Source organism: Balearica regulorum, chromosome Z, assembly GCF_011004875.1.
Source record: "Balearica regulorum gibbericeps isolate bBalReg1 chromosome Z, bBalReg1.pri, whole genome shotgun sequence".
NCBI classification, from domain to species: domain Eukaryota; kingdom Metazoa; phylum Chordata; class Aves; order Gruiformes; family Gruidae; genus Balearica; species Balearica regulorum.
Genome location: NC_046220.1, coordinates 46,914,595 through 47,201,428, shown reverse-complemented (window position 1 = coordinate 47,201,428; position 286,834 = coordinate 46,914,595). Strand labels below are relative to the sequence as shown.

Here is a 286,834-nt window from a genome sequence, read left to right as displayed (position 1 = left end):
GGGGGGTTGGAACTAGATGATCTTTAAGGTCCCTTCCAACCCAAACCATTCTATGATTCTATGATTACTAGCAGAGATAGAGATGTGATCATCTCACTCTACTCACTGCTTGTCAGGCTGCACCTGGTGTACTGTGTCCAGTTGTGGTCCCCACTACTCAAGAAAGACTGGAGAAGGTCAAAGAAGGGCTAGAAAGATGATCAAAGGGGTGGAGAACCTACCCTATAGGGAAAGACTGAAGGAATTAGGTCTCTTCTCACTGGAGAAGAGAAGGCTCAGGGGGGCCTGATCACAGTATTCCAGTACTTAAAGGGCAGCTACTAAAGAGCATGGAGACTCTCTTCAAAAGGAGTCACATGGAGAAGACAAGGGGTAACAGGTAAAGGTTTCACCAAAAGTTTCTTCTCAATGTAAGAAAGAATTTTTTTACAATGAGATCAATCACTGGAACAACCTCCTCAGCAACATGGTGGAGTCCCCACCACTGTAAGTTTTCAAGATGCAATGGGACAGGGTGCTAGATAATCTCAACTAGGCTCCTCTTCCCATGTGAGTTTGGACCAGGTGGTCTTTCAAGGTCACTTCCAACCTGGGCTGCTCTGTGATTTTATTGATGTTGGCAGTCTAGAGTAAGACCAGAGGTGTGCCTGGCTGTGCAGGGGAGCGCTCTGCTCCCTGTTGAGCAAATGTACTCTTAGAAGTGCTGGTCATTGTCTGAGGAAAATGCAAATGGCCTCTAGAGCACATTTTCTCTTACATTCCCAGTGGAATTCAAGTCTGCTGATAACAGTGATCTTTTCCTATCAAATGCAGTCAAATAGCTGTACAGTGATAACTTCCAGTAGCATGGACTTTGTTGATGGTGGCTCCCCATCTGTTTATTTGTTTGGGTCCCACTTTAATGAACAGAAATCAGATAAACATAATTGCAGAGAGATGTTTTTCTTCTTGTTGCTGGTTAAGGACTTATTGAAGAGTGTAGAAAATTTCCCTACAGTCTAATCTGTCTGGTTATGAGCCTAGTTTTCTTATTCATCTACTTAAGTATTTTAATGACCGTAAATTTGGATAGTGCATGTTTTTAACAAATTGCATGGGCCTAGGTTTTGTTCTGTTCAATTTCCCTAGTAAATTAGGAGAAAGTTGTCCTTGCTTTGCAATTGTTCAGCTAAGGCTTGATACACGCCCCACATGTTCTTTGCAGGGTGATCAGAAATTAATATGCTGATTTTTTGTTATTGTAAAAAATTAAGATTGACTTAATGGAATTGTCTTCTTTTAATAAACAATTTTTTTTCATCCAGTTAAAACACAAATGAAGTTTTCATTTTCTCTTCTCAACAAACTGCAAAAGTTTTTACTGTTAACAGGAATAAATAGGTTTGAAATCTGCTTTAGATTTAATCTCTCAAGGGACCTAGGATTGTGTATCTACATGACGGTGGAGCAGGAGCAGTCTCCTCGCCTCCCCACCTCTCCAAAGAGTGAGAATTGGCAGGACTGCTCTTTTCACCTATGAATAGTCAGAAGACATGAAGCTGTGAACAGAGAAGTGACACTGGCTCCCCGGTTTGCACAGAAAAGTGCTGTGCGGTGTGTGCGCGACTCTTGGATATGGCATAGATCAACTCTGGACTGAAATGTCAGTGACAAAGAAAGGTGTCAGAGTATTCATTCTAAAATGTAACTCTTTAGGGGAAACTAAAGCATTCATCTCTTCTGCACTTAAGTAAATCTGAGTCAAGGCAGTTTCAGCTGCTACTGCAACTGGCATCCCTGGGGGAACTTTACATTCAGAGTCTAAAATAAAATATTTCTCTGCTTTGCAGTTCCTATTTTTTTTTCCTTTTTTTCCTCATTTTACTTTAATTTTTTCCCTCTTTTTTTCATTTCTCTGGGGTTTTTTTGGGTTTTAAATGTCATAAATAAATACATTTTTTTCATCTGTATCTAGTAATGATGGTTTTTATTTCATTGGCTAATTTTCGGAAATATGTCCTTTAATATATTTTATATATTTATATCCTTCTATCAGTAATGAACAGTACTATTCTGGTAATTGATGTGTCAACCTTTTTTTTTGTTTTTCCTTTTCTTTTAGTGAACTTATTAATTTGGTACTTTTTTTTTCTTTTAGCAAAAAAAAGCTTAAGACAAATATTTCAAAATTGTTTAGATGTATTTTCTTTCATTTAATCATATGACACAAATTCCACATCATAAGAAAGAATAATAGTGCTAGTTGTTTTTACTAATATGTCTTGTACATAGCCTAGTCTTAGTCATCTTTACTTCTGCTCACTTGAAAACTTTTTGTTTCTGTGCTAAACCTTTCCTGCTCCTTGTGGGATGTTCTAAGCCGAATACATTAATAAATACATATTTTTAGGGTAGAAAAAGAGATAAATTATTAAATATTTAGTCAGTTATCATATGAAATAAATATTGAAACCCCAAATCGCCACTAAATGAGAAAACATAGCCCTCTTGTTTCATTCAGCACAGCCAAATCTACTGCTTCCCATCAAATCCAAGTCATAGTAAAAGCAAGTTTTTCCGAAGCTGTTTTTCAGTAGTGTTGTATAACGCGGTTTGCATGCACTACTATTTCTTCATCCACTTTCATAAAGGTAGCTGTAGATGCAGGACCCTAACTGAAAATTATCAGACAGATTATTTTGTCCAAATGCTACATGTGTTTTATTTTCTTTATTACAAATATAATCCTGAAGTGAGTTGGAATTTCTGCCTCAGTTTGTGCCCATGAGCAGTGATGGTCCTGGTGATGCAGATCCCGGCTATTTCCACAGTGCCCTGGCACCAAGCTCAGGCTTAACAAGCAGAGCAGCCAGTTGCATCCCCACCACAGTTGGGGCAGAGCTCTGGGTCGCCTGTGCCAACTCCCTCTCCAAGAGCGGCAGAGCGTGATGGAGGTGTAGACAGAGGTGTGGCCATGGGCTGAGACTGGAGTACGAGCTCCATCCCCAAGAATGTCTAGACAACGGGGCAGTCTCAGAGATCTCTGTGGCTTCAGCACAGGCAGGATTACTGCTTCTCAGGAAATTACTATATGCTTGTGCTTGTGGTAGTTTTTTTGGTATGTTCAAGGGCAATGCCAGAGGTGCATCCTCCGGGTCTTCACCTGTGCGATGAGTGCAAACTGAGCCCATTGGTGCCCTCTGCTCCCACCAGTACCCTCTCTGTCTCAATCTCATTATTTCAATGTCTCAGCTCTTTGACTTCTCCTTACTTACCAAGTTCCTACTATTAACTCCATTTCATTTCCACTAGCCATTTTATTCCTTTGTTCTTTCATTTCAATATCCCTTTTGCAAAAGCCACATCTGTAGCTTTGGCACTATGAATCATTTTAACTCATTGAAACACACAAAACTTTACCTGATAATTCGAAGTTGGCTGGAGGCAATCGGCAATTAAACCCATTCTCTGGTCCCATAAGGATGTGAGGACATTAATCGCATGCTCTGCAAGGCAAACAAGTTCCCCCGTGTGACAAACAGTCTTTGTGAAAATGCTTGCTTGGGTGTTTCAAGAGATAGCATACCTCCATTTTATAATATGCTGGCAATGGCAGACAAATTAGGGGTCTCTTGCTGTGACAAGTCTTTTTTGTTGCCGAGTTTGTGGTGCATTTGGTTCACTGATCACACCCATCATTTGCAGGAGGCTAGAGGGATGAATACAGTTCCTTTTAACTAGTGTTGAGACAGTACAACTGTTGTGTTTCCCTAAATACTGCTGCTTTGTAAAAGGTGTGATCATGGGGAGCTATTCTTAGCAGAAGGGGGGCAGGGATGGTACGGGGAACTCTTACATGTATTTTTGCTTTTGATGAGGCAGCATAACGAAATCTTTTTTATACAGACAAATAATTTGGGGCAAAGAAAGGAAAAATTGTGAATTATACCTTTGAAAACTTCAGTGGGATTACCACGGGATTACTATCATTGTTCTCTTGTAAACCAGAAGACGCAATATCAATCATGACCTAACATTTAGACTCAAATTCTGAAATTTTATGCAAGTGAAATAGCCATATTTAAGCTTTGCAAAACATATTGTTAAGCATACCCATATAGTGAGTGTAAAGTACAAAATTCTTATGCATTTTTTATAGGGGTTGCATCATACATATCTGCTAATAACGAATTTAAACTGAAGTTGTTTTATAGATTTGAAATCTATTAGTGAAATAACTTGTTAGACAGTATCACTAGTAACATATTCAGTTCATCTCTCAGTACATAAAGGAAATGATTCACACTTCAGCAGGCATTTCTCCTAGCTAAATCAAACAATGCACAAATGACAGACCATGAACTTATTTACCTAGCCATAGGAATGATGATGTAATGTTTCTTCAGAAAAAAAAAAAAAAAAAAAGTAGCTTTTTTCCTGAGAATGGTATTTTTTGCTGAATTTTACTATCTCTCTGTCCTTTTAAGAATCTTTGATAGCCTCTCCTAGATACATAGCTTCATCAAATGAAGATATTGTTTTGCTGTATCCTTTAATACTTGCATATCTATACAGTAATGCATAACCATTTGACCACATCTACAGCATAATATGCAGCGTAAGTATTTTGTTGCCCATTTTTCCTCTGTCTACATGATCTTATTTTACTAAAGGTCATGGACAGGCCACAGGCAAGTTCTAAGAAAACAACTTACAAATTTTTTGTGAGATCACTTTCAACTAAGTTTAGAATTCACTTTTTTTTTTTTACTTTTCTCTTTCTGGAGCTGCTGAAAGTGAGCTCCTATGCACTGTGTTAAAGTAAATTTGAAAAATGTCAGGACAAAATCCAGGCTTACTAACTAAAATAGGAGCTGGGAATGATGGGTGAATCTAGGTGATGAGGCACTTGTTTTTATCTTTATAGAATTTTTTTTCTCTAAGAAACAGAAAGTGAAATTTTGCAAGTTTGATTCTTTTAGCATAGGAAAGCTTCCATATACCCCAGCACAGGCAGGTGAGCAAAAATAACTGTGCCATATCTGATATTGAGATTTTAAGGAGGAATGCCAACTGGACATGATTTGCCAATCTTATAATCTTCAAGGGCACATCACTATGATTTTGTTTTAGATTAATTGTAAATTATATTCATAGAATATATGCCTACAGTAATGGAGCTTTATTTGTTCACTTTTGATTAAGATGAAGAGTACCACTACAATGGAAAAGCAGAGGTTCTGAATATTCAATGCTGGTAATATCCAAAACCTGTAATGACTAAATACAACATCCAGTAAAATCCAACTTACATCCATGGTTGACTGATGAAAACACAGGTATCTCTGGCAATAAAAAATCCATCTAGTATAGTTTTTTTGATAGTACTGAGGAAAAAATGAAATAACAGAATGAGGCATTCATGTTCACCTCTATCTACCATTGATACATGTCCTTGGAATGCAAAGTATTGGTATTGGGAAATGAAATTTCCAATGGAAATTTGGTTGAATATTCTTTCTATTGCTTAAATTAGAGAAGTTTAATTTCAAAATAAATAAAAATAATTTTCAATAGAACTCATTTTTTTATCCCTTCTCTTCCTCTTCATGCTTGAGCTTTTTCAAAATACTAAAGTAAATGGTATGTCAAATTGCACAGTGTAGCTCATGTACAAAGGGACAAACGAAAACTCAGTAACTATTTTATTTTCTTTAAGCTCATTTGGAATATAGACTCTTATTATTGTGCCTTCTTAAATAATACAAAAATCTACTTTGTAAAGCATAGTTGCAACTGTAGGAAATACGTAGGATCCAGGCACAATAAAAAATGAATGATTGGACAGATTCCTGCACTACTGAAATTATTCTTATAACCAGGAATGTAGGACAACCTAAGTCTTTAGCTTCTAAAAACATACCCTTATTAAATCTGAATGTGCTATATCTTAAAGAATTCCCATTTTCTTTATATTAAGATGTGAAAAACTTTGGCTAATCACTTACGAATGCAGAACCATGAAAGTCACATATGATGAATACCCAAGCACTTCATAGATGAACGTTTCCATGTAAGGCATTGAAGATCTGTCTTCAACTCTGGGCAGCTGCCTCCACCCAATGTTTTCATTTGGATGTGCAGAAGTAAAGGTTAATGCTGCTGAAAGAGACATAAATGTGTTCATACAGCATATGCATTCCAGCTAGAAAACATCTGGCACAAGTAGTGCAGAACTGTGGCACAGAAGCCTCCTCAAGAAATGTAATCTTTCCCTGTCTAAAATTCAGAGTATATGAAAAGCAATAAAGCATCATAAAGATCTGGATCTTTCTTTGCATACAAAGTCTGTACTATGACGGATTCTACCTTTGGCACTGAGTGTCCAATTTTAAAATGTACATTTTCATTTAAACTATACAGAAATAAGACTAAACATATGTTCCACTTTACAATTCCAATTTGTCTGTGGCCAGAAGAGAAGGAAATTGCTGATGAGTGTGGGAATGGATTGGAACCTTTATTCTGGTCCAGCTGGAATACTGGACCACAGTCAAACTCTCTTACTCATATTGACTATTCTCTTTATATTTACCTACAGAATAAATACAAAAAAATGGAATCAGATTTTTGTAACTGTAGGTGGAATCCACAGAGACACAACAGCTCACTTAGGTGGACTTGCTTCCCCTCTGGAGTCTTTTAAAATTGCCAACTTTTCTCCATTGACTGTAAGAAAAATGAAGTGGAAGGACTGTTTTGCTGCATATTTAAATTTTAAATCCAAGAGAAGTTCTCAAATTAAACAGATAATATCTTAAATGGCTGCAGTGACCACGAAATGGTGGAATTCAACATCCTCAGGGCAGAGAGGAGGGCGCACAGCAAGCTCACTATCCTGGACTTCAGGAAAGCAGTTGTTGGCCTCTTCAGGGATCTGCTTGGCAGAATACTGTGGGACAAAGACCTGGAAGGAAGAGGGGCCCAGGACAGCTGGCTAATATTCAAGGATCACCTCCTCCAAGCTTAGGAGCAATGCATCCCAACAAAGAGGAAGTCAAGCAAAAATACCAAGAGGCTCCCGTGGATGAACAAGGAGCTCCTGGGCAAAGTCAAACAACAAAAGGAAGCCTTCAGAGGGTGGAAGCAAGGACAGGTAGCCTGGGAGGAATACAGAGAAACTGTCCGAGCAGCCAGGGATCAGGTTAAGAAAGCCAAAGCCCTGATAGAAATTAGTCTGGCCAGGGATGTCAAGGACAACAAGAAAAGCTTCTATAGGTATGTCAGTGAGAAAAGGAGGATGAGGAAAAATGTGGGCCCCTTCTGGAATGAAATGGGTGACCTGGTTACCCAGAACATGGAGAAGGCTGAGGTACTCAATGACCTCTTTGCCTCAGTCTTCACTGGCAAATGCTTGAGCCACACTGCCGAGGTCGCAGAAGGCAGGGACTGGGAGAATGCAGAACCGCCCACTGTAGGAGAACATCAGGTTCAAGAACATCTAAGGAACCTGAAGATGCACAAGTCCATGGGACCTGATGAGTTGCATCCGTGGGTCTTGAGGGAACTGGCAGATGAAGTGGCCAGGCCACTCGCCATCGTATTTGAGAAGTCCTGGCTGTCCGGCAAAGTTCCCACTGACTGGAAGAGGGGAAACATAACCCCCATTTTTAAACAGGGAAAAAAGGAAAACCCAGGGAACTATAGACTGGTCAGTCTCAGCTCCGTGCCTGGCAAGATCATGAAGCAGATCCTCCTGGAAACGATGGTAAGGCACATGGAAAATAAGGAGGTGATTGGTGACAGCCAACACGGTTTCACTAAGGGCAAATCATGCCTGACAAACTTGGTGGCCTTCTATGATGGAGTTACAGTGTCGGTGGATAAAGGCAGGGCAACTGACGTCATCTACCTGGACTTGTGCAAGGCATTTGACACTGTCCCGCATGACATGATTGTCTCTAAATTGGAGAGACATGGATTCGATGGATGGACCACTCAGTGGGTAAGGAATTGGCTGGATGGTCGTACTCAAAGAGCTGTGGTCAATGGCTCAATGTCCAAGTGGAGAATGGTGACAAGTGGCGTTCCTCAGGGGTCGGTACTGGGACCAGCACTGTTTAACATCTTTGTCGGCAACATGGACAGTGGGATCGAGTGCACCCTCAGCAATTTTGCTGACAACGCCAAACTGTGTGGTGTGGTCGACACGCTGGAGGGAAGGGATGCCATCCAGAGGGACCTTGACAGGCTGGAGAGGTGGGCCCGTGTGAACCGCATGAAGTTCAACAAGGCCAAGTGCAAGGTCCTGCACATGGGGCAGTTCAATCCCAAGCACAACTATAGGCTGGGCGGGGAATGAATTGAAAGCAACCCTGAGGAGAAGGACTTGGGAGTATTGATTGATGAGAAGCTCCACATGAGCCAACATTGTGCGCTTGCAGCCCAGAAAGCCAACCGTGTCCTGGGCCACATCAAAAGAACCGTGACCAGCAGGTCGAGGGAGGTGATCCTGCCCCTCTACTCTGCTCTTGTGAGACCCCACCAGGAGTATTGCATCCAGCTCTGGGGGCCTCAGTGCAGGAGAGGCATCAAGCTGTTGCAGCAAGTCCAGAGGAGGGCCATGAAGCTGATCAGAGGGCTGGAGCACCTCTCCTGTGAGGACAGGCTGAGTTGGGGTTGTTCAGCCTGGAGAAAAGGCAGCTCCAGGGACATCTAATTGCGGCCTTCCAGTACCTGAAGGGGCCTACAGGAAAAATGGTGAAGGACTTTTGATCAGGGAGTGTAGTGACTGGACAAGGGGTAATGGGTTTAAGCTGAAGGACGGTCGATTTAGATTAGATGTTAGAAAGAAATTCTTCACTGTGAGGGTGTTGAGGCACTGGAACAGGTTGCCCAGAGAGGTTCTGGCTGCCCCACCCCTGGAAGTGTTTAAGACCAGGTTGGATGGGGCTTTGGGCAACGTGGTCTAGTGGAGGGTGTCCCTGCCCGCAGCAGGGGGGGTTGGAACTAGATGATCTTTAAGGTCCCTTCCAACCCAAACCATTCTATGATTAAAGAAAAAAAAAAATGTGTAAAATATTTTTATACAGACAAATTTGCAGACCATTTACCAATTTCCTGCTGTGTCATTTTCTGGGCTTTCTGGAAGAAAATTAGATTCAACACCAGAGTGAACCAGTTGTAGCTGTATCAAACCTATAAAATTAAGCATTATATTTTAATTTAGGTCTGTCATTACGATTATTCTGTAAAAAAAAAGATTTAATTGCCATAGTGTTTGCCTTTGGTGTAACGAGACAGATAACAGTATCATGAGTGTAAACAAGGGCCAACACATGTACAGAAAAATAAAAATATTTAAAATTTTATAGGCATTCATATTAGATTAGCTGTGCAATGTGAATATCGAGGAAGAGCAAGAGGAAGATGAAGAGGAAGATGAGAAATTTCTCCTTTTAAATGACTTTATCTGGTAACTTTACTACTCCAAATTTGAATTTTTTTACATAAATAAAAGAAGTAACTTTGATATTTAACCTGTAGGTAGCTTTTTAGATTGAAAACATGGTCTTGATATGGGATACAGTGCTCTACATATCTGAAAAGTATCTCATACAGTGGGGCATTGACATGGATTCCCATATTGCACCTGCATTAAAATTACACTTGCAACTCTAATGATTAACAGCATAGTAGAGTAGTTGGTGGCATTTCAAAAAAAAAAAAAAAAAAAAAAGGAAAATTAAGACATTACTTGCATGTAAAACCTGTTTGTATGTTTTACATGCAAATAATTTGGCTGAAATCATGATGCAGAAAGCAGAACTCCTATATAAGCACTTTATATGTTCACATTGGATATAAGCGTATTTATGATTTTGAAGATTAATTAAAATGGCATTAAACATCATCTTTCAGTGAAAGACAAAAAAACTATTGAAAACAAGCTATGGAATTAGTTCTTAATATTTTTGGGGGATTTGGTTTTTTTTGCTTTAAAATGTCATTCTAATGGCCATAAATAATGTAAAGGAGTATATAGAAACAGTGCAATAGGATATTTGTTGACAGGGAATTAGGTTTATTTTTTAAACCTAATTTATAATACAGAGAGACCAATTGAAAGTAATTATGTTTGACTTATGCTAATGTAAATGAAAAAAGGTGCTATTTTTAATATTCCTTGTAATGTAAAATCATACTTGATCCTAGAGGATTGTGATTGCATGAATTCTTCTTTTGTTTAAAAATAGACATTGATATTATATAAAAAACTGGCAGCTTATATTTAAAAAAATAAGATGGCAAGACTATAGCAACTAAATTTATTAAATTTGTCTTTCTGTATAATACTAAAAGGGACAGTAATGTCTTCTTTATATTTTGTAATCATTCTAATTTCATGGATTAGTAATGAGTAATATATGAAAAGTCAAGAAAAGATTAAAACAAATCCTGTATCAGAGGTTCAGGAATTAATTATACTGCTGTTACAATAGACTTCTGCATTTTCCATCAATTAGCTTTAAAATGGGCTCAAAGTTTTTATTTCACCATTTCTTTACATCCTAAGCTATCAATACCATGACACATAATATTACTAACTTACTAAAGAGGAAAACTGCACACAATCTTTAAAACAGTAGTTGTTAATACTAAAATATTGTAACATTGCAGTCCATTTAAATGACCAATTTTGCCAAGCATTTTGTGTGGATTGTCATAATTTAATTGCCTTCTACTTTATCATATTTTTCAAAAGCTGAAAGACAGAACAGATTAAGTCTTTAAATTCACAAGTTCCATTGAAGATAATTCTTTTTTAAATGGAGATAGGTTAAAATCACATGCAGAACAGTGCAGGGTTAAATCTTTAATGGGTAAGGCGATGGAAATTCACACTCATCTCTGCCCTCTCTGAACTTTTTTGAGCTGTAAATTAAGAGAAAATCTCACAGAAACAACCATTAGCATGAGCAATTGCACTCTCATTAGTACAGATGGGAATTACGCCATTGATATCAATATAAGAAAGATTCAGACCTACTAAGTGGTGTTTGAATCTTTCCCTTTCCCCATGTCAACCAAATAGCAAATTAATGTCTCCTGGAATATGCTTCATTTTGATTGAATATGACAGTTATTGGATAGTAAACCCAGGAGTTTTGAGATCTAATAGAGTAATAGCTTTTCAATTATGTGTGATTTTCAGATTGCATGTGTTCTGTTCTAAAATTCAGATGAAATTCTCTTTGCTGTGAGTGGGAGCTACAAGCATATATCATTATTAGGACTGTAAGTAGGTTAGTGCATTTCATGCATTGTGCACTATACAGGGCTTTTTGCCCACATTCTCTATGCAAATGAGTCCAGACTGAATACTGACTCTATAAACTTTGAACTTCAAGAAAGAATTTGTTTTGGATCCTAATGCAGACTGTCATAAAATTTGTGCCTGCTGAGATCTAAAAGAGGAGCTAAACTAATGTGGGTAGTTAAAAAAGAATTTAGATCCATTTTTTATGAAATATATTTTCTTTTATTCTGTGTGGTTAGTTTATTGCCAGGAAGATGATGAAAAGCACGGAAAAGATCTGCAGCATTTCTACAGTTGAAGATCTGAAGATAACCTCATGAGTGACTGAATTGTGGGGATCCCCTTGCCTTTTTGGTTGTACATTTTTCCAAAGCACAAGTTGCAGATGATGCTGCTAAACATCTGGTGAGGAAGCCAGCAAGATCAAAACTACCTGCTGCATCTGAGAGGTCCCTAAAATCCCTCACAGTCTCTGAAACTTCAAAGCGTACCTGTTTTGGCAGCGGACAAAAGCACATGAGGTTTTTGTCTGCCCTGAATGACAGCTTTCTCGGGGCATTTTTTGCAACCTCCTTGTGAGGATTCCATCCTTCCCTATATTTCTTATTGAAAGTCATACCTCACTCATTTTAAGTCAGAGAAAAGTTATGAAGATCTGATCTACCAACAGAGCTTTCTCCTTGTATTTCTAAAGCCTGACTAAATATGTCAATGCCACACAGAACTACCACTGGCATGGATCCCAGCTTTGTTTGAAACATGTCTCCATATTTCTCTCTTGATTTTCTTAGTATTACATAAAGATCATCTCCAAGTTGCAGTAAGTTTCCAGTACTTAACCTAGGATTGAACCCAGAGGCTTCTTCATACTTTTCTTACCTGTCTTCTTCCACTTTATAGCAACAAAGACACCTACAAATGCAAGCAGTCCTATCATCTCGTAACTGTGCAGCAGTGCTGTGAATATTTCTGTTTATGGTAGATTCCGAAATAAAAAAGTATTCAACACAGTGTGTGTCATGGCACACACAGACCAGCTAAGAAGCACACACACTTCTATGAGAAGTAAAAGAAATACCTAGCTATTACCAGAATTGATTATAATTCTGTTATACTTGATCAAACTCATCCTACATTAAGAAGGTATCTTATGCACTGCATGGAGCCCTTGAAGTCCCCTCTACTTTTTATGGTGCTTTGAAGGTAAAAATGTAATCTACCCCTTTCACTCAGGCTTCAATAAAAATCTAGCTCCTTTTATGATTTGTTTTGTTTTGTTATTTTAGAGTACAGGAAACAAAGAAACAAAGAGCTGCTATAAAAGAAAGGATGCTTTTGCATGTAAATATAAACTATGTGTTTTTGGAAGAGGAAATGTAGCAAAAGTTACCATTAAGTTTAGGTGCATTGCAGATTTCAAGTAATAGCTGGACTTGTAGATATTACCTGCTACTTTCATTTTTATCAGGTGAAAAACTGCAGGATTATACAGGCACCACAAAGGGAAAAATTGATACTCAGTAACACATTTGTAAGAATCTTCAGCTGCCTTTGCATCTGAAGATGTTGCTGATGAAAAACAATATTCATTAAATAATGAACAATTTGCTTGAATCTTTTTCCACTGTATAACTCCCAAATGCACATCAGAAGCACGTCTGTTCCTGTAGACAATTGTTCCCCAAAATATATATTACATATTCTTTTATTTTTCTTTTTTAAAGTTAAATGAATTATTATTCTTCTCAGTACTGCTGAAATTGCTATTCATTACCATCATATTATCTTTTTTATCAAAAATCTATGCAGCGTTTGCTAGATGTATATTTTTTTTGCTATTATTATACAATAGTTCAGTAAGAAAACCATGAAACTTTTAAAATGACATGCAATTACAGGCTTCAAATTTAATAAACATAAAACAAACACAAGTTCCTAAAATCTTTTTTCTAACTAAATATTTTTTTATAAATATTTCTATTAGTATACTATCATGCGACAAGTAAAATTATGTAATTATATAGCATTGAAGAACTATGATCAATAGTTTATGCAGAGAGAAACAAGTTATTAAAATCAAATAATTGTATAAATATGAATAGATTATACATATATACACAATTCTTTGCATGAACAGTTTAGCCTTACCCAGTCTAATCTGAAGAAATTCAGTATTTTAAGTACAATCTGTATTCTCTTTGCAAACTATGACTATTAATTTTTAAAGAGTGAAAATGTCACTCCTGATTCTGTTCTGCTTCTTTTATGAAAGTAGACTCTGTAAAAAAATAATTCCTTTTCAGTATTTGAGTAAGGCAGCATATAGACTTGTTGCATTGATGGAAATAGGTTGTACCTCGATATTTACAACCAGTTCCTTCAGAGATCCTGCAGCTATTTGAGGGTAGACTGAAAAACTTTCACTCTTCTGCTCCTAAATTTCAGGGGAGGAGAAAAAGGGAGGAGTTCATGATGCCAGAGAAACCACAGAAGATGGCAGTAAATTGCAGACTATGGAGACTGTAATTCAGACAGGTATTTGCAAAATAAAAATATGTTTTGCAAAAAGAGTTTCAAAGAACACTTTAAACTGCTACCAAAACAGAAAAAGGTAGCAGTAGTCACATTGGCTGCATGATTATCATCTATCCTGTGTGCTACATTTCTTCTATATAGTTTATTTTCTATGAAACAATAAGTAAGTTTTGCTTGCATCACTTATCTTTTTTCCATCCCTTTTCCTCTGTGTTTGATTTGTAACCATTTTTGTGACACCTAGATGAGAATCTTCAGCCGCCTGGGAAGCGCAGCATGATCAGTGCAGTATCATTTCTGCCTTGTTAAAGATTGGAGTAAAGGCAAGTTACATATGTGGCCTGAAAATCTTACTGGATATGTCAGAAACATTGCAGCATAAAGGTGTAAAACCTTGCTGGTTTTCTTTAGAAAATGTCATTGCCACCTTACTGAAGGAAAATGGGAACTGAGCTACCAAAATTTTTGGACAAAACATTGCAGATGGGAAATTTTGTCTCCCTTTACTATATGTACTCAACCTAATTGTCCCCTCAGTTGTGAGAGCCATGTTCAGCCTTCACCTCCACTGGGTGCGTGTCTAACCAACATACTGCTTTACAAAAATTATTCTAGACAGGTGAACCATATTAAACTTTCCTTCCCTTGCAGCAAGAATGAAAATACAGACTAATACATTTCCTGGTTTAGTTTGTTCATTTTTTCCACTCTAGATTTGAAAGAATATTGATTTTCAGGAATCCCTAATCTAAATGCTTAATAAGTCAATTTACGTGCATAGAGCATATGCAAAAATAGGACATGCCAAAAGAACGGCATAGATGCAGGGATTTTTTTCAGCAACAGAGCTGTGCACAGCATATGTGAGCTGAAGTCAGTGTTCCAAGAGACAGCGGAGGCAGGAAAATGCCCTAGCCTATAGCGTCTAAACAGTCCCTCGGTCTGAATGTTGTTCTTCCCAAACAGATGTTTTAACCCCTTGACACTGAACTTGGGCTGATCTTAAAATTGGACACAAGGGAAATTTGTGCTTGTAGTTTACCTTTATGGCAGAAATGAGAGTCTAAACCAAAAAACCCCACTTTTAAAACCATAAGGTAGATCTTAACATGTGCTTGATACCCAATTAAACCATGAGCCGTTCCTGCTGGGATCATCCCGTGTCTGTCCAGCTGCAGTAACACCCACATTCAGAAAGGCTATGGCTCCCTCTCATGTCCGTTTCTTTGTACTTCATCGGGAAAGAATCGGTAGTGCGTACCTTCACGTTTTAAACACTTGAGTTTGAAACTAAGCACACTCACCCAGTGTCTGTGCACATGTATTCCACTAAGCACCAAAACCTTTTCTTTAAAAAAAAAAATCAAAACCAAAACCGCAAACGAAACCAAGAATGACTCATGAGCGCACCTTTATCCATCGCTTGAGGGAAAAATCTGCCAAGGATGACATTCCTTAAACCAGAGGCAAAAGGTGCTGTTGAGGCTGTTCAGTTTGAGGAAAGCCATTGCAAATTTGAAGGTTCTCTTAGGCCTAAAGTACCACCATCAGTATTTCTACTCAGAGCCATTTAGACCTCTACTGCCAATCAATAGAGGCCCTTTACTGGAGCCACTCTGACTGTATACTAAATGTATGTCTCCACAGGAGGAGTCTAGGCTCTCCTAGTTTGAATTCCTCACCAGTTTTCATTTGTGCAGATGTTTGTAAATAAAGAAGAGTCTTCCATGAAAAATCACTGCTGAGTCAATAGGAGAAAACTTTGATCAGACTGCAGAAAGATCTGTCAATCACAGTTGAAATCTTCCAACTCTTTCTTTTATGTCCAAACCATGGTCAAAAAACAAGTTAAGTCCACTGAATGATAGCATTCAAAAGACATCTGGGGCAGTGTGACTAGGACAGTGCTCAATCTCATGAGTTAGAAGTCGATACATAATGCCTTCACGTCCTCATGCACATTCAATCTAGGGCAAACACAGAGAATCTCTTTCCAAAGCAAATGAAGATTCAGTCATTTGCTATGAGATTCTGCAGTTAACTTGCACACACCATTTATGCTCTGGCTTAACACCAACAAGGTTTCTACACCGAATAAATTCATTTTTGGAATGAGAGACATTTTTGAATAAAATTTACTTGTCACAACCCAGTACCATCGCTTTCCCACTACATATTGCACAAGGCATCATATACAGAACAGAAAGGCTGGCAAAAGGCCAGCAACCTCATCCAGCCAAGTTTTGGCTAATCAAACACTAATAAATAATTAAACAGCAACCAAGCAATGAAATTCTTGAGTGATACGTTCAGCTGACACAGCCTTTCATGCCTGTAGCAGTTCCCTATCGCAGCAGTAGGCATGGCTAGTTGGAACCTATGACTTCTGGCCTCTTGTCTACCACTTTATCTGTGGTTTACATGAAGCAGTTTACAGCTCATGCTGGAACAGGCCCACCAAGGTAGCTAAAGGTTGGAGCACCTGACCCATGAGGACAGACTAAGAGAGGTTAGGGAGAGATCCTCCTGCTGCCTTCAGCTCTCTGATGTCATAGAGAAAAGGGAGCCAGACCCTTCTCAGAGGTGCACAGCAAGAGGGAGCGAGGCAACAGGAACACAAGAAATTCTGAATAGATTTCAGGACAAAATTCACAGTGAGGCAGTCAGAGACCAGGCTCTCACAGATGCTGTGCAATCTCCATTCTTGGAGACATTCTGAACTCAGCCAGACTGGGCCTGTCTACCTCAGTGGGCTCTCCTGTGGATAAAGGGTTGGGCTCAGCCTCCAGAGGTGCTTTCAAACTGAAGTTATTCTGCAGTTCTCTGGTTGCAATTGAATTCCACTGGATGCAATCAAATCCAGTACTGTCAGGTACAACTATTGTAAATGCCCAAGACAGGCCTTCCCAAAAATCTGAGGCATTTAAACAGCAAAAAAATTTCTGCAAACCATTTTTACTGGAAGCTTTGGTTTTCTATTTTCATAAACTTTTGAAAGTTTAACTTTGAAAGCTTTCTCTGCTTTGTTCATACAGTTAAAATGCCTTAATATTGCCTGATGACAACATGATTTTATAAATACCAGGCTGTCTGTCAGAAGAGATTATTGAGTCAGGAAAGTTCATTGCAAACTATGGTCACAATAAAATCAATGGAATTGACAGGACTGAGTAAGAATATGGGATGAGGCTCCTGAGAATGTGCATTGATGAGGTCTCTGAATACCCCTATGAAATGCAGACTGAGCAAATCCCAAGCCTTAGTTAGTATGGTGCATAACATTTTAACAGTGGAATAATTATTAGTTGCGAAGAAACAGTCCTTTAATTCAGAGCCTAATATAAATAGGAATCCTAGTTATAAAGGCTACCTATGCATTATTTTTGGCTTATCATAAACATCATTTCTCTTCACAAAAAAGCCATAAATAACCAAAAAAGCGCCCTAGACATAATTATTCAAATTACAAAGGCATAACCCAGATAACTTTCTAGGGTTTGTAATCCCATATAAGTGTATCTAAATGTGTCTGCCAGGTATCCTTGCTTCCTTTGCTTTCTGAAATGCATAGATGGCCTTCCCAATGGCAGCAGTTTTCTTTAATCTAAAAGGTTAAATCACTGGCTTCTCCTCCATGAAGACTTGTTACTGTGGGATTCTTGCATGTGAAATCTACTTCCAGTTCCAATCATTTTTATTCAGTTTAGTTACTTTTAATTTACTTCTATTTAGTTAATTTCTGGGATTTATTCTATATTTGTTGTACTGCAACACATCTCCTTTTGTCGAATTGAAACACTGAAATGAATTATTTTTAAAACTGAGTATTCTGTAAAAAGTATGAAAAAAATGTGACTCTAGAAAATCTTTTCTTTCATTTTGAAGATTTTCATAAAATGCAAAAAGTTACTGTTTTTTATCTTACTTGCTTGTTACCAGTGGATTTAATATTATGCATGCAAAATGTGAAATGACATCCACTTTCTTCCAAAAATTTTGTGTGATGAACTCTGAATGCAGAGTTTTTTACATATTTGAGTGTTTGATTCCTTAATGTATAAACATTTTCCTAGTATAAACAGAGGAGCTAACAAACCTGGGTTTTCCTCACAAAATCCAGATCACACAAGGGGCTGCACATGCATAAAGATGGAAAAAATGCCACAGAGGGTGCATTGCTGCCTCTATCATCACAAAGCAAAGCAGTAATTTAGCACAATAAAAACCCCACTCTGCGTTAAGGCATTGCTAAATATCACAATGTTTCTACTGAAAGCTCCCCTCTTGATTGCTAGGGAGAAAGCTACATTTCCAGGCCTACTGGAGTATCAAACCCTAACCATGACCCTTCCGGGAACGATGTCGTAAGTTGAATCTCATGCCTAGGAAAGATATGAAAGGCTTTGCCTTCATCACAGCTCCTGAAAAGCCTGATGACAGTTGCATGGAAGTTATGGGCAGCTGCAGGAAAGATGAACAAAGTTGCATCAGTGTATGTAAATAATTACCGTCATAGTCTACGACCAGTGCTAAGGCAAGCTTTTGGGATAATAACAGCCAGGGTATGAACATCTCTACCTGCAAGGACTTATGTTTTCCCCTCCATACGACAAGTCATTCTCTGTATCTCATCATCCCCAATGGCGAAAACTGGCATCCTCTGGCTGTGATTTGACAATGAAGGTGTGGTTATGAGCATCAAGCATTTTGTGACGGTTTCTTAACACTAGGTCATTTCATTCCCACTTTGGACACATAGACTTCTGAATATATTTTACAGTATTTTACAGATAAGAAGATGGTTCATAAAAACAAAAATAATATTCTGAAATACAAAATGTATTTCAGCAATTTTGAGTTACTTTTCCAAGTAACAATATTTAACAATAATGAAAGAAAAATAATTTGCCTGTACCGCTTTCTGAATTCCTTATTTGTTTCTCAGCCCATGGAACTCACTTTCACACAATAATGTTTCTATAAATGCAGAAATTAATTTCAGAAAATCTTAATGAATTCTGTTAGAAGTACAGTTTTCATCTGGCTTATACTTGTACTGCTGAAAAAAAGTGGACGATGAGGAGATTGTCTGCTACAAACAGAGAATAGAAACACACAGATAAAATTGCTGTGGTCCTCCGAGCTGCTCCCAAATCCAGGTTACATAAAAATTGAGCTTCACAGCTCATAAAACTCCTTTTTTAAAAAGTATCTGTTTAGAGCAGCTGGGTTTTCCTTTTTTTTTTTTTTTCCCCTAAAGGTTTTGGGGGATACTTTGGAGGGTTAGTTTGTTGGGGTTTGTTTGGGGTTGGTTTTTGGTTTGATTTTTTGTTTTTTTGTTTTTTTCTGATAAATTTTCAGATCTTTGATATTTAGCTTCCTAAAAAGACTTCCAACTAAAAGAGTTTCCCATACAACCCAAGGAAACACATATTTGGTTTGCTGAATATTACTCAGGTTCTGCACCCCATTGGAAAGAAACAAGTTTTCTGGACACATATTGTTCCATCTTTATTTTGTCCACAGCTTGAAAGGTGAAACAGTAGCAAAACCATGACTGTAGGAAATACAGTCTCTAAGGGAGAGCAAGGTACGATTAGCACTAGATCCTCGAAGACCCTGTGGATGTGTGTACAGCCCAAATGTAACATTAAATGCTCTACAGTCCCCCGTGACTGTCAGCATAGTGGAAACAAGACATTTGAAAGAAAGAAAAAGAAAGGAAAGAAGAAAAAAAAAGAAAAAAAAAAAAAAAAAAAGAGAACGTGACATGGTGCCCTCAAAATGGATCAATAGTAGTCAGAGTAGAGGTGTGGCCAGCTTTTGGGTTATAATTTTATGTAACAGCGATAATATTTGACTGCTGATTTTGATGCATTCGTACTGATCAAAACACGTACCTTCTGTAGCCCAATTCCTATACAGATAGCGAATAAATTATGGACCCCTATTTTAATGCCATTTTTGCAGTAATCTGCTTCAGGATCCTATACATAGACACAGAACAAGAAATACATCTCTGAAGACATGCATTTGGGGCTTTTGTCATTGCGTAATTTCTAGAGTATATTCAAATAGAATTACCTTCATTGTCTCAATTTAGGAAAAAACAGCCATGTCAAAGATCGATCACTTTTTTTGTACACCACAAGGAGGTGTAATTGATCCTTTTTTTGCCTTTTTTCATTTTGTTTTGTTTTGTTTTGGGGGGGTTGTTGGGTTTTTTTATTATTTCATTTAGCCTGCCACACTTTTAATGTCAATTAATGTCCCATGAACTTCGATGTTTTTCTTTAACATTTCCTTTTTTGGCCTTAGGTGAAAGCATATGTAGTCAATATTCCTTTTCTTTTGCTCTTAGCTAATATAACTGTGACCTGTTCTTTGGACAGCACAGCTACATTATTTTCTCATCAGTGTTTCAGTTTCCTTGCTAACCTCACATCTTGCACTGTTTGTACTGATGCAGGAAGAAAAATAGATCATGAGAAAATTCCCAAACTACTGTCATGATACTGAGATTTTTTTGCTTTTAGAAAGTGGGAAAGTCCACTATATTGGATTAGTGATAATAAAGGATGAAGTTCATGAGATAGTTCTGCACTGTGTAGGATAGAGTATTAGCTCAATCTGAGGATCATTTCTGGCTGTCAGTTCTGTTGAAGTTATTGATGAGAATCTGCATTACATATTTTGGATCAGTTATCCATCTTGCTCTTTGATATGGTAGATAAAAAAATACTTTCCATTCGATCTTGGTAGCGTTTATCATCCACATTAGGCAAGTGCAATCACCTGCTAGTCTGATTTAGCAAGTTTAAACAGTATTTATATGTAAAAATATTGCTGTAACCCGCCAGGCAAAATCAGTCATATTTATGTTTAACTGTGTTTCTATAATACATCTTGTGTGGTAGGGATCAAATAAACTTATTACCTTTCCTGAATTTTGTCTAACATTCATGATTTTATGGATATGGAAAACACAAGGTCAAAACATAATGTCCCAAAATATTTGCTGCTGATAGCAACACCAGTAAGAGTTGAAGACAAGAAGTACGCAAAACACTTTACAGAATCTGAGATTATGTCAGAGCATTGTGTGCCCTTATTGACAGACTTTTCATACTGATGCACAGTTGCTATTTCTTCAGCTTCCTTGTGCTGACTGCCAAGAATCTCTACTATTAAACTCACTTCCTATTTCTTTTCTCTGTAAAAATGTTGCCTCTTTTCAATCTGAACAGTTGACTGATCCTCAGGATTCAGCAGTTATTTTTTATTTCACTCATGATTTCCAGTACGTAGAAAACCTGAAGACAGAAGCAGGACTGCTACAAAGCCATTCCTTAAGCATACCTACAAAACCTGCATGGATGTGCTGTTCCCCTTAGAATTTAAGTAATCATTCTTCTGCTCACAATCCCATGCTTCTTTCAGTCAGCACTTTATCCTGAATCTCTTTCTTAGCTCTTCCTTTGAAAGATACACTAACAAGACTAATCTGACTGAGATGGTAATATCTTTGTCCCAAAGGTCCCTTAAACAGTGCCTTAGCTATCGCATTTTTGTATCAGTGTTTAGGCCACATTACTCAGTTTCCGCTCACACCTCTCCATGTGTTTGAAGTGTCTGGTTTTCATTGTTTCAGCTATCTGTTCTCACAATTGAACTTTATTGTTTCTTCTATTTACTCTGCGTGAAAAGGCATGATTACATTGCCCTGTGACTTTTAACTCAGTGTTTCTATACACTAAAGTTATATTCCCTTTTGTTCCTTCATCTGTCATAATTTGCTTATTACTAACTTTCTTGATGTTAAAAGACTCCATTAAGTCATCCTCCCTTTATGGGAACGAATTTATAGTATTCTGTTGTTGTCAAACTTAATCTTATTGGTTAAAAAAAAAAAAAAAAAGCTTAAGAAAAGCTGGTTGCATTTTTCATGTTCTTATGCTCAAAAGACAAAAATGTATTTAGAAGAAATGTGAATTCTTATTTGCATTTTTAAGGAGTAGGTAATGATCCTGGACATCACCAAAAAAAAGAAAAAAAATCATTTGTCCGGTAAAGATGGGACAAGAACTGAACTCCTAACACCTTGCTGATGTAGTATTTTGCTCCCTGTTCCTCCATGATAAGTGCCACTCCAAAGACTTCATGGATACCATTTTTTTATTCTATATCTATGTAGTAATGCTGGATCCATCCTCATTACCTGCACTTATATCACAAGTTGGAGCTGGGAAATCTGTCTTAAAAGTCAGTGTAAACCTTAATTACTCCCTAACAGTGGCAACCACTAGTAATTATTCTAGTGATCACTTTGTCCTGCAGAGAGGCCATCTCAACAGATCTATGCTTGTGTTCGTTTGCTACCTCTAAATGAGCTTCTGACACAAAATCCAGGTGAGGTCTGGAATACGTCCTTCAGGGAAATACCTTCTAAAATTGTGAAGAAACTACACTTTCATCACAATCCTAGCAGGCTGCATTCTGTCGTTGCATCTATCTGTGTCGCAGATACTCCTGTAGAAGAGGAAAGCACCTTCACATTATTTCAAGAAGTTTGGACTGAAACCGCATACATAGAAAATGGCACCTCAAGGGCATGGGAGAGCCATTCACAGTGTGGCTCAAACTTCTCTGTACTTCAAAGGCTAGTCTTAAATAGTGTGCTCTGTATCATTCAATCCCAGGGGCCAAGGTTTCTCTGGAATAGATGACTTAGGGTGTCATGACATAGCATGGTGGTTAGGAAAAGGATGTTTGGGTTTTTGGGGGATTGTATAATTCAGAAATGCAGTGTGAATTACTCCATTCTGTCTTCAGTCAGAATAAACTGTGGAATACAAATGGTAGATCGTGGAAAAAATAGAGGAAGAAGTGGGAATCCTCCAAATTCTCTACAGACCAGGTTAGTTAAATAGAAATACTGAACCTCCTGACTGAAGCTGTGGACTGAAATACCAAGGACCAGGGTTTTCAGATTTTTAAACACCTTCATATATTGCCTCAGATTTTACAGGGGTTTTGGAGATACAGACCATGGAAGTCTGAGGATTTTCTTCTTTCTTTTGCCTTGGTAAAACAGCATTTTGATTGACAAAAAAATCCTTACTGGGCCAGGGTACTGCTGTGCAGAGAATTCTCCGGCAGGAATTTTGCCTAAGGCTGTTTCATCCCCAAACTAGAAATGCAACTCTAATGCTTCCAAAGGCATGGCATACTTCTTCCTGTGTATTCAAACAGCCCGATATCAACTATGACTCCTTAACTCCCTTTTCTGCATCTTTAAATATTACTGTATTGTACTGGAAATTCATGCTGGAAATGTAAGCAAATTATTTCTACCTAGTTCTGCAATCATGTGGGTAGAACCATCACAGTACGTTGTGTCACCCAGCCTTCACTGAAGTCTGCTGTAACGCATCCTCAGTGGGTGTATTCTAAGATGTTCTTATCCCCTAACTCATTCAAGTACGTCTAGTTATACTGTAATTATCCCTCATCTCAGTGCAATACACATCACTGAAGTAAAGTGCTTCCTTCCCTCACATTCTGCTCACACCTAGCCACTATGTAAGAAAGAAAGTATAAAAGATTCCTTATACCCTAATTTGCATAATTCCTGGAGGAGTCCCATATCCTCAAAGAAGAAATATTGAAGCAGACAATATTTCCTCTTGATATCATCCAAAGTCCCAAAAGTCACTCAATTTTTGCAACGTTCACAGACTAGAGCCTGAGATTACACGGCTGCAAGTTAAGAAGCAGTAGATATTTAACTTCAGCATTTAAGCACAGATTATTTTAAATCTCTGGCAATGTCTTCAAAAGGCCTGTGTTGCAGGAGTCCTAGTTTCTATTGACTTCTATGTATCTTATTATCTCAGTTTCTTATTTACCTTGCTCTGCCATAGATCTCTTCTAAGGTTTCTCATTCACCACAACGTTAAACTACTTTTATACTAAATCCACCACTATGCTTAGCAAAATGGAGTAACACAATGATGCTATCAATTTTTATTAATTTTTAATTTTAAAAGGTTTGAGTAATATCATTACCAAGTCATTAAACACATATAAAACAGAAACACAGAGACAAACTCTATGCTGAGTTTGAGTCTGGAAAAGTACCACCCTGTGAGTTGAAATCAGTGCAAAACTTTATAGCTCTTAGTGGTATAACAAAAAGCAGATGCAGAAGACAGTTTGGCAAGGCAAGTAAATCATTAACAGTCTGTGAACATGAAATTGCTTTATGAGAAGATTAAGGAACTCCCAGACATTGCTCAAATAAAACTCCAATACAATTTTACTCTTAGCAGATAAAGAGCAAAGTTCATTCTTATTTATATTAGCACCTGAGCTTAAGTTGCGGTTAAAATCATCACACCACTACTAGCTCAGTATCACTTTGCTGATGTATTATTTATGTTAAAATCTGGCTAAAAGCATGATTTCTAGATATCACTCCTAAATACAGGCAGTGTTTAAGCTACATATCAACACACAGAGGTAGCTTTACAGTTGTGCTGTGCCTGTATAGTCTTGAATAGGGTTCTAGACATTTCTCATAGAGATATAATAAAGACAACCACAGTAAGCAACTATGAATGAGCAAAGAAAAAACGTTCAGATGAAATCTCAAGGTATATATAGTAAAATTGACACTTCTTACAGAAAGGATAGAAAGTATTTTCAATAGCTGCCACCTGGTTCACCTCCATTCTGAATTTCTAGAAGAGTGTTCCAACAGCCCAGAAATACAAAAATGTCCTTAAAAGGTTGAACAAAATGAAGTTGATGAAAATTCCACAGTCAGGCTTGTTTTTCTAGGGTGTGCTCTATGTGGTGCCCATGTATTCAGAATCCAGTCTGAACCTTTCCTTGAAAGTGGTGTCTCTTCATTGACTCCTTCATGGTCTCTTCTGCTATGACTCCTTATAAAGGTGAGGATCTCATCATGATGAAAAAATGGCAGTTTTAAACAAAACTGAAAACATAGGCACAAATATAAGATATATGCTCCTCTGAGGAACAAGTTGTATAGGAACTTTTGTTGATCGTGTGACAGTCCCCCTTCCTCCCTCTCTGTGTTAAGTGAATTCCAGGAGCCAACAATGTTCAGAAGCATTACTTGCAGGCAGTACAGTAAGGCATAGTAGGACCACTTTAGACTGGAAAAATAGTAAATAGCACAAACAGCTATAACTTGTAATCCCCAATTTATCTTTTCTACTACATTTCACGGCAGGTATTAGGTTTCTCATTTAACTTTAATCTTCTATGTTGAGTAGAGAATGACTGTTAAAAAAGATAAACAATAATCTTCTAAATTAAGGGCAATAAAAAGTATGGTAGTGTGAGTTTAAACAACCTTCAGGACTTTATGAAAAAACTTCCTTAAACAGTATGTGTTTCTGTGTTTGAGGCAGGGAATCACGAAGAGAGGTACCTGCACGTAGCGGAGATGAGATGTTTTAGTACCCCACAATGAAGGATTTCAGTAGCAATAGGCTGGGGTTGGGGAGGAACAGGACACCCATTCAACTGTATCTCCCCTGGGACTCCAGGATCATGGAGTCAGAACTGAGAATATTTTATTCTTCATGTTACAGCAATGGCTGGGTGGGTGGAAATGGGAAATAGGAAGCAGGTCCCTATCTTCTATATCACTACATGTCCCTGTCTCCTGGCGCTTGATCAGGTAAGGTAATGCCACCTTTCTATTTACATATGTTCAGAAAACCTGGACTTTAAGGCTAAATTAATTTTACCCTTACTTTTCAATGGCATTGAAAGTTCATGGGTTATAATGTATTACGCGCCTAAGTACAAAGGCAGTTTATTAAATACAGTTTAAAGGAAAACAAGGCTGCCTGCAGAATCCCTCTTTCTTTTTTTTTTAAAAGATTTTACCTTTGATATAATGTTGGCACTTGGCCTTTATTCTTTAGATGTCTTCTTCATCCAAATGGTTTCTAGGCATTTTGAAATCTTCCACAAACATTTATTACTTATTTAATTGCAATGATGCATTAATAGAAGCTGCTTGGTTACCTCAAACCCAAACTTTTGTTTCATATACTTGAAAATCTATGCAAGAGTTTAGGTTTAGCAGCCAACTTAATTTTTTTTTTTTAAAGAGAATGGTCACCCCTTGGTCTCTGGTTATAGTGTTTTTCAAATTAATTTGAAAAGTTTTATTAAACCAATGTTCATTCAGAAATCACTCCTCTCATGATCAGAATTTACACACATTAGATTGTTCATATTAGAAAAGTTCACATACACTTGCTGCACTAACTTGGGTAAGTTAATCAACATGAATTTAACAATACTAAAAAAAAAAAGAGAATTTTAGAAACTTTAGCAAAAGAATAGAAAAGAAATGCTGACAATGAAATCTAAAGAGATAAGGAATTAAAGCTTGTAAATTAAGACCTAGATAATAAATCTTAATGAACAAGAGTCCAAGTAAGTTAATCAGTACATAATAATAAAATTCTGTCTGCAGTGTTCCACAACTAACCAGCGATAATTAAGTGGTATTCAGGATTACCTTGATGAGAACCAGAAGATTACTTTCATTCACTCATTCACAGAATTGAAATAAAAATGATAATAAATAGAGATTTTTATTATGAATATAAAAATAACCCCAAATATGTATAAGAAGAAATGATGATGAAAAAAAGACATGACACATCCTAATAGCAAAATATGAGAATAAAGGTAGTCTTTCTGATAATGCATTTACATTCTGGAATTGCTTATTAGATGTGAGTGTTAAAGTGAGAAGGAAGAAAAGAACAGAACTCTGGTGGTGCAAGCACCCCATTAAAGTGATAAATAATTTTAGCTTTTATTTAAACTTGGAGACAAATGTAATTTCTAAGAAGTAACCCCAACTTCTTTTGAACAGCTTGAGCAGAAAAACAAGCAAGCAAAGTCAGTTAATTTGGTGGTTTTGTTAATGTTTTTACTACATTTTAATATAAAATTAATTTTCGTAATTAAACACTGGCCAACTCTTATCAAACCTTCCCCAATCTCTTACTAGTTAAAGAAGGTGTGCACAAGCCTTACTTAAGCAATATTTACTGTACAGAAATTGGAATAGTTCAATTTTTCAGTACATTATTAAGCCACATAGTAAGTCAAGAATTCTTAATTTTTCTGCAATAGGTCTTCATTCTAAATTGTATTCTACAAAATTGAAAACTGACCTCTCAGTCCTGCTATTGGATGTAAAAAAGAGGAATTTGTCTCTGATCAAGTTGTGTAAATGCTAACTGATATGCTAAAATATAGTTAATTTCTACTTTGCCATGTGTTTTTATTTCTATTTCATATTAACAATTCTAGAACAACTATAGGATATTCTTCTTTTGCTATTTTGATTTTGTTTTTTTAATACCTAGTGACAATTTGAAAACTTCTTGGTCAGTCACCAATATTAGAGGTGTACACACAGCCTAACTGGTCTTTGCTCCATCTGTAACAGCACCAACAGCACAACTGTAACTGAAGTCTGGCCTTTTCTTTGGTAAATATATGCTAGCTCAGAACCTTAAGTTTCCCACATTTTGATACTGGCCCTTTTCTCACTTACACCAGTTATTTACAGCTGATTAAGACCCAGTTTACAACACTAAAATGGAACAATAGACAGTAAAAAGAGTAAAAACACTACACCCTCCCTTTGCTCCTACAATTCCCACTGTCTTTTTTTTTTTTTTTTTTCCTGTTGGAGACAGCAAAAGATAACCAGGAATAATTGCTGAGATTTCTTTTCTTGACTTACTGTTAGAATGTTTGGCATGTTAATGAAAGTAGCAATATCTGAAGTAGGAAAATTGAAGGATTTTAGATGTAACCTCAGAAGAAAAACAGTTGCAACTATTTAGCATAGCCCTTTGTAAAATAAATAATGATTCTATCCATAGGATTGAGATGTCAGTTCAAAAACCATCTGAAAAGTACTGCCAGTAACTATTAACAGAAAACTAAACTGCAAGAAATTTCTCAGGAAAAGGTAAAAAAAAGTAAGATTATTAATGCTTGGGAATCTAACCAAAGCACTTTTGATTATGTAGCATAAAAATCCAGCTACAGTTGCTTTCATTACCACAAAGCCTAAGGTCTTAATCCTGGTTACACATGCTATAAATTGAAATGATTCCACTGTTAGCCTGGATTTGCTAAGCAGGGATGTAAATTAGAAGAGAATTGAGCCCTAAATTACTCTGTTTTCCTTTATTCTGAGAAAGACTGTTTACAAATACTACCCTGACAAATCCTAACCATGTGCATAGCCATTGAAAAGGTCAAAGTACATTATGAATGGCAATGAATTGGCAATATAAGACTATTCACTGCTGCAATCATTCAAGTAACTTGAGAAGATTTGAGGGAATTCAGCCATGAAAGTTAGGTCTTGAACTCAACAATTTTTTTGTCAATGGAAATAGTGAAAGCAAAAGCCATGAACTTTTACTAAACATTTTGTAATTGTCTGTTATGTAATATTTATAATAGACACCATATTCATTTATCAGGTTTCCAGGAATAAATGCATTTATATTAAAGAGAGGTTGCAAGATAATTCATTTTAACAATTCATTAATCTAGTTTTGAAGGAATTTATTAATGCCATTTGAAAGAAATACAAGAAGTACTGAGGATGTCATGTATATACTGAAAATCTGCTGTTGATATCTCAATCATTAATGAAGCAATATCGTGGAATCTCTATAGTACTTTTGAGAATGACATTTAATTATGAAGAACAACATGTTAAAATGCCAATCAGCGAGCAATGTATGTCAGCTGAGTACAGACTCTTAAAAAATCTTTGAGATTCAGTCAATATTAATTCAGTCCACATGTCCCCTAGGAGCAGCAAAACTCCTTTCTATGCAGAAGTTATTTTAATAGCAGAAATAGCTGGTTTGAGCAGTCATACTGAAGTGACACTTTTCTGATAAAGCAGCTGTCTTCAGAAAAGTCTAAAACCTGGTGAAACATGAGATTTCTTAGAGGTAATAAAAACCCACCCCAAAGAATGACTGAACTGTCAGCTAAATTAAATCTCTTTCTCCAATAAAAACTCTTCTTCAGGTTTATTACAGGTAGTCATCCACAGAAGAAAACAGCAGCAGAAGAGGGGTTTTTTATCCAGACACACCGCTGTCTTCAGAGACAGCAAGAATTAAAACTGCAGCCCTTGAAAAAAAGCAGGGTTCATTTGCATGAAGAAATAGAAGATAAATCTTCATGTGACAGGCTCCTTACACAGCTCAGTCAGCTCCAATTCAACCAAGCTCACCATGACAAGGTGCAAATAGATCCCTTCACAGATAACTCCCTTTTTTCTTAACAATATAAAAGTCAGAAACAGCAAACTCCAAGACAGTACTTTAAGACAGTAATTAACACAAACCCTTCCAAGTAGAAGGACAGACAGATCCCACCTGCCCTGAACAATTCCAATTGTCCCATTCTGGGCATCCCAGTGAATCACCCGCTTCACAGCCAATCTGTCAGCTCACTTATGGCTGCAGTCTGAAGAGTGCTGCACTCCTTCTTTCCCTACTCCTTCAATATCTGACACTTCATAAAAATCAGGCATTTTCCTGACTGCCCTGGTGCTGCTCTTTTTAGCTGCAAGTGCACATGCTGTAGAAAGTGGCACAATGAGTAAAGCATTTCCCGCAAAATTGCTTTGCTAATTTTGCAACAACTGGTAAAGACTCATCCGTTACTTTTGTTTTGGGAGACACTTTTCTAGTTGAATTTTTTTACAGGAACATGAATATAAGTTTTGGAGCTAGAGATATGTTGCTTGGCAACAAATTTGGCAGTGTTGTGCCTAGAATATTCCTAGTCAACTTTTTCCCAGATCCGGATATACAAGTGTTTTTTTATAGAAAATTGAACATTTAAAAATTTTTCTCTCTCTTAATGAAAATCTGACTTATAGTTAACAAGGAGCATGTGCTAAATATTTGTATTATTTCTCGGCTAAAGGAGCATGCTAAATACTTCCTTTAGGGTGGCAGATATTTGCTGCTTACTTAATTTCCAATATCTATCAAGTTTAACTAAGCTACTTTTTATGCATGTGATAAAATGTGTATTTTATCACTGAGATGCAACAGATATGCAGTTCACTTCAAGAGGCAATTTTGTCCTGAAAAAGGTTTAATAACACAAGTATACTGTATTACACAATTTTTGCATCTCCTCCAAAATAACATACATTGTTTCACTGCCATGGATGTAGATATGCCTGAAATAAACCCATAATAAATGACATGCTTGTAGATTCAGTCACGCCAGACATCATTTAGAGGACGGACTTGTCTGAAGTCCCTAAGCTCCTGTTAGCTTGAAATGGCGACTGCTAGTACAGTGCAGCAGACTGAAGACCAAAATTGATGGACAAGTGCCAAACAGTCCTTCATCCTCCACTGATCTGCAAATGATTGAGTGAAAAGGTGATGAATAATATGACAATTTGTCCATATGCTAACATAATGCTTCCCCTCTGCAGAGTGCGTTACCATCTACCAGCAGATATTCTGCTTTTGTGAGCATAATATTACACCACATTTATGTTTCTCAGGAATCCACACTAGAACTAATGGAGACAACAAAAGGTGTTAAAATATTTGCAAACTGTGAAATCACATGCAGTCCAAATGGTAAAAAAACATGCCCAAAATGTAAATCACCTCTCGTTACAAAGGCCTGACCTTGTTCCACTGCTGGAGTAGTTTAACAGTAATATGTGACTAAATTCATTGAGTTGTGCTGATGTAAAGCTGGTATGACATTAGCTTCAGGCATAAGTCTACACTGAGTGCTGACAACTATTTTAGTTTCCATGCTCCAAGGCTAGAAAAAGAAAGATGTAAAAATGGCTTACACGCAATGAGCAGACCTAAAACCTGGGCATGGGTTGCCAAATGCTGTATCATTCAGGTGACTGACACATGTACAAGTGGGTAGGGTAGTCACAGTACAGACAAGTGCTGGCACAATTTATGCAGAACATACATACAGAATTGCTAGAAGTTGCTGCTAAGATGGCTTACTGCTCTGGTGTGTTCACATTGGTCTTGGCACTAATGCCTCTGCTTGACAACCTCGGTGACAAAAATTCATCAGGATGCTCAGGAGGGATTGTTTTCAAGTTCAGGCAAGTGGCTTATACCCGCCTGTTCCCTTGGGTCTTCTCCTAGTGTGCTGGCTGCTGCAGAATTGCCTGGATGACTGGCTCAAAAATCTCATTCTCATAAGTATGGCAATTCATCCCCTCTCACATGAAGAGCACTAGGAAACTCCTAAGTTCCCTAAAGCAACAGCTTTAGGGAATCCCTGCTAGCACACATTTGTAGAGAAAAAAATGTGGCCTGTAGCAGCAAAATGGAATCCCTTGTGATTCAATATTTAATCCAAAATTGAAGATACTGATTTTTGTGTCACCTTCATTTAAAAAAGAAGTTTAGATTTGTTATCTGCACAGCAGTTGTAAAACATTAAATTGAATAGTATGCACTTCTTACAGTGTTTTTTTTCACGCTCTCTGAAGTCTCAGACTGCTGCCTACTCATAGATATTCACTGGGTTCCTACATGCAGAGTTTTCAGAACAAAGGATTTTTTAGTAAAATGTCAAATCCGACATAAATGTAGTTGCTCAGTAATCACAATATCCATGGGACTTTGCTTACCGTGCACATCTTCTCCCAAGTAACTAGCGACAGGATGAGAGGAAATGGCCTCAAGTTGCGTCAGGGGAGGTTGACATTGGATATTAGGATAAATTTCTTCACCAAAATAGTGGTCAGGTATTGGAACAGGCTGCCCAGAGAGGTGGTGGAGTCACCATCCCTGGAGGTGTTCAAAAAACATGTAGACGTGGCACTTCGGGACATGGTTTAGTAGGCATGGTGGTGTTGGGTTGACAGTTGGACTTGATGATTTTAGAAGTCTTTTCCAATCTTAATGATTCTATGATTCTATGATTGATTCTATGTTGAAAGTCTTTTTTAGTTAAGATGGACTTTTTTCATAACAGATTTTTAGAGAAACTTTTAATATAATTAGAATATGTATTGCCTTTTAAAATCAAATCTAATTCTGAAGTGAATTGCCTGGGAAGTCTATGACAAACATTATACAGAAAACATTACTAATGGCTTCACTTTGCACACTTCTTCCTAAAACAAAAATTTTATTTGAATAACTTGAAGACAATTACACAAATCTTAAAAAAAAATACTTTGATATAAAGAGGAGGAATGAGTAATTCTATATTATTCAGCTGTAATGAAGGACTGCTACAGGTAAGTGTGACAGAAAGTTTTTAGCACGTGTAACTTCATTGATTCCAATACTGGTAATCTAAATGTTGTTTCTCTTTATTTACACTGTATCGTGTAAGTCTTTCCTTTTTTTTCTACATCAGAATCGTACAAGAAGTGCACAATTTATTATTTTTTTTCTTTTCTTGCCATGAAATAACTTTGTGTAAGTTTATATTTGAGATTTGCTTCTATATATTTTAGAAAACCTTTTGTTCTCCAAGAAGTTGATTTTTATTTTTCTGCAATCATTCCCATTACTGTGTCAGTTTGGAAAAGGACAGACTAATCTAACCCTCATTTTAGCAAACTATTCCAACAAGCAGACTGGCAGAAGGTGCAAGTTAAGGTTGTACCTCTTATATCCACAATCTTCTGTCTTCCCTAACCTTGACCCAGAGGGCATTGACCTGTTGGAGCGAGTCCAGAGGAGGGCCACGATCAGAGGGCTGGAGCACCTCTCCTATAAGGACAGGCTGAGAGAGTTGGGATTGTTCAGCCGGGAGAAAAGGCGGCTCCGGGGAGATCGAATTGCGGCCTTCCAGTACCTGAAGGGGCCTACAGGAAAGATGGTGAGGGACTGTTTATCAGGGAGTGTAGTGACAGGACAAGGGGTAATGGGTTTAAGCTGAAGGAGGGTCGATTTAGATTAGATGTTGGAAAGAAATTCTTCACTGTGAGAGTGGTGAGACACTGGAACAGGTTGCCCAGAGAAGCTGTGGATGCCCCATCCCTGGAAGTGTTTAAGGCCAGGTTGGATGGGGCTTTGGGCAACCTGGTCTAGTGGAGGGTGTCCCTGCCCATGGCGGTGGGGGGTTGGAACTAGATGATCTTTGAGGTCCCTTCCAACCCAAACCATTCTGTGATTCTACGATTCTATGATTCTACGATACCAAACTTACAGGCTTCCTGAAAGCTGGAGAGACCGAACGCTTATAGCTTCATCCCATGGCGTGCTAGTTTCCAAAGTCTCACAACACTCGTAAACCGACATTTCTGGTAGCCTTTTGTGCCAGGATAACTATGGTTGGAGTGGTCTGTTACAGCTTCGCTTAGTCAAATAAGAGCGATGCACTAGTCTAGTCTAGTGAGACAGGAGTGTCTGCATTAACTTTGTGTAAATATATAGCGTAATGTGGGTATGCAAGAGGTTTAATGTTAGTTCTCTACAGACTTTTGCCTATTTGTCCTGAGACTTCAGCCAAATTGTCATTACTTTTCCCTTTTTCTCTGTTTGCTCATGAATACAATTTTTCAGGTGGCATACAATATTCATCTGGATTTATGGATGTGCTTAAAATTTTCTTTGATAAGGGGAAAAAAAAGATTATACACTGTAGAAGACCCATTTCAGAAAGATATGTTAATTTACAACCTTGTAAATTTGATCTTTCTCATTTACTAATGTGCACATAGGTGCAATACAGAAGGGTCTGCCAGTTAAAACTGTCAAAACCAGAAACTGTTCTTTTTTTATCTTTAAAAATCTCTGTGTGCTCTTAATAATTATTGTGAACAACTGATTTCTAACTTACGTGTTTTCCAGTGCGAAGGGAAAGAATGTTGGCATGAGCAAAGTTGTATTATGTTCTAGATAATCTAGTACAAAAATAGTAAAACAGTTGCCTTTTCGGCATCCTGCACCCAGTTGGCTGCCTTTGACTCCAGGCAGCACTGTATGCTAACCATAATATGGCTTCTGTAAAATACTAATCCCTAGAGTGAGATTTGCAGAGTGAAATGCAGCAGCCTAAACCTACCCACTGTTACCACTCATTCATATTCTAGTTTAGAAACGTCACAATAAGGTGAAAGTCAAATCTACTGTAGTCAGAATAAAAGTATATTCTACTGGTTTTGCACTACTGAGGGCAATACACTGTAGTATAGATACTTTTTTTCTTTCAGTAATAATTTTCTTTTATTATTTCCTTTTTAAGAAATTACAGTAGCAGGGGATGTAAAAAGCAACTTCTCTATATCTACATATGTATTCCTCCAGATCTGTCTTTGCTTGCTCCTAAACCCTAGTAGCAGTTGGTTTGTAATTCTTATGGGGAGAACTGTTTAATGGTAAACAGAATATTTCTTCCACTAGTTTTGATTTGTAAATTACAATTCACATTCTCCTTTTTCTTTGCTTTGTCAAACAGCTAGACTTAAGCATAGGTTAAAACAGAACATCCCTAAGTGTACTTCAGCAGCTTCTCATAAAAGTTTTCAAGCGAGGCACATTTGTACATAAGTAAATTCTCTGGCCCATGTGGACTCAGATATGCATACATGTCTACAGAAAGAATATTCCCATAACTGTAGAAACAGTCAACAGCACGTTTATCTTATTATCTCTTGCAGCCATACCTGTTTGCCAATGCTGTATGTTAATGTCTTTGGATGCCCAAAGTCACTTAGTGATTGTAAAGGTACAGGTGCTCATATACTTAGGACCCAGACGTCAGGCTGTTTATTGTTTGGCTGTTGCTGAACGCTTTTTGAAAGCTAATGTTTGCATCTGCCTCATACAGCGTATGCTCCTTCCTGCAAAAAAAAACCCCACCCTCTGTTGTTAATGACAAAAAGTTATTTTTCTCTATGTTAAGTGCATGTGTCAAAAAATTCCTTGGGGAAAAATAAATAATCAGAGAAAACCTTGTTGCAAAAAGTTCTGTGTCCTGTTGGCTGAGTTTGTAATTAAAGTCGCTTTTGTGCTCAGTCTGAAGCAAGGTGTTGTGGGGCCCCCTTCCCCGTCCTCCCTCCCCAGCTCCTTCTCCCCTGGGCCCAAGCCTGGGCTGTGTCCCAGCACCCTGCGCTCCCGCCGTCCCTCCCCTCGCTCTTCCGAAGATGTCCGGGGCGGTTAGGATTCGTCAGGTCACACCTCGGCCTGTCAGGACGCGGCGCCTCCTTTGCCCTGCTTCAGCCCATCGCTTCATTTCATCTGCACAGAGCCTGGCGACTAGCTGGCCTCGTTAGATGCAAATAACCAGAGCCGGCCAAAAAAAGCTAGCTATTTCCTTCCCACTTACCTATCACATCCCCTCGGCTGTTGTTAAACCAGCCAGCACTTTTATTAACTGCACTCCAGGCTTGCCGTAGAGAGGCAAGCGCACACACGCACGCATTTGCACGCGCATGTGCAAGCATATGCAGGCATGAAGTCCAACAAGAGCTTCTGGTTCTGGGATGATGGTGGTGGGGGCCAGGCTACATCCCCAGCCCTTGCTTCCTTTCTCCCCTTCCTCTACCCACTGCAAGCTGCCTGTAGAAACTCCTCCTCGCCCAGCCCCGCTCTGTTTTCTCCTTGTCCCACCTCTCTGTTGCTTTCCCAGTATTTCCCTCATTTCTCCAACATGAAGGTTCGACTCCTTCCCACCTTCCCCTCCCTTAGCCAGACACCATGTTTTCTTCTCTTCACTTCTTTCCTTCCACCTGACTCAGAGTGACCCCCACCCGCAGCCGGCCTTCCTCCCTGTCACCACCAGCTCTACCCTTCCACCTCCACTTCTATTGCTTCCTTAGCTTTCATCATCCCCCTTTCCTCCTGCCCAGCCTGAATCTGGAGTGTGGACATGTGTTGAAGGGGTGATGTTTCACTTCTGACAAGCCCTACAGACTTAGCTGCAACTATGCCAAGCGCACTCCCATCGTCCCGGCCGCCTCCAGCGGGCTTCCGTCCCCATCCCTGCCTGTGGAGAGAGGAGACTCCAGGCACAGAAATATGGGATCATTGGTCAGAGTCTTCTCCTGGGGCTGGGGCAAAAAGTTACCCCTCTAAACATGACATTACACACAGTATGTGCACATCTGAAACTCAACTCCTATTTCATACTTGCTCTACATTAAAGTTGGTCACTGCCATTTTATTATACGTAGTATTATCAAGCCCAACAAATAACCTACTGGTAACAGCAGTGTGAGAGCAGAATCAGGAGAGCACTGAGTGTATTTAAGATCACTAGAGATTCAGATTTGTGGTTTTACATAGGAAATCTTCCAAAGAAGGTCTATGAAGAAATGAGTTTTAATACATTTCTATATAAACATGTCTATACATGAAATAATTTAAAACAGTAAAGGTGAAGAGTTGAAACCTCTTGTGCACAAACGAAAAATCTAGAAATTACTCTGTTCAAAGCTGAGAAAATAACGCATTATTTTTACACCTGGATCATTCAGTTCTACCTTCCTCCTTGTGCGTGTGTGCCTATTTCTAATTCTTGCATAAGGAAAACTATATATAAATTTGTTTGGTACATAAAACAAAACCTGACATTTCCCTGGCATTTTTTGTGACTCTTAGAAAGAACAGACCACTTTCTTCCATGAGTGGTTTACATGGTATTTCATTGGCAAAAATAACTACATCAATAAATTGTGGGTACATGCCAAAGAAAGCTGTTGATAGCAGAGCAATAGCTGCATTTTGGAATCTGAGCTGTTCTCTACTGGGTGCTGAAGTATTTCCTAACAAGAAGCAAGAATCTGACCTCCGTACGATGTAGAATTGCTTATGTTTTTTTGGTGTTTTTGCAAGCAATCCATGTTTTCTTGGAAATGAAGGGCAAATCTGTTCTCAGGCCCTTCTTCTCCCCTACTTTTCAGCCTAAGTTTATCTGGACCTCCTCCCCCTCCCTCCTTTTTCTTTTCCTTTCTCCATCCCCTTTAACTTGTAATTCAATCTCTTCCAACTCATGATCTCTTTTCTCTTTTTGGCACTCCCTCCACCCTCTCTCTCTCTCATTAGTTTAACTTGAGTTAATTAGGAATAGTAGGCAGCCCTCAATCTGTTATGTGTTAAAATAGAACAATCCAAAACAGAGAGGCACAGACACAACTATGTGATTTCATTGTCTACGGGAGACAGAAAACCAGTGGGGATTCTCTTATCTAGACTAACATCTTCCCGATGGTTAATCTAACTGGCTTTAAAACGTTCCGCAAATGCAGATCTAGGATAACAATTTTTCCGTGTTTCCTTTTCTTTTCTTTTTTTTTTTTTCATCATTGGCAAGATTGAGTGAATTGGATTGACGTGGAGGTGATAGAGGAAGAGAAATAGTCTACACGTCAAAATGACAATGTATATTACATGGTTAACAGAATGAGTGGTACGTGCAATGACTGTGGGTATTTTCATCTGCTGTGTTGTACAATAAGCTCCTTTTTTTTCCCAAGTGTATCATCAAGATCACTCCCAATTCAATGCAGATTAAGTCTTTGCTTGAAAGATCTCTTTCTATAATATAACTTGATAAATGTGGAACTGAAGTAAGAATCTAAGTATTCACTTGTTGCTATTACAGAATTGTGTATATATAGAGGTCATGCCTGGTACTCTGACCGTAGTGCTGATCACAGACCCTAGGGCAGAGTGTGCTGTGGAAGTGAAATATAACAGATCTAAGAAATCAAGCTCTGATTGTAAAGGTAAGGCCGTGCATTTTTGATTGTCTACATATGATACTGTTTGGATAAAATGCATGCTCAGGAAAGACAGGTATAACTGTGCAACTAATACAAAAGTACATGCCTGTATAAAACAAATCTATGTCTGAGTGTGCATGTATGTTTATATATGTATATGTAAATACATAAAGTTTAGGTGTTCAAAGAGAGTTGTGTAAGATTCACGGACTATCAACAGCCAAATTTATGGCAATGGTTACGTAAAATTGCTAATTTTGTATGTATGTGCCCGCATGCATATGAAGATGTGTGGCAGTAATTAGTGTTAATAATTTATCCATTAATTAGCAATGCTAATGCAAATATGCTTTGAAATTAAAAGAATTCCAGTGGTCTTTTTGAAATCAGATATCCAGGAAACTGAATGAAAAATCTATTTGAAAAAAAGGAAGAAAGTACATTGAAAGTACTGCAATCAAAATGTTGTTATATATGTTAAGAAAAATTAATTTCTTTTCTGACAAAAACATCTCTTTATGACAGAGAAAACATCAGACTAATGGGACACAAAAGGAATGTGTAATGAAAGACAAAGTACAAGCTTGATTATCAGAACATAAGAATGTTAAAGAGTTGGAGAAGATAATATCCCCTCTAAAAGATAACCTTGGAAGTTTCTTTTGGGGGAGTGTGAGGGAATTTCTAGCTTGACAGAATCAACATTAGACCAAATAAGGAGATGCTGCACTAAATTTATGGGGGGGGGGGGGGTTTACAGTTTATGGTTAATATATTGATTATTTATTTCCACAAATATTTATACTATTATGTGCAAACTGTATTAGATACAGCGAGGAGAGACAGATTTGGCCTTTATAATGATCCTCTGTTTGATCTATTTTATATAGCAATGCAAAAAATGCATTGATGGGTGTTTAATTTACACATCTTTTTCTTTCTATAAACATTATAGATCACAATGTGAGATTGCATAAGAGAAAGGTATAAACATGTGATTCAATAAAAATCCAGGGCATTATAAATCTATACACTTGATGACATAAATAATTTTATGCAGTTTTGACATCTGAGATTATATCAATTCCAGTTCTACATGGATGCTGAAGCATCTTCAGGAAGCCATAACACACATGAACTCACGCATAAAATCAGTATTTAGTCAGAAAGTAAAATAGTAGCGAAAAATAGTAAAACTAAATTAATCTAACATCTATCCAACAGTTGTCTAGAAAGTGCATACCTTTAGAAAGTCAGAAAATAATTGCCATTCTATCACACATATAGCAAACATACTGGTGATTTTACAAGAGTAAACGTATTTATCCCCCCACTAGCAGCAGATTAGAACCATAGTTTCTGTCATTCCTCATTGCTTTCACCACTTACAACTGATGTGAAAGCCCCTGAAAATGCTCCATACTTATAACCGCACACTTTTCAGTGCAATGCACACAAACTCCCTGTCTTCCACCAACATACATACTGGTATGGCAAGAGCAGGAGCAAGATAGTGCTGTGGTCTGAAAAGAACCACTTTAGTATGTAATAACTTTGGACTAGTATTTGCAAAGATCTGAGTGGAATGACTGAAGATTGTTATGCAACGCAAAGAGGAATCCACAGTCCTGAGTGTTTTCAATTCACCACTATATATGAAATTTAGCCTGGACAGAGTTTCCACAGCGAGCTCAGTTTCAGCTGTACTGGGTATGAAACTTTGTCTAAGTTGCAGAATGCAGGATCAGCTAATAATCAGCTACAGAACCAAGAGCAAAGTAACTTAAAATGCACAAGCAGTGCAGGGGTGGCTGTGTCTGGTGGGAGTTAGTGGCACATAGCTATTCATGCATGTGGTTATCTAACCCAAAATACTACAAAACCATAAGGTTTTGGAAATTATCCTTTAAGAAACACTGCTTCAAGTGGATGAATAACTAAAAACTGCTGTAAATCATTGTGGTGTGATGACAGTTTATCCTGTCATCAATGCGTATTGCAGCTGATTTTGCCTTTTTCTTTAGACATATAGAGTTAGATTCAGAAAAATAAATATATAAATACACATATATATAGGATGAAACAAGGATATTTTGGCACTTGAAACAATGGTATTTTGGGATTTGATATAATGCTAAAATTCACCTCCGAACTAAAACTTAGACTAAGAAGTATTTTAAAATGCATTGCTTATATGTTTAGACAAATTGCTAATACATTAAAACTAATACTGCTACCTAGACAAAGAAATCCAGGAAAACAGAAAAGAGGTATTGAAAGCATAAAGGCAATAAGGGTCAAAATGTTCAAGCTGTAGCAGTATAATTCATGATCTCAAAGAATTTATTTAGGCTAACTATAGAAGAATATTAACTACGATCAGATAGAATCATCTTACATGCTATCTCAGGAATATGTAGAATGTTAATCAGATTGCTAATTTCCTCAGAGGCCAGAGGTTCAGCAGAAAATTTTGGTGGTTAACAAGCTTTAATGTGTTAATAAGGACACTGGAAAAGGATTTAGATAGTCAGGACAGCTTGCTGTATACAGAAATGTGCTACAATTTTGGGGTATGCTCCTACAGTGCTTATTGGTGCCTTTGGCAAGAAATTCAGAGATAGACTAGATTTGTACCTTTAAATCCATTTATGTTGTTGGACTGATGTTAAAAAAGTATGACGCATTGGACAAAGAAGCACCCAGATAAATGTTATGAATCTAACGTTTTCTCGTAAAACGTTAAATCCACGCTTTTAAATAAGACAAAGGCTTCACGGGATTTAGATTTGAACAGATTATTTTTGGCATCTGGGTGAGAATAGCAGAGTTGGGAATATGCATGTCCTCCTCCAGCTCCATAAATGAAATGGAAAACATTGAGAAAAGACTGCAAGGTCCCAGCAGACACAGAAACCACCCACACCTTTAGGTGAGGAAGATGTGCATGACCCTGCCACTGCACATAATTTAGTCTCACTGACACATGGCATGGTACCGTCTTCTGAAAGATGTTTTGTTTCTGTAAAGCAACCCCTTATTTCAAGGAATAATGTGCCTGACATATCTCTATTTTTAAACCTGATGCAATATGATGTGCTTATTCTCACTGTTAAATGAAGTTTGCTTGCTGTTGGGGTTGTGGGGGTTTGGGGTTTGTTATTGTTTTGTTTTGGTTTTGGGGTTTTGTTTTGTTCTTTTTTTTCCTATCTTTTGACTGCAAAAACCCAGAGGAATCTAGGTAAAAACTCACATTAAGATTTTGGATGGTGCCTGTGTCTCAGCTGACAGTATTGTCTTTTACATCTTTGTACAGCAGCAAAAAAATCTGTAAAGAAAATCTTTCATCTTTTATCCAGAGATATTTGAGTGCTTTTATATTTTAATCATGGGGAGAGATATCTTCAATTATTAGGACAAAAAGCAGACAGATTCCCACTGTAATGGAGTCAAACATGCAAAATTTCCTTTCCTTCTGAACCCTGACCATCGCTTTTCAAAAACACTCCCTTTTTAATCCACTGCATGGCATTACATAGAGTCCCTGTTTCTGCAAATGCTCATCATCAGGCAAAGCACTTTCTACCATGAATATTCATGCTGAATTTTCAGTATTGGCTGTCCAGCTACAAGCACAAACCTATTTGACAAAATGTCTTTACATAATACTCAGGTTAATATCTTTTGTTGATTATTAGCATATTGCTTAAACTTTAATTTGAGTAAATGAATTTAATTTGTCTTGTTTTCTAATTTCTATTAGCATTAATAATTATTCCAAAAGCAGTACAGAAAGTTTAGAGCCCTAAGAAGTACTATGTTTTTAGATCAAAGGAAGCAGCTTTTCTTATTTTGTGGTCAGGTCTGGGGAAAAATGAAAAAGAACTCAGAGAACATTTATTTGGAGATATTTGTGAAGTCATGATAATCTCATGTGTTTGGAATTTTATTTTTTTTTCCAAAACAAATTGTCATGACTTATTTTAAGAAATATTCTTTGTGGTCTTTACATAAAATGAACAATGAATTTTTGTACAAAAATACATAGCCTTAAGAATATGTTGTCAGTGTATGTTATTTAACTAACACTACATTTCAGTTCATGACAAAATTAGGTACCGGATAGCACACAAAAGGATTGGATTTGAAATGCCTTATCAAAACTTCATTACTTTTAAGTTCACTCTTGCAGATTCCACAAATGTGGCATGGCCAGATAGCTATTCCTCTATCCTCATTTAAAAAAACCCACAAAAATTAGTAGATTTTTTTTTTACTTGCATTTAGATATATTATTTCTACAACTGTAGCTACACTAAAACCAGAATAGACACTATAGTCTTATTTAATAAAATGTACATATTATTATGTTTTACATAATAAATAAAAATAATGAGGCTAATATTGTCAAAACAACTCATGCACTTTGTCTTTCAGAGCTTCTTATGTTGATTATCCTTCCATCCAAAAACTGCTACGATTAAATGTTTTTAGTTGTATTAGGTGAACTGAAAATGCAATTCTCTAAAAACTGAACATTTCTGAACTGTGAGTACTACATGTATTGATAAATTTACTTACATACTTAGTGACTTAAGTCCCCATTGACATAATAGGAACTTGCATGACTTTTCTAGATAGTTGAGCCTGCTCTCATCTTGTAATTGCTCTTCTTTTTCATTGCAAGTTACAGCACTTGAATGTCGTGTGCTCAGAGAACAGATATTCTATAGCTCAGAGAACAGATATTCTACAGCTTTTCTAAGAATCATTTTGAGTGGAAACAGAATTTTCTCTGCTTTTTGCAGAAACATGACAGTATTCTCTTCTACTTTTAAGTGTCCTTGCCAGTGCAGGCCACTTTACAAAATAATGTTACTAAGAACTTAAAATATTAAGAACATTTCTAAGAACTTACATTGTTACAATATTAGACAGATATTGCACAGGTATTACACAATTATTACAAATATCTTTTTAATTATTATTTTTTTAATTTGATTTCTGGTAAGAAATCAGCTACATGGATTTTGCTGACTGACAAACTGAAGGATGGAAGATTGAAAAAAGAAAGCAAGTCTTGTGAAAAACAGACCATAAAGTATAAGGATTCATAGACAGTAGACTCCATCCTAATACTGCAGTTGCATTAGTGCATAGAGTTACTTATTTGAGAAGAACAAAATGGAACATATTCTAGTGTACAGCATATTCTAGCTGCCAGCTTTACCACTTATACCTGTAGTGTTGTGGAATGATTTAAAACAAGGCAGTGTAAAAGCAGATTTGACAAAGGACCATGAAAGAGAAAGTGAGAAGTTTCAGTGTTAGAAAGAAGTTCAAGAGCCCCTGTAAGGCCTCAACCACAGTGATTAACGGATTAGAGTAAAATGGAAGAAAATTGATTTTAAAAATGCATTTGCTGCAGTTTGAGCCCCAGCTCCCAGCAACTGACAAATTTTACAGCGGCTTCAGATATATTTCTTTTCAAAAAGCACATCACAGAGGTATGGACGCTTATGCACTGAAAGAAGAAGTTAATTGTCTGCTTGTGCTTTCACTAAGGTGGTGAAAAGAGGATTTGGCCATCATTAACCTACAAAGGAAAAATACTCATAGTGCAAACTAAAAACCCAAAATTTCTTATTGAGGTCTTTTATTAAAAAATTGCTTATGTTTTCTCAGCTTGTTTAGTTTGATATAGACAATTCTATTTGATTCTAATGCATATCTTAGCCCACAGTAGTTAAGTCTTTATGTCATCAAGCCTTTCTTTATCTTCATTAGTAAGTTTTAGATTGTGTGTTGTTTGATAATCTCTCCTTTCTCCACTGCTTCTCCCTTTAATCTATCTCCTTTTTTACCTTCTGGTTTGGTAAAGGTTTTCATACTTGCTTATGCTGAATGAATACAAAATTCAAGGTGAAACATCAAGATAATGTCAGAATTTTAATTATTTTAGAGCTGAAATCATAAATCTTTCTTGGCAATGATAGGAAAGGAATAGTATTATGCTAACCTCATCCTGAGAAAAAAAATATGTGAATTTATGTTGGTTGTGAAAGACTAAATACTTTCTCCCATGGCCTGCAAAACTTCTGTGTCAGTGGAGTTTGGCAAGCTAACTAAACAAGAAAGAGTAGCAGTATTTTAATTATTCAAGTCGAACATATAACTTCAGTTATATGCAACTTGTTTTTCAGGGAAAAATTGTAAAGAATAAATAGTAACTCTGCCTTCAACCACTGTCTCCTGCCTTTGACTCATTTTTGCCTCTCTGCTTTCTCCAGAATCTGCTGATTTTCCAGGTAAATTTCAGTTTACTTAAATTTCAGTTTATTTCTATCATTATCACCACTACAGAATACAACTTTGGTTTATCATCCAGGTAATGTATAATTCATAGATATACAGTGCTTAGTGTAAGCATAATTACTGTGTATAAAGCTTATCATTCTCACCACCAAAGCAATGTCAGGATATATGTATTTGACAAGGCTCAGCAGGGTATACTAAAATGTTATAAACATGTACTGATTCTTCTTGGGAATAAGAAACCTTGATGTACTTAGTGCTCATATTCTTCCTTACACAAAGGGATAGAACCAAGAACTTTTTTTAATTACTCTGCTGTCTAGTAAATGGAGCAGTCAAACCAAAATAGACTTCATTTTATTTTAAAAATTTTAAAAGATATTAAACTCTTCAGAGATTTGCTTTAAGGGTCTGAATTTGGGCAGCAGCCGCCAGATCGTGTTACACCCAAATGGTGTAAAAAAAAAAGGGGGTTTATTTACATTCTTAATTATGTAGCTTACCAGTGGCCTTGATCCACTGATGGTCAGAGCAAGCTTTGAAGCATTAGCTTAAAGTTACATGAAATCAAACAAGATGAAAAGCAAGAACACAATGATGAAGATGTGAACACAAAGATGAAAGATACTTTTCACTGTTTAATGTGTTTATAGAATGAAAAGCAGAACACAATGTACACCTCGCCAACAACAGCAACAACAAAAAAAGAAATTAGTGAGAGAAATGGTTTTGTTGCTCCTGTTTTCTCAGAAATTGTGTAACAATCTGAAAATATTTGCAGATATATTTTTTCTCAGAATTACAATCAAGTAGTTAAGTACTGGTACATTTTATTGAACTACACTGTTTCCAGGTCAAAATGCTCTTCAGAGAAGAGGGTTTAAATCTTTTTCTATTTTTCTTCTTAGAAAGGACATGAAACACACTTCTTGAATCAGTCTCAAAAAGTGGATCTAGTTCTGTTAGTATCTGCAATAACCTATATATATATACACATGCACACACATGTAACACATCCACAAAACATACTTCTAATTTTAGATGAAAAGTGAACAATGTCACACACCACATGCAGAGATGTGGTTTTCACTATAAGCTTGGCTCCTTCCAAGATTTACTGTTACTAGGTTTGCATTTGTAAATCTGCTGGCTAACAAGTTTCTGTAACAAAGCAGAAAATTAGTTCCCAGGGTGTATGTTATTTATCTGATTTCTTGTAGTAGGATGTTATCATCTTTCTTCAGTCCTGAGTTCAAGGGATCATACAGAATTTACTGGTATACTTCAAGTTTGTCACAACATATATTCCTTTTTAAATGCAATTATTTAATTAAATGGTACACAGGACTTAAAACTACTCCTTCACAAGACAATGGGAAAGCTCTTGACAGCATTCAGTGGAAGCTAGCCTAATCACATCATCTTTCTAAAAATCATAGTCAAGTGTTTTAGCTGTTAATTCTCACTTACCAGTGATGCTAATGAGTAGCATATGTACACTAGTACAATACTTCTATCAGCAAACACATGAGAGCTGGATTATAACCATGACAAAGTAGAGAAAAATGGGAATTACAAAAGACAGGCTAATGCAGTCAACTCACTGCATCTAAACTTGAAACTAAGATATAAGCTACAGGACAGAGGATAGTGTCAATCTTACTAATTACCTTAAAAGGAGAGTAGATCCTACCAGCAGAAAAATAGGCTCTTCATAATGTGCTGCAAAAGTTTTATTCTATACTGGGATTTGGATTCTGAGTTCTAGTCCCCAAGAGCACATGTATGTGCAGATATACAATCTGGTTGAAGTCCACTTTTCCTTAGAAACATTAACCTCTGACAGCAACCACAGAAACCTCCCTGAAATTTGCAAAGAGAGGTTTTTTGCTTCATGTTAGTTGTTTGTTTGTTTAAGTTAAACTAAACAGTTGGGAAACAAAGGAGTTGGAAATCTATCAAAATCCTCCATTGGCATTACAATACAAGGAAAATACTTGAGTGTCACAGTTAATTCGGAAATGCTGTATGATGAATCACTGTGCCAAGTTATTTTTTTATTTCTAATAGCTCATGTTCCTAGTGCAAATATGGTTCTCTCCTAGCATTTCTAATTCCACTTCAAGTGTTATAAAGGTGAGTTTTGACCCCAAGATTACTCACTCATATAGGTGGTTTCTAGTCGACTCTGTAGGAACTTTCTGGGAATAATCATGATAAAAGTTGGGGCAGGGAGGGAACAAGATGACACAAATGAACTGTTATTGATTTCATATTAGTTTTACATCAGTTTAATTGTCACTTCAGTAGACATCCTTTTGATTTCGTCTACTAGTAACAAGTTTCAAATCATACCCTAATAGTTTACTACCATGATGTATGGAAAGTGCACACCGGCTCATGAGTGAGGAGGTTTTTCTTATTTTCACTACAGAGATCTCAGGGCCCAATACATCTTATATCAAAAAATGCAAAAATGAATCTTTCAAAAACACTGTAGTTATACTCATACTGATTATTAATAACAAATGCTCATTAGGAATAATAAAAAGTGATACAAGGAAATTAAGGAATATACATTTAGAAAATTATTTTTGAATATCAAAAAGAGGTAGATTAAATATACCTCTGACTTTTTCTTTTAGCTGTGCAATAACTTTTTAGATGCTCTTTAAAACTTTGCTTTCTACTTTTAGAAAGAGGCTTATTTTCACATGTGAGGCTTTCATAACTGAGGAACACAATCACTATACACAAGCTTATAAAGCACACATAGCAATTATGTTAAATCAATTGAGGCTGTCTAAAACTTGGCTTTGAAACAAAGGTTCATGGAGGAAATGCTGAAAATTACTTGGCAGTAATTGTTGCTAACAATGCAGGTTAATAACTAGTGTTGGGTCTGATTCTGATCTAACCCTAACTAGTTTTGCACTTGCATGAACTCTATTGATTTGCATCAAATTATTCATGACGTTCACTGATAAGAGCTTTTATCCGTGACCTGTGGCATAAAATCTATGGCTTTATTCGTAATCAATTATTTGAGGAAAATTCAAACTATTTCATTACTTATTACTTGCTCTCATTTGACCTGTGTACTGAAAAAAAACTTTTAAAAAATTTTAGTTTAATTTTAATAGGAAAAACAGGAATAAATTTGTTGTTCTGACACATGCAAAATGGACTTTATTTAATGTCACAATTTTTAAGCATAAAATAGAGCCAAAAATAATAGTATCACAAAAAGATATTCTAAATATAAGTCACTCTACGCTTCCAAGACTACCACGACTGAAACTATAGTCAATAAAATTGTAGTCATTTATTAAGATGTTGTTGTGATAATACTGCTCTTTTTTCAGTTCTCATTTTTACAGCCCAGATATTTTTCCCAGTTTTCTCAAAGCAGTATTGCAAAAGAGAAATAAATGTCCATTAACTTGTAGCAAATAGTTAGAAAAACAATAGACCATTATTAATGTTTTAATTAAATAATATCCTGTTCACATGAAAACTAGTTTAGCCTGAGCAAAAAGCACGTACTTTTGCCAGTTGCTAATTTATGAATATTGTTTCTATGACCTTAATTTTGCAAATATTTGATGTCATGATTGACTAACAAGGAGGAATTAGTGGAGTAGGAAAAATTCTACTGACATAAGTAAACCACAATTATTTATGGTCTATATTTTAGGGCATATGCAGATACAGACCTTTATGAGTCAGAGTTACATTTTTTGATATGGTTTATCCCAGTTTTGTGAGAATTTACTTCTTCTCCATAAAGGTAGTTATATTTTTGATGCATCAGACTATAATGAATTTTTATTTTTTTTGTTTGATTGCATTCTTCACAGAAACTGTCATCTCTTTTACTTTTTTCTGAGTTTTTTGATGATAAATTCAAGAAGAGAGAAAAACAATTACAAGTCATTTCAATTTAAGGAAATGAAATATATTACACTAACAAGTATTCTTGCAATTTTTAGGAAATGCTGTAATGCTGAAATAGCTAGTACTTAGTCTTCTAATTTGTGTTACAAAGAAAATTGCTTCCTGTGGCTGAAATAGGTTCTACGGCTGTTTATAAAAATGATGTTAATAATTCCTGAAACACTACTCTCTCTCTTATTGTCCCACAATATATCCAGTTCCTTTAACATTTCCTTTAATTTTACTTTTTTTTCTTTAATTTTAATTCCTTTAATTTTTTCTTTGATGTTGTTTTTATGACTGCATTTTAGTCATTATTTTACATACAAATTGCCCTATATACAAAGATAAAACATCTGTACCCAAATCAATACACAGTATGAAACATGCTACAGAAAATATAGACCACAAAGAGTAGATGTCCAAGTAGTAGAAAGAAAGATGAGTGTTCCAAAAAATGTATTTAAATGGATGTACATGCTTCTAATAAAGCATTTTGCTCTAGATAAACCCAGCTAGATTTTAAATAAATATTCCTGGGATCCTAGTCAATCTTTTAAAGAGTAAAGACTCTTCGGCAGAGAGGATGTGTTTATCTCCTCCTGAGGGCCTGCTATCCACAGAAGGATATTGTTAAGCTTTATTTGCACTCCAGAAGCAATATAATACTTCATAAACGATAGATAGGAAGCCCTCTCCCTGTAGGGGAGGGGAGGGAGGGGAGGGGAAGTGAAAGCCATCTCACCTGGCAGTACATATCTCCAGTAAGGTATTTCTATCAGAGGTAGGTAAGTAGACTCCACCAACAGTGGTTATTCACCTATAGGATACTGTTCAGTTTACCGGGATACTGTGCTATTATAGATACCTCCTTGTGAGTGAGAGGATTTGTGCTCTAAAATATGGTGTTTCTCATCACTGATTATGGAGAGTCGTTATACAATTAGCTCAGACATAGATAGCTGTATGGGTGCGACATAAATTTGTTGAAGTGTGCCCCACTCCATTGGGCTAATCGTGATATATTGCATTGTCTCACCCCATCAAAATGTGAGAGTGAAAATATGACTGTTTTTCTAACAGTGGATTTTGGCCAGTTTTCTTCAGCAAACTTGGTTTTCAGAGCTAACCTTGGGCTAACCTTGGTACCCTGATCTCAGGGATTATGGGTAATTGCACTGCTGCCCAGGCAACAGTGGACTTTCCACTCTGCACCCCAAGCTTCCTTTTTAGGTGTTCTGTTCTCTCTTGCTCTATTGTCATATTTTGTTTTCTGTTGTGAAGGGAATTATGGTGAAAAAATAAGATTACTCTGAAATTTGTCACGAAGGTCTAAGTTCAGCATATAGTTGAGTAGAGAGTGTCTGATCTGTATATGAAATCAGAAGAAATTATTTTCTCCACTAGCAGGTGGGGCCCTATATGAATGAAAAAACCCACCCATTTGTGGTTGCACAGGCTTCTGTGTAGGAGCAGAGGAAATGCTGAACTGTCGTCCCCCCGCCCAGAAAGTCCTTGGGGAAGAAAGTGTCAGGCTTCAGCAGAGAATAGGCCTCATGACAGCATCCACCGTCAGCCCAAGGACTGGTATCAAGGAGTTATTCAATATCTTTTGATATCAAGATTACAAAATTAGTAGCACTAGTTTTTCTACCTCTTGCTCTGCCTCTGCCCTTGTTGCAGTGAACAAACTCAGGTTAAATCTGGCCATTACTGGAGCAAAGGTGTTTGCGTGAATCAGTCAAACAGGAGCTACTACTATAATGTGTGTTCAGAATTGTTTGTGGAGGCATTATGGAGAAATATCTTCTGGGATATTTCTTCATACACTGTTATCATCCATGTAGCAAAAGATTTTTCACTAAGTGAGTTCAAATTTCAAACTCAAATAAATAGTTACGCATCTGTCAGCTGCATCACTCCACGAGTTTATACCTCAGAGAAATTTTATAATGACTAAAGAACTAAAGAGATACCTGTATTTATATAAAAGGAATGCTTGGATTTTGAGAAATGCAGGATACTCAGTGTACTGCCAAAGCCAAAGGAATTTGCTCGGTAGCCTTGAACATCTTGTCATTTTGACCTCAGTGCTTCACAATTAGAGTTATTAGAGCTTGTACCAGAGATTTTTCAAGTGATTTTTTTTTTATGATAATCTTTTATAAACTGTAAACATGTACCAAAGCATTAAATACTCTCTAAATTCCGCACAGATGATATAATGTAGCTACTAAACTGTGGAGCACAGCGACCTATTCTATTCATCTCCTATTCCAGGAAACCTTTCACAACGGTGCCCTAAGTAACCATGGAAGATTATTCACCTTAAGTGTTTTGAATTATGGCAATTTTAACTTTTTTGGAGGTTACTTAAGTTGTTATGCCACTTTTTAGAAGGCATAATTGTTATGCAGTTCAAGGTGTACCCAGAGCTGTAAATGACAAAAAACAAAAGTAGAGAACATCTGCTGTCTATTTACCCCCAATAAAATTCTGGCACTGTCCTACATTAGAGGGGGTCCAAGCTAAACATATGCAGTTTTATCTGGTTTATGTAGCTTTGAGCATGTCTAGTACAGGATGATAATTAGATATCTTTAATGATCAAATATATGTACTTTGAAGGGCAAAGTCTGCTTTCTGTGGAAACCTATGGACCAGAATTTCTTACTGCTGTGATCACAATCTCAGCATTATACAAAGAGTAAGTAAGTCACCTGTCCCCTACTGCTGGAGAATGGAGATATCCAGACTGTGGGAACTGGGAAGATAGTTTGGCAGTCATTCAGAAAAAGGAAAAAAAAAAAAAAAATTAAAATATAAGAAAAAAAGAAAAAAAGAAAAAAAAAAGAAAAGACTGCTTATAAAATATACAAGCCTAGTTCTGGGGAAAAAAAAAAAACCCAACAGTTTCTGGTCTTTACAAAAGTCAAAGTCATTTCTGGATAAGAGATAATTTTATTCTCAGAACAATCATCTTCTACAATGTAAAGTAAATATTTCTCTATTAAATGCAGGAAGGGGAATTTCTATAACACATATATGGCTTTCAGACTGTATTAGTCTATCATACACTAACACAAAAGTACTAAGTAGAATCATAAAACTTCTGGTCAAGTCATTTCCTTCAACATAGGCATTGAGTGCCATTTGAACTTCACAAGGGTTCTCAAGACACTTATATGCCTTTGGCAAGGTGAGATAGGGTCTACAGGACTCTCCTGGACTGACACCCGAGGGCAGCTAGGAAAGGCCAGGGCATATCAGATAGTGTTTGCATTGTGTTTAAGGAAGTGAATCCAGCCACAGGTTACCGCTGGCTGATTTCATTAGTTGGATTGCCAGCTAGCCCAACGAAAAGCTTTGCTTTCATCTGTCTGCTACTGGCTATTAAATTATATCTCATGTAATGAATATGGGACTGCAACGAATCTCAAGAATATAGACCAAAAAGTTTCGCAACTTAGACTACAATAAACCCAATCAAAAAGTAACTGCTAACAACGTTGGCGATATCTCACTGTATGATCACATCTGAGGAGAAAGGTTAATTGTACTCTGGGATGCTGTGTTTGGTTAGTTATTAATTGGGGGTTTTTTTTAATGTTTGTGAAGAAACACATGGACAAATTATTTACAGCTTCTTTCAGCATAAAACTTTCATTTAACTTACTGACATAGAATGACATATCTGACCTAAAGTTCATGCTGCCCTTGATCTTGTGTTTTAGTGCTGCCAATGTCATGCAGCAAGGCATCTCAAAGCTAAAAACTGGCATGGCGAACCACTACCTTTCATTTGTTCCTTTTCAACCTTGTATTGAGTAGGGGAACTCAGTAGGTTTAAACTGGGAGAAATGTTATGCTTAAAGTGTGGAAAGCACTATCACATAGTCACATAATATATCATGTAGTTCTCTAAGGTGTGAAGTAGCTAAGGTTCATTCCTTAGAAGTTAAAAGATAACAAGTAACAATCAAATCATTGGCCAAAAGAAAGGAAAAAAAACTAGATAGAATCTAACAGTTTCCAAGAAAATATTAACAACAAAACTATGTAAAGTTCCATGCAAAATATCTGTAGTATCCGAGCGTTGTATAATCCACTATTTGAAAGAATAGTACAGTCCACTAAAGTTATAATGCTTAAAGTGTACATCTTTATTTAGGTGAAATGTGTAACAGCAGTGACGCAGGATAGGGAAAAAAAAGTCACAGAATGAAAATAGAAGGAAGCTGTAATAAAGAGGAACATGGGATGTGAGAAAAAGGAAATAATCAGTACACTAGGCTAAAAGGAATCCTAGGCTGAAAGTGAATAGGAAAGCTGTTGGATGGGAGACTATTGGGATGATCATGAACTAAGCTATAGTTAGAATTTCCCAGAAAAAGAGAGGGGAGTCAGGCATTCATAGATATGAGAACACAGAGAAGTTAAAGGAATTATTGACATTAATGGTAATGCTTGGAACAAGTTTCAGCAGATAAGGCCCAATGATAGGACAAGCAAACTGCTCAAGATAACTAGTAATCTTTTTAACAATACACAAGGTTTAGAGAGAAAAGAAAAGACTCACAGGAAGCATGGTAGTGAAGGTGATTCATGCAATCCAAGAGTGAAAGAGGGAAACAGAAAGGAAAAAAGAGGGTGAAGGATGTGTTAAATGAATGAATGGTGTGGAAAATAAAGCAATGATTACCAGCATGTTTGGAAAAGTTGAAACTTTTCACCCAGGGTAGTATCTCTATAGCCTGTCTGAGCAGATTTCAGGCTGTCCTTATAGACATGAGAAGAGGACAAAAGATACCATTTTCCAGAGAAGTTATCATAATTCACTTCTAGCTTAATAATTTTAAACAAAATCAGGAATGCAATGGTACCTAAATATGAGAACATATTTAGAACACTCCTGCTTGGGAGAAAGATTTTTTGTTTTGCTTGAAACCAGACCATTCCACTGATCTCTGTCTTACAGCTCCACTTAAATTCTGTTTAAGTTAGGCAAATCTGAGCAATTAGCAGGTGAATTAACTGGAGGCAAACTCTTTGTGGGTTAATGGAAAAATGAGTGGTGGGAAGATTATTAAACAGAGTAGACTTTAGTGTCTAAACCAGAAAATTATATGGAAATTAAAAAAAAAAAAAAAAAGAAAAACCACAAAAATTTGCTATGTGAAGATAGCACTGGAAATCTGTATTCCTAATAAAAGTGAATGAACCCTATTGAGACATTGTCCTTTTTCATGAGAATCAAAGACATTCTCTAAGGCAGGCAAACATTATAACCCAAGGTGCTATTCACAAAACTTTCCAATACACCATTCTACATTGGGATGTCTTGAGCCAGCCAGCTGAGGCAGAATAGCTGAAGGATCCATCCAAAAAGAAGTAACTGAGCTGGTAACCTTGGATATCATGGTGTGTAGCAATGGGAATTGGTCCCCCACCATTCACTGGACAGGGTGAATGGTTGAAACTTAAGTCCACACTGCTCTCTACATCTCTACTAAGAGATGACTATTATGAGAAAAGAATTCTCTCTGATCCAGAAATTACTTGGACTTTTCTAAAGGCCAGAAATTCTTGCTCCAACCATATGCCTGAACACAAAAATCATCAATGATAATTATAACATGCTCTTTAATTCAGAAAATATGTTACATATAACTAATGCATCATAAGATTAATCTCATGATATGTCCTATGTCATCCATCAGTTAAAAGCAACAACGCCTCCATTGCCAGATGGTTTAGATGATGCCTGATACATGAATTAACTGAGCTCAGTGAATTTTTTAAGCATCTGTGTAGCCTCAATGAAAGCAATAAGATCATTTCTCTTTATTTCCATGGCACAAATCAGTTGTGTATATATCAGAATCTTAGCATAAAAAAACAAGTGCGAATTCAGTCCCAGTTTGTTCTGTGATACCATTCATCGGAAAAGGTAAGACTTAATGAAGAGAGGAGTTTCTTTTGCCATATAAAATGATTTGCCAGTACCAGAGATATTTTTCTCATTGAATAATCAGAATGGACATATATGAAACAGTGGTTTCCATCCTGGATAGAAAAGTCCTGTCTATTGAATAATTTGTTTTGCAAGGCACAAACTCAGATTTTCTAAATGACACTGTAGTAAAAATTTTGTCCACAAAATTGTGGTGCTACCTGGAAAATAAGAACAAGCTTTTGCTTGGTACTACTCACAGAGTATTTTTTCTGGATTGATCAATTTTTGTCCTAGTTTCATATTTCTTGAAAAACACGTGAAGGATTTTGTATCACCACAGTCATCCCTTATGTCTGTGACCTACAAAGGAGGTATTAATTACAGGAATTATAATGTACTCGGAACATATTAAAGCGTAACCTAAGGTGGCTTGTTTTTTAGTGAACGCTTTCCAGCTCTGGGAATTATTCTCATGAACTCTCCAATGAGAAGGGCTTAGTTTGTTTCCAGAGTTAACAAGTCTGTCTTTACCATCAGAGCTGCCTTCAAGCACATGAAGAACTTCTCTTAAAATCTGGGAACCTGCCCACTGAGAGAAAGCAATTTCACAGACAAGACGAGGAGGTCTTAAACTGTGTACCTCAGAAAGAAATTCGTAGTGTCTGGCTAAGCAGATTGTTTCAGCAGCATTTGCTTCATCGAGGTCTCAGCTCAGTGAAAAAGCTGTTGCTTTTGGTCTTAAAAATAAGTAGTGTCATTTTCTCTTTGCAATGAATTCTTTCATCCAATCATATTCCTGTATGCAAATATACCATAGCTGGTACAGATAAAAAGCACAAATAAAGCTAAGAGCTCAGTCAGGACAAAAATCACTGCCTTTCACTTATACCTCATTTCACCTGTGTTCCAGGAACGTCCTCAAACTCCTCAACTGAAAATATGAAGAAGCAAGGCTCAGACAGCAATCCTGCTCCAGTTTTGCCAGCACTGCCAGAACCACTCAAAGATCTGAAAATTAAGTACACCAAGGTTAGTAGCATTTGTGTTTCTTAATTTTTCTTATGCTTTCAGCTCAGACAGTAGGATGTGCTCATTTTAATCTTATATGAACCATGGAAGCAACTGTAAATCAGTGCTTAAAATGTTTATTCAGACCAGTTTCTGATATTACAAATATTAGCAGTTAATGTTCAGTGATCCTTTTAACCTAAGTATTTCAGGAAGAGTGCAAGTGTGATAGAATAATTTCATATTTCACTTGGGGTGGGTGTTGTATTTCTCCTGAAATAAACTTTCTGCAGGAATAAGTTTTTCAGAAAGTATAAATGGAGCAAAGAAGGAAAAGTTTCTATTATTATATTATTTTTCAGAATAGCAAGAACAAATTAAAATGTTAGCATATTTCATTGTATTTAAATCAGATTTAAATAATTATACCAAATAAGCTTATGTGGAAAGGGATGTGTGAAAATGAAACTAAAATAAAATTCATTCCACTCACATATTTTTCGTAGATAAAATGAATCTGGATTTCAGCTTAAACAAGTAACTATCAATAAAACGGATAAAAGTCTGCCATCACTAATTACTCAATATTACCATAAACTTTTTGTAATAGAAAATTCTTTCCATATGCAGTTAGAAATACACAGATAAAGAAGGTCTGAATCCAGACTTGTGTTCCCAGCTTGAAAAGACTCTTTGCCTGTTTTATATCACAGTACACAGATATCTGTAAGAACTTTGAACAAACTGTTGGCAGAAAATATTGAAACTGTGCCCTCTGAAACATTCAGGTAGAACAATTGATCAGAAAGGACCTCTTCAGTTACTGTTCATTATTTTTACCATTACCATTGCAATGGAAATAGATTTTATTTTCTAAAACCATTGCTTATTTTCTTTTCCAAAAGCAAGGTGTTCAGTGATTATCTAGATTAGTCCTTTTGTATTCCATTCTATCCTAATTTTTTTTAATGGAAAAAACCTAACAAGATTTCAATGCATATCTTTCTTGAATAAATCACACAGGACCTTACTTTGTAAATATTTAACAGGCTACGAAAGCTATGTAGTTCTGCCATGTGATAGCTCTCTGCCGCTCTTCCTGTCTAAAAAAAAAAAAAATAAATAAAATAAAATATCTTAATTCAGAGTTCCTAAGTCACAGCGGTGTTCCAGAAACTACAATGCTATTTGTTTGATATTTTATTTTTCCAATGGAAAACAACTAATATAAGCAAAATACCAGCTCACAAATCCGATGTAACTGAATATGCAAGACATAAATTCCTGTAAACATTGCTGTCCTTCTAAAATATTTAGTTAGCAAAATACCTATCCCATTAATACAAAAAACTATCACAAGACAGCGTGCACGGCTGAAGTGTTTCTAGTGTGCGATTAAGGAGATTGTCACAATGCATGTTTCTTTTGGCTTGACAATAGGTACCATTTCCTTAAAACTGCTTATAATGTGTAACTAGGCAGAAGTGCAATGCATCTGTTCACAAAAGTGTGTACCTACAAGTAATCAAATCCAACACAACCTTGCCAAGGCTTGATTTTCACAATGCTTTTCTCCTCTCTTCAAATATCACACAGGACTGTCTGAAAGCCACAACAGCATACTGAAGGACAGGGAGATGGGATAATAGAAATGTCATCCCATAACCAGCAGTCATCCCACAATTTAATAAAGCCTTTCCACTCTTATCTTCTTACCCGTCCTGTTCCTCTCCTGTCCCATACAAGTTAGAACGTGAGGTGTGGGATTGTTTTGACTAGTTATGTTAGAGGCATCAAGATGAGGGAAGTATTAATTACTGCTGATGTATTAACCTTTCTGTCTGAAGCACCTTGTATATCAGCAGATCTCTCAGCTCTGGAAACTCATTTTTCTCTTCTTCTACCATGGCATAATATCAACAGCCATCACACAGACATCTGAAGAAAGGTCTACAGGAGATGTTCCAAGGACTTTCCTCTTTACTTAACACTGTCTCTATTTATTTATTTATTTATTTATTTAATTTTCTGTGAGAGGGATCATTTGGGGCCTTTTACAGAGATCATTTAAATAAGTATTTCCATATGTTTATGGATCTATGGGTTGGTATAGCTATAGTTCAGACCATGGCTTTCATAAAACTAAACACTCTTCAGGGAATTTGAATTTCAAGAATTAAATTGAATGCATTTTAAACAGTTAAATTGGCTTGGATTTTGAACCACAAAGTGATCTTGAATTGGTTTCATACCTGAATGTCCTTTAAAGATATTCCAGTGAACTGAATGAGTGTTGGTAGCTGGCTAAAAATGTACTAGTAAATATTTTACTTTAGTCAACACTGAGGAATTAGACAATGATTGTTTGACAAATGATTTCTGTCATGATGCTTTCACATACACTAAGCCCTGTGGTGCTCCTTTAATCAGAGAAACTCAGATTAGTTAATTATTAGGTTGTCAAATTACGGGGGGGGGGGGGGGGGGGGGGCGGGGCAGGGAGAAGAAAATGGCGGCACATTCTCTCACTAAGCTGCATGTGGAATATCAAAAAGTGTGAAAGAGTAAGCCACTCTGAGTGAAGAAAAATTGTAGCTGAGTATCACATATGTTGTAACCACTAGCTTCACAAACAAAGATGAGGGGTAAAACCCCCCAAATTTAATTAGAATATCTGGGTAAAAGTAATCAGCTATAAAGGTACTACAGAAACATACTCTTTTTAAGATCAGCTGACTTTGTAGATACAAAGCTACTAACTGACAAATTAAAAAGTTTAAATAAATAATGAATAGAAAGAGTATGTTATCTGATTATTAGTTCATTGCACTAGTAAAATGTAATTCCTGCATCAAAAATAACATACAATTCTGAGGGGGAAAAAAGGTTGCATGAAATATTAGCCAAATATCAACTTCTTGTACGGAAAAAACTGGGGAAAAAAGACATTTCACAGCAGGTATTCTATATTGTTATATTTGTTTAAAGCTTACAACTTCAGTCTTTAATAGTTCTTTAAATAATTTCACATATTTTAACTGTGTTGCTTAAATAATGACATTTTGAGACTAGTAAATCAGAACTTACAGCACTCAAAGTGAGCCTCCTCTTGGGCCACAAATATCTCTCAAGTTTAGATGTAACTGCAAGATTTACTACCACCATCAAACTCAAGAATAACTGCATGATTCTCACAGTCTGTGAGAGTGAGTGTGAATAGGGGCCAACAGTTTTTCAGCACTGTGCATCACCTCACTTGAGTGATGCTGAATTGCCCCCCGTATGCAGGAGCCCAGTCACAGCCCTGGTGTCTCTTCACTGTTCCTGGCCTCTAAAAAACCACTGGTGGTATCATTCCCTGGTTTACTGTCCTCACTAGAAAGCTTGTGGGCAGTCAGCTGAGCAGCTGCTGAAATATGGTGATCACTTTTAGCTCTGTGAAACAGGCAGCTGGGCTCATTTGAAGAGCATTGTCAAGAAAAGCTTTATCATCGCAAGAGTTGTAGGCTATCCGGGGGCAGATTTATGGTGGGGAGAGGTTATGCTTTTTCTTGTACCATAAGTTTGGAAGAATTTCTGGTATCTAAAAAGAAGATAGCTTAGACATTTCATTCCATATTTTTAAAGCTGTCCTTAATAGCTAAGTTTGGGATAGTCCACATTTTAGCTAGTTCTATTACTTTTCTTGACTATATCTCAGTAGTATGGATTATGGCTTATAACAATAATATTGAATTATGTAAATATTCTTCCCTGACAAAGAATAAGTTTATAGACAGATACTGAATATGGGATCATGGTAAGGTCTTTGCAACATCAGAAATTAAGTCTTTTCTTCTCTAAACTGCACTTTTAAGTCATTTCTACAAGAAACACTAAGGCCTGAAACCCTTGTACAGTCATTGAACCCACAAAAAGGGGATACTTATTCTAAGGAAGATGCAGCATGAAGTTATATTTCATAAAGTGATGGCACCTAACGTAGAGGCCCTAAAATCTATTTCAGCAGAGCTATGGTGTGGTCCATCTGAGACAAAGCTGTCCGGAGTCAAGTACTTTCTTTCCTCATGCAGCACAGACACAAATATGGCACTTCCCATCTAGCAGATACTTTATAAAATGAACTCACAGTCCTTTCAAAATACGCAAAGTCTGAAGGGAAAAAAAACAATGGGATGATGAAGTAAGACAAAAAGCAGGTCTTGTCTCCCCGTTCCCTGCTCAGGTCATTTAGTGAACAAATCAACTGTCTAAACCGTGACAGAAATACTGCTGAAGCAGGTAGCTTCAACCTCAAATGGTGAATGGTATCAGATTATCTGAACTGAAATAAATTCTTTCAGAGAATCAGTATTTTATTGCATTCTGACACTGGGAAATAAAGCCAGTCAGAGGGGTTTTGACTGCAATAGCCTGTTACCTGGGGTCTATTTTAAATACTGAGCTTTAGTGGTGTACATTCTCATCTACAAGAAATATGTATTTCCAGGCCTAGTGCAAATAACTCTGAAAGCCATTAATTCTTCAGGTTGTTGAAATAAAAAAACATGTTCTCTCCTAAAAATACCAGTGAAATAACAATTACAAAATACCTGCAACAACATTTCTAAATCCTCACAAAATAAATTTGCAGCCCCAAACTCATGGACCACAGTCAGTCATCACAGACAACCCCCTGCACAGCATGTGACACAGATGGGTATGTCTTTTGCATTTATGTCTGACGAACCAGCACAAAAATATCTAAGCTGCCAGTGGAGTTCTGCCTGACAAACCAAACACTGTAACCTATTGCAAGATGATCCCAAATGTGTTTTTTCAGCAGGGCAGGGGAGTTGCAGAATGCTGCCATTGGCTGGATTTGGAGTGCACATCCTCCTGTTTGCAGCATATACTCCACAGCATTAAGTGAGCATGGCTGCACACACATTTAAGAGTGTAGCTGCCTGCAATGTATGTAACACTGCTTACATGGAGAGTTCTGACTTTTTACTTCTCTTTCCTATCTTTCATACCTGCATATGCAAGACTGCTATCTGGCTTACGGAAGACATCTGGATAGTTTGATTTATACAGCCCTGATACAATGTGATGTATATATTTCACATAATGAAGTTATGTTTTAAATGGGAATGGTATTAGAAACATTAATAAGAAAGATATTCTAAACTAATATTAAGGGTGATATTGGTTGGTGCAATAAATGTAGTATTTAAACAAATACTTTAAAAACTTCCAAAAATGGTATGTTTTTCTATTATTCCTTTCACAGACAGATATGAATTTGGCATACTGTAACATCATAGCAGTGTTATGTTAATATTTACCTTTTACTTTGTCTCTTTTCTTGGCAATGTAGCTAGTTACTAAAGTTGGCTTTTTTCATATTAACCATTTAACTGCTGTCTTTGCCCTTTCATAAAAGTCAGAACTCTGTGTGGATATTCCTATAACCAACTTTATCACATATCTGAAATTTCCAGGGACTTATACACTTATTTCCCTGACAGATTTTTTTAATTCAGGAGTTTGCTGGTCAGTCCTGATGCTCGGAGACAGCAATGACACTCTATATATGGCACCCACATATAAACAAGCTGAAACATACAGGAATATATTAATGGCAAATTGTTAAACATTTAGAGATAATATTTTTATTGATCTTGATAGTTATTACCAAACTAATTATTAACACCACCAATTATTAACAACCACTCAGACAGTCAGTATAAGAAATTTCAATACTATGCAAAAATTTTATTTCCTGAAAGCTGTCACATTTTGACATCATATGTGGTTGTGGTGGTAGGGTTTAAATCCCAGCTCCTTGTGACAAAAAGCATTTACCCTGCAGTTCTGGTGTTTTGGCTTTGTCCTGTCCTGAGTCAACCATCATTTGCTTTGATGTGCCTGCCCTGAAGTATTTTTTGGTTTTCTATTTAAATATTCCTGCTACTCTGAGCAGCAACAATGGGTCCTTTATCCTAATGGCGAGGAAACAGGAATCACATCTTTTCTGCTAGTTGGTCTGTCAGCTAAGCCCCAGCAACTAAAGGTGGGGTAAGATGCCATGATCCTAAACATGGGCACGGTTGGAATGCAAAATACCTGGTACAGTCAGTCAGACATTGCCATGGTCTCAATGACAAGCATGACCAGGATCCCACATGCATGCCAGCAGCACAGTGGCATTGCAAGACAGCAAGAAAGGAGGGTACCAGCCCATCCGCAGCAGGAAGGTGGGCTCAGGCACTGGGAGGGCAGCTTAGGGTAATGACCCCGTTTCTGCACCGACCTGAACCCAGAGATCACAGGTATGGTTAGACAGAATACTGGTAACATTGGACTGTATACGTTATCACATCCACTTTAAAGAGCAACCTACACAACACTTGGTAGGAACATAGCCTCCTCTTTTCCATATCTATGCCATGCGTCAGATCTTTCCAATGAAGTTTTCCTTTCAGTTTCAAGGCTAACCTACAGAGTCAAAAATCAAAAGTTAAATCATTTTGACAATTTCACCAGCAGTGGCTTGGAGATGGCAGGCTCTAGGGTAGCACAGACCTTGTGCACCTACAGGTAAGGCCCAGGTTCTATTTTGCATTTGTGAACAGGAGTAAGTACCTCAAATTTCACTCAGAGGTCCTTAGCCTTCTCTCTGCTTCTCTTCTAAATTTTCACAGCTGTGTAATATCATATAACTTCTCAATAATTACAACTAAAGTAGATGATATTTTTAGTAGATTGTTTTACTCAATGGCTGGACTTGATGATCTTAAAGGTCTTTTCCAACCAAAATGATTATATGATTCTATGACTCTCTGTCACTTAGCAATTGCTGAATCAATTCATTTTGTGTCATCTTTAATATGACAGAAAATTCAGAAATATTATATAATTATTTAAAAAATATTAATAAATGTAAAATAATAAAGATAATTAATATAATTATATCATTATAAATATAATTCATATACAATTAAATAATAAATATAAATACAATTATTAGAAATACATATTCCACCCCTCCCCTCTGTGAATTACATGTTTAAGAATTATCATTAAAATCCACATTCATCACACAAAATTCGCAAACTTCAATATCACATCAACAACAAACAGAATTCCCCACACCAAAATCAAAATAACATCATCAAAACATCGAACAAAAGTGAACAATTTACACACAAAATCCACCCCTCATCCCTTCACCACAATTAGAACAACAGAAATTCTTTACAATCATTCCACTCTCTAGCTATGATAAGTCCATGTTTTGCCCATTACCTCTTCCAATTATAGAATCATAGAAGATTTGGAATGGAAGGGACCTCAAAGATCATCTAGTTCCAACCCCCCCTGCCATGGACAGGGACACCCTCCACTAGACCAGGTTGCCCAAAGCCCCATCCAACCTGGCCTTGAACACTTCCAGGGAGGCGGCATCTACAGGTTATCTCTGGATACCCTGTTCCAGTGCCTCACCACCTTCATAGTGAAGAATTTCTTCCTAACATCTAATCTAAATCAACCCTCCTTCAGCTCAAAGCCATTACCCCTTGTCCTATCACTACTTGCCCTTTAAACAGTCCCTCTCCAGCTTTCTCCCTATAAAAAGTCCCTCTCCAGTGATATGATAAGCAACTGCAGAACAGCATCCTGTAAGGAACAGCATCTGGTAACATGAAATTACAGATATTGTATGTGCGTTGGCTGCTATGGAAAAAGCCACATTCACTAGTTAGTTGTATGGATGGTTTTGCTAGATTACTATCCTTATTTCAAATTCCTCATGCCCTACATTGGGCACCAAAAAGCATGGTGGTGGGTTGCCATGGCTGGAGGCCAGGTGCCCACCAGAGCTGCTCTATCACTGCCCTCCTCAGCTGAACAGGGGGGGAGAAAATACAATGAAAGGCTCGTGGGTATAAGGGCAGGGAGAGATCACTCGCCAATTACCGTCACAGGCAAAATAGACTCAACTTAGAAAAAAATCATCTAATTTATTACCAAGCAAAACAGAGTAGAGTAATGAGAAATAAAACCAAGTCTTAAAACACTGTGCCTCACCCCTCCCTTCATCCTGGGCTTAACTTCACTCCCAATTTCTCTCCCTTCTCCCCTGCCAGTGGCACAGGGGGACAGGGAATGGGGGTTGTGGTCAGTTCATCACACATTGTCTCTGCCGCTCCTTCCTCCTCAGGGGGAGGACTCTTCACACTCTTCCTCTGCTCCTGTGTGGGGTCCCTCCCATGGGAGACAGTCTTCCATGAACTTCTCCAACTTGGGTCCTTCCCACGGGCTGCAGTTCTTCACGAACTGCTCCAGCGTGCGTCCTTTCCAGGGGTGCAGACCTTCAGGAGCAGACTGCTCCAGCGTGGGTGCCCCACGGGGTCACAAGTCCTGCCAGCAAACCTGCACCGGCGTGGGCTCCTCTCTCCATGGGGCCACAGGTCCTGCCAGCAGCCTGCTCCAGTGTGGGCTTCCCATAGGGTCACAGCCTCCTTCAGGTTGTGAAGCAGCAGACACCTGCTCTGGCATGGGGTCCTCCATGCAAACCCAAAAAATGGGAAACAACGGGAAACAACAATGCCGGCCTTGCTTTCCTTAGGTCTTGTTCTAAGTGTGCCAGCAAGTTGAAATCAAGAGTCGACGGTATTTGTTCCAGCCATGCAAAGTAAATTCAGTATACAATGTGCTTTCAGCCAGTATAAAAGTTTAATCTTTGAATAAGGACACAGTTCCTAACGTTTATTAAATGAACTTGGCTATCAATTCCATTGCTGCTCAGTAAGCCATTATGATTAACTTCAGTGTAGGCCAGCTGCTATGCAATTGTTCTTTTGTGCTTCTTAATACCTAGCTATATGTTTGGGACTTTGGGAAATAGAAAGATATTATATAAAAAGACAGAATATTCTAGAAAGATGGAGGAAAGCACAATTTAGGTCATTTACTTGGTTTTAATGTCCTTGATTAGGATCACATTCAATGAAGCACCAATCCACAAAGCTAGAGGATCTTCATGAAAAATAAAAAAGCCTCTCTCTAATCTCTAATTATTTTTGTCCTGTAACATGAAAACAGATCTATCCTTGCTTGCTTAACTATATTTACTCTGCTTAAGTGATTCTTTCTTTGTTTCATTCAATTGACTGCAGTGGGGTTTTTTTTAGTCTTGACTAATTTCAGAAGAACATACTGTTGGCTATTTTTTGTTAGGATTTTCCCTTTTAGCAGGAGAAAGTCAAGAGAAATCAAAGTGAAGCTAAATAAAATAGTGTTCTCCAAGATACTACATATACTATATATACTAAACCTCAGGACTGGTTTGCCTTCTGTCGGGGTGTGTAGCAGAAAAGCCCTCCATCATAATCAACCCCGTGAACATAGGAAACTCAGGTAGTTTTAGGTAGGTCATTTAGGACTGCACCTCCCTTGTACATCACAGACTTTAGTTTGAGACAGGAGGGACCCCTTTGTAACAGTACCTTTTAATGATATGAAACAAAGTGAAACTATCATGTAGAGAAAGTTTGTCTCTCCAAAGGAAGTTAAATTTATAAAGCTGTTATTGGTTAAGTGCATACGTGGTTAGTCCTCTCTTCAGAATAATGTCTAAACAGCTTGTCCATTTTTAATTCAGGTACCTATCGGTCAGGTATGAAAGACAGATTTATTCATTAAAACAGATAACAAACAACAGCTATATGTGTGTTACTAATATTGTTGCACTATTTCTTCCTCTGCAGATATTTATAAACAATGAGTGGCATGATTCTATCAGTGGTAAAAAATTTGAAGTCTTTAACCCTGCAAATGAAGAGAAAATCTGTGAGGTTGAAGAAGGCAACAAGGTAGAGTTTTCTTTCCTGCTTTTAACCCTTGCTTTAACTCTTCATCTTAAAAACAGGAAGGCAAGCATCCATCTGTGTTGATGTAGCACATCACCTGAGACATGTACCTACTTCATCCCGTATACCTTCTTCTGCACACATAATTCTTAGCTTTTTTACTACGCCTTGGTGCTGTTTGTAAACAGACACTGAAAAACTGCTTTACTCTTAGGACCTTGCTCATATGAAGAAAGTTCTGAAGAAACATTTTTTGTTAATTTTTTTTGTTAATAACATTGATTCTTTTTGTTATCTTTGATCAGTGATATTTAATAATTTAACTGAGTATTTTTGTTATTTTTTCCTGGCTCTTCCTTACACAGTGTTTATTACACATTTATACAAGACTTTTCATTATAGATAGCATGAAGTGGGCAAATACTCATTTTCCCGCATAGATTCTGTGTAGATGATCATTATCATTCAGCATTTTAAGCTATAAACATGTGTTCTCAATACTGCCCAGTTCAAAAATTTGGTTTTATGAAAAATATATTGGAACGTAGTCCTAAAAAAGACTCTGGAGCTGAAGACAACCTATCAAATAGACACTAATTCCATCAAAATTAGTTTCCTTACTGCAAGTTGAATTGATGAATTTAAGCAAAGGACTAAAAAAGATTGTTGACATCTGTAAATATGCATTTATTTTTTTTATATTTATGAGGTTTCTTAGTGCAAAATTACAGATACATGCCATGTAATCGAAGATATAATGAAAACATAAGCCCTCAAATAAACAGCTCTGTATTTTTGTTATATTATCTATTTTTCTGCTGAAAAGAATACGCCTAGTGCTACCATATAGTTTAAGTGTAAGTTATCAAGTAGGGGAGTTAGTTTTTTAAATAGAACAGACAATGCTGTTTAAACAGTTTTAAAACTGATTACTAAAGAAATTTTTTTATAAACTCTGAGACAGTAAGTATGAGAAGTGAATGTTCTATTTCCAGTTCACAGGTATAAAAAAAGTGATGACTGTGACTGAAAATTAAATTGGTTTCACAATTACTGTTTTGGTTCTTGCAAGTATTTATTTCATTTTCTACACTTTCCCCTTCAAAGTCAAATTTTTGCATCTAAAAGTGAAAAATTCTCATATTTCTCACAAAATGACATCTGATGTTCATTTTAGTCAAGAAATATGCATATCTAGAATCATCTGTATAACAAGTGTGTTTTAAACTTAGCAGCAAAATGTCCATTAAATACCTTTTTATCCATGAGAACTGCTATAAAACCTATAAGCTGTATAAGTTCACCAAAAATTTACTGCCAATATAATAAGAACAATCTCTTTCAGAATATTTGAATTTACAAAGATTCAGTCTGAAATTAAATGCTCTTTCAAGAAATACTTAGAAACCCAGTTCATTCAACATCCTATGCTCATTGAATCTTAGTTGCTTTGTTCTGTAACTTCACCATGAATCTCCTGATAAATTTGACTCAAATGCCATCTGTCTAGCACAAGAGCAATAGTGAACACACATTATTAAGAAGGTCATAGCGAAGACACATTTTGAATTTTTTGTAAGACAAAGATGGCTGAGAAAGTCTGCATGAATCTGCCTTTTGATAATTTAATGTATCTATGAATCATGAGTTCTTCAAATGCATTGTTCTTCCTTTTCTTTAGTCCCAGTTATTTGTGTATAGTGCTCAGTCACTGAGATTATTTCAGGCTCTTATTGTCCTCAAAGAATTTCATAAGCATGCTGCTGTCTTCTGAATCATACCTCTCTAGAACCATACATGTTTTTAATGTAAAATATTACTTCTTCTACCTCTTCTCTATTCAGTGTTTAAAAAACAAATTACATTGCAAATCAGGTTGGCCTGACATTTGATCATCCTCAAATTAAATTACTCATGACCTGCAACTGTTCACTTACCATTCAGAATTTTCGTAGCTTTCACTCCTTACGAGCAATCTAACAACTTGTTAACTAAAGAGACAATACTGTTCGACACACAAGTTTGCTTTCTCTCCAATAATTTTGCAAACTAATGTGTAATGACAACTGCTATTAACTAAATTGCCAAGTGAAATGTACAAATCTAGTAAATTGCACAGTCATTGTGAACCTAATATTCTAGAGCCTAGTCTTTAGATAATGAGCCAAGAGATTTTAGGAATTTAATTTGTGTGTACAATAGGGTTGACAAAGGGCTGTACACTGCCTTGCAGTGGTATTTAAAAAAAACAAGTGGAGATTACAAAGCACAGACACATATGTGGGTGGGAACTGTTTTCCTTTCAGTTTGATGGCTCTTTCAAACTATTCACTAATCCTAAAGGCCCCTAGTAATAATAAAGCAGCTCAACAAATGGTCAGTGGGATGCGAAGTAAACGTACTTCTGTAAAAAGTCTAAACTAGGTCTGAAAGGAGCTATCAGTCTTTACACTCATGGTGTAGATTTATGTACCCAAATTAAATTTCCTACAGTGCAAGAAAATCTTTTTTTGTCTTACTTTTCATTCACAGCCCTATATTAGCTTTATATAATTTTTTTTCTGTTTTAATTATTTCTGCATTTGTAGTAGACAGAGCACGTGGCACTGTAGTTTTAATTTACATCATTCATGCAAGTATGTCTTCTGGTTTCTTCTTGTCTCTTTTCCAGTAAAGGCCAAGGCAAACACCCCAAGTCATATTGCAAAGCTGTAAAATAGTTATGATAGAAAGAGATGAGAAAAAAATGAATTCAATATTAATTGAATGCAGTTTTCTAGATCACAGATAAGTGATGAGGTATTTGATGATATTCTGACAGATTCTAAAGAAAAGTAATTCTTTTTAATCTGGTAGATTTCTGCTACCTGATGCAGGTGACTAGTCAATATTATCGTACAATAACGGCTGTGCTATTTGTAGAGATCCTTCCTATCTTTTTTGCACACTTACTGGAAAGAACTTCGGGAATTCTGTGGGCCTCCTGCCTAGCATGTCTGTGCTGGGCTTTCCAAGCCACTTACCCATCCCAATCCTGGGTTTTAAAAATTAGTTGTTGGCTACCAACATCAGTTAAAGATTCAAGATCTGGTTCCAATTTAGAAAAACTGACTTTAGTTTGACTTAGTCAACTTTGCTGACTTAGTTAACCTTGATAGTGATTTTCCTGGAGGATACTCTAGCAACCGGCAGTACAAAAAAAGAAAAAAAAAATAATTAAAGAAATCCTTTAAACAATGCATTCAAATTGCTCAGGGAAATGTGCCGTATATAGATTCCTCTTTTTTTTTTTTTTTTTTCATTTTTAATTTTTTAAAAAAACCAACCAGAATAAACTTCCTTCTTTTTTGTCATTGCTTTTCTGGGAAAACTTTTACAAGAATTGTGAAATATAGGAGAATTCAAAGTACTAGAAGTTTTTTCTCAAGAGATTTTTAATTCAGTTTTATATATTCTGGAACATCCTCGTACAGAAAAAAGTTTCATATAATTCATTGTACATTTTCCTGCTATAGTGAAAGCCAAAGGATACATAATAAATCATGCTATTAAAAAAACATTAATGAACTGATAAATTAGTTTGCTTAATGCAAAGACAATACTTAGACTTCAGAATATTTAGGCTCAGCATTTTAAAGCTGGTAAATTAGTTAATTGTTAAAATTATTTTAAATAAAAATGTTCTTTGAAACTTTCAAAAATAAACGCATTGATTTGTCATCCTCAATAATAAATTTTTGTTCATTTTATGAAACATTCTAAGGAACAAATTTTTCTAACCTGGTTTCATCACACCAGCAGATACTTTTAGATAATGTTGAGTACTTAAATATTTAACTTACATATTTGGGCAACTCTTTGTACATAAAAGAGATTAAATTGCATCAGCAGTGTAATTGGTGGGTGCATCCCCAATTGCAGACACTAGAAGGCAAACAGTTTGAAAAACTAGATTTTAAAAACAGAGTTGCGTAATATGTTTTTATTTTAGAAGCTTTGAGAGCCCATTCATTTCTCATACAACTTCATATTGCTGAAATGATAGCAGAAGTGTTTGAAAGAAAATAACCCATGTATCTAAAACTACTGTACTAATTCTGATTAGATTGGGGTTGCTGTCACGTATTTATCTTGCAAAACACCTTGCACATTTAACAACCAACAAGACTGATGACAGAATCAATTATTGATTGTATAAGTTTCTCTGTTTTCCCCACAGGAAGATGTAGACAAGGCTGTTAAAGCAGCTAGAAAAGCTTTTGAGCTTGGGTCACCCTGGCGTACAATGGATGCTTCAGAGCGAGGAAGACTCTTGAATAAACTGGCTGACTTAGTTGAGAGAGATCGGCTGATTTTAGCTGTGAGTATGATATGTGAACAAAAGACTGGGGGGGGGGTAACAAACTATGTCCTGATTTTTAAAGAAAGATATAAGCAAGCATAACATGCTAAATCCTTGGAAAGTCAGATTGTTTCGATACTTGTTTTTCATCTGTATTGCAAATGGACCTCATTAAACTGGCTTGCACACCAGTCTACTAACACCCCACATGCACAAAGTACTTGAGTATTTTATTAGCTTTAAGATGATACTTAAGCCACCTACAATCAACGTAATTCAATTGTTGATTTTTAAGGACACACTAACATAAACCACGTGCTTAACACTTGTCTAAACCAAGGCCTGAATCAAGGCCTAAACTCAAAGCCTGGCTCAGCACTTACACATGATACAATTCAGAACTCGGAGAAATTTTGAATTTCATGGCTATATATTTTGTTATCACTGGTCCTTCACTGACTTTAGCTTGCAACTGCCAATGAGTGAAAAACCTTAACGAGAATCAAAAGCAGCAATGAATTGCTTATTAGCAGGAAGAACATAGAGGATGGGGAATGATGTCCTGCTTTTACCAACTACTATGTATGGGCCATTTTACCACTCTGAGGAGCAGACACATAAGCTATTCCACTACCACACACCAGTTATGCACCAAGGCAAGAAAGAACGTTTAAAATAGAATTGTACCACCAGTTTGATAAAGTGTAGTACTCTCCCCTCTTGTTTTAAACTGCACATATGATGCTATTATTAAGACGATCCCTTTGCTATTTCAAGCACCTTCTGGAATTAACATTTAGGCAGGATAATTGTTTGCACTATCCTGAAGATGAACCCTGCTTTTCTGCAAACAGTGCCAAAAATTAAAGAGAGCAGAAGGAGTATCCAGCGTTCAGGATCACCACTCAGACTGATCTAGTCACAATTTGAACTACTTAGCCATTAGCTACAAACCACACCATTGATAAGCTTGTAACATTTAAAGCTTCAAAATACGTAAAACCTGCAAAGAATCTATTGCCCACTCTATTGTCCTTATGGCTGTAGTATAGCAAGACATTTGCATAAGACATTTGCATATGTCCCAAACAGGTTTCTAAAAAAAAAAAAAAAAAAAAAGAAAACTCAAAGGAACTGAGGTTATTTCCCTGAACTCCAAAGTCTACAACTGTCAAATTTACACTTTTCTTCAACACAGTCAATTCTCCAAAAGAATCTGGTCATTTTGATAGAGACTGATAATCACCTAGTTTTTCAGGAGAAAACTTGAGTAGCAAGAACTTATGTTCTTAACAATGCTAGATTTATTGGAGTTGAGAGAGACAAAATTTTAAGTGTGTTGCATTTTTAACAGGAAAAGTATGCCCCCTTGTCAGTTAAATACTGGATAAGCTAGCATTTGCTTCTCTATTGTACAGCCTTAGGCATTACACATGCAAGGAGGATGGAGAAATAATCTTTTTTCCACAGGAAAGCTGAAGTATTAAGTTAGTTTCTGTTCCTACTTGCCATTTTCATAATATGAAAGTATTGCTTTTCTCTGGGGCCCCTCCCAAGTTTCTATTTTACTTTGTTTTTATTTCCTACACCTTACTCACATTTTTAACTACTTTTCCCTTTTAGATGAGGCGTGTTTGAATGAAGTGCTTTCCAGTCTTCATCAAAATTAAGAGAGATTTTCTTCAGTCACAGCTTATCCTAACCACAGAACTAGTACTATAGAATAGCAAATAACCATGTAAACACTAGACATCAAAATAGACCCCCAAAGCTCATTGCAAATGCATTTTCCTGTGTTCACGCATCTTGGCTAGGATCAAAATTATACTATTTCAGTGTTTCATACAATGATAAGATGGCTCTGTTGAAGCTCCAGAAGCTCAACAGCCATATATGTAGACTACTGGAAGAAAAAGTCAAAGCAAGGTACTGAAAGAGCCACTAAGAGTTCTGTTTCTTAGGTTTCAGTCTGTTGTGATGTTCAGAGCTACAGAGTTCATAAGTTCGAGGCCAGGGAAGACTTTTCTCCCATGTCCAAACAGAACACCACAGTGCTGGATATGCTGCCTGGAATGACAAAGGCATATCTCATTTAATCAGTTCCTTCTTGATGAAAGCCATCAAGCATTGCTGGCTTCTCCATTCTGTTCTCTTCCCAAGTATGATATCTGCAGTGTGTCCAGTTAACTAAAACTGCAGACCTCACAGGGCTGTTGTTGGTGAAACCCTATGCTTGCAGGATCAGTCTGTAGACTCAGCCTGAAATGCTAAAGAACCTTGGACGTACAAAACAACAAATTTAGAAAAGAAAATAATATTCCTAAGATCTCATTAGATCTTGGAACTATAGTTTGGGGGTTTTCTACTCAGCATCCTAACAGGATTGTTGACAAAGCTGAAGGTCCACAGTGTCTCTGTGCTGGAAAACTTGAGAAAAAAATTCTACTAGTGTCAAGAAAATGTTGACACTATTTAAGAATTGCACATGGTCTTTAACTAGATATTCCAACAATTAGAGGTATTAAAATGCCATTAATCCAAACCACACTCCCTAGATTTGGCTGGAAATCAACCTTATTTAGTGTTGCTGTCTCTGTGGGATCATTAAAGCACTGTGGGTGGAACAGAATTGGCCATCTGAAAAGTACTAGATGTTGAATGAATATTTGCTGATTTTTATTCTCAAAGTTTGTATCTGCCTGGCATGGAGATCCATGGTATGGAGAGTCAGGCCTGGCTTCAAATAAGACCAGTTAGTTCACTCAGTTAGTAGTTAGCCAGTAAAAGAGTATCTTCTCTATAAATATTTATTTTTCATAGTTATTTTTTTTCAGTTAAGAGTTCTTGATAGCTCAGATCTTTCCTTTGCACATCAAACACTCAAGGTATATTTGGGGTATTTTATTCCATGCTTTGAGTCTTCTTACACATATCAGTTGCTAATCACGCATTTATTAACCACCTAGAAAGATGTGCTACAATAAATAAAAATTGCAGGGCCCTATGTTAATGTGACAGTTATTTCCAGGAAACTACGGCCTACCTTTGGTGTTAGTGGCTGAGGGAGGCCACTCATTTTGTTTGCATCAGTTATTAGTGCAGACTCCCAGCTGATCTTTTCATCTACACTGGTAGAATATCTAATATAAACCTGAACAGTGTAACTGATTCAGATGGGAGAAATGCTATTGTTTTTTCAGAATATCTCACCATTGCAAATGGGTCCGTGATCATCATACTGCATAGCTCACTATGAATAAACCATCACAAAAATTTCTCATTTGTAAATTGCTACCTTGGTTTTTTTCAAATGCTAAGTGTCCTTCAGAGTGGAATTAATCTAAATATTTGTACTAAATTTGAAAACCTCGGAACTGAATAGCCAAAAGCTAAATTACAAAGTACAAGCATGAGAACCATTATCAATATTTGATATTAACTTTTTAATTGCTGTTGTCTGCAGACAATGGAAGCCATTAATGGGGGGAAACTCTTTTCCACTGCTTACCTAATGGATTTAGGTGCCTGTATCAAAACGTTACGCTACTGTGCAGGCTGGGCTGATAAAATCCATGGGCGTACTGTTCCGATGGGTGAGTAGTTTTGAGATAACAAAAGTACAGAACTGAAGCCAATGTGATCTGTAAAAAAATGCCTTTTTCTAAAAGGTATGCAACACAAAAAATATCTCAAATGGGAAATAATTTGGATAGTTCTTAATATAAGTTTTTTAAGATTTATCATAGTGCTTGGTTTAAACATTTAGTGCCGTTATTCACTTTTTTTTCTTGTTCTATACACTACTAGTAAGTACTATTTATTGACCAAAAGATTTTAGCCTGTGTGTACATCTAAGTCTGATAGGTTACTTTTGCGTAGTAATATATAATTTATGCTGAGGTACAGTAATGAAAACCAGGCATTTGCTTATTAAAGCTAAGATTAGCACAAACAGTAATATTTGTTTCAGTTATTGGATAATGTATTAGGAAGATTACTAAGATAGGAATGAGGAAACATCCCTCTATTTTGCTGAAATTTCATTCCTTTCCCTCTCCCATTAAGCAGCTCTATGTAAACATTGTTTCTAGATGCCTTGTCTCAGGACAAAGAAAAGAATGGTAATAAAGAAGGAATTAAGGAAAACTAGAGTGATAAATACTTCCAACTTTTTGCGTCATGTAGATCTCTATACTAGGCTTAATGGAACCCATGTTTATTTGAATCAAAGAGAATTTTATACTTAATGGATTTGATTTAAGCTAAGATCTAATATTTAAAAATGTCTGATATGTACCTAGGATTGCAAGTAGCTTTTAAAAGAGCACTTTCAAAAAAAAAAAAAAAAAAGTGATAAAAGAAAAAAGAAATGAGGAATGCTTATTGGTGTGTTGTGTGTACCATAATGAGAAGCAGGGTTATCACTACAAAAAGTCAGTCAGACTGGCAGAATGAAATCTTGGAGCTATGAAGAAAGTAGATATTGAATCCAGATGTACTTTATGGTTGTTTTTTTGCATAGTTAAGATTTTGAAAATATCATTTATAAGTAAAATTGTATCCAGATAAGTTTAGTATCCAACTTTATCTTCTTTCTGATTTAACTGTTTCTCACAAATACTTTGTCTGAATGTCTAATTTATTTCTTCTTCCCTTAGATGGTAACTTTTTTACATTTACAAGACATGAGCCTATTGGTGTGTGTGGCCAAATTATTCCGGTAAGTTGTAAAACACAAATATTCTTGTTACAAATGGAAATGTTTTTGAAAATGTGTCTATGCAAGCACATTTGTGAAATATTACCAATCAGAAAATTTCAGGTCCTGAAAGACAGATACTATCCTGAGTACTCATCAAATTCTGCAACAGGGAGTTTTCGATGAGTCAGTCCAGTACAGCCTTGTCTATCTCCTCCCTGTATAAGGAGGGAAAATAAACTGCAAAATATTGACTGATAGATTAGTTTGAAAGACAGAATTGTGTTTTCTTGGAACTGAAAGAATTAGAAATAAACAAGTAGGAGAGGGTAGTAGTTAAAGCCTATACACAATATTCTCCTTAGGACCTGGAATATCTGTTCTGCTCCACACAGCATCCTGACAACTGGATCTTTCTGACAAAGTGTCATTCACCATGGTTGATGGTACAAGTAACAACAAAAAGAACATGTCCAATAAGCACAGTGATACTGACTCGTATTTTCCCAAGCTCCTGCTTGGTGCCTAAATTCCCAGTTTTAAAGTCACTTATTTTAAGTGAAGGTTCAAAAGATCTGCCTGAGTCTGAACATCCGAAACACTGGGGAGCTCAACTTTTAAACTTACTTGTGCAGTCTACACAGCTTCATGGGTTGCTGTGAAAATGGTTATATTCACTAGACACTCCTAATCCACCCACATCTTTGAACATGGTAGGTGTGGGCAGCATGACCTGACCTGCTCGACAGCTTACCGGATTCTGAAATAGATAGCTTGTCTATCAGGTTTGCTCAGACATGTGGGTCCCACACATGTTTCTGATGTGTTCTAGTTGAGCTTGCAGATTTGCTATCTCTTTAGACCACCACATTGATTTAGAGAACATCACTGGAATATGAATCCAGCCTCTAGAAGAGCTTGGGAATCTGCTAGTTTAGATTCTCTTGTAGGTCAGCACGAAATATTTCAAGCAAAGCACTCAGAGTCAAGATATGCTAAAGAACTAGACACACTAGATGTGGCCACTTTAAATAACATTGCATCCTGGAATTATAAGCACTTACAAACACTGGCTTGCCTTAAAAAATGTTTAAGGACTTCTGAGTATATCTTTATTTTCTCTCCATTCAAATGCAAACCCATCAATTTGGAGGGTTTTACACAAACAAAAAACTTTGAGGACTATGTGAATGCTGCAAAACACTTGTGCTAGCTCAGCATTTCTCTTTGCCTTCTATTCACACAGTTCCACTTTAATGATGAAAATGCAGAAAACCCTGTAATGCCTTACTTTGTGTTATTTGTGCTCCTGTTATTTTTGGGGATGGGGTGAGTTTGAAATGAGATCAGGAGAGAGATAAAGAACAGTTGCGTATATACTCCTCCAAACCTTTCTGACATAATAGATAACTGTTAATAGCCTTTTTCTTTACTTTCATAAAGGTAAGACACACTGCATCTTCTGTGCTGAGGCTCATGCACTCAATGCTTCCAAAACTATTAGAAATATTCACAAAGGGGCAACCCAATTTTCCCCAGCCATGTTGTCCCTCATACTGCTGAATATGGGGTCTAAAGGAGTCAGCTGCCCTGCAGTCTGGCTGGACTGACTGCAATAGAGATCTGCCAGTGAAACCTCCAGGGGAAAGGGCAGGGGCAGTGTTACATATTATTACCTTGTCTCCCTTAGAAAACTGAATTGATGATGGATGTGATCATTTAAGATAGCAAAACTCCCAATTTCACCACTAATCCAATAACTTTCTGTAAGGCTCTGTTGAAGGAGTACCCTTAGTGTCTCTTGAGCTTTTAAGTAAAACCTTGGACTCACATATACCAAAATCACTGGTCTTTGTACAGCACGGCTTGCCAGTTACTTTTTAAAAATATCTTCATTCTTAAAGGAGTTCAACAAAGAACTCAACCACCAACCAATTGTCAACCACCCAGTCGACAATTTGCGCTATTATCATAGAAAAAGCAAAGGCATTTAGTGATGTATTAGAAATAGTATACACCTTCTTGTCTCTCTTTCAGTGGAACTTCCCATTGGTTATGTTCATCTGGAAGATCGCCCCTGCCCTTTGTTGTGGAAACACAGTGGTTGTCAAACCAGCAGAACAAACTCCACTGACTGCCCTTTACATGGGATCCTTAATTAAAGAGGTAAGTCAGCAACAGCAGTTTTTTGCCCTTCTCAGAAATTTAAGAGTATACTGCAGCTGAAGTGCCACAGAGGTAATATAAGCCAGGCTGCCCTCTGCAAGTACTTCTCATTGCATGTCTAGCCTTGTACTATGGAACTTACTGTAAACCAGTGAAGCAAATCCAGGGCAAAAGCATGCATATCTTTCAGCCTAGTCCACACACAATAAAAAAACCAACCCCACAATAGCAATTTAGTAAACTTCATTCCTTGGCAAACATCTTTGTATTACAAAAGCACAGTACCTTTCAAAGTCAAAAGCAAACAAGGAGTCAAGAGCAGAGTACTTAAGAGTTCACTGGCAAATACTTTATTAACATAGTTATCACAGAAAATGACCTGTTTGTACCACTAGTTATTACTATTTCTTAATTGAACAAACTTTTCATCCACCTGTATTTATTATTAACAGAGAGCTGTAAAATTGAACTGGCGACTGCTGCCAAACTAGTGAACTCTATACACACAGAAACTGGGAGAACGCACTTTGTGCTCTTGAACACAAGGAGTGTGGTAGTTTCTCCAGTGTCTCCAAAGTTACGTTTACTATTGTGCCCAGCCCAGCAAACACCCGAAGAAGAACAGTTAAATAGTTTAGCTATCTTGCTTACCAATAAAATCAAGAAATGTAATGTATCATGTTTGAAGAGTTGGCACAAAAGTCAATAATCACCAGCACAGAAACCTTGCAGAGTGTTAACGGAAATGACTTGGCACATTTTATTATTCTGCTTTCAAAACAATGATTCAGCAGAGCATACTGACTGGTTATGCATTAATATTTCACAGAAACTAAATGACTATCAGTAAGGAGCCAAGTCCTGCTCTTATTGCATCACATAGTAAATGCTATTAGATAATATTGAAGAGGAGGAATTTCTTTTTAAAAAATATCAGAGATACCTTCTTTATTAATTTTTAACAATAAGTATCAGAAAGTATAGTTCTCTGAAAAAACAGCTTTAGAGAGAAAGTAACTCTGCTCTGAGTCTCATGAAATATCTGTTCTGTTATCCTGATTTCCTGAAAGGAGAGCTCGTAAGAGGGAATGTGATCAGTGGCCCACTTTGTATGCACAAAAGTGCATACAAAAGTGGTAATGACTGGTACAAAACCAGAGCGTTTTTAGTAAAAGGAAAGGTGATTCTCATTTTACCTATTCATTCAGTGTTCAAGTGAATGAGAAGCTTAAGTATATAATTGTTAAATTTCTTTGGTCTATTATCTGGTAGATATTGTGGTGCTTTAAAAAAAAGACAAATATTTATCTTATCAAGTACTTCAAGATTGATTCACCCAAATCTAGCTGTTTTAATTTACACCCAGATTACTCAAATAAAGTTGGAGTCCAAATTCCTGATAGTGATCAAAACCTCAGTGATCACTTCAGAGGCTGATTTAGACTTGTTGTGAAACTATCTGAAGATCTAATTTAAATTTCTACTTCTCAAGTGTCCACATTTTTTAAAAAAAAGTCACTTTTGGTAATCCTCACAGTCCTCAATACCCTCACAAGGCTCCTTTGCTAATATGTAGAGTATAGCTTTTAATACAGACATGGAAATTAAATGCCATGTAAGACCGTGTGGATTAGTCCCATAAATATGTTCTTACTTTTCTCTACAAATTGAGTATGAAAAACAATGCTAAGCAAATGGAAGAAACCTCATTATCTCATCAGTTCTGGGGTAAATATTAATCTAGAATATTAAATGAGCATAAAATGCATTGATGGAATATATCTGAGCATGAATTCATGAGGAACTAAACTTGCTTGAACAAAAGTAATTGTCTGGTGTCCATAATGCAGGATGAGGTTTAGAAACTGTAACTCATCAGCTGAAATTCACCATTTTCCAAATTAAATTGGAACTTTTGCATATAATTCCAAAGCCCTGTTTAATGCTAAAAATAGACTCATTTAAGTGATAATACACAATATGCATCCTTTTTGGTCCTTTAATTCTATGCTTGCTCTGCTTTGTAAGTACCATTGAGATCTCATAGCTGCTTGATAAGCTGACAGGAAATCCAGCCGCACTTCACATGTCCATGGAAGTTTGCCTATCAGTCTGTTGGAAGAAAAATAACTTATTTTGCTTATGAATGGAACATAACAATAGGTTTGATTTGGCCCACAGGAAAAGCCTCTTTAAATAGAATATTTGCAAGGTACTGGAACAGTTGTATATCTCAGGTAGCCAGCTTTTTTCATGTTTGGTAGCTGATTTGCCTCTTTTGTGCTATAAACTCTCATCTTGCCTACTCTCTACTTTCAACCCAGTCCAGAGGAAGAAGCAAAGATACTGAGTTTGAAGTACTATTTCCATCATTTTTCTTTATAGAATTTCAATGTAAGTCAGCAGATCATTAATTACATTCTATCTAGTGTGAAGGATAATGAGCAGAAGTCAGCAATCACACAGGACAATTCAAATTGCTTTAATGAAGCAGACACAAAATTAAGCAATCTCTACACATCTGACTGGCGGACAAAAGAAAAATAAATTTATTCCTTGTCAAAGGCACTGAAAAAGAACTAAAAAACTAAAATATAATGTTATTTTTTTAAAAAAATAAAGCGCCAGTTCAAGAGCCTAAAAGACAGGTGAGAGAAAAAGGACGTAAATCATGTGAGAACAAACACATTTGGGGCTCTAGGGCTGAGAATAACTGAATGACTGAGAAAAGGTGGCTGAAGAATTGAAAAAGGAAGTAAGACTGTATGAGACATGTTCTTCTAGTCATTATCCTTCCCCAAATTTACAAGGTTCTCTCTTCCAATTCAGGCAGGATTTCCACCTGGAGTTGTGAACATTGTGCCAGGCTTTGGACCCACTGCTGGAGCAGCAATTTCCCACCACATGGATGTAGATAAAGTAGCTTTCACAGGCTCTACAGAGGTACTATAATGAATGCAAGAAAATATAAGCAGGAACTGTGCCCCTCTGATTCCCAGTAATGATTTAATGTCTAACTTGTTCTATGTAACTGTTTTAACTTTTTTCTTTCTTTTGGCTGCCGGTTTGTTAAACAAAGTCTGTTTAATGATTTGTTGGTTATTATTAACTTTAAACATATTTAAACAATGTTTGTATTGCAGGAAAGCCCTTCAAACAAAGGCACTCCATGAGATACAATAGGTTCTAGTATATCAAAGCGATTTTAAGTCTTGTCCTTTAAAAAGAAAACATTTTCATAACTTTTTGTTTGTGTCTTTTAAGAATAATGATTTTTAAAAATGCAAAAAATGAAACAGGCTGTGCTGCATTCTCTTTAATTTTAATAACAACAGGGTGCTAGGAAGGTACTTCAGAAATCTCATTCTTGCTCTGCACACAGTGAGGTGAGGTGATGGCTTTTTGGTATTTGGTGTGTGGTCTTAGAAGAGATACGTTTGAATATGTATCAGTTTAATAATTGAAAGGAAGGTCACTGTTAATTTTCCCTAACTTTCACTCTGAAGAACTGAGAGTGATATGATTGAAGATTTCTCAGTGCAGGCATTATATAACTATAACCTTAACACAGTACATTATACTATCTGTCTGTATGCACGCTACATGGAAGAGCTGCCAAATCATCTTTTAACTTCTTGGATGTACACTCCAAAGATAAATATCATTGCCTCATGTCAAGGATCAGTACACACAGAGTGCAAGAGCTGTGTTTACTCTTAGAAATCTTTAGCTCCAAAGTAACAGGAAAAGAAAACAACCCCAAAATCTGACATCTGAGAAATATCTCACAGATGTTCCCAATGGACATGAACAGCTACGATTCCCAGTACCCCAAGTCCCTCCAAAGGCAGGTGGACCAGAGGGTGTATTCATAGACTTTGGTGACAGTCCTTTTCTTCTGACAGTGTAATTTAGCAGCGAGAAACGAAGGCAGGAAGGCTGGCAGAGGAAGGAAGCTACCTGATGATTACCTGAACATGTGAACAGTTACAGACCAAAGCCATAAGGGCTACAAGCAGATTTTCCCTTCACAATTCTTCCAGGAAAATTCATATTAAGTAGTTCCTTTAATTGTGCCATCAAGAAAAAGAAGCAGGGTAGGGGTTCTGCCTCACAGTGTCCATTTTGTCTTCTTTCTTCTCAGGGAGAAACTGGAATAAGGAAGACTTGGCCATGCAGGCAGTTTAGATATCTACTTTTTCTCTCATACCGTTTGTGCATCAAAAGCTTTTCTCATGCATAAAAGAGAGGAATTTCCACTTAATGGAACTAACTGGCAGAGCAGAAATCAGCGTCCACTTTAAATTACAGATACAAGCAAGTAGAGTGGTGGTAACTAAAAAAGCACCAGAATTTTTGGCAGTCAACATGAGTGTGTCCAGGGCGAAACTCTTCTGGAAAGAATTCCTGGTTTGTAAACTGCAAGTCCCCTGTACCCTGACTCTTCAGATTTCTTTTTTTAAAATTTATTTTTCATTTCTGCAGTTACTGGGATAGTAGACAACTGTGAACTGATTTTCACTTTTGAGAAACTCAGAAAAATGTTATTGAGGTCATAATAATTTTTTTGAGATTAAGCTGTCTTCTCCCTACATTTTAGGTTGGCAAACTGATCAAAGAAGCAGCAGGGAAGAGCAATCTGAAGAGAGTTACATTGGAACTTGGAGGAAAAAGTCCTAACATTATATTTGCGGACGCAGACTGTTAGTAGCATTTTTACTACATAAACCTACTACTTTTGCAAGTCCCATGTTCTTTGTCTTTTCTTTGTCAGTAAATTATTTGTCCCTGTTTAATGAAGGACTAGTTTTTAATGTTTTCTGGTCATGCCATAGTTTTAAGTTAGATTGCCATCAAAAATTGGTGGCTCCTGAACAGATATGAACCTCTGACAACCTGTCCACCCTTACTGTAATTAAGGATCATACTTATGCAACATTGATGCAGAACCAGATACTAGATGGACCTTGTGCAGGTTTATTAACTTTCTAGCTGAATACTCCTCTTGGTACTGCTGATAGGGCAAATAATGTTGAATCTGTATTTCACACAGAACATCTGAATGTGTGTTTGTCTGGGTGTACCCATGCTACTCTTGAAAGAGTAGAGTTGGACATAGTACAGGGATTAATATCTGTGTTTTAAAGGTCCATAAATGCAAAAAGTGCTAAAAAGGGAAATATGACGCAGTGACAAAGGTTTGTAAAGAATTTATGACATGATTGTTCAAGTTTATGATCTGATGAACTCATTTCTTTGCAGTGGATGCTGCTGTGGAATTTGCACATATTGGTCTGTTCTACCACCAGGGACAGTGCTGTATTGCAGGATCTAGGATTTTTGTAGAAGAACCTATTTATGACGAGTTTGTTCGCCGGAGCATTGAACGGGCAAAGAAGTATACTCTTGGGAATCCACTGTTGCCTGATGTACAGCAAGGCCCTCAGGTGAGTAATGTTATGTGTTTCCAATGTAATTGTGACATGACATCACACTTTAATATACTTCTAAACCTATTGTTGCATTAGTGTCAAGGCAAAGTAAGGTTGTCTAGTGGTTAGTCTGGAATATCAAGAGGAAGAAACTGCAGTGATGGTTGCTTGTGCCACTATCATAGGCCTAAGCATGAGATTTCTTTCCCTTTTCTATTCCTTTTATTATGGAATGGGAACAATTATATAGAAGTTAAACACTTTGAGAAAGCTCCAATGCAACTGCTGTAAGAGTGCAAGTATGATCCCCGTCAGAGATTGCTAACATTATTTTCAAATAGTGCCACTGTGAGTGAGTAGCTAGAGGAAATAAAACTTAATAGTGTCTTTTCCACTTTTTCAAGTGGAGTTAGTGTTTCATTATGCTGCTCTCAGTTTTAGAATATTGCACAATTAAAATGCATTATCTTATACTTTTTTCTGTTTATGTTAAAGGTTATGACAATAGCCTTTCCATTAAATGAACGCATTTCACCTAGAGTCTTATTCCCATGTTAGCTTGTTCTACAGGTTATATACTTTCTTGGCAGAGCTATTACATATATATTTGATTGTCATAGAATAAATGAACTGTATTAGAGACAAAGCAAAAGCTGGACACAAAGCAACTCCTTCATATTCAATAATGTAACATGTTCTTCATTGGTTATCATAATCATTTTATATAATCAAAGACACCAAGTAAATTGCAAAACTGCATTCCAAGACACACAAGCGTTGGAGAATTTAAAAACACTGAAGATGCTATTTTGATATCCTGCTAACAAGCTAATATGTTCAGCTGAATAAATTTAAATGTCAGAGGACAGGAACGTTGAAACAAATAAACTTCAGGTGTCTGGTGTACACCTAATACAAAACTAACAGGAATCCACTCTTATGTTATTGTGGCTTTACTGAGTTTGAAATTCATGCTAACAATTTAAATGAAAGATGAAAGTAAACTTTTACTGAAAAAAAAAGGAAGGTTAAACATGTTAAAAAAAACATTACTGAAAACATTTGGAGGAGCATGAAGACTCTTTTCTCCTTTGGTGTCTTCATTTGCCTTTCCTGACCTCTTCTCAGCATGCTTTAGCAAAAATCTTAATTTTTTTCACAGGTTAGCAACATTTCTTCTTTTAGAACTGGTATCACCCCATTTAATGGAAAATTGTAAACATGGTTTAGGTGCATTTTGTGGTAATTTAAATATTTCTCTTCAAATTTCTTGCTGTGTTTTGACTAATTCTTTCTAGAAACAAAAAATTATAACCTGTATCAGGCATATACACTGTGCTGTCTTGTTATAGAGACTTCTTGAAAGCGGTATTTGTCCTCCAGTTCACAGCCTTTCTGGCACAGCACATGCCTCAGGCAGCAAGGTTGGGTAATGCTTTGCACAGTGGGCACCAAAGAAGAGCCAAAGGCCCTACAGGAATGCAAAAGATCATATATATGCTAATTCACACATTATTAAGAAAAATAATGATGATGATAATAACAAAAGAAAGACTGACAACAATGTGAGCTGTTTCATCTAAACCTTGTCTTCTCTTCAAGATGTTTATGCACAAGAGGTATTTGGCCACCAAGGTAGCAGAAATTTTATGTCTTCAGCATGCAGTAAGGCAATTGTTTGAAAGAAAAATGACCAAGGGAGCACAGCAAACTAAAAATCACATCCTCATAAATTCATATCCTCATAAATATAAGCTTTTATCACAGGTTTAGCTAATAGCTGTTTAGTCTAACATGCATCCAGGATTCCCCAGAACCTTTGAAAATAATGTTGTGTTCTGTGACCATGGTAATACTTGTTGCTTAAAATGAAATGCAAGCATTTTATTGCGCAAGTTAGAGAATAAGATACACACCTATTCTGCTGACTGACGAGTATGGTCACAGAGAAGAAGCTTCTCTGCAAGAATCTCCCTAGAAATAATCTCAGTATCTTATTGAGCCAGTGCTTGAAGGGCTGAACTCTGAAAGAGTGAAGGAAAGAATCAGGAGAATGGAACAAAGACAAAAACAAAAAACAAGCAAACAAACAAACAAAAACACACAAAAAAGAGTGTTAGAGGCCTCTACCAAACAAGCTTTATGATTGAGTTTTTCTTGAAATAAGCATTATCTTGTGCACAATTTCCCTTCAGGCCTGATGTGTGATCTGTTTCTAGTGCCCATTTATACTATTTCCTTTTATCTACTTCTTCACTGAAAATTGGAAGGGGTTAGAGAAATACAATCCCCTATTGTACGGCCACCATAAACTCCTTTTCCAGCCAAAGACCATACATGTTGCTATAGCAGAGTCATACTGCAATATGCTTGGTTGAATTTGTTGGTAGGCTTGGGCGAGTGGAGGGGCAGAGATTGGCTTCACATTGTAAACAATCTGCCGTCTATGTTTCTCAAACCACAACTGTAAATGACTTTATTCCTGTGATAAATCAGAATGAACTGAAAACCACATTAAATTTCAGTTATATTTTTGTTTTGCTTTTTAACTGTCTTTAATGGTTTAGGAAAACAGTATGGCCAATCTACCAGACCTAGTGAAGTACAGAAGAGTCTTCCTGGCTAGATCAAGCCATCTGTTATTTCTACTTTTTCAGAATCAAGCTCAGCAATTTTCATTTTGATGAACCACTTGTAGTTGGCAAAAGTACCAAGAAAAGTATAAACTACATTCATTTTATAGATTTTTTTTTAATTTTTTTTACTAAGGAAAAAAAGGATATCGGTCCCTCTACAGCTGATTCCCCTATGTCAAAATTTCTGATTACTGGTCTATCTGAGAAAAGCCTGCAAAGTTTTGAGAAGTTAGTGACAAGAATATTTTCAGGGCTACCCAGATGTTCTGCTTCAACACATGTGATTGAACAAAGCTGGAACATTGTTAGGTTTTGGTTAATGAGGTAGAAGAGCAATTGTTATCAGTGTGTGCTGTTTTCATCCCTGTAATATCTTCTCATTTAGATTGATAAGGAGCAGTTTCAAAAAATCCTGGAGCTAATTGAGAGTGGGAAAAAAGAAGGAGCCAAACTGGAATGTGGAGGAGGTCCATGGGGAGACAAAGGTTACTTCATCCAGCCCACAGTTTTTTCTAATGTTACAGATGATATGCGCATCGCCAAAGAAGAGGTAAATAAATTCTTGGCAGTACTCTCACCGGAGATTGTCTGCTTAAATGTTGGTACAAAATATCCATTTAGAAGGTCAAGTGACTACATAAAAATGCTCTCAGTAAATCTGTTGTTCCATCCTGGTGGTGGTTAAAATGCTTTTCCTGGTTTCTGATGCCCATTTCACCAACTCAATGGAGGTGAGGGAAAGGAGTATGAGGCTGGCTTGCCAACAAAGGCTCCATTTTAAGCTGGCAGTAGATAAGGAATGTTGAGGTTCAGACTGTTTACATCACCACATACTGCCCATGTCTCACATAACCAGAGTCACAGTAATCTCTAACATTGAAAGCACAGCTTATGAACTCTTTGCACTGCCTAAGGAGCCACTTAAGTTGGGATTTGGACAACATATGCACCAAGGACCTATTTTGCAATAAGAGGAAATAGATTGTGTGTCCACAGGCATTTTGTGGTGGCAATTACAGCAAAGCAGAGTTTTGCCTCTGCAGGGTTGCTTAACCTAGATCATTTTGCAGAAATGTCTACACAACATTGAAGGAGCTTTTACTGACCCAACTAAGGTGGCAGTGCCGTGCAGCAGTGATCATCTGCAAGGAAAGGGAGTTAGGAATGCAGAGTGGCTATGTCATTAAGGAAAATCAGTTCTGTAAACACAACCTCAAAGTCCAGTCATGACCTCTTCTCTGTGGTTTTTATATTCATCTTGATTAGCAACTGCTGCAATTGGTGTCCATTATACTTCTTCGTACTAGAAAGCTCCTTCAAAATTGTTACAAATCTAGATGTTGTTTTATATATCCAGCATACTGCTGATGCAGTCTGCTGAACATACCTAGTACATTCAGCAAGAGTCAACGGGCTGACTTAAAATGAACACCAGATCATCTAAAGTAATTGTGAAGGGGAGAGACCTGTAAAACAGGAGAGAGCTGTATGAGAAATAATCATCTGGTTTGTTTCTGCCTGCCTGGGAGGCAGGTAGGAAACTGCAAAGAGGTATGTTTATTCACAGATCTGCTAGTTTCCTTTGGGTCAGCAGTACAAGAACTGCTTCTCTCACACTATTTTGAGTGTATTGAATAACGAAACCGCAGAGAGCCAAGGCAATTAAAGAATATCCAGGTTCTGAATCTCACAGCTTGAATAATGGGGTAGCCTTCAGTTGTTTTCTGATCTATGTAAATCAACCCCTGCAACTCTAGTTAGAAACTAGCACTAAACACTGTGCAGGAAAATCAAGTGGAAAGCTCAGGATCTATGTAATTAGATGTGGTAAAGCCCCCCCTTGCCCTACACAGCCTTGGCACTGTGTGGTGGGCATGGGCACCTCTGGCTGAGAACAGAGTGGGGGTAGTGGGAAAGCCGAGCCTGAGGGACTTCTATCTCACATAACGCCCATATGGAAAGCAGAGTGAGTTGTTTCACTTGGCAGTACTGCTGAGCAGTGCTTGCAGAGATTCAAGGCCTTTTCTGCTTCTCACATCACCCCACCAGAGTGTAGGCTGGGGGTGCACAAGAAGCACAAAAGACCTTGACTCTGTGCAAGCACTGCTCATCAGTAACTGAAACATCCCTGTACTATCAGCACTGTTTTCACCACAAATCCAAAACATAGCCCCGTACTAGCTAGTATGAAGAAAGTTAACTCTAACCCAGCCAAAACCAGCACAACTTCATACTACAAAAATCTTCTCTTTGCATGAATTTATACTCATTTTTAGAACTCTGTTTTGAGATGTACACTCTTGATTAAATTAATTCAGGAATAAGGCCATCTGATAGAAATAAATTTTTAAAATATAAATTAATTACAATAGTAAGCTACATTAGTCCACTTCATATGTTTTCATATCTGTCTGAAACAGATATTTGGACCTGTTCAACAAATCATGAAGTTTAAAACTATAGATGAGGTTATCAAGAGGGCAAACAATACTACCTATGGCTTAGCAGCAGCAGTTTTTACCAAAGACATTGATAAAGCACTGACATTTGCAGCTGCTCTTCAGGCTGGAACGGTGTGGTAAGTAATGGTTTTTTTAATTCTTTCTTTAGAACTGCAGGTGTCAATGGCAGTAACTGTAGAACATTTTAACACTTCTTTGGGTGTATGCTTTATATTTCAATTCCTTGCCATCTTTAGTGAGGTAGATTAATGTCATCCTCCTGTATCTCTCTTCCTCTCACTTCTCCATACTTAAAGTGCTATTAAATAAATACTTCTTGTAAGTCTTCACACAATTGTCCTGTAAACTTAGTCTGAAAAAGGAAATTGACTTGCTAAAAAGGAAATACAGTGAGAATGCCATTTCCATTTAGGATCTGGGGATAGCTCACCACATACTTAATTTGTGGGGATTGTTTTCTGTACCGTGTAAAGAAATTAATTATCTGAAGTTCTGTGGCCATTAACCTGGGCAGAACATCCACCTGTGATGGAAAAGATTGATAAAATGTGGTTGAAGAAAGGAAGGAAACACAAGTGGGGGACAACTACTACAAGTACAAAGACAAATTTTTCCAGAGGTGGAAAACAAAGAGGCAGCTTACATAGAGCTGAAAAGGCAAAGGCTGAGAAACGCAAGAGTGAAAGCTTGGAGGAATAGCAGACTGAGTCTAATAACTATCACTGACAGAGACCTGTATCTCCCTACAGTTATCTCTGTGCCTCGGAAAGAGAAAAATAAATTTACTTGAACACAAAACCTGTGTCCAACATACATTTTATCTGAAAGAACTTGCAACCAGCACAAATTCCTGCCCAGGTCCTGTGACATAAAAACATATGTTTCCTAAAAATAAGTTAACATATTTGACTTAGCAGGCTATATTCTCAAAATGGAAGAAAGTTTAAAATAAAAGTGGAATATTTGGTTTTTACTCTTACGTGATACCTGGTCTGTCTAGGAATCCTTAATTATGAGTAGAACTTCTTTTGTTGAAACCAGTACACTGGCAGCAGGAGAAATTATAAGATATCAAAGTAGAGAATATGTGATTTGACAATGTTGCAAGACAAAAAAGAGCTTCTCAGCTAGGGAGCAAGATGCACATTCTGCCAAAAATCTTCATGCTACAAATTCCCCTGTGAAATTCCTTTCTTAATCATTATTGTATTTTTGTTCTCAACCACAACACAGAATACAAAACATTGAGTAGAACCAAACAAAATTTCCTAAATATATACTGAGGTGATCCTAAATTTAATTATTGGAAGTATACCTGCAGAAGACTTAACTGTGACTAGCCTTTGGTTTGAGAGCTTATGCACTAGTTAGGAAGGAATTTTATCATAACTATCAAAGACTGTCACTCTGCGTGAAGCCCCTTGATGAGCGTTAGAACCCTGACCATAAGTATAGTTTCTGGTAACTTTTTGTTTCTCTAAACCTTGAACTACACATATTTTTTGCAAATGTATTACTCAGATACAGTTTGTGAACATCACCATGGACTTTTTACAGTCAACAGAAAAGCACTGATTTTTCAGAAGTGGAAAAAGTTGTTTCATACTGTCAAAAGTAATTTTCCTGTTCTTCCAGGGTTAATTGTTATAGTGCAATGTCTGCTCAATGTCCCTTTGGAGGATTTAAGATGTCAGGAAATGGACGAGAAATGTAAGTAAATACTTTTGAAAATACAGATTCACAGGAACTGCAAAATGAAATTCCAAAACCTAACTTTAAACATTCATAACTAGCATGACCAGTTGGAGATTTTGTCAAATTAGTTTATATAGTGTATAGAGGCTTCATGTTGTAAGAGACAATGTCAAGTAAAGAATTCCTCCATAAAACAAATAAGAAAATTACTGATACACACTTTTTCAAAATCACCATTTTTAGTAGCTTGCAGTATACTGATATGCAAAACTGATTGTTAAGTTTATGGATTACAGTTTTTGCATATATGTAGAAAAAGTCATTTGCATGAAGATATACATGTGTATAGTTTGTGGAGCCCATTTAAAATGCTAGGTTTTTGAAAACACAAACATGATTTAGACAAGAGTTTTCAGTTTAAAAGTCTTGTGACAACAATGTTTTTACAGTACGTTCCAGCTTAATCAAAATTTATGACAAAAATAGTCCTCTGTAGTCTTCAGACCTTTGGTCTTTTCCCAGACTAGAAGTGGGAGAGTATACAGAAATCATAAGCCAATCAAATTCTTTCAATCTTCTAAGATTTAGTCCAGTTTCAATTTGAACCATGTCCTGTCTTACCATTATCCTGATCTTCATATTAGCAAGAGAATCATGTAATGTGTTACATCATGAAACATTTTATATGGTACATGTTCATTACATTATGCAGACTTATGTCTTCTGGGTTGGGTTTGGTTTTGGGTTATTTGGTTGGTGTTTTTTTTGTTTGTTTTTTTTTTTTTAATGTAAATTGCAAGCACTCCTTTGTTAAAAATGCCATCTATCTGGGAACAACAAATTATTTTTAAAGCAATGAATAAAAATTAAAATATGTATGTTTTCTCTTTTATTAAGCCAAATGCATAGTACTTTTAATGAATAATGGAATTAATTAAAAATATGTGTGCAGGCAAAGTGCTTCAGAGCTCCTTTTTCTTTTTCTCTTTCTTTTCTTTTTTTTTTTTTTTTTTTTTTAAGAGGCAAAGGCTAGGGTTTTCATGCTTGCTCATCACTGGCCTCAATCTGCTCCTGATGGCAAAGCTCCCACTGACTTCAAAGGAAACAGAGTTATGCCAATACTGAGAGCTTTAGAAAATGTCAAAATGAAAAAAACCCAATTATTTAGGCCATTACTATCAAGGACTGTTCTACATTTGCTGAGTGCCAAAAATTGGGAGATCATCAATTCTGAATTACAGCCTTTTGCTGAAATATTTTGGGGATTTAGTTGCTGGAAATTGCAGGAAAACAATGATAGGCTATCATAAAGATTAATATTCTCTATAACAGTGAATTTTGAAGGAGTTAAGTTTTTGTGCAAATGAAGTTTTTCCTAATGCTTGGTTCGAAATCACGATTAGTGGACCAATAAAAATATTCCTGTTAAAGGGCAAGGAAGGGATCAGCACCAGATAGATGTCTGCCATGGAAAAAAGTTTTGTAAACATGTGGCAATCAGTTTTAGGAGAGGCAGAAATATGTGTGAAACAACTGCACTGAAATAATCAGGAAATCAATGTGTCAAGCCATTGAGCTCCTTGAATGCCAGAATAATATTACCTGTGTAATACTTGGAATGATAATATCATTATGAATTAAGCTACTGAATGTCACTTACTAACAGCATGCCTCTTCAAAAATGAAGAGAATCAGCATGAGGGTCCTAAGCACAGATTTCTGTTTTGCTTAAATATGTATCTAGTAAGATGGCAGTGAGAACTGGATAACATTATACTGTAGCAAACCCTTGTTTGTAAAATGATCAACTATGTCTAAATAGTTTGACTGAGTCAGATGTCAAACATCTAGACACACAAGCAACCTTCATCTCATCATGTAAAATAAAAAGGTAGAATCATGCTAATAAAATGTCAGTAAGATTTAAGTGTTTTTCACTGTCTGGGAGATTTCATTATGTCTCCCATTTACTTGAGATGAAGCATCTATTCTTTGACTCTGGAGAAAACTCTTGGCATCAGAGGAAGGCCTTTGCAAATAACTCAGGCATGCTTGTGAAGACCTAACATGTGCCTGATGTGCTGCACAGAAAGCCAGTTTGGAAATGCACTAAATAGATTAAATGTCATTCTTTTGCACAGAAATGAAATTACTCTCTCCCCCACTTTTCTTAGGAGACAGTTGCTATAGCTTTTCAAAAGGCTTACAGCAGCAGTCTAGCTGCACAGATGTCTTCTGAATATGTCCAGTGTATTTGTTATACATCTGGCCAATTGCACAGCACCACCGAAAATCCCATCCAGGACATAACTCATATAAAAAGCATTAGCATAAATATTGCTCTTGGTTCTCTTTTATCTAGGGGAGAATATGGCCTTCATGAATACACAGAAGTTAAGACTGTCACAATCAAAATCCCACAGAAGAACTCGTAATGCTGCTTGAGGTGCAGAATTAAGCATCTTCAAATTAATCTGAAAAGGCTATCTGAATTCTGAAAAGTTCTATGTCCCAAATTATTCATTAACCTTTTTTGCTTTCTGATTGTATAAGAGGTACTTGCTTACATTAACAATGTAAAGAATAACATAGAAAATCTAATGTGACTAACTGAGAAAAAGAAACTTTAATGTCTGGTACATGGTTAACTAATCGTGAAATTTGTGTTCAGAAGTAACTGTTATTGTCAGTGGAAGGTCTCTGTAATGCTATGAAAATGTTCTTTTTTCAATATATCATACAGGTACTGTTTGAAGTTGTGTGCTCTTCTAAATGTTAGATGGCAAGCTGTCTTTGCATTTGTTATTCTTTGTGGCCTTAACAAAAGCACTTATGAGTAATTAGCAGATAGATAGATACTTTTCTCTGTCTTTCAAAAATAGTAGACTTCTTCTAGATATATGTCTTAGACTACTGAATTTGTTCATCATACTACACAAATGTAATCTGGTTAATATTAAACAATATTAAAATTCACCTTCAAAACCTAACATTTCTCCTTTCATTAGTCTTTTCTATTACACTGGTTTAACCCTGAGCACTATGTAGCACATATTTTATATCCTTAAAGAGGCACTACTGTCTCAATGGTGTGTTTAGATCATCAAAAGAATACTGTATCAGCTATGTGGAGACTAAAGTCCCTAATACTTTCAAACTATTATAAATGGGAAAATATGAACACATAGAACACTGGACAATTTGGAAAGAGCCAGCTCTTGGCTTTGTAGTTATCAGTATATAAAAAAGTCTTAAGAGATAAGAAGCAAGAAATATTGAAAGGAAAGAAGGGAGGTGAGGGAAAGCAATCTTTATGATTTATACCTGCTCCATTTTTCCTGTACTCATATGCCTGTAACTTGCATGTTTTCCTCCCTCTTTCCTCCTCTAGTCCATTATTTCCCTTCATCCTTTTTCCTAAACCTCTCTTTCTTGTATAGTTGCTTATTCTCATAAAGGGTGTCTGCAAATACATGTGTCCCAAGCTGATCATAACCTCTAAGGGGTCTCAGTCTGTGCAGCTTCGGTGTTTCACAATTCTCTGCCAGGGCAGCTATCAGCACCCCTGACGGCCACTCACCCTCAGCAGCCACCAGATAAGCTCTGGGACAGTGGTTACATAGCCTGCTACTGACAGGGTCATATTTTCTCTGGACTGAATTCAGAACCACAATTCATTTCTTGTTAGAGAGGGTCAGCCTTATGTTCAAGCTCTGCCCATTAGTAAGAACATAGCACACCACAAATTTTTAAGCAGTAAGTGTGGAGAATTTGCACAGTATTGGAAGCAGTTTTGTTCATTTGGATATGCTTGACAAATTATTTATTTACTTATTTATTTATTTATTAAGATGGTTAAACCAAAACAAAGATCAGGCTTTTACCTTATGACTCTTTTCTGGATGCCTTTTTCCATGAAGTTAAAAACTGCAGATAAGATTTGTGGCACAGGCCTCTACATTATCTGTTCTTGAAATGTGCCAATTCCAAATGCCATGCATTTGCCCTCTGAAATAATTTCATTAGCCACAGTTGTCAAACAAACCCAGTCTTGATCCCGTATCAAGAAACAAGTAACAAAATAAGAGAAGGAAAAGAAGGAAGAGTGAATCAAAAATAAAAATGTATTGTGGCAATAATTAAGAAAGATAGTTCAGCAGAGAAAAGTGTGCTGAAGAAAGCACAAAAATTAAAAAAAAATTACAAATAAAAGAAATAATCATAAAGAAATAAGCTACAGAGAAGAAAAGAATGGAAAACACTCACAAAGCATTTTAAATTGGTAATGAACATAGTATTAGAGAAAACCTGGATACAATGAAAGATAAAATATTTTAAAAAGAGATAAAAAGCAGTTTGCAGAGCAGGTATGAGTCTTCATAAATCTCTACTGTCCACATTCTGGTTTTGCTGAAGTCAATTGTAGAAGTCTCAAAGGAGGGTAGAAAAGCCAAATGGCAGTAAGTCTACATTTGCATTTTGCTTTTGATCAGGAGCGCACTTCTGAAATTATATTCATTATCATCCTCACTTACCTTCTTTGGTTCACATGGAAGTGTGATATAGGGCAGCAAAATTGGGTGCCTTTTTGATGATACTAAGCCAGAAGACACACGCTTGGCCTGTGTCTGCTATAATCCAACCACTAACAACCACTCAGCTCTTTTAGAAGCAGACTAGGACTAGTCCGAAGCAACTTCTCTCTGAATGTGTACTATGTGGGTGGCTGGTTCTCACCTCATCACAGTGTCCTTTGGTGGCATAGGACTGCAAATCCGGTCCTACTAGGTTATGCTGCCTGCAAGCGTAGTCACAAGCAAAGAGTGACTTTGAAATATAACCTGAGGAAAAGGAAAACCCAACATAAATAGGGGGGGTATAGGAGAAGGATCAGCTCTACGTTAGCATGCATATATGTATTCTTCTTTATGATGCCTAAATAAATTTAATACTGTTCTCAGCAATAGTGTAAATCTATTTTAGTTGTTGTTTGACAGAGTCTCTTATTTACAGGTAAAAGAAAGCTAGTGATGGTTTTGTTTTGTCATTTAAATGTTTCATTGTGATAAAAACGTAGCATCTAGCAGTGACTTTAAGTTCTCATTTTTTCAAAAGCCTTGACTCAGAGAAGTGTTCCATGTGTATATTACGCATGAGAGACTGTGAGAGAGAGAGACAGAGAAGAGCAAAAGAAGTCAAAGACTGTCACTCAACCAAGGTGAAACCCCCAATGTTTTTATCAGAGCCAAATATAGTTTTCAGTTAATCTGATGACGTACTGAAGTTCTTCCCAAGAGATGCCACTGTAAAGAGATATACCTTTTGTCATCTAGTAAGTTTAAAGAACTCGATACGTGTGTGTTTTCCTAAAGCACTTGAGATGTGTTTGGAGGCAAGCAAGGGTTCAATAAATTGCATAGCACAGTTTACCTTACAAGAGCCCATCAGTTCATAGGGCATAGCAAGAGTGTTCAACCTAGAAGAATTTCAAAATAAGGTCCCATTTGTTCCTCAACAGCGTGGTTGCTCACTCAGAGTGAAGGTCAGGAGTGGATTTCTCTCCACAATGCACACACTATTAGTACAAATACAATTTGTCTGTGAGTACAAGAAATGTCCTTTTGCAATTAAGCATATTTGTAAACGTGTTCTTTGTATTAAAGACTCCATCTGATGGTGAAATATCTTTGCTATGCTTTTGAAATATATCTGCACATAGGTACAGTGGCTTTTTATCACCCAGTCCGAGCAGGAGTAAATGAGGACTTAAACTCTGCAAATATTACACAGGTAACTAAGGAGGCCCTTTCTTTCTGGGCTTGAATCTCTTATCATATTACTCATTTTACATGCCAAAGCAGCACCACTGAAATTTACTGGGATGAAACACAAGAAGAGCAATAGTAGATGTCTATGTAAATATTGCTTATAATGTTCGTAAAGTTGTAGTCAGCATTTCACAGAGAACAAAAAATTAACTAGAGAAGTGAACTTGCTGCACTTCCTTTCAAAGCTTCTGAAAACTGACAGCTACAGTCAGCAGAAATTGCTAAATTTATATTTTATGTTTGGATTGAAATGGTGATATTTTTCATATAGTTCTCCAAGGCAGTGGGTGCCTGAGTAAATAATCTACAGTAAAATCCCAGAAGATTTGAATGGGACTATTTCTTTTTCCAGTGAACTACATTTCTATCCCCTTAACACTGCTGAATGCATACCTTTAATTTTCATGAAAGCATGACCATGGAGATGCTTTTTCAGTCTTCTGGGAACGTTATCTGTTTCAGGCAATTTTATACCATACAGAAAAGAAAGTCCTAGAGACTTGGGGTTCTTAAAGCTGTTGTCTTGCCATCACAGAGGCCATTCCTGCCCCCTCCCCTGGCCCTGACACTATTTTTTTTAAGACAGAGGAAGCTGTTGAATAGCAACAGCAGGATAGAGGGACCCTCAGGCTATTTCAGCCAAAGAGTGAAGCTGTAAGGAATTCTCATTCTGTCTCAAGAAAGAAAATTACTGATAATCCTTGACTGCCAGATATCCAGGTCTTAAGACAGACAAGAGAAGATATGGAAAAAAATATTCAGAGCAAGAAAGGCATCTGGCTTGGATAAGGAGTGAAAATTCCCTGATGAAGTAGGTTTTAGGGAGGAATTTGAAAGATGTGAGATCTTGGCAGGCAAAAGGGCTTGGGGGGAGGAGAGTGGGATACTCCATCTGGGGCACAAAAGATAAGTGCAGAAAAGACAACTGCAAGAAAAGGAGACAATAAGGGAGAAATAGCATAAGGAATGTGACGAGGAGTGAAAGCAAAGCTGAGGATCACCCTGAGATTCTGTAAGATCTCACTGTAAGATCTCATTGTAATTCTGTAAGAGTTAATATGAAGGGCTTTAACAGATGAGGTGTCCTCCCTCAGCTCCTCCATCATCATGTTTGCTGTCAGATTGTATTTGTCCTGCCTGATCCTTCTGCTCTCCCTCTTCTCATTCAAGTTATGCTCCAGTTCTCCTGGTGTTAATGCTGTCTTCCATCTATTCCCCTACTAAAAAGTGAGATTTAAATAACTCCTTATTAGGAAAAGTCCACTTTAAAATAAAGTAGCAAAAAAAGACTGTGAAAATTTGGGAATAATAGTTCCCTGTGAACTTAGTGGGAGGCCCTAAGGACTGAAGTATAACCTTTGCTATTCTGAGAGAAAAACAGTGGCTTGATGAATATACTGTTCTGGAAACAAAAGCTAAAGATCTGGAAGCACAACATAAACTGACTCAGTTAAATAAAATGCTGCATAGTCTTGTAGGAAGGACATAAATCACTTGTTGCATGAAAAATTGGACAGGCATAAAGATCCAATAAACAGAACTGAGTATCGGGTGGTTTGACTGTTGAAATTCCAACTCGTGAAACAGTCCTCAAAGGGCAGCAACAAAGATGGTTCATACACAGTGTAATAAATTGTCCATGCAAGAGGAAGAGACCACAGCTGCTTTTACACATTACTAGCAGGCATTGCAGAGAGGTTTGGGAGAAGTGTTAACCAAAACACAATGAGGTTGTCCTCGATGGGAGCTAACTCTTCGAAAAAAAACTATTAGTACTGAGAGTTATTTAGAAGCAAGCAAGCTGGAAGAGACAGCAGCAAGGAGAGGCTTTGTTTTATTCTTTTAGTTTATATCCTCATATTGCTTATAGTTCAATGAGAAGTATAAAATTATGACTAAATAATAGCTTGACAATTACAAATGTTTGATATACCCCAATCCAAGATGGCTCTGGAAATAAAGAGCAATTTGACAAACTCTGACAAACATTTCAAGTTATTAAACAAACCACTGCAACTGGGCACCATCCTCTCACTGTCAGCACAGAAAAATCCCTTAGCCACCAATACCTCTCTCATGGACTATTAAGCAGCTTTGATAATATAACATGATCCATACAACACAAATCCAGCTGTGGGAAACAGAATAATGTCTTCGCATCATCATACCTTGCCAAATGGTGCAAGCTGTCCAGGCCTTACCTATGGGCTGCTTGCAGGTTGGTGACTCCAGTAATATGGATTCTACATTTGCTCTGAATAAAGCTCCTTGTAACATGTAGTGGCCATGCTTAGACTGAGGACCACACTGTGTGATGATAGCAAGAATGAGACTGGCAAAATTTGAGCAAGACTAGAGATTTATTGCCCTTGGGAGACAAGAATGTCTGACAGGCAAAAAAAGTGAACCACAGTTTATATTCAAGAATCAAGAAAGACTTTGTATAAATGTGAAGGAAGAAATGTGTCATGTGAACATTGTATTTGGACTATAAATTTGTCCCATGCATGTCCCATCAACACATATTTTAGAACTCTTATTATGGACAAACAGCATGTATTGCTAAGCACAGTGCCTATTAGAGAGCTGACTCTTAACATAAAGAATCTTTGACACTGCTCATGCACTGTGTCGATGGCAATCTTTAAAAAAACCTAAGCTTCTGTGGCCTTCTCCATCTACAGAAATCCTGAAGGAAAATAATCCATGCCAGTTATCTTCTATAAACCCTCATCACCAATCAACAGAGGACTTACTTTCAGCACCATGCATGGGCCTGCATACAGCACATTGGTCAAGTTCACACCACAGAGAAAATGCCAGGCATACATTTGGATGATGAACGAACACAAGAAAATCATAATCTGTCTACAGATATTTATCCAGCAGAGCAGAATGATGAATATATACTGTAAACACTTATTCAATATTAATATACTAATTATTATTCAATATTCTTAACCTATTGTTTTCTCCTAGTGGGGAATTTCCAGGGAAAATGTGTCTTTTATTTCTTTAATGTGTACCAAGACAAAATTCTCTAAAATAAAACAAATGTAAGTTTTTCATGTCCTGAGCAATAAAGAGGTTCTTTTTTTGAATATGGAAGGCCTTGGGCATAGGTTAGCCATAGCTAGCAGAAGGAATCCGAAGTCAGCTCCACACATCCACCTGCCATGAGGGAGATTCATTCTGAAGGAGGAAGGAAATACAAGCACCTACCATCAATGCTGTTGTGTCTGTGGGGGTCTGAAGGCCAAACAACATGATTAGAAAGAGGTAACATCTTTTACAAGACCAAGCCAAACAGCAGAACAACAAAGATGATGCTGTGCACAAAGTGCCTTTTGCATGCCTGGCTGCCTGTTCTCAAGCTTGAGGGAAAACAATCACAAAGCAACAGTAAGGAGGTAGAGGGGAAGAGCACTCCCAGCTCACTTAACCAAATTCCACCTTGGCAAAAAACCCCCACATACAGCCTCTTTGTTAGTCTCCCCTTATAGTATCTAATGTGCAATGGGAAAAGCATTAAGGTTTCTGCTACTTCAGCCTCCTTCTCTTGATGCACATACTCCCCTGTGCTGCATGGCTACTTCCCTGTTAACACAGAGGTGTAAAAGAGGTGTTTAATATGAAATTAGCTTTCCATACCGGAATAAATAATTTCCATATGATTGAGAAATACAGTTGTGGAGTTATTTACATGGACAATTAGCTATGGTATTATAGAAATGGGTAAAAAATCTAGTCCTCTTTACAGAGCTAAAGAAACTTCACAGTCTAATAAACTGCATGTTTCATATCCTGTATTTTCCTGATTTGTTGATGGAAAAGTTAGGTTTCATTATGTTTCTCTCTAGACAACAGTAAACAAACAGAAGCAAACAATTGATGCCGTTAACACTAAGGAGAGGTTAATCTCCATGAGAAAGTATCCTAGGAACCTAAACCTTACACTCAGCAGAGCAAGGTCTGTATTTCATTCACAGTATGTTTCCTCAGCCTGCACTGTGTCAACTGTACTCCTATTCAGAGAGGTCTTAATTATTTTTAACAAAAGGAAATATGTCCACGCATTACAGTATTCACTGACACAAGACAGATAATGTCTGAAGATATGTCGCTACCTCAGGAGTCGCATACTATTGTTTTCTTTTCTGTATGTGATGTACTAGCCACCACTAAACAAGGGAGTCTTTGCAAAACCTTCAACATTTTATCTGTCACCTTTCCCTGGCTCCGTGAATATGGAAACCGAATAGTCAACCTCCACTGGCTTATTCACTGCTCGAAATTGGGCTGCTTAAGTATGTGGCTTTATGGACACTGGAAGACGCTTTTTAAACTTTATTTAACGAAATGATTAACTTTTTTATGAGACATATCTGTTGCACATGTTTACTGCCTATTTGCTCCATTCTTATTTTTTTCTGTAAATACTTTGCTTACGAAAAACCTACATTTAAGTACTAATCTTGTGCAACTTTATACAAATATGAGCTCATATGTAAGTCATTGTGTTATTGAGTGTATTTACAATAACAGAACATAGCAGAATTTTATTTGATAAAAGGAGACTATGAAAATAAAAAACTTTGACATACTGACATATAATAAGAAAAATACATATGCCTTCTCCTTCACACCAAGCATACCTGTCCAGGTCAAGGTCATTGCAGTTTCACTGCCTCCTTCCATGCCTACTTCCTTAGCACACAAGCAGCTGCCTGAGAGAGTGGGGTGAGTCAGTTTGATGCAGATTTTTGTGTAGTTTTATGTCACTATTGCAGTTGGAAAGAAGAGATTCAAAGCACATTAAGAGTTCCTTCATGTCATATGAATATCTGTATGGGAGAAGCTGGCTGTGTATTAAAGTGATCAGTTCCTAGCAGACTGAAACTTCCCATAACCACCCAATCTAGCAGAGACTGACATAATTTTTTACTGTTAAATCAAGCACTCAGCACTGTGCATGCCAGCACTGACTGGACAGAGAGCAGCCTGAACACTCTATAGCCTATACAAAAATTTTAGTCCTATCCACCAAGAGACTTTTTAAACTGAAGATTTCTAGAGGGGCCAACAGTCACTAGCATTAATTTTGACAGCTTTGGATATCCATGTGATTCAGGTAAACATCTTCTGTGAGTATTTGTATGCTCTGAATAGAAGAACCACTTATTCATCTTGGTCTGGTGCTTTACTGCCTCATGGCTGCTTGCATGACATTACTGCTTTAACGTCCATGTTTTGTCTGAAAGATGCATTTCAGTTCTGCAATGTTTAAACAAACCAAATTAACATCTTTAAAACTAATCTCTCTCTTGAATGCTGCATAGAATAAATTATTTTGAAGGTGTGACTTTTAATAATGGTATTCAACCAGGGAAATGTATAACAAATATGAGGACAGAAAAAAAGAACACACCAGTTGAGAGAATCCAGAAACAAGTTAAATATTTAAAACTAAAATTGTCATTGTATAAATAAGACATTACATGATTAAACAGAAAATATCTGTTTACTTTTTAGTCATTATGGTCTCTGTGAGAAAACTTGCTGCTCTAAAGTACTGATGCACAAATCAGTGAGTATGAGTGGCAGCATATGTTTGCACATGGACTTCAACCACGTAGCAAAATCCATAATGCCATGGTCAAATCTTGTTCCTAACAACCAGGTGAAGGCAGAGGGACTCCAGTGAATAAGGTGGACAAGATTTTATCTCCCCAAACCTTTAGGGGCTTAAAAGTTACAGCTTGAAAAATCAGGAGCAAAGATATAAAATAGATTAAGAATCTTTTCTGAGAAGGGAGAATATATATATATGTCCACAGAAAAGACATAGAATCATAGGATCAGAATATTTGGATTGGAAGAGACCTGCGAGGGGCAGGGACACCCTCCACTAGACCAGGTTGCCCAAAGCCCCATCCAACCTGGTCTTAAACACTTCCAGGGAGGGGACGTCCACAGCCTCTCTGGGCAACCTGTTCCAGTATCTCACCACTCTCACAGTGAAGAATTTCTTTCCTTATATCTAATCTAAATCTATCCTCTTTTACTTTAAAACCATTGTTCCTGGTCCTATTGCTATAGACCCCACTGAAAAGTCTGTCCTTGTCTTTCTTATAAGCCCCCTTTAAGTATTTAAAGGCTGCCATAAGGTCCCCTTGGAGCCTTCTCTTCTCCAGGCTGAACAAGCCCAACACTCTCAGCCTGTCTTCATAGGAGAGGTGCTCCAGCCCTCTAATCCTCTTTGTGGCCCTCCTCTGGACTCCAACAGCTCCATGTCTTTCTAGTACTGGGGACCCCAGAGCTGGATGCAGGACTCCAGGTGGGGTCTCCCAAGAGCGGAGTAGAGGGGCAGGATCACCTCCCTCAACCTGCTGGTCACACTTCTTTTGATGCAGCCCAACATATGGTTGGCTTTCTGGGCTGCATGCGCACATTGCTGGGTTATATTGAGCTTTTAATTATCCAACACCCCCAAGTCCTTCTCCTCAGGGCTGCTCTCAATCCATTTTCCTCCCAGCCTGTAGTTGTGCTTGGGTTGTCCTGACCCATGTGCAGGACCTTGCACTTGGCCTTGTTGAACTTCATGCAGTTCGCACAGGCCCACCTGTCCAGCCTGCCAAGGTCCCTCTGGACAGCATCCCTTCCCTCCAGCGTGTCAACTGCACCACACAGCTTGGTGTCATCAGCAAACTTGCTGAGGGTGCACAAGTCTATGCTAGCAGAAAAGCCAGGGATTTGATGCAGAAAAACACAGTGAACCTTTTGCAGAAACAGAAAGAAAATATCTCCTATTATGTAATAGGCTGGAAAACTAAGGCATTTATCGTATTTTAGCATTTGTAAGAATGAACGTTTGGTTACAACATGTGAAAGTGACAATGAGTTAAACATTCCTCCTCCCCATGACATTTTTCAGTCATCTTCTAAAAAGTCCAGCTCCTAAGCTTTATAGTTCTTCCTTATATATTTCCTAAAGGAATACATATCCCAGGAGGTTAGATATCAGAATATATATGCAGAATTTACAATTGAGGAAAAAAAATTGCATGGAGCAAACTCAGCATAATGGCCAGATTCAAGGAATTCATATTTAAGATTAGGCTTAAAAGAAATGCAAGTACATAAGGCAGAAAAGCCACCATGTGGCCTTCAGACATTGGTAATATTTACGGTGATGCTCTGTAGTTAGCAAAGGAGAAGAAGCCACTTGAGAACCTAGGCAGCCAGGTTAGTGGACCTAATTTATTTAATTTAATTTATGTTTCAGCTTTTTATATGTTCTCCCTTGTCAATATTTAAGAAATAGCTGCGTAAAAGAGCAGAGCCATACGTAGATAACTTACTAATGGGTAGGATGCCATTCAGCTCAATTTTTGATGTAGTTATTAATGTGGATCTCAAGAAGGCTTTGAGCAATAGCTGATCTGTGAAATCTGATTATATTGCTATGACATTTGTGACAGATGAGTCTTGTTTTCTCTTCACTGTAAATACATTTTTCCTTTGCCATAATGCAATACAAACACTTCCTCAAAAAAAAAAAAAAAAAATCTATATATAAAGAAAAATCATCTGTCAAAAGACTACCTGCAGAAGGATTTATATAAAGAAAATGTTCCTAGCCTCAAGGAGGTGATGGCACAACATTACTTTAACTCGCCTCATCTGTCAGTGAAATAAGAAACACATGAATGAATAATGATACAGTTACTGCAGAACCAGGAAGGGTCCTATTCTGACCTAGGACTGAAATATTATTTATTTCATTATCTGCTTGGGAGAAAGTCACACTTTTTATGTCACAATCCTATATAAATTATGTGCAGAACTTCAGTACAATCGGGTTAAAACATTTTAAGAAACCCACAATTTTTTTTTTCTTTTTTTTATTAACACTTCATTGAAATTCCTCCTAGAACACACCAGTGAACTACAAGGAGATTGATCAAGTAACATAGAAGTTACCCTGGCCAGGGCCGCAGTCTAACTGGAAGGCATCCTGCTGTCCATGATCATTCCTAGGAGGTGCCCTGAGCTGTCAGTATCCAAGTGGGCATATTAAGAACCTTGGAATGTGTTTTGGCTGGGGTAGAGTTAATTTTCTTCACAGTAGCTAGTATGAGGCTCTGTTTTGGATTTATGCTGAAAACAGAGTTGCTACCACAGAGATGTTTTTGTTACTGCTAAGCAGTGCTTACACAGAGCCAAGGCCTTTTCTGCTTCTCACCCCACCCCACCAGCGAGTAGGTTGGGGGTGCACAAGGAGTTGGGAGGGGACACAGCTGGGACAGGTGACTCCAACTGACAAAAGGGATAGTCCATACCTTATGATGTCATGCTCAGCATATAAAGCTGAGGGAAGAAGAAGGAAGGGGGACACATTCGGAGTGATGGCGTTTGTTTTCCCAAGTCACCGTTACACGTGGTGGAGCCCTGCTGTCCTGGAGATGGCTGAACACCTGCCTGCCCATGGGAAGTGGGGAATGAATTCCTTGCTATGCTTTACTTCTGCACATGGCTTTTGCTTTACCTATTAAACTGTCTTTATCTCAGCTCATGAGTTTTGTCATTTTTACTCTTCTGATTCTCCCCCCACCCCATCCCACTGTGCAGGAATGAGCCAGCAGCTGAGTGGGGCTTGGCTGCCAGCTGGGGTTAAACCATGACAACATGAAATCTGCAAAACCTTGTATGCTAAGCACCAAGCTAACAATTACAAAATAGTCAAGAGTAATGGGGTAACTAAACATAGCACAGACTAGGATCTCACTTCCTGCATTTGCAGGGAATAGCCCCTATAATCTCTAGTCTCTGAAGTCATTCTGGCTCTACGCCTGGCACAAGGAAGCTTTGTTGCAAGTGGAACAGGAGAAAAGGATAAAGTGGCACCTACAGAGCAGGCTGCTGTAACTGCATTTCCTGGAGAGAGAAAAGACACTGGGAAAAAGTCTGGTACCAGAAATTTGAAACTGGAGTCCTGCACAACAAAATCCATTCGCCACCAGGACCCTAGGACAGAATAAGGGGAGCAGTGGCCTGCCTGTTTACACAGTGTTAGTCATGCTCTGCAACACTTACATGCTTAAAGCTGCTGGGGTTTAAGCCTGAATCTGAGTTTGTTACTCTCAGTGTAATTTAGGCATATGCTGGGTGACCTGGCTTTTGGCAATTGTAACAATCAAGTCTTTAGCAGGTCTATATCTAGTAGACATTTGGTTAGCAGGCTAACTTTGCTAGTGGAAAGATGTTTTCACAGACTTCAGATAAATGCAGGCAAGGCAGCAAGAAAGGGAAAATTTGTATTCTGTAATTCTGAATACACAGAATGAAAATGGAAGTTAAATGCCTTTTTGTGGTTTCAGCTACTGCTCCTTACTTTGTATGTCTCAGCTAGGTGCAGCTGACAAGGGAGAAGTATCCACTAATTCCTTGGCCATCCAGCAGAGAGGTCTCAACTGAGTCACTTTGGATGGCCATGCATTTGTTTGTATACTAACCCTAGAAAGAAAAATCAAACTAAAGGAGCAGTTTAAAGCAGCAGAGTCTCCTGCAGCCTTTCAGGGATGTAACCAAAGTTCACTACATGTGCTGAGATGGTACTAACACTTGAAATGTAGCATGAGCAATTCTGCTATGTATCTCTGGCACATCATAAAACAACAGGGAAAAATAATCCCACATAAGTAATAAAATATTGTTAGCAATGAATACAGTGAAGAAAATTATCCTGATGACGCCAGGTTTGTATTCATACTTCCCTTGCTGTGAGATCCCCATAGCATTTTAGTGTGCCTGTGACTTTTAGCAGATAGAAAGAGCTTACTCGACATTGCACAGTGGTAGCCAGAGTTAAGGTGATATTTGCCTTTTCTAGTGGAATGCTAGAGGCCGTCTAAAGGGAGTATTGTTTGCCACTGTACATTTATTTGTTGTAGTTAACTGAAAAACAAAGTGGAGATTAGATATATCACTGCTGTGCACAGAACCTGTCTGCCCCTCTGCCTTACACTGCGTTGGAAATAAGATCCTTCCTGCACATCAGTCTTGTTTTGTGTTAGGGAACTGAAAGGTATAATCTGAGGTATTCAGCTTTTGAAGCTATGTTGTACTTACCTACGTGGGCACCCTATTCTGTTACAGCTTATAAAAGCTGTAGCTTTCTCTTTAATCATCTCTTTGCATGTGATCTCTCATTATTGTGGTGTTTGGGCCATTACCAATGCTCCATTAGACGGAGTACTGCTGGATTCTTTGCAGATCTTTTCCCTACCTGCACTGAGGGAATAACAATTTACAGTTTGTCCAAACGTCTTTGCTTTGCAAAACGGTTTCCCAAATTATTCTGGATAAGGCTTTTCTATCTGAATATTGCTACATATCTATGCATTTATTGAGCAAAACATAAAATCATTGCTCAGTTACTTTAAAAAAGACACGTAAGACAGAGGGTATTAATTTTTCTTCCCAAATAGAGACTCCTGAAATGAAAACTCACTTTGATGAGTTTGCAGTTTGCCTTTTCTATGTACTTACAAATGAAGATGGCTTTTTGAACAAGTGTTAAATATGTCTTGTTTGAAATGAGAGAATAGATGGACTATTTTGAACTGCAAAATACCTATTGGTCACACTATATGATTCAGCAATGCTGCTTTTAAAAACAGAATCCAACAGACATTCCCAAGCAGTTTTACTACCAGTTATTATATCTGAAAAACACAAATGTTGGAAAGATTATTTTTTTCACTTAAATTTCCCATGCATTATTTTAGACAGCCTATTAAATTCTTTGTCTTTGTTCCTTTTAGATAGCCACAGCACAGAAAAGCTTGTACTATTGGCATTAGTCCAAATATTGCATCAGTAAACTTCTGGCTTTCCCACGAATTCCCGGTTTATCTGAAACTCTACTAGCAGCCTTAGTTCTGTCAATGTTTACAGGATCACATAGCAAGGATTTATCCTTTCCTAAGGCAGTTGCTGACATGGATGCAGAGCAATATCTTATGTTGTTGTGACCTCTGCTGGAGGAAAGACCAAGGCACAATTAATTTATTTTTTTTTTTTTTGGGGGGGGGGAGGAACTGGCAAAGGAAAGAAAAAAGGCACTTTTTCCTTCACTGTAAGCCTTAAAAACATTGCTTATTATGCATTCAGGTAATAGATTAATTCATATCTGATGGCACATATCGGTGTGAAACTAATGGTTAAGTACTCACACAGATGTTCTCTTTACTAGTAGCACTCAAAGATTCTAGTCAGATTTGGGGCAGCTCTGCAGTAGGAGCTGAAAACATAGTGACCAGGCAGATGAAGGCAGTAATTCTTTTTTTTTTTTCATGAGCTAACTTTAACTTAAATTCAGCAGTTATTAAAGTGAGTACACAAGGCATCCTTCTGCAGTCAGTGAACTACTTGCTAAATTCATACTTAAATGCTGGATTATGATCTCTGTATCTATAGTTTGTAGTGATAGAATGGAGTAGAAGCTAAACTACAAGAGAGGTCCGCAGTTACCAAGGAGAAAAAGCTAAGAGCAGGATTTCAGGAGAGGGTTGAAGGTTGAGAGAAAGACAAGGAAGAACTCAGGGACACGATTTCATTAAGTTCCGATACTGATAAGAAAAATGTGACATATTTGTCTCTTCAGTTAAAGCTGATGAACTACTGAGATAAACTATCTCCTAGCTCAAACACTCTGGAAAATAAAAATACAAAAGGGATTTTACTAACCAAATTTAATTTGGCTTAGGGGGACCGTCTAACAAAGAAACAAGCTAAAGGTGGTATTCAAAGAGTTAATGAGTGCCTTTTAGAAAACATTAGAGTCATGTCAATGATATCATATAATCTTCAAAAGTAAATCTATCCAGCCTGGGCTTGCTCAGTTAAAGGCCTAAACAACCCTACATACAACCAATGTCTTTTTTTCTAATGGTATTCTGCAAAATCGCAGCATGGAAGTGAGTATGGGAAGTATAAGGCAGTGAGGTAAACATACATTAAGTAAGTAAATATAGTTTTAGCCTCTGACTCAGTAAAATTCTGCTGTGAACTGTAAAGTGAAACAGCAGATAAAGAGCAAGAACAAGATTACAGGGGCTTCACTCCACTGTTCATCAAAACAGGAATGAAATGCTGTATTCTCCTGTGTGGGAATGACTTGGAGAAGATTGCAGGCAAAGAAATCACTATCTAGATGTGGGGGGAAAAAGAAAAAAATAATTAGAATTGTCAGGGTTTCATCATTAAAATACAATCCAAAAGAAATTTTCATTGTTGACTAAATCATGCACATTGCACACAAAAGAAAGAAAAGAAAAAAAGAGAGAGACCTATATGAAATTATGTAAACAAGACATCGAGCTCTAAGAGCTGATCCCATGTGTAAAAGGAGTACTTCTGATGTCAGAAAAAGACTGCTTGGCAGGGCTGCTCTCTTGTTAAATGCAGGAAACCCCCCCTCCTGCCTCAGTCGCCAGGGCATGACCATCCCTGCATAGTAATATGTGTCATAGGTGTAATATGTATAGCCTAACACACAGGGGCTGCCAGCCTCGCGTTTCACAGAAAGCAGCCAGATAGCAGCGTGAACGGAGAGGAAACATGAATGTGCCTTCCCTGTCCCAGGTGTGGGGTGAGCCACAGCACAAGGGAGTAGCAGCTCCAGGGCTGGGAAAGGGTGGGAAGCCCCTCGCCATGTTGCAAGTAGGCAGTGCGGCAGTCTCAGAAAAAACAGATCCCACCTCTGCTGGGTCGGGGTTTTCCCAAGTGCATGGCCAGGTCACCTTGTCATTGGGCCGTGGGTCTACAGCCAGGGCTGTCGCTAGAGCTGCACCACCACAACGCTGCACAGAGAAGAAAAGGCAGATTACTTCCCTGTTCTCGTTAGTACCTGTCTGCTCTTCATTGTGCCTGCTGCATCCTTCCACAAAATTATCATTAAAAGCCTGCTACAAAGTGAAACCAAACCAGAGATCAAGCGAAGGTTAGAGGCAGCTCTGTGCTGGCAGTGATGCATTTGCATTTTCACTGAAGAAATCTGCCAGGACACAGCCCAGCAATAAACAAAAGTTCTTTGTGGCTTCCTTGTGGCTTAGGTTGTTTTAAGTTAACTCATAATTCTTCCACAGACTGGTGTACAAAGCAGAACAGAGAGAGATTTCCTATCTGGATGCTCAGTTTGCTGAATTGGATCAGGCTCCCTCTCTGATTTAAGGCAATATTTAGAAGATGGGGGCCAGAAAGATGATCTGGATTCCCAGTGCCACCAGCACCGCGATGTGGAGGGGATGACTGGGATAGAGTGCAGCTGCCTTTACAACCTGCCTTAATCACAGGTGATTTGGAAAAACCCTAAGAAACAATACTGAAGCAGGACAGGAAATCAGATGGTAACACTTAATGTGCTTTGTGTTCTTTATTATAGCTGATGTCCCATTTTCTAAGCTGTCACAGAAGCTAGAATACAGACTGTTTATATGTAGGTAAGATAGGGAGGGAGGGAGATGATAGTTACATTTATTCCTAGTCTTGCCTGGTGATGAAAATAACCTCATATTATACAGGCAGACAGTGGACACTGTTTCTCTGAAAACTGCTATTTATAGTCATTTACCACTATGCCCCAAAGTATCTCACTTCCAATGCATGTTATGTCACTTTCCTCTGTGTGTGGGCGTGACAGAATATTTGCTTTCCGGTGTGCAGCAAAGTTCATTTGAGGAGAGGAAATGCCAAGTGCCAAGGAGCTTATTTTAGCTTAGCAGACGAAATTAGTGAGAGCACAGTCTGCAATCTGAGAATACCCATCTGCATGATGCTAATCCAGCACATGAAGGCAGCATTGGCACAGACAGAGCTGTCAGTCTGCTTTTGCATGCTAGGTAGGACTGAGTTTGATCTTGACAAAAAGAAACTGCTTATTAAAAAAAAATACATGTCCATATTTTTAATGGAAGAGAAGGAAGAGAGAAAGAAACGTAAAGGTTTTGAAATATCACATTTACCATCAGTTGGCAAGAAAGTAATCTCATGTTGATTACAATGAAATTGTGCTTTGTACTGTCACACTACAGGCATAGAATTGTTACTTTCTATAAGTTATATATTAGATTGTTATCATCTTACAAGTGGATATTGGTGATTTGGCCTTCACACTTTGAGAACCTCTGAAAGTATTTTACAGGATTTTTTTCCCCTACAATTATTATATAAAACTTTTTCCTCTTTCTTCTATTCATTTTTCCAGTCCTTAAAAAAAAATTTTATCTAGTGGAAAAACTAAGACTCATCCCTTACCAGAGATCCAAACTTATGGGTTTAATGGGCTGTTAGCCATTTGACTCTATTTTGGTTAGCTCATTTATCATCTTTTAGTTGTGGAGTCAATCACTTGGGATAAGCACAGGTACAATTCTGTACAATTCTGTAGTCAGAAAGTTCAAAGTTTTAAATTAATAGCTTGATTGCCAATTATTTTCTCTAAGAATTATGCAATTTAGATATTTCCAGTATAATTGTTTTGTATTTTGAGATAATAGGTTATAACTATTATTGACTACAGATTACATATTGGGATTTTTTTTCTCATCTAATTCCAAGAAAGAGAGGGAAAAAAATGTTCTGGTTCTATTTTTTCAGAAGTTCTTCACAATGACTTAAAAGTTTGAAATATTAAAAGCTCTCCCCACAGCCATGGAGAGCTGGTGAGGACACTAACAAAAGAATCAAATAGGAAGTGATAAACATAATTTACTGCAAACCTCATTAGTGTATGATAGCAATGAGCACATGATAAGAATAGATTTAAGCAGAAATTTGGAAATTCTCTTTATTTTGCAATTTCAAAATTAAATAACCAATATTTTTTTAAATGTACATAATGTCACAATGTGACATTAACTGCACAGAGTAGTATGCAAAAATACACTAGACATCTTCCAACAAAAGTCAAGGACAAAAAAACCCACCCTCAGATAAAGTATGTAATACTCTTTTTTTTTTTCTTTTTTTTTTTTTTTGTTATTTTGCTACACTTCAGCAGATGTGGTTCACAGCTTTCTATGACTATGCATTGCAGATGAGATGTTATGTGTCAAAGGAAAGAAAAAATTCTGATGTGGAATTTCTTTAGACCTTCACGCTAAGCAGGACAAAAGAATCAGCCCCTGAAGTGCAGGTCAGTATATTCAGGTGCTCCCCAGTCATGTATTATTTATTATTTAAAGTCATATTTATTCCGACTTTGCATTATTATTAATGCCAAACATGTTTCAGCTCTTTACACTAACCTCAAAATCTTCTAATAGTGTAAACACAAGCAAATACTCCACTGAGATTCTTTATACCCAAATATGATACTGGTAGTACATTTGGCTCCTAATTTTACCAACATTTCTATTTGCAGCCTGTCAATAAGATCTGTAATTTATGACACAGTTTCCTCCCACAGCATGTAGGCAATAAGACAAAACCTCACTGCCATAAAAATATCTTGGTTCTGTGGGTTTTGTTAATAGACACCTGTGAATTGCATGGATAACCTTGCTATTTAGGGAAATGGCTACTTGTCATAAACAGCATCTACATGAGCTGTACATTGGACTTGGTGGCTGCATGTGGTGGAGCATGGCCATGGAGAGATGGCTTCTTCCTCATGGTACTGAGTGAAAGAAGCTAAACTAAGAGAGGACAGGAGAGAGGGGAGCGAGGCTGTGACTTGTTTCCTTTGCTGAGACCAAAGGAGAACAGCTGGCTGAGACCAAGATGCAGCAGCCCTCGTTCAGAGCCCCTGCTCCCTTCCAAAGCAGTGACTGCAGCAGCCAAAGCTCTGCAGTTTCACACAGTCCAGTTTCACCAAGGGTAATATTTCCGTGAATATCTGACAAGCAGCCACGATGGCATTTGAATCTCACAGACTCTGACCTGGTCTCCTTTCCCTTCTGCACAGCCTTAGCATCACTGCATGAATCAACCATGTGAGACAGAGCTCATCTGCACAAACCTGTGGCCCAAGGAGCTGGGTCTCCCATCCCAGCCCTGCAGGGCAGCATCACTGAGCAGTCAGAGGAAGCTCTCTGAGTCTCCAGCCATGGCTTGCAAAGCCCTCTGCATGATGTCCCTCGGGAAGAGGCCTGCTGCTGAAATCATGCTCTCTTGAGCCAGCGGGCTGAGCCGCAGACCGGCTACCAGGGAGTTGCACCCTTCTGCTTTGCCTTTTCCTCTGACACAATGCCCTTGAAACACTTTTATGTCCACCCACCAGGCAGAGTAATAAAATGTGACAAAGTTTCTCCCAGTGGTAGCTGGTGCACCAAAAGGGTGTAGCAGCGTCTGTCCATGGACTACCACAGCCTCCCTGTGCCAGGGGAATGAGAACTGTGTCCTTTCCCTCACACTGACAGAATAGGCAGTGGGCGCTTACGTGTTTTGTCTCTCCAGACTATGCTATAGTGAGGTCCCACATCCGGAATGTAACCACAGAACTCGATGGTGAATGCTGCTTCCCAATTACCAGGTGATAACTGGGCTCATGAATGCGTTAGAGATACTAGCTGATCTGAAACAGATGGAGAAAACAGCCAATGCACAGAAAAGTATGCATTCTGTTACCAACCTGACTTTACTAACCTGAAGCACGGCTATCACTGAGTGTGCTTATAACCGGCTAGGTAACAGTAGTTATACAATGCAATCACACACAGCCATTTTTCTAGTCCAGTCTTTATAGACTGTAAACGGTGGGTAAAACAGAGTTTGCCACATCTCTACAGAACCTTCTGTCACGACCCCCAGGTTATTCTTTAGTTTAGAGAAATACTGTTTTTTGTAGATTTTTTTTTTATAACCACTGGGCATGGGTGCTCTTCAGATTGTAATGACCTTTTCTACAGGAGGTAAGGGAATATTTTTTGTGTCATCATATCATTTTTGTTGTGGTGGGGTTTTGGGGGATTTTTTGTCTGTTCAGTGATTTCAAGGAATTAAAACAGAGTGGTTATGTGGCATGGACAGCATAAAGTTCATAGTGAATTCATATAGCCTCATTTTTCAACAAAAGACAGACAGAGCAGATGTTACCTGCTTTTGAAGTTTATCAGCCTGTTTTTTCTCAGAGGACTAGAAAGAGAAGCAAAGGACTCAGCACAGATAAAAAGTGCATCTAATTTTCGAGTGAGCATTTTGTGGTTTTTTTTAAACAATGTAGGACAATAAAATGATTCTTTGGATTTAAACCTCTATCAGCTTTACAACAGCTCTAAATTTCCACAGATCTCCATGGATGTTAGTATCGCATGTATTAAACATGTTATTTTAGGTCCTGGCTACCCCAAATCTAGTGTTGAAAAGGGTATGTTGTAAAAAGTTCTGTCTCTCATTTGCTGTGAATTCAGTCAAGTCTGGACTTTATTTTCATTGTTTTGCTTCCTGTTCATCTGAGAGCATTGCAGTGTCCCAGGGTAGGACTTTGTCATTGAGTAAAATTATTTAATTCAACAGCAGAAAAAAAGATGAATAGGAGAAGGGGGGATGTATTCAGTAACCATAATTTTACAGTAATTATAATTTTCACAGATCAGTGAGAAATTAAATCTTTGGCAGGGACTTCAAAATATTTTCAAGGTCCCTCTGTACCAGTGTAGTAATATAGCGAAGTGCACTTTTATTACACAGAAAATTATATGAAATGCTTAGCCAAATGCTATGAAGACAGTGTGTAAATTGTGCAGAGAAAAATGTGGTAAGATGCACTGATGCGTGGTAAGCTGCACTGAGCCTTGATTTCACTGACAGTAATTGGGTAATAGAGTTCTGAGGTATCCCTAGCACAATTTTCAGATATAACAACACAGAAGAAAGAAAATTGTATATGTGTCACCAAAGAAAACAATATATATTCAATTTCTATAAGCAAGATCCTTTGCAAAGATTTTAATTACAGTATTATTTCTGTTGTCAAGAGTATTTGTTACCTGTTCAGTACAGTACAAGACTCGGAGGAGTAGGTTTGTGTGTACCTCAAGGTTGCTTGAGGTGCTTTTTCAAAAAAAAGCAGAGGCAAAAAATTTGAACTGAAAGGCTCACAATATAGGAGGGATAGAGAAAAGTTGTACAGAAAGGAAATGTGACTTGAAAACTGATCATGCAACATTATTGTAACAATCTTAAAATTACTTTTACCAAGTAAACAGCGTGTTTTCTTAAAGGTGAACTTAGTATAGAACATTGAAAGGTATAGTATCACATCTTGTCTGCTAAGTCCATGTTATGTTATGATTGAGATGGCAGGCAATTAAACAGAACTAAGCTAGGAAGCATTGAAAGTACAGCTTCATGAAACACAGCGATGAAAGACCTTTACTTAGAAGTACCAAAGAATAAGAATAAATATTTCATTTTCAGTCACAGCAATCTGACACTGATCACAGGATGTGAGCAACATCTAGTCTTGTTATTGTTATTCATGTTGGCTATTACATGGTCATCACTGCATATACAGGTGCATTCTGAGAACACATTTATTTTTGAAAACCAATACAGTATACAGATCTGACAGAAAGTTCCTCAGAATCATTTCAGCTGGTGGATTCCTTGCTGTGTCTCTCTCCCATTCATGATGTAAAGCAATCCCATAGAATGAAATACTAAGCCTGCTAATAATGAGAAAGCCTTTAATATCCACAGAAAAATTTCATTCCTAACAGAACAAGGAGTCCTTAGCAAGATCTGTGTACATAGCATAAACCGCACTCTACATTTCAGGGAACCAGACTGCATCAAAACCAGTTACAACACCAATTTATTCCAACATCCCTTGAAAAACTCAGATGGATCACCAAGCCATAAAGGATATTTTAAATCAGTTTTTTCACATGTTCTATGAACAATCGTCCTTTTTCTAAGGAATATCCAGTGTTTTCTTATTATGAAATGTTAACAAACAGTGAGATAAAACCTCTATGCAAAACAATGTCTCATGACACATTAGACCCAGCTTGTAAGAAAAAGTTTGCCTTAAAAGCATGGAAGTCCTAAAGCACTGGCACCCATGCTTAACTTCAATAAGGCTACTGACAATCTTAAAGGTTTTTGGGCTAAAAGCATATGCAGTTTAAAAATTAATCATGTTAGAAGATTTCAAATTAAAAGACAGTTTGAATTTCTCTACTTTTTCCACATATCTGAAGTCCATAGATTAGAAATCTTATCTGAGAAAGATGAAACAACACACAAAAAGTACACTTAGCTGTACTTTTTCTAATTTAAAATACAAGACTTGCTGCACCCCAGATGCAGACATGTCTTGGGATTCAGTCTTAACTCATTTGTTCTCTCCCTTAGTAACAACATGTTTCGAGTCTGTTCGCTAGAAAATAACTTGTAGTTATTGCAACACACTTATCCCTTAATTTGGTTATCCGCGCTCAGTGTTTACATGCAGAATAGCCGTGCTGGTGCTCACTAAAGGTCTGATTGATGTAATATCTTAATAGCAGATAATAGCTGTAGTCTGTGCTGATAGAAGATGGTTATGGAAGCAGTACAAGAGTCAAGTCAAGTATAAAGTGAATTTTCCCTTGATTTATCCTCCCAGGTTCTGGCAATTGACTTAAAGACTGCTTGAACTAGAAATTGCACCTGAATCATTGTGTTTACGCGGATACACAGTCTATACTGGGTTTGCTGGGAAGTCTTTTTCAGTAAGTTCCACAACTTAATTAGATGGAAGTTGCTTTGTGATGTCACAGACTTGTTTTATACTAAGATATGGTTAAAGTTTTTCTACTGTACAAAATGGACTTGTATTATACAGGAGGCCCCCAACGGAATTACATTTATTTTTTTAAAAGACAGTCAGTTGACTAATTTTATTGTTATTAATTTTGTGAGTCTTAAAATAATTATCAAAGCCCAAATTCTGGAGAAGGAAATAAAATCAGAACATAAAAATAAAGCTGTGTCATTGGAATAAGCAACATCAGCTCACACATGGGCTTGCATTTATCCTGTGTTTCCACAAGACCTATCAGACTAAGGACATGTTCCACCTGGGACTCTATAGAGGTTAATCCGAGTATACAACACATGGAATAGAATATATTCTTATGCAACAATAGGTGGCTCTGTGCCATAACACAACCCTGGTGAGTATTTGGGGGAAATTATTGCTTAATTATCTTACCTCTATTCCTCAAATATGTTTTTCTGCACAGGAGGCATTTCTTCACCACTCTGATTTTTTAAATTTCAGAATGTAATAAAATTGTTATTAGCTAAAAGTGGTACTGTAATATGAGTTACATTTTCTTCACAGCAACAGGCAGAATATTGCTTTTCTTGTAACTTTTTATTACTTTTCCAAAGACTTTAGAGGTAATCATCCAGCTTTTGAAAAGATTCTAGTTTTCCCGAGTACAACCTGACATCTTTGGGCAATCATATTTGACCTGCAGAAGACAAGCTGTATGCAGTGTTTAAATATAGCTGACTCCCATATACTTTGTACAAAGCTATCTTTTCTAGTGAACTGTGTTTCCAAGAAAAAGGAAAAGACATTAGGTACACACATTCAGGATTCTCAGAAATTAATCAACTGAATACAAAAAGTTTTTCATTCTTCTAATAAATATCTCCAATAAATATGCCTAAGTTAGTAACCCATGGACATTAACCTATTAGGTAATGCATTTTTGCAATGCTTTCAAATGCAAGAAGACATATGCAGTGTTTTCTTCTGAAGCCTCACATCCTGAAAAAAAATGAAGTGCGTGGGTAGCTTGTACGCACATGAAGATTTATAATGAACACAACAGGGTTCTGCATTTGCAGAAGCATGTTTGGGGTCAAGAACACTCTTCTGTCCCTTAGCGTCCTTCATCCTACCACAATGTGGTTGAGGCTCCTTATCTGTAGTTGGGAGGGCCCCTGGGCATTCCTGGCTGTGCCCCCGGGAAGCCTGGGTTTCCAGGTGGATAGCCCGGCACCCCATAACCCCTGGGCCCTGGTGGCCTTGTCACAGCTATGGATGGGGGAGGAAGGTTTCCTCCTCTGCTCTGCGGGGGATAGTGGCCATTTGGGGCAGGGCCTGGATGCTGGAGTGCCTGAGAGGAGCTGGCGTCTTGTGGCTGGCCTGACTTCTTTGCTTCATTTCCATCCTGTCCTTTCTTGCTGTCTGAAATGTGTTTGGAGAACAGAATTAAAAAAATGAACATGCAAACCCGAAATTCCCTGAGAGGGCAATCCTGCAACCACCTGTCCACTCCAGAAGAGGGGTGGGAAGTTTGGGGCCTCCTCTGCCAACAGCATGAAATCTGGGGTAATCATAGTCTTTTGCACTTTGCACTTTCCCTCCAGACCTTTCTGCAAGGCCCTAATGGAGGAAAGTGGAGGCTTTTTCCAAGTAGCTGGATGCACTTATATATCATCTATAAATGACAATGAAGGTAGCAGTTTCAAAGTTAAGTGGGCAGGATTTGAAGCTGCAGACATGCCTTGCACTTTGGTTCTTTGAAAGACAAACATTTCTAATCTCGGTTTCTCTGCTAGGCTTAAACTTACACTGGCTGTATAGCATGCATGCGTGATGGAGAAAGTCCAGCAGTGTTCAGGAGAAAGGAAACAGCTTGCGAAATCCTTCAGGATAGACTGAAACCTTCCTGACCAGGCTAGGCTTTCCGTTAAGGATTGTACTACCGTAGTGTGTTCTCATTGTACCTTCTCCCGGTGAACCTGGCACGGAGCACAAACGCTGTCCTGAGCAGTCCTGAATCAGTGAAATGCAATAGGAGGGTGCAAGATTTGGACCCAACTGGTTTGTGATAGGTAAGAGGGATCACTAACATTTAGACCAGGCTTTAAGTGTTCTTTTCTGCAGGGCTGGGATCATGTGATTCATTATCGCTCTATTACAGGCTTTTTTACTTTTGTGTTGCCAGGGGTGAAATAACGTTACAGTATTTCTTAAATAAGCCAAAGAAAGAAAAATGGATTGGAGATTAGGCTAATACTTGTGATTCAGTATTGCTAATATCTTTCAGGACATTATGGCAATGGAAACTGTCATGGTAGTGAGGAAGACTATGATCTGGCATACATAAATTCCTCATCTTGAGGACTTCAGAAGTCTTTACCTTGATTTGGAGTGGATTCATCTTGCTTGCCACCTTTTTGCTTTGGCTGTGGTGGTTCTGTCTCAAATGGATTTTCCTCTTGTTCATTTGATTTTTGTGCCTTTTGTTTATTTCTTCTTTTGTTTTCTTCTGCTTGCTAATGATGGGGAGAGAGAGAGAGAGAGCATCTTTCAGTGAGCTGCATAGCTTCTTTAATATTTAGTAAAACCAAAAATCAATAATTCTCTATTCCTTACACTTTGTAGCTTCTTTTTAAGTTCCAAGTTAGCTTCCTTGTAGGATTTGGATGTTGCGTTGAGATAATAAATACTCAGGCTAGATTTAAAGAAAAATAATATTTCCTGTTAGGTAATGATTTAAATGGAAAGATTCTTATAAAATTCCTATAGCAACAACTAGAGTTGTGCTAATATAAAATCTGTATCTTTTCCTCATTTATTGTGCCTAATCAGTAGTAGTATTTTGACAACGAACAATGTGCTTTCTTACAGTATGAAGTAGATCCTGTTATTTCAAGGGAAAAAAGAGTTGAAAGAAATTATTCTGTTTATTAATACTCCACATTGAATGTTATAATAGTTAAAGAAAATGTTCCATGAAGCTATGCCTCTCTATGAAGTGTTTTCTAAAGAATAATTTAACAAGTTAATTAACTTGTATGACTTACTTACCTTAAAAATGAGTAAATCATACTTATAAAAGCTTTTGAACTAATATAGTAAGCAAACTCAAGTATTGCAAAAAAAAAAAAAGAAAAACCCAGCCAAAAGCAGAGGGTTCCATTTTTGTTTTAAATTATGACCTCCTTCTTCTACTAAACAAAACCTTAACTGTATAAGGCAATTTTCATTTTTCAGTGTATTGTATTACTTTTGTAATAACTCTATGACATTACTATTTTTCACCATCTCAATTTAATTAGAGAAATTATGATATGAAGTCTTTTATTGATCTAAGCAGTAAATAATTCATCTGCATATGCTGTTTTCTCTTTGTCTGATTTTCCCTTGTATTTTCCTTCCTTTTCTCTTTTCTTTTCTTTTCTTTTCTTTTCTTTTCTTTTCTTTTCTTTTCTTTTCTTTTCTTTTCTTTTCTTTTCTTTTCTTTTCTTTTCTTTTCTTTTCTTTTCTTTTCTTTTCTTTTCTTTTCATTTCATTTCATTTTGTTTCTTTTCGTTTCTTTATTTTTAATATCTTTTCCTTGGATCATTCCAAGAAAGGAATAGCACTCAAAAAAAAAAAAAAAAAAAAAAAAAAAAAAAAAACCAGTAGGAGCTGACCATGTATTTCAGAGGGCAGTCTAGATTCTTTATTTTTCTAGCCAAGGGTTAAAATAGAATATTATTTAAGTGAACCTTGGCAAAATTTCATCTCAGATTTTCATTTTGCTCATGTAAAATCCTTCTGCAACTTCTATTGTATTCTGTAATCTTCTCTACATTTGTTGGCAGTTCTACAATACAGGGTTAAATCCCAGCTTATGAGTTAACTCATAAATTGACTTTCAGTTCAGCAGTATGCTAAATAATCCAATATATGTATACAGCAGTTTAAAATGCCTTTATAAAGCAGGACTCAGTACAGTCTTGGAGAAAGAATATTCTTTCATTATTCTTTACTAGGTACTGATTTACAAAAAATCTCTACAAGCCATGTTTCATAAAATCTCAAACACCTTGTCTCACAGTCCTGTCCCAACAGCATAGAGCATATTTTTTTGTCAAGGAAAGGCCAGGGCACTGAACATCAGACTCACTGAAAGTTACTGGGAAATAACTCTGCTTCATGGTGGTCATGTTTCTATTGAACTTGCTAAGCATTTATGATGTGCTGTTCTGCCTGCTGGACAAGCTGATCAAAGTCACAGCACTTCAGATTCCTTATAGGCTTTTGCATTTTAATAGCTTTGTCTTTATCATTATCATGGCAACAACAACATTTTTGAAAAGCAGTAACAAAAACAAAAAAGAAAACCATTGAACAAAAAGGAGATATTACCCTTTGTGCAAAAGCACATTAATTATGATCAAATAAAAGGCTCATGAATTCTTCAGGTCCCTCACCACAGGGCAATCAGCACCATATTTAATTGATAATCAGGCAGTGAAGATTCCAAGTGAAAGAAACTTAACAGAAATTAGATTAATCAAGCTTTGAGTTAATATTCTGTACATACACCATCAGCAATATAAAAGGTAGGATGAGTCCAGGATTAGAGGCATAACCAAATACCTTCCCAAACCAGGAAGGGAAGTCATGCTCCAGAGTTTCTGATATGACTTCAAACATTCTAGTCTTCCCACTATTAAACAGAAAAGTTGACAATATATCACATACAAATATTATGGCAATGTCAATGCAGTAGTATGAATATATAGGTTAATCACATCACATCAAACCTGGGAAAAGGACAATAAACTATATATTAATACTATTTAAAACTTGACACTCTGAAAGGAATATTATTTAAAATAGTATTTATGTATTTTAAAGAGAAAATAAACACCAATACTTTTATTGTATGCTAGTAGATTTTGCCTGTAGGTACCACTAAGATTACTCCTCAAAGAATCATTGTACCAAGTTGTGAACTCCATACCATTAACCAAAGAGTGAAGTGCAATTTGTGCTCTATGAAGTCCTGGTGAAAAATTCAAATCCAATCTTTGTAGGTTTGATAATCAAAAAATGGTCTACTTGCAATTGATTTCTGTTCAGCACCATTCAGCTTAATTCTCTCTTTGCTGTGTACAAATGCTATAGAAACCAGTGCAGCGGTTTAGATTTTTCTTATTGTTACAGCAATCTAATAACTTTCATGCGCACTGGTTCCATGGCCAGCTTGTGTAGAAAGTATTTTCTCCCTAGACCATTAACATTATTCTTTGTCTTGCAGAAGCATTTTGATAGATGTTCCAAAAGTTCCTTCCTGCTTATTTTGCTTTTGGCTGTGCCTTACAATATAGGCATGGGTTTTTTGACCTTTTTTTACCTGAACAAAACTAGCAAAATGGGTCTTTATGTGTATTGAGACTAATTGGTAGTTTTAGTTGGGTAAAGGAATTGTCACCAAATTGCCACCTGATATTCCAGTCATTGAGGTCTCTTGTCACCCCTTTTCAGTTCTTGTAAAGCTTTTCTGAACAACCAAGTATTTTTCTTAACTCATTTTTCTCAATCCTTGTTCTCTTCCTGGTAACGTAAAAAGGTTGCAGGTAGAATTCTTCAGACCAGTTCTTTCTCTCCACTTCCCTCACCCACCCATGGCAGGCTAGTTGGAAAAGACCTTTAAGAACATCAAGTCCAACTGTAAACTAACACTGCGAAGTCCACCACTAAACCATGTCCCTAAGCACCACATCTATATGTCTTTTAAATACTCCGAGGGATGGTGACTCAACCACTTCCCTGGACAGCCTCTTCCAATGCTTGATAACCCTTTCAGTCAAGAAATTTTTCCTAATATCCAACCTAAACCTCCCCTGGCACAACTTGAGGCCATTTTCTCTTGTCACATCACTTGCTACTTGGGAGAAGTGACCAGCACCCACTTCGCTACAACCTCCTTTCAGGTAGTTGTAGAGAGTGAGAAGGTCTCCCCTCAGCCTCTTTTTCTCCAGGCTAAACAACCCCAGTTCCCTCAGCTGCTCCTCATAGGACTTGTGCTCTAGATCCTTCACCAGATTTAATATCCAATTCAATAACTGCAGCTACTCAGATCTGACTGCAGATGTCTCCCTCTGCCCTTTCTTTGCTATGATAAATAAAAAATCTTACTTTGTATCACTTGCTTTGCTACCATTGCTTCCATAAATTCAAGCAATTTTCTATCTCATCAGAATTTTTGGCATTTCATGCAATTGACGCTCTTAGGTGACTGTGACTATTGCAGATTAACAATCTCCAAAATATTTTGCCTTTGGCCAAAGTTAATGTGGCATGAGTTCTGCTCCTTTACAAGTGCACTGGGGATTATACAGATACCATTTTACTCACCACAGAAATGCATTATTCAAATATTTAATTTTAATATTTCTTTTACTATTCTCCTACTCTTGCTTTGCTAATACTTTGTTCAAAACCAAAGACTAAATTCTTTTTAAAAATTTTATTTCATATATTGACTGTCGCTGTGTACTCATTATAGTTATATGTCATGCTACCTGGCAAGTAAAGATGATGAAAACGGTCCTGGACTTCCAGACAGTGTTCACAGACGGAGAACCTGTGGCAACATCTAAGCTAGCTTAAATGCAAGGCACATGTTTGCACCAACAAGGCAGGCCTAAGTTTTTAGAAGGGGCTAATGAACATGGAGATCTTGAAGACTTCAGGAACAGGTTCAGCTTCAGAGTGGTAATACAGATGCATGAAATGCTGTGTGAGTTGGAGAGAGTCACAGCAGTCAAAGACTGTACCACCATATATTTAGCACACCCCCATACATTCTGATATGACCCTCCTACAGGGCATATGTAGACATTTCCTCAAAGACATCACTCTCAGGTCAGCAGATAGATCACTGCTCTATTCCTTAAGAATAATTTCTGGCTTAATTACAGCAGTAATGACAATTTTTTACATTACAACTAAAAGAAAATATTTTCTGGTTTACACTTCAGATAAAACTTTCTAAATAATAACTCAGTTTTCTAGGATTGCTAGCTTCAGAAATTACCCACAATGAGAAATGCAGCACAAATATGAACTCAGCCTATCAGGTGCTAACACTTATTATAGAAGCTCTTTTCATTACTGGATCATTCACTGTGATGAGATGAGACAGTTCATCACATTGGTAACAGAAGATGGATGTAAAATGCAAAAAACCTGAAAGGACCACAGTCAAAAGATGGTGGGATGGAGACAATGGTGTACACAGCAGGCAGCGTGGAGAGAAAGAGGATGAAGAGCAGCATGGCCATGTAGAAGTTATTGGATCTGGAAGCCTTGAAGACCCTCTCTTGGGGGACGTTGCAGCACATCACTGCCCAGCACTGCAGGTACATGGAAGTGTGGAGGCGGAACACGTTGATCGCTGGGAGACATGGAGCATAAAAAGATCCCATCCTAGAAAAGAAGGAAAGGAAAGAGTAGCCACTTTGTTGTAGGACTTCTGTCTTCCTAGATATGCCACCCATTCCCTATGTCAATGAGCTTTGCAGCCGTACACACTCCGGACTCAGAAATCAAGTTAATAAAACCATCTTTATATGTTTTTTACTGTTTTTGTATCTTCAATTTTCCTTCAAGAAGAACTGGAGGTGTGTGGATAGAATTCTCCACATGAGCGCTTTGTTTCAAAGTTACAAAGCCCTCCTTCTCTGCAAATTAAATTAAATGTTATCCATTCTTACTTTGTCCCTTTAGTTCAGGTGACATGTCACTTGTGTTGTATAATAAAGGATAGCCCTAAAGCTAAGTATTACCAAAATAATCTAGTTTATTCTTTATTATTTTCCTTAATATACTAACACCATTTTATGAAGGATATTTTTGCTTAGTCGACATTTATTTTACTTCCGTTACCATGGTTATTTAGTGCTTCATTCCAACAAACTGTTTATTGATTCAGCTAAATATTGGGGTTTTTCCTTATTATGTATGGTTGCATGGTTATGACAGTGAAACATTTGGAATCATTTTATTTTTATCACACCTTGTTTCTTGTGCCATGCCGATTGAAGAGCAATTACTTTCATTTGCCTGGCTAAATGATACAGAATGTAAGAGATAAGGAAGCTGCTTTTTCCTTAATCATTGTCCAGGTGACCAGGACTGAGCTGCTTTGCCTCTAAGTGCCTCAGTTTTTCTATTTAAAAAAATAGGAAATAGATCTACATGGTTGGAAAGACATTTCTAGTACAGATATATTATGACAGACTCTGTTATATTAAGATCTCTCTAACCTCTTTTCTTATATCTTCAATGAAAAGATAAAGGGTTTGCTAGTCTATGGATGAAGGGAGAGAGCACCTCATGGCTCTATTCCTTACCCTCACCTAAATCAGTTGCAAAATGCTCCTCAACAAGTTCAGAATCTGGGTACCTTATGTCCATTATCATAATATTCCAGTATAACATTTATTATATGGTAGACAAATTCTTGCCAAAGCTTATTAATACAGAGAAGACTTGCAAATGATTTGCATCCCACTTCCTTTGTGAAAACACAAAGAGTTTTCCTAATCGCATGGTCTCTCGTACACAAAAATAAATGCACACATACAAACCTCTTGTACCCTTTCTAGCTCCGTGATAGTTCCAGCTCACCAGTTGCACCTGAAACTCTTTTTTATTCTGTTTCAGATTAGCACAAGCATGTGCAATAGAATTTGTAAAGCTCAGATAGAACAGAAACCAATTCACCCTATGTGTGTATTAATGATAAACATGGTTTTGGCAGTGTATGTTTATTATAAACGTCAACCTTTTTTAACTCTTCTGATGTATTTGATTCAGTTTAAATCGTCAGATATTATTTTGAAAAACACTACAGCTCTAGTGCCTTACTTGGCCCTGCAAATAACAATTAGCATGAAAATGTGGTTCCAACCCTCCAATAAGCAGTAAGCAGAAGGCTGCTGTATCTAAATAACATCACAAAATCACAAGTCACAGTTTCTGTGCCAGAATGTGTACATTGGGGCATGGCAGCTTACAAGAGCACAGTCTGTACATGTAATGAACTATAAAAATGATAGGTATCTTTAGAAGTTTTGTTAGAGAATAATCAGGAATCGGCTCCCTCACCCAGTCCTCAACGTCTCTCAGGTAGAGAATGATTTCCAATCTATCTTCCAAAGTGTTAATTACAGCAGTAGAAAGTATTAGTGCCATCAATTGCATATAAACTTGCAAGCGGAGTTTATGCTGCAGCTTCATCACTTTGATGAAAAGCAGTCTGAGAAATGTTTCCTATTAGAGAGTAGAATGAAAGTCCTAAGGCAGATAGCAACATACCAATTGCAAACATAAGCTGCTTTTCTAAGATGCAGGACACAATATAGGTACCTCACATGCCAGCAGCAAGGCTGGACTCCCTCCAGCCATATTCTTATGGCATCCCATCACTACGAGGTCACAGAGGGTGCTGTGCTCCTCCCCAGCAATATATCCTCCTTCTGAGCAAGCCCATGGCTCTTCTGTCAGGGACCTCAGTGCATCCCTCCAACAGGATTTGGTTGCTGGGGCTACAAAATATTTACAGCTTCTTCCTTTGCTGTATTTCTGCGGCATTTCTTTGACATACACACAACACACAACCTTTGGGCTTTACAGAAATGAGGGCTGTCACCAAGTAAATGTCTGATCAGCAAAGTCATATTAAAGGTAAAAAACCTAGCCCTTAACAATAATAATTAACTCTGAGAAGTCAACAGTGCTTGAGGAGGACATTCCTGAGGAAGACCGATCATCTTGCATGAGGACTCTACACAATCGTATTCTTTACCACCCATGTAAAGTTCAAAAATGGGATGGAACACAGACCTCTTCTTGAGAGCTAAGGACTAGTACTGCAGCAATAGCATTTTATGCACGTTCATATGCCTTGACAGATAAGTGTACATACATTTGTTTTAAGGCCTTTTTTCACAGGACACAAGGGGAAAGAATGGTAAGGTATTCTGAAAGGCTGAAATTAAAAAAAAAAAACAACAAAAAAACCAAAAAAACCCCAGTGCAGGCCAGGTGCTTGCTCTAGCAAGGAGTCCACAAAAAGTTAAGATTCACCTACGCAGCTTTTTACTGGTTGGTCTTACCAGCTTGTTGCACAATCCTGATGCATCTGGTCCCATAATCTTAATCCAGAACTAGTTTTGAAGTGGTCGCACTGATGGCAGTGTACCAGAGTTTGATATATATTGCATTACACTTCCATCAAACTAGAGCAGTGGAACAGAATCAGCATTTCAGAAGAATCTTTCACACATACAGCTAAATCCTGCAGTCCTGCAGATGCAACATGCTTTGCCACACCTACCAGATCATGCCTTGGTTAAATATCAGTCCCAGCACATTTCCACTTATATCGAACTCAGAATATGATGGCTGAAAGAAATAATACAGATGCTTTCATTAGACTTGCACAAAGGGTTTTAAGATGACTTACGGTAGATAAAAACTGTCACTTCCAAGAGCAGCAGCACATTGGCATTATGTTGTAAGGTCTCTTGTTGCATCCTATCAGTGAATCATGGAACAAATTAATATGACTCAAGGTCAACAGGTAGATTTTAATACAGCTTGCAGTATTTTACTGAAAATCTTTTTGAGATTTGTTGAGATAATGGAGAATTAACAATAGTTGTGTACTGGGTAAATTTTAAAACAATTCATAAATTTTCCATTGGAGTGGCTAGCAGTGGTCATCTAATATGACCTCTGATACAGTACCAGCCATGAGGCTGCTGTGATTTAATCCCTGTCTGAACTATATTTTTTCATATGTTAACAGTTACACTGTTGAATAATGCTTTTTAAACATTGATAGATGTTTCCTATGATTGTCTTTCTTGATGATGTGTGGGGTTTGCATGCAAGGTGTTGGTAGTGGAGGGAATAGAGGGGTGGCATCTGCAAGAAGCTGCTAGAAGCTTTCCCCATGTCAGATAGAGTCAATATGTCAGCCGGCGCCAAGACGGACCTGCTGCTGGCCAAGGCCAAGCCGATCAGCAATGGCAGTAGTACCTCAAGGACAATGTATTTAAGAAGGGGGGGGGGAAACGCATCAGCATTTGCAGCCAGAGAGAGGAATGAGAATATGTGAGAGGAACAACTCTGCAGACACCAAGGTCAGTGCAGAAGGAAGGGGTGGAGGTGTTCCAAGCACCAGAGCCGAGATTCCCCTGCAGCCCATGGAGAAGACCATGGTGAGGCAGGCTGTCCCCCTGCAGCCCATGGAGTTCCACAGTGGAGCAGAATCCATCTGCAGACCATGGAGGACCCCATGTTGGAGCAAGCGGACGCACCTGAAGGAGGCTGCGAGTTCGTGGAAGCCCACACTGGAGGAGGCTCCTGGCAGGACCTGTGGCCCCTTGGAGAGAGGAGCCCACGCCAGAGCAGGTTTGCTGGCAGGACTTGTGACCCTGTGGGGGACCCATGCTGGAGCAGTTGGTGAAGAACTGCAGCCCATGGGAAGGACCCATGTTGGAGAAGTTCATGCAGGACTGTCTCCCATGGGAGGGACCCCACGCTAGAGCAGGGGAAGAGTGTGAGAAGTCCTCCCCTGAGGACGAAGGAGCGGCAGAGACAACGCATGATGAACTGACCACAACCCCTATTCCCCATCCCTCTGTGCCTCTGCGGGGAGGAAGTAGAGAAAATAAGGAGTGAAGTTGAGCCTGGTAAGAAGGGAGAGTGGGAGGAGGTGTTTTAAGATTTATTTCTCATTACCCCACTCTGAATGACTTGTAATAAATTAAATTAGTTTTTCCCCAAGCCAAGTCTCTTTAACCCATGACGGTAATTGGTGAGTGATCTCTCTCTGTCCTTATCTCAACCCACGAGTCTTTCACTATATTTTCTCTCGCCTGTCCAGCCAAGGAGGGGAGTGATAGAGAGGCTTTTGTGGGCACCTGGCCTCCAGCCAGGATCAACCCACCACATACAAATATCTTATTTCCAGTTTGAGTGTGTTTGATTCTAATTTTTATGTCAAGATTCAGCCATGGTCTCACTCTCATTATCGTTTTGTCTGCTGAAGAACGCACTGTATCATAATTTTTTTTTTCCAGTATAGACACATAAATACTGTAAACTAATAATTCCTTAGTCTTATATTTCTGAACTATTGATCTGACGCTTTCATTCTGTTTTTCCAAGTCTTTAATCATTTTCACATCTCTTCTTTTACCCTATTTATTAGTCTCTAATTCATGAACACTTCCATCTGCAAACATTGAATACACTGCCTTTGAGCAACGTTTGAAATACACACATACCTATTAGTTTGTGTGCATATGCACCAGAACAAAACTTTGTGGTAAGAAATTGGAGCTGTAAACATTTGGTTTACACCTAAATGTCTGATTGAAGCATATTATTCATATGGGTTTGCATTTTCACATTTTGTTTAATCAGCTTTCTCATAAAAGAGTTCTGCTTCACCATAGCTGGTGACTTGCATGATTCACCATAGTGGGTGGACTAAAAGATCATGAATAGTGTGTACTTTCCAGGTATTAATTACACAGATGACTTCTAGAGGGAGTAAGGGGCATGAGATACAAAAATAACTATTCCCTTATGGCTGAACCAAGGCTTTTTCATTGATCTTGGCTCTTTTCAGGCTCTTTCATTGGTCGTGGATATCCTGATAGGGAAAAGGTCCAGACTATCACTTCAGTATCTTTGGAAAATAGGATGTCTGAGCTATTTCCTGTCAGTTGTAGTGCTGGCTACAATGATTCATGTGTTCCCCACATCCAGCCTTAGCTATTGTGATGGCTGTGGAACATCTGAAAATGTAAGGAAGTTCCAGATGCAATTTAAGTATATGAAAATACATGTTCCCGAAGCAATTCTGGCTCTCTGCATATGCTGTATTCACATTCCTGCATTTGATATTGATATTGCAAGGGTTATAACTTGTTTGTCCACAACCTGGCAGGCTGGTAGGCTTTGTCTCCAACCCTACACCAGTCCTGTTTGAGATACACCATAGAATTAACAGGAAGAAACCTGGCCCTTGCTGTAAAGGCTGAAATTTCATGGGAGCCAGCCAGTAACAGAGATACCAGAAAACTGTTTTTTCTATAGAAAACACCAAAACTTTCTCTTCGTCTAGAAAATTACATTTCCCAGGAGGCTGCTTTTAGTAAAACAAGAAATTTGTGCATGTATGAAGGTAAAATTTTGAGGAAAGGAGGACCAAAGAATGGCAGAAGAGCTGCAATGGCTGTTTACACAGATGTACCCAAGATAGCTTTAAATGACTTAGTTCTTTTACATACCTCTCAGTAAGTACAAAGGAGGCTTCAGGAGCTTCACAAGCTTCACAAGCTTTTCCAGTACCCTGACTACTGCTTAACAGGTGAAAAAGCATCATCAGACCATAAACTGTAGGTATCTTAGCTGGCTAATTTAACCTAGCTCAGATCTGTGTAAAAGAGTGAAAGTCTCAACTCCTGGGGGGGAAGAGCTCTGTTATGGGATTTAGTAACTTTATTTAATCTAAACTAATGCTAGCAAAAAAATATATATAAGAAGATTTCTAGAACAACTTATTTCCTATTTTGCTCCACAAACACTGGATGCCTTGGTATGCTAGAAGACTCTATCTGAAATCCGATAAAAATCAATGAGATTGTATTCCATGAAACAGGGAATGAGTCTTCAAATTGGAAATGTGTTAAAAATGTCTACCTAGTTTTCTTACATCATCAAATAAAGAAAAAAAATAATCCTAAAGTTACCAATCTAAAGAATAAGGCAAATATTAAGACATAAATAAATTTTGAGAAAAACTAACACAATGTTGTCCAGGGATTTTGAAGGTGATGAGTCTAGCCAACAGTTAACTCTGTAGGATTGAAAGGAAAATGTAATTTACTACAAAAATGTGAAGTGATAATCTGACAAAAAGACGTTTAAAATAGCAAACCAGATACTTACAAATCCATATTCCAAGTCCCAGCACCAGCAGTAATTGAAAAACCTAACAAAGACAGCTCTCAAGAAATCGCCAATTAAAATTGTGATGTATGTTGTCATCGTGTCAGAGACTGTCAGCCGCACAAATTCCTGTTAGAGCAATATTTTCTTTTAAGAATATATTTAAGCAATTAATGATTACAATAATAATGAAACACTGGACTACATCCCTAACTGTGCTTACTCTTCTTCAACATGGAAAAGACTCTGTTCCTCCTCTACATTCACCAATTCTGAAAAATGCCAGGAGAAAAACCGCCCCTCGTTTGCTAGAGGTATCCTTTGCTCTAATTTGAGCTCATATTATCAGATAAGACTTCCAGGGTATGATTAGACTGTGAAAGGCTTCCAGCCAAGATTGCTGCTATAACAGAAATCTGAGCTGATATTTTAAACTGCTTGAGATCCCTTTGACTTTGGGAAGATTAAACAAAACCAAAACCAAAAGTGAATGGCTTGTTTCTCAAGGATCACCAACTCCCAGTGAACACGGAAAAGAAAGAAGAAAATCCTAATGGAAATTCTCATTCCTCTACTTTTATTTAGTAAATCCCACTAAACCCTACCATAACAGGCCTTACCCCAATAGCCAAAAAGACTATTGCTCTCCTTGATCTGAAATTAAGGAGAAAATTAATGCAGTGATGAGCTCTTGGTGTTCTTAGCTTATTATTCATCATCAGTGAAAAGAATAGAGGGGCTGTTTTTCCTGCCTGTCTGCTCCCTGCTGGTGACTTAGTCAGGAGAGGAGATAACCAGATGGTGAGATTGTCCGAGTGATGGAGCAACATCAAAACTTGTGATTCAGTGGTGAATTCTTTCTCATGCACAAAACAACAATGGGATACGATCATATAGAGGAAAGGGGGATGTTAGAAAATTCTTTGGAAATGACATTTTATATTAATAGGTCAGTATGAATAAATGTTCAACTAAATCAAATAAAATGACTGAGCAGATTTACCATTAAACCACTATAGCACTTTTGCATTATGTTACTTGGCTAAAGACAGAGATGTCTTACACTGCTGTAAGAGCTATCTTACATGTAGTTACTTGTGGAGCTTCTCCTTTTTTTATATTTTCTATAGGTCTGTTGTAGTCAGAAACAGATTTTGCCTGATCAAAATTCTAATCAGAATTACCAGAGTTATTAGGGGTTGTGATGAATCCAACTTTTCAAAATTGTTAAACAGGTTTTGTAAAACAAAGATGGGATGAGGAAGCGGAAGGTAAATGAAGACAATAGTGAAAAGGAAGGGAAGAAAATAAATGCTTTCAATGTTGTCAACTACCAAAAGAAAGAATTCCCTACTAGACAGGGTCTAAAGAAACGCAAATAATTTTTTTCTCAACTTTTTAGTTCAGGAAACAGTCCCACATTTGCTTTTCCTCACATTTTCCCACTTTAATGCTATTTATTAGCAGAAATAAAGAGGGTTTAGATACGATATCATGTAACAGATAATGACCTATTTTCAAATATGAGCTGAAAGCAGTTACATTACCTGTCCTACCATTGTTTCCCAGCATGGTCCTCTGGGAACATCTGCAGGGTCCACCTGTATTGGAGGAGCAGTTGAATTTTCCGGAATAGTACCATTGTACAGACTGGCTTCCCATATTGTCATGTTATACTTGACTATCTTTTCTTCTTCCAACTAAGTAAAGAAATAAATTGGGAAAAATAACCAACATGAGCCTGTTGCCAATTCTCAACCTTTTCTACTCCAAGACTCCCATTACCAGCTCAGGCATGGATGTGATTTACAGTATAGAAAGAAAAGAATGTCTTTCACTGACACATCTGTGACTGGCTGGAAATCCTCATCCTTGCCCAGCTACATGTTAAAAATAAGGAAGAGAAGTAAATATCTTGCCTTGAGATTGATTTCATCCATTAGGGCAATAATGAAAGTGTATAGATTGCCCAGAAAAAGAGCAAAGATTCGTCCCAGCTGCCATCTTAGAGCTATTCGAGGGTGGTAGTTTTCCAGAGAACTAATTACATCAAATAAAGTTGGACAGAACATTCCTAAAAGTGACATAACCATGTTTACCTGAGAAGGGGAAAAAGAAAAAAAAAAAAAAAAAAAAAAAAAAGGGGGTTTACAGTGCAATGTTAAAGGCAAGTTCTTACATTATTATTGTTTAGGTATTTCCATTACTGATTTTTATTTGTTTTTTGATTTAATGAAAAACAAAATCCACTCTAGGAGTCACAAGATGTTTTCAAAAAAGGAAGAAAGGGATGAAAAGTCAGTTGTAATCTACTGCCAATGGATATATGAAATCTTTCTTTCATTTTGCATTTCACTTAAACCTCTGAAATAATCAAATGTTAGTTATTCTGACTAGAACTTACATTTTAACCTTTACTATCAGAGAACTTAGCAAAACATATTCCTAGTACCGTTTTATGCTACGTCTCTATCACATCTTCCAAATAGACACATAGATGTTGTATAAAAAACATTCTTACAAAAATGCTGCACTAAATTAAATTTATGCAAGATCTCACCCAAACTTAATTCTAGATGTCACAGAATCATGGAATCATAGAATCATTGAATATATAAAGTTGGAAGGAATCCATAAGGATCATCGAGTTCAACTTTCTGCTCCTAACAGTACTACCTAAAACTAAACCATATGACTAAAAGCCTCATCCAGATACTCCTTGAACTCTGACAGGCTTGGTGCTGTGACCACTTCTTCGGGGATCCTGTTCCAGTGACCAACCACCCTCTCAGTAAAGAACCTTTTCCTAATGTCCAGTCTGAACTTCCCCTGGTACAGCTTCATTCCATTTCATTGTGTCCTATCGCTGGTCACCAGAGAGATCAGCAGCTCCCCCTCTGCTGCCCCCCTTGGGGAAACTGTCAACTGCAATGAGGTCACCCCTCAGCCTTCTCTTCTCCAAGCTGAACAAACCAAATGACTTCAGCCATTCCTCATAAGTCTTGCCCTTGAGGCCTTTCACAATCTTGGTCAACCTCCTCTGGACACGCTCTAACAGTTTGATGTCCTTCTTATACTGAGGCACCCAGAACTGTGCACAGTGTTCAAGGTGAGGCCACACCAGCGCAGTGTAGAGTGGGACAATCACCTCCCTCGCATGGCTGGCGATGCTGGGCTTGATGCACCCCAGGACACGGTTGGCCTTTTTGGCTGCCAGGGCGCACTGTTGACTCATATTCAACTTGCTACCAACCCAAACCCCCAGATCTCTTTCTCCAGCCTCTCACCTCTCAATTTGTATCTATAATCAGGATTGCCCTGTCCCAGGTGCAGAATTTGGCACTTGTTTTTTTCCAATTTCATATGGTTGATGATTGCCCAGCTCTCTACACTGTCTCAGATCTCATGTCCTTACTGCATAAGCAAGTTCAAATCAACCCTACTTCTTTCTGCCAGATTTTCTTAGAAAACTTTAATAAGATTAACTCATCATCTTAGCAGTATGGAAATGGAACAAGTTTACTGAAAGAAAATTGAGAAAAAACAGTTAACTAGCTTTTATAGAAAGTTTGAAATACAACATGACTTACAAATTCTATGGACAAGTGTGGCATTCTAGGAAAGTAACATTCCTAAATGATTGCTGATAATTATTTCAATTAGAACCTTTTGGTTCTAATTCATTGTGTCAGCCAAAAATTGAAATAAGTGAAAATTTTAAGAGTGCAGTTATTCAATTTCAATTTAAATCAAAACTTCATTACAAAAAGTGTGTCTTTAAGGGATTAAAAACAACAAACAAGAAACAGAAAACATTGTCTCAATCTAAGTCACAAAGGTTGTTGGAAAACATAAAGATGTTTATTTGAGATGAATTATATTCAAACAATTAAGTAAAAATAATTTATTTAGTCACAAAAAAAATCTTAGTTGTTCACAGAGCTCTAGTCTTCCCGTTGCTCTGAAAATAGCATTTCTCAGCCATGCTGGAATCCATTTTGCTAGCACTATTATAAATTTTAATACATTTCTAACTTTCTGCTACCAAAAGAGTTAGGACTGCTCTTGCTTCTCAGAAATAATATGGCAGCAGAAAGGCATAATGCCAAAAAAAATAAATTCACTCACAAATATATATATTCCCACTCTTAAAAAGTTTAGTCCGTGAGACTGGTGTTCGGGGGGGGGGGGGGGGGGGGGGGAATAGCTTTCTTTTTACTGTTTTTCTATTCTTGGTTTTTAATGAGTTCTAGAGATAATTACTGGATTTTTGCTTTGGTAGGCAATCAGTAATGCATTCTGTGCATGGCTTGTGGCACCCTGTAAGAAGTATGTAGATTTTTTTTAGTAACTACAGGAATTCACTGATGTTCCCTATGTATTTAGATAGCGTTATTTTTAACTGGGATTACCTTGTCAAAATGACAAGAAGGCACTGTTACTTCGTAACACTCAAAAAAGAAACAGTCAACCAAAAATTTGTAGCTATCGTCTCTCACAGCACTTGGGTTTATAACTGAAAAAGGTAGAATTTATATTTGAATCTCCTGCCACCTTTTACATTATTATATTAACAGCTGTATTGGGTTTCATATCTTAATGCTTTGAATAATTTTTCTCTTATGAGAATCATGGATATTCCTAATTTTTAGTACTTATAGATGATAAGATGTGGGTGATCAAAATATTGGTTATTTTTTCTTCATAATGAACTGTGTAAACTATTTTCTCTTAAAGTCTTCAAGGTATCTAACATAGTTTATAACAAATATTGGCTCAGTCACCATGAAACCAAAGACTTTATGCCCAATATGACCCGAGATGGCAAAGCTGCAGGAGTCAACTACAGATAGCACAACCAATCATGAATTCTTAAACTTCAAACTTATTGTAACAGGCTCAATATCCTGTTTATCAATAGAAATGTTCAGTTCTGTTGTGATCCTGCTGAATCTCAAATCAGAATCTTCACTAACTCTAGTGTCTCATATCCTCCTGTGGCAATAAGTTCCAGGGGCCAATGTCTGCAACAGGGGACATGTCCTGGGTCACATCAAAGGTTGGCCTAGCCCCCCAGATGCCCAGGGATGAGCAAGAACAGGACAAATATATATGAATAATAACCCCTAGACTCCAACTATATTCAGTTTGGGTATTTGTTCAGTCAAGTGTGGTTTTTATGTATTTAGTAACCCCCAGAGGATTTCTGTTTCATGCCTTAGATCAGTCTTCCTTCAGAAGAATGTAAATCTTTGCGTTCATTGCACTGCCTCTCACCAGCTACTATTCCCTCCCTTTTGCTTTTTCAGAACCTGGCTTCTACTCGATTCGTTTGATGTCCCTTATTTCTCATACTGGAAGACATAGTGAATATGTATTTTGGAAGAAAAAGTATGTCCTTTGGGCACTTTTAAATATAGTACCTGCTAACTTTATTGAAAGTTTCCTTGTTGCTGCATGGGAGAGGTCGGACAGTAATCACTGCTTTTCTTTCTCTTGAGCATTCAATAATTTCTATATTTTTATTATGTTCTGCCTCTTTACCACTTATCCGAAGCCAGCATATTCTTTCTCATTTGCTTTCTATCTGTATTTTTCCATACCTTGACTATTCATGCTCCCATCTCAAGAGCATTTCTAATTCTGGATAAAAGATTTTATTAAGATAAGAGGTGAAATGAGGCACAGAAACTTGCAAAGCTGAAAAGTGAGAAATTATTGCAACCAAATATGCAATGTTTTACTGAGTCAAAATGTAGCACATTGGGTTTTCAAAATCCAAAAACTATGATGGGTTCTATGTTTCAAAACAGAAACACTTATCATATAGTTTTATAGATATATTATTATTATACTTTTTAATTTCTTCTAAAAGATTTTGCTGAACAAAGAAATCATCTGTTGAATTTTAGCCACTTTATTTTTGTTTCAGAAAGGAGCTGATTTATATTCTGGACTTCTTGTCAACTTGAAGCTCAGGTGCTGGAGCAGATTTTCTTCCACTGCTTTTACAGTGACAATTTCACTGCTCTGTGGGACTTAAAAATAGTGGAATGATCTGCCAGAAGAGGGGCAGCATGCCAGCATATATACATGGCAGAGTTACAGTTGATAGCCAGTGTGGTCTTATATTCCCTATCTGCTGAGTTAATCTCAAAAGCCGTCTGCTCTACTGAGACAGAATTTTCCCTTAGAAAGGAAGAACAACCAAGAGGCACCCACTAATTATTAAAACTCTTGTTCAAAACACAAGTTTTTACCTCTCTGTGATATTAAGTACTCCGAGTCCCTGCGTGACTCTGGATGCTGGAAAATTGCTGCTTACACAAGCTTTTCCAGCTGCTATGAATCTTGTAAGAAATTCTGTGACTGCAATCACATCTAAACACCAGCCCCCAGCATATTAAACTTTGCCCACACAACTTTAAATATTGAACACTGACTGGTTTTTGGTTAAATTATAAGTTCATTAAGAGTAAGTAGTCTAGCTAAAATAAATCCTATCTTCCACTAACAATGACTGCAGTAGTCATAGATTTTTCCAGCCTGTGCTGTAGAAAGCACTAATAAAGACCTATTTTTCTAGTAAATACTGTTAAAAGAAATTAGAATAAAAAACTATATTTCATACTAATAAAAGCTGCCTGATGATTTCTAGAATTAAACAGAGCATTGACGATATGGTTTAATAACTTCAGTATAAATGTACTCCATATCCACTACTAGGAGCATTAAAGTGAATAGCAGGATATTTTTGGCAAAAGTTCTATGGGGTTGTTTCAGCTTGCAAGGTCTGAAATGTTAAAGCTATACTTTTTTTGTTGCTGGGAAAAAAAAAAAAGATGGGTAAAATTTATCTCCTCTTTGCCCAAATGTTGTTAATGATTCTAATTCAGAGAAATCAGTCTGTCTCTTCATAAGTTTTACCTGCTTTTAAGTAGCTCTATTTTTAAACAGACTATAAATGTATTTGAGAAAACAGGGTACCTCAGTACCAGAGACATGCTCTTACTACCTTCTAGCTCTGCAAACTATCTTCTATCAAATGAAAAAAGTCAATCTTGTTCAGCAATTTTGGTCCAATTTCAGAAGACTTGACCACAGTGGCATTATTCATTATGCAAGGTGACGATCAGTGGCCTTATTCTCCATTTTACCAAAATTTCCACAGTCGTGGGGAAATTGTCATACCGTGCAGAATCGTCATTCATCCATGACCAACCACCAGGCTGCCACCATGTATGAGGAGTGATGCAAAGACTGATGAAATCCCTTAACAGTCCCAGTTTGCCCATTTCCACTAATTTCCTGCTCTCCCTGACACACTAGACAATTTTCTCTGAACTGTGATCTGACAGAGCTAGGTACTGCTGATATGAAGACAGATATTAAAAATTTACAACATTATGGCAAAAGAGGATAGTCAGAGAGAAAAAGGTCTTGTCCATAGTCACTAGTGGCATTTTATTAGACTGTGAGCTTCAGGAACAGATGATTTAAAATGTATTTACCTCGGATTGCTCCAAAGACACCATAATTATGTGTAAACTTTTTTTTAATCCCTTAATACATCCAGTGTGATGAAAAGAAATTTGTTACAAGAGGAGCTTCATAGTTTTATGAAGAATGTCGATTTTTACATACTGTTACTTGAATTGTATATGAGCTGCACTTTAGTTTGCTCTAAGTAGTACATTAAGTGTTCATGGTTTCTTTTTCTGATCAAAATCTCATTTCATTTATTAATGATACAAACATAAGAGACCTTGATCTCAAAAATAAGAAAAAAGTTTAAATGACTGCTATATAGAAGTCAAATATATTTATGAAATTAAATAATAATAGCCAATCAAGAGCAATATTTTGTACCTCACAAATACGTTTATTACCTGTCAATAGGAAAAATTCTTTAGCCGAATAATGGCGGTGTTGCCTTATTCAGTCTCCTTTAGATACACATCTGCTCCAGATCTTAGTTCTGTGATAAAGAGTTTCCTTAGCAGTATTTTTTTGTAAAGCAAACAAAAGTAAAACAACGAATGTAAACATGCATATGTTTAACTACTTTCCAGATTCCAGCATAAGCTAAGATAACAGCTTTTGGTAACACAGTTCTTGCAGTACAAATTTGTTACCACACCTTTCAACTGAGAGAAAACTGAATTCCTCCTGAGCTGTCTTCATCTGCTGGTCTGTTGTCACACTTAGAGCTCATGTTGCTTTAAGCCAAGCAGTCTTGTACATGGCTTTTATTTCTCATCAAATCAAAATGTAGTAAGTTTTATCAAGTAATTTAGCCCAATCTCAAGAGCCTGATTTCTCTGGATTCCATAGGGTGATTGCAAGAGGTTGTCATGTTACTTTCTCAGTCAGGTTTTGGTGTTGAAAATTAGGGATCGACTTTCCTCATTCCATCATCACCCATCCCATCAGCTTTGTGAGGCTGACATCTTTTTGCTTTACCTTAAATCAAGTATTTGTCTACTTTACACTCCAGCTCAGAAGATAAGCTTTAAGTAACAAGCAGCTAGTTTTATAACATACATAACAGCGTGTTTGCTAAGGAAGTAAAACCTGCCCAGGTTTTCATACAGCAACGCTGACTTCAGGTGCTTACTGAACTGTTATAGCAAACACAATAGTTTTCACTATACACCTCTATCAGGCAGGGCTGCATCTGCTCTAGAAAAAGCACAAAAAAATAGTATTGGATTCTGGGCCTGGGCAGCTGAAACTGGAAGGCATGAGTTTCATCCTTTTGCAACACCACAGAATTTTATCCATGAAGCTTCAAACTTTGGATCTGCCCACACACCAGTCACTTTGCTTGGGCCACTCTCAGGAGAAAGGCAACAGGAGAGCTGGCTCCTCCTTGAAGAGATCTTGTGAGTCCATAGAGTGGCTGGAAAACTATCTTAAAAGCACAGAGTAGTAAAGGTAAAGGCCTCAAATGAAAACTAAATGCAAAGAGACATTTGAAAGAACTAACCAAGGAATAATAATTTTAATGAAGCAGGAAACAGAGAGGCAAGAACAATTCTTTTGTTAGACATTTACCACCCACACTCAAAGTACTTAAATTCTCAAGAAAAAAGGCAACATGCAGAGTAGAGGAACACAGTTTCAAACCACATCTATTTTAGAAATGTGCTAGCACGAACTTCATTTCTTTCCCACCACCCGTAGTTCTCCAAACCTTCCAGGGCAAATTTCTGGGATCTTCTGACAACAAAAAAGATGAGGTAGCCACTCCCAGCAAGGGTACATAGGGCTAAGAAGTTAGCAAGAACCCTCAGGAATCGAGTCAAGTGAATATTTTCCTCTTTTCGGCTCTCCTGCTCCTCCACAATAGCTTCCTGCACTTGTTAGAAAGAAAATAATGAGTACTTTAATGGTCAAGACCTCACATTGCTTCCCCAGTTAAACTACGAAGATGTGAATGTACAGCTGGCCATCATGTTTTAAGATGAGCTTATATTGTCTCATAAAATCTGGCAGACCCTGAGATTTTGGATCCCTAGAGTTTGCTTTGCTTCCATTGAGTGGGTCCCCACTGAGTCTCGTTACACCTGCACTCGTGTGCCAAAAAGAAACCAGCATGTTCAGTCAGCTTGCGAGATGCTATGAGGCCGAGTGACCCAGCAGGATAAATGTGCGATTAGTTGCCAGAAAAGGAACTGTCACACTTTAAAAATGTGCGTTTGAGAGAAAAAGAGCAAGAAAGTTTTATTCTGAAAGTCAGCTATTCAGAAGGAATGAAAAGACAGTTTAGACATAGGAACCCCAGACAAACAGTGCACAGCTTCAGACTGCAGAATAAAACTTTTGCCCCACATTTACCCTTGGCCAGGACTGATAAATATTAAGACTCTGGTATAACTATAATCTCCAACTTCTACTTTTGCCAGCAGAAAGAGCTTTTGCTCTGAAGCATCCTTGTGAAAAGGGAGTTTGACTACAGCTTCTCACTTTGGTATAGAGACCAGTTGCCCAGAGGGGAAGCCGAACTCCTACATTTTAACTACTCTGCATGGCTCTGCTGTTCTTACGACTTGTGTTTGTTACCTAAATGAAAGGAGATTGCAGCAACTGTTGAGAAAAACTCCCATGACCTCACCCAAGCCAGGACTTCACCCTTTCCCTCTGAAGTTCCTTGCTCATTTGCAAAGATCACAGTGAAGCTTCAGGAACTTTATTTCTCAAACATAAGTCTCTGTCTCAACTGATTTGTATTCTTCTCCAAATAGCTTTGAGCAACTGACCTTAGTAGGCAGGCAGGGAAAGCTCACACAGTTTTAGTGCTTTCAGTAAGTATTTCTTCAATATCTGTTTTCCTGGCACATTTTGTTTCTACTGCCTTTGAGTACAGTTATCTTTTATGTCTGCCATTGGGAGGGTGGGCAGGGCGAGATGGTGTATTGGGTATATCACGACTACAGAAAGGAAGGGTGTTTTGTGCGACTGGATAGTGCAACTAGTGCTTGGTCCTCCAGCTCCCATGCTATATGTTAGTGTGACTGCAAGTCTAGCATCTTGTTCATCACCTGGCAACACCTTGCCAGTGTATTCCCCATACATTATTACACTGACAAATAAACTTTCCTGCACGTGCTGCACTGCTGTGTTCCAGTGACCCCAGTGCAGAAACACATTCTTTAACATTCAACAGATGGAATATATCCCCTTCACTGTTTTCATGGCAGTGCATCTTGCATCCTGCCCCAGATTCTTCACATAATGGCTCTTGAATTCAACAGACTCTATAAACTGAAAAGAGGCCTAAGAACACTTTGTGTTGTCTTGACATTTGGGCTATATTTCATAATTAGTTTGAAAATAAAAATTTTATATTATGCAAGGAAAATAACATCTTTTTCTTAGTGAAAAGCAAGTATACACTCAAAATTATGAGGCCAATTCTTCTGACATGATCAATAGCCCTTTATAGATGATCCAATCAGTTTACCTTTTGGTATCTTTTCGGTGTAGCAAGGGAAGAGGATTATGTGAGGTTGGAAAAATGACATCAGTGCTTTTTAAAAAAAAAAGTTTTTCAGGCAAGCACCATAGAAACTGGAAGCCATCAGAGATGACAAAAAAGAAAAGATTATTTTTACATTTTTTCATTTTTCTAAAACTACTACTGTAGTCACAGAGGACACAAAAGATACCATTAATATTTTTTCTTCCACAATCAAAAAGAAAAATTAAGATGGCAAGGCACAAAGACCCAGAGTCAGAAGCATATAGAGTTGCTCAGTTCTAGTTTAAACTTCTAGGCCCCAGGCACAGTTAATACTTGACCGTGGGTCCATCTGATTCACACCATTGTGAAAGACAAATCAAGTTATCTGTCCTTAGTGAGCTCTACTTTACCTTAAAGCTTGTTGTGATGGAAGCAAACTTATTATCTGCTGTTTCAGGATTGCCAATAAGGTAGTCCCAGCTTGTGAACATTTTCCAGCTGAAATTAAAGCTAGTATCATCCCCACCACCTTCTTCATTTGCATTCCTTGCCATTCTACAAAAGCCAGAAAGATGCAGGAAGACTTTGTTATAACTAGTTCTGCTATGTGAGCATCATTTTTAAATTGTTCCTAAATTCTACACATTGTTCTGAAAAAAACTATATTATTGTTGCAGTCAATCAAAGTTCAGTCTGAAACAAGAGAGAAGGATGGAGATTTTCATACTTTATGACAATTTATGAGCTTACAACACACAGTTTGATGAGAAAGAATGAATTTATTTCATTAACACCTCAGAGAAACTCTGCTGGGTAAGAAACTCTATAGGAAAACAATTTCAAGAAGATCTGTCAAATAGAAAGCTGCAGAGCATCCTGAACTGCAAAAGATTTGACTAGAGACTTCACAAAGAGGAAAAAAGAATTCTAAAATAAAAAGCCAGGAGAAAACCTGGTTATACCATACAAAAGTATCATTAATATAGCTTTCTATATTTCCTTTCATATCCTATGCACTTAGAAACAAGATTTATAACAGCATCCACAAGCATTAAATTATTTCTTCAGTGATTTGACTTCCTCTTGACTTCTCTATTTCAAAGTGTTGTCATTCATGTAATAATAGTGGTCTTGCTTCTGCATACTTTATCACTTAATTCAAACCATTAAGCGCAAGAATGGAGTATATTAGTAGGGTACAAACCATTCAGCTTTCAGTATCGTTTTGAATTCTTGATCTGGAAAAGGCAACACCTATTTCAAAGCTCACCAATGCAGCAGAGTTATGTCATTAATATCAATACATTCTACATACCACATTTTTTAACAGTCCCGTAAAATGCATACTCTCAAATCTAGGAAGAGAATCGTAAGTAAATAATACAGAAAACCCTTCTGAGCTGTCATAAACCGGTACCAGGGTTAGAGGTTTTTTGGTTTAGTGCTCATATACAGAAGAGACAGAGATCACGAAAGGTTCTTGGTAGGATCTGACCTGCTGCTGGTTTCTGCGCTGAGATAATTCCTTCTCAACAGTTCCTAATGAAATAATGAACAGTCTTGTGTTTGGGATATCATTTCTTAGAGACCAGAAATGTTTCCATTTTATGTTATGCACTGGAAAAGCTGTGGAGAAGAGCCCTAAATCTAAATATTTCCCCTAAATAGAATAATAGTGCTTATAATCCTCACTACCTCTTTCATGTAGACATTCCCTTTCCCAGATCTCAGTCAACAGCAGAAAAATGGTATCACCTCCTGTTACACTGCTTTTACTTCCTATGCCCACTGTGTCATTTTCCGGAGAACAGCAAAACAGAAGACTGCAAGAACTGCTCATAAGATTAGCTAAATATTGATCAGCACTAGTGTCACATGGCTAGATGGGAAGTTAGCATGTACAATGTATTTCTTGCGCAAGGATATTCCTTTTTTTTTGGGCCACAGGGATTTTCTGCTAAAAGGAATTGGGTTTTTTGGTCTGAATGACAGTCATTCAAATACAATTGTCTGAGGCTAAGACTTTTCAAATATTCACAGTTACATTATTAGAAAGTATTTTAAAATATATTTTCAAATTAAATCAATTACTTTTTCATTATAGTAGTAGTTTGTTCCTTCTCCAAAAATACATATATGTAACTGAAAAGATTTTTGTTTTTCCTTCTGAAGCACTTCTTGCCCTCTGCAGGAAACTATGTAATATTTGTAAAATAGACCATGAATTACTCTAGTGCTCATGCAAGTGAAAAATACCAGCTTCAGCACAAAACAGTGGAAATAGATTAACTGCTGTTTTCTCTGTATTGACAAGTGTCCTCGAATCTTGACCTGCAATGCTCCGATTTTTTTTCACCCTAGGCATCTTTTAAAGCCACCACTATAGCTAATCATATTATTGTGGTAGGTGATCACCTTGCTTGAATCAAGACTGTTAAAGATTATATTCATTAGCGGCCTATTTCCTTAGAAACGATCAGAATTATCACAGTTTATTCCAACAGTGAATTTGGCTATAAAAGAATAATTTTATTTCATTTAAATTCTGATCCTAAGACAGAATTTGAGAGCCAAAAAGCTAATATATCAGCAGTTGTGCTGCCTAGGTCCTGTTTCACTTATGCTTCCTACTGTTTTAACATTATGTTCTTAACATTATATTAAACTTAGTTTTCACACTGCTGGAGATTATTTTTTGCATTCCATGGGGCATTAAACCCTTACTATGGCCAGTAGCCAATAGACAGAAGACAATTCTTCTGCACTCCTGTGCAAATGTGACCTAACCACTACAGTTTTGCTGAGAATCATTTACTGCTGACTCCGAGTTACACGTTTGCCATATGTTTCTTTCTTTCTTGTCTTCTTCCTTCTTGAAAGAATTTAATTCACATAAGGTATCATTATAAAGGTAGAACAATTGAATTTCCTGGATGTTAGCTGACATTCTGCTAGATGCAGAGTATTATGAAAAGATGGGCTGACAGCTCAGTTCCTGACTTCATGCATTCATTTTTTCACTTTGAAGTTGCAGGAGGGAAGTGCTATGTTATTTCAGTAAAGATTTTTTCCACTTCCACAGCACTGCAACACAGCTTCTGGTGCAGAACAATAGATAAATAAACACAGGCTGAAGGAATCCTACATCACTTTTACCTTGCACTTGATCTTGAATTGTCCTGCCCTTACAATTATCATACTTTAAAAAAAGATATTCTCAGTGGTCAACAGTGGAATTGTCTGCCTTTTTGAATGTACTTTATTCCAGAGCCAAGGAGAACTTACGTTCGAATGACAATCATAAAACTGTAGCCAATAGTCCCAACTCCAACAAGGAAATATGAAAGAGGCATCCTGAACTTGAGCCATCCAATTGTCCTCTGGTTATTGTAATAACCATAAAAGAGTACAGAATACTGTGCAAAGCCCTGAAAAGTCAGCAAAAATTATAAAGTCACGTCTGTTAAATATGCATGTAATCAGAAATTGTACCAATAGCAAAGTACTGAAACATTAATTTCATTCTAAACAGTTGTAAGCATCACTATAATAAAACTCACAGGATGGAAAATCTCTCCTTTCATTTAAAAACACAGAATATTTCATGTCAACTTTCAAACCTTTTATCTTTAAAGCTCATCATGGGCACTCCATCTACGATTTAATGATTCAAAACTTTTTCATCCACAAGCTTCTTGTTGTAAAGACAAAAACATTTCAGTTTGTAAAATTTGTTTTACAAATTACTTGCAGATAAAATGACATATTTTTAACTTAATTTTCTCATCTCTCAAATTTACTTGCATAGCCTGTTTCATATAAAATTCTCAAACCCCTCCTCTGTCTAGCAATGTTTCTGCTCTTCATTGGGTGATCATGGAATCTACATTAACTGATAGTTAGCTGCATTTTATGTATTTTATTACTCAGTATGCAGGGGTTTTAACACTTAAGACTCCAAGGCTGTAAAAAGTGCAATGTAAGTGTACCTTCTTTCTCAGCAATTCAAAGAGTATCGCCTTTGCCAAAAATCTTATCGAGAATTACCATCTCTTCTATAGGTCAGATATTGCTGATTTTTCAAGATCATTTACTAATACATGATTAACTCTAAGCAATTGCTGGTACCTAAAATGATCCAAATAGCTAAAGCTTCCTGATAATCCTCAGGTTAGAGCAAAAACTCGTCTCCTAGAAGACGACTGTATCCAGAGCCTCTACAAGGACAGCTCAGCATATGCACAGCAGTGACAAAGCTCCAGCTGGATGTAATGATTTCAAGTCAAATACAGAGTATTTGACCATGTAATTGGTGGATAGACCATGCATTATTTTGACACTAATACTGTAAGCTGAGGGTTTTGTGAATTAAAAAAGCTATTTACTTCCCTTCTGCTTTTCAGACACTCATTTACTTAAATTAAATAACATCTTTCTCTTCTATGTTATTGCAAAACATGCATTTTATTTATTGTGGCTCTTATTATATATTAAATGAGTCACAATGTTATCTGGAAAACCTAATTTGCAGTTCTAAGCTGAAAATGAAATAGTAATGCATGATAAACAGAAATATTATTAGAAATGTCTTGATTTAGTAGTCAACATATCTCAATTTTTTTTCATATCAGACTATCTTTGAGAGATATGCCCACACATAGCAGATAAGAGTATGTTCTTCTACAATAAGGGAAATATTGTTATAGAACACATTTATTACCAATTACTAGTAAGACATCAACACCAGTCAGGCCACATTCAAATTCAATAGTATGTCTTTTGCAATTTTTTTTGCTCATTAAAGCTTCCTATAATTCCATCTTAGACCAGGTTTCAATACAGCCTAACAAAGCTCTGGAGAGCCTCTTGGATCCCTCAGAGTATTAAAGTGCTTTTTAAGTCACTGTGCTCTGCAGTCACGGATAATTCCTGCACTGCATGTCATTCAGTATGTTGTTTCTTGGGTTTTGCCTACTGCATTTCACCATGAGACTTGAAATACATTTAGCTGTGTAAAGGTAGGTATGCATGGAAGATCTCTTGCATTCCTTTCTGAGCCTAACATAAAAGAGGAGTGAGATAAGAATATCGGTCAAATACTTTATTGAAATGAGCCTTGAGAGTCCCATTTTCTAAGGTTTGGTTTATTATCTGAACTGTAAAATATACAAAGTTAAAACTGAATTCCAAGTAAAATACATCAAAATCCAAAACTATTTCTCTTTGACATGTGAGTAAAATGAGTACAATTTCAAGTGCAAAAAAGCAAAAGATACGTTGAGCTTATCTTTTCTTTACTGTCTTAAGTATTGGTGGGATTTGGTGCTTTTTTTTAGGATGAAATAATGTTCGCTGATGTGGGTTCACTTATTTGTAACTTACTTGGTAGCATACAAGAACTGTGCTGTTTAATTAAAGATGTCATTATTTCAAGGAGTATTTGTCAATCTGACATGCCTCAAGAAAATTCTTTTTGCCCCTCAGTATTTCAGGGGATCCATCTCTTTCACTGCCCTGCTCTGTATTTATTACCTTTGCATTTTCTCCTTGTGTTAACTGCTACTCTTTATTTACTCTACTTTCTTCTTCAGAGCTGTCAGATTCTGTTTCTGTCAGTTATTATAAACTTCTCTCTTTCCATCATCTGTCTTCATTCATCTTTTCTCAAATATGTTTTTTATAAAAACTTTGTTCCCATTTGCTCTATAAAGCTCTTCTAGTCTCTCTTCTCTTTACAAAATCTTCAAGTTACTGTGATTCCTTTTTTTCCCAGTATCTCCCTGATGGTTTAAGTTCTAATTTTATAATGTTGTCATCATTATTTAACTCTCCAGCTACATGTCTAGGTATATTCTTCCCCTCACTCAAATATACAACTCCTGATGAACCAGACGCAATGACATTTTATGCAGTAGTCATACTGCATAAATGTTACATACATGGCTTTTTAGAAAGATCTTTCTAACCTTCTGTATCCAAGGAGGATCCATCACTTTATGTGGCAAAACAAAAGTAATCTGTTCACTTTACATACCTTTATATTCAAGAGACAGATAAACATTGTAATTTCTACCTATTATTATATTATTTTCTTTGAATTCAGTTGCCTACAGTTAATAAGCCTGAAATATTTGTTTGTAAATGAGAAAATAGGTATATCCAGTCCAGTTCTTTTTTATGTTCTGTCATCTTACAACCTGATTCTTCCTCCACTGATAGCTGAATATTGAAAATAGAGACAAAGAAGCTAAATAAAGGACCAAAATTTGGCATCTGAGTCTTCACATGAAGGTAATGAGCCACAAACCAAGGGATCCTGTTTGAGATCTGCATGTCACAAGATTAGGGATCTCTCCACACCTTAAGCATACTAAAAAAGAGCAATATTAAAAAAAAAAAAAGGCATAGACACCATACCGTTGTTATGTTTTTTCAGGAGAGATCAGAGATGGCCTCCTGTGGGAAAGGGGACAGGTATGAAAATCTGCCTGTGCTCCTCCTGGGATTGCCTGTGTAGAGCTCCACAGCCTGCATAGTTCTCCCCACCCGCATGGGTGGCATAGGACTTCATATGGGCCAAATCTACATGGTAATGCCACATTTAGATGAGTTGTTCTGCAGATAGCTGGAGAGGCTGATATGTAAACTGGAGGAACTTGCACCTGAGTTTATTTTTCCAAGCAATGGGTCTGCTTCCAAAATCATATTCATGCTTGCTGTTGCTAAAACACCTCAAGTGCTAAAAGATATGTATTTGCATAACTCTTTAAAAGTCTTGGTACTTCTTACAGAAGGAAAAGAGTGCAGCAGATTGAGGGACAAATCACACTTAGTTGAATGGATACTTCTTCCATTAATCTGAAGGTAAATCTGAACTAGATGGTTGCACCCTTTCACAGGTGAAGAATACCTTTTGATGACATTGACTGCATGCCATAGAAAAACCTAACAGCCTTCTAAGCAACATATGGTAATACCAAATTTATCAGCTGGCTTTATGCAAAGTAGTATCATCTTTATATAAAGAGGCCAACTACAGAGACATACCATGTGCAAAGTAGATAAAACTGTTGTTTTCAGGAAGAAAAAGCGGTATGATATATTTAGGAATATACCATTATCTTGCCAGTAAAGGAGATATAGAACCTCAGACTAGACTGGGCAGCACATCAACAGTAAAGAATTAAGACATGCTTCTCAATTAAGCTAAGATATCTGCATATTCTGTAAGGCTGAGAAAAACTAAATATAGCATTCTTTGTTTTATAAAAAGCCTACAGAGCACATTATCGGACTTTTTTTCTTTTTTCTAATTCACACTGTATCCTCAAATTCAGAACCCTAATCATATAAAAACAGAGGACCAAATTCACCCACAAGAAATGGAAAGTCAGTATCCAGGGATGTGAATTCAGCTTTGAGACTTTTTCCCACGTGTCTTTGGATTGCTACATATACTGAAATGTGTGTGTGGACATTGAGCTTCATTATATGTTTTGTATGAAGGAAACATCTATACTCAGAACTTGGGGGTGGGAGGAGGAAGTAAATTAATTCTATTGCCATTTTTTCCTTAAATATTTCATATTAAATCTTTGAGTATTAAATAATGAATAATAATAATAATCAAAGAGTCAAGTGAATATGCAGTATTGCAAGTCTATGCACTTACACTAAAATCCCAGAGAGTAGCAAAGTTCATAGCACTTGCTTCTTCAGCTCTTGGGACCGTTTTTCTAGGTAAAGAGCCATAGGGCTTCCCCATCAAAGCCTGGAACCAAAAAATGAGAGAAATTTACACTTTAAAGTGAAATACCAACAAAGGGAAGGGACAGTAATCTGTCATTTCTTAGGAAGATTTGGTTTATGCTCCTAAACTCCTTAATGAGGATGACCTAATTCTCCAATTCTTTTCATTGCTCCTTACATTAATAATTGAAACTATGCCTAAAGTACGCATTAATAGTGTTTTCTAAATTTAAAGCGATGTTCCACTAGTATCCGTGCATTGTCAAGCTGTGCCTCTTACATGCAAAGGCAACAGAGAAGTCGAAATTCCAGTTCCTCTGATTAGTGGTGTTTGACTTACAGACAAGACCAGAGGATTAATTTTTCTTGCATTATGAACTTTATTGGGTTTTGAATTGAAATGTATGGGAAGATGCTAAGGATTCAGTTTTTGGATTTTGAGAGTCTCACTGCTGCTGGCAAAATGCTTGCTCAGACACAGTATATGTCCTCACGATGTCCTTTCCAGGCTTTACTCTGAAAACTGTTGAGCATTTTCTCTTTTAGCTTCAATGGAAGATGGATCATGCTACTGAAATGCTGTACTAGGAGCTGCTGGAAATTCATACCGGACTCCTTCCCATCAACTTACTAGACTAGTAAAAGGGTGTGGAATAGTGAAATCAGAGAGATGGCACAAAACTTTTAATTCCATATAAGCCCTCTTCTTAAGAAGACAATGTGGTGGCTCAAAGGAACTAGAAAAATATTACATTTCACAGAAGTGGTTTCTCCCTGAATTGCATCTTCTCTGAGCAGCATGATTAACAGTGATGCTGCACACAGCACAAAACATGAGGGGTCTGTCTTGTGACTTTACAGCCCTGTTGGGCCTTATCAGCATGTGGGTATTAAGGCAACTGGAAAGGATCCATGGTGTCTCAGAGGCCTGGAATGTATCTTTCTATTGCAATGCACATTTTAGCCAATGTACTCCACTTGGCTGCCTCTTAGTCTCAGTTCCTCTCCTCAGTTCTCCATAGACAAAAAAAAAAGTTTAGCACCATCCCAGACCATGGGAAAACACTTTCAGGACACAAATCTATATATATTTTTCTGTCATGTCTATTTCAAGACATCTCTCTGTACAGACAACTGTCCACAAAGAAAGTGCATCTTTACAGACTTAGTACACCGTAATATTTTTAAATGGAGCATAAAGAGATTACAAATTTATTAAAAGGTCCAGCCCTATGAAATCTCACTGCAAAGACAGAAATTTACATAACAATTCTCAATGATAATTAAAAAGATTCCCACCTCAGGTACCATTACAAGTCCAAAGGTCAGTCCAAAGAGAATCATGTTTATTCCATACATCCAGCGCAAGAATATGAAATAAGATGCCACTGATGAGCCAAAATGACCTATGAAAACATGAGATGTGAAAAAAGGCCAGATAAGTTAGTCCTCTTATGCTGTTTTACCTTAAGATGAAGTTGCTCAAAGTTTATTTAAAATAAATAAAATTGTGGGAGGCTTTTCATTTTCTTTATTACCATAATGTTAATAACTTTTTTCCAGATTGCATACTAACATTCACCAACCTGGCAGAGAAAACAGAAACAAACAAATATAGAAGTATTATTCATACAGGGTGTTTAGGGTCACATAAAAGCTGTTATATTTACTAATAAATCCTCTAGCAGCAGGATTCAAAGCAAATCACACTTTTATTTTTGTTTTTTGTCTGATGTGGATTGTAAGCATTCTTGACATGTTAAGCCAGCACCAGCCCAGTTTTATAGGAAGCAGCACAGAATTAGCCAGTGGGGATAGACTTTTCAAGAGCACAAGGTACTTGTAAGTGCTGTTATAGGAGTGCTCACCCAAGTCGTTCACCAGGGAAGAACAAAAAGATCTGGAAGTGTTTTCACCCTTTCTTTCCCTTACTATGCTACCTATGTGTTCCACCTGCACCCAGGTGTGGAGGCAGTCCCATCACCAGGTGCACAGATGATAACTTGGACTCCACCCACTCTAAACCCCTGACCCAGACCTGTGTGAAGAAGAAGAGACTGCAGGGGAATCAGTGAGCACTAATTTGATCAATCATTAACCTGATTTGACCAAAACTCTGCAACTCAGGCCAAACAGAAATAACAGTTTAAATGATGCTTGGTGCAGAACCACTCTGCTGAATACAGGACAGCTGGCAGTTGTGTTCACCTGTCTGTCAGAGCTAGCAAAATACCAGATCTCAGTTCTGTTACCAGTGCTTCGAAGAAATAAAAGTGACCTTTCAACAGGTTTCTTCACACACAGTCTACTTAAGGAGCCTGATGCACTCTGATGGCAAGTAAGTCCCCTCTGTTCAGAGGAGTTTGCATCAGTATTTCCAAACTGTTTTGCAAGCCTTGTAACAGATTCTTCCATTCTGTAAAATGAGGTTAACATGGGTGGTGCTATTTGGAGCATATATATGCACATTTTACTATAACAACAAAATCAGTAGAAAATTTAATACACTTAGACTGGTATAACACCAGAGTATAAACACAGACTGACCAGTAAGAGGCATTTATTGAGGCTGTGCAGGGGAGGGACAAGTCATTCTGTCAAGGATTTCAGCATTTCAAAATCTGCTTTATTCACAGTTCAGAATGAAACCACAGTTTTAAAATTTTGCATGAAGTAGCTGCCAATTTAGCAGTGATGTAGATACTGGGAAGTCTGGGTAGAGGCGTAAAGCAAGAGACTTTGAGTTAGTCAGTCTGGTTGTGATATGCCAATTACCCAATTACTACCCAACTATGACTTTGGGGATGCTACGGACTCAAACAAATGAAGTGCAGGAAACTAGGAAGATTCCTGATTCCAAGAATTTTGGTACTATAGACTTCTCCATGATGTATAAGTTCTTTTGCTTGAATCCTAATATCCCCATTCTTTTTGGGAATGGCTTCTTTACATACATTTAGTTATAGTTCTTGTGTCAGTTATACTGATGAAATCACTGCCATGCATCCATCTGTAACATCCGCATTGACACTGCACTGGAATTACGTGCATCATTATAGTTATTGCAAGTAACAATGCACAGACTGTTCATGGATTTTCACCAACGAAGCAAGAACAGAAACCTCTGATGACTGATAAGCTTAGCTGGGGATGAGAATAATTTAGCTATGGATGCCCTTAACTACATTTCCAGAATGCGTAGGTCCAAACAGGGGGCAACAGGGAACATGAAAAATGGTACCAATAGCCTGCACCATCTATGAACAAAACCAGTCCAAGTTTCACCAGTGTTTTAAATCCACTCTGGGGTGCAGCATGCTCCAGGTATGAATGAAAAAGTAATACTTTAAAGTAGACTTTAGCCATCTTTTCCCACATCCACAGCTTCACCATACCATGCATTGGCATGCATAGTGGCATGTATAGCATAAATAGTGGAATGAAGATGCTCATCCTGTCCCAGCAGAGAAATGTGTGTTTCCCATAAAGTCCTTATGTACAGATATTACTGAATGTCTGTTCTGTAAGGAAAAGAAGCACCTCTTTTCTAAATAGAAATACTTCATATACTTACCAACTTCTCTCTTAAACATCAAAACCCCAATAGCAGATTCACCTATTTCCAACACAAGGATGCAGCACAGCAAAGCTTGATGCCTCTTATTCTGAAGCTGGGCTCCCTGTGCTAGAAAGGACTGTCATCTTGAAGCAGGAAGCCTACCTGAGATAGCCCAGAACTTCATGCTGATAGCTAGGTTTTCTAGATAGCTGGCAACCTGGAAGAGTCAGACCCAACTGAAGAGGGCTGTGATAAGAAGGGCTATATTTGTTATAGTGGGGACCATTATAAAATAAGGCAGAAGTTAAAGTTGAGGTTTCTTGCTAGGGCTTTAATGTAGTTAGTACTTTCTTTCTCCTTTTCGTTACTCTATTTCTTTATTTTTTTAATTTTTTATTATTAGATTACGTTGTTGATTATAATTATCACAGAAAGGAAAATACTTTCAGGGGTTTTAGTATCTAAACATTAACATAACCCTTGCTACTGATCCATAGGCCCATGGAAACAATCCCTGTATAAAGTTTAAATGTGTGGCTAATACAAGTTTGTAGTTTAAGACACAGTATGAGAGTTTACATCAGGGCTGTGTCTTCTCATGCCAATATTAATAGTGAATTAATAATGATTGATAGTTAATAATATTTATTTATTTTTCCTATATTCTACTGTAGCACCTCTAAGGCCCAGTAGTGAGACCATTGAATTATCTAACTTGATATAGTCAAGGTGGTTCTTGGGTATCTACAAGTGGCCTTGAAATAAAACCAGAATTGTTTCTTCAAAGCAGAGGCAAACGGTCAGATTTACCTATAATATTAGTTGATCTTCTTCTTAGATTAGTCTGACACACCCTAAAGAAGCCCTTTTTTTATCAACAGTCTCTTCCTGAAGTCTGTTTAAATTTCCCCATCAAGCTGAAACTACATTAACAAAAAAAAGCTTGATAAAATTGTGTCTTGCACCTTGTGAGTTCCCAGGCCTACCAACACAACTCCAGATAGATAGAGAGAGTTTGCTCACTGTGAAGCATTTTCTTCCCAGGTCTTTCTAGTGTATAAGTAATGGCACAAGGAACTTTTCAGTTCAGCAGCACTGCCAGGCACATGTGTGCCACTTACCCAAGTTCAACACATTCTTCATTTGACCTCTTTTTTTCCCAAAGCTATACTATGTCTATTGACTTTATGTGAATTTAGCAGTTCTGTTGTTCTCAGAAAGTGTGTTTATTTCAATATTGTTTTTCCTATTAAGTTTCCTGCATCAGTTGGCAGTGGTAGGGTGGCACAGCTACCTATTCTCTTCAGTTTACATGACAGAAAACTTTCTATGTCATCTAATATTGTTTTACCAGTACAGTTTTTCTTTTTAAGTCAAGGAAATCTTCCCCAGTAGTACCTAATTGATCTTTTGTCACTATACAGAACCATAATTCACTTTTCATTTGCAATCTGTCTATAATCCTGGCCACATTTGAGAATGGACCGTCACCCAACAATGCTACAGTATAATCATCAGTTTTTTGAAAAAAGAGCCTCTATTACATGTTAACTCCTGAACTGCATCACAAATAAGACTAATCGTTGCTATTTTATCAACGTATGGCTTGATCTCCTTTGCTTTGTTGATCCTCTAGATTTCAAAGTAGATATCATGATAGTTCTGCACTAACACTAATTTATAGAGCAAAGATTGTTAGTGATCTGACACTGTTTTCTTTTGGACAAGTCATGTTCCGTTGTTCAGGTGCAGTTTTTTAGAAGGACTGAAGAATAAACATTAGTGTTTCTCAGTGGTTAGAAAATTATATTTACTTCTCCCATTTTCTATTGTGAACAGTTTTTGCCTTGTTCGTTTGGGATTGTTTTATAAAGAGTTCACTTGGAGATCAGAAAATGCAAATTATCTTAATGTAAGAGCACAGAGATGACTGAGAAGTTACTGGTTGGAAGCTAACGTTTGCTGAGCATAAACTATTTCCTCACACAAAGGTATTTAGCCAAAATGAATAGTTTCCCTTTACAGAGTAGTCTGCACATAAGTGTGAGGCTTTTGTTCCATTCATGCTTCTGCTGCTTACACTTTCTTTTAGCTGTGGTCATGCAAGATTCAAAGAGAACTTGAAATTTCATAAATTCTTGCCTCTCTTTTAGGTGCTATTGACATGACCTCTTGTACCCTGTTAATACTTACATTTCTGTGCTTAGTGCCTGCCTTTGGAAAGAAACTAGCTTACAGCATAATATTAGCAGTGATCATGGAGGATGCATGTGTGCTGGTGGAAAATTTATCACAAAAGAAACACGAGTTTAAAAAATATTAAAGTGTGTAGTGACATGGAAAGCAGTTGTACAGACTCAGCTCTGTAGTGGAGAACTGAACCAGCACATTTTGCATCATCAGATTTCCAAAAGTGGTCCAAACAGCCCACTTTACCTGTCACAACCTGATGTCATTTGCTGCTTGTTTCACTGTACTCTATCCTCCAAAAATGAGCTGCCATGTAAAGAGTGTTCTCGCTGATTTCCTTTATAAAACCATATTTTTGCCACATGAGACTGCAGGCCATGGGAACTAACATGACTAAGGACTCACCACAAACAATACTATCCCAGAAAGTATCTTTTTAAGTATTAATCCTGGTGTCCAAGTCTAGTGTTCAACCATTTTCTTCAACCACTCCTGAGTATTTTGAGTGGTCTGAAAGATCCAGTCATTATATGCAAGGTGTTGCCTGTGCCAACAAGATTGTCTAAAGTGTTTAATGTGCTGCTTTTAGCAAGTCTTATGTAAAGTCTTAAGCAACCAAAGATATTTTTCTGCCAAATTCTTTAAAAGCAGTACCAAGCACATCCTGATCATCATCTGATGTCATGTGTTTAAGTCAGGAGTGTTACTGTCATTTTACAAGGGGCTGAACTGGCCTCCAAAAGTCAAAGCCATTGGTGCTAGGAGTCAAAGGAGAATCAGGTCTTTGCTGTTTGGAGACATCTGGAAACATGCCTCCCCTTGCACAGTTGTTTCTGCTGCTTCTTTAGCACAACTGCATGTCTGAAGACAGCAATTGTTAAGAACATTTCATTCCCTGGAGTTCATACATACAAGCTCGAAGCTGACTGTGTTGGAAAGGTGGCTGCTCCTCCAGTATGTTCTGGAGATTTTGATCAGGGTTTGATATTAAAAAAAAATGTTTTACAAATGAACTCATACCAACTCTGCTAACTTGAAATTTGGATAATGCAGGGTAATCCTTGACTCAGCACCAACAGTTTGTTAAATGCCAAGAAACAGAGGACCTTCCCCTTCTACTAAACTTGATACAATATTACCAATGTGGTACACGTTCCATTTACATATAAATTAGGATGACAATTAGGTTTCTAGAAAAAGTTAAAGCAGCAGGTTTTTGGTCTATGTGACTCAATGTTTCTAATCTCTACTCTTACCTTACACAGAGACCAGCTTTTTTCCATGTCAGTTTCCCTCAGTCCTCCTTTTCTAACACACCCCCCCCCCCCCTTTTTTTTTCCTGGGACTTTACAGCTTTATCAGTGTCATCATTAAGATGACTTTGATCTAAGTACTACAAATTCACTAATAGGAGGTACACATGGAGAGCTACTGCTTGGATTAACCAGAATCAAATAAATTGTGACTTAAAATTCTTTTCCTTGGCAATATTTCAGAGTTGTTCCCTTGAAATCAAGCCTTATTCTAGACAATAAAGTTTTGGACCAAACTGTGGTTAACTGTACTTCTTAAATTACCAATATTCAGACAGAGGATTGTTTCTGCAAGTAAAAGCAATTGCAGCTTGCCTTAGCAATATGCTGAACAGAAAAAAAAATTAATAGAAAAAGAGTAAACTTCACAATATTACCCCTTGAGATTACGAAAAGGTACTATCCCACTGTGATTTTGGGACCTTCCAGGTGACAGCAAAAATGTTACTCATTTCAAATGAAAAAATAAATAGATAAAGAAAGCAGGACTGGAGAAATGGCCCTGTTCTATTTTTACATTCTGATTTTACAAGAAATGTGTCTGTTGGAAGTTATTACTAGCAGAACAGCTTGTGTCAGGACTACTCCTCTACAGATAGTTGTAGATACTTGTCACTCTCACAGATCCTCAAGATGTCTGTGTCCAGACCAGTAAGAGACCATGTGCATTTTGCTGCTAAGTTTGATTTTAACTAGACATATGCAGCAGCTTCTTTCTAAACTCCACCTCAAGTGAATAGATAATCTGTTCAGCAGTCTGTAGACCATATGTTTAAGGACATTATATAAATTCTCCTCAAGGGTTATTTTGCAGTCCAGAACTCCAGAAAATTTACAAGTTATCATTTTTGTGTTCTTCCACTGTTCTGGTTATTGCCTTTTGATACAACCCATGGCTTCTTCCAGAGGCAGCTTCTCTAAAATCAGTTTCTATTGCATTTTCATCTGCCTTTCATGAGTGACAGGGCCTCACTCGGGTACCCAGTTAAGCCAAATTTCCTTCGAAGAGAGGGATGCAGTTTAAATTCATCACTGGAACTGAAACATAAAGCTGATTTGTCCCAAAAACCTACTCTCAAACATACCTGTAGTACTAACTACACTGGGTTTTTTATATTTATGCCTAATATATGGGGACATCTAAGACCATTATAGTTTTCTCTGTGTTGTATTATATGACTGAAAATGAGAGAAATAATGCCAAAATGCCTCTTACTTAAGGCTCAATATGATGAAAAAACATCACAGAAATTATTTTAGTATAAATACAGACAAAATAAACTTAAGGTGGGCAGTAGCTAAATCCCAATTCCACTTTTCCAGGATTAAATTCAACACTGGCTCCTGAACTGTCACCTGTATATTGAAGATTTTTATCTGTAACGTGACTAACACTTTCTCAAGGAAATTTTCAACTAGCTACTATATTAAGCTCAATAAATATTAATGAAAAATACTCACTGATTTTATACTACACATTGAACACAGACATGTATTTCTAAAGTATTGAAAAGTAATTTGCCATTTTGACATGCATCAGGAATATGATACTAGATACTATTTTTTATTACCTTCCATAAGTACTTACTTTCAATCTCTTTAATTTTCATTTCCCATGGTATGCAGGCTGTCTTAAAATTCTCAAAATCTCTCTGAAATTTCATCCATTTCTGAAAAGGGTCACAGATTAAAAAAAACCACCATCATCTCAGTGCCCAGATCCTCAATTTCCTCTTGACTTAATGTAACATCTTAATCATCCACAGCATCCTTTAGCAGAGCCCATCACAATGAAGTACTATCTTATGAAGGTCCATCTCCTTTTGTTTGTTCTGAATATGTCTCCTACTGGCTTTGTACAAAGTCCCTATTTCTTCCACAAGAGGAATGATTAAGTAATCGCTTCCTTTCATGCCATTATTTTTTTTTTAGAATTGTTTCTGAGAATTTAATTTGTTGTTTCTTTTGCTATTCAAAATTCAGATCTGGAGCTCAAGCTGTGTCATTTAATTACAATTACTCTACCCTGTACTTTTTCTATTGGATAAACATAAGTGCTCTAATTGAGCTTCCTGTGCTCAGCTGTGTTTGAAACCCTAATTATTTTTTGTGCACATTAACGCTTACAAGATGTGACTACACAACTGCTTGCAGAAAATCTGGTCTAACTGAGGGTAAACTTGGCCGAGCAAGTAGTACTGCCAAATATTCTTAGCATCATTCTTCATCAGCATTTTAGTTCAGGGCAAGTGTGCTTTTCAAGGGAATCTCCCAAACCATCCCTATTTTACCACACTTACATCTGCACTGTAAAGCAGTGCCAGAGCATAACATTAAGTCAAAAGATGTACTTGAGGAGTCTACCTGAGGAGCGTGATAATCCACATCCACCGCTACTGGGTATTTAGTCCTTGGACTACACAGGACTTAGCCCAAAGACCTGCCAGAATGCATATTGTGTAGACATTGGGTCCTCAACAACCACTGAAAGACCTTTCAGCCACAATCTTACAGCACCATGTTGCTTCCTAGGATATACATGGCCCTAGAACCTTGGCTCAGTGAGAGGCCTCCAGTATTTTTGCTGTGCAAAAAGACACTTTTTGATCCTTCATAGAGGGCTGTCTCAAGGGAAAGACTGAGCTTGGGATTCAGTCCACAGAAAAATGCAATCTACACCAAGATGAATTAACTTTCACAAGATATTAAACTCTTGCAAACTCTTGCGAAACAGTTGATTTTTGTCTTGATGACAAGTCTCAGTCAAACTGTGAGCTTGCATTAGAAATCTTTTCATGCAAGAGCAGTGGAAATAAAAGTATTAAAATGCAATGAAAGACAAGGAACTCTATTTTGGAAGATGGATAGGCATGGCAATAATCTCCAAAAGGCTCCCCATTTGCATTACATGAAGTCAGTAAAATAATAAATTTACCTTGGTCATCATCACTTTGTATGCATAGAATTTTTTTCCTTTTCCTTTTCCAAGAGCACCTTCAAACTTTTCCACAAAAAGCTGGGCTTCCCTGGAAAATGAGGGCAAAAGAGATATAGATGATGCTATAGTAAACATGATATTGTCTCTACCATAGCAATGTAATTTTTTGTGTGTTCTAACTCCTCATAGAGTTTTGTATAATCTTGTTCCCTTAGTAATGTTTAGAAAGAAAACCTCTGAGGTTTTGTATTTCACAGAAGATTAATCATATGTAGTGCAAACAGAACAAGCAACTTCAGTCATCTGCTCTAATCCAAATGCATTTGGAGCTCTGAGATCTGCTTGTATCCAGTTAATGTTATAAAATATTTTTAGTTACAGTGACTTTCTTTTGCAGTTCTGCTGCTGCCTGTTTGTGCCACTTACGAACTGTTATTCCTCCTGGTTCCAAATATAAATTGTTGTCCAGCTACCTAAGGGAAATTTATTTTCATTTTTTATTTTGGAGATATGTATACACTAGAGCCTGGTTCCCCTGTGTCTACCCTTCTCAAGACTAGATTTAATTCAGCTCTTCAGAATTTCTGCATATATCACCTCTAACTGTACCATTCTCAGAATCATATCTTAGAAGTTTCGCTTCAGTGGTCCCCAAAAGACTAAAATTTTGCTTATGAAGACATGAAATGTAAATAGTACCCTGGTGATACAAGTATGAAAGGAAGATTTTTAAATTGTTTTTAAAAGTCATAATGTCTATGGATTAAAACAATAAACAGATGAGATCAAGAGTATACTAATATTTCTTCCATTAGGTATGACTTTCATGTGTGCATTTATTGGGAAAATTTGCCCTAAAGGCTAAATGTCCTGAGCTAAAACACTGGAAAACAGAATAAGAAATCTTAGCTGTCAGTGTATGCACAAGATTATAACTATTTCATCATTGTACTAGATGATTGCAAAGCATTGTATATTGTATTACTCTAAACACTTGGGAAAAGGTAGGCCGTTGGGAAAATGTTAATTGTGTCGCATATCTGTCCAGAAGTGCTACAGATAAGTTCACTGAGTGAAATCAACTATCATGCTTATATCTTCTACTAGCATATTTTATGTAAGCAAGCAAAAGTATTGTGTCAAACTGCAAAATCTGACAGCAGCATTGGCAGAATAGTGGTGTAGCTGTGATAAAGGAGAATTGAAATTATGTGTGAAGAAGGCTACTAGCTGCATCATAACTTCTCTTAACTCATGGTTAAAAATCTCAACATCTTTAAAAATACTGTGTATTTTTAGTAAATGCAAATACTTAGGGTGATCTTTGTACTATCATTTGAAGTGTTGTGGTTTAGTAGTAGCCAGCAGCTAAGCACCATGCAGCCACTCACTCCTCTTCCCCTGGTGGGATGGGGAGGAGAATTGGAAGAAAAAGGTAAATCGTGTGGGTTGGGATAGGGGCAGTTTACTAGGATAACAAAGAAAAAGGAAAATAACAACAGTGTTTAGAACATACAAAGCAGCTGATCCAATTTGCTTACCCGCCAGAGCCCGACGCCCATTCCATCCCAAAGCAATGGCCCCTCCTCTCGAGCCAGCCCCCTTTGTATACTGGGCATGACATCATATAGTATGGAATACTCCTTTGGCTAGTTGAGATCAGCTATCCTGGTTGTGTCCCCTCCCAGCTTCTTGTGAAAATTAACTCTATCCCAGCCAAAAAACAGGACACTTATCAAAACTTTTCCCCACTATTCACCCACTGTACCAGCCTCTTTAGCTTGCAGTACCAAGGCTCCGAACAGCCTTTTGTTTCTACACTGCCCAAGATGGTGCAACATTGAGCTACTGAATTTAGTTTTCAGTCTTTGAGAACTTTCCCTCTTCAAGAGCCCTCTGAGCGCTCTCACATTCCAAGTGCGCACACCTAAACCCAGCTGGTGAGGCATCAGGACCAGTGCCCGTTCACCTGACCTCCCCAGGAGCTGAGCATGCCTTTTCCCAACATCTGAGATCCTGTTTTCTCCTTCAAAGACACAGGTTGGCCGAACCAAAAAGCTACACACAATGACATGAATCTCAATTCAATCATTCTTTTTTTTCCTTTTCCCTGTGGCACAAGGCATGCACAGATTCAGATAAAAAAGATAAAATACCCACCACCACCCCAGCCACACATCCCACCTATTCACCATTTCAAAGTGTTCCTCAGGGATTGAGTCAGTGTCTTTTTAAGGCTCTAGATCCCTTATTCTCAATTCTGTGCTTCTAGATCACATTTGTATTCTGGATTCTGGAGTCTGATCTTTCTGTACTTTAGCTAACTTTGACATTGACTGGGCCTTCTTTATTTTCCAAGTCACTTTGAGTCCTTCAGAGATTTTCTGGCTCAGCACTCACTCACATCTCATACCTTCATTTTGATTCTCAAAAAAATTCTACTCTTAAATTTCATACTCTCAAATAAGTCAGAGAAAACAGATTCTTTCAGCTTCAGGAATCCAGTGCCCAAGAGGCCCTTTTAAATATGTGTCCTCAGGTTTTAAAATCTTGTTGCACTGTCAGGATGTAGAAGGCAGTCCTAACAGCAGATGGCAGCTTCCTCATAAACTCAACAGTCAGTGCTGGAGAAGTACCATACAAGCAGAGAGAATCAATAAACTGGACATGTACCAATCTCCCAAAGCAGCATTCTGGACTTAAGAGGAAAACCTTCTACCACCACTTCTATCATTATATAATTTAAGCATTGGAGCTTGTTAATGAGAAACTACTGAAATCAAAACCTGCAGACCTGTAGAAAATCTGTGCTTTCAGTCACTAATTATGTGCAGTTATGCTACAGAATATGAAGATTCAAATTGTAAGTTGTCTTTTTTTACAGTGAAGCAACTAGTTAGAAATCTAAGGGGATAATATGAAAACATTAACACATAAAAAATCCTCCATAGCAGATACAAACATTTTGCATCTGTAGCTGAACACAAAAGTTCTCCACGAACATGTTCTGCTATAAAATCAAGCTAACCAAAACAAGAAGGAACTTTCCACAATGAAAGTCATAAAAATGTTTATTTTAAAGTCTTAATCCAAGCCTTCTGTTCACTTGCTTGAAATGTCTTTTTATAAGGTTTACTGTAAAAAATTAGTATTTCTTATCCCTGTCTGCCTCCAGGACTCTCCATCAAGCAGTCTTTCAGGTTAGAGCATTAGCAGTATTTAGATAAACCAAAACACTGATTTTTGAAGGTGGTGATCCAGATCTCCAGGTTTAATGCTGATGACTGTCCTGAATACTTCCATGGATTTTACTTTGCCAGTGGCTGAGGTTTACTTTTTCCTTGCATCTCTTCTTCCCCAACACTGACCTGCTCCAGTGTACACTGGTTACAGAACTGTGATCAACTGCCCCTAAATGTTACTGCTTTATAATCTGTTTTTCTCAGATTTTCACTCCTTTGGCCTGCATTGGACCAAGTTCATCATTGCAGCACAAACAAACCAGATGATGAACTGATACCAGTTAAACTTCTTATTGGGTAGTTACGCATGCAGTCAACTGAGTTACACATGCAAGACTGGAGCATAAAACCAGTTGGACCCATGCACGCATAATATTTGTGAAGCTACTTCACATTTCACCTTGAATACTGTGTTCAGTTTTGGGCCCCTCACGACAAGAAGGACACTGAGGTGCTGGAGCGTGTCCAGAGAAGGGCAGATTAATAAATCAGGTCTTAATGTATGTCCCTTGCCTTTTATATATCCAGTCAAATAGCCAGTGTGGCTAATAAATGAAAGTGAGGTGTGGAAGCGTATCCAGAGAAAAGCAGCGAAGCTGGTGAAGGGACTGGAGCACAAGTCTTATGAGGAGCGGCTGATGGAACTGCGGTTGTTTAGCCTGGAGAAAAGGAGGCTGAGGGGAGACCTTCTCACTCTCTACAACTACCTGAAAGGAGGTTGTAGCCCGGTGGGTGTTGGTCTCTTCTCCCAAGTAACAAGTGATAGGACAAGAAGAAATGGTCTCAAGTTGTGCTGGGGAAGGTTTAGGTTGGATATCAGGAAAAATTTCTTCACCAAAAGGGTTGTCAAGTACTGGAACAGGCTGCCCAGGCAAGTGCTTGAGTCACCATCCCTGGAGGTATTTAGAAGATGGGTAGATGTGGTGCTTAGAGACATGGTTTAGTGGTGGATTTGGCAGTGTTAGTTTATGGTTGAAGTCGGTGATCTAAAGGATCCTTTCCAACCTAAATGATTCTACGATTCTGTGATTATTATGCAACTGAAAGAAATGAGATTTTAAAAAAAAAAATTATTTTGTGAAAGAAAAGAATGAAAATCTTCTTTCATTTCTGGAATAAATGAAATCAAGTTACCTTCGATGTTCTACAAGGACGTCTTACATTTTGGTATGTGGTGGATTTTACCAATAACATTCTAAATAGCATTTGCATACCACTCATTTAGAGAGACTATGTCTTATAAGGGAATCCCACCACATGGAAATATAATTGCCCCATAGCAGGCTACCTGTTAGCTGTATCCATGAATATTTGCATGACTTACGAATCTTATTTAATTGGTAGTTAAATGAAAATCTCAATACCAACTTGATTCTATGAAAAATTCCTGCAAGAGTTTTAATGAAATATCTGAAGAACGAATTCAGAGCAGAAGCAGGGCTTGAAAGAGACCTTATGGGTAATGAGGTAGAAACACGTATGCAGATATGTGCAAGGAAGTAATACAGAAACCATAACTACCAGATGATACTGGAGCCATCAAACAGAACATATTTTCCTTCTTCCCCTCAGCTTTTCTTCCCTCATCAGCTCTGTCACAGGTTAGTCCCAGTGGGTTACTCCTGACCTCTGTGATTTGTAGGTTGAGACCTTTCCCTGACTTCTATTTAAACTTCTTGGCTTTAAAAGTTCAGCAACAACTTGGCACCATTAAGTCAGGGCATAGGCTTGCAATGGCCTTTCTATGTCTGTGACACATGCTCTTTCTTGTTAAATATAATCCAATATGTTACTTAATTCAGGTTTCTACCTTGATGTCTAAACTATCTTACTGAAAGACCTCTATTTGTACATCCCTGCAGACTTTTGCCACACTTTATCCTTTCCTCTATTTCTTCTATGCTAATAATAAAATGTGAGGACAGAAAGGATGATCAAGCAATAAAAAGTAGTCCCAAACCCATAGAACTCTTTTAGAAACCACGACAAGAGCCAAAACCACATACATATATATGCATGCCTACTTGGAAGTAATGCAACCTCACTAACATGAGGATGTGTCAAAAACAACGCAGAGCAACAAAACTGATCTTTGTAATCACTGGTATCATGTGTTATATGTAAATTATCTATATCACAAGATAGGCCAAAGTGTGCCCTGTTAGCTAACTGTGAATTTAAAGAAGCTTCAGAGAAACCTTATTAATTGAATTACAGATACAAGAAACTAATAAATGTTGTATGGGGCTGGGCATTATTGTCCCAGAGGAGACTGAGTTAATTATTAAGACTAGGTGTGGAGTTACAGGTTCCAAAGTACTTGGTGTACAATACTTCGGGAACTTCAGGGTGGTAGAGAGAGGATGAATTACAGCTCTCAGAGGTTGCTGTTAGTGAGTAGGATTCAAGTGGATTGCTCACATTTTTCAGAAATTTTTCACAGTTCAGAAAGTTTTCAGTCTCCAAGATCTAAAAATTTATTAAAAAGAAATGTCACGTTAATATTGGACTTCTCCAAGTCTTAAAATATTGGCTAAAAAATGACCGCAAAACAACTGTTGTCATGCACAGGTCACTTGAAAAGCAGTTCAGCAGTAATAATGGGCAAATTATAGTGTTATTTAATACCCAGTTGACCTTGAGGACATCCAGGCTGGCCTCCAGGACTGCCAGTATGTTCACAGTAAGGGAGATGAAATACTGATTCACTGGAGTACAAAGAACACATTCAAAGATGAGAAATTTCCACCATCCCACACATGCACCTTATGTATCTTTGGGTTTTGTGTAGTTGTAAAATATTCTCTTTCCAATTCATCTGTCTTGATGGGTAATCTAAATAAATAAATCCTACAATAAATTAAATGATGTTAAAAAATACTGAAAAATTGCCACATTATATTTTGTCCCTGGCAGATGAAGACGACACTGCTCTGCTCTGCTCTGTTTTTCTTAGAAAAAACCAAGAAGTTCTCATGGCTCTCTTTATGGCCTGTATTTAACTGGAAGTCCTTTAAAAAGCTTAAGCTTGACAATTCAGTGCCTTTTTTTTTTTTTAATATTGTCCTTTCATTTGTTTTGATAGTTTGCTAACTGCCTTGTGGTATAACGTTAAAGTGAGATTACTGTTGGCATATTTCTGGATTCTTGTGTTCAATTCTCTGATTATTCAGTACCATAATAGGCTTTGCTGGTGGATATAAATCACATAGCTGTCAATAGTCTTTGCTATTTTATAGCACAAAACTTTGGCTAAAGTTGTATGTGCACTAACAAGGGGAGTGAGATTAGTATAGCAGAGCCAAACACAACAGCACAGCTTTTAAACATTCTCCTTTCTTTCATATCAGTGCAAAAGCCAGCCAGGAGGATACACAGACAGGGATGCAGTCCCCAAAATCAGATCCTCAGAGGTAAATTGGGGTAGTTTTCCCTGGAGGTTTTCCAATGCGCAACAGCTGATGCTGTGGCCCATGAGTTGCATTTTTTTTGTACCTTTTTCTAATCCAAAAATCTTTTCAATAGTTTACTTCCCTCTCTAAATCTCAGTCTTGTAAATAACGATTGATGGTCATTACCATCTGATGTCTCTTCAGGTAATTTTGTGCTGCCCTAGGTAGGCAGTGTCAATAGAAAATGTACACAAATTGTCATCTCCCATGTAACAGGCAAAATGACATTACTCAGAAACCATGAAAACTAGTGAGAGGAAAATGAAAACAAGAAAACTCTTCTGAAGGAGAATGTTTGTCTTGGAAATGAGAAAAAGACTGGACTCGAGCCACACTCATGCTTTCAACAGCAAGGACCACTATGTCCCCAGCCTGCAACAAGGCCAAGTGCAAGGTCTTGCACATGGGTCAGGACAACCCAAGCACAACTACAGGCTGGGAGGAAAATGGATTGAGAGCAGGCCTGAGGAGAAGGACTTGGGGGTGTTGGTTAATGAAAAGCTCAATATAACCCAGCAATGTGCGCATGCAGCCCAGAAAGCCAACCGTATCCTGGGCTGCATCAAAAGAAGTGTGACCAGCAGGTCGAGGGAGGTGATCCTGCCCCTCTACCCCGCTCTTGGGAGACCCCACCTGGAGGCCTGCATCCAGCTCTGGGGTCCCCAGTCCAAGAAAGACATGGAGCTGTTGGAGCGAGTCCAGAGGAGGGCCACAAAGAGGATTAGAGGGCTGGAGCACCTCTTCTATGAAGACAGGCTGAGGGAGTTGGGGTTGTTCAGCCTGAAGAAGAGAAGACTCTGGGGAAGACCTTATGGCAGCCTTGCAGTACCTGAAGGGGGCCTACAGGAAAACTGGAGAGGGACTGTTTACAAGGGCATGGAGTGATAGGACAAGGGGTAATGGCCTTAAGCTGAAGGACGGTAGATTTAGATAATAGGAAGAAATTCCTCACTGTGAGGGTGGTGAGGCACTGGAACCAGCTGGCCAGAGTAGTTGTGGATGTCCCCTCCCTGGAAGTGTTGAAGGCCAGGTTGGATGGGGCTTTGGGCAACCTGGTCTAGCGGACGGTGTCCCTACTCCTGGCAGGTGGGTTGGAACTAGGTGATCTTTAAGCGCCTTAAACTTCCAAATCAATAACAAGTGACTTTTGAATACTCTATTAGCATCTCTTGCTGTTGAAAATCTTGGTCAACAGTTTCAACAGTTATTAATAGCAAGTAGTTCCCTATGTCATCTCTTTCTTCCCCTGTGCGGGTTTTACAGTATTATGGGATGGGGGTGGGGGGGGGGGGACGGGGACGGGGAAAGCAGCCTATCTTGGAGGTAGAAGAAGAAATTTTCCTATTCTTTGTCTTCCAGCTTCCACATACAGACATAATTTGTGGGAAATTTCTTCGCAGCATTGTAAGAAATGTTCTTTACTCTGAGTCAAACCCCACTTCCATATTTGTTCTGTATCAGCACCTATTTTTTTCAAAAATTGAAAAAAAAAAATGGTCCCTAGGAATACTTAAGGATTTGTTACATATTCATGTTAAAATAAGACCAAAAAATACTTTTTTCATATTATTTAGAAGAGTGAATATTAGAGTTGATTAGGACTTTTCATTCTAAATATTACTCTTTTAAAAGAAGTGTTAATTGGTCAGACAAACTATTTTTTAGGAAAGATTTCATTTCTACCAAATTTTGTGTTTTGAAAAAATGAAAGAAATTTTAAATTGTTGAAACAACCCCCTTGCTTTCATGACTCAAAACCAGTTTCTACCAAGGGAATGTTTTTTCATAGCTAAAAAAGTATAGGGTGATAAAGGTGATTTCTCCTTAGCTCTAGTAACTGCTTTGTACAATAGTTAATCTTTTCGTTCATTCTTTTGTTCTGCAAGTGCATGAATGAACAGTAACTTTAGAACATAGATGCAGAACTAGTTCCTCTGTAGCAAATGCCTTCTGTCAAAATCTGGCTGAGATACTCATTGCTGAAATGGCATTCTTAATAGAGTTGCACTGGTAAATTAGATCAGCTCTAATTTCTAATTTACATCCTTGTCTCTAGAAAGATATATTTCAAACAGCCCCTGATTATTCTCTGAAGAACCATGACTGAGGATACTGCTCTGCTGCAGAGTGTCCCTCTGTTTGAAGTTTGAAACTAAGCTGAATTGGCACTGTCAGACTCTAATCTCAGCTTGAGACATCATAGATCTTTGCAGGTCTGAAGGTGTGAAAAAAGTGAGGAAGAAGCCACAGAGAGGAATGCAAAATTGTTGTGCAGGAAACAACATCACCACTCTCCCAGGCCCTAAGCAACAGACCTATTAGAATCACAGAATCACAGAAGAGTTTGGGTTGGAAGGGACCTCAAAGATCACCTAGTTCCAACCCACCTGCCAGGAGTAGGGACACCGTCCGCTAGACCAGGTTGCCCAAAGCCCCATCCAACCTGGCCTTCAACACTTCCAGGGAGGGGACATCCACAACTACTCTGGCCAGCTGGTTCCAGTGCCTCACCACCCTCACAGTGAGGAATTTCTTCCTATTATCTAAATCTACCGTCCTTCAGCTTAAGGCCATTACCCCTTGTCCTATCACTCCATGCCCTTGTAAACAGTCCCTCTCCAGTTTTCCTGTAGGCCCCCTTCAGGTACTGCAAGGCTGCCATAAGGTCTTCCCCAGAGTCTTCTCTTCTTCAGGCTGAACAACCCCAACTCCCTCAGCCTGTCTTCATAGAAGAGGTGCTCCAGCCCTCTAATCCTCTTTGTGGCCCTCCTCTGGACTCGCTCCAACAGCTCCATGTCTTTCTTGGACTGGGGACCCCAGAGCTGGATGCAGGCCTCCAGGTGGGGTCTCCCAAGAGCGGGGTAGAGGGGCAGGATCACCTCCCTCGACCTGCTGGTCACACTTCTTTTGATGCAGCCCAGGATACGGTTGGCTTTCTGGGCTGCATGCGCACATTGCTGGGTTATATTGAGCTTTTCATTAACCAACACCCCCAAGTCCTTCTCCTCAGGCCTGCTCTCAATCCATTTTCCTCCCAGCCTGTAGTTGTGCTTGGGTTGTCCTGACCCATGTGCAGGACCTTGCACTTGGCCTTGTTGAACTTCATGCAGTTCGCACAGGCCCACCTGTCCAGCCTGCCAAGGTCCCTCTGGATGGCATCCCTTCCCTCCAGTGTGTCGACCGCACCACACAGCTTGGTGTTGTTGGCAAACTCACTGAGGGTGCACTCTATCCCACTGTCCATGTTGCTGACAAAGATGTTGAACAGCGCCAGTCCCAGTACCGACCCCTGAGGAAAGCCACTCATCATTGCTCTCCACTTGGACATCAAGCCATTGACAGCAGCTCCTTGAGTGCAACCATCCATCCAATTCCTTACCCACTGAGTGGTCCATCCATCAAATCAACGTCTCTCCAATTTAGAGACAAGGATGTCGTGTGGGACAGTGTCAAACGCCTTGCACAAGTCCAAGTAGATGACGTCAGTTGTTCTTCCCTTATCCACCAACACTATAACCTGATTGTAAAAGGCTACCAAATTTGTCAGGCATGATTTGCCCTTAGTGAAGCCATGTTGGCTGTCAGCAATCACCTCATTGTTTTCCATGTGCCCGAGCACAGTTTCTAGTAGGATCTTACCAGGCACAGAGGTGAGTGACCAGCCTCTAATTCCCCGAGTCTTCCTGTTTTCCCTTTTTAAAAGAGGTTTGATTTTTTCAAATGTACCGAGTGCTTCCAAATTCTATTACGTTTATCTAAGATGTTAAATGCAGATTTAAATGCCTAATTCTCAGCTCACACATTTAAAAATGTGACCAAATATTAGTTGTTAGCTTTTTTTTTTTCCAGCTGTTTGATGGATTTATGTATTTTGTCTGCTGAGATTGCATTACCCTGTACAGAACTATGACAATCTGAATGGGATTGCCTGGAAAAAAAGGTGACTATTTTTGGAATCTTATTTGACAGAGAAACATAGTAATACACATAATTCTTCAGTTAATAAAAGTAGATTCAAAATAAATAAGCTAATCTGAATAACTGTCATTTGCTCTTGGAATACACATTATTTTTAGGGCAAATAAGCTGATAGTGTGCTTCCAAGCCTACTTCAGAGAGAGCTGTAGCAAAGCATAGGAAACAAAAATATTGTTGCAAACTGCCATAAGAGCACATTGATACATATTTTTTAATAAAATAAACCTTCTGATGTGCAAATAAAATTTAATGCATGTCTAGTCTCCCAGTCCAGATTTCATAAACATAAGAATTCAAAAGTCAATAAACTAGTGGACTTTTATGTAGACTTGCTGCCCATGTTGAATGTACAATGACCATTTCATCCTGAATATTAATAACAAAATTGTTAAGATAAAAAGGCAGATAATAAGAGTGGGATTTTGAGAACTCACTACTGGTTAATTGCAGAAGACCACCTCAGAAAATAAAAAAAGTACAGTAATTTGGCATTCGCTGAGGATGACTAGAAGCACTCATCCAATTACAAAATTTCACAGTAACATAGATTTTTAAGGCCGGAAAGGATTGATACTCCCTTTCCCTCTGACCTGGAGAGGATGACACTGGCTGCAGATGTTCATTGAGGGGCTCCTGATTCGTACCCACAATTAATGGCTGATTTAAAACATGTTATGTAAAAAAGTACTCAGGTTTTAGAGGCTTCTATCTGTAGTTAATCACCACTTACACTCACTGCAAATATGTTTGCCAGTTGTCCTCAAACACATCTTTTTTACAATGTCATATGAGCAGACTGAGAGAACCAGCTGATATCAAGCATAGAATTGTAGCATGGTTTGTGTTGGAAGGGACTTTTAAAGGTGTAGTCCACGCCTCAAGCAATGAGCAGGGACATCTTCAACTAGGCCAGCTTGCTCAGAGCCCTGTCCAACCTGACCTTGAATGTTTCCTGGCATGGGGCATCTATCACCTCTCTGGGAAACCTGTTTTCACTAGGTTTCTATGAAACAAAGCAATTCATGTTTCACCACCCTCATCGTAAAAATGTCTTCATTTTATCTAGTCTGTATCTTTCTTCTTTTAGTTTAAAACCATTACCCCTTGTCCTATTGCTACAAGCCCTATTAAAATGTCTGTCTCCATCTTTCTTATAAGCCCCCTTTAAGTACTGAAAGTCCACAACAAGGTCTCCCCAGAGCCTTCTCTGCTCCAAGCTAAATGCCCCAACTCTCTTAGCCTTTCCTCATAGAAGTGCTCCATTGCTCTGATCTTTTTTGTGGCCCTCCTCTGGCATCGCTCCAACAGGTCCATATCTTTTTTGTACTGGAGACTTCAGAGGCGGATGCAGTACTCCAGGTGGGGTCTCGCCAGAGTGGGGCAGAGGGGAAGAATCACTTCCCTTGACCTGCTGCCACACTTCTTCTGATGCAGCCGAGGATGCAGTTGGCTTTCTGTTTTGCAAGTGCACGTTGCTGGCGCACGTCCAGTTTGTCATCCACCAGTACTCACAAGTCCTTTCCTTCAGGGCTGCTCTCAATCCCATCATCCCCCAGCCTGTACTGATACCACGGGTTGCCCTGACCCAGGTGCAGGACCTTGCACTTGGCCTTGTTGAAACTCATGAGGTTCTCATGGGCCCACTTCTCATGCCGGTCCAGTCCTTCTGAATGGCATCCCTTCCCTCACGCATGTCAACTGCACCACTCAGCTTGGTGTTGTCTGCAAACTTGCTGAGGGTGTGCTCAATCCCACTATTGTGTCATTGATGAAGGTAATAAACAGTACTGGTGCCAATATGGAAACCTGAGGGACACCACTTGTTACTGATCTCCATATGGACATTGAGCCATTGACCACAAACTTGCAACCATCCAGCTAATTCCTTATCCAACAAACAGTCCATCCTTCAAATCCCTTTCTCTCCAATTTAGAGAGAAGGATGCTGTGGGAGACTATGTCAAAGACGTCACAGAAGTCCAGAGAGATGACATCCGTAGCTCTGCCCTTGTCCACTGATGTAGACAGTCCATCATAGAAGGCCACTAGGTTGGTCAGGCAAGACTTGCCCTTTGAAAAGCCATGCTGGCTGTCTTGAATCACCTCCTTGTCCTCCATGTGCCTTAGCATAGCTTCTAGGAGGATCTGTTCCATGATCTTCCCAGGCACAGAGGTGAGACTGACAGGTCAGTAGTTCCCAGGGTCCTCATTTCTACCCTTTTTAGAAATGGCTGCAATATTTCCCTTTTTCCACTCACCAGGGACTTTGCCTGACTGTCATGACTCTTCTAATATGGAGAGTGGCTTGGCAACTATATCAGTCAATTCCTTCAGGACTCTGAGATGCATCTCATTAGGTCCCACAGACTTATGTATGTTCAGTTTCCTCAGATGAACCTGATCTTCTCTTACAGTGGGTGGGACTTGGGTCCCCCAGTCCTTGCTTTGAGGTTCATCTACTGAAGAGGTGTGGGAAGAGAGGCTGCCAGTGAAGACTGAGGTAAAATGTTGTTGAGTACCTCGGCCTTCTCATCTGTTCTTACCAATTTGCCAGTCATGTTCATCAGGGGATACACTTTCTTTGACCTTCCTTTGCTGGCTGACTTACCTATTGAAGCCCTTCTTATTATTCTCTGTGTCCCTTGCCAAGTTCAGCTCCAGCTGGGCCTTGATCTTTCTGATCCCATCCTTACACAACCAGGTAACATCCCTGGATACCTGCCTTTGCTTCCACTGCCTGAGCATTTCCTTCTTGCTCTTTAGTTTGACCAGCAGGTCTTGACTCACCCATACTGGTCTCTTGCTGTCCTTTCCTGATTTCTTACACATGGGGATCAAGAGCTCTTGCACTCTGTGGAAAGCATCCTTAACGATCTGCCAGCTCTGTTCTGGTCCCTTGTACCTGACTGCAGTTTCCCAGGGGTCTCATTGACTAACTCCTTGAATGGCTGAACTTTTCTGTCCTAAAATTCAGGGTTCTGACTTTATTCTTTGCCTGCCCCATTTCCCCCAGGACTACAAACTCCACCAGTGCATGATCACTGCAGCCCAGGCTGCCTCCAATCTTGAAGCCTCTGATTAGCTCATTTGTGTTGGTGACCAACAGGTCCCACAATCCACCCCCTCTGGTAGGCGCATCTATTGCCTGGCCTAAGAAGTTATCCTCAATGCGTTTCAGGAGTCTCCCGGACTGCTCAACATGCTACTCTTCCAGCAGATGTCAGGGTGGTTGAAGTCCCCCAGCAGGATGAGAGCCTACCAGCATGATGCCTCCTGCAGCTGGACTAAGTTTTGTCAATAGAATCCCCTTAATTGGGCAGCCTGTAGTAAATGCTGACCACAAGGTTCTCTTTGTTTTCTCTGTCTCTAATTCCTACCTATAAGCTTTCAGCCTGCTCATGGCTATTCTGCAGAGACAGCTCTTCACAATCTATTCATTTCTTGATGTAGAGGGATACTCCTCCACCCCTCCTTCCTCGCCTGTCCCTTGTGAACAGCCTGTAGCCATCAATAGCAATGCTCCAGTCATGGAATTTGTCCCACACAATTTCAGTAATAACAACTAGGTCATAGCTTTCTAGCAGCATGGTGGCTTCCAATTCCTCCTGTTTATTGTATGCATTTGTGTGGAGGCACTTCAGTCAGGCTGTCAGCCACGCCATCTTTTTAGAGGAACACATCTTAATTCCTTTGAGGTATTTCCCCAGTGTTTTCTTCTTGGTTCCTATTACCTTAGGATCCACTGGCTCCTCTCTGTAAGACTTCCAAGTGTGCTCCAGTGTACCCAGCACATCACAGAGCAACAGGCTAAGGGCCCTCACGAGCCATACCTCTAACCTTCATGCATCATCCCACAGCTTGTCATGGGCGAGCCTGATGTTTTATCCTTCCCCCTTCAAGTCTAGTTTAAAGCTCTGTCAATCAGCCCTGCTAGCTCATGAGCAAAGACACTCTTCCCGCTTTGAAAGAGAAGAATCCCATCGGACACCAGCAGGCCTGGTGCTGTGTAGACCATCCCGTTATCAAAAAATCAAAATTCTCTCAATGATACCAGCCACAGAGCCATGTATTAATAGACTGGATCTGTCTGTTTCTTCCTATATCACTGCCCGCAACTGGAAGGATAGAGGAAAAAATTATCTGTGCTCTGGCTTCCCTTACGAACTGCCCCAAGGCCCAGAAGTCTCTTTTGATTGCCCTTGGACTACATGTTGCAGCTTCATTGCCACCCACATGGAAGAGCAGTAATCAGTAATAGTCTGAGGGCCATACCAGGCTAGCAAGTTTCCTAGAAAAAAGGAATTGCTAGGAATGCTGGGATAGAAGAATGGCTATAAAAATAGAAGCTCTGTTCATAGTAAGAATACAACAAATTTTAACTTTATTTATGTGGGGATCCTTCAGTTATAGACTATGCAAAATAAAGTAATTGCTATCTGATTATCTAATCTGCTCATTTATCTTCTCTGAAATTTCTCTCACCTTTGCAATGCTTCCACTTTACATGTCCTAGGTACTCTGTTCTCTTTTATCCCCTTCTATGTCACCTTCCTTCAGAACATACCTCCCATGTCCTCTTTGTAAACGTATCCCAAAATGACCTTGCCTTCTGGAAGCAAAAATCTGTAGTCCTTCCACACCATATTTCATATGTTCTCTCTTACCGTTATGTCTGTGTTTTCCATCTATATCAAAAAACTGTCTGCAGGAGAGACCATCTTTTCTCTGTTAGATGTCTCTAATGAAACATGACCATATGTGTTGTTGGTGTTTGGGCAGTACTGCAATGAATGAGTTATTCAAAACAGAGGAGCACAACAGTTTTGGCAAAAGAATAAAGTTCTTTGTGTTTACGCAGTTTCCTGTGCTTGGTGGAAATTTAACTGTAAATGAAAACAACTTTTAGCCTTAATGAAAATGTAGTGATAGGTTTGCTAGGGCAGAATACAATTTTCATATGTGGCATATCTGAAAATGCATGAAAATGTGAGCTCAGTTTCCAATCAGTTTGCTTTTTCATAAGATTTTAAAAAAAATAAAAATCTGTTTTTCTTTCCAAAATGTTAGAATAGAAAGATAAATCCTCTCTTGCCACCCCAGTAATTCGGAGGTTTTCCTGAAATTGTATCATTTTTCTTGGATGAGATATTAAACTTATCAATACAAGAATTTACTAACATTAACCTAACTGAAGAAAATGATAGATTTTGCAAGGGGTGTAATGGAAACTTAAAAAAGAAAAAAATCTGAGTTTTTCATATCTGCTTTCAGATCTACAGAGACAAGACAGCACTGATCTGCAATGCCATTTATCTCCACTTTCTGTGACAGCACATCCTGTCAAAGAGAGATTAGAGGTGGTACGAAGTTAATTGTGTCAGTAGGTCTAGAAATAAAGTGAAAGTTCAGAAAAACAGTGCAAAGTGCAAAGCAGGATGGCATATATTCACTATGGAAATCAAACCATACTTCAGGACAGACAACTTCTTTTTCATCTTCCATGGCTTGTTTCGTAGCGTGGCGATTAGTTTCTTTTTTTCTTCTACCTCTTCTTTTAGCTTTGCCAATTCTTCCTCTGTAATCGGCTCCTCCTCAGAGTCAGAATCAGATCTTCAAACAAAAGCAGGAACAAAAACTGTCACCAAAACTCAGAAAGGACAGAAGTTTTCACTGAAGCACATACTTGGTGTTAATTCTTGTTAACTTTGAGACCCAGATAAATGCCTTCATTGTGGCACAGAAGGGAGGACACAGTTCACTTAGACTTGTTATTAATTTAGTACGAAAAGCAAAGCCTGCACAGAAAGTGTTTGTTCCTGCAGAACTAACCAGCCTCCTAAGAGTCCAACTCAAAATCACAATGGGCAAGCGAGGACACTATAACTGCAGACATAAAAATGAACTTGTTCACCCCACTTCAGTGTGCCACAGGAGAGAGAACAGACACCACAGACACAGCAAAGGCAAGTTTAAACACCAGATGACAGCCCATCAAGGGATCAAGGCAATAACATTTCAGAGATAGGAAAGACTCAAAGCCACTTTTCAGCAAGGCTGTGATGCGTCCTGGCACTCGGACTAAGCAGATGCAATAGTAATGGCATCTCCAGATGTGTTGTGTTTGTAATCTGAATTTCTTATCCATGCGGTGGCTTGTAGTATCTTTGGAATCTTTGCTGATTAAGGTGATGTCCACTTTCCTAAAACCTGCATAAACACCCTTTTCTGTGTGCAATCTTACATGTCAGATAATGGCATATAGCAAATCATTAGCAGCAGGTGTGTCCTCTTCTTATGCCAGCAAACAGGAAAATGATAAAAAGGAAACCATTAGACTCTGACTTCCTGCCCTCAAAACCTGACAGTGATGACTACCACTAAGTGAACTCTTCGTAAAAGCAGTTTGAAGCATTTCTATTTGTTTCTTGTGGTGTTTTCTTTTGCCTTTTTTTTTTTTTTTTTCCTGTTTTGAATGTTTGAAAATGTACTGCAGGTTTTTTTTTTTAAATAGTTTTCTAGTTTGTTTTGGGAACAGTTCATTCAGGCTTTATCAGGTAAACAGTTTTCAGGATGTTTTACTTATCATTCACCTTTCTGAGACTTTGACATTCAAAATCTGATGTCAGAGCTGAACGATTCATTACCTAAGTCACCTAATTATATAGTTTCTATCATCTGGATAACAAAAGAATTATAAACTTTTTCTTCTACTAAAACAGATAGCACAGCTGTAGTTAAAGATTTGTATGATATAAAGGGCAAAAGGGCTTATCAGCAAGAATATTTATGAAGAGTTTCAAAACAAACAAATACAATAAAAGCAAAATTCTACAATACAGCAAAATACAAATTTCTCATTGGTCAGGTATCTTTAGTTTTCATGAAATACACATCATTATCAAAAAAGCTGCAGGGGATCTGTGTAAAAAATTAAGACACGAATGAGTAAGTTGGCAAAGGAAAGAAAGAGGTTACTGCAGTTATCAAATGCCCTGCTATTAAAGACTCAAAAGCTATTTAGAAAGCTGAACCCATAAAAATTCAGACTTCATGTGATAATAAACAGTGCCACAAAAATATAAATCTACAGAAAGAAAGACTGCTACTGAACACTAGATATATTTATTGTTATTCTGGTATTGCAACGAGCAAGTGAAGAACTAAATGAAAACTTAAGTCAAATGGATGAAGGTCAATAGAAACATTTGTGCATACAATTTTGATGCATTATAATGCAAAAAGAGTCATGACTTTAAGAAGAACAGAAGGATTAAAGGAGTCTGGGTCTGAGAGATCTTTAAATCCTCAGTTGTTACAATCAGCTGCTTTACATTTTACAAAGAAGACACCAACGTGCCCAATATTGAGGATATCCTTTGACAGAAGTTTGCTGGGTTATGTAAAACTGAAATATATAGTTTTATGAGGCTGCAGTGAGAGTGGTTGGAAATATGAGTGGTAGGTGCTAGTGCAGTGAGTTTACTGAGGAAAGGAAGCTGAGCAGAACATAAAAGGTGAAGTAGGGATAATATTGGCTCTTGTGCCCATTGCCCACTACTGCTTTATTTGTCTTTGCAAACACATCTCATCTTTCATTTTTCACTTTCCTTTGAAACCAAGAAAATAATAAAATTTCCAAATTTCTAAGCACCTTTAAGAAATCAGTTATTTCAAGAGTGGTTACACTACACAGTCAAGCTTCATGCAGTTACAGCATTTTTTTCCTTTAGCTTGAGTGGTTGAACCCTGAGATTCAAGCCAGGAAATCAGAATTCTGCCTTTTGCAACCAAAAGTCTCAGCTTTCATGAAAAGTTGTGATTCATACATTTGAAGGCCAGAAGGGTTCACTGTGACCTTCAAGCTAACATAGAGCATAAAGCATCACTAAATATTCTCACATCAAGCCACCATCTTCCTTGGTTGCAATTCAACACACACAATGCATCTTTTCCTGTCAGTAGAGCTCTTGAAATCGATGGCACTTCCTTAAATCACACACATAATGAACTTGCTCATGTTATTAATCTGTGTTTTGGTTTTATGCACATATTATACATCTGTGTTTTGCTTTTAGTTTTATCTCCTCTTTATGGACGCAATCTACTTTTCTCATGATTTTTATAAAAGCCATTTTATAGAGGTAAAAATCAAGATGAAAATGTTTCTTGGAGCTTGAATGTTTTCAGGGAAAAGACTAGTAGGACTTTAAGAGTCTAGAGTGACAAGTGAATAAATTTCACTACGTTTCTTCCTAGTTTTTTCTGAAAATTCTATTGTTTATTGATAATCCCCATAACATCCCCTGGCACTTAGTGGTCTTCAGCAGTCTTCCTGCTAGCTGAAAGATGCAGTGCCTGTCCTGTTGTAATCTTTCATGTACCTCTGGACTTTTGCATAAGCTTTATACTTTTGAGTAATCCTACTAAAAACCAGTTGATTTATTCACATATAGATCTATACAGTAAAATCAGAAATTCCACAGGCTAGGCAGAATATAAGATTCCTTCTCTGAGGATTTGTAGCTCAAGTGACTGCATACAGATTCTAAGACCAATCAGTTACAATTAGACAAGCCAGTAAAGAACAAAATAACTTTTCAATCTAGGAACATCACAGATCTCCACACAGTGAGACTATAAGGAGCAATTTAACACTAATCTTTTCGGGATGATGATTATGAACAGTGTAGAGCAGGCCGCCTTCACACCCTCATTAACAGTTAAGAATCAACCACAGCAACAACCAATAGCATCTAAAAGCCAAAGATCTAAAACTTTTCCAGAAATAAGTCCTCTCACCATGGAATTACCCCGTGAAAGTCACTACCACAGATTAAAAGACATCAAAACAATTGGGTTAAAAAAAAAAAAAAAGAGAGAGAGAATCAACACAGAGATCATCTAGGATTCCTTTATGTCCTTTATGTAGAACAATTATCACATGAAGAGCTTTTCCTGATTTAAGGTGAAAAATAGGGAGAGAAAGAGGGTAACAACATCAGATTCTACTGATTTGTACTGTGACTCAGCCAAAAAGGGCAGTGTTTGTAGAGTTTAGCAAATCCACAATGACAGCAGAAAATACATTAATATCTCCCTGTGGAATAATAGCACATTTAATTTCACTTTTCTGTTTCAGGGTTTTTTCTTTTTCTTTTTTTTTTTTTCCCCTTTAACTGCTTATTTTACTCTTATCATGCTTTTTCATACTGAAATGCATTGGCAATTAAAAAACTATGTCAGCAAGATGTACTTTTAAACAGTACATAGCATTTATCGTGATAGGTCCTCATGGACTTGTTAGACAGACTATATTTCTATGCTGCCACCCTTCTTTTCTGTCCTGAAGGTTTGCAAATCCTTTATCTGAATCATAGCTAACTATCACCAGCCTATTTTCCTTTGTTCTTACATTATTTTTGTTGGAGGGTTTGGTTTTGGGTTGTTTTTTTTTTGGGGGGGGGGTGTTGTTAAATTTTTTAAAGTATTCTTATGTTTATTATTCTGCAATCTTCTCAGCTGGTCTCCTAAAAGTCTAAAAATATAATGTTCTTGCAGTATCTTCCAGAGCATCCTCAGTTTTTCCTCAAATGTTATGCTTATTGCTTCCAGAACAAAGTCTTAATCTGGGTAGCAATTTGCAGTTACTTAGCCCAAACACATGTATTTTAATGTTAAGAGCTTTGGAAGAAAATGAAAAACATCATGCCCTCATTCAATTTTATATTTTCAGTGATCTTTGTTTAATTAATGCTCAATAAATGTTTATAATGGAAGACAGCAATAAGCAAAGGAACATGGATTGACACATTCAGGACTGTTGCTATGAGTATGGGAAATTGCACAGAGGGGTATAATTGGCACCACAGTGAAGAGCCAACACAAGGAAAGATTTTAGGCATTCTTGTAGGGAAGGGAAATGAAGTAGAAGTATGTTGAAATGGGATCACAGACAAATTAATGCAACAGCATGTCTCACTGTATTTCTTTCTTTCCTTTGACTCCTGCTGTGCTCTCCAGTGATGTCTTTGTGGGAACACAAACAGCTGTAGCAAGTGCTAAATGGGGAAAAGGGAATGTCTCTCCCTCTCTGTTGAGATGAGCATGCCTAGCTCCATTTGCTCCCTTATACACCATTCCAAGGGGTTGTTTCCTTTCCATATTCCAAGAAGGGACAGGGAGCAACAGAATGCAGGATGGCAGAAAAATACGAAATAATTTTTTTAAGTGCTCTGTGTCAATGGGGTCTTTCAAAGACCCCAAGTTGCATTAAATGCTTTGGAAAAGTGAACAGTAGTATTTCAGAGGGAGTGAGTGGGAGATAGACTTGATAATCCCATCTCAGTCCTTGGTTCTGGATTCTTGAAATTTTGGCACTGATCTCTTATAAAAAGCTGGCTCAAACCTGACTGGGAAACATGAACTCAAGCTTCTGAAAAGCATCAAGATTTCAGTTCTGCACTGGAACTAAAACTAGACCTTGCGTTTTTGGAGGTTTATCAGCTTGGAGCTTGGGGGATTTTAGTTTTGGGGAAAGGAAAAAACAGGTGAGATCTCACCTGTTATCACCTCCCCCTGTCATTTGCTTCTCTCCTCTGTCACTTTCACTCGATTTCTCCAGAGAACAGTTCATAAATGCAGGACATTTAACTATAATAAAGGTGACCCTGGCTTCAGTTCCGATTCTGCCAGACCAGATTTGGCCTAATTCTCAGGGTATTGTCAGTCCCAGAAGGGCCTGGCTAGTCATTTCCCAAGGTCCCACCCTGGACCTGTGACAAAACTCTGACTTCGTTCCACCAGAGTGGATATGGCTTTGTGGAAAGTTTCCATTTCACTCAGCCAGCACTTCCTCCCTGCAGAAAAGAAATAAAAATAAAATCTATCCAGCTCTAACTGGGCTGCAATAAGTAAGGTAGTCTTAATGACTCCTGGTATTTCACAGCTATAAATGAAAGCAGGTTTTATGTAAGATAACCATGGTTTTATATTAAAAAAAAAATAATACTGAATTACCCAGATCCTGATTTCTTTTTGTCTTTTTTCTTCTTGTTAGCCTTCTCTTTTTTCCCTTTCTTATCAGGCTTTTTGTCTTGTTTCTTCTCATTTTTGCCTTTCCCACTTTTACCTCCTTTCTCATCTTCCTGCTCTTCATCATCTTCCTTGGATTTCTGATTTGCCTGGTTCTTCCCGGCTTTCACAGGGTCCCCATCAGAATCACTGCCTTCATTTCCAGCTGCTCGTCCCCGTCCTCTACGGTTTCTGTGCCTGCGATGCCCAGCTCTCCTTGTCCCATCTTCATCACCTTCATCCTCCTCACCACCACGCCTGGCTCTCCCTCTGGCATGTCCCCTTCTGGTTCTCGGTGTTGCTCTCTTCTCCCCTTTTCCTGTGATGGAGAAAAAAAAAAAAAATATGAGAGAAGGCAGTATGTTAGAGGGAGACCTTTCCTCCTTCTCCATTCGTACAGATAATCAGAAAATATCTGAGTGTGGCCTCAAAGCAATCCACACTACTGACCTGTTCCTTTAACATTTTCTTCATTCTCAGCTTCACTGCCTTCTTCGTTGTCAACATCACTGCCATCTGTGGAGTGAAAACAGAGGCCAGTGCATGTGAAGTGTGGATCAGTCATCAGGAATGCAGGGGTTTTAAGAAATTCTTAGCAATTACTGCATTGTACTTCCTTACACCATTTCACAAACCCAGCTTTTTGGAACATGGTAAATAGTTTTCAAGAAATAAGATAAAGACAGGAAAAATAGTTACGCTTTCGTTCAACACTCAAATTTGTGCACCTCAAAGTGATGCCAGGAAGCACTCCCTCTCATGGAAGAAATATGTAGGAGAGGAGGACCCTCAAAAAGAAACATGATAGCAATATTCTACAATTTGAGGAAAAGAACAAGGAAGATGAAAAAGCTTCTCAGGAAATTCTCAGAGTTTTTCTTAAACATGTGAAAGATAAGCACTGGCTGAGATTAAAGAAGATTAAAAGAATCATTTTCTGACTTGACTGACTGGCAAGCATGAAGGTTCATAGCTTCAACATGGCTGAAGAGCACAATCCCAGAAGAAAGCGGAGATGTACTCTCAGTAGCAGCAACCAAATCTTCAAGCATAGTGACAAAAGTTGACCCAGCCTGCTCCTATGCTGTACCACAGTCCTCTTCTACCACTTAGAAGGTTATAATAACATTGGAAACCCTATTTACAGAAGCAAGTAGTATTTCTGCTCAGAAATATCTTTGGTTTGGCATTGATCTCTTGTTTAAGTACTTCAGCCTCGGTAAGTTCAATAAGAGATGTTGTCTCTGCTACTCATCAATAACCAGGAAAGTATCCAATTCATTTGCCTGGTACACTTGGAACCTGGGATCATGCTCATATAGAGAAGAAGACAAAAAATCCTCTTTCATACACATTATATCAAACATAATATTTAATTAGTACACTCACTGAAAATATTGGTATGAACATATTATTTAACGGGTCACTCCTGAAACTGCTAGTAGTACTCACCAGCAATGTTTCTTCAGAAGCCATCCAAATAATACCTAAGAAGCCAGGAGCTAACAGGGTCTCTTGAGGTATCTTTGAGCTTGTACATGTGGGAGAGCACTTGAGACACATCAGGGAAGTATGTAGAAATACATGGTGTTAGGAGACTAATGATAAGACTAAGGAATATTACCAGGAATAGAAATAGGTAGCAGTCATTCCACTCCTATATACCATATATGTTCCAGATGTGTGCTAATTTCCCCTCTGTACGGACAGGACAAGTGACATGTCATGATCATGTTATAGTTGCTTTTTTCAGGCAAAAAGAAACTACAGTTATCTTCCTTCTTCGCTCATCTGTAATACTTTTGAATTTTTCTTTATATTCTGTCTTTCTCCACCCATTCCCTAGTTCCCTAGTTCCTTTTATAAATTGTATTAAGCCACTAGTGATTTATTGATAATTTATACACAAATCGATTTATCTAGGGACTGCCATAGCTAACTATCAGGCACAACTTCTTAGCTTTACCCAGTATCAAAGAAAAGCAGTAAAATATGTAAGGCTGCAAACAAGAAAGAATCTAGAGTCTTGTTTCACTGTGTGCAATAATGGGCAAAAGGTTATTGTCCAGAATTTGACAGGCATTTTAAAACTGGGATATATGTAGGGAGTCTGTTTCCTCCACAAAACATTTCACTGTAATTACATTTTCTATCATTTCCACAGCATCTGCACAATATTTTTTTAAGACTATGCAAAAATGTTATCATTTGATATCATCAGTGGAATGTGAAAATAAGTACTCCTTTGTTCTGTTTGGACATATGCCTTCTGCTGCTGACAGTAACAGGATCTCCATTTGACAAAGATCATTATGTTGCTATTGAAAGCTTGCAAAGATGAAGACAGACACTTCTAAAGAGATACTTTGCATGCAACAATAGGGCATGGTCTTTTATTGCAACTAATGCTTTTGCTGACCTCCTCCAGCCAAACTGAATTTCCCCAGGAAGCACTTAAATGGTGCAAGATTGGCTTCACTGCAGGTTCTGATGAGCACATACAACAAGTAAACAGCTGGAGGTTTATCATATACACTGAAACATGCATTAGCAGTGACAGTGTATCCTGCCCGAGCTGACATTATATTGACATACTAGTGAAAGTGACAATGGACTATGTAACACAGAGGCTTAAGCAGGGCAGAAGGCAGCTGTTGGGTTTTAATTAATTCTAATAGTATAAGGGCAACAGATGTGCTAGTCTGAATCTCACATTTCAGGTAAAATAAAGTGTTAAACTAATTAATAGATTTCAGGCTGATTGAAGAAAGTACAAGGAACACTACTATCTGAATAGTAACTCCTGCATGTTTATGTCTTTTTTCATCTAAATACTCAGGCATATGAGTAATAATTAAAAAAATAAAGAAAGAAAGAAATGAAGAAAAAGGGTAAAATTGAACAGAAGTATATATTGCCACGAAACAAACCTAGAAAAAAATAACCAGTAATTACATGGAATCATGCAGCTAGAAGGGTAGTCAGTACTACAGACATACCGAACAAGCACACATGCAGCTTCAAAAGTTGTTTCTGCAAAAATTTAAAATTATAGCTTCAAACTGAACTTCAGAACATTCCTGCCTCCACAGCCCCATGGCTCATATAGAGATGAAACTTGCTGATATGAAGAATGATAGAGGTTTGTCCTTCTCATTCTTGTGTATCCACAGAATAAGATGTCCCTCCCAGGTCTTGGGATATGATGCAGAAAGCATTGTACTAGAATTTGCTTCTAAAAGAAGCTGGAAACCAAGGAGAACTGTCTAATCCTCCAGTTTCTTCTCACTCTATGTCATGAGCTGTGTCACTAGCATTAAAACTGAAGCTCAGGGTGGAAATAAAAGTTACTTGTGTCAGCTGTGATAGCAGTTGGTGCTGTTTAGGAGGAACAAAATCACTGAGGCGGTGGGATGAAGGAGCTTTACCACCCCTGAGGTCTGTTCTGAGCAGTGCACACCCGTGCATAGCCACCCCACACCGCACCCACAGTACAGCTGTCCCTGGAGACTTGTAATTCAGACAAACTGTATTAATAATTGTCTTTTTGCGTTGGGGGGTTTTGCACATGTCATTAAAAGACCAGTGTTGTTAGTTGGTTGGGTATTTGGGCAATAAGAGAGAGAAATAATCAGTACTGTGTTTAACATTATTATTATTATTAGAAAGTTATTTCAGATCATTAACTCTGTAATACTTTTCAAAGAGGAAAGCAAGAAGCTAGGCAGCTCATAACTCAGCACTTTACCTGCTTGTGGCAAACTCTGTCTTCTTGACTTACTGGAGAAGCATTTCAATGATATACAAATTACATTTCATTGTGACACTAAATTTAAATGCAGTTTAGCACTAAATTTAAGTGATCTCCTATAAACCACAACACAAAGAAACAACGTGCATTCCTCAGGCACTGTATTATCACCTTATGGGAAAACTGAAAAGCATTTTTAATGTTCTGGTTTATTGAAATAGAAATGTATAGTCTTTGATGCAGGAACAAAATCATCACTATGTGGGATCCTTTTAGGTCTATATACTTCTGCTTTGTTAAATAGATCTTCATGTGATCCCACTTATCAAAAGTTCAGTGAATCCTCTACTAGAATCAACTAAGTCGCACTAAAGCACTGTCTAGAATTACTCATTGTTCCAGAAAAGTGTTGATAGGACCTCATTTCTTCACAGTATTAATATTCATAGGGCTAATATCAGGTTATTAGTCTTTGAGTCAGCTAATTTGAGTTTATGTGACCCAGACCAAACTATTCCTCAGCTGTTACATTTTCAAGGATACATCATCCTGCGCAAACGATACATGTATCATTATACATGTATATAAAATTCTTTATGTTCTAGGACACCTAATCACTTTCTGAATATTTTTCCACAGTAGTTTAAGGGAAACTTTCTCATCTTTCTAAACTAAGGGCAGGGAAAGTGTAATGTGAGTAAGCTATCATTTTACTTGAAGTCTTATTTATGTTTTAGACTATAGTCACAATAGAAGTGTCCTGAATATGGGCTGACACTAACCTGCAAGTCAGACACTGCAGGGAAGACAGAACACCGGACAGCTCAGGAGAGAGCTCAAAATGTCGACATGTTGGCTAGTGAGGAAATTAAGGACAATAAAAAAAATGTATAAAACCATAGGAGTCTTTGCTGTATGAGGTGGTCATTTAGCAGATTGTGGGGGCTGTTGTATCTTTACCTTTTTTTCCCAAGTTGTTTGTACAGCACCTGTCAGAGGATACTACTCAGATTTCATGTTTTGTGGTTTTTTTAAAAATTTGTTTTATACTGACAAAGTTTCCTTGATTTTTTCACTGTGAGAAAGGACAATGATTCTTGGAACTATTCTGTAAAATATGGCCCACCTTTGCAATATTACTGCTCACATTACTACCATGTAAAACTGACTGCTACTGAAAAATTCTGCATGCTGGTATGCAAAGTAATCTGTAATTAAAAAAAAAAAATCAGATTTTTGCATAAGTTTTAAAATAAATTTCTACTTAATTAATGAATTAATTGTCAAGCCAATTAAATGGATCATATGCAGACATAGCCATGCAAGAAATTATTGTGTCTTCCTCTGGAGTGGACCATGCTAGACTTTTTTCAGTGCTGGAAAGACATCAGCCTAGATATAGCTAATAAACTGGGTGCCCCACACGTAGAAATGTCAGCAATACAAGATCATGTTAGACAACAAATGCACCTGAAATACTAGTCAAAAAGAATAGGAAGAGTTGTATATAATTTTCAGTTCTAGGTATTTACATAGTTTCCATTCTATTCTTTGTGATCATATAAATATGAAAGTGTCTCACAACACTTCTGTGAGGATAAATATCACTAGAAGTAACAGCTGTGAAACACACCAGAAATACCAAGTCTCACAGAAAGTCTATGGCAAGAGTGAATTGGTGCAGACTTCCACATGCAGGATGTGAGACCTTAACATTATAGACCACATCCTCTTACTGTATTTCAAAACATTGAGAAAAACAGCTTGGCCTACCTTAGGCATGAGAAAAGGAGACTTGAAACACAGAAATTACAAATAAAAATTGCATTTACAGAACAACTGAAATAGTATTTGAGACCATGCGTGATTCTTCTTCTATGTTGTTCCCAGTTAACGTTGGAATTTTTTCTTCCAATGGACTAAAATAAAAATCACAATCCAAAACAAAAATCTTGTCCAGCAATAGCTATGAATTTATGAAATAAAATAACAATTTCTATTCAGTTACCCTCACCCTAGCAAATATAGTGCTTATTTTTCTGCACCTGAATTGGCAAGGTTGTAAATACTAAAGTAGGCAGAATATTTATCATACAATGTCATAAAGCCTCTAGTGCCTTGGAAGGCTTATTAGTCTTAATGTATATGCTGTGGCCAGCAGACTTCTACAGCCAAAGAGTTTCTGGAAGTTGCCTCAGGGACAATAAGCTTTCCCTCTCTGTAGATTGTTACTAAAGAGAATTTGCCCAAGTGCAGACCAGTCAACATTTGAAAATTGCAGATGGGGACCACAGGGAACAAATGGAATCCACTAATTCACATCCATAAATTGCTTATTTGTTTTCCACTGGTAAGGAAATATTACAATTGTTCTACCAAAACAACAGAGGCTAAGCTCACGTAGATCAAGTTTGCATGGTGGCTACCATCGGGCACATCACCTCATCACACTCTCCTCTTTCCATTTTCCTTCCAGGGTGTACTTAAACACCATGAGGTTTGAGTGTTGTCTTTCAGTTTGTGGGTCCAGACTTCTCTTAGGCAAAGTTCTTCTTCAGAGATAAATAAACTTATTGCACAATTTCAGTGCAAGAATTTTAGGCCAAATCTGATTTTGTTACTATAAACCCTACGGAAAGCAGAAGAGGAAGATAATTCAGTGAGAAACCCTTCTGCATTTCACCCTCTTCAGGAAAACATGCAGAAAACTTTCCAGGTCACTGTGTCTTACACTATCTATGTGGATACACCCACATTTCCCTACCTATGCCAGACAAAGACCTAACCATGTAGTGCTTTGTCCTACCCAAGACTAGAGATCTGACAAGCTTGCAGGACCCATTGGTTACTGTAATAAAACAATAAGGAGAAACCACATTTACATTGTGTGTTCATCACACAGTTGGCTTGATGGTTGGCAATTTTTCATTTTCATTGCAGTCTTTATTGCAAGAATTAGGATCAGAATATTAATTTTCCAATGCATTCTGGGAAGTGTGAGACTGCAGTAAATCATACAAATCTGACCTTTTCAGGTTCTGAAATGTACTTTACTGAGCTTATTGTCATTCATTGATTGTGCTGTTAATATGGGAAGAACACGTTAATATGGAGAAAACAGTTTAAGTCCAAGTTACAAATGTAGCATTCTTAGTGGATCTGAAGTCAACTGTATTTTTTACTATCTTGTGAGAAGGTAGCTCTTTTAAGGTTGATACCTACAGCTGACCAGCTCACCACAAATTTTCTTTGACCAGCAGGTCAAGGGAGATGATTGTGCCCCTCTACTCCACACTCATGAGACCCCACCTGGAGTACTGCATCCAGTTCTGGGGGCCCCAGTACATGAGAGACATGGAGCTGTTGGAGCGAGTCCAGAGGACGGCCACGAAGCTGATCAGAGGGCTGGAGCACCTTTCCTATGAGGACAGGCTGAGAGAGTTGGGGTTGTTCAGTCTGGAGAAAAGAAGGCTCCAAGGAGACCTTATGGCAGCCTTGCAGTACCTGAAGAACACCTACAGGAAAGCTGGAGAGGGATTGTTTACAAGGGCATGGAGTGATAGGACAAGTGGTAATGGCTTTAAATTAAAAGAGGGTAGATTTAGATTTAGATATGAGGATAAAATTCTTCACTGTGAGGGCGGTGAGGTAGTGGAACAGGTTGCCCAGAGAAACTGTGGATGCCCCCTCCCTGGAAGTGTTGAAGGCCAGGTTGGATGGGGCTTTGGGCAACCTGGTCTAGTGGAGGGTGTCCCTGCTCATGGCAGGGGGGTTGGAACTAGATGGTCTTTAAGGTCCCTTCTAACCCAAACCATTCTATAATTTTGTGATTTTTAGAGGATAATAGGCACTTTTCATCTAATCTCTTTTAAACACCTATTCTGAAGATTTGTGCCCTAAATCTTCTGAGAAGCCTAGAACAATGAATTCACATTCATGAACTTAGCGTAAGGAACCATACATCTTCTACTATCATAGATTTTGCAGAAGATATTTGTTATGAAACAAGAAGAATGGCCAAACCAGCGCTTCACTAGAGCTAAAGATATCAAAAAGCAAAAACATATGGCCCTAGACTGCTTTTTGCAACTGTTGAGGAGGCCCATTCTTTGGAAGACTATTCCTCAGGACAGTCAGCAATGATGATGCAAAACCTCCTGTAAAGAAATTGCAACTACATTAGTACCTGAGCTCTGTGCTAATCCCAGCCCTTGGAACATTTTAAGTCAAAAGTGAACTCAGAACCACACTCTGAAAGTGTCTCATAGTTGCTTATAGTGGAGATCCAGCTTTTTAAGTCTTCTTAAACCAAGACTCAGTCTTGAATTTACTCACATGATCTCCCCTCCAAATATACTCATAACTGTCATTAAGGTAGTTAGATTTTATTATAAATTATGTACAGGATAAATTGTCCTGCAAAATGTGTCAAATAGTGATAATAATTCCGTAACCTAAAGATCTCAACCTTCTCCAGTTAAAAGATGTGTGGGTTTTGTTCACCGTGTGAATACTAACCTCTGTACTTTGAATGAATAATAAAGTCACTGAATCAGAAGATAAGTCAATTCAGTCAGATATCTGCAAGTAGAAGACAGATGTTTATGGTAAACTTAGAACCTTGATATTCTAAGAATTTCTTCATTAGAACTGCCTATTAAAATATGTATGTTCTACGGTCATGCTTATTTTGTTTCTTACTCACATGAAAATTCTGCTGAAGCTGTTAAATATTTTGGCTATGCTACATTAAATTTTGTGCCTCTCTCATGTTAAAATGAGTTCCATTAGCATGCACGGCTTGAAAATTAAATTGGTCAGTAAATGGACTTGTAGAAAAGTATGGAGGGAAAAAAACAATGAAGATGCTCAGACAACAAAAGGAAAGAAAACAGGATGGACTTTTTAAATGAACTACATGTTATATTCTGCCAAAATGCTAAGCAGTCCTTTCTGATGTTTTCTATGGAAGTATTTTATTACTATTGCATGTTACAAGTGTGGATTAAAAATATAGACAGCACTGTTTAGTAGTATCAGCCGTGGTAGTTAGCAAGACCTGATGAATTCATCCAGAAAACAGTCTAATAAGGTTCCTGGCAATTTTCTTCCATGCTGAAGATCAGAAATATCATGCCTGTTCCATATGAAAAAATCCATATTTTGGAAAAAGCAGTATTGCCCATGAAAATTGAAAGCATTTCCCATATCAAAGAGCTGCCTTGTACTTTGCTAGAATAAGTCATTAGTCACTATCATCCTACAAAAACATTTCTTACATCCAGAACAGTGTAGTATCAGTATAGAAATATCGTTAATCTTACTATGAAGAATGTTTGACTTTTCATTCCAAATACTGAAAGCAATAAGAAAAGGAGGCATTACCTTTGTGCAGTTTACAGAAGCCACAAAATACCATTGTTTGCCTAATCTTCCCTATAAACTACATATCAATGTAAGACAAGTTAGAGGGCTGTGGTTGCACTCTTGATTTGCTAACCATTGAAAGCCATGCTGCTATGCTACACTTAACCAAGTTGCACAGTAAAGCTGCTTTCAAAGTAAAATGCATTTTTGCCAAGTAAAATACATTTCTGAACAAAAGATAATGAAATGTGACAAAGGAGATTTCACATTAGAAAGAACAAGATGAAAAGAAAAATTGCACACTGTTGAGCTACATGCAGAAAATGAATATGTGCTTAAGATGCATAATTTTAGTTGTAATTACCATTTCCTTCAATTGTGGTTGGCTTTTCATGTTTAGGCATCGTGACTGTATTTCACAGGGCTGCTCCAGCTGCTACCTATATAAGAGATTGTCTGAAGGTTGAGTGGTTCAAGATGAAGTGTACTACATCAACATTGTCCTGTCTGTCACTGAACGGATGGCGCTGGTGAAGTTTCACTGGCTGAAATATAAGAAGATACTAATTTCCTAAGGGATTAATCTTTCATGAATGTTTAGTTTACTATTTAGAGTTGGCATGCTAGGGTCAAAAGAATGGAAGAAGTTGTTCACCATTATTATTATTATTATTATTATTACTGAAAAAAGTCTCCTGCAGTGTACATACTTATGAGTCACACTAATGTTTAAATGCTGAAGTGCCTTACTGAGCAAGGATGTTGCACATTGTCCACACAGGCACACTCTGATGCTGTATATAAGTCTACACTTCAGCATGTGGAGGTCATTACATGTTGTTGGTTTTTTTTCTCATGAAAGATAGCTTTTACCTTGGACATATTTAAATTGCATAGCTTTAACAGCCTGATACTGATGTAAAACATCTTAGCAAAAGGAGCAGGGTGTCAATATACCTGCTGGTTTATATTTTGCACCTCCTTGCAATTCCATTAAGACTTCTTACTGCTACCTTTCTGCAGATATTACATTCTAAGTTTACCAGTTTTACTTTGATTCACGTTTTATCTACAATATCAGAAAAGCTTAATGGTGAAACAAAGCAAAAATTTAATTAACAAGACAGGTCAGGCTTGGAAGTAAAAGATTTCAAACATCTTGCTACAAATAAAACAACATAAAAAGCAATTCTCAATCTGTATTTAACCGGATAATTCCTTCATAGCTTCCCCAGTATTCCTCATCTGGAATTCTTTCAGTGTGACCCAGCTCAAAAAAAGAGGTAAGTATTTGCAGAATACCCCACGTTCACAGAATTTTCTGAGCGGTTTCTGGGTGCTTTTACCCACATGACAATGAAAGCCAGTTGTTTTTCTTTGGAGTTGCCATTCAGACGTCTGAAGGAAATTTATCCGGAAGTTCATCCTGTGACACTGGTTACCTGACCTTTAGCATCAGGTGTTTTTTTTTAAAATGCTGAAAAAGTTTGTGGGTGTTGTTTGGACTGACTTGAAATTCAATTTACAGATAAAATACATCCAGGTGTTTAGTCCTATTTCTGTTAGAACATTAACTTCCTATGTTTCAAATATTGCCGAAGAGATGAAGTCTACATATACAATTATAAGAGGCCTTACATCTTTGTCAATAAAACATGTTTTCTGAACTATTATTTCCTTTACAGCATTATCATATTAGTCATTATATAACTTCCTAGCTCCTGTGCTTTTATATACTTGAGAAAGACTTCTAATGCAAAAAGACATTCAAATCATCTCTGAAAATCCATAGTTAGACCATGTCTAATAAGCCATGGCTTTAAGAACTCAGAAAAAAAAATAATCATGTTCTGTACTTTAACAACAGGATGAAGAACATCTTGGGAGGAATGATAAGCATGGCAATCAAGTTAATTATTCTGCAAGTACTTGCAAAAAGAAGCAGTGAAAGCATTGTAACAAGATGTTTTGCAGTTGCAGTCAAATAAGGACCATAGTCTTGACGGAACTGTATAAGTCTTCATCAGAAATTTAAGTTAATAATCATAGAATCATAGCATCATTTTGGTCGGAAAAGACCTTTAAGAACATCAAGTCCAACTGTTTACCCAGCATTGCCAAGGCCAACACTAAACCATATCCCTAAGCACCACATCTACCCATCTTTTAAATACCTCCAGGGTATTTAAAACCACTTGCCAGGGCAGCCTGTTCCAATGCCTGACCACTCTTTCAGTGAAGAAATTTTTCCTAATATCCAATCTAAACCTCCTCTGATGCAATTTGAGGCCATTTCCTCTTGTCCTTTCGCTAGTTACTTGGGAGAAGAGACCAACACCCACCTCACTACAACCTCCTTTCAGCTAGTTGTAGCGAGTGAGAAGGTCTCCCCTCAGCCTCCTCTTCTCCAGGCTAAACAACCCCAGTTCCCTCAGCCGCTCCTCATAAGACTTGTGCTCCAGACCCTTCACCAGCTTCGTTGCCCTTCTCTGGATACGCTTCCACACCTCACTTTCATTTATTAGCCACACTGGCTATTTGACTGGATATATAAAAAGGCAAGGGACATATATTAAGACCTGATTTATTAATCTTACTGACGTGGTTCAGCCCCAGCCGGTAGCTGAGTGCCACGCGCTGCTCGCTCACCCCTCCCCCGGCGGGATGAGGAGGAGAACGGAAAAACAACGGCAAAGCCTCGAGGGTTGGGATAAGGGCAGTTTACTGGGACAGCGAGGGAGAAGGAAACAATCAACAGCAGTGCTGATAACAGATAGTAACAATGGGTGATAACAGAGAACGATTTTACCGATCCCACCACCGACCGACCGGACGCTCGACCCGTCCCAGAGCCACGCCGACACACCGAACCCACCCCTGCCAGACTGGCCCCCTTTTATGGTGAGCATGATGTCACATGGTATGGAATAGCCCCCGGCCAGCTTGGCTCACCTGTCCTGGCTCCTTGGGAAATTATATGTGCCAGAACCAGGACACTTACCAACAAAAATGACATTACATCAGTATCAAAGATGCAAAGACAGTATTTAAAAAGATTGATAAATAAAAAAATAAGATCATATACACAGACTGAATGTGGTCTCTGCTACAGTATGGGTGAATTGCAAACTCTGTTTTATTTCTTTATCAAGGTCTCCTGACTCAGTCAGTGATCAGATTTAGTTAAATACTTTTACCACGGTGTAGACAAGCCAGATCCAGTCTGGTTTGTGGTTTACTTCTGTGGCCACAGAAGTTAATTGTCTCCACCACTTGCTGCCCTCATCTATGTACCACTAGACTGCCCATCGGGCTGTAAACTGGGTCGCTAATCAAAGCCAATAATCATTTTCTTAAGTCGGATTAGTGCAGCGATCCCATCCACAGCACAGTCCCAGAAACAATTGTATTAGCACAGAAGGGGGAGTCAAATTGTGACATGATGTGGGAAAGGGCAGCCAGGGTCAGGAGGCAGAAAGAGGGTGCAAACCTTTGAAGACATACTGGCCACTGGGGATAACATAGCACAAAACTACTTCCTATGTTTCTGTTTACTCTTGGAGACCAAACACTAAGCAGAGAATGAGGACATACTGTACCAATTTAATTTCATAGCATCCCACTGCTTCTCTAGCACAAATATAAATGACTGCATCAAGAGTATGGACAGTTTTCATTTACCCAAGGTTCTCTTTACGGAATACCATTCTTGCAAAAAAAAAAAAAAAAAAAAAAAGTCTTTAATTTAATTTAGCTCAATTTAATAACAATAAAATCAGAACAACACAGAATGGTTTTAATATATAATAAATGAAAATGGCCCCCGTGCAGACAGGTTCAGAAAACTGGGCTCATTCATAAATGAGTTTGTTGAACACTGCAAAAATATTTATGTTGTTTGCAAATATGCCACCTATTTGTTTCTTTGTTAAAATTTGTATCTCCTTGTCAGTGCTGAAGCATGCATGGTACACAAAAGATGAGGATGGGAATACACAATTATCCCTTTACTGCAGCTGAAACTCATGGAAAAACCTGTAACAAAGAAGTGGAAAGTATTGGTCCACATACCTTTCCTCATACCTCTAAACTGATAACCCATTTGATAGCCATCTGCCAACCAGATAAATCCATCCAAATGAAATAAAGATGACACCAAAGAATGATGGCATAACTAGGTTTGGTACAAATATTTGTGTATCAGTAAATCTGCAAGCATCAATTTTGCTTGTAATCAACATTTAAGCCACAATGTCACAACTTTTTCACAAAGAAATAACCACTGTAATTTTTTTCCTGCCACGTTTGCACTTCAGCTGCGAACCCTTTCTAGCACAATGAAATGCCCTGAATGTTGATTTTTCCATGTTTCAAGGTACATTTTCCATCAGTCTTTAAACACACTGTGAAATTAGGGCAATAAATGATTTTCTGTCAGACTTTGTTGCTAAAGGTGACTATTTTCAGGATGGGATTTTAAAATGTCATTTTGTTTTGAGGCACACTAAATGTATATTCTGATCTGTTGAAACACATGCTATAATCAGGCAGTTCTGGAAGTAGATGCAAAAACAAGCTGAAGTCATGGCAGTGTAGCTGCGCCAGTGAAAATGCCTGTTCTATGTAATGTAATACTGTCGATCTTTCCCTAACCTGCTGCATCCAAATGAGTTAGATGAGCCTGAACAGCATTAACTGGTAGGTCTCTGCCTACCATCCTCATTATCCCACATCTTTTCATGGCTGAGTGCACGATTATGCCGACTGTGTCCGGGAGCAGCAAGAGGCTGCACCAGGAGGGGGCTGAGGCGGGATGGGGGTCAACACCTCCCCAAGGGGCACCACCCCGCAGCAGTGCGAGCAGAGCAGGGTGGTGACAGTGACACTGGCGGGACCCTGGCGAGGGTTGGCAGGCACAGTCAGATGACAAATCGGATTAATTAATTTAATGCAAGAAATTTTCACCTTCTCTTCGAGAAAAAAGCCGACTCACATTCTTTTCAAATATAAACTCCCAAATCAACCTGTTCAGCTCTTGAACACTTATTAGGGAATGCCGTGTAACACAAACACAAATAATTGTGCTCTGATTCTGCACTGGTATTTACAGAGAAAACAGCTACATCTTAAATCTACTTGCAGACAAAACCTTATTTGGGTAGAGGCCTCTGAGCAGCTCATGAAATCTAAAAGCTAAGTCAAAAAAACCCCACAAAATTCCAAAAATACTTCTGAAATTATTTTTTCTGACGCCCTTTGTAGCTTTTCTGACATTTCTGAAATACTGTATTTCAAGTTTCTCTGGAAAACTGGAAGGTAAGCCAAAAGTACAGAGGATGTACTTTTCATTATACTTTGGTACTTTACATTCTCCTGGTAAACCAGGCTCAGAGACATCACAAGTCTCATGAAGAAGACAATTTTTAAAATTTTCTAGTCAATTAATGTGGATTACAAGAAATTAGGGTAATATATACGATTTAGAGGAATTTATCCAAATTGCTCTTGATCACTGAATCTATCCTGCTCCATCATTAATCAGAATGTTTTATTAAAACAGGAAAGGTGCCCTCCTAGATCTGTTACTCATGAACAGAGAAGGTCTCATGGGGGAAGTGGCGATTGGTGGCCATCTTGGCCATAGTGAACATGAAGTGGTAGAATTTAAAATCTTTGGTGATAGGAGGAAAACTACCACCAAAACTTCAACCCTGGATATGGGGAAAGCAGACTTCAAGCTGCTCAGGGAACTAGTCAGTCAGGTCCCCTGGGAAACTGCTCTTGAAGACATCGAGGTCCATCAGTGCTGGTCACTTTTTAAGGGCCACCTCCTAAAAGCTCAGGAACAGGCGATTCCAAAATGCTGCGAGTCAAGCAGGCAGGGCAGAAGGCTGGCTTGGCTGAACAGAAATCTTCTTCTAGAGCTTAGGCAGAAGAAGAAAGTGTATGGCCACCGGAAGCAGGGTCAGGCAACATGGGAGGACTACAGGGACACTGGTCACCTTTGTAGGGAGAAAATTTGTGTGGTCAAAGCTCAGTTAGAGTTGAAGCTGGCCAGTACTGTGGGGAACAATAAAAAGGGCTTTTTAAAGTACATTAATAACAAAAAGAGGACCAGAGATAATATTGGCTCATTACTCAATGAAAGATCACCTTACAAACAAGAACATAGACAAAGCAGAGACATTTAATGCCTTCTTCTCCTCTGTCTTCAACACTGATGATGGACTCTGGGACCCCAGTTGCCCTAAGTTGGAGGACTGTGAGTGTGGTAACAATAAACTCCCAGCTGACCCTGAACTCATGTGGGACTTGCTGCTCCACCTGGATGCATACAAGTCCATGGGGCCCAATGGGATTCATCCTAGGGTGCTCAGAGAGCTGGCTGATGTCATTGCGAGACCTCTCTCAATTATTTTTCAATGGTCTTGGGAATCTGGAGAGGTCCCAGTTGACTGGAAGCTGGCAAACGTTGTTCCAATCTTCAAGAAGGGCAAGAAAGAAGACTCTGGTAATTACAGGCCTGTCAGTCTCACTTCAGTGCCTGGTAAAATTATGGAGAAAATTATGCTGGGAGTTATCAAAAAACACGTGAAGGACAACGCAGTCATTGGTCACAGCCAACAGAGGTTTGTGAGAGGAAGGGCCTGTTTAACAAACTTAGTTTCCTTTTGTGACAAGGTCACCCATCTAGTTGACCAAGGGAAGCCAGTTGATGTCATTTTTTTAGATTTCAGTAAAGGTTTCGATACTGTCTCTCACAGTATACTTCTGGACAAAATGTCCAGCATACAGTTTGACAAAAACATAGTGCAATGGGTGAGCAACTGGCTGACAGGTTGGGCCCAAAGACTTGTGGTAAATGAGGTTACATCAGGCTGGAGGCCAGTCACTAGTGGGGTTCCCCACGGCTCAATTTTAGGGCCAGTTCTTTTTAATGTTTTCATAAATAACTTGGATGTAGGACTAGAAGGTGTTGTGAACAAGTTTGCAGATGACACCAAATTGGGAGGAGCTGTTGATTCCATCGAGGGTGGAGAGGCCTTGCAGAGAGATCTGGACAGATTGGAGAACTGGGCAATCACCAACCGCATGAGGTTTAACAAGGGCAAGTGGCGGATTCTGCACCTGGGAAGGGGCAACCCTGGCTATACATACAGACTGGGCAATGAGACACTGGAGACCAGCCATGCTGAAAGGGACTTGGGGGTCTTGGTCGACAGCCAGTTGAACAGGAGTCAACAGTGTGCCCAGGCTGCCAGGAAGGCCACCCGTATCCTGGGGTGCATCAAGCACAGCATTGCTAGCCCATCTAGGGAAGGGATTGTCCTACTCTACACTGAGCTGGTAAGGCCTCACCTCGAGTACTGCGTGCAGTTTTGGGTGCCACAGTACAAAAAGGACGTTAAACTATTGAAGAGTGTCCAAAGGAGGGCAACAAAGATGGTGAAGGGTCTAGAGGGGAAAACGTATGAGGAGAGGCTGAACTCCCTTGGTTTGTGCAGCCTAGAGAAGAGGAGACTGAGGGGAGACCTCATGTACAGCTTCCTCACAAGGGGGAGCAAAGGGGTAGGCGCTGATCTCCTCCCTCTGGTGACCAGTGATAAAACCAGAGGGAATGGAATGAAGCTGCGACGGGGGAAGTTGAGGTTGGGTATCAGGAAAAGGTTCTTCACCAAGAGGGTGGTCGGGCACTGGAACAGGCTGCCCAGGGAAGTGGTCACAGCACCGAGCTTGACTGAGTTCAAGAAGCGTCTGGACAACGCTCTTGGTCATATGCTCTGATTTGGCTGGTCCTGTGTGGAGCCAGGAGTTGGACTCGAAGATCCTTATGGGTCCCTTCCAACTCAGGATATTCTATGATTCTATGAAAAGCTCAAAACCAGCTTTAAATTCCTAAACATTATTAGAAAGGAAAATATTTAGTGGTGTTTCTACATATCCATATGCTCTGTTCTGTAGACTACTTCTGAAAATTTGTAGCCACAAGCATTTGGGAAGTTCATCTAAAGATTTATGTGTATGTATTTCCTCTAACAATAATGCTACTTAGAACTAGATGATTCTGCTTAGAATCATATTCTTATCTTTATCCTAGCCAAAAAAAATTGCTGACTGAATGGTCGTTTCTTTAATAACATCTGATATCACACACGGCTGGCTATGTCTGACTGCTCGCAGTACCTGCTATGCTGATGAATGGCACAGTGTTCAGATAATTGCATTTTCTACTTAGCTGTGGCTGCATTCAATGGAGAGACTCCAGATTTACTTCTCAGTGCAACTCTTCATTGCTTATCTGTTCTAAAAATGAGATTTTTTTAAAATACACTAATTGTTACATGTCTTGAAGTACTCATTTGAATAGTAAGTGCATCTGGAACAGCCAAAAAGGGGTGAAAGGGTCTTAGCCTGCACAGACTGGTTGAGGCAAGAGGTATTTGGGAGCACCAAAATCCTGAGATTTTATGACTGCACAGCAATCAATGCCCCATGTAAAGCACAGATCAGGTCTTCCTAAATACCATGTCCACTTTAATGTACTCTACTAAACCAGATAACACTCGCAGAAGCCGTTGTCACTCAGAGAACATAAAATTCAACAGTGACTACTTTCCATTCCAAGATTTCATTGCATTTTTCAGGCAGCCTGTTTGCAAAGGACTTAGCAGGTACAGGTGGCACAGCTCAAAACTCTCCTTACCACTGCGCATGCCGGAAGAAGTGGAAAGGTTGTAATCATCTTTAGGGACTCCTCTTTTTGGACTTTGACCATTGCATGTTCTTGGATCAGACCTGTCTATGTCTCGTGAAGACACTAGGATCATAATGAGTTCTGCACATTCCCTAGCTAGCATTTTTCAGGGAAATCATAGAGCAAAGAGCACCAGAACCATGCTTCATCATGGTCAGGAGTTTGAAAGTAAACTCCTGAAAGTGAAGCTTCAGCAAAATGACAAAACTTTGAGGTAAAAAACCAAATTCTACAGAATGACCAGGGCCATGGTGCCTTTAGCCAGAGGAACCCGTCTATTCATAGCTCTCTCCTTCACACTGCCTATATAATTAAGTGAATACAATCCAAATGAAAAGCAGGAGTCCAGGGAAGAACAGTACAAGAAGTAATCAATTCAATGACAAATTCTTTAGCCACTGAATGGAAGACTATTAATAACACTGCCTGTAGTCCTCCAATGCACTCAATAAGTCCCTGGTCCTAGGAGCTAATAACTATTCTGAGAGGATAAGGCCAAACAAGCTAAAGCACAGCAGCAGTCTTTATTGCAGCACTGGGAAAAGCCTAGTACTAGAAGAATAGAAAGAAAATTGTTTTCATGAAGGGGGGAAAAAACCAAAAATGCACTACTGAGAGTATTTTCAACTATTCATATGGCAAACTTCCCATAAAATCCATTTGCCTCAGAGTTGTTACAAGAATACGAATATATGAGTGAAAAGTTATTTTTTTAACTTCCATACACATTCAGCCTTAGTTTTGGAGCTGATGTGCCAGAATGGACATCAATCAGTGTCAGTGATAATATCAGCCTGATAATTGGACAACCTTTCTTTAGGAAAGATTTTGAAACTATTCATTCCTTCTCTACTGACCTGCTCAACAGCTGCTGAAGAGTGATAAGTTTTATTATTTGGCAAATAATAAACTGGGACAGATTCATACAACAGGTTAAAGTTTTAACAAGTTAACTGCAGGTTAAGGGTTTCCTAGACTATTGATGATCTCATAAGAGATCCAGCAACTCAGGTGATGAGGGAAACAAATATGCTTGTATCAAATGAACACAAAACAAACCAGGTATAAAATAAGATAAAATGTTTTGAAAACAAAACATGAAGGCCTGCAAAAATACACACATATGTACAAGCAATAATGCCTGTAAAAATACTAGTATGCTCCAACCTTGCACACACAATCTGAGGCTTGAAATATATGCTTAAAACCATAAAATCACATTGTCATTAAAATTAAAGCTAGTAAGTTAAGCTCCGTTGAAAGAATGATTTGCAACATCAAAGATCCTTTGAAAAAACGTCAGTAAATGTAGCAGAGACTAAAGCTTGTCTTAAAATTACTATGATTTGGGCAAAATGCAGATCATCAGCTACTGAACAAATTATACAAAACTACATGTATTATGACCTGCAAGTGAGCTTTTTTTCACATAATCTTTGGTGGTTGCTGAAAGACAAAGTCAATTTTGCACGAGCTTTTCCAGAATACCCTTATCCTTGTTCCTGAAAATGGCAGCATTGTGTTATCATTTATGAAGGGGAAATCCTTGGAATAACACACTCTTGCATTCCTGAGCAGAGATGACTCCAACATCGCCATGCTAAAATGCCGCAATCAAAGGTTTAATATCAGTGACGGTCCTTGTACTCCAAACCCTGGGCCAGCCTTCCAGCCATCCCCAAGAGGAGGTGAGGCAGCTGAGCATGAGGCATGGAAAGAGTTTCCTTTTCTTTCCCTCCTAATGTTTGTTAATGCCTTGGAGGTTTCAGTATCCACTTTCTGTGCCTAACATGCCGTGTTGCACAGTCCTGGCCAAGGCTACTGGGTCAAATTCTGGGAAAGAATATGACAATTTTACTAGCACATTGTGTTGGTTTTGTGTGGCAAGGTTTTGGTAGCGGGGGGGCTACAGGGGTGGCTTCTGTGAGAAGCTGCCAGAAGCTTCCCCTGTGTCTGATAGAGCCAATGCCAGCCGGCTCCAAGATGGACCCGCCACTGGCCAAGGCCAAGCCAATCAGCGCCTCTGTGATAACATATTTAAGAAAGAGAAAAACAGTTAGAGAGCGCTTTTGCAGCCAGAGAGAAGAGTGAGAAGATGTAAGAACATCTGCAGACACCAAGGTCAGTGCAGAAGGAGGGGGAGGAGGTGCTCCAGGCACTGGAGCAAGATTCCCCTGCAGCCCGTGGTGAAGACCATGGTGAAGCAGGCTGTCCCCCTGCAGCCCATGGAGGGAGGATGAGGGGGTGTAGAGATTCCACCTGCAGCCCATGGAGGACCCCACGCCGGAGCAGGTGGAGGCACCTGAAGGAGGCTGTGGCCCCGTGGGAAGCCCGCGCTGGAGCAAGCTCCTGGCAGGACCTGTGGATCCGTGGAGAGAGGAGCCCACGCCAGAGCAAGTTTGCTGACAGGACTTGTGACCCCATGGGGGACCCACGCTGGAGCAGTTTGCTCCTGAAGGTCTGCACCCCGTGGAGGAGACTCACGTTGGAGAAGGCCGTGAAGGACTGTCTCCCGTGAGAGGGACCCCACGCTGGAGCGGGGGAACAATGAGTCCTCCCCCTGAGGATGAAGAAGCGGCAGAAACACCGTGTGATGAACTGACCATAACCCCCACTCCCTGTCCCCCTGTGCCGCTGGGGGGGGGCGGAGGTTGAAGCCGGGAGTGAAGTTGAGCCCGGGAAGATGGGAGGGGTGGGGGGAGGTGTTTTTAAGATTTGGTTTTATTTCTCATTCCTCTACTCTGTTTTGCTTAGTAATAAATTAGATGAATTCCCTCTCTAAGTTCGGTCTGTTTTGCTCGTGATGATAATTAGAGAATGATCTCTCCCTGTCCTTATCTCGACCCGTAAGTTTTTTTTTTCATTGCACCTTTTCTCCCCTGTCTAATGAACGAGGGGAGTGATAGAGCGGCTCTGGTGGGCACCTGGCCCTCAGCCAGGGTCAACCCACCACACACATGCTTGTTTTTATTATGTAATGCAACACTCACACATTAATTTCAGCTGTCCACATACACACACGTATATCTGTCAACTTATGTTATTGACTTAATACTCCTAATTCTGCAGAAGTAGAGAAATATTGTTAGTTTATTATTTCTGTCATTCTTTGACTATCACAGTAATGAAAAGTGTCACAAAAGAGCCTTCCTACATCTTCAAAACATATCACTGTAAAAATATGCAAAGCTAGAAAAATAGATGGTATTGATGGATGATGACATATTTCTAGCTTCTAGATAGATAGATGTAGGTAGGTAGGAAGGCAGATAGATAGATAGATAGATAGATAGACAGACAGACAGACAGACAGACAGAGGTTTTGTTAAACTATTTGGATTACAATTTGCTGTGAGAAGCTCCAGGCCGTGAAGACCTCTCCCAAGAAGCTGCAGTTTCAGCTGCTATCAGCAGATGGCAATGCCTGTGAATCAGTCGCACCTTAAAGGAAGGGCTCCATTCGCAACAAAACATGCTAAGAAAAATCGCGGTCTCGACCACCCAACAGAGGTTTTGCTTAGAAGTGGCAAAAGAGAGGGCACGAAATTAAACCACATTAAACTTGCACCGTGTCAGCTATGTTCCTACTTTCCATGGCCTGTTAGATTTAAATTGATCAAGCATTTGGAAGGCAGAGACAAAATACAATTCTTGGTCAATTTGGCAGTGACATAAACAATGTTCCCTTCTGTTTCAGTGTGTTTGTATGGATTAAGTGAAACAAGCTCAGAACAACACTCGAACTGCAGCTAGCTACAGGAGATAAAGGCTCTGAAGACGGTCCACTTTTGGTATTACAGACAAACCTCATTTCTTTGGCTGTTGTTTCTACCAGTAAATGGATGCTGACCTGCACAAAATGCACCACTCAACAATGTGAACTAGAAAGAAAGGCAAGAAGATATATACGCTTTATACCATCTCTTCTTCCATCTGGGAGAAAAAGCAAGTGTAGAAACATAGCTCTATCTCCACATATTCAGAAAGCACATGAATCAAAAACCTAAATGTGGCTGTAAGACTTAAACATCTACAAATAATGTTGTAAACTTATCCTTACAGGAACAATATGTACCAACATTCTGATACAGAGCAGACATAAATTCAGAGACAAGCAGGTGGACAGGAGTAAATAAGTATTTTCAAATATACTGACCTTGCCATTGATGTCCCCTCTTCTTAAACAAAGTTCAGTTTTCCTATAATAATCAGTCACATAAATTTATTTACCAGTATCATCCCTCCAAATCTATGACTATTACTCCCATCCTCACCACGACATTTGAAGATTTCTATTCAAGTATATAAAGATATATAAGGAATAAGCAAGAGGAGCTAGAAGCTTTGGCCCAGTCCCAGAGCTATGACATCATTGCCATTAGCAAAACCTGGTGGGATGAGTCCTGTGACTGGGGTGCCTCAGTGGGTGGTTATGGGCTCTTCAGGAGGGACAGGCAGGGCAGGCGAGATGAGGCAGTGGTGCTGTACATAAAGGACAGGTTGGATTGTATGGCACTTGCAGCTGGTGATTGCACGGCTGAGAGCTGCTGGGTAACGATGAGGGGGAAATCATATAAAGCAAATGTTGTTGTGGGAGTCTACTATTGACCACCCAGCCAGGACGATGACACTGATGAATTATTCTACAAGGAATTAAGGGATATCTCTAGATCAGCTGTCCTTGTCCTTATGGGTGATTTTAACTTCCCAGACATCGCCTGGGAATATCATACAGCAGACACAAACAGGTCCAGGAAATTTCCAAAGCGTGTTGAAGGTAACTTCTTCATGCAGGTACTAAGGGACACAACTAGGAAATGTGCCCTCCCTCCTAGATTTGTTATTTGTAAATGGAAAGGGAATCATGGGCAAAGCGGTAGTTGGTGGCTGAGGGCTACAGAGATAGTGTTTGCTGCTGTAGGGAGAAAATGCGAGCTTCTGTCCCAAGATACCTTAAAAGGCAGCAGAAAGTATAAGGAGAAGGAAGAAGCATTACAAGTGAAGAACTAGGATGCTGAGATAAGTATTGGTGTTTGTCTGAGAACTAACATGAAGACTTTGTAGGTCTAGGAGCTGGGTGCAGGTCTCCGGGAGTCTGGGTCCTGGATGCAGTGGACAATATGATGGTCCTCCTTGGGACGCATGGTGAATAACTTACCCTGCAGTCCTGGATAAAGTAACCCCAACAACCAAAGCTGGCAGTGAAAGCTATTATGAAGGAGTGAATATGAAAGTGCTTGTAAGAAAAGCATGACTGTATATATGATGTAAGGATAGTGCCAGTAACTGGCACTCAAGAATATGTAGCATTCTTCCTGGGATTATCAAGGACAGATAAAACTTGCTGTTGTACATGCCTATGGGTTGCTGTGCACTGCTTTTTACATGCAGGGGGAAATCTGAATCTCTCAGGGATGTTGCAAATGCAGGTGCAGGAATGAGGCATCTCTATATCAATCCATACGAGTCTGTTCCTCGAGGCCTCCACAGTCCCCAAGATGCTGGAAGGACCTTGCAGCTTCTACCCTGAATCACCAAAGTTTCACCGCTCAACTGAGCAAGCTGCAAAAGTCAGTTAGTCAAAGTCAATGCGTGAGTCAGAGTAGGTGTTAACAGAGGAAAGTGGTTTAGAAAAATAACCAGTAGAGGATAGCTGTGCTTTGAATGCACAGACCCTTCTTGTCTTCTGGCAGGATCCAACTTTTTGTAGCACTTCTTTAAAGGGCACTCTTCTGCCAACAGCAATGAGTTCAAAATTACAGCTGACCATGTTTTTTCTCCCTTGGGGCAGCAGTGGTTGGGCAGAAGCGATGCACTGAGCATGCAGCCTGCAGTGCCTGGCTACATACCTACCTGGAGGTGGAGAGGTAGCACTGGAGCAGCCCCAGGCTTCACTGAATCCTTCCAAGGAGGTCTGAGACCATCAATGAAGAAACTGACACAAAAATTCTCATAAAATCAAATTATTTCTTTAATTTTGTGCTTCATGTAGCAGCTAAATAATAAAAAAAAAAAAGTAGATCTGTTTTTCTGTCAAGTACCATGTTTCTTCTGTAAGCTCCTTTATAAAATGTTTCATGTCTTGGCCTTTTTATTTTTTTTAATAATAAGGTCTTGCTGAAGGCTTAAATTTCCATTAATTTTCATCTTATTCTAATTATGAAGAGTATTTTTGTCTTCATGTAAAAACAATACATTAATTTAAGATGGAGAAGCTGACCAGTGGTGTGGAGATAGAACTTTTTTTGGAGCTTTCTGGAAAGGTTCTGCAAGTAAAGCAGACTTAAACTGTCCTCTCTTCTAACACAGAGCAGAATATGTCATTTAAATGAGTCTGTGTTTGAAACAGGGTCAAAATCTTTCAGAGATTCAAGCTATTAGATCTAGGGAACTTAATTTTATTTTCACTGGTGTAAATCCTATGATGTACCCTAAAGAACAGTAAACTGTGGAAAAGAGATCAGACTTTTGTCATAAGAAGGACAGAGATGAAGTTCATTACTGCATCAGAGTCTCACTAAAATTTTTATGATGTTCAAATTCAGGATTTTCATTTAAGTCTGCCTTGGGGATATGCATGTATATTTACAGGTCATGTTCTGCTCTCTGCAGTATCACCCATATACAAAGTAGTCTTCAATTTCAGTACTGTAAATGAAAGCATGTTTAACCCAGATGACATTTTCATAGATCCTTTAATATAGACACTAACATTGTAACCGTGGGATAGGGGCCGTGAAACAGAAACTATAGAATCAGTTTGAGATAATTAGTTTGTAACTAATGTAATAGGTAATGAAGCTAACTGACCATGGCAAGGTACAATGCTGCTATGTTCCATGTACAGTCCCTACCCAACCGGACAATAGGTTTGGGAATATTAATCTTATGAAGTAAGTTGTTATGGACAGGTGCACCCACAACAATGATACTGCGCACGCCTGGAAGAAGAGGGTCATCCAGCTGACACGGGTGTGAGACCACTGACGACCACCGACGACCACCAGAGACCCCTTGAGGACCACAGACTCAAATCACTGAGCATGCGTGATGGGGAGGAAAATATGGAAATAGATTCCAAGAAATGATTATCATAGGACTGCCTTTTCTTGGAAAATAATGAATATGTATATTTTGATTCTATATAACCTGTGTGTCGGTGATCACCTGGCATGCACGTTAGGTGGAGCTATCCCCTGTGCATCCAGTGCTGCAATAAAGAATGCCTGCCTTTTAACACTACATTGGTGTTACAAGGTTTATTCCTGGGTTTTGGTGACAACATCAACCAGTAACCACAAAATGCAGTTAATTCAAGATGGTCTGCCAAACACAACCTTTTTCACAGACATATTGGCAACAGCCATGGTCAGTTGTAGGTGCTTCCAATTCACTTAGGAATCACTATTTAAGGATGTTCTCTTCATAAATCACAAAGGAGCTCTTCATTGTGGCATTTCAGCACATTTCTGTTTCGAACAGATCACGGCCAAGTTCTTTTAAAGGTGTTTTGAAAATTTAAAAAGACACTTCGCTTGCCCCTTCTGCAGAACAGAACTGCAGACTGAAGGGAGATAACCAAGAGGATCTGCCTCTCTGGCATAAAAAGCACGGAGGCAACCTCTTTCATGTGCCCATCTGTGGAAAGGGTTTGCTCCCCAGCAGACAGAGGCTGGCCTGTCACTGGACTAGTACACACACGGTGATGGCTTTAAATGAAAACGTACACGTCTACCCCGAAGGTCAATCATGTTTTATGATGTTCCAGATTCTTTCCCTTGTTATATTTTACTTGTCAGAGTAAACGGGGCTACATGTTTCCAATTACGCACAAAACTAAAGACCCATACCACGATGAAAAAATTAAATTACCAGAAAATATGCATTTTTCCCAAAGAATTAATGTGTCACACCTATCCCTGTGTATGGTGGAACTCACTTGTACAGCTGATGTAGAAAAAGGGGTCACTTTCTTATGTTTAGCTCTGGGGAACAGTTGCATTTCAAATTGTATATCCTCCATATTATAAGTTGACATAATACGTGTAACTTTTAAGTTACTTTGGTTCACTATTCAAACTCAACAGTCATGGTGAAGGACAAAAGTTCTGAACTGGTGCCTTTTTTTCTTTTTAACCAAACAAGCCCCTTTCATCAGCAAAGAAACCTTAAATGTTAGAAGAACAGATAAATTTATAAGATCTCCAAATCTTCAAGGCAGGCCAGAAAAATTGTGGTCTTACTTTTACTATACTAGTATTTCTTTATCCTGATCAGGCAAGATCAGGAATGCAAATAAAACTGAACAGCAATTATTTGTTTTGGAACTCAGAAGATATGCATGTTTGATTCAATTTTGGCATGGACATGAATTATTTTGTTTTATTCCTATTCTGTCTTCTATCCCTGCTTTTTAACTAGTAGCCAGCAATAGCATTGCTACACTGGCAACTTATTTTGAAGTTTAACAATATTCAGTATTTCTTCCTAAAATCTTTGATATTCAGTCATTTGAACATAGCCTCTCTTTCAAAAAATAGCCCCCATAATAAGCTTACAAATATGTTCTTAAAAATGTAAGTGTTAGGAGGTATATGTAAACATTCTATGTGTTGCTGTTTAGACTTATGATTTCAGAATAGTTGTGGTTGGCACGCATTAATAGGACGATGGTGCTTATTTTTAATTGAGAGTGCATCAGACTCTCAGCTTCCATGAATTCTAGATGTGTCCAAGTTATCACTTCTGCTTTTTTTTTCAACTTGCTATTGTTCATTGCTTCTTATTCTTTTTCTCATCCAGACAGAAATCCTGCTAGGTTATTTATTTGTCTACACAGATCCCTGCATGTATTTGGGAGTGACTCTGGTCTGCTTCATGGAGAAGGGACTGCTACTGTTTGGGAGACTTGGATCCAATATCGAAATGCTGGGTGACTTTAGGCAGAACATCTCACCTCTACGGGCTCTTGCTTCCGCATCTGCCACAAGGAGACGTCACCACCTTGAGACCTAGAGGTAGAAAACTGCATCTGTACAAACTAGGTTGCAGTACACAAGCTATAGGCAGCATTCCTCCTCCGGAGAATTTGCAGCCTGGCTACCGTGGTGCAGCATGAGTAAGAGAATACTGCAATCCTTTTGTTTCTTCTTTTACTTCTACTTCTCCATCTTCTATTTATATTTCACAGAGGGTTTTTAGGAATTAACTGAATACAGTAATGTAATTTTTTGTTCCTGAGACTCTGTGGGTATGAAATGAAACCTTCAGAAAGTGTAGCCACCTTCTCATGGGCTACAAAGAGCCGTTGTCAACCAGAGCTAGCAGACTGCACTACAGGTTGCCCAGATGACTAGTGGAGACCCTGGTTCAGGTGAACGTCGAAGCACATGGTTACCCTGAAGCACATGAGCAGTCTCATCCAGGAAAACAATTAGCCGTTAGATGTGTAAGTGACTAATCTTGTTCCTACTTAGCAAATGTCATAAGCATGAGGTGTTCGATTCTCAGCAAGCTAGTGGCAAACCAGGATATCCACCTGTAGCCCATGAGGACCCCCCGCTGGAGCAGGTACAGGCACCTGAAGGAGGCTGCAAGCCCATGGGAAGCCCACGCTGGAGCAGGTTTGCTGGCAGGACCTGTGGCCCTGTGGGGGACCCACGCTGGAGCAGTTTGCTCCTGAAGGTCTGCACCCCATGGGAGAGACCCACGCTGGAGCAGTTCGTGAAGAACTGCAGCCCGTGGGAAGGACTCACGTTGGAGAAGTTCATGCAGGACTGTCTTCTGTGGGAGGAACCCCAGGCTGGAGCGGGGGAAGAGTGTGAGGAGTCCTCCCCCTGAGGAGGAAGGAGCGGCAGAGACAGCGTGTGATGAACTGACCACAACCCCCATTCCCCTTCCCCCTGCACCACTGGTGGGGAGGAGGTAGAGAAATTGGGAGTGAAGTTAAGCCAGGGAAGAAGGGAGGGATGGGGGGAATTGTTTTAAGATTTGGTTTTATTTCTCATTACTCAAGTCTCATTTGTCTGGTAATAAATTAAATTAATTTTCCCAAGTTGAGTCTCTTTTGCCTGTGATGGTAATTGGTGAGTGATCTCTCCCTGTCCCTATCTTGACCCATGAGCCTTTTGTTACATCCCTGCCCAGCTGAGGAGGGCAGTGATAGAGTGGCTTTGGTGAGCACCTGGCCTCCAGCCAGGGTCAACCCACCATACCATTAAAAATGAACTTATTCATATACACACACCATTTGCAAGAGTAGGCACCTGGATTCAGTGCCTCTCAGAGTAATTAAATCACTACTGTTGCTAAGTCAGTCAAACCAGTGCAGAGCACACAGATAGTGTAATATTGTCAGTGATGACACTATACCAACTCTCAGTTTCTTTTATAGAAGGCAGGCTTAAGAAAAAGCAATGTTTTTCTAATTGGCAGAAAGCCCCAATACAAAATCGTAACCAGTAGTTATCAGTTGTGCTCTGCCTCTAATTTCTTACAATTTAGACAGCAAACAATCCAGCACGTGAGTTTTGTTTTGTCACAACAAAAAATACAAATTTGATATAATGGCGCTCTCATTATTTGTTCTGATTTATTGTTAGTCATTATAAAGAGCACAACCACGGTAAAACATGCTTCATGCTAATTACCAGCTTGTGACATTATCCATTTACATTAATTAACTGTGCTGATCAGGGCTAGCTATAAAAAGCTCACGTGTGCTATTGTTGATACAACACCCCACGATTTAAAAATGGAAGTTGTCCTTCCTGATTTTAATCACGCTCTGTCATGTGAGAGTTGTGCCACCCTTGTAGATGATGCCAAGTCTGGCTAGGTTACTCATTGCCTCATGAGCTAAGAAAACATTGTGCTGGACTATCAATGCCCTCCCAAAGACTTTAGCTAAATCAGTTTTTGGTGAGCAAAGGTTATGAAGGTCTTCTTAAGGACAGTTTCCATAGCAGAGGCACGTGTGAGAGCAAATAAAGTCCTGTAGGCACCTTTTATTTGTCCCAGGACAGAACACAGAGCACAAAGGAGGACATTCACTAAAATGCAGAATATCCAGTGAGATTCACAGAGGATGTTTACGTAGTTGGGCACTTAACACCCACTGAAACCAGTGGGAATTAGTCAGTTAGAGGCAGTTCCAGATGACTTCTTCATTTGAGCACCCAAACACTGAGCCACACTAAATCAGCGAGCTCTCATAAAAGCACTGGCAGTAGCAATTAATATCAGCCTCGATGGTGAGTCACAGGTACTAAAATGTGTGTGGGAACACTTGTTGCAAAGGCAGAGACTGCCTCTGGAAACCATTCCACCTACATTTTGTATTGTAATTTCCTTCTAACCCATGGAATTCCTAAAAAATATATGACCATACACTTATGACTTATGCTAAAAGCCTATACAAAAATTCTGAGTTAAAATGTTTCCCCATGACAAAGGCCAATCCTTATTCACGATAGACACACACACCACCCCCAGCAATGTCATTATTCCTCGTCTACATATAAGCATTTTAGAAACATTTTAGAAGAGTGAGTAAGAGAGCAATATTTTAAAAAGTCATCAGGAAAACCAAGATCCTGTCATTTTTGTCATCTTCAAAAATATTCCTAGGGTATTTTTCAAAGTAACACTCCATTCTTGTAATGGTTTGTTATTGCAAAATAAGTTGTGTACTTTGGCATATATATAGAAACAAGAACAGCTTTTCTGGATCAGACCAAAGACCCATCCTGCCTGTAACAGTGGTCATAAGCACAAGCTGTGGGAGACAGGCATCTCTGGCTGTTCCCCCAGTGCCCTCCTCGCAGCCTCTAACCCTCTTCAGTTCACAGACCTCCTAAGCCTGATGTGGTTCCTGTGAATTAACCAGTCCTCAGGCGACTTCTCTTGCATGGATGAGTCCCTCAGCATGTGCATTATTTTGGCACCCTTCCTCACTCTGACCCCTATCAGCCTGATGAACCAGCACCTCTGTTCATGCTGAATCCAGCCTCGCTTTTGTTCCCCACCAACACTCATATTGGAAGAGACTGCAAACGCATGAGCCTGCCTGATGCATTGCACTCATGATTTGATAAATCATGAGGACAAGCCACACCAGCCTGTTATCTCAGACATGGCCAGCCTCTGCCAAGTCCTGCCACGTGCCGTGCCGTGCACGAGCCAGCTGAAGGTTTGCCATCGAGTTGCCATGGAGCTCACTGACAACACAGCCATGGCAGGGTGGTTTTCTGTCCTCTTCACAAACATTAGCTTTCCCAAAGTCTCATTTTCTAAGTGACTTCTTTAATTTGCGTGTAGAACTGGTAAGAGCTCAATAATAGCCATCAGCATAGATGTGAAAGAGTTTCAAATGCTTTATTTTGGAAGAGTCAATTTGAGCTAATTTTTTGTGCTTGGTAGTGAATCAACAAAATGATTTCACATCAGTAGAAGAAATATTCTGAATCCGGACCTCTGATGGGACTGATACCACTGATACGGTGGCGTGGTATGAGAGGAAAGGAGCTATTGTTAGCTTTCCTAAGGCAGTAACAGCAAGATCCTGCAGGTACACACTAGGGTAAGTGACCACAAGTTACAGTCAGAGGTGCCTACTGAAAAGTGGAGCAGGGGCTATTTGGACCCTGTTGGTATCTCTGTACAGAGACAACATGATTCCCAGAGCAAAAGCCACACATTGCCACAGGGAATTAAGAGGCTGGCTCTTGTTTGTTCAGTCTTGCTGCCTTTTTCCTTTCACTGATTGCTAAAAAAGAGAAGAAAAAATCCCAGCATCTACTGAGCTAATGAATAATGTTCTTTTCTTCTATAGGGGGCGAGGGGGAGTTTGGGGTTTCACATGCCAAAAAAATGACTAAAGCAATCTGCTTCACACTGTGAGGTTCATGTGTGCTGGCAACGTGATTTTTCAAAGCTCACTTCTAATGCCCTCAGTCGGAATGTGGATGCTGGAAAAACTCCTGCTGCCAGGGCCTCTGTCTGCAGTCCCACACAGTTTCTCCCCTTCCTGCTCCCATCCCGCTCTCTTGACCTTGGGTGGTCTTCCTGGGTGAGAATCAGTGGCACGGGTACAGAGGCTCAGGGTTAGTTAAGCATTTTGTGAAGCCTTGTTGACTGCAAGAAGTTGAACAGGTGTCCTCAACTGAGACTCATTGGATGGAGAAGGGGCTGAGCACCTCCCACCCCTGCAGAGCTGTATCCCAGCACTCCTGAGTATGGTATAACGGTGCTTATGCTATGCATGCTGCAGCATGAGGATAGAAATTAATGTCCTTACACAAGTGCTGTTACTGAAATACAGCCTCACCCTGTATCTCCTCTTGGTCTTGGCTCTCTTCCTTTTTCAACAATCCTGTACCACATGGCTAAATCTTTACCCTCCCTTTCCCCTTTTTTCTCTCTCCTTCAGTTCCTCTCTCCTTTCCGTACCTTGCAATAAGCAATTCCTCCATCACAGAGCTCTGGTCTGCAAGTCTTTCCTCCAAGTCCAGCAAGTCTTTGACACTCTTTTGTGTTCACCTGGCCACTGTTTCTTGTGTAACAGTCAGAGGTGGACTTGAGGAAAGAGGCAGGAGACACTGGAATTGCTCAGTGCACTCAAGGAATGTCTGCAATCGCTTGCTTTAGGCAGCCTCTATGGGACAGCTGAATTCTTCGGTCCAGGGCCGTATTCCAGAAAATTTACTTTCTTTCTGTTCACAGATCATGAAACCTTTGAAGACACAGCCCTGCAAGCAGAAAGCAGAACCATTCCATTTTAAACAGGGTCCTTATACCCTTTAAGCACATTCACCCATCCATGATAAATGTAGCTTGGAGCAGCCAAGCTCATGACTCACAATGCTGCAGCGTGCACCACGTCGGTTCGCCTTCCTAAAGGAAGCTATAGCTACTGATTGGGGTAATTAGGAAGTACCAATTCACTGCAAGACAAATAAAAGCAAAGCCACACCAGTGACTACTTTTTCCTTTTGGGGTCAGCCAGATTTTGCTGGCAGGGCAAAAATTGTGTTACTGCATCAGCCTCCATCGCCTTCAGGGGCAGACTTAGGAAACCACAGAGCTTGCCTTAGCTGTCCTGAACAGCCACCCTTCAGCAGGAAGTAAGCCCAGCAAGTTTAACAACACAACAAATCCTGTTGTGTTATTAGTGGTCACAGACACCTGCCTTTCCTCTAATCCTCTTCCCTCAGGCTGCCAGGATTTGCTGCAGAGCACTGAAAGGAGCATGGTGGCAGCTGTCCCCAGTCCTCAGGTCCACACAGGACAGCACGTCACAGATGCCAAACAGCTGCAAGGGTTGTCCTGAACTCGACAAGTCAGCTGCTAGCATCCTGTGACTTTCACATCCATCATCTCACGTCACCTGCTTGTAGTGCAGGCAGCAGGGAGAGAGAGGGGAAGTTATCTGAGATGGAGTATTCAGGTCAGAGAAACTTAGAAGACAGGGACAATAAGGCTGGCCCTAATCTGTAGATTTTCAAACCATCTTTTGGTGGGTGCAACTCCATTCTTATCATGGCCTTTGTGCACAGTAGGTTGAAATCCATTCCTTTTCCTTCTATGTAGGTGGGCAGCACTGAGGACTTGGGGCTTGAAACTTTGCAAGCCTTCCAAAATTGTTTCCTGATGCCTAACTATTTTAAGAAAGCACTTGTTGCAACTGCACAAGTAGGTACATGTATGTGTACAAACACAAGTTCCCTGCTTTTTTGTATGCATGGATGGTGTAGGTCTGTGTGCCTGGAGGACACAAACTATTCTTTTTGATACTCCAGCCAGAGCATCACTCCAGTGTATGCTGCACCACACACAAAAAATTCTTGAGCCGTCCCAGAGACTAACCCTACTCTCAAATACACAGAAGTAAGTTCCTGTTTGATTAGGGCTGTTGCCTGTTGTAACTCTTTAAACCAAGCGTTCAACAGTTCTCCATTTGTTTTTAAAACCAAGTCACCATGGAAGAAGGAGTAGCCTGATGCTCAAATCTGCATCAGAATTTCAAAACAAATATTGAACAAAGTAAGAAATCACTCATTCATATTGTTACAAGGTATTTCACTGATGCAGTTGGATGAAGTGAACAAAAATAGAAGGAGAAACACCAGCTGTTTTTGAATAACTATTTCAACCCAGCGACAATAGGAGTGTCTGCTGAGTCACCCCTGAAGCTGTCATCAAAGCCACACCTTGCAGTATCTCCCCAATCAGTAAGAAACAGTTCTCTCCAACCAGCCACTTCCCCTCTTTGCTCTGGATTACCCAAGAAATTAATCAGATGCTTACAACACTGTGGCTGCAAAGCCTGAAAGTCATTTGTGAATTTAAAAAAAAAAAAAAAACCCAAAAAACCCAGAAATGTGAAACCAGTAAATGAATTTAGCAGAATAAGAACTCCCAGCCCCTTTAACACTTTTTTTATTTCTCATTCCCAGAAGGTATGAGAAATAAAAGCTTCCCTAGAAGCTTCCCCTGGAGCTGATACCAGATGATGTTCCAAATTAGTCTGTATACTAACTAAATGGGGGTGGGGGGCTGGGGTGGGGTGGTGGCACTCAAAGTCTCTGCTTTCCATGCTGCTACTCTGGCTTTCAATATGTTGCCTAACAGCCAAAGCATTCCTATTTATGAATGATTGCAAAAGCAATATGCCAATGGTCCTTAGCAAAGAAGCTATATACCTCTTTAAAGAGTGGGCCTGCTTCTTCTTTCCATTACATGGCTTTACATCCATGTAGTACTACTGATTTGAAGGCAGTGCAAAGATTCTTCATTGCAACAAGAAAGCCAGCTTTACAGTTTGGATGAACAGCGTTAAAATCATGAGCCATTTGCAATCTTTTGTTACCTGTTAAGTCTTTGCTAGCAAAATACATCTCCTCTTGTACTAAATTACAAAAGCTGAGGACAGTGTTAACCTGAGGAAAAGCATGGTAACTGCTGTCAAGCCTCCCTCCCCCTCTACACCACCTCCCGCTGGCTGCCGGCACTGCGGGAGCATCGCAAGGAGGCGGCGCTGCCGGACAGGGCAAGGCAGGCACCGGCCGGGTCCCCCCGCGTTGTACCGGGGGCTGAGCAGGAAGGAAAGGCCAATGGTGAAGGCAGAGCTCCCTCCAGAACAGTTTGGTGATTAGTTGCTGAAACCAGGGGAAAGGCCAAGGTGCTGTACTACACGACATAGACACGAAGAGGGTTCTGCTGAAGTCAATAACCTTGGGGTGATTCAGATGACCTGAAAAATGAGTCCTGCTGAATTCAGCAAAACTTGCAGGAGGTGAAGATGCTGTGCATACAGTTATATGTCACTCATTCCACCAAGCCTGGTCCCACATCACAGGACATCACAGGTAACCAGGGCTCAGACACTGGAGCTCGGTCTCAATACAGCTGTGTCTGAAAAGCGTACACTGTGAAAAGCCTGTTTTCAGTTCCCTCCTTTCTAAATATTCATGTTGAATATGACTGATACATTTGTGGTCATCTGATGCATCTTTTGGTTCTTGTGTCCTAGTTGGCGTGACCTTTTTAGAGTACAGATTTTGATTTGGAGGCCTGATGGCATTTAATACATGATTTTTATAATGTCTGAAGAATCACCTGCTTTTGATTTTATTCAGCAGATCTTCAGCTATCTAATTTAGGCACTCTGTCTGCTAAGATACAAGAGACAGTAGTTTGTAATGTGCCCAATGTTAGGGCACAGAAAACTTTAGTTAAAAAATCTGCCTGAAACAAGACTTCTCGTAATGCTCTTAAAATACTTTCTGCTTTCACTGAGATAAAGCCCTTAATTCTTAGGAAGAAGACTGCATGCTCAGGTTTTGCACTGTAGTGTTACATATAAGAAATGTCCACCTACACACAATATAAAAAAAAAAAAAAAACAAAACACAAAAAAAAAAAAAAAACACCACCCCCCCCCCAAAAAAAAAAAAAAAAAACACACAGAAAAGGCTGAGTGCTTTACCATATTGAAAAGTACAGCAAAATGGCATGTGGTGCTCAGGCACGGGTATAAGGGCTGTACAGAGACTGTGTAGCTCTGAATACTTTATCCTTCAGCTTCCTGTTGTCCCTCATCAGCTGTGTGGGAAGAGCTGACAGTGAGAACAGTGACTGGCATTACTGACCCTGGAAAAAAGGATGTTAAGAGTTGTTTCACCCCACACTATCCTCCTCCTTCCCATTCAATAAAAGCTAGAAAATACAGAAATTATCAAGCTATACTACTTTGCGGCTTTCCTTTGTAAGCATCTTCCACTGGTAAACAGAGTTAGGGTTCTGCTTTCCTTTCACTCACATCAGCATCCTAAGGAAATTATTCCTCCTATTAGTCAAAAAACTTTATGTTTTTTGTGTCATGTCCTTAAATAAAATATTCTACCTATAAACAAAACTGCTTCACTCACTGACTCAGATATCACAGGCCAAAGCTGTAGCTTTGTTTTCTTGTTTTTAACAAGTCATGAATTAACGCAGGAGAAATTATCCCCAAATTGTAATCCTGTTTTAGAACTGGTTACAGCCACAGCTATAAACCTCCAGTATGTGAAAATATTCATACAAACAACTTGTCAAATTTTCCCAAAGTGTATTTCACTGAAATCACAGTAATTGTTAAAGCTTTATATATTTTGTAACGCTGTCCACACAGTGCGCACTTGGCAAGGACATTAGCAGAGTATGGAAGTGGTGCACACCTGAGGAATGCTGCATGAGAATTCCAACTCTCTGGGCCACAAAGGCACAACACAAGCAAGGAAGCCTTTCATATCCTCACAGTATGCTTATTTAGTATCGAAGCACCTCACCTCCTTCCTGTCACAGTCCCATTGCCAAAGCAGTCACATCAAATGGGACTCAAAACTGTGCATTTCACCTAACTGTATTTAACAAATGCAACTTGTACAGAATGAAAAAGGAACAGATCATAACCACTGTTTAGCAAAAAGCAGTGCTGGATGAAGTTCTATACACTTAGCCATTCTTTTAAGCCAGCAGAGAGGAATAGCTGAAACAAAGGGTATTCTTGTGAATTAGAAAGCACAGCAAATTTCCAATCTTTCATTCTCAAGAGCCATCTGAAATGCCTTTCTATGAATACAGCTTCCAGAAAGAACACCTTTACCGTTTGTTTTAAGAACAGGATCAACTCAGTCACTGAGTTTTCAACTATACAGGCTTTAGAATTGTTACATTGTTGTGAGGGTAAGAATCTCTCTCCAAAGGGTGTTCATTCACATTTGTCCACAAAAACATTCCCACCCCTAGATGTCAGGTTGGGGGTTTTAGTATAACCAATTCCCACACTTCATGAATCCTGCCCAAAATCTAAAGTAGTCAAGCCAAGGACGGAAGAGAGACCTTTGCAATCCAGGCTGAAATCTGTTTTGAGTAACTTTGCATACTGAGTTGCAAACAGTTATGTACCATGTGTCTCTGGTTTAGCTCACAGAAGTCCATACTCAGATTTCCAACCTGACAGAAGAGGTGGGCACCACTCACTGAAGTACCTGTTCAGAAAGGAGGGATTGCTGTCCACTTGTAGGAACACAACTTTCTGGACCCTGTAATGCCAGTAAGAGCCAAGGCAGACCTACAAACTGTGTCAACACCTCATCCCTGCATCCTCCTCCCTGTAATTTCTACACAGTAAGTAGTCAAGGTGAAAATTAATATGACACTGAGCTGCATTAATTCTTTCAAAACCTTTGCTGAACAGCTGCAGAGATGCTAACTGATGTCCAAAGCCATGTTGCCATGGTGGGTAGAACATACACAGACAGGAAGGCAGAGTAAGAAGCTTTTCATTTGAACCTAGAAGGTCTTACTCAGAAAATCCCTAGTTCCTGCTTTGTTTGGATGTTTCACCCTCTGCCATGACTCTCAGGTGGCAGTTTGAGGCAACCTCCCCTGGTAGACCCCCTCAGGACTTTCTCTGGACCTCAGAATGATTTCTGGTTATAATGGCTGGAATCAGTTAGCAATCCCAGTTGTTAAAAATGCAGATAATGATTTGTGTGTCTCTTTCAGCAAGCAGCAAAATGAGCAAAAAATTTTCTCAAGGAATTTTACACTGTGTCTGTGATCTCACAATCAAATCTGAATAAATCCAGTCTAAATGCAATCCTGCATGACATCGTGTGCCTGCCAAAATAGACTTATTAATCATGGAACAGAAGAATTCTTGGCAGGTTTTCAAAGCTACTTCAGAAGTTTATTAGAATGAGGCATTAAGTCATGGAAGGGAGGAAAAGTCAAAGACAACAACAGCACTCCTCAGCTATGTTAATCATTCTTCTAATAAGTTATGTGGCAGACCGAAAAGGCAAAGAGGACAGGGTAAAATGAATGTGCTACAGGACTTCTGGCAGAGCAGGTCCCATTTTTTAGCTTGCTGAGCATATATTACAGCAGGTGCAACTTTTTTAGGCTTTATTTTTCCTTGGAAAGGGAAAAGCAAGTTATGGAAACAGATTACAGAATGCTAATGTTTACCTTGCCTCAATAGTCTTCATTAATAGATGGAGAATAGCTACATTTTCTCCATATTTCTTAAGTATCTTCCATCCAAGGATCACAAAACAAATAATGAAATGAGTATATTGATATATATAATTACAACAGTTGAAGTGCATCAGCGTAATATCCTTTGTCTCCACCATGTTAGTCTTTTACACTATTTGCCTATGCGTGTGGCACCAAGGAGTAACACCATTTTTCTTGCCTTTAATCAGCTTCAGGAGAACAGAAATCACAAGCAAACCTGCAAAAGCGGGGTAGAATAAGGGATTCCCATGCAGGTAGGACTCTGTGCTCTCTCTGTCCTGTTCTTATGGACATAGAAGTACCCAGGCCCTTGTGAAGGACACCTCCCTTCCAATGACAGCATGGAGGCAGTGAGACACATTGGGACAGGGTTTGGACAAGGTCCCATTCACTCCTGCTCACATCAGAAGGGTCTGCTGAAATCTTGTGGAGTGTGTGTTGTCTACTACCTTCACTGGGCACACAAGCAAAAAAAGAAGCTGACAAGGAAATTACATGACTGTGTATGTCAAAACATTGTCATTTACTATTTCAACAGAAGCATGTTGAGCTTCCAGGCAGTATCTGATACCCATTGGCTAGTCTTACCATATTTCACTAGGGACACAGAAATTATCCCACTCACTGTATGAAATAGGCTGGTAATGCACTTAAACCCCCTTACTGAGTATTAGGGCAAAGTTCAGCCATAGGGAAATTAACCTGCTGAAGGACTTCTTTAGAAAAATAACAATTTCTTTTGAAGCATCCTTGCTTCACCCCTTCAATTGTTACACGTCATGGAGCTGATTTGCCTGTGAAATATTTTTTTCTTTCTTCAAATTTTTGTCCCAGATGAGCTCTCTAGTCCAACCCACTGCATGGCCTTACAAACAGTTTGTATCTTTACAACTGAGAGCGTATGTAACCATATTGAGCTAAATCCATTCATAAAGGCACATTTGGGTTGGGTGCTCATAGGACTTGTGACAACGAATGGCGGAGTTAAGGTTGTTCAGGTATACCAGGATAAGAATAAATGCAAGGCATAAGATCCTGTAACAACAGCACCATTGCTAAAAGAAATGTTCATCAAGTCACAGTTTGAATTTCCTTATGAAAACTACCTTTCATTACATGACATTTTTTTCTTTCATTCCCAAGGACTATTTAGAAAATGTTTTTGCTGTGCAAATTGAGTCATGATCAACTAGCTAAAGAACTACTTTATTTTTTTCTATTGTTTGCTTGAGTCTGTAACAGGTGCTATAAAAAAATCAGAACAAAACTTGAAATGTAATCTGATTACATATCACAAACCAACTGCAGTTATAAACAGTTCCAATCAACAAACCTGAAAATTGTTATGCATGTCTTCTGAAAATGTGTACATGTTTTTCCAAGTGGCAAAACTGAATATCCTCAAGGATTTCAAGGAAATGACACTCTGAAAACCCAGATTGTTCTTTAAGTTGAAAAAAAAGGTAAAGATGTTGAAGCTTCTTCTAAATATTACACATAGGACAGGGAGAGAAAATATAATTTCCAGATGATCTATTATTTATTTACTCTGCAGGAAAGAGAACTGTTAAAGAAAAAGGGTGATCACAGTAGAACAGCAATAAAGCAACAAGTAGCACCTTAAAGAGGAAAAAAGCTACACAACTGGCACTACAAATTGGGGTTTTGACCTCAAATACTGCCTATCTACTGTTCAGAAACTGAATCTAACGTCATAGTGCAAAGAAAATTGGTGCTTCTTATAGCTAGTAATCCAGAAAATGTAACAATTTAATTGTTTTTCTGTTGTCTGGCATCCAATGAAATTATCTACAGCAGTTAAAAATGTCCTTGTGCCTTACACCTGTTTTTTCCTAAGATACCATCAAATAAACAAGTTCTACGAAAAACCTCCCTAATGATGATTGGTTTCTGAGAGACAAAATTCCGAGATAAGGTTGACATCAAACAAAGAGAGCTATAGCAACTATCCCTTCTTTCTCCTCCATGAGGTAATGTCTTTGTGTGGTACTGTATTAGGACTCTTTTTTTTCCCCAATGTTTTAAGAAATATTTTAAAGTCATAATAAAAATATGCAGCAAAGCAAAAAAAAAAAAAAAACAAACCAACAGACCTAAGCAGAATGAAACAGGCTAATATTGGTAACAAAAGGCCATGGTTTGCCAGGGCAATATGTTGTACAGTGGAAGTGCAGTGATGACAGCCACCAGCCACATTGCCCTCCCTGCTCTACATGAATCATCTTTATCTTCCTCATCTTTACTCATACTTTCAATACTAGATCCTTCTGATGATAGCCCATTTATCGGGGCCATTGGGCTATGCATCTGTTTATTAACGCTGACAAGAAAAGCAATGGTAACAGAAAGGGCCCCAAGGTCAAATTCAGAATGACTGGTTTGGGTAAATACTGAAACTATTGCTTCTGCTATTTGTTGCCCTGCCCAGACTCTCAGCAAACCCAGCCTTGAGTGTGATGGTAAGTGGTTGCTTGATAAAAATATGTTTGTCTCCATGTGGACTTCAGCTCTTACATCACTCCCTCCATCATTCTTCTAAGACTTCAAAGGCACAAATTATTAGCCTCCATTTAATTTATGCAAGCATTGTGTTGGCAAGCAAATCCATCATGAGCTACTTCAGTGTTTTATCTCAGGTTTCATTCTCAGCTTGGCTGAATATGGCAAATGCAAGTATGAATAAGCTGTCACGAAGACTGCAGAAAATGCACATCATATGCGGATAGCTCATATATGGAAGGCTCTTGTTTGGTATACCTGATGCACAGATCCCTCAGGGAAAGCAAAAAACCCAAATAAACTAAATATTCTGTGGGGTTAGACAGATGCTTAGCTGGCAAATGGGTGTTCTAATCAACGATTTGTTGTTATCATCCTCTGCCAGCCACTGTTGGAAAAGGGATTACAGGAGCACTTCCTTGTCCATTTCAGAATTGGTTTATCCAGCCAGGTGGTTTGAGTTGACCTACCTAACTTTTCCTGACAGGTATAACTCACATCTCATGGGATCCCTTTTACTGGCACAAGCCTTTGGATGGTAACATTTGCTTGGTAGATGGTAGCAAAAAGCTGGTAACAATGATCTCATCTGGCAGAGAAATGTTCAGAAATGGTCAGTCCCCAGTTTAGATGACCCAGAGCTTCTGCGGATGATGGACCCCAGTGCTGCCAAAGCACTCTACCTACCACAAATGTCAAGAAAAAGCACTGACAGAAAAAAGGTCCTCCCCAATAAAATAAACCCATTTCTTTCAGGTCTTTATAGATCAGCCAATTCTTGAAAAAGAATCTTGAAATTAAGAGGACAGTATACTGCAGACACCTCCAGAGAGTCACTCGCTATCAACTAAAGCTGGTCAGAGCACTACCATAAAATACAACCATGTAAAAATACAAGCAGGTAGGGTTAGCAGTTACTGGTTTCCATTATCCATTATTCTGTGGGAGATAAAATAGTTGCAGTCCTCAAGGCTGTGAATCTTGAACAATGAATTCACTACTGAAAAGAAAAAGTCCTGCCCAGAGTAGGACATATTTATAAAGTAACTCAGTCATTTAATAGCCAGAAGTCTTTGATGAAAAAAGGTTCAAGATACAGAGATAATTATTTATAAGTACTTCAGTAGCACCACAGGTGAACATGTTACTTTACAAAGGCTTCTTTAGGCAAGCACAGCATAAGCCACAAAATCCCTGCCCTGAGGAGACAACAGTCTAAGCCCATTTATTCTTGAAAACATTTGTGGTACACTACAGTTCTTTACACAGCTTAAAATATGTGTATCCTACTAACTACCATCAATAAATGGCTGATTTGGCAATCCTTTCTTGTCCATAAAACAATAGAGTTGACCATTAGGATATATAGCTTAGTAATATAACGGAGTGCACAAAAACACTAGTAAATATTTTCACACAAGTGTAAGACTCTTACTGGGGTTCAAGCAGTTAGAGCTAGTATCTTTTTATCTCTCCCACTTGTCTCTCTCTCCTCCCCTCTAACAACTTTAAATTATTTGTTCCAAAAAATTATAGAATCATAGAATCATAGCATGGTTAGTGTTGGAATGGACCTTAAAGATCATCTAGTTCCAACCCCCTGCCATGGGCAGGGACACCCTCCACTAGACCAGGTTGCCCAAAGCCCCATCCAGCCTGGCCTTGACTCATTCAATTCACCAGTTATTTGTAATAATATCATAATATTTCTAGCAGAATCTATAATAAAAAAATTAAAAACATAAGGCTAATCATAGATGTAATCAGTTAATCCAGGCATTCCTTTCTGCACTACTTTTGAAATAAGCAGAACTAAGGTCATCGTGACAAGATGCAGTGAAGTCACTGCAATGATTCTTCATTAGGTTGTCCTCCCCCTTCCTCTCCCATTCTCAGTGAAACACCAAAGGCTTTTCAGTTTTCTTTTTCAGCCAGTGCTTCTCACCCACTGACATGATTTGCACTTCTCTCTCTCTGCTGATCTCCCATGACTGTTAGTCCTACTCAGACTTCATTTTCTATGTCTTGAGTTATTGTCTTGAGCTATGGGAGAAAGGCAGACTACTATACTGTTGACTTTACTTGAGTTATGTCTGAACAACAAATCTGTTTCAAGCCTCTTCTACACCCATGTTGTCCTTCATCACTGCAAAATTGTTTCCCTGGTCTTTTATCTGGAAGTTACCTTTGTTTGAAACTTTCCAGCTTTGCTGTGTGATGTTGAAGTACTTGCAGCCCTCACCTTCTGTTCCCTTTCCAAATTTCCTTTGTAGAAAGTGATTACTACTATGATAGCTCTTCTTCCCCCTTCTGGCTGCACAAAACACTTTATCTCACAGAAAATCTTTACTCCTTCATCCACGCTAGTCGTCTGTTTAACAACTTCTTGAATTGATACACATGCTTACCTTCTATGCCTTTACATCTCTTAACAACTCACATCCATGATTGTGACCTAGGAAGGAAGGAAGGAAGGAAGGGAGGGAGGGAGAGAGGGAAAGAAAGACAATTGATAAGTTTTATACCCCAGAGGAATTACTTTCCATGCATCCTGTCTGTTTTCTTTGTCAAAGTGCCATATGCAGTCATGATAACACAAAGAGATAGAAGTGCACAGGCTGCAAGACCAGCCTTATCTTCTAGAGCTGTTATGGCAGTGGTGTGGTAACATGCAGCTACAGAAACTGGAAGCACTTTTTTACTTCAGGTAACTCTGCTACCTGTTTTCATTGATCAGTGAGAAGTGGAACTGTCTGTGCAATCTTTTGAGATGTCCTTACACAGTTACGCAAAAAGCCAAGCGATGCTGAACTACAGCACTTTATTTCCTTTGGGGGGGGTTAGGTTGTTGGGTTTTTTTCCCCGCACTTCCACTGCTTTAACAATCCAAGTTTAGGCGTCATTTGGTATAAATGGGAAGGAACAAAGACACTTGAAAAATGGGCTGCCCAGGTCACAAAGACAAAGGAATGTCAAGTAATGCGCTTACTTCACTATTCCACAGACTATGGGCCAAATGGCACTGCTGCTGCTGCTGCTGCTGCTTACACCAAAAAGTACCCACTTCCCATGGAAGTCATGACAATGCGTGTGGAATAAAATGCCAAGACTAATAGGCCAGAAATAACCTCTGTTCCTGCAGCTCTGTAGCCCACAGGGAATGGGATCAAAGCAGTTGAACACTGAAGTGGCTCATACTCCATCCATGCTGCACCTCACTTTAGATCAACTAAGACTTACTTCAAAGAGAAATAAGCAAGGATGCAAAATGAAAGGAGGAAAAAGTAGACTGGAGACATCCTAACAGTACATTTAACAGCCTCATCCTTCGGAACAAAATAAGATCCTTGTCCCTAGTTGTTTAAGTGGAACATCTTTCCTCCATAGGCAAGGCTTTCATAGAATCACCTGTAAAGACGAGGAAGATAAAGATGATTCAGCTAGAATAGGAATGGCAATGTGGCCAGACACTTGCTTATTTCTCTTTATAACTTCCTGCCCCTTTTTTATTCCAGGGCCTTTCTGGGTCCTCCCACCATATCATCCACCTCTTCTCACGTCTGGTTACCCTATCTGAAGGTGATTTGCCTCTGAGATTAACAAGGTAGGGTAGACTTGGCAGAGACTTCACTATAGTTCCTTTTTTGCAAACACTGTTTGGCTTTCAACAAGTTTTTCAGAGAAAGCAACTGAAGCTTCACTTGCTATTAACAGTGTTCTTTACTTAGTAGCTCTATGATGTCTGCAAAGCAACAACTGAAAAGTTGAGCCGATTAGGGCTTGCCAATTGAAATGTAAAAATTGGAAGGAATTTACCTGCTCACATCTGGGAATGACAACTGATAAAACAGCAGCTGCAACAAAGGAGATGGCATAGTAAACCCTCTTGGTGTAATGGCTTTCTGATCTTTTTAGATCTTGGCAGGAGCAGAAATGTGCTTTTTGTTAACTACATGGATTAGTGTGGTCTTTAAAACCCTTTCCTCTTTGCTGAGGTTCCAGACTCAATCGCTTTGCCTCCTGTATTCATCGGATCCTCCGTGAAGTATTGTATCTCCCTATACTGAGATTAGAGAAGCAATGCAAAATTCCTGTTAGTGGACTATGCCCACCTGCTTTTTCAGCTGGATAGATGACTTTCAATACATTATTCATTTGTGTTGAAATTAATTACTTTTTGTACAAGTTTTTGGGTCTGTCCATATTCTCAGCACAATACCTTGATCATGACATTGTGGACCTCCATACAATCATGTTAATGATCATGTCTCTGTGAAAAACTCAGCGAGGTTTCAATGACTTTTGGGGTGACAGAGCACAGAAAGAATACAAATGTTCATGCACATGCTGGATGGAGGAAGATTCTCACTTCAGCCATGTATGAGAGAGTAGAGGAAGAAGAATATAAAGTGCCTTGGTGACCCTTCCAGTCCCTGATCCTGAACTCCAGCTTAGATCACACTCGTAGTCGTACCCATCACCCCATACCCACAGGAGCCTCTCCAGGGGTTAGAGGGAGCTCAAGGGCTCCTTTGCACTTCCCCAGATGCCTCCTATGAGCTACCAACCCCTGCCAGACCCCAACCTGCCCTTTCTGTTGGCCGCAGATGGGAGACACCACAGCCAGCCATTTTCCAGTATTGACAGCTTCTCTTCTGTGTCTCTTCAGCATAGCTTTCCTGCGCTGCCTGCCACCCAGTTTACCAGAGAGGATTCAATGGTATTTAAACCAGGGCTAGGAACAATTAAATAACATCATTTCTCCTACACTATAAAGCTTGAGTCTCACTGTAATGAAGCTGTAACAGTGGTAGATCTCTTGATGAATGCTGGCCTAGACAAGTCTAAATGAAACAACAGAAAGTGTTTGCGACTGTTCTGACAACTGATTTGCGTTCAAAGGCAGAAGGGTACAGTCTTACATTTTAATCCCTAATACCACCATTCTTTAATTTCATTCACTGTTTATGTAGCTGAGCTCTTATCTTGATGCCCATCACCAAAGCATCTGATGTCTCACAAGGATTAAATTAACAATAATAAATCTCTCATCTTTCCCATCAGGTAGGAGCTGGAACTTGATTAGCAATAATTTAAACCGTTGTTACTCTTGCATTCCCCCCAGGCAGCAAACAACTCTTGTTGACCGAAACATTAGTAAACAGGAATATGATGAAACAAATCATCAAAGTAAAAGACTTGGGGTGTGAAGCCCAAAGCATTTATAGAAATGCATTAGTCATACCTTGGAAATTAATCAAGAATTTGAGGAAGGGGGGGCAGAAGGCTAGAGAGGCCAAGAGGTAGGCAGAACTAGCTGTAAATAACTTCCCTCAAGACAGCTGACTAACATATAGTGCATGAGCTGAAACTTGTTTATTTGAACCCTGTGAACCCCGTACAGGTTTCTACTGGTCACATGGTTTGGAGCTGGAGGCAGATGCAAGTGGCTAAGGTTACTCTCTAGTTACCGCCGTCAAAAAACAACGTGCTTTCGCACACCTTTCTACCAGGGGCTGGCATGGGGACAGCGAAGCAAAGAGACCTGTCCCTTAACCCATCAGAAACATGGGTGGCAGGTGGGAATGGTCCTGGAGAACAGCCTGCACATCTCCCTCAGGTCATGTTCATGCACCAGACATTCGGTACGGCCCAGGAGTAAGACAAGGAGAGGTGACTGGAACAGGCTGTTTTGGGGTTTCTCATATATTTACTTGTTTCCTGCAAATTCACAGCTACTGAAGGGAAAAGAAACAAGGGGAATTGGAAGGGTGCTTATCTTCCTCAGCATCTCTCCTCCCTCCCCTGTTTTCTTTCTCTGCCCATGTCACTTTATCACCTTCTCACTGATGTCTTTGTTGCTGGAAACAGTACTTCAGAGAAAGCTACAGAAAAACTAGCACTGTGCCCAGTGAAACTGCCCTGCATAAATATGAAAAAAAAAAACCAAACCAAAAACCAACCAACCAAACAAAAAACCCCAAACCAAAAAAGCCTACCTCTAAAACTTCTTAGAAGGAATGCTTTAAACAGTTTCTAAAACTGTAGGATGTAACTATTTTATCAGTTTTTTGCCAGTCGACTTCTGGGTAGCAGGGATTCAAAGACCTCATCAATGAGATTCATTCCTCTGCAGATAGTCTCTCTCTTTTAACATGTCTTCATTATGAATTTTAAGGAGGAAAACACTAGAAGTGGGCACGGGCAGAAAATTATTTCACGGCATTAATAAACCTCTCACATCCCGGTACTAAAGGTGAGCTGTAATGAGTATGTCAAATCACTTAAAACTCCTGTAATGCTCTAAGCCCACCTCATGGTCTGCTCCTGCTGCAGCACAGGTCACCGAGAATCAGTCTGCTGATGTCTGCCCCACTTCACCGCTGAACTCAGAAGCTAATTCAAGTTAAAAGCTGAATGAATTTGGTTCCAGCTACCTAAGACAGATCTCTTCTTCCTGAGATCAGAACATGTCAGGACACCACTGTTCCACTGTTAGAGTCTAAATGTTTATTCATGCAGGCAAAATCATGACCCAAATTTTAATGGGAGGAGGACGAAGGCTGTACCTAATTGCCAGCTGAAGTGAGAATAGTCTTTGAGTTCAGTGCACAGCAAGGTCAATACAAAACCACCTTTTCACACAAACGCTCCTATCACTTGTGGTAGTGCCTTCTTTCCTTTACTCTTAAAGTTATGTATATCACTGGAAGGAAATAAATGCTCCCTGATGCCCATTCCTTACTGGAAGGAAAGGAGAAAAATAAGAATTTTGTCATAGTTTCAGCTGGTCCAAATTTCCTGCTGAAAACTTCCCAGATCGAGAATGTAAATTCAATGAAGATGACATTTTCTCCAAATAAAAATATTAATGTCTGATTTTTCCAGAAGAAATGTCAAAATCACATTATTCTGTTTGAACTCCTACTTTGCAATGAAATCACATTTGAGCATACCCAAATAGCAACTCGCAGGAGTTTCAGTACAGCAAAAGCAATAAATCCAACTATGAAAAAAGAAGCTGTTTTGGTCAGTGAACTGGTTGTTCAACAACATCAATTGCAAATTAATGTTCATTACAAGACTGGAACTTTGTTATTGTTATTTCAAGGGATGATGTGAGTATTAGAGAAATAACGGGTCAGTATCTATAATGCAGGCTAATTCAATGAGCTGCTTCAGGAGGAATATGGTAAGGCATAAATAAGTTTTGACTAATTATTAACTAGGTTAACATGACATAGTCAGTATGTTCACATTGGATGAAGATATTACTCTTACAAAGTAATATGGATGTGTCATATCTGTGATACTGATTACTCACTGCTTGCAGACAGACTGGCAGTACTTGCTGTTAAGTGCATGCACCGATTTAGTCAGTACACCCTAATGGATTAGGTGGAGAATATTGTCATACAGGGCACTGGTGATTCAAACATTGCAGCTTGGTGAATGAATTGCGTTTGGGTTTTTTAAATCATCTTCTGTTCCCTTGTGTTACAGTAACTTTACCATCTTAAGAAAATAGAGTATGAGCTGGAAACCCATGCCCACAATTTAGCTAGTAGTAGCCCAGCATTGCACCACAGGAGTCCCGAGTTTCTCCCCACTCCTTTTTGTACAAAGTTCACAGAATAAATGGCCTTGACAGCAGTCTAATAGTTTTGAGAACCTCAAATTTATACCTGCAAACCAAGACTCTGAGAACTCAGCCAAAGGCACCGTTCCCAGGGCTGCCACTTCTTCTGCAGAGTTTCTAAGTCCTGAGAGTTGCCAGAATCAGGTTTCAGGGAAAACATTTTCCTTTCTCCTGCTGATGCCTTGCACTTGGCTGAGGCAAGCCATGGCAAGAAGCTGAGGTGTCTCGACTCCAGAGCCACATCCCAGGAAACAGCTGTCCAGTGCCTTAAGGTCCCCAGTCCTTGGACCACCTGTACGCATGGTCAGCCTACAGTCTAGATCACCACTTTTACTACATCTATTTAAATAGGAAAACTGCTGGTCTAAATAGCTGAAGATGGCAAATAGTTCCTACCAGTGAGCTCTGTTGATGGTTCGTAAGTTTGGTTTAAAGGAGTACAGCCTTGCTTTTACATTCAATAGAAAAGCTTTGGATTTGAGCAGACTTCCAAAATATTTTTAGGACAATAAGGACTACTTATACTGGTTGAAAATGACCTCTGCAAACCAAAGATTTTATTGTGGATGTATTACAAAAGAAGTGCTTCAAATTTAAAAGTGGAAAGAGATGACTGAAGAGGTTTTCTTGCAAATTTTATAATCATTTTCAACATAAGCAAAATGGTGAAAAAAATTGTTGCTGACCTAATGTTTTGCTTTTCCACATCCTGTTGTGTCAGGGCCCCATAAAGGTCAGGAAAAATAAATAAATAAATAAAAAATTTCCAAAAAGCGTCCATCCAATTTTCAAGCCTCAAAGGGATACAGCTGTAGTTTTATTGGGATTAAATTGGCTTTTGCTTCATTCTAACCAGAACCTGTTTAGAGCAGGACTTAAGACTGCACATCTGCAAAACCCATGCCATAGAGCACAGTCTGTAGACAGTATCATGAGCCTACTTTATTCATGAAGTTATCGCTTTAACTTCAGTTGGACAACTCATTTTCTAGGTTGCTCTATATTCTCAAGTGTTTGCAGAGTTTGTGTTAAAAATAGCTGTCAAGGGAGAAATAAATTATTAATGAATAATCAGCCTCAATATGCCTTCTATGTTGCACAGAAGAGCTGGGTTTAAAGATTGAGCCTTACATTCTGCTTATGGATAAAGTCTATCCAGGACTGTAATATGCAGAAGGACAGTCTTCCACAGAAGAAGGATGGCAGGGGGAGGAAAAAAATCCACTTCTCCACAACAAGAGAAATAACACTAACACAGATATTAGCTAGTGATTTAATGAGATGGTTTGTCCTCTGCGCAGTAAAGTTTCCTCGTGTTATTATTTCCTATTATTGTCTTTCTCCAGATGAATTTAATGACGACATTATAATTTGAAATGCCTGGAAGGTATACTTAACATCCACACTTGTTCAGCCTGGAATCGGTATGCATAGGAAACTCAAAAATTTTGACACATATATCTGCTCTGAGATGAACAGAAGAGATAATCCATGGACATTGGAGCTTACAGAAGAGTCGGTAAATAAGTTTATTATTTCAAAACCTGAAAAGCTGGCAGCTTGATGGAAGGGTGGGACAGGAGTCATCGCCACCTTAGTGATCCAGATGACTTTACTTATTTCCTTGCCTGCTATTTGTCCATTTAAACACCCTGTCACTGCAAGATAATTTTGCAGCAGTGGAACCTTGGACCTGCTGAGACAGTAAACACTGCTCGAATATGCACATTTCTTGAATATTAAGAGGCCAGAATTTCTAGACATGAGTGAGAGGCATCTCATGGGAGACAATAAATGATTATAACACACTTAGCCATGTCTTCTTTTCGCTCACCCTTGCAGACTCTTATCCCATCCTGTGACTTCATTCTTTCTTCCCCGTCCCCAGATCAGGTTCAGTGACCCAGAATAATGTTTCTTGCCATCAGCACAAGTTAAAATACAAGGACTGACCGGGTTGCCAGCAGTCCATGCTCAAAATTATAGCTCTTATTCTGCATTTCCAAATCGGATAGAAGTCTACATAACAGCCTAGTTTGGCCTCTAAGCATCACTTTTGTGTGTGCCGGTACATGAATTGTACACCCAGAATCATGTACAATTTTACAATGTATCTTTAGTAACCAGCGTATGCATTTATTACGGCGATCTTTGCTATCTCTAAAAAAGTTTAGCCTTTGTTGTTCCTGAAGAAGAAAAAAGTAACAATGTTGTGGACACTCAAAGTTTAAAGCTAGAACAAACATCCAAAGAAGCCAAAGTATGTTACAGTTGCACAACTGCTTAGAAATCCTGTGATTTTTGAGTGCAAGGAGTCAACGCTACAGGGCTGGTACAACCACTCTGCTTACAAAGTGCTGCGGCACGCTTCAGGAAGGAGAACTACGAGTTCTTGAAAAGATGGATTGTTTTTTTCCCTTTGTATCAATGAGGCCCTGCACACCGAACTGTGCTCATGTTTGATGAGTTAAGGACTTTATGCAAGTGGTTCTTGGCAGACATGAACTAACTGCTGAAAACAATCCCATCTGTAAAACTGCATCAATTTGACAGGCAGCGAGTTTCCTCTCCTTATACCATGTGCCAACTGATGGAATACAAATCATAAGAATTAAAGACAGAAAAGATCTATTAGCTCACCTATCCTTCTACTGCCAGGCCAATCTTATTCCTGACACATATTCAGCACTGCTTTCAAGTCCTTTTACAAAAGGCGCACACAGACTTCCACCAATTCTTTGGCTCCCAAATTAGAAAACTTTTTTAAATGTGTAGCCTTTGCCCCGTTTCATGGCATTACCTCCTTGGCATGCCCTTGGCAACTTCTCTTTCCGCTTGTTTCCACTTTCGCCACATCATTCCTGTCATATGCCACAACAAAGGAGCAGATTGGCAAAGGTGGCAGTTTTTAGTATCTTCAAAGATTTTCAAAGCAGCTCTATATAGAACAGCATGGCTGCTAGGGAGGATGGTGAGCAGCTATTAAAAGGGAAGGCAAAACTACGCAAAAGTACAGGGACAGAATTCTGCTAGTGGAGGCATGACCGAACCGTTACAGAGGAAAAACAGGCTTTCCTGAATGTTGCTACATATCATGCAGTCTGCTTATGAAACACTACCAACAATCTACAAAGAAAATACTGCAAGTCAAAATCTGAGATTTTCTCTTGCTGTTTCAACCTTCCTGTAAGGGAAACTGAAAGATTTCTCTAATTGGGTAATTCTTCTGCATTCTTAAAATGCCATGTTCATCCATGGGTAATTGTACGTGTTGGTTACAAATACACAGGTAGCTTCTTGATGCAGCCTTTCTGTATAATACATTTTCTATTACAATTTCTATCTGTTCAGACTGAAGTTGCCGGTCCTGCAATAAATGTCCCATATTAGAGCATGCCAGTTGCTCAGTATGCCAGAAGCCTGGTTTAAAAGACCAGATAGACCCTAGACAGTGTACTTGTATTCACTGCCTTCCTATCTGCACTCCTTTCCTCCCACTACAAGCGACACAATGCCATAGAAATTAGGAGCACTTGTGTGGCTTATCATTTGCCCTGAGGTGATTCAGCATTTGATTTCACTGAGACCTTCAGTTGCCTCCATCCTCTTTCTTCATGGAAAATGTTGCCCTACCTGGCACACAGGAAGGTGAGAAAAAGAAAATCTTACTACTCTAGTAGTTATCTCCTAAATTACATGATGGCCTCAGGGTGAGTCTCAGAGTGGTGGTTTTTCATCTTCTGACACTGTCAGATCACAGCACACCCACTGGTGCCAGGCAGCCGTCTGTGCATGAGTAATACACCTCGTTTTGCTGTTACTGACAGTAAGGCTGGAAATCAACGGCAAGCACTCAAAGCTTATTTTAATGGGTTAACAACACATAGTACGGGGTCACAGAATCAGAAAAGTGGAAGTTGGAAAGCCATTTTAGCTCTGCAAGTCTTGTGCTAGCTTGTTCCCTAAAACATTTTCTAGATTGTGGCTTTCTACTCTCCACTTTCTTTGAAGTGTTATATCCAATCTATTATCACCACCAAAGCTCTGTCAATACAGCAGTCATCACTAGTACTGAGCAGTGCCAGGAATTAAGTTTTATGAAGGATTTTCACTTTTACCCCTTTGTACAGCCAACAACCCAAAATTTCAAAAGTCTTCAGGAGGGAAATCCCAGGACCTGGAGAGAGAAAAGGGAAGTGTTGGAATGGTAAAAACATCTTAAAATCATCCTGTATTAATGTCAATCTTTCAACTGTTATATTCCATTATACTTATTATAAGGTATATTCTACACATACTTAATACTTGAAATGAAAAGTCATTCATTAAACACTGTAGATTTTCTGCTTAAATATTGGTTAGGCAATCTTCATATGGTTTAAACATTTCCCTGTTCACTTTTTTTAAGAGAAGTTCCAGCCAGCAAAATAGGCTTGATTTCTTCAGAATTTTGATATTTACATACTTTTACTGTGCATTTTCCAACAGAAAGGTTGTCAGAAATGTAGTCTTGCACATTTTATTTTCATTTTCTTCAGCCATAGTAAATGCCAGTCTGGATATATGGTAAATATGTTCCTATTTGTTCACTTTCATTTGTATACCAAAGTACATACAGTGTACACACCTGAGTGAACTCCAACATGTTCTGAATGTAAGTATAAATATTTTCCAATTCAGCACATGCATAAACCTGTTGCACACACCTCCTTAAAATAAATTTTATTCAGGAGAGAGAGAAACACATCATGTTCTACTTTAAAAGGAGGGAAGATATGTGGGAGGGAGTTTTCTAATCAATTCCGAATGGAAGAAAGAGGGATGCTCTGCTGTCATTTAAAAGACATTTGTGCAAAACTGCCTGTAATTTTATAGTTCCACAGAGACTTACCACAGTTCTAAGTATTAAGCAACACTTACATCTTCATAACAATTCCCCAGGGGACTGTGACAACTGCTAGGGTTCACAGAAGAACTGCACTGTCAGCTGTAAGAAAAGTTCAGGATTAGCACGAAGTCAAATGCGCCAATGTGGTAGGTTAGGCTCCACCTTTAATTGTTTATACTTATGATATTATTTTTAAAAGAGTCCAAGCAAATTATATGATCCTGAGAGAACAGAGAGAGGCTATAATAGCCTTGAGAAGGAAAATTGCCCAGAGTTCTGTTTTTTTATGCTGTCAGTTCAAGGAAGGACACTAAAGGGCCCTGAACTTTGAAAATGTGTTCAGATTTCAATAAATGAACAAGTATTTTTAGAATCAAGGCTAACGTTGAATATTAACCAGATACTGCAAGTTTCTAATTGCTGTATTTCTCTCTACTCCTTCAGTGGAGCCACTCATTACTGCGAGATCCTAATTGTTATACCTGCTCCCTCCTACCCAGGGAGATACATGGGGCAGATGTCTTTATATTTTGCAAAATTAAATAACAAGGCATCAGCATACAACATAGATTACAGAAAGCTTTGTGTCAAGACACTGCAGAACAAAGCTTTAAAGCTTGGGCTGCTAAGCTGCACCAATATGATCTGCATGCACACTCCATGCACATGTAAAATACATAATTGCATATTGTGTTACTGTTATTCATTTGTATTTTGGTAATGATGACAATGTGCTTGGCATGCTTTCACCATAGAGAGAGAAAAGACAGTTTGAACACACACATGCACACACACATCATCTTCTTCCATGCAGTTTGGGAGAGGATGGAAATTGTGGTCTTAAGTAACGTATAGCAAATAAGTAAGCAGCAGCAACTGTAAGACAAAAAGCCATTCTGTCTCAAAATAGTGAAACTCAGCAATTGTGGCTTCTCTTTATTAAATTTTGGGTTTCATCACAAAGAAAGTTGGAAAATGAAATGAAGACAAGAAAATTGTAAACAGAAGAAAGGACTTTGCTCCCAGTTGTTACTCTCATCTCAGCATTGGCTCTACCAGTGTTCAGAGTGGCAGCCTGGTTTTATTTCCATGCACTCAAATTATTGATTTCCTCACATTGCTGCTGAGGAAAAAGAATTGTGACATTTGTGCAGCAATCACAGCAGTGAGGTAAATGTTCTGCATTTTCCAGCCATTTGCTGACAGGCTTTCTGAATTAGCGTTAAGGGAATTTTCAGTCTCCTGACCCAGCAGCATCTCTGAGTACTGTGACGGTGGTCAGCAGGACTGGCAGCTCAGCCTCCATACCCTGACATCGTTGTAGCTCTGGTCTGTGGCATTTTATGACAATACACATATCTTGCCATTGTATAGTTAGGCCAGAACTTGGAACATAACTGTTATTTTGCATAATTAGTCTGGGATTGGTAGCTAATTCTACATAGTTTTTTCCCAGATATGGTAGTAATGAAATAATGTTATTAGACTTCACCACCAGCTGAAAGCTGGATCCTTGGTGCAAAAAGGCAGGAGTACTCCCAAATTGTTGAATGCCTGTATAATTTTATTTGCTAAAGAGAAGCTAAATTCTAGTGTCATGGACAGAATTATTCTAGCTTTGGGATCACATCAAACAAGTCAACACATCTTTAAAAAGCAGTCTACAGCAGTTGCAATGAATAAATACAGCTCACTTGTGCAAGCCCATTTATTTCAGTGATATCAACACAAGCCAGCCCAATACAGGAAAAGATTTAGAACTTGTCTGCTTTCTTTGGATTACGTTAAGATGATGTACTTCATTTTAAGCGTGCCATCTGAGCAGACATGCAGTGGCAGCATCCTGATAGATTTCATTTTACAGTGAGTTGGTGCTTTCAGACGAGCAAGGTTTCCTTTGATGGCTTCACTTGCCTATAGCAGTGCTGATCTCCATTCAAGGTAGCATTTTTCTAGCAGTTGGATGTGGGCCATGAAGCAACTACAAACTGCTGTGGCCCACCTCAGGATCACACCTGGGAAGTTCTCCTGCCATCTCGTGCTCTGACTCTTTTGAACAGCCAGCGCCAGCGAACAGCCACAGCCACCACGGAGGCATCTCGCGCTTCAATCTGATAGTCAGGCAGACGCGCTACACACACGGCATGTGTACATTTGACGTGATGCTGATCGCTGCAAGCTGGCCGCAAGCCAAGCACTGTGCTAGTCAACAGCTGTGACAGTGGCTTTAGTGGCTGCAATCACACGTTCCTCTGTCTCATCTGCAGCTGCCCAGGAAAGAGCACAAGCATGAGGCCAAGGAAAGAGAAGAAGCCTGGGTAGCTGCTTCAGCAAGGACAACACAGAATAGCTTCCTTTAGCACATTGTTGTTCTGGGAACAATAAAGAGGCATTGTCGGGGAGAAGCAGGTGGTGCTGCAGACCCAGAGCAACCCGTGGCTGCAGAAGACAAAGATCTGTGCACTTCAGCAACAGGAACATACACAAAGGAGACCTCCTGCAACCACCTAGAGCACCTGGAATTTTGTGATGCTCCAATGCTGCCTGCAGGTGCTAACAAATACAGTGCTGACAGCCTGACAAGCAAACCTGTTGTGATGAAGGTGGGCACATCCCCTGAATTACAGATACTGCCACTGCCTTGCCCACAGCCGTCCTCAAGATTGCTACTGACTGTTTGGATGCACAGATATCACTGTGTGTTCTTCTATCTTCTTCTGAGTCTTCCTGGTTTCTTCCAGCTACCACAGCCAACAGACTTGCTTATAGCAGGAATTGTCTACCAGTTACCAAAGCAGCTGCAGGGTAACCACAGAACGTGCCTTTGGGAAACAGTGATTCCTGGCGTGCAATATCAACCTCAGCATACCATTCTGATGAGTTGGTGGCAATATTGTCTGGAGCAGTATAGGAAGCATTGCAGAGAGAAAGACACCAGTTTTCCAGGCAGTCTGGGTGCACTAGAAGATGCCACCTCCTAGGGCAGAATTTATTACAGTCTCAGGGATGTTTCACATAGACACATAGACATTTATTTGGCAAAAGAGGCTTCGACTAACATATTGGGTCACTTGTCCTAGCCTGTGGGGTATGACAGACAAAACTCACCAAGGCCCATGCTCTCCTGGGGCCCATGCTTTTGCTGCACCTGCAGTGTGCCTTACGGAGGGTATAGTGGTATGAGATAGACTTACTGACAAGGTGATAAGCGTATCTTTGCTAGAGGATCTATTTAAGCATTTTAGCCTATTGCCTCAGAGAAACGGCGGCTACTCTCTGTGGAATACCTCCTCAAATGTTTCGTTAAATGGTATTTTCTTAAAAGAATGGAAGAATAGCGCTCTCTGGCCAGGAGCATTTGGTTTAACGGGCAAAAAGAGAAAATCAAATCAAATTTGAACAAACAATATATCTGTCTTCCTTAAACTGCAACTGCTTACATGTTGTGAGGACAGTGGGTGCTTGAACTGTAGGATCATAGAGGTCTGGAAACTTTAATCTTTGGATTCAAGGTACCTTGCTGCCTCTGGGAGCCCTCGAGAATGCCAAGGCTGAAGGAGTTCATGAAGTACCAGCCTCACCTCCAGAGGAACCAAAGCAACTCAGCTTCCATGGGCCACTGTTTTCCCTACAGAAGGAATCACTAGCTGAAGGGTTATGACACTTCAAGGTACGTTCCTTGCAGGAGGCAGAGTCATTCATGCTGGCCAAAGGGAAATCGTCACCAAAATTCACTGTCCTGCAGCACCAGCCTTTGTACTGACCCTTTGCAGAGCAGCAGGAAGTATCTTCCCTAAGTTTGCTGAATATTTCCCAGTGTCCAGATCCGTGAAGACTAGCTGTATACACCTCTGATTTGCTATTTTCTTTGAAGCACTGCACCATATAGCTTCACTCTGATTCACTTTTTTCCACTCTCTCATTGCCTTCGTTCTCTCTCTTTTCAAGGTATAAAGGAAGGTTCATTTAGTGGAACAATGTCAATGTACAAGATAAATACTTCTAATTAACAAGTTGCAAATGCAAACCTGATTCATATTTAGCAACAGGAATATTTCTTAGCTGCTTCAGTACTCCTTGGCTATAATCTATCAGCGGGGCCTGGATGTCACAGTGGGGAGCAGGGTTTGTATATGTTACGACTGTATCATGGGGCCCTGGACCTTTTGCAGGAGCCTAGGTAAACACCCACCTGCATGGCAATGCCATGTCAGGATGAAATACAGTGTCAGGATGAAATCCCCTGCATCCTGCTTTCCACACAAGGGAAACCCAAGCACAGAGGCCAGAATGAAATCACAGCACTGCCCAAGAGCTCCACTGACCTAGGTGATCAGTGGGTCAGGACCTGGGAGGTAGACCCCAAAGGACATTTGCTCTGCAGGGTAAACGTAACATCTGTTACACGGCCTCCTGTGTAGTGTCCTCAGCTCACAATGGTGCCCCTTCCACCCAGACTGTCCACTCCATATTTTCTGCATCTAGATGGGACATCTGATACACTTAGCACTGAGCTTGTACACTCTGGAGCAGTATCAGCTGCCTAAAGTGATCACATATAATATATTATTAATATAGATGAAACAAACCTGTTGCTTTGCTTGACAATGCCTCTTCTTCTTCCGAGCTATTATTGGAGTTTGAGAGTCACAGGTTCTACGGGCATCTGTTCCTCACGCACAGGGTTTTCAGAGCCTGCTGCTGCTGGGACTTCAGGTTAATGTAAAGGCAGTTGGGCACCAAAGACAAAGAAGTAGAAGAGCAACAAGAAAGCATGCTTTGTTAGTTCATTTATCTACAAAATCTGCTTCTGCCATGCCTTTCCAGTTCCCTGATTACAGCAATTTTCCTTCTTCAGCTATTCTTAGCTTTTGCCTCCTTGCCCTGCTGCCTTTTTGATTGTCCTCCACGTGTAATCCCTCCAAATCCAAGCCTGTCTCCTTCATTTCATTGTGCTTGCATAGGTTACCAAGCATTTGTTTGCAGATGTTGTGCAGTGTTTAGCAGCAGTGTTCCAGGAAATCTCTGATGCACTTTGAATGGAAATTTTCTGTTGCTCATCATGCAGATATTATGATAGAAAAGCCAAACACAAAAAGCAGCAATGTAGCAACTGGTACTTATGTTAAACTAGGAAAATATGCTGCCTATATGCAAATCTTTTTCTATCAATGCAGCTTGATTTACTACTAAGTAAATTCAACATGCACAAAAGTCCCTGGGTACCACCAACATTGATCCACAAAGTAAATCTTTCCTTGTTGTGCTGTCCATGCTGCTAGGACCTGGTCATGCAACACTGATATCTACTGAAAGTATTTATTAAGAGTTAATGCAGAACAAATTCTATCACAAAATTTTTCTTGTGAAATATAAAAGGAGGTCAAATGTAAATGCAGACCTACAAACCCACTTGAAATTAATCATGACTTTGCACATAAATCAGTCATCACGCTATTTGCACATACTGTCATAGTAACTATTCAGCCTACAGCAGCACCACCCACAGATTTTTAACCAATTTACACCAAATACACATTGCCCATGTCACTGTTAATGTCCCTGGCCTACAGACATCCTTGGAAATTCCACTCTTCTCTTCCAGTCTAAAATTAGCTACAGATGTTTCCCAATTTGTTTCTGCTCAGTGAATGCCATATATTGTGAGGGAAAAATATACTGTATTGGACAATGTATCATAAAGCATCTATATTGTTTCACTGATGAAGAGCCTTCCCAGATTAGGATGATAAGTTTTAATGGTTTAGCAAAGGAAGTGATAGATATGTAGAACAAAAGAGTGAATAGTTGAGCCATTCTCCAAGACCCAATTCCAGGTAACTCCGAGTCCTGCTGTATATTGTATGTAGGTCTCTGAGGTAGGCATTCACGCTAAGCATTTTATCTACATGGAGAAATTTACGGGTCAAACAATGTTGGTATAATTATCTCACTAGAACTATATCAGCATAAATCCTTGCATGAACACTCTCCTTCCTGACTAAGACTGCTCACATGGGAATTTATTCCAGCATAACTACAGTACTATAATTAGATCAATATAATTCTACTGGTAAAAATTCCCATCTAGAAAGTGCTGTCAAAATTACTAGAAGAAACAATACCAATTTGCCCTCATTTGTTCAGCCACATTTCTTCACTGCTATTTTTCTATATAGAGAAAGAAAAATAAATTTATTCCCTATATAATGCAGAAGGGAGAAAATTTTATGTTGTCTGGTACTATATGTTTTTCTGTGTCAACAGTAATTGCTATAAAACTTCATATCAAGCATATGGTAGTATAATGTAACTCAGAACCCGGAGAATCAAAAGGCAATGCAGACCCCCAAAAAGACTCAATAGAGTTCAGTGAGCTACAATTAAGGGAGAAAATGGTAAATTTCCCATTTGCACTAATTAAATGTAATCACAGCTGACACGTAACTGTTTCCCCCAGGGCCTTACTGAATCTGTTTGAAAGCTCTAACTCTAGATTAAATCAAAGTACAAACAGTTCCACAAGGCATCAGAGATAGCATGGTCACTACTGGAATATTAAAATATAACATCAGCCATCTGACACAAATCAACTGATTTCTTATCTGGGTAGTTCTTGTCGTGATGAAAACCCCTGTTCATCCCAGTTCAATACCATTCTTCTCTTCTGCCTGCACTCAGTAATTTGCTCCTTTCTCCACAGCCAGTAACAAACTGTGGAGGTGGAACAATGAACTCTTTCATGGCAAGAAAGAGAAGAAAATAAAACCCCTTTCACTGGACATCTTTTGCTCTTGGTCTCTCTATTTGCCTGAGACAATGGCTGCCTACGCATTTTCAAAAAAGACAAGGCTAAAGAAGAGATTATTAGAGTCATAATGGTCAAAGAGGACACCCTTTTCATAGCACATCTCTTACCTATACAGTTTCAACATTCAAAGAGCTAGATCGTTATCAGTTATAAGCAGGCACACGTATATAAGTGCTGGAGGATCTCTGCAGGCACTCGTGGCGTGACACCATCTCTCCTTGTAGGCTGTGAGGTCTCCCTGCTGCAAGTCGCTGCAGCAGGACGGGCGCCTGTTCCCCCCGTGGGGCCTGTGGACAGGCTGATGTGGGCACAGGACCCCGCCGCGCTGGAGCACGGGTTTGGGGAGTAAAGCCAGCGCTCCTCACCTCTGTGCACGCGTGGGAAAGCCGGTGTAGCCCTGTTGCACGGCGTATGTGTTTGGTGGAGTGACGCACTGATGAGATGGGCTGCAGTGGCACAGTGCAGGCATGGGGCTGGGCAGAGCCCCTCCTCGTGCCACAGCACGGTCCATTTGCTTGGCTTGCCAAGTGCTGTTACCATCATCATAAAACATCCCCAGCCAACATCAGCCTGTGTTGGTAAAACTATAAAGCAGAGACCAAGCCAAGCACTAAGGTTCCCCCAAAGTGCTGCTTACCTCCCTTTAAGACATTACCCCAATAATTAATAGAATCAGTGGAGTTCATAGTGTGTAAAGGATTTTGCCCACGTGGAGCAACTTGTGACACTGGAGTTTTCTTCTTCCTTTCAGTGGTGCACCACAAGGTCAAATAATTATTTCCAAAAGGATTCCTGGATATTTTTTTTAATGGGATCCCAACAGAAGCTTATGGTTTTAATTACAGCTGATGGAGCTGAAATCTGTATTCCATCCTCCCGACCCCAAAGATCTTTTTCCATGAGATTTTGATTTTAAAAATATGTTCTTATTGTTCCTCTGAGTCTTTTCAAATGCCTGCCCTTCTTTAAGAACAGTGTCTTAGGCTGTCTCATGGGCTTTGTTTAAATATTAATTTATTTTCCCTTCCAACATATTCTTTTCATTGGAAAAATACTTTGTCATTTACTGCATGGTCTGGGTCCTCTGAGAAGTTCAGCAGCTCCTGAAAAGTGTGAGTGCTTAGCTCCTCATAGGGGAGGCTCAAGACAGCATCCCTCAGAGAGTACTGTGAGGGAACTGGAAAAAGGCTGAATGCAATTCCCATCTAACTGAAAGGCAGATGAATAGCTGCCGTGAGAACAAAGGCTGCGTTCGCTAACAGAACGAACTGAAACTAATCCAGCATTATGGGCCTGGAACTTTGATTCCTGGAGCATCTTCACATTTATATTCAGCCTCCTGGACTGGAAAAGGAGAGGAAAAGGGAGAGCATTGTATGCCATCCAGGAAGAGAGGCTGGTAGCTCAGGCTGCTTTACATATCTCTGGTTTTGCTGTTTAGCATTTTACGAACCTGAAGTCTCTTGGGATTCTACCACTACCAGTCACTCCTTTAGTTCAAATAGATGAGAAAAGTGTTAGGATTCCTTACCTCTGCTAAGGATACATACGAAAGGTGGTCAGGAGAGCTCAAGAAGATGACTTCTTCAGCTTAAGGGGTGACTTCCTTTTTAAAAATCCCAGGAAATTACATCCCCACATTTCCAGCTTCCTCCACACCATAAGAAAAGCCCAATGCAAGAGAAAAGTTAACAATGCAAAGTCAAACACTGAAACATTCATAAGTGTTAGCATAACGGTAGGCAAAAATTTGAGTAGAGAAAAAGTGTATGCAACAATATAATTAAAGCTGGTAGCATAATGCAAAACCTCAAGGGGCCTGAACTGAGGCTGCCCCAGTAAATCTGTCTGAACACTAGATTCACAATGTCCGTTTCTTTCTCAGAGGTTTCTGGACTGTGATATATCTACTGTCAGCTTTGCTTGTGGTTGAATGGAGAGCATCATTTTTCTAAAAACCTGACTTCAAAGAAAACCTTGAAAAACATGGATTTTTAAAATACTCTAAATTTTTGTAGGGAAAAAAGAAACTAGCAACTTCTTACACTAATTTGCAAAGTTTCAAGTTCCATGAAGTCTGCCTGTTCCTAAAGTCAAGCAAAATGCTATGCTTACTGTGACCATGAAAAGGTACGCTGATTAGCACTCACTTTTGAAGTTCATAAAATAACCACAAAACCTTCCTCCTAGAAAACATATGTCTCAGCTCCTAGTTCTTCTGCTGAAAACCTAGTCTGGTTGCTGATACTTGGGAGCTGCAGCATTTCCAGTATGAGAACTTCTCTGGTAAGTTCTTATTTAGCAAAGTTCTGCTGAGCTGATGGATGAAGCCACTATTGCTAACACCAGAAACTCCTCACAAATGTACCAGCATCTTCTCTCCTTTCTGCAGAGGTGAGCAGGCACGAGGCTCAGCAATTCAGCAAAGGGAGTCTGCTAAACTAAAGATGGGTGATTCTCTGTGACACACATCTAACATAGATTTGCAGGCATATCTCCAGCTCCTTGGTTCCTACTACTCTCAAATTCAGGAAGTTTGCTTAACAATCCTTGTTTCCATCTGTGGGATTTGCTAGCCTGGTTTCAGGCATGCAATGTGACTTCTTCAAAATAACCTTCTAATCTCATGAACTTGATTTCTTGCAGTATAAACTAGCTTAAAATAAAACAGAAAAACAGACTTTCAATAGTTAGATCAAGCTGCAAGCTTCTCTAATGAGTGACAACTTTTTCCTCTAATGTGCTAGGTTTATACAGAAGACTGAATTTTGTGTTGTTTTAATGACAGCAAAATTAAAAAAAAATAACTGCAGAACTTATATATTTTGCATTCAAATACAATCTCAAATCCAAATTTCCCAGTTAGAAAAAAATTAGCATCAGAGTCACTGGGAACTGAAAAGGCATGAAAATTAGGAAGTGTTCATGTAACCTTAGAAAAAGCAGATGAAAAATTTTTTAGTGAAACACTGGAGTTCCTGAGCCAAGGGATACTAATGAAGATAGTGCACAGATAATTTTCAGAAAAATCAAAATTGTTATTAGTAGATGCTAAAATTCTTCAATGCGTAATAAACACTAACATATAGCTCCTGTTCATTCCCCCAACCAATAAGAGTTCCTCTTATATCAGACATGAATCAATGTGTGGATTAATGGTGTCATGATCCCCAAAGTTAGAATAAGCTGTAAGGCTTCACCAAAGTTTTCCATTTCAGTAGTACCAGCAGCACCATATACTGAAAATCATGAATATTTAAAAAAAAAAAAAAAAAAAAAAAAGGTTGTTGTCTTTGGAGACGTAGGTGAAAATCAAGACATTAAAATCTGTAGGTTTAGATACTCCAAAATTTAATCTGACCTAGTAATTTGCATTGCATATCAGACATACAATGACTCACAGTAATTAGACATGTAGACAGAAACAGAGACTATTTGCAAATAGGCTGCACGTCAAAGATTAATATAAACCTTTGGAGCTGGTTTGTTCTTATCATTTTGCTCTTTTGGGACTCAGTTAAATGCACATTTTAATAATATTGTCATTTCTAGAAAGATGGTCCACAGGATTATTTCTGCCACCAGCCCCTGTGAGTTGCCAGATAACTCCTTCAATTGCCAGGGTGTGACCAGAGCCTCACACAGTCCTTTTGTCATCCTTGCATTACTGGGCAATAGGTTGGTTTCCCCTGTGCCCCACCTACACACTCTGACACCTCGTTGGTGTGATGTAATTTAACACTATTCTGACCACAAGAAGGCAGAGAGGCGTTTTTACACTCCACAGCTAAAAGCAGGAATAATTAGATATACTACAGTGGCATGGGGCTTGACATCCAGGGCTAAAAGCAGGAAAAGGGAGCATGACAAACCTTCCCAAAAGGCATTTCAGATGTGAGAGCAATAAGGAGTTGTCTCTTCTCTCCAAAAATAACACCAGTAAAAGGTAGGGTGGAGAAATCAAGCAATATGTCATAAAAAATCCACTGCCTACACTGTAAGAATTAATTTGAAATTTTGATTAGGGGGAGAAACTGCGACCAGCCAGCAGTGCATTCATTTCTTTTAACAAAAGCCACGGTTCATGACTGTAACCTCGCCGAAGCCACTAACCCACCAGCTTGGCACAAGCACTTACAAGCATGACTAATTTTACAGCTGAAATGAGCGGAGTCCTTGCACAAAGGGGAGGATGGGAGCCAGAAGTGTGGAAAGCCTTCCACGACTCTCCTGCCCAAATCCAGACACAAGAAAAGGCGGCAGAGTGCAAACAAGCCAAGTCTTTGTCTGCTTTTGTTCCTAGAGCACACACCAGCGCTGCTACAAAACAGCTGCAAGCTGGAAAGGGCCTCGGTGCATTCACATCCATCTGCTCGGCCAGGAGTCAGGCCAGAAGCGCTCACTAACTCCTGGCTATTTAATAGCAGCATCAAAGCAATCGGAGAAAACCGAAAATCGGTGGTGGGCTTGAGTGTGTGCTGGCTCCCTCTTTACAAAGGGAATGGTAAAACAAATCAATTAAGCAGTGGATGTGCCAAGATGAGTTTCTAAGTCATACAACATTTCTAAGTCGCATGACATTTTCATTTGGTGCTGCTGGTTTTTAATTTTACAGTATTTCTGCTAATGGCTATACAGCGCTGCTCTAAAGCCCAAGTAGAAAGCCTTCATACTAGTATGAATGAAAGCAAATACCTTGAATGTGTAGTTAAATGGCAGGGTTGTGATTTCTGTATCACAGGAGGGGGACACGGACACTTTCATTGTGATCCTCTACTATGGAGGACTGCATCAGTTTGAGAAGATGAGAAAAGCAACAGATGGGGAAGTAATGCTCTGGCCACCACCTGCAAGTTTGGCAGGAATCCTGGGCAGGCCATGGCCAACATGCAAAGGCAGATGACAGAGCCATGCTGGAACTTACCACTGCCTTTCCATGATCCTATTTTCAATAAAGATTTACAGGAGAGACATCTTAGAAAATCTCCACATGTAGCATCAACAAAAAGCTTCTGGTACACTCCCAAATAGAGAGGTCCCAAGTCACTTGGACCATTCTCAGGATCTCCACAAAAATATAACTGGTATCATATTTGAACCTTTCCCAACTTACCCCATCCCTATTTCCAGTGCACTAGACTCATCAAACCTAGGCCCAGGCTAGAAACCTAAAAAAAGGATTTATTTTCCACTCAGTGTCGCTCAGTCAATACAGCTTAGCATCATCAGCTCTAATTGTACTTCTCCGTCAGCTGTCATATTTTATAATTATTTCTTAGTCTCAGTTACATAATTTTAACTACTTTGGGGTCATCATTTTGAGACTGATGACAATCACATTTGTGTTTCTTTTGGTTCTTCGAATGACTCAGCCAATATCCTAAACACCCCTCTTACCCCCCACCCAGCTTTGGTCCTATCAGTACATGGCTTCAATTCCACTTTCTTCATTATAGCTCCAATGTTGATGAGTATGCCTAATTGGGCTATGCACTTTGTGCCTCAAGTGAAGCAGGTTCCCAAACTGAACCCTGGATCTCAGCGCATCATCCTAGTTGGTACCTGATGAGGAGCCCTGGGGAAGAAACAGAAAGTGGCAGATATGACCTGTTAGCTGGCATTTAGGCAAGCAAAGACATGTAATTAGTGGATCTACTGGCAGACTCCCAGTCTGCGTGCACGCACCGCACCGCCTCAGTAGCGCAGGGGTGCCCAGGCTCCCTGTCTGATCTCCCTTGCTGCTGGTGAGACCATCCCACACTTAACTCCCTTTGGTCAAAGATTGTGCTTTTCCACTGATATTAGGAAAGCACTTCTTTTAATCTCAAATGGTTTCTTTATTTTCAAAGGACATGGGAAGAAGGTTAAGATTGCAAAGTGAATCAAAACAAATTCCAAGATGCCAGTGTTAAGTCTACAAACAGGTTACAATGCAGACATTTCTGTCTTTGCCAGAGAAAGCTTCCCCTTACACAAAGTTTGCTATATTATACTGACAAATCACTCCTGTTCCAGCAAAGTACCTCTGGCACTAGTGCAATAAAACCTCTCCCCTATTCTTCTTACAAATGAAAGAAGCCACATAGATGAAAAGATAGTTTTGTCATTATAAGAGTGCTGGCACCAGGAGAGTCTGTAACACAGTGTCAGTCTGAGACAACATCGCTAGGACACATCTGTAGCATAATCTTGCCCCACAGTTATCTAATCCCTATAAGAGGCAGCCAGAACACAGGGTCTCAGTGTTAGCAGTTATACCTGCAGCAGGCCTTATTAACAGGCTATCTACTTCAATATCCACCAGCTGGTTTTATCACTTTCTGTGAACTGGAGCAGTGAAAAATTCCCAAGTATAAAGCTATCAGTTTAAAAAAAGAAAGATGACACAAATATAATTTTAGATTATTAGTTATACTTTAGACCTAACTTTCTTTTTTGCTAGTGAAATCAGACTTCATGGAGCTCTTCCATACTCTATATTTATCTTTGTTTCATATTTTATGAGCTGTAGTAATAATTTTCTTCAAAACACTGCTCATAGGTGTATTGCCTTTGTCTTGCAAAAGCTGGTTCCTTTGTAGCAATGGAAAGGAAAGAAATGTTTTCAATATCAAACTACACTCTTGGGTGTAATTATGCTCTACTATGCTTTTCAAACGTTGAAGTGATAAATCCAGTGAAGTGGAAAGATGTCGGTGAGAGAACGCACCTCCTTGAACAAATAGCTTGACTAGTAGGAGAGAAGGGAAGAGACCAGGCTAACAAGATGATATTCAATTACTTGCTGAAAACTGACCACTTGAGAAAGGTACTTGACCACTGTATCTCTTCCCAGGAAAAAAATAAATTATTTTCTCTTATGTGTGCCTCGTTGGAATACACAGAAAAGGCAGCTTTCTTCAATGTGTACGAAAGGACCTTGCACAGCTTCTGTCTGATGGTAAAGAGGAGGTCTTGTGAAAAAGCACTGTGAATGTTCTGGAGATGTCATTACCATGACCTTGTGGACACAGAATTGGATGGACAAGCAAGGACCTCAATTTTTCAATTTCCACAGGACTGAGAATCTAAAGAGTTCCACGCAATCTGACAAATTTTCAGTGAACTCCTTGGTGGCTATCTAGCTTTAAAATCTGCTTTACTCATAAACTGTGAGACTTAAAAAATAAAATGTAATGCTAAAACCAGAGGGTAGTAATAGGAAGGCTATCAACAATGGAAACCCAACAGAAGGAACAATGCTAAAAATTCAAAAGTGCATAAAACAAGTAAATTAAGCCCCAGTACTGAAAACCTAACAGGATTAAAAGATACTAGATATATAGGATGATTAGACATACTGAGAAAAGAAGCAAGAAGAGACAATTATAGTCCAGTCTCTGCCAATCAGCACAGTAAAAATAGCGATCCAATGCCCTGAAGAGACTCATTCATATGAGTAAAATTGCTTCTCAGGGTTATACAATGTCTAGAAAGAGATTTAACCAAGTTGCGTGAACTAGCACGGACAGGCTGGGCTAACCTTTCACAGGGAGTACTGTGAGTACTGAGGCAGTCTCCAAGGGATTAAACAAATGGCAGGGCACCAAGGCTCCCGGGCTTCTTCTTTGATTCTCCCACTTTCACAATATGTGTCCTTGTTCCAGTCTCTTCGGTCAACATGTTCGACTAAAGTTAGGTACATACATCCATATTTAGGTATTGGCCTTCTTTCTGGAAGTGTTCAGTGTAATTCCCACTTTGATCCCAGTACAGCAGGGCCTCTTCAGCTGAGGAGAGAAATGCATCTTCTCCCTAGCAGCTGAGGCTTTCTGAAAGAAGTAAATGTAATGAGACAATCAGCAGGAAAATGGCTATGCATTTTATGTATCAATATTATAGACCAATGTTGTCATTGCTGGATTTTTTTTTATTATTTCAGATTAAAATGCAGGGAGCAAGCAGCATTACCGAAAATGGCAGGGCAGTCTGGCAACTGAACCTGGACAGACAATTCTCCCTGCTGTATCTGCATTCCCTTCTATATCATCGTCTTATATTCAAGCCCAGGTAAACACTACCTTTATTCCTTCATAAACAAATTCTCTTTATTGTTCTATTTGTAGTAAGACTATCACAGGGAAAAGCAAAAGTTAGAAACTGATGCCATCAGATACCTGGAAGGGATCAGGTATGCACAAAGAATCTCCTAGTGCTGAAAAATGAAGAAGCAGGTAACACAAAGTTTTCTCTGGGCTTGTGGTGCCTTTGGAGTGCAATGAAGGAAATCCTTTCTCAGATTTGATAATTTTGCAAATTCATTATGTTTCAAACTGCATTCTCAGAAGTGGCTGCATGCTTTTTCCAAAAGTATCTTACTTCTGGAAAGGAAATATGAATGACAAACTGACATCTTAATGAAAATTACCTGCATTTGTTTACACTTACAAGACTGTTAAAGTAGACAGAGTTTTAAGACTTGCCAAAACAAGCAGACAGATACTTATGAAAAGACTCTGAGGCAAAAGGCTTGTGAGTGAAAGATCTTCATGGATATTTTTAAATTCACAACTTAAGTAAACATCTTCTTGTGGCTCCACAGCAAGAACACCGGACTGACATGCCGACGACTCATTTGCTAAAGCCCAAACTGGCCACTGCGTGAAACCGGCAGCTGTGGAAATTTGACTAATACACATCTTGGTTTTCCTGAGTTGCTACATACCTCTTAAGAGTCACTTAGGATTTTCAAAAGCTTTCAGGAATTTTTGGTTAGATGGATCTCTAGGTGTCATACTTTGGGTACCCTGAAGCACACATTAGGCTCATGTTCAAGGTGTGGCTTACAGAAACTTTGCCAAATCACCTTCTTTAAAGAATATCTCAGTCTAGGTATGCCCCAGATGGCTAGCTTTTCAGAAGTAGCATTTTAACCTCTGTGTAAGTTACAGCAGAAGTATTAGTGGATACAATTGAGATATTTTAACTTTCTGGAGTGCTTGCAAATCTAGTGTTACCTATAAATTTGGTGTTATCAGTTAATGAAATTTTACTAATGAGTAACTAAGTGGTTACAGAGAAGTCCCTCTTAAGTCACCTTAAAACTATAATAGGTGCTACCATGCCATTTCACATACATTCATACACTACATCATATCAAAGTACTATTTCTGCATCTCTCACATGCCACAGAACATTTTAAAAATCCATAATAAGCAGGATCTCAGAACAGTGTTAGTGTTTTAGTTAAAAAGGGTGCATGTATGCTTTCAGTTTCACCAAGCAACTTTTATACCAGTGCTTTCTGAAGGTGATATCCTTTATACAATATAGACCAAATTTTCAGTTGGCCCTCACTGTCCCAGAAGAGCATTTTAACATAAAAACCTCTAGACTGGCAGACAGAAATTACATATGTAATCATCACTTTTAATCCAGTTTTGCAGGCATGCATGTATTTGTGGACATCATTTTTAGACACCCAAGAATTGAATCAAAGCTCAAACAAACTGCTTTTAAGTTCCACATGCTGAAGTAGTCTCACCTCAGTGCAAAGTTGTAAACAAGAGTAAGGGTGTATCAGAAGAGAAAATCAGCCCCCACTTTGTTACTTCTCTTAAAGCATGTATTGTTTCTATTTAAATGTATACCCATCTAAAATGTCTGAATATTTTTCATGTTTATTTATTTATTTTATTCACAAATATTGCTTTTAAACTACTTATTTTGCTTTGAAGTTAAACTGTATTCACTAGTTTACTTTGTGTAATAATTACTATTTTCTTTGATCTACAAATTACATGGATTGTTACTTACCCATATCTAGCTCTGAGATCCAAATAAAATTGTAAATAATACATAATACACAATGTAAGTAATGCTATAAAAAAATAATAAGTAACTCTTAGAATCAGTGGCTATCAATAGGTTATTCCACAAAAGCTATATTTCACTCTCAGTGAAATGTTAGCATAATGCCTATCCCTCAGCTAAGCACTGTTGAAAACTTAAGCAGGAAGCAAATTTTCAAAGACCAATAACAGAGTAATGCTTCGCATGATCTATAGTCTTCTGAAGTTAGCAGGATTCTGTCTTATTCCTCCTGTTCCTGGGGAACATTTTTGTCCTGATATGCAAGTTTCAAGTATGCCTTTTATATGCTCTATATTAGTCATAAAATAAATTTGGTTTCTATACACCAAACACCCTTGGAAACCCGTTCATTATGGCTTTGCTAGTATTGCATGAGTCTCCATATGGCAGCAGATGTAAAACTTCTTCCTTTCTATTTCATTGATCTGGTCTTAGCTCCAGGGCATAAGAATTCATGGAGCTCTTTTGTGTGAAGGATCTAAGCAGCTTAAAAGGGCAAATTTCTTTTATGGTTCCACCAATTCACATTCACAATTTTCATTCTCTGAGGAAATTTACTATAGGCTGTTTTTGACCCAATACTATGGTACTCATGGGGTTCCCACATAACATCACATGAAAGTGTTGGGGTATAGGGAATGAAGATTAGCAGTTATTTTTCTGAGCAAATTGATGAATTATCCCTGAGCTCTTCCCAGCACCAGAGAAAACAAAAGTAGTATTGTCCAGAAAACTCCTATGAGGAGTTAAAAGTTGTGTGCTTTGGTGTGGGGGGGGTTTCATCCTTAAACTAAATGAGGACATTCATACACCATTACCAGTGGTGTCCTGCCAAATATTTAGATCTCTGTGGTAAGCAAATTATAAGCCACATATCCAAATTAGCACAAAAGAATCCCACTCTGAAATGATAGAAATGCGACCTGCTCCAAATTGAGTCCTTCCCTTATTGCAAGAATCTTTTTTATGTCACACAGAAATCTGAATAATTGCTGTGCCCTCAAGAAATTATCTTTCATATCAGTTATGTCCCACTTTTGGTCAAAAAAGATTAGTTTACATTTACATCAAACATAAAGAACTGTATTAAGACAAGGCAAACTTTGTTCACAAGTAGAGCTGGGTAGCCTAGCAGGGGCTGTACAGCTACACAGACACAAAGAATTTGACCACCACCAACTGCATTACACTAATCAGGTCGTTACTCTGCTCTGTTGAACAAACAGGTGCTGCAAATCCACCTGCTTTCATAATGCAGCTCCTCTGCCTACCTCAGCACTCTTACCGCATCATCTGTTAACACTACAGCCACAATGTCTACCTGTAAATACTTTCCTCGTTTGTGAAAAATGAAAACATATTTGTTGATTCTCCAGAACTGAGACCTGGTCCCATTTCAGGCTTTCTATATCAGTATGCGTGGTCATACCACACACCACAAGGACAGTTTGATCTTTGCCCAGGAGATGCCCAAAATACAGAGAAATCTGACATGGAAAATGGAGGCAATGTTTAACTGTCAAGTTAAGTAAAATAACAGATTGGGCAGAAGTTCCCTGCAGTCTGAGTGACCATATCTGACTCCTATTTAAATGCAGAAAAAAAACCCTAGAAAATTAAGATTATCAAGAGAAGTGGATGTACACCACCAGTACTGCGGTTTTCTCAGGAAAATCATTGTGAAGAAGATACATGGCTGAACAACAACAGCCTGTCCTCCTGCTGCATTAAAAAACAAAACAAAAAAAACCACCAAAAAAAACACCAAAAAAACCCAAAAAAACCCACCCCCAAAAACCAAAAAAACCCCATCAACTAACAGATGCTTTGGTGTAATTTGCTAACACTTCAGAATGACATCTTCAACAGTGCTCAGCATTGCCATAATTCTGTTCTCACCCCAGTTCACAGTAAGAGTACATAAAAGTCACTGGAATTTGCACTTTTGACTGTGAAGCAGTGAGAATTAAAAACATGGAGAGACTTTCTACATGTCAAATGTGGTTTTCAAAAGTGTTTCTTAAGCACTTTTTACCAGTCATTGTTCAGCTGTTCCGAATCTCCACTGATGTAACTAAGACCAGAATTGGGTCTGAGAAAATGAGAAATTGAAAGTCTTTAAGATTTGTGTATTTATCTATGTCATTTTTCAACCCAGCTGAAATGAAGGTCTTTTAAAAAAAAAAAAAAAAAAAAAAAAAAAATCACCAAAACCCAAACCTAAGACATCAGGAAATTTACTGAGAATCTGATTTATCTCCCATATACAATTTTGATACAACATAAGGGCTTTTAATTTTTATTTTATTGATGTACATATTTAAGTGTAACATGATGCAAAATATGAAGCAACTAGGGAAAACTAAAAAGAGATCTCAAGGGCTTTACACACATCAATAGTAGAAAAAAAAAATTAAGATCATGAAAAAAATTGAAGTTGTTTACAGGGTTTGAAATGAATCTATTTATTATTTATATTCATTATCAAAAATGCCATAAAACTCATTTACCAGCAACAAAGATTTCAGTAAATGAACAATGCACATATCCATTTCAGGACACATGCTTGATAATGTTGTTAGTGAAATTAGGTAACCTTTATTTTTTGTCAGGCAACAGCTTATGATGAATAATTTGGAACGTAGTATTTTTTATGAAAATGCTCATCTATCTCTACTCACACTACATTCTACAAATTGCATACTTTACATATGTATGTAAAACATAACTACGTTCATAAAACCAAGACTTAGCCTATGCCACAGATTTTAGACAAACTGAGATACAAACAGCATATCCCCAACTCATACTGTATACTCATATTTCAGCACATACCCTGTCCCCATGGACTGGCAGCAGAAGATTCAGGAAAAAGAGAAAGGTCTCCAACTTGATATGCTTAAAGCTAAACAATCAATGCTTAATACAATATGATCAATGTTTGCAATATATTTGAGTCTTGGTTAAAAAGCTTTAGTAATTTCTTCATGAAAGAACCAATGTATTTTTTCAAACATAACTAAATACGTATGAGATCTGAGGCGTTTTTTGGTGCACAACAGTGCTGACACTGTGAACACTGTGAAATTCTTTTGTTATAGCGACCAGGTTTGGTGGATGTGATTGACATCCACCAAATGTGATTGACATCATTTAGATCAGTGGTCTCTAAACTTTTTTGATCATGCACCCCTGTTATAACACTTTTGAGCAGGCACACCCGGTATACAGATATTTATTTATAAGTTATACACATGTGTTACTGATGTTCTAATATTTTCTTTCTGCACCCCAGTGGATTATCTTGTGCACCCCACTTTGGATATCACTGATGTAGATGATCTAAGTAACTTAAACAACTGTAGTGCTTTGAATGACACAAACACTTGGGCTTCTTCCTTGCTGTGTTGCACAAAACAGCTGGATGCAGATATCTGTAGTCCCTATGACCAGATACAGTTTGCCAGTCACAAGTACAGGCTATCAAACTAAGGATTATATTCTGCATATCAGTTTTGGTTATAAAATAATCCAGCAATTACATAAAGTAAACTAGTAGCCAAGCAAGCCACCAAGTAATCCATTGATGCAAAACTATCTAAAGCACCATCAGAAAACAAAGTACAAAAGTATTACAATAACAAAATATTAAAAAGACCTCTTAAAGGGGTGAAAATGAGATATATGAGGGCAGGATGTGAAGACTTGTACAAATTGTGGGCATACTATAGAGAGTAGCCCATGAACTGATGCATCTTTGGGAGGCCATTAAGTTCTGAAGGTTAAAATGAGTCTGGACAAGACCGAGGTGCTATTAGCACAGCAAGGAAAGGAAACAGAAGCACTGGCTAGGATCAACACCGACAGCCCAGCTGAGGCACTCATCCACCACACTCACAGAGGTTCACAACTCAGCATGCCTTAAATCAAGGCATCCTCTGGGCTGTACAGGTAATGTAGATTACTTTTATCAGTTTAAGAACATGGACATTTAACTCACGTAAATGCGTGGGTATACCTAATTATGTATTTTCTTCATTGTAACTAGATTAATGTAACATTGTCCATGTTTGAACCACATGGGATTTCAGATTAATACAAAATATATACAAGATTTTCCTGCCAGGCCCATTACCACTGTTCTACAGCTCAGACTTGCATCTTACCAAGTAGCAAATAGAACTGAATGTGTTCAATTTGGTAATTAAAGCCCAAAAATTACTTAGGACCTGACTGTCTAGGAGATGATGGCTTTTGCCATGTGGCATTCCACTGGTCAGAGTTTAATATAGATGTTCGAAGAGAGTGCATGCAACAAGGTATTTTCCATGCAAGCACCTTGTGGTGGGACAGCTTACACAACTGGAGTGCTGCGATGGATGGAAATGAGCCCTTCAGGAGAGACAGGCAGAGAAGAGGAGGAAGGGGACTGCCCTCCATGTGAAGGAGCAGCTCAGATGTGTGGGGCTCAGGTCCGGGTACAGCTTGTGGGTCAGGGTAGGAGAAGAGGTCGCTAACATGACACTGACGGGATGTGCTACAGACCACTGACCAGGGTAAGGAAGCAGACAGAGCTTTCTCTGAACAGCCTGAGGAAGTATCTATGTCACAGACCCTCATCCTCATCAGGAAATTTAGCACGTTCGCGCGCCAGCCACCACGGAGATTGTCAGAAGGTGTCACGGAAAACTTCTTGTTACACAGGTATTAAACAGGACAAGCAGGGCCAATGGACAGTGGGTGATGCTGTAGTGACCATGAAATAGTGGAGTCAAGTTCCTGAGGGAGATGAGGAAGGTGAGTAGCAGAGCACAGACCCTGGGCTTCAGGAGAGCAGACTTTGGGTCATTCAGGGAACTGGTAGGTAGGATACCAAGGGAGTCAGATCTAAAGGAAAAAAGATCCTAGTAAAGTTGGTTGGCCTTTGAGGAGAGTACTCCCAAGCACAAGAATGGTCCACCTCTACATGCAGGAAACCAGTAGACATATTAGGAAGCCAGCCTGGCAGAACAGGAAACCCATGATAGAGCTTCAACACAAAAAAGGCAGCATACAGAGAATGGAAGCAGAGATCACCTGCAAAGGCAGAATCCAGAAACACTGCCTGGGCATGTAGGGACTCTCTCAGGGAAGCCAAAGCTTACCTGGAGTTGAGACTTACAAGGAACATCAAGAGCAACAAGAAGAACTTCCACTAATACATCAGAAGTAAAAGACTGAAAACAGAAAATATGTTAAGTGCTGCTGAATGGAGTGGATGACTTAGTCACAGAAGACACAGAAAAGGTTGAAGTACTCAGTGCAATAATTTCAAGTAGTATGTGCATAAATTTCATTTCAGTAAAGCTGTACAAAGTGCAATTAAAGCAGAACTTTTCCCAAATAAAATGAGGAAAGTTCATTAAAAGTATTTGTAAAAATATCCTTGCAAACATCTTACATAAAGATTTGCCAGCAGACCTTCCTATTCTGTAATCATGCAAATAATGATTGTCTTTCAAACCCTCCACTGTAATAATAATAATTACTGTTATTATCTAGTTGTACCTAGACACAGGAGCTGTATCCAGGATCACAATACATTAAGCAGTATACAAATACAGAAAAAGAGAGCCACTGCTCAAATAGCCTGTACTCTAGCCTCCCTCTCTACATCTCTTCTACTGCCTACAGTAAAGATGAGACCATCAGAGTACGTATCATTACTTTAATGTCAGCATTACAGAATAAAGTAGGCGGGAAAAAGTACTGGCAGCCTTTTACTAGCCTTCCTAGGTAAAAACTTACAGTCATATACCATGAGGTAAACTAATACATTTTAGAGAAAAAGAATCTGTGGGAAAGATGGGCACTCATCCCTTTGTGTCAAACTACTCACCGTCTATCTCTAAAAGCAACACATCTTCACCAAAACATTTTGGGGATGCTACATTTCACCTCAAGGCTCTCCAGAGGGCAGCTGCCCTCCACCAGCAGGTAAGCTTGCTCTTACAGAGGAGTGCCCAGAACCCTGCTCCATACCCTGTCACCTTCAGATTCCCAAACTAGGTATTTCCCGCCTCTCCTACTTGCCAAGGTCCAGGTGCCTACACCCTTGAACAATTCACAAAATACAACCAGGGACAATAGCTGTCAGACAGCAAAAGGTGTATGTTTCTACCTATTGACTTACAATGAAGATGTTCACCTTAGAAGACTTGTTTAAAATCCTTTTTCTCTAACCAAAGTCACCTGCTTCCTCAGAAGCGCAGCTTACCTGTGATGCCACTGAGCGGACCAACATGAGGTCCAAAATCATCTCCTTCTTCTGAAGCTGTGGTTTCTAAGGATGCAAGTACCCTTCTGCTCTCCGGGTAAAATGTTGAGGCTACCCTGGGAGTGGTCTCCCCTTATAGGTCCCTGATATTCCAACCATCCCAAGTTAGAAAATGTCTCCAAAGCAGCTTGCGTGAACCTCAGAGTATTCTTGAAGGTACTGAGATCTTAAAGGATAATGTAATTTCCAAATAGGAGGTAAGATTAGGTCTTTAGCATTGAATTAAGTAAAATGTGTGGCTACTTCTTTATTCCTTCATTTTTTTTTCAATTATGCAAGTGTTTACTCTGAAGGAGAAGGAGAGTATGATCAGCCAACTGGCAATGAAATTCATAATCAGCAATTTAAATTGAAAGTTCTCTTCTGTTTTGGGGCAATGCTGCATTTTTGCTTTTGATCTCACAAGACACCTAGATCTTGTAGGTAAGTTTAGGTCAAATAAAAATAATAAAAAAAAAAAAAATTATATTTTAAGGGCCACCTATTTTCTCTAAGATACTATGTAGTGGGAGTGTGTCCCAATGACTCCAAGGCAAACAGACTGTCCCAGTAGTCTAAGCCTTGAAGTTAGAAATTTTTGATAAATATGCATACGGTGATAGAGGGAATTTTTGTGTAGCTTGGGAAACTGGAAGGGCCTCACAGCTCTGCAGGACGCCATAAAAAAATTTGATACTCTTACATACTCAGGCACTCTCCAGGTTTCTAGGCCTGAGACTTGAAGGAAAAATACTGCCTTTCTAAGACAGCTTATATACAGAAGTTAATAGCCACGAGAAGAGCATGTCAGTGAAGAACCTTAGTAGGGAATTCCACCCATTTCCCATTCCTCTGGGGCCCCTTACCTTTGAGACAAATTTAGTCTGTTGATGCACCTCTTGAAAAATCACTCTGCTCTTCAAGATTTACCTTGGAAAAAGCTGGAAAAGTTAATGGTTTTCAGTTGAAACTGTTCTGCCTTCATCCTCTGCCCTGCCATTGTAAAAGAGGTCAAAATTACTGTCCAGGGCTACTGCTAGACCAACTTTTCCTTTTACAATGAGATTTACTGTCATCCTCAGTTTTGGTTCTGGCCATAAAATCTCTCCAAGGGGAAAAAAATATCTGAATTTCTTTTTCCAGTTTTCCCCTCAAAGTGATTAAGAGTCTTGAGAGCAGTGATCTCAGAAGACTTCTCTTCTACATCATGAATCAGGAAGCTGTGCTTAAATGTTTTCTTCTAATAGATGTAACTATTTTGTACTACCAAGCAGGAACTATGAGCCCAAGCATTGCAGATAACAGAGGTGTTATTCCAAACACTGGTTACCAAGTAGGAACTACCAGCCCAAGCACTGCAGATAACAGGGGTGTTACTCCAAACTTGGGTTAGAGAGCAGCTGCGGTTCCATAGCACAACAGCAGCCTTCTGCAGCAAGCAGAGTGCCCTATTCTTCTGCAGAGCATGCTATAGTGCAGCGCTCTGCAATTCCATCTACCTGAAGCCTTTGGGTCTCAGGAGACATCGCTCTGACAAACAAGAAAAAGAGGAGCTCCAGAAGACGCATTAGGCAAAAAAAAAAAAAAAAAAGACTTTCTAATGATTTCTGTGGTGTATTTCCCATAGAGCCATACCTTCCAATTCTAGCGGCTTTCTTGAAATTAAGTAGTTTACAGGCCCATAAATATATGCCCCAATATAGCCTTAGCATTGCCTTAGAATACCACTAGAACATGGCAGAAACTGTGTTTAAGCTGAATTACACAGAACACCTATCTAAAGCGACTTTGAATTTTACAGCTGAAGATGTTCTATCCTTAAGAAAAAGATACCAGTATGAATCCATGTATTTTCCACTTCCCAGGAACACTGCCTTAAAAAATAATTATTGCTCTTAGTTTAAAATGACAAAGCAAGTAATGATCATTCTACACCTGCTGTTTTGAAGCCATCTGGTACCCCGTGTTGCTCTCAAAGTGAGCAGGAAGTCTCAAATAACAAGCTTTATTCTCGTCCCACGCTACCCAGGCTAGCATGACCTTCTAATTCCGTCCCTCCACAGTTATGCAACCTTTCCTTCTCTCTCACCCACCTGTGGGTCAGCACCACGTCCGCTGAACACAATAGCTTTCATCAACACCCAATGGACATGAAGTCCCCTTATTGTACCTATACCATCCTCGAAACACAGTTTGGGCACGAAGAAGTACAGAAATACTTAATCTTGATGTTCAATGACCCGAAAAGTTGCAAACCTGAAGGTCTAGTCCTCAAGTCCTTCTTGGTGACAGCCAACAGCTAGCAGCAAGCCCTCAAAACGCGAGAGTGTTCAGCTGGCAGGTGCTCGGGCCCGTGAGAAGCATGGCCAGGTGCACGAGGGGGAACGGGTCTGTCCGATATGGGCCACAGCTTTCACGGGGGCCTGAAACATACGGGTTTCCAGCTGACGCCTTTGCGTACCGCAGATATTATTTTGCTCTTAGCTGAGTGCTTTTTACAAACACGAAAAATCAGGAATTTTAAATCAGCATAGCTCACAACAAGCAGGATCAACTCCCCTGCACCGTCATCTACCGAGGGAAACCACCACCCCGCCTCCTAGGCTGCTCTGTCACCACAGCCCGCTCCTGCGTCTGACGGACCCTGAAAAGTTGCCCAATGGTTATTTGCTGTACACTTTGCATCGCTTTACGCGTAAGAAACTGCAGGCAGGACCCAAGGGATCCAGCCAGGCCGCTCACAAAGAGCGCTCCAGCGGCCCAAGTAAGCGCCCCGACTCTCCGAAACGCCGCGGTGTGCCGGCGCTGAGGCACCCGGCACGGCTCCCGGCGCGGATGTGAAACCCGCACGACAAGCAGCCGCTCCCCGCCGGGACCCCCTGCCCTGCCCTGCCCTGCCCTGCAGCCCCCGGCCGCTTCCCGGCCGCCTCCCGCCGCTGCCACGGCCACGGCCACGGCCACGCCCCCCGGCGGGACGGGACGGGACGGGACGGGACGGCCGCTCTGCACACGGCCCCTTCCCTCCCGGGGCAGACGTATCTCTGTGACGTCACCCGGAGCGGCCTGGTCCTCCCGCCCCCCGCGGGCAGTGGCGGCGGCACCACGGACGGGCAGCGTGCGCGCTCCCGCCTCGCTTCGTGGGCGCCCGTTTCCGCAGCTCCTCGCCGCCCCTAGGCGGCAGCGCGCATGCCCCGACGGCCTGCGGCGGCCGGGAGGAGGCGGAGGCGGAGCCGGCGGGCGGGCACGGCTCCCTCCTCCTCCTCCTCCCCTCCTTCCCCCTCCCCGCCTCCCTCCCTCCTGCGTCTTCCCGCCGCCCGCCCACCCCGCACGGCGCGTCTCGCTTCGCGCCGCCGCCGAAACGGCCGCCGCTACTGCTGCGGGAACAAAGGAGGGAAGCGGCGGCGGCGGTGCCGCCAGCTCCGCGCCCCGCGCTCCCCCGCCCTCCGCTCTTCCGACAGCCGCTCGGAGTCACCCGCGGCGCCTTCTGCGACACCGGCCGCGGGGTTTCTGGCCCCCGCCGGGAACAGGTAGGTGGGGGCCCACGGGCTGGGCTGGGCTCCCTAGGGCCTTCACGGCGGCGGGGGGGTGTGCCGACCTCCCCCGCGGGCCGCCCCTCCGCCTCTCCCGGCGGCCCCGTCCCGCCCGGCACGGTGGGGACCCCCCGGGCAAGGCTGGTACGGAGCATCGCCGGCGGCCAGACAATAAGGTTTCCCTGGCCGCCGCCGGCGGGGCCCTGGGGGCCGGCAGCGGCGCGGGGCCTGGCCTGGTGATGTCCGGGCCGGGAGTGACTCAGGGGTTTGCGAGCAGCGGCCCGGCCCCGCCGCTTGGCTGCGCACCCCCGCCCGCCGGCGCTGCTCCTCAGGCCGGCAGCCTCCGGGTCTTTTGTGTTCCGGTGTCCTCGGCGGAGGAGGCGGGGGGACAATTAAGACGTACCGCGCTGCGGGCGCTTGGCAGCGGCTCCCCTTTTGTCTGACTCACCCGGCCGGGCTTCACCCTCCTCGGGAAGCGCCCGGTGTCGGTCCACCTTGTCCGTATCGACCCCTCCGCCCCGCTGCCCCCGAGCGCGGCCGTGCAGGGGCGAGCGCCCCGAGAAGCCTCGGTGAACCGCCCTTCGGTTTTGTTTCTGTGTGCCTCTTGTTTAATTGTGGCCCCTCTTCGAGAGGAGTATGTTGAAGTAAATAAGTATTTCGGTCAGCAAGCCCATCGCTGACGCAGTTCCCGGGTTTTATGGTTGATTTCGGTGCATGTTGGAGTCTTTATTTCCGCCGTTACGCTAAAATGTGGAAACGCCCGGCGGGAGCGGCAGGGCCTGCGGGAGGGAGCCGGGCTGTGCCCGCTGCTGCCGGGATGGCCCGGCCATCGCCTCGGGGGCGGCTTAGGTGCGCGGCCTGGGTCGCTGACGGGATTTACGTTCCTCTCCGAGTTTGGCTGGTAACCGCCGGGATGAGCGGCGTGAATTGCTGTTGGGAGTTAACACCTTGAATAAAAGGTCTCCTGTTTGTGTCGGGGGGTCCCAAGGCTAAGCTGGAGCATCCCTGACGTTAAGACCTCCCCTGATGGTGGTAGAACAAGACCTTTTTTAATTGTCTTTTTTTTTTTTTTTTCTGCCCCCGAAGGGGAACAGCTGGGTTTTAACCACCCACCCCCAAGGTCGCGGGGCGCACTTGAGAAGCGGTGGTCGCCCGCTAGGCCCCCGATCACACCCAGCCGTCCTCCGTGCGCGCCGCGAACTGGCGGCGAAAATGGCTGTTGGGAGATGACGGACTGGTGATGCTGCATTTTCTGGATTGAGTTTCAGCATCCGCACTCCCCGCTCCCCCCTGGAAGGAACGGGTAATCGGATTTCGCCGCCGCCTCCTCTCGCCGCATGCGTTCCGGGGCCCGGTGGGTCGCGCAGGAGCCGGCAGCCTGCGGTAGATATAAATAGGAGCTGATTTCAGAGGGCCGGTGGCGGCGGCGGAGCGCCCCGGCCCCCCGCGCCCGTCACGTCGCAGCCGTCTGACAGGCGGAAGCGCGAGCCCTCGCCCATGTGGATGTGACGGGCGGGCCCGGCCGGCGGCGGGGAGCCGCTTCTCCGGGGAAGCGGGACGGAGCTGGTAAGGAAGGGTTTAGCTGCCTGCTGGTACGCCCGGGGGTAAGGCTGCGGTAGCAGGGCCAGCCGGCGTGAGGGCACGGCAGCCGGTTTACAGCTGGCGGTAGGCGCTTCTAGGAGGGACAGAGGTGACACCCGGGGCGCTTTCTAGAGCCTGGAAAGGCACGGCTGCTTAAGCGTAGGGTAACAGCGACTTGGCCTTTCAATCAGGGGCATGAATTTCAAGTAGTGGAAGAATGTGCTGACAAAGGAGCTGCGAAGATTGGTTTGTAGTACGCTAATGCCGTCATTAGCACCTAAAGCTGGATTTAGTAAGTGGAGAAACGTGTTTGCAGCACGCTGATTTGGAAGTGGAGCAAGTCGGTTGAGAGGCTGGTGGTGGCAGCGTGTTTGATAGCACTTTGAGCTTACCTGCTTAATAAAAAGGGAGAAGTACAATCTTTATTTGTATTACATAGACATAAGCCTACATTACAGGTGACAAGACTTTTTAGGTTTCTCTAGGTGGGTGGTGGTTTCTTCTGACTCACTTGACTAAGTGTGTATGGCTGTAAAACGTCATCAGGGCAAGTGTGTAGCTGTTTGGTAGTCCTGAAAGGAAGCTATTTATTCCTGGAAGGTATTACCAGGGCATAAACAATGCAACTATTTATACCTGGAAAATGAGGTCCCGTGACCATCAGCAGGCAAGTAGATGCATTTTGCTTGTTTACGTTCTCCTGCTCTTGGTTTACTTTGATCCCAGAAATATAGTTTTACTAGACAAAGGTAGCTGTCAGCTGCAGTTGGCGTACTAGTGGAATGTAAGTTTACTACTTGCAATGTGGGATTTTTTTAATTAAAAACGATATTTCTCTGTACACTGTACTGAATTCGCTTTCTGCATTTTTGACTTCTCACAGGCATCAGCAGTCAGATATCTCTTACTGTGACTCTTCCTGAGTAGGACGACAGCAATCTAGATATTACATTAAAATCTCTCCAAGTGCCATGTACAGTGCTTCTACTAAATTTAAATTTGGAGAGGACAAGTGCAATGTTCTTACGTGTCCTCAATTTGTAGCAGATTGCTTGATTACTGTGTTCTAGTTTTATTGCCCTTGGGAGTTAAGGATTTGGTTGCTGTTCAATTTTTCTACTAACCTTGCTTTGCCAGAGGTTAACCAGCAGTGAAGGTGAAGTATTTTTATTCCTAACTTCTGCAGTTCTTGGAAGAGAGTTAGCAGTGTCTGCCTTTGGGAGGCTCAGAAGTGTTCCCATAAATTTTGTAAGATAAAGCATTTAACTGGCTTTTTCTAAAAAAAAAAAGTGTAGGCTGTGTATTAGAAGATATTCAACAGGTCAAAGTTGTTAATTGTGTTTCTCTTTGAAGATTCTCGGTTGAAAGGCTCGTTGTACACATGTTGTTGCCAGTTAGTACTCAGTATCAGGTTTCATGGAAGATTTAAGCAGTGTTCACGGCTTTGTGTTGGAAACCCCTAAAGATAGGAATACAGAGTCTAAATGGCTGCTGCCAATACTTAAGGGATTTTTATTGTTCTGTTTGACAAATGTATTGTGAAAGCAGGAACTGCTAATAGTGGAATTAGCATCAGAATGATGCAAAATCAACGTTACTGAAAAAGTGAGGCTCTTCTGCTGGAGGGGGGAAAAAATAAGCTATGTTATTTGTCAGAACTGTTTAGTAAATGTGAACTTGGTCTTGCTTATTCTGCATGTCTCTGTTAGTGCTCAGAGGTTGGTAATAAAGGGCTTTTTTGGCTGTCAAATTGAATTTGTTCATAAGCTGCACATGCAGCTCAGTGGCCAACAAGTACATCATTTCTCAGTATTAATAAGATGAAGCTTTTTCTTCTCTTAAAGGTTCATAATGATGTTACTTAGCAATACAATTGCAGTATTAAAAGGTATATTAACATCCATATAGCCCTCTTTAAGAATGCTGATATCACTTTTGAGGGGCGGGGTGAGCAGACGTACTTTAATTCGATAACTCAGTAATTGATTTGGTGACGTGCCAACTCCTAATGCAGTTCTTGGTTTTATTTACAGCATCGAGATGACTCAGGAGACAAACCAGACCCCAGGGCCCATGCTTTGTAGTACAGGATGTGGATTTTATGGAAATCCTAGGACAAATGGGATGTGTTCTGTTTGCTACAAAGAGCATCTTCAGCGACAGCAGAATAGTGGTAGAATCAGCCCAATGGGTAAGGGTGTGTGATGTGTTTGGGTTTTGGTTTTGGGTTTTTTCTGTGTTTTGTTTGTGGGTTTTTTTTAAATAAAACATGTAGAAGATAAGGAGGAATCCCAGAACGTTTTTCAGGAGATCTTCTGAAAGCTGTGTACTAAATCAATGACTGTCAAAGAGAATACTACTTTAAATCATAGTAAAGATAAAAATACATTTCTGTGTAATGTGTTCTGGTCCGCTTGGCATTCAGCCATAACTTGCTTTCCCACTTTAGCCTCCTCTTTTAGCATATTCTTATACAAATCTGTGTTTTGGTAGTTAACAGTATAGCTTGTCTTTAGGTAAGAAGTAATATGCAGTAGCAGTGAAGATTGTGTACAGCTGTGAACTGTCTGCATACAAGACTATTTGACTAACATGTATTCCACAATTTGTTCATAACTAACTTCTCAGATTCTTGTTATATAGGAACAGCCAGTGGTTCAAACAGTCCTACCTCAGACTCTGCATCTGTACAGAGAGCAGACACTAACTTAAACAACTGTGAAGGTGCTGCTGGCAGCACATCTGAAAAATCAAGGTAAGATGAAGGTATTACTTTAAAGTTTGAGTGAGCTGTGAGTGTGCAGCAAGTTGGACTGCAGCAATCCTGCACTATTGCAGTGAGTTTCTGCGGAGGAAAAAGGGTCAGTCTACCTGGCAGTGCTTTATGAATCTGTGTAAATAAGAACTGATTAAAATATATGGCATTGGACTACTACATTTAAAAGTATGGTTTTGATTTGTCTGGATAAATATTTGCTACAGATTTGCTGTTTTTCTTCTAGGGAAACTAAAATAGAGTAAAACGTGTTTTGAAGATAGTAGAGGTCAGGAATGTGTATCGGTAGTAATTGAATGGGTAGTTTATTAATGGGTCTAGAGAGTTTAAGCTTTTATGCATGCACAACTAATGTAAATTATATGTTTCACTGTACTTAAAACAGAAATGTGCCTGTTGCCGCTTTGCCTGTAACACAGCAAATGACAGAAATGAGCATTTCAAGAGATGAAAAAGTAACGCCCAAAAAAGAGGCTGAGCCAGGTATGTTTGCAGAGTAAAACTGAGTACAAGTGGTGACTTAATGGAAGCTGATGGTTTGTTTACTTTATGAGTAGGCATCTGTTGTGGTGATGATCTTGAAGAACTGTTAAGATGATTGTTAAGGCTGCTTTTTGAGTACTCTCTCTTCAGAATCAAGAAAAAGGACTAGTACCACAATAGAGTTAAGATGCTTATTCAATGTTGGTAAAAAAAAATTAAAAAAACTATGACACCTGTGAGAGTGGTTTTGCTCCCAAACCTTTATTTTTAAAAGTAAGGCACTCTAAAATTGCATTTGGGCAAGGTGTCAGTTTTGAAGTAAAAATGTTGAGATTTCTTTATATTATCTAGCAGTACAATTCTGGCTGACTCATGGTGATCGAAATGGCTTGTGCGTTTGGAGAATGGAGTTCTTAAATTCCATTCTACAGAGGAGTGAGTCTTTTAGGGAGGGAATACTTGGTTTAAAAATACTAACAAAAGCTGTTTAGGGTTTCTGAACTAATTGAGTAATTGGTAGATATAACCAAAGCATTGTTCCACATGTGTAGGATACTTGCAGCCTTAATTTTGCTGGCTGTGAGTTGTCGATTTAAAAACTTTATTCTTGTACTGGAAGGTGGTAGCTGTAGTAGATAAACTATTTCTTGGAGGGAGGCAGGGAGGGGCAGCTTTCTCAACTACAACTGGTGAGTGACTGAATTCATATAAATTTGTTCAAATGGATACCTTAACATACTTAAACATATCCACATGTTTTTTAATTTAACAATTCTGGAACAGTCTTAAACCACTCAGAGCTGATGTTTAGTAGGAAGTCTGTTCACTCAAGCTGAAGATAAATTTTGTTTTTTCAATTTTGGAGTCAGTGAGATGAAAATTACAGAAGATACTACTCAGCACTGTATAAAAGTGATTTTTATCTAGATATATCTTTGCCGGCAAAGACTACTCTAACAGCTGGTATTCAATTGCTGAGTATTTGTACAGAGGATTTTATTATTGCATAAGTCATGCTCAGTCAAGATTCTGTGACATGAACTAAAGTACAGTTATACAATATGTTGGGTTTTTCATTATGTATAGACTGAGAGGAGATTTGTGCAAGTATTAATTTCCTGTAACTGATGCAATCTGAAGAGGCTTTCCGTATGTAACTGAGAAATAGTTTAGACTTTGCTACAATAATAATTATAAACCTATCTTGCCTTGTTATGAATTCTTACCTGAAATGTGGCAGGCAGGAAAGAGGAATATATAAAATGGTAGCAGTGGTAGAGTAATAGTCTTATTAGAAGTGCCAGTAGGAGTTTGTGACTTTGCCAAGTGTAAAGGACAATCTTCAGTTATTGCTGACATATTACCCGTTTTTCAGGTACTGCGAGTGAACTGTATGATAGTGTCACACAGCACTCCATTGATGAGCATAGGGGAAAAAATCCAAAAGCAGCTCAAGATACTTATGTATTGTTGTAAATAATCTCACCGGTTGAAACCAGTAAAAGCTGTCAAAAGCTTGTGTAGAGAACACTGGAAAAAATACCACAGAACTTAAATGTGTCTGGAAAAAACTTGTGGCAACAAAACTGCCTTCCTGAGTCCATACCTGTAAATTTGTGAGACAGCCTCAGCTACTCCAGAGCCCGAATTCCCTTTTAAGTGTTATGGTTGTAGACGGCATAGGATAGTCTCCTTAACATACAATTCTTAGGGTTTGTTGGACATCTGAAATAAACAAAGTGTTGGCTGTATTCAGTAGTACATTGATCTCTGTTGCAGGCAAGAGAAGCTGGCCTAGACTTTTTATAAAAATCTTTGTTGTGTCTGGCCTGGTTGCATTTTTTTCCTCTTTCTTTTTCCAGCAGTATCCAATATGTGTTGGTCTCCCCTCTCAGTGAGGAACTGAAACAATGGTACATAAATCCGATCGTGCCTCATAACAACAAAGCTTATACTTTCTATGAGGTGTAATTCTCTAAGATAATGCCACAGCCATGGAGTTGCTAATAAAAACCCAGTCTAGTTGTAAGCACAGTTTGACCCTAGCAACTGCATTTCATAACCATAGTAACAAATTACGAATAAACAATGTAGCTATTAAGCAAAGCATCTTACTCTCCTTTTTTAATGTCTTCAACAGTATGAAGTCGCATTTTCTTCTGCCAGATTTTCATTAGTAAATGAAGTTTTGGATATTCCCCTTACAAGCCAGGAAGTAACAAATAGAATTGCATCAGGTCAACTGATTGGTTTATTTTTTAGCAGTCTGTAGCATAAAGTTATACTTGTTTGCTGTTGAAATTGAAGCAACTGACTGGAGAAGGTGGTGATGTTGAGAACAATGAAACAATGAAGCTTAACAGTCTTATTTTTCTTGATTTTTTTTGTTTTCTTTTTTTTCCTTTGCAAAGTTTGAGGTTGCAATGTAGATTCTCATCCAGAACAAATCCAGTGCTAAGAAAATTGTATCTTAATGTTTGAAGGAAGAAAGGCATGATGGATGTAACTGACCTAGTTGGTTGTAATTCACATGTCTAATATGCTATGTTTTCTTGTTACTTGTAATTCTGTAGTTCAACTTGTTCATTGCAATTTTATAATTGAAAAGTGGCATGTGTTCAGTGCAGTTGTATGGTCTGAAATGCTCATAAGTCAGAGAAATCTAAAGGCTAGAAATCTACATCTAATCTAAATCTAAAGAAATCTAAATGTTCAAACTGATGAGGGGGGACTATTTATGAAACACTTTTTAGAGGATTTTGATAAGCTTTTGCACTTCTTAAGGATTGAATTCTATGCAGTCTTGACCAAAGCCAGACTATACCCAAAGCATTGTAGAAACATTCATAATTGCTTTTTTTTCCTGTGCTGAGTTGCAGGAATTAAATGCAAAAGCCAGCAAACTCCTTTCCTTTCCTTGTGTTACACTGAGAGCAATATATCTAGCAAGTTGGTGAGGCATAGTGGAGCCTTTCCTGAAGGGTTTTTTTTAGCAGGTATTCAAAGAGAAATAAAAGATCTATACAAGAAAGAATTGAGTTACATAGTAACCACTAAAACTGTTTTGAAAAACAAGTATGTTTAAACAATATTATTGTTTAAAGTGACAACATGTTTTTAGCATTTTCTTGAGGTTTTGTAGGTCATTACCTTGCTGAATGATGAGCCTCCAGTCAGGTTTGTCATTCTTTCCACATGTAATTAGTCTCAGCATGAATATCAGAGGCTTGGGGGGGTGGGGGGTTGTTATTGGTTGGTTTTGTTTGGCTTTTTTCTTTAAACCCAGTCATAGTTCTGTTTTAGGGAGTAGTGTGAAGTGTGATTAGCTATCATTTTGTGAAGCCACAGCTGCAGAGTAGCACTGCTTGTAAAGAAAGTGAACCAGAAATTGAACTTATTATGGTCTTGTGTAAATTACATGTTAAAAATACCCAAATACTGTTAACTTACTGTATAATTCCATCCATGTTGTAGCTTACTCTTCTTGTTCCTGAATTAATCAGCTTCAGAAGACAGCAGGCAATGATGGTTGTCTCCTGGCTTTCTACCAGGCCAATATGATAGTCATTTTACAGCTGTCCTGCATTCAGGTTGAGACCCTGTTGTGGGTTACCTTCAGTTATACTGTAGATGGAACCAGTGTGTTTTATCTGTGATGTGTACGTTGTGTCCCAGGTAATACTGTGAGTAACATGCCAAGTAGATAGATAGCTTATGAGATATGGTAGGCTCAAGATAGTAACTACATGATATTCCTTAAATCTTGTTGCAATGAGTGCCTTGTTAATTCTGATTTGTTTTCACACATGGCTGTAGTATTTAAACCATGTTGCTCTCTGTAGACAGTTCCTTTGTGGCTGTTGGTAAAATTGTCTGATATAACAACGCTGTCTTGTGTTGAAAATAATTGGCTCGTCTTCATGTTTCCCATGACTGCTGTAACTTCAGTAGATGCCCCTGATTGAAACAATTCTGAAATGAAATCAGTAATCTCTTCTAAATCCTGAAGCTATTGACCTTGGAAAATAAGACTGAGGACCCAACTGTTGGTCCTGTGCTTGCTGGTGATAGGATATTTTATTTTAACAGCGGTATACCACAGCCATCAAGTCTTCATGGTGACCAAACTAAACCATGTTTCTGTGTGATAGTGAAACTGGCGTATTTTTACATTGACTATCTATTACTGTTAGATTAATACAATGTGCTGAGTTGCACATGTGGGAGATGAATTGCATGCTGCAGAACATTTCTATTGCTTTTCTTTGGCATGAAATTAAACATGATGGCAGTTTATTCTGCAGCCTTTCATCATGAGCACTTTGGCAAAGCACTTCTACCTCCTGAAGAGTAAAGTATTTATACTCAGGAAGCTTGATAAAGCATAATAAGTACTGTCTATCTTTTCAGACTAAAATTTTATAGAAAAGTCCATTGTGTTAATAGGCAATATAAGGATTGCACAATCTCTAGTACAGCTTTCTGCTCCAGTACTGCAGAAGTGCAGTCTAATGTCTTTCTGATGACTTCTGACTTAACTTTTTTTCTCTTTTATTTTAATTTTACCCATTCTTCCATGGTGGGAGTTGGGGGTTAGCTACACCAAGCCAGAATGATTAAATAATTTTTTTTTAATGCTTTCAAGACTTCACTCCACTGGTATGCTTACCATTTACTAGTACTTTGAAAGTAAGGCAGTTTAAGCTGTGGGGATCTTATTTTGATAATTTTTGTTTAGACAGAAAAGCTTTCAAAAACTTCTTAGTGTTACTTTTGTAGACCTTTCTCGTCATTTTATATGATATAGGAGGAGTTAAAAGTAATATTGCTTTACTTTCATCAGGTTTTGTTCAGCTGTGAAATTTCAGTAGAAAAATACCTACAGTAGGCATGCTCTTCTGCAGCAGCCATACTGGTTTGTATAAGGAAAACTACTGTCAGTTTTGAAAAATCCTGTAAGTCCTACGTAGTCACTGTGGCTTAATACTTTGGGGTCTGGGAAGAGTTTTGTTCTCCATTTTGTAGGACCTTTCTGTGTATAGGTTGAGTAACTGTCATGCTGTAGCATGTGACTAACTTCTTTCACCAGTGGCCTTGCTGTTCCCACATGCCTTCTGTAAAGATGCATCTTCAGACTACGTGTGAAGGAAATTTTCCCAAAGTCATGATGCAATGCCTGTGTTTGTGTGGGGTTTTTTCAGGCATCTCTCCAATACTAGGATTATGTTAGTCTTTTTCCTAGCAGAGCAATGGTGGTCTTCCTTGTTGTGCCTGATAGCAATGCATCTTACAGTACCTACACTTAAGACCAAAATAATAGTAAAGGCTTGCCCAGTTATGAAAATCTGTTGCTCCTAAGCTTTTTGGCCTTGTAATAGGAGAACTGGAAAGTAAACCTGATCAGGGTAACCTCTTCAGCTGAAGGTTGGGAAGGGAAGTTACCAAGGTGATAGAGAAGGGTACATGCCAACAGGAACTCTGTTAAGGTGCTAAAACCTTTGGTTTAGTGGTAGGGGATTTGCTTCATCTGAACACTGTTACTGAAGAAGCAGGTTTACAAGTACGAGTAACCACTGTTTTCTGACTTGCAGCATTTGTTCAGTTATTCATTCCATGGTGATCACACAGCAATCAGAGCACTTTGATTAACACTGTGTGATTTCTGGCATAAAATTAATTTAATATATTAAAGACTGGAATTGTACTTGCCTGGTTGGATTTGGCTTCTGTGCTAAAAGAAGCCTTTTGTGACAAGCAGTTGTCAAGATAGTATCTGATGAATTTATATTGGTGCCTGATGTCATGGCAGAACAACTACTATCTTACGGTATTTTTCATCTAAGCCACGAGTTGATGAAAAAGGGGTTTTGTTCTGAGCTTAAGTAAGAGGCAGGGTAGACAGCTTTGCCTCCATCCTAGCCATTATTCAGAAGCACGTTTATGCAGGTTTAACATGATAAAAAGTCATCATCAGACTTAACTCTGGTGTAAAAGAGAAGAATCCTTTATTCATGGAGAGTAATAAATTGAAGATTTTAATTTGGATTTAGGGCCCTATGTCATATCTTGTCTTGGGACCTTTTAGTGCCTATTACTGCATGTTGTGGACTGCTTTTCCTTCTTGGAATGTGTTTTAGTTGTGGGGAAAGGATCCTGTTCAGCAGCTCTTTCAGGAAATGTGCCTCTACAGTTTTTTAAGATCACTTTCCAGTTCCATTTTCCCTTAGATTAATTTGTTCTCAGTGCCTTCATTTTGTGGTAATCTACTAGATTATCTCTTTGCCTTGGTGGTTCCTGGGAAGTTGCTGTTTCCACTTTTGCTTCCTTGTTGGCGTGTTAGGCAGTGATGAAGGTTGCTCCTCTTCTTGTTTTCATGTTCTCTTAGTGCGTGTTTTGAGTGACTTTAATTTTAGGTTACTGATTTACCCCTTCTTCTGCATTTTCTGTTGCATCTGATTGAAACAGCATGTATGCTCTCAGGGTTTGTCTTTATAGGTTGGTTCTGATGCAGATGAAGCTTCCCCCTGGCTAGCTATACACCAGATTGCAAAGTCTGTGAGCACTTCTGATTCCTCTTTTTCATCTGCCATGGCTTATGATTAGCATTTCATTCTTAAACTAATTAGCAATATAACAAACCTAAAAGGAGTTTGACCGTGCTTTTTGGGAGGTGTTCGGCCTTTGTTTTTTTTTTAAGGCCATTGCTGATGGCTGTTAGCCAAGGTGCGTAGTATCCAACAGGTTTACGCTGTTTGTGATACCACTGTTTTTTAACCTGGTTTTTGGTCACATGGAATTTTTTTGTGATGAGCACTGAAGGTTTCTTGTTACCTCTGAGAGCTTGTCACTTTTAAATCTTGTTTAGATTATGAAGGTCTGACTAGGGGCTGTCTTGTATGGTGAGGCTTTCTAGCTGTTAGTGGTAAAAGTGAGCTGGTTTTTGGAATACCTATGAACACAGTAATGCAAACACAATTTGAAAAAAACAAGTCTGAAGAGTAAAGATAGAAAACAGGTCAACATATTTTTTTTATGTCTGGAAAAAAAACACCCCACTTTTCACAGGATGCACTAATTACTGATCCAGAACAATCTTAACCAACAAATCCTATTTGTGTGCGTAAAGTTGATTACAAATAAGTCCTTAAAGCTTATATACTCCATTTATTCTGGAATGTGTTTTGTAGTTTGTTCTATTTTAGAACATCATACAGCTGGGAGTGTACAAGAAGCAGGTGTTAGTTGTGTACAAACATACCTCTCTCAGCTTTCCTTTGTTCCGGTTTGGATATAAAGAGTATATTAAAAAAAAAAAAAGTTTGATGGAAAAAAATTACACTTTTTGACAAAATTAACAGATTCAGAAGTTCACAAAAGAACACATTTTTATCCTTCAGAGAACTTAAGTGAAAGGTGACTCAAGTTTGTGTGAAGGTGTTCATGACAGAGGCAATTGAAAAATGACTCATTTTGACTATACCTGCTTGAACATTAAAGCTGAATACGGTACAAAAATACTGATATTCAATATAAATCTGCACTTCGTTGTTTAAATTACTGAAAGTGTCGAAAACATGAGGGCTCTCTTGAACTGTGTGTGTTTTGTAGCTGTGTTCTGGATCTGTCAGAATCAGTAGCTTGCTACCTGCTGTCTTGGTGGACTGTTTTAGGCATCTGACTTCGCAGCTGTAGTGGCAAAGTAACCCAGTACTATGATAGTAACATATAACTGAATTTTTTTGTTTCAAAAATATGTTCCTATTAGTTATTCTCTACAGCTGTGGCAATATTACTGTTTTAGATTAAATGTTACTTGGTCATAAGATTTTTTTTTTTAAATACTAAATGTGTGCGTGGAACTTCTGGAGTTACTTTCCAAGCCTTTAACACCTGTATAGGTGTAATGAATAAGTGCCTTGTATTTTCTAGCTGGTGGAGCTGTGGGGCAAATCTGATTATCTTGTGTAGAGCCAAAAGGGAAGAATAGAGTACCTAAAAATCCTTATTTCTGACTTACATTTTTGTAGACTAGTCTATGTAGTACTTCCAGCAACAAACATCAGGGTCTTAGTAGGGGGAATTAATCCTTAAGAAATACATGCATTCTAGTGAAGTCAAGAAAAGGAAATTTAACCTTTATTTCTTTTGCTTGCTTTAACAGTTGTTACTCAACCAAGCCCATCAGTTTCTCAGCCTAGTACTTCACAGAGTGAAGAGAGAGCTCCTGAACTGCCCAAACCAAAGAAGAACAGATGTTTCATGTGCAGAAAGAAGGTTGGCCTTACAGGTATGAGAATACTTTGTCAATTTTGAACAGATCCGTATGGTTAGTTGCCTCTTACTTGATTAAATGTGATGAAATATCTGTACCATTAAAGTTGTTCTTCAGAATCCAAACAACTTAGTACAGTTGCTCATTGTTCTTACTCTGTATGTCAGAGTAGACAAACATAGCCCCTTTGTACTGACTAAGACCTTAACTTGCACCCTAATTAAATATGAAGCTTCCTAGTGATGTTGCTTCTTTTTCTATCTACAGGATTTGACTGCCGATGTGGAAACTTATTTTGTGGACTTCACCGTTACTCTGACAAGCATAACTGCCCATATGATTACAAAGCAGAAGCTGCAGCAAAAATCAGGAAAGAGAATCCAGTTGTGGTGGCTGAAAAAATCCAGAGAATATAAATTAACCTGCTTGCAAAAAGACTGACTGACTTTTTGTTTTGTTTTTAATATAACATAGGAAAACATGAAAGAGCAGGTGCATGGCCATTTTCCTTTGTTCTCCAAAGTTTTACTTTTAGTCTTGTCTGTCTTAATGATATTTCAGAAAGTTTGAGTGTTTGTTACAGGCAGGATTGGATTGATACAGCCCTTGAAAATATATATGCCCTTCCCAGAATATAATTTGGATGATCAGAAACCTGCACAGGAATGCATATGCACAAAGGACAGACTTTCTAGTTCACATGTGCCAAACAGATGTATGCTATCTGCATGTTTGCAGCAGATCTGCCTTTTGAAAAGTGTTTGAGGTATATAATCTTTGGCTAGTGTTATGTGCCTGTTACGGAGAAGGATACATCAAAAATGTTGGCAGTCTACTTTTATCACTTAAAATCTCATTCTGATTTTTTAGTTTCCACACTCCCGTTGTTTTCCAGCAGAATGTAAGCTATGTAGAAAGGTCCACCATCCCAATAAGATCAGTGTTGGTGCCGTATTTAGTAAAGTCACTTACCAGTTGCATTGAGGAACAGGAAACAATCAGATACGTATGAGAACAGCACTGCTTCAGAAAAGATTACATTAACTTTAAAATAATGAAAATAGGTTCCCAAAGGAAATGTCCTGCTAGGAACTTATGAACTGGCCTGCAACAGAGTTGTCTGCTTTTCCTTGCATAGCTAAAAATGTTGTGTAGCACAATACTGTACGACTGGTTTACAGAAAAAGTTACATATGTTTTTATACATACCACAGCAGCTCTATCAAGCAACATGTGTCTGAGTAAGTTGCTGAAGTATTAGAGCAGTTTATTATTCATATACTACTTATGTTCTGTGTGTTCTGAGTTCAAAAAGAATATTAGGAGTTAATTTTTTTCTAATTTTAAATATAACAGTTTCACCGTTCTGCATGGAAAACCATACCCAGCGTGGCTACTGTAGACTTAAGTGGTAGCTGGAACCACTCTTGGAGGGCTGCTTTATCATTTTTAATTGTACTTGGGTGTAGGACTGTAGTGTTCTTGGGTGTATTGCATGGGCTGCATTATCTACAGCATTGTACAATAACAACTCTAGAAAAGGCAGTATACTTCACTGATGCTTGTCTGGTAATATCACTTCTGTGTTATAATGGAAGGGGTTTTTGTGATGTATGAAACTTGTGTTTTTTATATAAAACAAGTACAGTTTAGACTAGTGTTGTGGTAATGCCTGTTCTCATCTGTAAATAGTTACGTATGTACACAAGGCGCTACTCCTGACCTTTTGATTTTTATTGCAGTGTTCAGTCTTAGTTTTTACTTCACTATTAAAAGCATCAGGTTTTTGCTTCTAACTTTGTTCTTCTGAGTTATTAGATATACAAACATGTACAGATAGTTCATATTTATGTATTGCACATAATCATGCTACCCAGCATCTATGCTATATTGTATTATGTAAATAATAAAAATCATGTACAGAAGGAAATACTTCCTTTTGTGATAGTTCATTGATTTTAGTTATTTCTGTAATCAGAAGGGGACCTTGCAGAGGTTGACCTGTGAAGTTAGTGCTAAGTTCTTCTGGATGTTTAGGTCTGCCTATGTCCTTATTTCTTGTGTGGATATACCAACTTCTTTTAAGATAACTTTCCTGAGCAGCTGGAATACAGATAACTACTTGATGCTGGCAAACAACAGTGTGATTAAGGGGAGCAAAGGAAAGTATTAGCAATGAACTCCAAAGGCCTTTTCTTCTGCCCACAAAACTTAATTCTAGTGCATCTGTTATAATAGAGCAAATACACTGACTACACCATTCTGTCCACATCTTCACCAGCAGACCTGGGTAGACTTATTGTCAGGATCTGTATCCAGATACGGATGTTAAATATGCCACATTTATCCTTTCCAGTGAGAAGGACAGAGCACAGAGCACATGTTATCTTGGAGGAAGACTTCTTCACTGCTGGATAACACATAAAAATTGCTTATATCAGAAATGGATAATGCGCATCCCACCAGTGAGCTGATATGTGCTAAGTTACTACTACAGTCTCTGTATATACCTCCAATAAGGGAACACAGGCATGCTTTGAGACGTTATTGTCCAGGATGAATTTTATGACTTAATCATGGAACTGCTTTAAAGCACCAAAATTAGAATTCCTCTACCTTTTGTATTAAAGCAAAATCAGCTACTCCACTGCAGCATAAAGTGCTTTTCTCTTTTTGTTTGTTGGTTGTTTTTTTTTCTTTTTCCTTTTGAACCTGAAAGTGCTCTGCAACTGGATGTTTGAGGAGAATGGGTCTGGTTTTGATACTGTCGTGGGTAGAGAAGTGTTTTAGGACAGGTAATAGTACTGATAGTGGTAGTTATGATGGGCTCAATCTCTGCTTTTTCATCTGAACAAAGGCTGTACTTGAAGACTTGTTGAAATAATTGATCTCCGTAGATCTGTGGAGGAAAGCATGAAAAGAAAAATCCTTCTGTGTCCTGTAAAATCATGAACTGTATCATACCTAAATTGCCCACAAGTGGGATATGAGCCTGTACTCAAAAGTAAGTATGCAAGCTCCCCTGAGCTTTGTTCTTTTAGTAATTTGTATAGTGTCTATAATCATTTAGGAGCCCTATTTCTGTTGAGGCTCACTGACCACTCAAAGAAGGGGAAGGTTGTTTACAAAGAGCAGATATTGAGGAAGTCTGGGGGAAGGAGGGGATGGGGTATTTAAATTAAGGTGCAAACACTGTGATACACCTTCATTGGCAAAGACTAAGAATGTAGGTGTAGAGTCTTTCGGATCCTGCTGCCCAACTTGGAGACTGGTACATATTCCTAAAATAAAGGGCTAACTCCCATAGCACTGCCACTCAGTTTTAATACAGTGGTATTAATTAAAATGCTTTGAGAAAGAATCAATCTTTTATAATGTCTAAATACAAGCCATTCATAAAGCTGGTGTTACTTGCTCTTTCAGTTTAATGTGACCAACAGCTACAAATAGTATACCCATCTTCTAAGAAAGAAACATGACCGCTTCACATGACACTGATCCTCATTTGATGTTTGGCTGTTAGACTGAGATGATCTTTAACTTGTACATAAACACACTCTTCTGGGAAGAGTCTTCCTCTGTCCTGAACAGGTTTACCAAATGATGGGGACTTTTTTTAGTTAAGGAACAAAAAGGAACATACAAACAAATGAGTAAATCAAAGCAACTAGGTGATTAAACACTGTTTGGTAATCTTCAGTCTGTGAAATACTAGCTAGTGTTACAGCTGTGCAATGCAGGGACAGCTGTTAGTGTTAAACCTGAAATTTGGAGTATAACGATGAGCTTCCTTTGGTGTTTGCAATCTGTTGTTGTAAGGCTGATGAGCTGCCAGATGCCTTGGTTGTGCTTCATGAGGATGCCATGGGGTCAATAAGCCCTAACTGTCTTCCTGGTACTTAGCCCTTTGAAAATGTGCTTCTGATAAACAGTTTCTCTGCCACATGTTTAGGAAGGTCATTATTCACAAGTGTAAGGGCATGTCTTAAGACACTTGCTTGTATTTGTCATGTCTTGGTCTCAGTCGCTCCATGGATATTTAATAAGGATTTTACTTTTGTCTGGTGTCTACAATGAGTCAAAATGCATGTCAGTTTCTTGGTGTTCCTAAGCAGCTCTACAGTATCACCCGGTTCCCATGCTTGAAGGAGGAAATGTGCAGCAAATAAGGAAATTAGTTTGTTTTGGGTATTCAGGTGTGTTAAGTAGCAATCATTCAGTAAGAAAATGAACTTTGCTCTCTCTATAGATGTGTAATTTTTATGTTTGTTTTATTAGTTGCTCAGCCAGCCACACAATGAAAATGCATTTTCTCATAAATGACCTATTACTGACTCCTTTGATCTTTTTTGTAATTAAACACCCAGGAAATTTGATGGACTGCGCTCTGATTCAGAAGACACAAAGGGCTCTAGCAGTACACCTGAAAGTACCTGGATGCCATTGGAATTAATAAATGACAAAAGTTAACTGAGGGGAACAGTTGGAAAACTTGAGCTGGAAAAATAATGAATGACTACCTGTGGAAACGTTAAAACATAGTCCAGGAGCAAAGTTCTCTCTGTGAGTGCAGTGAGGGTTAGTTATCAACACAGTGAGATCAACATCTAACAGTAGAGAGTGTTAAAGGCCATTTCACAGCCCTGAGTTACCCCTTAATCTACTGTAAACACTTGAGCAGAATGTGCTTCAGCCTTTAAATTGTCCGTTTAAGTACTAATTCAGTGATTGCCAAAGAAGAAACAGGGTTGGGTTTTTTTGCTAGACTGAAGAAAGTACAGAGACCCTTTCTGTCTGAAAGGGCACATCAGCACAGCAAAACAGAACCAAGGACCAGATTTCTAACTCGTAGAAAGAATTGAATTCAGTGGAAGAAGCAAGTCTTGGCATGTGGGATGCAAAATAGCAGAGTATCAGCAGTCTGTGATTTAAATGAAATGAAAATAGAGGTGTAAAACTGTTAAAGATGGCAGTACTTAAATAAATGCAAGAATTGACACCTACAATGGCAACTCAGAACACTGTGGCTCGAATGCTTATTTGTGTAGATACAAATCTGTACCATTAAAAGAAAAAAAAAAGTGTTGATTATTGAAATGACTACAGTCACAGCTTCCTGAAGATGCTGTGTCTCACTCTTGCCTTTTGTACTACATGGTAAGATGTAGGTGACAGATTTATTTTTTTTATTGCCAATTTAATTTCAGTGTGTGTTTCTTTCCTGTAAGCTTGTGGCTTACAGTATTGTAGTGATGTTGGAGGTTGGGTTTCTCATGTGAATGTTACTTTGACTCAAGCCCCTGAAGTGTAAGATGTCTGTATCTTGTAGTCCTAGCTTTTTTCTCCCTGTATCTACAGCCAGCTCACAGCATTTATTCCCAAGTAGCAATAAGCCTGCTTATCACAAACTCAGGTTTATTTATTATGGAGAGAAAACAAAAAATAAATAGGATAATTATATCTACTCTTGCATCTGAGTAAAAGCATGCAGGGTGGACTATAGCCCTGACCCAAGGCAGGTTAAGTCTTGTGCTTAACTGACCGTATGGGCACCTGAGAGGGTTGCAGGGTAACGTGCCTCCCTCTCTGCAGGTGTTTCATGGTGAGGTTACTTATGGTCCATGCCAAGCAAAGGCATTTCCAGAGCCCCCTTCCTTCTAAGTTCCCATCAGGATGTCTCTAATACTAAACAACTACCATTGCAGCGTGATGCTATTTTTAATCCATACGCAGGTGACAACATTTCTCAATTACTTTACTGTGACTGTGGAGCAAGTTCTTAGTTTGTTTTGTTTGCTTTTTTAATAGTGGTGCATGTTTGGTTTTTTTAAATATGTATAGGTGGTTGTGTATGTGTCAAGGAATTTTATATATGAAATATAAAATGCCTTCATATTTTTCATTTTTCGTCCAGTTAATATTCCATATCTCAAAGGATTCAACTGAACGCAAGCCTGATGTTCACAATGTCATATACTGTAGCTATAAAGTGACCATCTCTGTTAAGACCGGCCCGAATGTCGGTGTAAGATAACCTTCCCTAATGATACATCAGGGCCTTGTTTGTTAAGTGAACCACTGTGTTGGTTTTGTGTGGCAAGGTTTTGGTAGTGGGGGGGGGCTACAGGGGTGGCTTCTGTGAGAAGCTGCTAGAAGCTTCCCCTGTGTCTGACAGAGCCAATGCCAGCTGGCTCTAAGACAGACCTGCCACTGGCCAAGGCCAAGCCAATCAGCGCCTCTGTGATAACATATTTAAGAAGGGAAAAAACAGAGAGAGCTTTTGCAGCCAGAGAGAGGAGTGAGAAGATGTAAGAAACTCTGCAGACACCAAGGTCAGTGCAGAAGGAGGGGCAGGAGGTGCTCCAGGCGCCAGAGCAAGATTCCCCTGCAGCCCGTGGTGAAGACCATGGTGAGGCAGGCTGTCCCCCTGCAACCCACGGAGGGAGGATGAGGGGGTGTAGAGATCCCACCTGCAGCCCATGGAGGACCCCACACCGGAGCAGATGGAGGCACCTGAAGGAGGCTGTGACCCCATGGGAAGCCCGCGCTGGAGCAAGCTCCTGGCAGGACCTGTGGACCCGTGGAGAGAGGAGCCCACGCCAGAGCAGGTTTGCTGGCAGGACTTGTGACCCCGTGGGGGACCCACGCTGGAGCAGTTTGCTCCTGAAGGTCTGCACCCCGTGGAAGAGACCACGCTGGAGCAGTTCGTGAAGGTCTGCACCCTGTGGGAAGGACTCACGTTGGAGAAGGTCATGAAGGACTGTCTCCCGTGAGAGGGACCCCACGCTGGAGCAGGGGAACGATGAGAGGAGTCCTCCCCCTGAGGATGAAGAAGCGGCAGAAACACCGTGTGATGAACTGACCATAACCCCCATTCCCCGTCCCCCTGTGCCGCTGGGGGGGGCGGAGGTTGAAGCCGGGAGTGAAGTTGAGCCCTGGAAGATGGGAGGGGTGGGGGGAGGTGTTTTAAGATTTGGTTTTATTTCTTATTTCTCTACTCTGTTTTGCTTAGTAATAAATCAGATGAATCTCCTCAGTTTGGTCTGTTTTGCTCGTGATGATAATTAGTGAATGATCTCTCCCTGTCCTTATCTCGACCCATAAGCTTTTCGTTATACCTTTTCTCCCCTGTCTAGTGAACGAGGGCAGTGATAGAGCGGCTCTGGTGGGCACCTGGCCCCCAGCCAGGGTCAACCCACCACAACCACCAAGGCTGCTCTTGCTCATGAAAAATGTTTAAATCCAAGGAAAGAGTTAGAGTTACTGACTGATAGCCAGATGTACTTACCTAACTGAACTCAGGACACCTTAACTGCCCACTGCTTCTCTTGCTAAGCTACTTTAAAATGCAGCTACATCTGAATTGTTTTTACTCTTCTCCATACCCACAGCCAGTCAGCCTCATCATGATTTGGTTTGCTGTTAGGGAAAAAACAGTTTTAAAATGCTTTGCTTGAGGGTTTTGTTAGGTTTTTGAGGTTGTTTTGATAGGGCTGGGAGCACTGTTGATGGTAAGTCACTTTTAACCTGCTCTTTCTGGTTCATGTGTTTCCAGGTTCTTCCTCTAGCTCCTGCTGATGGTACAATAGTGAAATCAATATGAATGGAGACAACATGACCTGAAGGATAAACTGAAGCCACAATTCAGTATGGGGCCCCACTCACAGCAGAACCTTTCTCTTTCAGCTTTGTTTTCCCACTGTAGCCATAGGTATCTCAGTCCCTTCATCCAGTCTCTGAAAGGTGCCATTAAATGTCAGCTGGGCATATGTAGAGATACGGTTTTAGACTTCTCTATATTGGTTGATTTTATTTTCAGATTTCATTGACAGTGGTCTTTACATGTAGTTAATGTATTTTGTTTTCTGAAAGCATTTTGGTGATGATGTTTATCAGCTTGTTGGTGTATTCTTTTGTGAGAGGTGTTAGAAGCACATGATGTTTGCTGAGCTACTGCATGGCAAACATATAGGTGGAGAAATGCTCCCTACAGCTCAGACCTTTCATCTTCAAAGATGTACAGTGCCTCTCTCCAATATTTTTGTCTGATTGGTGATTTTGCAATATAGCGGGACAGGATGAAGTCCCACTGTGAATCTTCACGTGTAATATTACCAAGATTGTAGCACAGGTCTGAGAGAAAAGCAATTTAAGTCACTGTTTCTCATTCCTGTTTATCTACTTTTTACCATAGTGTGCATTTATATTGCTTAAAACCCACCCAACCTGCCTTATTTGCTGATGAGGATTTTCTTTGAGCAGACAGCATTTTTACTGTAGAATTTTTTACTTTAGTAGGTCAGCAAGAAGTTGGGCACGTGATGAATATGCCCCAAGTTCCCAAGGGAGCCTGTGAAATGGGTTGTGCACAAGACCATTTGACTTTGATAATGCTTCTGGGAGACCAGGTCAGACTAGGTTTAAACAGGATTAGGCTAAAGCAGATTTTCCTTAGTTATATTTTAAGTAGCATGGGATTTATGAAGGGAAAGTAGGTTTATGACCCTGGAAAAATCTTGATCCCTTTCAGTCTGGTTACAGTCTTCAGAGGGAGACCGAGCTGGTTCTTTTGATTGCTAGACTGGACTCATCCCATGGATAATATCCATACAGATTTGTATATTTCTTCTAGAAGCTCACCTGACTGACCTTGTAGGACCAAAGACTTGGATGTTTTGCTACCAGTTCATTCACCACAACAGCTCATGGAAAGTTCACCGAGTACCAGATTTAGTGGAAGGAGGAGGCAGGGACAGGAGGAGACTGGTGAGACCACCACACACGGATTTGCATGGGCTGCTGAGGAACTGCAGTTTCAGTCTGGATGCTGAGATGATTTGGTTGGTAGTTTCAAGTATGTAGTAGTGATGCAAAGGTTGGTATTTGCCATCTTGGCTTCAAGGTTTGCTAGATGAGTCCAAGGCCTCAACCTGCAGGCTGCAGAAATGAGTTTACATTTGATTTAAGGTGATATTTTTGCTGATATTAGTAATCTAGTCTCGTGCATGTAAGCACCTGGCAATAAATAAAGGACCAACAATGGGAATAGTTCACTGGCTCCTCAGCAAGATTTTCTAAGCCAGAGTTTGGAAATCATGTTATCTTAGGAAATGACCTCGAGGTACAAGTGAATTTACTCAGTGTTTCACGTAAACAGAGTTTGTTGTGTTTAACGGTTTGTCATCTGGTGAGGGTGAACCACAGGTCAGCACAGAGTTATTTCTCGGTGTCAACCAGCGTTTAGTAAATAGAGGCATTTAACACTCATCTGGAAATAGCTGCTGGAGACCAAAGGTTATATCAGTGAATAATAACATTAGGATTTTTACAGCCCTCTTCTTTGTTTCCCAGAGCCCTTCAGGATGGTGGCTAAGAGTTGCTGTCCCCAATGCACAGAGGCGAGTACGAAGTGCCGAAGGGGTCAGCGAGGACACAGCCCTGTGGTCCTGCCTCCAGCTGAGCCATATTACCAGGCTACTGCCAACAGCTGCTTTACTCTCCTACAGCCCTAGCTTTTCGCCCGCTCCAGCCTAACATATGCAATTGCTCTCTGACTTGTTTTTGTCCACGTGATCCAAGTTACAAAGTCACATTTTAAAGAGCAATACCACAGATAACAGAGAAGGTGGGTGAGTTATGCTACCAGGAGCAGAGGTACAACATCTGGGGATGCCCCAAGTGCAGATCAAGCCCATTTTGCAGTGGACAAGCACACCATCTGTGTCCTAAACTGCCTCTGGCTGTGCAAAGCAGCAGTAACAGTACCAGGTTCCAGACCCAGCTCTCCTTGCCTCTTCAAGGGTGCTTCTGCCGCATCCCAGCTTCCCCCAGGCTCTAAGGTGGCAACAGCTTTTCCCCGTCCCCAAGTGCAGGGAGGGCCAGGGGAGGTGCAGCAGCCCTTTGGTTGGGGCCTAAGCAGGCACCACATCTCCATCGCATTGTGCTAGCGGATAAAACCAGATGAAGCCTAGAGGTAACTGCTCCTGTTTTTACCTTACAGAAAGCACTGCCCGAAAATATCTATGTACTCCAGCATGCTTCCATGGAGGTTAAAATCCACCCACCACCACACATGGTCCTTGCTCAGGCTATTAAAAATCTTCAATTGCTGGCACTTCAGCTCAGGAAACAACTGTGACACACCCATGCCAAACAATGAAAGCAGCAATAGGCAAGAATACCCTTACTCTGTTACACTTCTCTGAGACCTCAGAAACACCCTTAGTCCATAACTAACTCCTGCAGCAGCTCCAGCTGACCTTTGCTTTCCTCTTTCATTTCATCCCCCTCACCTCCTGGTAGCACTTTTTAGCAGTTTGAGACAAACCTCTCTGTGATTTTCTTAAAGCAGTTCACATAATTTGAAAAGCTGCTGGGGAGAGTGTTATTTTTTAACTAACCATGGTAAAAGATTATGCCAAGAACATATTTGTGTGGAGCTTATTAGTACTAGAGAAAGTAAGTTAATATATGCACAGCCTGCTTCTGAGTATAAGTAGGATGCTGGTTTGGGCTACAAATAGAGCGCTATTTTTAAAAAAGCTGATACAAGAATGTCACTATTGACTGCAAGTCCTAAGCAGTCAAGGTAACTTCCACTTTTTTTTTCTGCTAACTATGCCTTTTTTTAAGGGCATGTTTTACTAGCATCAGTTAAGTTCCTGACTTCTGTTTATTTTTTTAACCAAATACAATTTAGTTAGTTAGGTGGAGTACAGGCAAAGGAACTGTATGAAATCCCTGCGTTTTCCCAAACCTGGTCATTGTGGTTTTTTTAAAAGCCTGTTGTTCAAACACACCTCATTGGCGCACAGCTCTGTTCTAGATAAGGGCTGGATGTGAAAATCCCTGACCCTGAGTCTCCCACATGAGTTATCTGAGCACTGCATGTAGACAAGCGAAGCCTTGTGGGTTTTTTAGATAACAGATGCACGCTTTTGCTTTTTTAAAACCTTTTGTGCATGCAGGGTTACAGCCATGAGCATAGCGTATAGCTTTTTTGTTTCCTATTTCAAGGAGAGAGCCGTTCGCAGCCCACAAAGGTAGTAACACAACCAGCTCGGGAGTCTGATTCAGCTTAAAACAACCTGTGGCTAACCACAGTCTTCCCCGTGCCTCAGGTCCCCGCTGACACATCCGAAAGTGATGCCAGGTGGGTCCCGGCACTTCACAAAACCTGCTGGTGGCCAGGACAGCTCAGCAGCGTCACCCTGCTGCGGGTTGAGCCCTGGCACTGCCATCGCCATGCGAGCGGGACTCCCAGCTGCCCACCCTCTCAACAGCCTGGTTTGGGTTGCCCGTGCCCCTCCAGCAGTCCCGGGCTGGCTAGCGGGGCTGTGGGAGTGCTAGCCGTACCCACCGCGGTGCTACCCCCCCAGCCCATCCCGTCCCCTCCCGGCAATGCCTCCTCCAGCCGCGGCAAGCCTCTCCCTCCAGTGACTCAGCATCTGAGTAACAGACTTTTTTTTTTCCTTTTTTTTTCTTCCCCTTGTGTATTTACAAGGAATTTCAGTATGAGGAAATTACATTTAGAAGGAAATGAAAATAAAAGAAACTAGCTGATATCTTGAGGTTCCTCTTTCCCAAAGCTACAAACTAAGGACAAAGCTAGCCCATTTGTTCAGTTAAAGAAATCATCAGGCACATCAGTTAGTACCAGAACAAGGTTTCAGGGTCAAGTAAATATTTTGGGCAGGTGTGTTTATTTTATCTGCACCGATAGTGCCAAGCTCCAGCACCATGAAATTGAACCACTTTGACCGTATCCTGCTTTGAGTAGCCCAGAAGGCTAGCCAAAGGGCAGGGTTATTCACGGTACCCCAGGGGCTGTCTATGCCACACCATGTGATGTGATGCTGGATGCAGAGTTTCAGCGGTGTGTGGATGTGGGCAGCTGCCAGACCCTGCCTAGACCAACCCAGCCCCTGCCAGGTGCACTGCGAAGGGGGTGAGCATTTGTGCCCATCGCACTGCCTCTGCTGGTCCCTGGGGTGCTGGGCAAGTGACTGAAAGTGGAGAAAAATGCTTGAAGTTGGCCAGGCAGAGCTGAGCCTGCATGAGGGCAGGACAGCATCCCCTGCACTAGCCTTGCTCCAGCACAAACAGTCTTATACCCCCACGCTCGCTGCAAGTGCCAGGGAAGATTGAATTTCTCCAAGGGATGCTGACCTCACTTTTATCTGTACTCAGAGGCAAGGCACAAATCTGCCGCCAAAGCCCACACAGAGCCTTGCAAGCTGCCAGTGAGAGAGCATTGCGTCTCAGGTTCCTCTTTTGATTTTCAAAGTGATGTTCTTCCTTTAACAGTGACGAAGATAGATAGAATTTCTGCAATATGTGATCGTCCTTTACAGTGCCTCCACATGAATCTTGCCCATATCTGACATGACTTGTGAGATTTTACAGCTAAAGTTTTCCTGGTTGTCCATGCAAACTGCAAGGGGAACACCATCAAAAAAAAAAAAAAAAAAAAGGGTGGGGAATGCAAAGGAAATTATTTCTTGTCAGGGAAAGGAGGGAGTACTTTTCTGCCCTGTTTTGTGATTTTATAGAGAATTTTACATCATGTTTAGGTGATCTGACATGCAAATAGCAATAAATAAAAGCATTTGTTCTATTTTTATAATGATATGATAAAAATGTTAAAATAGCGGTCTCAAAGTCCAGTGTACAAATATTTTAATCTCTGGTGTCATGTTCAACTGTTATTTTAGTATTGAAAAGGCCACAGTTCCCTAAAGCTGATCACCCTCTGTACACTAAATGGACCAAGGAAAATGCAGAGGGGAGTGCAGGAGCTATTTATGCCAATGAGAGACACCACACAAATCATGCTCATATTTAATTTTGTCTGATTATTAGTATGCATTTCTGGGGGCAGTGGAGGAATCCACTTATTAAATATGTCTTTAAAATCCATTAGCTCAGCCCCCATACTTTGGAGTTAAACATGTAGAGATGTAGTGAACTCAAGGAGTCACCATCTCAGCAAATGCAAAAGACAGTTCAGTGCATTTAGAACTAATATCACATATACAATTAACACTTTAGAAGCCTGGCTAAATAACAGAACAAGCCAAAGCAATTATTTAGGCGATATTAGTAACTAGGGTGCAGCATTCTTTGCTAAACAGGCAAGAGTCCCCTTTATAAGCATCTTCTCATGTTGTTGAGGCTGGAAGTGGTTGTAAAATTATGCCTGCAGAAAGGTTTAACTCTCCCAAAGTAGCACGAGCATTACGGAGGCGATGAATACGATGCAATCTTTCACTGCCTATCAGAGCAGGTTGCTTAGACCTTTGCAGAGGGGCAGAGCTTGCAGCTTGTTGTGGTTTTACACCAGCTGGCAGCTGAGCCCCACGTAGTCGCTCACTCACTCCCCCCAGCTGGATGGGGGAGACAGTCGGAAGAGTGAAAGAGAAAACTCGTGGGTTGAGATAAAAACATAATAATAGTAGTGGTAATAATAATAATAATAATAATGATAATAATAATAATAATAATAATACACCACCACAAGTGATGAACAGCACAATTTCTCATCACCCAAAGTCAATGCTGTGCTAGACCCCCAGCTGTTGCACAAGGCCCCCAGCTGCCCAGCCTCTTCGCCCACCCCCCAGTTATAAACAGAATATGAAGCTGTATGGTATGGAATATCCCTTTGGTCAGTTTGGGTCAGCTGCCCTGGCTGTGTCCCCTCCCCACTTCTTGGGTGTCTCACCTTCTTATTGGCAAGGAAATACGAGAAGCTGAAAAGTCCTTGACTGCTGGGCAACAGCGAAAACCATCAGTGTGTTATCAACATTATTCTCATCCTAAAAACACAGCACTGCACCAGCTGTCAGAAAGAAAATTATCTCTGCCGAAACCAGGACACAGGTGAATCCTCAAGGCCAAGAGAGATGCACATCATTATATCCCCTCTCTTGGCAGAGAGGCAGCAGTGTCCAGCTGGTATTTCCTGGGCTCTGTCAAAGACAGAAAAAGCAATGAAGCCGTACTAATTTTCTTGCACTCTAATGCACAAAGATGAGTAAGTCTTATTAAAGGACTGTCATGGTTATTACAAAGTATTTCTTAGCAGTGTCTAGGACCTTGGTTTTGTAACTTTCTTCCACAAAAGAAGGCCAGCTGAAATTTTCATGATCTTTGCATCTATGAGAGTGTTGGGGTTGCATGGTAATCTTAGGTTTAGAAAACAAGTTACAAATGCTTATCCTTGCTATATACTAATACCATGCAGTTATCCATCCATCCATCCATCATCCATCCATCCATCCATGCATGCATCCATTCCACATTTGTCACTATGGTATTGGTTATTACCTAATTGTACTTGGAGGACAATTATTTAGAAAAAAAAATGCAATTGTTCTGAGTGCTCATGTGACTAACAGGAGTATGAATAATGATCCAAAGGGATATTTTGCACTTTGTGCATCGATTTGCAGTCAAGCTATTTTAACTTTGAATTTGCTGGAGTCGGAGCTCAAGTATGTCCGTAGTTTGATGCAGATTTCTAAATTTGTCCCAGAACATAAAGTTTTGGTAGTGCTCACAGACTGCACATCATCTTTGAGCAAGAACTCTCAAAACATCTCTGGAAGGAGTTGTGACAGTGCTGCCAGCTATGGTGCCTGTTCCTCTCCTTATTAGGAGGGCAAAATAACGATGTTCTTTCTTATTGTACTCCTTTTCTATCAGAAAGGATATCTTTTAATAATTAGGTTTTACGTAAGGGCCAGTGGAGATGAAGGAAATAACCTCCTCTTGCCTCTTTCCCATCTTTCTATGGCCTGGCATAAATTACTGCTCTCTTCTTCATCGTGACTCTCATCCCACGCACCACATTTGTACAAGGAGGAAGAAACCATGGACACTTGATACTGTTAATCAATCTTGGATTAAGACAAGGAAGTTAGCTGTACAATATTTTTTCTAAAGTCTGGCCAGCCCTGCATCTGACACCATCCTTCAGAAAAGCCCAACTCAACGGGTCTATCAGCCTTGCAGAATCACAGAATCATGGAATGGTTAGGGTTGGATGGGACCTCAAAGATCATCTAGTTCCTTGGCACAGAGAGATTAGACATCTCCATGGCAGCAGGCAAATCCTAAACTGTTTGGCCCTTGCACAACATGTACAAAATGTTCTGCTGCTTCCAGGTCTGTGAAATGGTCTGTTTTGTTTTGGGGAATAGGTAGAGCTGGCTGTTACTTCATGCTTTCTGTGAAACCAGCCCAGTCTACTTGATATGTAATTTGCTGTCTAGCTCCAAGCTTTCTCTGTCAAACCAAATTGCAAAATAAATAGATGAAAACACCCTTTTGATAAATCCAAGCCAAAATGATAAGAAGCACAAAACATTCCTACTTTTCTTTGAAACCAATTTTAAAGACAGTGGAGGAAAAGGTGTCACTATATTATTCACTGTAGCTTGCAGTCTGGGAAGCAGGGATGTGTTTAGGCAGTCAGTTTAAAACAAACAGAAGAAATGATTGTGCAACCCAACACATAATGAACAGGTACAACTCACAGTCACTGGAGGTCATAGAAAGCAGAAAAGTAAATATTTCAGAAAGGCATTAGACAAGCTAAGTAGCTAAACCAAACTTCCCTGCTGCAATGTTTGCTTTAAACTTTTTTGACTTCTTGGCTGAAAGCACGGGAGGCTACGAGGGAAGGCTCATGCTGTGTCCAGCTGTCCTCCTTCATGTCCGTATTTATTAACCTTACTAGAAATAGGACAGTTGTGCTAGATAAACCTTTGGTCTGACCCAGCTCAGTCCCTTTTACATCCTTGCATGAGGAAGAGGACAGTTATCCCTGCAGGAGGATGGATGCGGCGAGCAGTGGCCAGTGTGCCATTAAGGACATACCCACTCTTCACATGAAGAATGTAGCACTATCAAAAGCTCTGGGGTTCCAGAGCCCGCTCCCCTTTGCTGTAGTTTTTCCCAGATCGATTATTTTAAATACATGAGAATAGGGTAGGGGTTTTTTGGTCTGAAGATGGAAGGGTGTCCTGATTTCAGCAGGGATAGAGTTAATTTTCTTCCTAGCAGCCGGTATAGTGCTGTGTTTCGGATTTAGGATGAGAATAATGTTGATAACACACTGATGGTTTTAGTTGTTGCCCAGCAGTCACAGGCTTTTCAGCTTCCCATACTGCCCTGGTAAGGAGAAGGCAGGGGGTGCCCAAGAAGCTGGGAGGGGACACAGCCAGGGCAGCTGACCCAAACTGGCCAAAGGGATATTCCATACCATACAACTTCATGTTCTGTATATAACTGGGGGAGTTGGCCAGGGGGCAGTGCAGCTCAGGAGCCAGCTGAGCATCGGCTTCAGGTGGTGAGCAATTGCACTGTTCATCACTTGTTTTGCATGTTCTATTATTATTATTATTACTACTACTACTACTACTATTATTAGCAGCAGCAGCAGCAGCATCTAATTTTATGTCATATTAAATTGTCTTTATCTCAATTCACAAGTTTTATCTTTTTCTTCTCAATTTTCTCCCCCATCCTACTGGGCAGGTGGGTGAGCAAAA

General features: G+C 39.1%; 3 protein-coding genes and 2 long non-coding RNA genes across 11 annotated transcripts; 2 read left to right on the top strand and 3 right to left on the bottom strand.

The window, feature by feature from the left end:
• Positions 1 to 54,686: 54,686 nt before the first annotated feature.
• Positions 54,687 to 91,128, top strand: ALDH1A1 (aldehyde dehydrogenase 1 family member A1). The gene is made up of 13 exons (XM_075740322.1): positions 54,687 to 54,870; positions 64,605 to 64,709; positions 68,926 to 69,066; positions 72,512 to 72,641; positions 73,707 to 73,768; positions 75,785 to 75,913; positions 78,743 to 78,856; positions 80,514 to 80,616; positions 81,176 to 81,360; positions 84,367 to 84,531; positions 86,402 to 86,559; positions 88,079 to 88,153; positions 90,501 to 91,128. The coding sequence occupies exons 1-13, from the start codon at positions 54,781 to 54,783 to the stop codon at positions 90,571 to 90,573; spliced, it is 1,530 nt and encodes a 509-aa protein (XP_075596437.1). The 5' UTR covers positions 54,687 to 54,780; the 3' UTR covers positions 90,574 to 91,128.
• Positions 91,129 to 114,578: 23,450 nt separating this feature from the next.
• On the bottom strand, positions 114,579 to 200,329 carry TMC1 (transmembrane channel like 1). Its single transcript, XM_075739654.1, has 21 exons — positions 200,219 to 200,329; positions 187,672 to 187,852; positions 178,640 to 178,705; positions 178,136 to 178,508; positions 172,589 to 172,729; positions 156,445 to 156,535; positions 155,098 to 155,179; positions 147,747 to 147,853; positions 146,371 to 146,469; positions 141,984 to 142,126; positions 139,109 to 139,253; positions 136,894 to 137,088; positions 129,652 to 129,831; positions 129,280 to 129,432; positions 127,733 to 127,861; positions 124,101 to 124,168; positions 120,947 to 121,186; positions 118,293 to 118,418; positions 116,354 to 116,432; positions 116,118 to 116,253; positions 114,579 to 115,159 (listed from the first exon to the last, which is right to left on the bottom strand). The coding sequence occupies exons 2-21, from the start codon at positions 187,709 to 187,711 to the stop codon at positions 114,891 to 114,893; spliced, it is 2,862 nt and encodes a 953-aa protein (XP_075595769.1). The 5' UTR covers positions 187,712 to 187,852; positions 200,219 to 200,329; the 3' UTR covers positions 114,579 to 114,890.
• A 29,073-nt stretch (positions 200,330 to 229,402) lies between these two features.
• On the bottom strand, positions 229,403 to 240,072 carry LOC142599516 (uncharacterized). The gene is made up of 3 exons (XR_012833072.1): positions 235,268 to 240,072; positions 230,711 to 233,655; positions 229,403 to 229,967 (listed from the first exon to the last, which is right to left on the bottom strand). It is a non-coding gene; the product is annotated as an uncharacterized LOC142599516 (long non-coding RNA).
• Positions 240,073 to 240,819: 747 nt separating this feature from the next.
• Positions 240,820 to 255,997, bottom strand: LOC142599514 (uncharacterized). Of its 3 annotated transcripts, XR_012833071.1 has the most exons (5): positions 255,272 to 255,997; positions 255,136 to 255,166; positions 254,503 to 254,629; positions 252,418 to 252,557; positions 244,718 to 245,300 (listed from the first exon to the last, which is right to left on the bottom strand). It is a non-coding gene; the product is annotated as an uncharacterized LOC142599514 (long non-coding RNA). The 3 variants fall into 3 exon arrangements; XR_012833069.1 differs by having other exon boundaries at positions 255,136 to 255,997; XR_012833070.1 differs by lacking the exon at positions 252,418 to 252,557 and having other exon boundaries at positions 240,820 to 245,300; positions 255,136 to 255,997.
• A 917-nt stretch (positions 255,998 to 256,914) lies between these two features.
• ZFAND5 (zinc finger AN1-type containing 5) lies at positions 256,915 to 272,208 on the top strand. 5 transcript variants are annotated; one of them, XM_075739551.1, is made up of 6 exons: positions 256,915 to 257,163; positions 260,781 to 260,938; positions 261,391 to 261,502; positions 261,909 to 262,006; positions 270,168 to 270,293; positions 270,546 to 272,208. In XM_075739551.1, the coding sequence occupies exons 2-6, from the start codon at positions 260,788 to 260,790 to the stop codon at positions 270,692 to 270,694; spliced, it is 636 nt and encodes a 211-aa protein (XP_075595666.1). In that variant the 5' UTR covers positions 256,915 to 257,163; positions 260,781 to 260,787; the 3' UTR covers positions 270,695 to 272,208. The 5 variants fall into 5 exon arrangements, with proteins under 5 accessions (XP_075595666.1, XP_075595668.1, XP_075595667.1 ...); XM_075739553.1 differs by having other exon boundaries at positions 256,927 to 257,163; positions 261,376 to 261,502; XM_075739552.1 differs by lacking the exon at positions 256,915 to 257,163 and adding an exon at positions 258,253 to 258,732.
• Positions 272,209 to 286,834: the final 14,626 nt, after the last annotated feature.

What these genes read in the sequence shown, in the direction of transcription:
- TMC1 (XM_075739654.1), bottom strand. Translation starts at nt 187,711, where the DNA reads ATGCCTAAACATGAAAAGCCAACCACAATTGAAGGAAATG. An exon ending in AAAAAGAAATCAGGATCTGG is followed by an intron (nt 172,730 to 178,135) that starts GTAATTCAGTAT and finishes TTTTGTTTGAAG; the next exon opens with ATCTGATTCTGACTCTGAGG. An exon ending in CCATCACAACAAGCTTTAAG is followed by an intron (nt 137,089 to 139,108) that starts GTAAAGTAGAGC and finishes TAACAAGTGCAG; the next exon opens with GAAGCTATTGTGGAGGAGCA.
- ALDH1A1 (XM_075740322.1), top strand. Translation starts at nt 54,781, where the DNA reads ATGAAGAAGCAAGGCTCAGACAGCAATCCTGCTCCAGTTTTGCCAGCA. An exon ending in TGGGATCCTTAATTAAAGAG is followed by an intron (nt 75,914 to 78,742) that starts GTAAGTCAGCAA and finishes CTTCCAATTCAG; the next exon opens with GCAGGATTTCCACCTGGAGT. An exon ending in CTTCAGGCTGGAACGGTGTG is followed by an intron (nt 86,560 to 88,078) that starts GTAAGTAATGGT and finishes CTGTTCTTCCAG; the next exon opens with GGTTAATTGTTATAGTGCAA.
- ZFAND5 (XM_075739553.1), top strand. Translation starts at nt 260,788, where the DNA reads ATGACTCAGGAGACAAACCAGACCCCAGGGCCCATGCTTTGTAGTACA. An exon ending in TGGTAGAATCAGCCCAATGG is followed by an intron (nt 260,939 to 261,375) that starts GTAAGGGTGTGT and finishes CTAACTTCTCAG; the next exon opens with ATTCTTGTTATATAGGAACA. An exon ending in CAAAAAAGAGGCTGAGCCAG is followed by an intron (nt 262,007 to 270,167) that starts GTATGTTTGCAG and finishes TTGCTTTAACAG; the next exon opens with TTGTTACTCAACCAAGCCCA.